Genomic DNA, 288358 nt, shown 5'->3' on the forward strand with positions numbered 1-288358 from the left:
AAATTGCCTTCCCGGAAAAAAGCAGCGTACAACGTGATAAAACCCGGAGGGGCATCCAAGGCAGTAGATCCAGAAGGAGGGTACCGAGCCCCCCACTCAGGACGAAAGTTATGCCCCCTAACGAGGTTATTAAACTCTTCCTCCTTCCAGTTAATAACAGCTTGGTCTGGACCAGGAGGAGCCCTACCCCTATGCTTCCTTTTTTTTTTGAGTTGGATTTTTCTCAGCCATGATAAGGGTCAAGAAGAAGATGATTTGAGAATGTGAAAGATAGAACAAACAAGAAGAAGATAGAGAGAAACCACACTTAGAATTCGAAAATGAGGGAAGAAATAGATAACCGGCCCATATTTATGCCCATCGCATTTAATGCGATGGGTAGTGGAACGTCAGGGAACAGGAAAGGCGCCCAATAGATGACTGACACGTCACAGGAGAGAGAAGACGTCGGCTCGTTTTTCAGGAAGCATGGGCGACAGGGTCTGCTGATGTGACAGAAAGTCACTGCAAAAGCAACTGTTCGCCTCCGAAAAGACAGGGACGTCAGACGGTCACACCAAACACTTCCCCATAACCACCAACTGTTCGTGTCACACCCCCAAATAACCACCAAGGGCATGTCCCTATTGGAGGTGCAACGATCCAACAAAGAGCCACCAATCATATCAAACACAAGTTATAATGTATTGAAATACCCAATTGAAAGAAATGTATCGTTTAAAAAGTTAAACCAAAACCAAAGTATTGAGCGGAAGCATAAATGTATAAGTGTGTAAATGTGTCGAAACCAAATCAATGTAATTGTTTATCATGACCACAACCACTCCAGCAGCATCAGACGGCAAGCTCCCAAGTTCCTTCAATAAATACCTACAAGCATGTAAACAAGTGTGTCAGACTACGCTGGTGAGTTCAAGGTTTTGTTAACAAGTTATGTTACCATATGTATGTTAATGCGATTTAACGCTGCGATACAATGTTGCTCATGCTAGATACCCTAGGGAATGTGCCCATGTGTATCCGGGGAGTGGGTACCCCTTAACGACCGATTGCTATGTTGCCTTCGTTAGATACCCTAGGGAGAGTGCCCATATGTATCCGAGGAGTGTGCCTCTAACAACCATAGCCATACCCAGATAATTAGTTCACGCCCGTCCTTACGGCCCGGTGTGAGGTTTCCCACCTAATAGCGCTATCAACTAAATACCTCCATTGCCCTCCAGGCAATAACCAAAACCGATTAAGTTGTTTACCCAATGTTTCCCTTCCGAATGTTTACCAGTTGTCCCAGACCACCGGGACGCATGCTTAGAGAAATGCAATGAACTCACCTTAGAGTGCTCGGTAGACTTAATTACTCGTTTAACCAAATAATCAATCAAGTCCTATGATCAATGCACGTATAACAGTTAGTATGCATACAAGTTCGGTCCGTGTCACTCCATATTTATTCATCAAATAGTACACATCAGATACAAGTAGTAACATTTGTCAATCCGTATACCAACTTATCCAGTTAAGCACAAAGTATAAGAATTCATTACTCAGGTTCGGTTGGATAGACATTCAAGTCACAACACTAGTTCATATAACACCACAATCCATGTTGAGTGATTTGATTAACATCTCAGTGAACATACTTCTTATAACTAAAGATCATACAACATAATATCCTAACACTAGGTACCACATTAATTCACGGGTTTATATGTATATATATCCTATCATTACACCAGTTAATATATCATTATCTTAATTCCACAAGTTACCGGCCCAAACAAGAAGCGAGTGGCCCAGTCCTTCAAAACAGCCTAATTACTTAATGTTTCGATGTTGTTACCCAGCCCACCATTTAGTTTGCAGCCGATAACCCAGTCCAATCCGTGACCTAACGACGTCCCATTCATTCAGTTTATGCCCCAAGTGATGCCAGCCCAAAGTTCGCTTGGGTGAAGTGGTACCGCAGCCTAAATGTAACTCGGGCCCAAATCAAATGCAAGTGGGCTTCCTATTCGGGCGATCCCACACATGCAGCCCATACTTAACGTCGAACATTTACCCAGTGAATTTAGTAGTTGTTTACTATGCAACTAAGTTAACACAAGCCACCTTCAAGATTAATAACATTCCTTTTACAACAACCTATGATCATATAACAGGAACATCTAACGTGAACATATATATATGTATATGCAGTCCATTTAGCACATAATAACCCAATTACATGTATGCAATATGGCAGAGTGTTCGGCCCAGATTGTAAGGTGAAACCCACCGAATTCTTGTATTAACGTCTTCCAATTAACCAGTTCCACTTATCATAGCATAATCATTTAGTGACATGCAAACAATAACTCATTCACTAATTCTATTTCATGAATAATACGAATAACAGTCTAACACCATGAACCTACACATATACTATTCAAACATTCATCAAAACCCAACAGTTACATATGCCGCCCATTACAGTACCCAAGCCCAGTTCGTTCCCCTAAGGCCGAGGGTGCGGCCCAGTTGTCATCCAGTGTAATGCCCAGCCTAAGCGTTAAAAGTAATTTACCCAGCCAAAGGTGTGCCCAAATTAGATACAAACGAGATCAATTCACAATTCTTATAGGCTCTAATCAGCATCTTAGGATCACCCACATCATCATTCCAATCGGTTGTCATGCATCAATTATTTATCAATACCTAATTCCATTATGGCAGATATCATACTGCCGATATATTCATTCATGTAACAAATATTCATATGAGCAATATATATATACATAAATAAGATATACACATGATCGAGATACACACATAGACAAGATTTACACATAGTCAAGTACCAATAACAGAGTCAAGGAAATTATAATCAAACTGATTCGTACAAGTGCTAACCATGTTAACCATATATCACAACCATGCATCCAAGTAATCATTAACGAACAACCCTAAACATAATCTAACATGCAAGAACATAATCAGGTTTCTCACGTTTTACACATGGCAAGATCACATAATCAAGAACTAGCATGAGAGTAAATCTACTAACCAAGAGAGGACTCGGCTGAAGAAGGTGATTTCTCGCTGATGAGGGGGGAATGGGGGTCTGCTGTTGTCGTGCGCAAGATATGGAGGAGATCAAGTAGAGTTTGTTTAATATAATACGTATACATAGATGATAGATAGGGCGGTTCACTATTTGGCCTAGCTAACAGGCTTAAGCCCACGTAAATGGGCTGCTGAATACACATGATCAGGTTTCGGCCCAATTGTAAACAAACTAATACTCGGCCCAAGCATGTGTGTTTGTTATACATGAATGTGGTGTAATTAGTTCAAGTACATGTAGCCCAAGTACATTCGGCCCATATACAAAGCAAACAAGTTTTATACTTAACACCAAAACGTTCGATCACAAGAACAAGGAATGGATACGAGAGATTTGGATCACATGGTTTTAAACGACACTGACCTCGAAAGTTCGGGTTGTCACATCATCCCCAACTTGAAAGAAATTTCGTCCCGAAATTTAGCAAACAGTCACTGAGGAAGCTAGTTTTGTTAAGCGTTTTCGCGGGGTGTCACAGTTCGCCTCCGAAAAACGAAACCTTTAGACTAAACTGGAAAAATGGCCCAAACCTTTAGACTAAATGGCATTTAACTCGATATTTCATTTTAACCATTATATTTGAGCATACAATGAAGAAACACACACTGACAAGGAAAACAGTATGTATTAGAATATATGTGACAGTTTGATTATTATTTGGTTGTCCTCAGGATACAAACATTTAATGGTGCTACAATGTGTCATAAAATTATTGAAGTTACAATCTATAATCTCCAAACAAATTGCATAGAAAACTACCACTTGAAATCACTGTGAAAAGCAATAACAAATACAAATAATATATCATTTCAAAATAGATGCAAGGTGCAGAAATTTGACAATCACACATTAGCAGCAGCATCCAAGGCCATGATGGTGCTAAGATTCATCGGCGACATGTATTCGGTTGAGCCCGATAAAATTTGTTGCACAATGATCCTGTTTGCTCTCTCCGATGGATGGAAAGCATCCCAAAACGCATAGATGTCTCTATTGGGACACACGTTTGACAACGCTGTGCATAGCCCGATTCCATTATATGGTCCTTGTCCACAACACGCGATCTTTGATGTAACAAATCCTGCACAACATAAACCAACCAACATTTAACATCTATCTCAATACGACATGATTTTAGCCAAGATTGAACCAAACATACCATATCTTCCAGGGTTGTTTATGAAATCGATGTTTGTTTGTCGAATATTGGCACCGATAAACACAGTGCTACCGATCTCACTATTTAGACTGTTAATCATATCTTGGAGTTGTGGGTTGAACAAACTTGCTGCTCTTTGCAATTCGGGTGCACAGTTACCGTCTCGGCTACGTTGGGCTAGTTCAGCTGGCACGCATCCCAATGGTCCCGTTCCGGTGACCAAAACCCTTGTTAATCCCAATTCATAAAGCCTCTGATTTCATCAATAACAAGTTTAGTTAACAAAATTCTGATATACATGGGCCGCTCTGGAGGTGGGCGGGGAGGACCACCGGCCAGGGCCCGATATTTCGAGTGGCACGTTATTTTATGAAAAAACCCGATATGTACATGTAAAATATTTTTTTAATAGAGTATACCCATACAAACACCAACATAGGCCCACTTACAAAACTATTCTTATGGTTTAAATTAGTTATTAGCTCATTGGCATTAGGTTTAGACCTTTAGTGAGCCCAATACCCAATTTCGTTAAGGCCCAAGGACACGTTTTTTCGAGCTCAACCAGAGTACACGAATTCTCAGGGCCGGCCCTGCTGATATATGTAGCCAAAAATGGTTTTTTTACCGAATGTACCCCCTAACACACTAGTCATTCCATTTGGTATATCAGCGTATAGTCTCAATATACTGGCATATATACACCTTGTATACGGACATATAGCGCTGATATAGGGGGGGGGGGGTAGTCCTCAAATATTCAATCAATCAACTCAAGGGTTGATTAGTAAATCAGGAATATGCATAGTCTATCCCTATCTTAATCAAACTGGCCTGTATAAAATGTGTCTCTTAAACAATTCATTTAATTTTAGAAAATAAAAAAAAAAGAACATTAATATTGACAGTATTGCAGCACATGGAGAGTTGCATGCTATGCTATCTTCTTTAGTAATGAAGCATGATATGGACATACACAACTACCCTTACCTTCCCTTAATATCTACACCATGCAAATTATAATCTAAAATACTCAAATATAAATGGGACCATAATATTTATTATTTATAATAAAATATTTATCAGCATGCATCATTTTTTTTGAACGGCTAACGAATCCTCCAAAATATTTATCAGCATGCATCATAGGCATCATAGTGTTTACGTACCGCTAAAACTTTGCGGTATTCGGAGATGACGTAGACAACATAATCTGGAAGAGCAAACTGTCTAGATCTTGCTGAGAATGGGACTAGATAGTAGTTGTTTACAAAATCATTGCCTCCCAATGTGATAAGACACAAAGCTTGATTCACAAGCCTTTGAGTCTCCTCAGGGCCAATTATGTCACTCACCCTTTGTTGATACTGTTCAAAGTATTGCATTTGCTGTGTGATCCTTATTATGTTAGCCTGCACAATTTTACAAATTGTATTTTCACTTTCCCAACACTACTACTATTATATTATATATATTGATTTCGAGGGACGATGCATAGTAACTCTATTTTTATAATAATATATAGTTTTTTTATTATTTTATTATTTAACATATTATAATATAATATTATATATTGATTTCGAGGGACGATGAATAGTAACTTTATTTTTATAATAATATATAGTTTTTTGTTATTTTACTATTATATATTATAATAGTTTATTATTATATTTACTTTTAATAACATTTTTTTTTAAGTATCTATTTCCTTTACCTTTTTTTTTTATTTTTTTAACATATATTAATTTATCGATTAATTTGATACTTCTTTAATAAGTTACGTTTATAATTTTTTTCTAAAAACTTAAGTACGTAGTCGTGCTTGATTTCTTTCCCTGACGTTCCGTTATAGGTTTTGTTAAAACGAGGTTATACTCAAAATAAAGTATTTATTTGGTATCATAAAACGGTACAATGATAAACTAAATCATTTTAATGGTTTGACTTTCTAAACAACATGCTTTATTTTCAAATCACGTTTGTTTTACATTATCATTTCCTCGGTTTCGTCACAACGCGCGATATAAAAAACCTAGTTACTTTAAGGAAGGAAAACAACAACTTACAAACTGAACTCCTGTGTCATTAAGTACCCCAACACCAGCAGAAGCAAAATTGGCACCAACAAGTAACCTTTCACCTGTAAGATATGGACTCAAGTATGGCAAAGTGGCTTCTTCACCAATGGCTTGACCTGATGAACAAACAAACAATAAAAGTAATTTATCCATCCATAAAAGCAAGCAACATGCATCAAAGAAGTAAAACTAATTACTCAACTGATAAGGTCAGGAATATTAAATCCATTGGAGAACCGGCCTGTAGCACGATGAGTGGGATAATCAATCCCATAAGGAGGTGCATCGGCTCGTGCAGAGGTTGCCAAGAAGTTGTTGTTGCCATTATCGACTAACGAGTCACCAAACACAAAGAAAGCTCTAGCCTCAGCTTCAAGTACAACAAAACTACTTAAAACTGCAATTATTGTCAAACACAATAATATGGCTAGTGATGATTTTGGGCTAGCCATTATGGTATAACTATAAGTAGCTATGTAAAAACACACACAGAGAAAGCTAGGTGTGTTTTGTGAAAAACAAGCAAGGGGATTGAGGTCTATATATATGCAATTCTGGAAGACAAAACTGTGGTCAGTACTTTAAGCCAATCCCAACTGCACAAGGTTGTAGTAGTAAACTAGTAACTCTGGTGTATTTAATTGGACAGTTATTTGCCAGCCATTAATTATTATTACACAAATAAAAGTAACGGTTTAGTCAGCCCCTACTTGTGTCATTCCTAGATTCTTGATTATATTACCACTATGTTTTTACTCAACAAAAGCCATGAACAACACAAAAACTCTTTATCACCTCTCTTGATTTGATATTTTAAACTGAAGTTATGCTTAGTTAAAGTTGTGGGTCGAATTTATAATAGTCTAAACTATAAGTTTGTGTATGTAGAAAATTTTGCCACATCATCTTCTTATTCACTATCTTTCATCTTTCTTTCTCTTTCTTTATTTATTTAAGACCTCAGTGCTTAGAAACTTTATTCTCTCTCTACAAATACAATGCATGCACTTAGCCAAGAACATTTTTACCCACTCTCTACTCACTCTCTCCTCCAACTCATCATCCATGTCACAAATGCACCTCAAACTCATCATCCATGTCACAAATGCACCTCAGATGCATTGCATTGGGTTTGGTCTGAGTGGTTTATGTTTCTTGTTTTCCAAAATGTTGATTTCGTATTAATAGATGGTTAGTGTTATTGTGATGGTGTGCTTTGGTTTATAATAGAAAGAGTTGAGCGAGTTCATCAAGTCTCTTGTTTTGGTATTTCTGATCCGGGCCTTTGTGATCGACGGATTGTTTCTTAATAATATTCATGTTTTAATATTTGATCTTGTGAAATTTTCTTATCCAAAACTGTCGGCCCCGATTTGGACAAGATGGTGTTCCCGCAGGCCCCGCATTGACCTTCCCGAATCGATTTGGCTTCCTTCTTGTTTCTCTCCCGAATCTGACCAAATATTGGAGCTCTTCCCATTTTTCGTTGGCTCCGACCGAAAGGGGGCACCTGCGTGACGCCGAGCTCACCAATCAACGTTCCTAAATTTATATTGTGCGCCCTCAAACTAGCTTAACCGAAGATTATAGGTTTTATAGTTTACAGTTGCCTTGGATATCTCTCTAAATCGTGTATGTTCACATTCAATTTTAGGTATTTGGAGGTACTCTCAAAATCTTAAATCGGATAAATTAAAGAGAAAACAAGAACAATTATATTTTCTGTTCTAGTAAACGTGTACCTAAAAGTGACCAAGGACTTGCCTTTTATAGTTGGGGAACAGTCACAACGTATAGTTGAAACAAAACAACTCTTTGTGAAATAGTATGTTAGTAAGAACCCTTTCAACAATAACTCAGTTACTTGTGATGATTGGCTTGTTGCTATTGTTACTTATACACCCTTGCTACTCATAGTAGTTGTCAATAGTCCCGGTTGTTGTTGATCATGGCTGCCACTCATTGATAAAGTTGTTGATCATATTTGGCATTGATGGACCAAGTTGCTACTCATCATATAGTTACTATTAATGATTAGTTACTACACTGTAATGTTCAGCTCCCATCCTACTATCAACTATACACATTCGTAACAACTTCCAATGGCCTTTCGACAAGGTAACTGGATTTTTTTCCAATACAGGCGCTACCCGCCGGCATAGGCTCAACCCCTTGGACCCAGTATATGGCCCTGACCTCAGCTGGTGGGGGGCGAAACACTACCCATGGATGGGGCGCTAGGGCGGATATGTGAGGGGTTAGCGGGAGTGAAGGCACAAAAGAGATGTTGGGGGTGACTGTTTTGACCTCGTTTGGTGTGCCAATTGTTTGAAGTTTTAAACAAAAAAATTACCGACATTTTCAAATTTTGTACAAATCAACAATTTTACATTAAAAAAATCAAACAAAAATCATCCAACATCCTTTCAAACTTTAAAATTCTTCAATTTTTTTTATAATTCTTCTTGCATTTTTTTTTTTACATTCTTCACTACACAACCTGTGCCCAATACATTTACCCGTACAATAACGTACCCGATTTCCGTACCCAAACACAACTGACACCCAAGAAAAGACGACACAAAATGAAACAAGCCACCACAACATCCGGTCCCGATGACATCGTATGCAAAACCACACAGTGGATGATTGATGAAAAAGTGGTGTTGGCTCGAGCATGGGTGAACGCAGTGGCGAAGCTTGACCTGAAGGACGAGGGGTCGAAAACATATATACCCAAAAATCTCTATAGAACCGGGGGTCGAAAACGTATATACCCAAAAATTTCTATACGAAAACTACATATATAACACTATTGAGCGAAAAGTTCGGGGGGTCGGGCGCCCCCTCCCGCCCCTTCTATACTTTGCCCCTGGGTGAACGTAAAGATTGGTAATATTTATTTTTACTTTATACTAATCTTTAAGGGTCTACATATTCACACACCCAATTGCCTATTTCCACACCCTTCAAGACGCCTCGTATAGACCTATACGAGGCGTATAACCTTTCTCAATTTCCAAGAGAATCTCTGATTATGTCATATTTTGTCTTATTTGCCTCGTATACGCCTCGTATAGGCCTATACTGGGCGTCTAGGCGAAAAAAGACTATTTAGCCCCTGATTTAGGCCTATACTGGGGGTAAATTTGTCTTCTCTTATATGTCTCATATAAGCCTATACTGGGCGTCTTGAAGGGTTTTTTTTTTTAACAAACATTTTATACAATATTAATCGTTTTAGCAAACTTTTATACAAAAACAAGTTTTTTTATTTTAAATAATTAATATTAGGACCCCTCGTTGGTGTTTTTTTGAGTTGAAAAAATGGATGTTTTGGTAGGGTAATTTGATTGTTTTTTGAGGGTGGTGTTTTTTTGAGTAAAAAATGGGTGTTTTGGTGGGGTAATTTGAGTTGTTTTTTTAAGAAAAGTTTCATTTTTTTATAAAAATATTTTACCGTTTTCAAGATCGGCCTTTAAAAATATTCGATCGTAGAAATATTACATTGTTTTTAACATATAGTGTAGTATAGGTCTCGTATAGGTCCCTTATAGGTCTTGTATAGGCCTATCGACGTATACGGGCGTTGTATCATATCCTATAGTATCGTATCGTATTGTATTGTGTCGTATAGTGTAGTATAAGTCTCGTATAGTTCTCGTATAGACCTATATGGGACCTATATGAGACTTATACTATACACTATACGATACAATACGATACAATACGATACTATCGTATCATATAGTGTAGTATAGGTCCCTTATAGGTCTTGTATAGGCATATCGACGTATACGGGCGTTGTATCATATCCTATAGTATCGTATCGTATTATATTGTATCGTATAGTATAAGTCTCGTATAGCTCTCGTATAGACCTATATAGGACCTATACGAGACTTATACTATACACTATACGATACCATACGATACTATCGTATCATATAGTGTAGTATAGGTCCCTTATAGGTCTTGTATAGGCCTATCGACGTATACGGGCGTTGTATCATATCCTATAGTATCGTATCGTATCGTATTGTATTGTATTGTATTGTATAGTGTAGTATAAGTCTCGTATAGCTCTCGTATAGACCTATATGGGACCTATACGAGACTTATACTATACACTATACGATACAATACGATACTATCGTATCATATAGTGTAGTATATGTCCCTTATAGGTCTTGTATAGGCCTATCGACGTATACGGGCGTTGTATCATATCCTATAGTATCGTATCGTATTGTATTGTATCGTATAGTATAGTATAAGTCTCGTATAGCTCTCGTATAGACCTATAGGGGACCTATACGAGTGTTGTATCGTATCGTATAGTGTATAGTATAAGTCTAGTATAGGTCCCCTATAGGTCTTGTATAAGCCTATAGGCCTAAACGGGACCAAAACCACAACTATAGTCCTATACGAGTGTTGTATCTTATCCAATAGTCTAGTATCGTATTGTATCGTATTGTATTGTATCGTATCATATCGTATCGTATCGTATCGTATAGTGTAGTATAAATCTCGTATAGGTCTCGTATAGGCATTGTATGGACCTATGGATGTGGTATCGTATCCTATAAGTCTCGTATAGGTCTTGCATAAGCCTATCGTGTTGTATCGTATAGTATAGTTTAGTATAAGTCTCGTATAGGTCTCGTATAGGCATCGTATAATTAATATTAGTGTTATTATAATTAATATGAGTTTCCTATAATTAATATTAGTGTTGTTGATATTAATATGAGTTTTTTATAATTAATATTAGTGTTATTATAATTAATATGAGTTATAATAATTAATAAGAGTGTTATTATAATTAATATTAGTTTTTTATAATTAATATTAGTGTTATTGATACTAAAATGAGTTTTTTATAATTAATATTAATGTTATTATAATTAATATGAGTTATTATAATTAATATTAGTGTTATTATAGTTAATATGAGTTTTTTTATAATTAATATTAGTGTTATTGGTATTTAAAAAGAGAAAACAAAAAAATAAAAATAGACGCCCAGTATAGGGCTATACTGGGCGTCTATGAGGACCAAAAGACTATTATACCCTTGAATTAGGCCTATACTGGGGGCAAAACAGGGTTATAATGGTCTTTTGAACCCCTCGTATACGCCCAGTATAGCCCTATACTGGGCGTCTATTTTTATTTTTTATTTTTTTCTTTTTTATATATTTAAAAAGAGAAAACAAAAAAAAAGTAAAAATAGACGCCTAGTATAGGGCTATACTAGGCGTATACTGGTGTCCAAAAGACCATTATAGCCCTGTTTTGCCCCCAGTATAGGCCTAAATCAGGGGTAAAATGGTCTTTTGGACCCCTCGTATACGCCCAGTATAGCCCTATACTGGGCGTCTATTTTTAATTTTTTTGTTTTCTTTTTTTAATATTTAAAAAGAGAAAACAAAAAAAAATAAAACTAGACGCCTAGTATAGGGCTATACTGGGCGTATACGAGGGGTCCAAAAGACCATTTTACCCCGGTTTTGCCCCTAGTATAGGCCTAATTCAAGGGTATAATAGTCTTTTGGTCCTCATAGACGCCCAGTATAGCCCTATACTGGGCGTCTATTTTTATTTTTATTTTTTTGTTTTCTCTTTTTAAATATCAATAACACTAATATTAATTATAAAAAAACTCATATTAACTATAATAACACTAATATTAATTATAATAACTCATATTAATTATAATAACATTAATATTAATTATAAAAAACTCATTTTAGTATCAATAACACTAATATTAATTATAAAAAACTCATATTAATTATAATAACACTCTTATTAATTATAATAACTCATATTAATATCAATAACACTAATATTAATTATAAGAAACTCATATTAATTATAATAACACTAATATTAATTATACGACGCTTATACGAGACCTATACGAGACTTATACTAAACTATACGATACAATACAACACGATAGGCTTATACAAGACCTATACGAGACTTATAGGATACGATACCACATCCATAGGCCCATACAATGCCTATACGAGACCTATACGAGATTTATACTACACTATACGATACGATATGATACAATATAATACAATACGATACTAGACTATTGGATAAGATACAACACTCGTATAGGACTATAGGTATGGTTTTGGTCCCGTTTAGGCCTATAGGCTTATACAAGACCTATAGGGGACCTATACTAGACTTATACTATACACTATACGATACGATACAACACTCGTATAGGTCTCGTATAGGTCTATACGAGAGCTATACGAGACTTATACTATACTATACGATACAATACAATACGATACGATACTATAGGATATGATACAACGCCCGTATACGTCGATAGGCCTATACAAGACCTATAAGGGACCTATACGAGACCTATACTACACTATATGTTAAAAACAATATAATATTTCTACGATCGAATATTTTTAAAGGCCGATCTTGAAAACGGTAAAATATTTTTATAAAAAAATAAAACTTTTCTTAAAAAACAACTCAAATTACCCCACCAAAACACCCATTTTTTACTCAAAAAACATCACCCTCAAAAAACAATCAAATTACCCTACCAAAACATCCATTTTTCAACTAAAAAAAACCAACGAGGGGTCCTAATATTAATTATTTAAAATAAAAAAACTTGTTTTTGTATAAAAGTTTGCTAAAACGATTAATATTGTATAAAATGTTTGTTAAAAAAAAAAAACCTTTAAAGACGCCCAGTATAGGTCTATACGAGGCATATAAGAGGCAAATGGTCATATATGAGGCCTATACGAAGGGTCCTATACGCCCAGTATAGGCCTATACGAGGCGTATTGAGGCAGTCAAACCAGAAGTGACATGAGTCAGACACTGATTTTGATGTAACCCTATACGCCTCGTATAGGCCTATAGGGTTATTAGTGCAATTACGCCCAGTATAGCCCTATACCGGGCGTCTATTTTTAAATTTTTTGTTTTCTTTTTTTAATATTTAAAAAGAGAAAACAAAAAAAAATAAAACTAGACGCCTAGTATAGGGCTATACTGGGCGTATACGAGGGGTCCAAAAGACCATTTTACCCCTGTTTTGCCCCTAGTATAGGCCTAATTCAAGGGTATAATAGTCTTTTGGTCCTCATAGACGCCCAGTATAGCCCTATACTGGGCGTCTATTTTTTTTTTCTCTTTTTAAATACTAATAACACTAATATTAATTATAAAAAAACTCATATTAACTATAATAACACTAATATTAATTATAATAACTCATATTAATTATAATAACATTAATATTAATTATAAAAAACTCATTTTAGTATCAATAACACTAATATTAATTATAAAAAACTCATATTAATTATAATAACACTCTTATTAATTATAATAACTCATATTAATATCAATAACACTAATATTAATTATAAGAAACTCATATTAATTATAATAACACTAATATTAATTAAACGATGCTTATACGAGACCTATACGAGACTTATACTAAACTATACGATACAATACAACACGATAGGCTTATACAAGACCTATACGAGACTTATAGGATACGATACCACATCCATAGGCCCATATAATGCCTATACGAGACCTATACGAGATTTATACTACACTATACGATACGATACGATATGATACGATATAATACAATACGATACTAGACTATTGGATAAGATACAACACTCGTATAGGACTATAGGTATGGTTTTGGTCCCGTTTAGGCCTATAGGCTTATACAAGACCTATAGGGGACCTATACTAGACTTATACTATACACTATACACTATACGATACGATACAACACTCGTATAGGTCTCGTATAGGTCTATACGAGAGCTATACGAGACTTATACTATACGATACAATACAATACGATACGATACTATAGGATATGATACAACGCCCGTATACGTCGATAGGCCTATACAAGACCTATAAGGGACCTATACGAGACCTATACTACACTATATGTTAAAAACAATATAATATTTCTACGATCGAATATTTTTAAAGGCCGATCTTGAAAACGGTAAAATATTTTTATAAAAAAATAAAACTTTTCTTAAAAAACAACTCAAATTACCCCACCAAAACACCCATTTTTTTACTCAAAAAACATCACCCTCAAAAAACAATCAAATTACCCTACCAAAACATCCATTTTTCAACTAAAAAAACCAACGAGGGGTCCTAATATTAATTTTTTAAAATAAAAAAACTTGTTTTTGTATAAAAGTTTGCTAAAACGATTAATATTGTATAAAATGTTTGTTAAAAAAAAAAAACCTTTAAAGACGCCCAGTATAGGTCTATACGAGGCATATAAGAGGCAAATGGTCATATATGAGGCCTATACGAAGGGTCCTATACGCCCAGTATAGGCCTATACGAGGCGTATTGAGGCAGTCAAACCAGAAGTGACATGAGTCAGACACTGATTTTGATGTAACCCTATACGCCTCGTATAGGCCTATACGAGGCCTATACGAGGCAAAGGGTGTCTAAATAGGCAGATAAGGTGTCTGGATAGTTTGAGCCATCTTTAATTTTAGTATTTTTATACTCTAATAATATTTATTTTTAATCATTACAGGAAATAATAGAAAAATTAGTATTTTTGGAAACGTGTTCGGGCAAAGTTCTATAACACCACTGGCCAGGGAGAATATCGTACCCAAGACATGATTTTGGAAAATTAGACTTAGATTCGTTGAGGGGTTGGATTGTTTGGTAACCTCTACAACAAAAGTTGGAACAACGGGGCAATCGGTTTGGATGACTGATGCGGGCCCAAGTGCGGAGGAGCGGACCATTTTGTATTTGGAGGCCTAAGATCGCGTGACAAAAGTGGCTTCACTAAAATGGCTCTTACTTGGGCTACAGGTGTCCGTTTTGGGCATGCGACCAGGCGAAACGATCGTGAGAACGAAGCCCATCTTTCTACAAACAACCGTAGGTGGTTTGGGTCATCGTTCTGGCCCAAAATCGCTTATTTCTATGAGTTATTTATATTTTTATGTTTTTTAGTGCTTTTCGTGAACTTTTATTTCGTTATAGCTTTTGGCCCAAGTGTGTTTTGAGGCCCGTTTTCAATTTACGTTGTTATTTATATGGATGTAAAGGGAGGAAGATAATCAGTTTTGAAGTTTATGAAAAGTCATTTTTCTCTCCCAATTCACTTGTGAGTGTTTTGAGTGTGAAACCCCAATTTTCGGTATTCTACAAGAATCAACGAATTTTGGAAGAATCGTTCCTGGTATTCTGTGTGAATCAACAGGTCTGATTTGGTATCCCATTTCCTAGTCTACATTAGTTGGTATCAGAGCCGAATTCCCGGCTCAAAATGCATGCGAGGAGAAACAACACCAGGCCTCTTGATGAAGTGTATGAACGGGAATTAGAGCAGCGACTTATGGCAAGAATGGATCAACGTTTGGATCAAGTGGTCAATCAATTGACTGATCGGATGGCTGACTCGATCAATCATAGGAGGCAAGGACCCAATGATGGGTGTGGTACTGATCTTACTAACCCATTTGGTGATGGTTCGGATTCCGATGACGAACAGGAAGGGGGGACCAAGGAGAGAACATGGAGATGGTAATCGTCGTTGGGAGTCGGGGATGCGAACTAGCATTCCAGAGTTTAATGGTGACACTTTGAATCCAGAGAATTTCATTGATTGGCTTGTTGTGGTTGAAGAGGTGTTCGAGTTCAAAGAGGTTCCCGAAGACAAAAGGGTTCCTTTGATCACTACCAGGTTACGTGGTAGGGCATCTGCTTGGTGGCAGCAACTGAAACTGTCTCGTGAAAGGATGGGAAAGTCAAAGGTCACAACCTGGAGGAAGATGAAGAAGTGCATGAGGGCAAACTTTATTCCTCATAATTATCAGTGTTTAATGTACCAGCGGTTAGAGAATTTAAAGCAGGGATCCAAAAGTGTTGAAGATTACACAACAGAGTTCTATCAATTGGTGGCTCGAAATGATATTCAAGAGACTGAAGATCAACTTGTCTCTCGTTACATTGGTGGTCTAAGGCTTTCGATTATGGAGTCTGTGAATTTGTTTGATCCGTTGACTATTTCTGATGCACATCAGCGTGCCATGGTTTTTGAAAAGCAAAACCGACGTAGTGGTGGTTCAGCCTCATCTGCCTTGACAAGAGGTAGTTCGGGTTCGGGCAATGTGGCGTCTCGTTTTGTGCCCAACCAAGCAAAACCGGGTGGTGGCACTTCTAGATCTGGATCTAAAGGGGCCGGTACTAGTAACATGAAATGTTTTAATTTTGGAGAGACGGGTCATTGCCAGGCAGAGTGTAAGAGGGCTCGGAAGAGACACTTGTATAACGAACCTGATGGATGGGAAGATGATGATGAAGTTGGTGAGACTTATGAAGACAGCCCGCTTTATGATGAGGAGCCTGAGTATGGAGAAGAGGAGGTGGCTGGAATTGTGGGGTTGAGTCTGGTGGTTAGGCGCTCATGCTATACACCGAAGGCCAGTGATGATGATTGGCTTAAGCATAACATCTTCCATTCGACATGTACTGTGTTGGGAAAGGTTTGTACCTTTGTTATTGACTCAGGGAGTTGTGACAATCTTGTTTCTGAGGAGGCTGTCAGAAAGCTAGGTTTAAAGGTGGAGAACCATCGTAAACCTTATAAGCTCCAGTGGCTCAAGATGGGAGGCGAGGTACAAGTCAGTAAGCGTACCCTTGTTTCTTTTTATGTTGGTAAAACTTATAAGGATGATGTGTGGTGTGATGTGGTACCTATGGATGCTTGTCATTTATTGTTGGGGAGGCCTTGGGAATATGATCGATGCGTAGAGCATAACGGGCGTTCTAATACCTACAGTTTTATGTTTGATAATGTGAAGATAACTTTGTTGCCTAATAAACCTAAGGAAGTAGCTGCCAAGCCTACTGGTACCATGTTGACTCTTTCTCAGTTTGAGAACGAATTGGAGGTGGGAGATGATGTTTTTGTGTTGTTTGGTAAGGAAGTGGTTGACGGGGTTAACATTCCTGATGCTATGGTTCCTTTGCTTGAAGAATTTTCTGATGTTTTCCCTGATGAATTGCCTGATGGATTGCCACCTTTGCGTGAAATCCAACATTGTTGGACCCAGTATGGCCTTAACAACTTCTTTTTACGTAATATGGCAAATGATTGCAATATATGTGAAAAAGATGTGCGGAAATGGAAATCAGACTTTCAAGAAACAAGACCTACAGAATTATCAAGTTTATATCACTTTGAAACAAATTAGTTTAACAAGGTGATTGTAAGATTATTATCTAATACAAATGAATCTTGATTTCTGTGGGTGAGAAGAGCAGTTGGAGTTTGAGTGTTTGTATGTGAATGCTAAGCTTCAAACTCAAGTATCTTCTGCCTCTCGAGCCTTCTATTTATAGACGGCTGTGGACATGAATAAACAATTGTTTATTCATGCAATAAGTCCTGCGTAAAGTAGCAATTTGACATATTCATTGAATCCATCGTTCAAGTTGCATTTGTAATCATGAAAACCAATAATGTCATGCTTCGGTCATGGGTGTCAGGATAGAGTTGTGATTTTAGACAAGTGGGTCTTTCATCAGAATTTCTGATAAGCCACTTCATCAGAAATTCTGGTGAACAAATCATCAGAAAGTTTGATGATCAGAATTTGTCAGAAACTGATGATATTTCATCAGAAATATCATTAGATCCATCAGAAACGACATTCTCTGATAATCCAAATCAACTCTTTATCAACTTGAGATTCTTGGTAGTAGATACTTTCCTTTTCAGTTGTCCCAACTGTTTTTCTTCATCTTGCTGTGTTCTTCAGGATTGTTATCTTCTTCAGAGATCCAGTTGATTGAGATTTTCTTCAATACTTACAAATAAAGTTTCCTAACAGTTTCCCCCTAAGTATTGTAAGAAAATGAACTATCTCATGAATATAAAATTTCCAAACAGTGGAAACTTAATACTTGCAAAATTTAAACCCGTTGCTTAAAGTTTTTGAAAAACAAATTACATAAAAGATGAAAATAAACATTTTTTTTAATTCAGCTTCACTCTCTTATGCATATCTTCTTTCTTTATCTTCTTTTTGTAGGAGATGTATTCGTTGCAGCTGTCATACATGTCTTTGTACCATTCTCTTGCTTGAATCCATTCTTCAATCATTTGCTCAATTTCTTTCCTGCTTCCTTCCAAGTTCTTTTCTATCTTCTGAAGATGTTCCTGTCTTCTGTTCATGGTTTTTAAGATATACCTCAGGGTTTGATTTGAGTTCTTACAGATGTCAACACTTCTGAACAGAGCTTTGTTAATGTCTTGATCTCTGAAGATTACACCATATTCTTGTTCTCCAACTTTGCTTGTCTGCATAATGATGTCTCCAGATCTTGCATCATCCAATATTTCTGAGGGAACTTTTGTCTTAGGTGATCTAAAGTACACCTTTTTGTTGTGCACATGCTCATAATTGATGCATAGATCAAAGTCTGAAAAAGCTATTCTTTCAAATAGCAATATTCCAACCTTTGATATGCCACTCAATGCCCTTTTGACCTCTTGGTTATTTTTCTTTTCCTTTTCATAGTTATCCTTCATGAACAGAATGTCCAAAGGATGCAACTGGTCAGCTAGTTCTTCATCAGTCACCTTCTGTTCATCCCCCTTTTCTCTTTGAAGTGTGTATATGTTTTGTACAAACGTTCCTCCTATATCATCAGTTGCAACTTTCACTTCTTCTACCTTTAAAATTTTCTTCACCGGATTCTCATTGTGCTTGTGAATGCTGTATGGCCCTCTTTTCATTCTTTCTTCTCTTAAGCCCAGTCTGGTAGGAGATAGTGATCTTGGTATTTCATCTTCTTTTGTCAAGCAGTAGCTTACCAGATTGTATTCAGGAAATATCATTATATCTCTGGCAATTTCTTTGACCATGACAGACTTAGATTCTGAGATTTTTCTCTTAACAATCTTTGACTTTGCCTCTGACTCACCTTCTTGTTCCCATTCCTTCATTGTTTGTATATTCATATATTTGCTTATTGCTGAGTCATCAGATATTGTTGGATTTGGAACAACAGCCAGCATCTTCAAGTTTGTAATGACTTGAAGTTTTGCAGCTGCTAATCTTTTCAACATTTCTTCTTTTGGAGTATTTGGAGGTGGTCCCATCACTGTGGTATCAGCTTTGATGATTGGTGTGGTTGATGATTGTTGAGGAGTTGACTTTAGAGCCTTCTGATGTGAGCTTGAATAAGGAATTTGCTTCATGAGTTTTTGAGGATCCACTTTGGCTAAACTTGCAACATTGAATTGCATTCTCTCCATTAGTTGTTGTGTTTCTCTCACCAGTTTTGAGTTGTTGGCCATGTTCTTCTGAGCTTGGTTGAATTCATCTTGAGCTTTCTTCTAATTTTCAGCCCATTCTTTTGACAGCTTCTCAAGGGCATCTGTGATACTGTTATTACTTGCCCTTAGAATGGCAATTTCTTCTTCCAAAACTTTATTTCTACTGCTTGACTGTCTTGACTCCATCACATTCACAACTTGTGTTTTGATCTTTTCTATTTCTGTGAGAATCATTTGAATTTTTGATGCATAGATGTTGAGTTCTGGTGCTTTTTCTTTCATCTTCTGAAGGACTTTAGTGCTTCAGTGTTATCATCAGTCTGTTTCTTTATTGCTTCCACTGATTCTGATAATATCTTCATTTCAGCCCTTTGACCTTGTATTTCTGACAGCAACATATCAAGTTTTTCTTCCACTGGATTTCTTTTGCAGATTTTGTAAACTTTTTCCAACATTGTTTCCAGATTTTCTTGATTCATGGGTTTTTCAGGGATATTTGGAACAACAGATGTTCCTGCTAACATACCAGCTGCAAATACATTTGCTGCTGTTTTGGAAATGATAGGATCACTTTTTGCTTTACCAGAATTTGGTGCAGCTTTAAGTTTACCAGTATCATCTCCACCAGTGGTGAGTGACATACTCTCATCCTGGATTTCCTTATGTCCTTGAATCACATCAAGATATGATTCTCCATAAGTTTTTAAGGTAAATATATTACCTTTTTCCAGATTTCCTTGATCAGTTTCCTGATCTCTATCTGTTGAGACCTCATACTCCTCCTCATTTTCTGATTCAGAGTTGAGATTAAAAGCACTAGTAACCTCTTTATCAATTTCAGTTTCTTTATGTTCTAAGTTGTAAGAAACATTTACTGAACTTTTTGAGTTAGTTTGTTTTGAGTAAGTATCAACTAAAACAGTTCTTGAGAAAGATGTACCAACGATATGAGATTCCTCATGATGTATTACTTCCGTTGTTTCAATTTCAGTGCCACCAAATTGAACTTCTTCATGAATTCTTCCAGCAATTTGTGATTCTGCATGATGTTCTTGTGCTGTCTCTTGTAGTATATCAAAATCTGGATGAATTCTTCCTTCATGAATTTGATCATTTTCAGCATCATTTGATGTGTTGGTAATCATCAGGATTCTCTCTCCTCCTGCTTCTTTTGATGATTTTGACTTTTGTTCTTCATCTCCTTCCAGTGATGAAGAGCATTTGAAAACTTCTCTGCTGACTCTTTCTGTTGTGGAGTCTGATTTGGTTAGAAGAGTCTCATGTTGTATTCTGAACTGTGAATCTTGTGAAATGAAACATAGCATGCTTTCTGGTAATATAGGAATATCTTTGTCAGATTCCCATCCATAATTAGAACTCCAGGCCTTCATTGTGTTTGATCTCCATGGATTTTCCAGAATTGGAATTTCCATTTCTCTTGCAGCAAATGTTTCAGAAATAAAAATAGAAATTAATCTTGGATATGGCAAATGTGAGATTATTTTTCCATTTTTGGTGATGATTGACCTTTTGATTAGGTTAAAAATTTCTAATCCATAATCAATTCTGAACCCAGTTATGAGTCCATACATGATTGTTAGAATAGCTTGATTAATCTGATCAGTTCCTCCAATTTTTGAAGTGAGACATTTGTTTAATACTTCCATCATCACTTGCCATATTGCTGGTAGTTCATTTCTTCTGATTGAACCAATTTTGTTGATCTTCTTGTTCTTGTAACCAAGCTTAACAATAAAGCTTAATAGCTCTTTCCTGCTTGGTGCTTCAACATAGTTATCAAGAATGGGTAGTTAAAGCCATTCTCTTACCCTTGCAGGAGTTAATGTTACGGAAACATTTTCCCACACATGGGCAGAGAGTTGGTTTTCTTCGACTTCATCAAAGGTGTGAACAAATTGTTGTAGCAGTTTTTCTGGTACTTCTTTCTCTTTTGTTAGAGCTCCTGTAATTGGACAGTTCATGAGATATTCTATCAGAAGTTGACATCTCACATCATATTCTGAATGCTCTGTATTCATTAGCAAATTGTTTTCCTTCATTGGCAGAAATTCATCGTCGTCAATGAAAGGTACATCATGTTGAACAATTGGGATGTTGAGGTTTACTTCAGCCATTTTTTTTGAAGTTTGTGAATTAGGGTTTGAAATTTAGGGATTTTTGAGTGAGGAACAAAGTTTTGCTTTGGTTTGGAACTTGTGAGGTAGATATGATCCTTTTGAATTTTCCGCTAAGGGCTATATAGTGAAGATTTTTAGCAGAGTGTTGTGGGTTTATGGAGTTGAGAGTATATGGATCGTGTCATGTAGTGGCGGTTAAAGGATCATTAATTATCTTTTATACCGTTTGATCATGGGATGTCGTTTTTGATTCATGATATAACCGTTAGATCGTGGGTATCAAGACTTTAATGATGATTAATCGTGTAATCGTTGTTGTGCCCTTTCAACTTGTTCTTTTTGTAGTTTCACTGAAGTGCTTCATCTGAATTTAGATTTGAAAATCATTATCGGTTGTATGACACCTTTCCTTCTTTGTGGACCCTACTCTTTTGACGAGGTCCAATTAGCTTTCTTCATCTTCATTTTTTTAAGTCAAAATTCCATTTCTTTGATCGTCTTCCTCCCTTTCGATCAAATAAAGTCAACAGAAGTCAACAGAATTTGATGTGTTTTTTCCCCCTAAATTTGTCACCTTTTTTTAAATTGATTGTTCCTGTTTGAAAAAAAAATATTTCTGATGTTTTGTAACAAATTTTTCAGTTTTTCTGGTGAATTTGAATCAAATTCTGATGATTTGATGAAGTTTCTGATAAATTTTATCAGATTCTGATGATTTATTAAATCCTATCAGATTTCATTTGATTCTTACCAGATTTTCCTTGTTAGTAAAAAAAATTTACTTATGTAGCAAGATTTAAAGCAAAACATGTAGCATTTTATATAAACATATATACTACATACCATCTACACATATAAGACCTATTTATGAAGGGTTTTAATCAATATCTATTCCATCTCCATATTCAATCTCAAGAAGTACCCATTGTTTGGTTACTAAACCAAAATTTTTATTTGTTGGTCTAAGTAAAGCTATGCTTGTATTTTGTTGAAGAATCAGCTCTGCTCTTTGATAACCAGCAGGAATTCCACCAAAGTCCAGTTGACTTGTGATTATCTTCATCAGAAAGCGCGGATACATCAAAAATGGCCTGCTTGACCACATGTTGCTTGCAAAGTCTCTCATTAAATAATAAGAGAAGTTGTAAGGAACTTTCAACGTGACAGCTCGACAAATTTCTAACAACTTATTAGATGCTTCATGATGATTTATGGTCTTCCTCGAGAAGCATGCACCCAGTTGAGTGATCAGAAACTGCCATGGTTTGATGAAGCCATTTTTGTTGATTGCTCTGGGATCATTTTCAGGATTGTACCTCATGTGCTCCAAAGTTTCTTCAATCTCATCTTCTGAGAACATCAGAACATTGTTGTCATCATTGAGTTGAAGAGCTGTTCTGATGGTATTTTCAGTTATTCTGATCGTTTGATTGAGAACTTTACTTTCAACATATATCCACCCTCTATCTTGACTTTCTGGCAATTTTGCATTTTGCCAGAATGTTTGAAGGATTTCAGGGAATATTGTTATGTTGGCAGTGAGAGCATTTCCTAGGTTACTTGCCATAAGCATGTTTACCACAGCTTGACATCCATCCCAGAGAGGACCCTCAAAACTGGTTCTGAGTCTGAGGTTGTGGTATGGATGTAAAAGAAGTGGGAAACGATCAGCTTGTATAGTAAGCATTTTTTTTAAGTGAAGATCTTTATCTGTGAAGAAGGAAATGAAGAGATTTTCTGAATTTCTAGATGAAGGTGATTGTCTTTGCTTAATGTGGTAGACATATATAGTAAATTTAAGAACTGCCATAAATGTTATCTACCCACTGAATCTTGTCTACCACAATCTTGGTTATTTTATTGTTTTATCAGGTGATCTTAAAAATAACCTAGATTGAACCCTTCTTCATTAGATGATTTAGGCGGCTATTTTTCAGTTTTCTATCATGATTGCCTACTGTTGTCATTTCAGTGTATTTAATGAAGAAAGAAAAAAAAAACTCTACATCTATTAATAATTTCCAGAAAATCTTCTGTCATGTGACGTTTGCCAAAGAGAATAAAATAAACAATAAACAAAAAGTTTAAATTATGAATTTGTCAATTTTGAGTTATGAATAAAGGTGATGAAATGTATGAACTTGTTCAAATAGTCATTTCGACAATTTTGTTTTAAGAAGCTTTCTGATTTGTTACCAGAAATTCTGATAATTTGTTAGATTCTTCTGATGATGTATCAGATTTTCTTAAAAATTTATCAGATCTTCTGGTGTTTTATCAGAAAAACTACTTTTTCTTCTTATGTGTTTTTTTTATTTAAACAAGTTATAAATCACGGAGAACTTTATCATAATTCTGACCATGATTTAGCAGAGTGTACCTTAAGCCTCTATAGGCTACTTTCTTCAATGGTCAGATGTTCCTTTCATTTATTTCATTTTCAAAAATTCACCATTTTACCCAGCTTTGAGATAAAGTTGCTGAGTAAGCTCCTATCTCCAGTCATGTGCTTGGAGCTTCCTGAGTCGCAGTACCAGATCTGCTGCACATGATGGTTCTGAAATAAAATGATTTAGAGGGTTTTAGGTACCCAGGCATGCTTGGGTACACTTTCTGATGATATTCTAGTTCTATTATTTCTTCTAGATGACCTTTCATCAGAATTTCTATTGAATGCTGAGCCATTAACAGAATTTTTGTTTTTCTTTTGGAGATGGTGTTGAACAAGCTTCAGTATTTCAACACACATACATGAATCATCAGAAATTTCTGATTTTCCTTCTTGTGATGGAATGAAGGGATAGTTTTAAAAAGATGAGTGAACTGCTTCTGGAGTTTTTACAAACTCTTGACTGCATTCACTTCTTTTTGGTTCAAAATTTGGCTTGTCAAAGGAGTATTCAGAACATGTTGATTTGCAAGTTTCAGAATCAGATTCTGATAGGTATTTATCAGAAGTCTGTTGAGTAGCTTTTACAAAGACAGTAGGTTTGTAATTGTTTGTTCTTACAAAACCCAACCCTTCTCCTTTGTTCTTTAGAGTGGACTCTATGAAATTTATAAATTCTTTTGCTTCTTGAAAACCTCTTACATTAATTTCTTTATCATTGATTTTCTTGTAAAGATCTCTTCTTTCATTTTCATAGAACTCAATTTTAGCTCTTTGATCTAAACTTTGTTCTATTAGTAATTGGTTTTCAAGAATGATTTTATTCAAGGTCCTCTGCAACTCATCAGATTTTTTACCATCTGATTGATGTTTAACTTGCAAGTTTAAAAAATCTGACATGAGCTCATTTAGCTTGTGTTCAAGATCAAGATTGTCTAAACTTACCTGTTGTCCTGAAGTCTCTGGTATGTCATCAGAAAGTGCCATGAGACAGAAGTTGGCCATTTCTTCTTCTTCTTATCAAAAGAATCATCAGATAGCCACGTATCTGTTCCAGCAATTAAGCTGACTTGTTGTTGTTGCTTCTTAGTTTCCTCAAGCTTCTTTTCATAGTAAGCAACATCTTTCAACTTCTTGGTCTTACACTCAGATGCATAATGACCTTTTTGCTTGCACTTGTAACACACCACCTCAGCCTTTCCTTTATCCTTAGATCTAACATCTTCTTTAGATCTATCATACATCCTCCTCCCATCACTCCTCTAGTACCTCTGGCCTCCTCCCCTCAACATTTGCTCAAATGTTTTGGTGAGCAGTGCTATTGCATCAGCAAAGGCTGAAAAATCTGATGATGAATCAGAAGTTTCAAAGGCCTGGCTGTTTAATGGTTGTGGATCGTTGGAAGTTGTTTGTCTTTGTGAGTTAGATATAAGAGCTAAAGATCCCCCTCTTTGAATGGTTTCTTCAAATATTTCTTCCTCTCTGGGGATCAAGATGCTATATAAGTCATGAAGACTCATGTTTCCTAGTTCTAAGGTTGAGGACAAAGTCATTGTGAGACTTCTCCATTCTCTAGGCAAAGCATCAAGAAATTTTATGTTTCTTTCATCATTTGATTTAGTTATTCCAAATTTCTTTAGCTCGTTTAAAAGTTTTGTGAACCTTTGATATGTGTCATTTAACTTTTCATTAGGTAAACTTTGAAACCTTTCATAGGATGAGACGTTGTTTGTTCTCTTGTTTCTTTTCATCCTTTCTCCTCCTTCACAAAGATTTTCCAACTGATCCCATATTTCCTTGGCTGATGCACAAGCATCAACTTGTGAAAATATGTCATTAGGGACGGCCATTATTAAGAGTGATTTTGCTCTTTCATCCCCAACCACCAGATCCTTGTCTTCCGCGCTCCAGTTTATTTCACTTTTGGGAGCACGGGAGGCAGGGATTGCTGGTGTTTGGTCAGTTGCTGGAATTGCTGGTATTTCAGTCATTGGTATATGTGGACCCCTTTCAATGGATTGAAACAGAGCTCGGTCATGACCATTAAGGAAATTGACCATCCTGATTTTCCATTGGGGGTATTCCTCCCTGACCAGAGTCGGAGGTTTTAACATAGAACCAATATTGAAAGCATTATTCCAGGTTTGAAAGCTGGCCATATTTAGAAAAAAGAAGAAGAGCGATTGATCGTTTGAAAATAATTTATTCAATCTGCTCTGATACCAGTTGTTGGACCCAGTATGGCCTTAACAACTTCTTTTTACGTAATATGGCAAGTGATTTCAGTATATGTGAAAAAGATGTGCGGAAATGGAAATCAGACTTTCAAGAAACAAAACCTACAGAATTATCAAGTTTATATCACTTTGAAACAAATTAGTTTAACAAGGTGATTGTAAGATTATTATCTAATACAAATGAATCTTGATTTCTGTGGGTGAGAAGAGCAGTTGGAGTTTGAGTGTTTGTATGTGAATGCTAAGCTTCTAACTCAAGTATCTTCTGCCTCTCGAGCCTTCTATTTATAGACGGCTGTGGACATGAATAAACAATTGTTTATTCATGCAATAAGTCCTGTGTAAAGTAGCAATTTGACATATTCATTGAATCCATCGTTCAAGTTGCATTTGTAATCATGAAAACCAATAATGTCATGCTTCGGTCATGGGTGGCAGGATAGAGTTGTGATTTTAGACAAGTGGGTCTTTCATCAGAATTTCTGATAAGCCACTTCATCAGAAATTCTGGTGAACAAATCATCAGAAAGTTTGATGATCAGAATTTGTCAGAAACTGATGATATTTCATCAGAAATATCATCAGATCCATCAGAAACGACATTCTCTGATAATCCAAATCAACTCCTTATCAACTTGAGATTCTTTGTAGTAGTTACTTTCCTTTTCAGTTGTCCCAACTGTTTTTCTTCATCTTGCTGTGTTCTTCAGGACCGTTATCTTCTTCAGAGATCTAGTTGATTGAGATTTTCTTCAATACTTACAAATAAAGTTTCCTAACAAACATCATATTGATTTGGATCCTGGGTCACAGTTACCCAATAGATCACATTACAGGATGAGCCCTGGTGAGCATGAAGAGTTGCGAAGGAAGGTTATGGAATTGATTTCTAAGGGCCACGTTTGTGAAAGTATGAGCCCTTGTGCTGTTCCGGCTTTATTGACTCCAAAGAAGGATGGCACTTGGCGTATGTGTGTTGACAGTCGAGCAATCAACATGATTACTGTGAGGTACAGGTTTCCTATTCCTCAACGAGATTACCGTAGGTGGTTTGGGTCATCGTTTGGGCCCAAAATCGCTTATTTCTATGAGTTATTTATATTTTTATGTTTTTCAGTGCTTTCCGTGGACTTTTATTTGGTTCTAGCTTTTGGCCCAAGTGTGTTTTGAGGCCCATTTTCAATTTACGTTGTTATTTATATGGATGTAAACGGAGGAAGATAATCAGTTTTGAAGTTTATGAAAAGTCATTTTTCTCTCCCAATTCACTTGTGAGTGTTTTGAGTGTGAAACCCCAATTTTCGGTATTCTACAAGAATCAACGAATTTTGGAAGAATCGTTCCTGGTATTCTGTGTGAATCAACAGGTCTGATTTGGTATCCCATTTCCTAGTCTACATTAGTTGGTATCAGAGCCGAATTCCCGGCTCAAAATGCCTGCGAGGAGAAACAACACCAGTCCTCTTGATGAAGTGTATGATCGGGAATTAGAGCAGCGACTTATGGCAAGAATGGATCAACGTTTGGATCAAGTGGTTAATCAGTTGACTGATCAAATGGCTGACTTGATCAATCGTAGGAGGCAAGGACCCGATGATGGGTATGGTACTAATCTTACTAACCCATTTGGTGATGGTTCGGATTCCGATGACGAACAGTAAGGGGGACAAAGGAGAGAACATGGAGATGGCAATCGGCGTTGGGAGTCGGGGATGCGAACTAGCATTCAAGAGTTTGATGGTGACACTTTGAATCTAGAGAATTTCATTGATTGGCTTGTTGTGGTTGAAGAGGTGTTCGAGTTCAAAGATGTTCCCGAAGACAAAAGGGTTCCTTTGATCGCTACAAGGTTACGTGGTAGGGCATCTGCTTGGTGGCAACAACTGAAACTGTCTCGTTAAAGGATGGGAAAGTCAAAGGTCACAACCTGGAGGAAGATGAAGAAGTGCATGAGGGCCAACTTTATTCCTCATAATTATCAGCGTTTAATGTACCAGCGGTTACATAATTTCAAGAAGGGATCCAAGACTGTTGAAGATTACACAACAGAGTTCTATCAATTGGTGGCTCGAAATGATATTCAAGAGACTGAAGATCAACTTGTCTCTCGTTACATTGGTGGTCTAAGGCTTTTGATTATGGAGTCTGTGAATTTGTTTGATCCGTTGACTATTTCTGATGCACATCAGCGTGCCCTGTTTTTTGAAAAGCAAAACCGACGTAGTGGTGGTTCAGCCTCATCTGCCTTGACAGGAGGTAGTTCGGGTTCGGGCAATGTGGCGTCTCGTTTTGTGTCCAACCAAGCAAAACTGGGTGGTGGCGCTTCCGGATCTGGTTCTAAAGGGGGCGGTACTAGTAACATGAAATGTTTTAATTGTGGAGAGACGGGTCATCGCCAGGCAGAGTGCAAGAGGGCTGGGAAGAGACACTTGTATAACGAACCTGATGGATGGGAAGATGATGATGAGGTTGGTGAGACTTATGAAGACGGCCCGGTTTATGATGAGGAGCCTGAGTATGAAGAAGAGGAGGTGGCTGGAGATGTGGGGTTGAGTCTGGTGGTTAGGCGCTCATGCTATACACCGAAGGCCAGTGATGATGATTGGCTTAAGCATAACATCTTCCATTCGACATGTACTGTGTTGGGAAAGGTTTGTACCTTTGTTATTGACTCAACGAGTTGTGACAATCTAGTTTCTGAGGAGGCTATCAGAAAGCTAGGTTTGAAGACGGAGAACCATCGTCAACCTTATAAGCTCCAGTGGCTCAAGAAGGGAGGCGAGGTACAAGTCAGTAAGCGTACCCTTGTTTCTTCTTCTATTGGTAAAACTTATAAAGATGATGTGTGGTGTGATGTGGTACCAATGGACGCTTGTCATTTATTGTTGGGGATGCCTTGGGAATATGATCGATGCGTAGAGCATAAGGGGCGTTCTAATACCTACATTTTTATGTTTGATAATGCGAAGATAACTTTGTTGCCTAATAAACCTAAGGAAGTAGCCGCCAAGCCCACTGGTACCCTGTTGACTCTTTCTCAGCTTGAGAACGAATTGCAGGTGGGTGATGATGTTTTTGTGTTGTTTGGTAAGGAAGTGGTTGACGGGGTTAACATTCCTGATGCTATGGTTCCTTTGCTTGAAGAATTTTCTGATGTTTTCCCTGATGAATTGCCTGATGGATTGCCACCTTTGCGTGACTTCCAACATCATTTTGATTTGGAGCCTGGGTCACAGTTACCCAATAGACCACATTACAGGATGAGCCCTGGTGAGCATGAAGTGTTGCGAAGGCAGGTTGAGGAATTGATTTCTAAGGGCCACGTTCGTGAAAGTATGAGCCCTTGTGCTGTTCCGGCTTTATTGACTCCAAAGAAGGATGGCACTTGGCGTATGTGTGTTGACAGTCGAGCAATCAACAAGATTACTGTGAGGTACAGGTTTCCTATTCCTCAACCAGATTACCGTAGGTGGTTTGGGTCGTCGTTCGGGCCCAAAATCGCTTATTTCTATGAGTTATTTATATTTTTATGTTTTTAGTGCTTTTCGTGGACTTCTATCCCGTTCTAGCTTTTGGCCCAGGTGTGTTTTGAGGCCCGTTTTCAATTTACGTTGTTATTTATGTGGATGTAAAGGGAGGAAGATAATCAGTTTTGAAGTTTATGAAAAGTCATTTTTCTCCCCCAATTCACTTGTGAGTGTTTTGAGTGTGAAACCCCAATTTTCGGTATTCTACGAGAATCAACGAATTTTGGAAGAATCGTTCCCGGTATTCTGTGTGAATCAACAGGTCTAATTTCGTATCCCATTTCCTAGTCAACATCAGTTGGTATCAGAGCCGAATTCCTGGCTCAAAATGCCTCCGAGGAGAAACAACACCAGGCCTTTTGATGAAGTGTATGAACGGGAACTAGAGCAGCGACTTATGGCAAGAATGGATCAACGTTTGGATCAAGTGGTCAATCAGTTGACTGATCGGATGGCTGACTTGATCAATGGTAGGAGGCAAGGACCCAATGATGGGTATGGTACTGATCTTACTAACCCATTTGGTGATGGTTCGGAATCCGATGACGAACATGAAGGGGGACCATGGAGAGAACATGGAGATGGTAATCAGCGTTGGGAGTCGGGCATGCGAACTAGCATTCCAGAGTTTGATGGTGACACTTTGAATCCAGAGAATTTCATTGATTGGCTTGTTGTGGTTTGATGTGCGTGAAGTGTGTTATACTTTTTATGTATATTTAAGCCCCTTTTACACTTTTAGCCAAGTTTTAAATTTATAAAACACGATATTTACTAACACTAAACACACATATGGGCAAGTGCACCCATCGTGGACGTAGTATAGTGTTGGTAAGATACCGAGGTCGTCCAAGGACACAAGAGCTTTTAGTACCGGTTTATCCTCAACGTCTAATCAAATCAAAAAGTTAGAAAAGATTTTTAAACAAAGAAAATAAAAACTAACTAAATGCTGAAAAATAAAAATAAAATAAAAACAGATAGACAAGATGAATCACTTGGATCCGACTCATGTATTAGTATAACCTTTGATTATTTCGCACTTTTGCACTTGTTTAAGAGACTATCTTAGTTATTGTAGTAGGCCCCTCTTTTGAAGGCGACGTTACCCTCAACCCAGTAGTTTGAGTCAGCAAGGATACAATCCTAAAGGGTTGGATTATTGGAAGATAATGAATTAAGTTATTAATGCAAATTGTTGTAGGCCCCGCTTTTGGCGGTGACGTTACCCTCGGCTAAGTAGTCTGAGTCAGCAGGGATACAGTCCTAAATAGCCGGGTTATAGTATTAATAGTAGTTAACTTATGAGGGGGTCAAAGAGTTTGGATCCCCGCCATCCAATACCTATGGGTATTGAAGGAGATCCTACTATATTTGACCCAGGTCCCTTGCAGGACCTCTAAACGCTGAACAAGGGCAAGACCCTTACCAAACCGTTCCCTTAACCCCCGACCAGGTAGCCAACATACCTCCATATAGACCGTGGAGATATGAATGGTGAAAATCTTTTATTTATATAGACAGTAAAATAATGCCAAGACACCACGGACAAACGATAAGGAAAGATCACCTTCAACATAAGTAACTAGTTATTACAGTCACTAATACAAAACCAAATAAAAAGTGCAAAAGATTAAAAATAAAAAGTATTAAACTAAACACTTGTCTTCACCAAGTGATGTAAGAGACTTAGGCAAACATGGCCTTGATTGTCAAGAACTCTTACTATCAATCTTGGATCCCGAGACGACTCACACACTCTACGATGGACAATGGATGATGGTGGTGGATGATGGTGTTATGGTGGTGGTGGGTGGTGGATGAAGTGTGAGAGAGGTGGTGTGCCAAGGGATGAGTTGAAATGAAACCAAGCACTCTTATTTATAGGCTGAACAGAAGGCTGGGCACGGCCCCGTGTCCGCTGGACACGCCCCCGTGCCCGTCTGACACTCTCTCTCTTCATTAATTGTAATTCGCAATTACAATTAATGCGCCTGCTGTACTTTCGCCACGCCCCCGTGCTCACTGGACACGACCCCGTGGTGGGCAATGGAAGCTTCTATAGGTTTGTCTTTTATGCTGCTTCTTGGGCACGGCCCCGTGCTGGCTGAGCACGGGGCGTGTTCAGTCTTCTGGCCTCTCTTCTTTGCTTGGGAGGATGCCGTTGAGGGTTCGGGCAATCTACTTTTGTTCCTTTTCTTGTAGTTATGTTAGAATTAGCTGTCTTTTTTCTTCTTTTGTGAATTTGAGCTCATTTCATCCTGAAAATACAAAAGGAAGACAAAAACACTCTTTTTCCAACATTAGTACTTAAAAAGGGTTAGTTTTATGCCTCTTTTGATGTAATTTATATGTTGCATTTTACACACATCAAATACCCCCACACTTGAACTTTTGCTTGTCCTCAAGCAAAACTCTTTAAATATGAGGCTTACACTCCCAAATGGAATGGGTAGAAGAGAAGGTTTTTTGGTTTGTCATAGAGTGTCGGGAATCCAAGATCTTTTTGGGTTTTATTTTTATTTATTTACAATCCTATTCGTTATGATTTATTTAGAACGTTTCATAAGATAAATTACTTATTTAGGCTTAGCATGCCTTTTTAAAATTTCATTTATATACAAGTTCACATACCTCACGGGAGAAATCACTCAACACTCGGCCGAAGGTGTATTTTTTTAGTGAATCACTTGAGAGCGGCATGGAACTTATTCCTACCATAAGCTTGCCAAGCAATCAATCCTCATCCTTTTTAACTATATACCTTTGTAAATATCAAGAGGACTTTTTGGGTGAAGGGTTAGGCTTGGGCTAAAGGTGGGTGGTTGGGTTAGTGGTTAGAAAAAGCGCGAAAAGCGTAAAAAGCATCGGTTTTCGTAAAACACTTTGTTTTTAGTGACTTTTTATTTTGAAGTATTTCTCCAAACAAGCTTTTGTTTTCATAGCTTTGTTTGTTTTTAACTTCATCATTTTTTTTATCACACAAAAAAACGAGCTTACGAAAAACCGAGCTTGTTACTAAAATAAAGGGTGAAAAATAAAAAGGGTTTTTGGTGGGTAAAAAGGGTTTTAGGGTAAAGAAATGAAAGGTTTAGGGTCAAAGGGGTTAACTAGGGGGATTTTGGGTAGGTGGTAAAAAAAATGAAAAATAATGGTGTAGAAAGAAAAATGGTTAGTCCTAATGCCTCCATCATTTACTTACTTGGGTTTAAGTTGGTAAGGACCGGGAATGAATCGTCGTGGCAAGTTCTAGAGTTGTAAGAACCAAGCGGCTATTTCACACAAGAAACGAAAAATGAGCATTTAGTCTAAAGATGTGAATTTGTATGCTCAATAAAGGCTCAAAGCTCACTTTTGTGGGAATGGGTTTTTATGTGATCGAGCATATATAATCAAATTTTAACTAAGCTTGTTATGCCGTTTCATAATTTTCTTATGTTGGTTCTTGTTATCACGACGCTCTCGGTTGTAAAATTTGTAAAAATATAACCTTATTAATCTTAGGATTCCTAATTAAACTTTAGACAAGTAAAAAAAATGAAAATTTTTGAAAAAAATTGGGGTGTTTAGCGGTTCCAATAGAGTTTTGTGTAAGGCTTGTTGTTAGGACTCGCAAAATTTCGAGGTGTTAGCTTCCCCCCCACACTTAAATTACACATTGTCCTCAATGTGTCCAAAAAATAAATTTTTAGGTTGATTGGATGTGTAATGTGGTGTTAAAAAGCAAAGATTTATGTTACTGGCAGTCTGGACACGGCCCCGTGGGGACCGGACACGGCCCCGTGTTCAGGTGCCAGTAACAAAAATTAAAGAAATGAGACAGAAGCCTGGACACGGGGGCGTGTCTGGTGAACACGGCCCGTGTCTAGTTACCTGAACTGGGCATTTTTCTGCAGGGGGTTCAGCACGGGGCCGTGTTGGTTGGACACGGCCCGTGTTGAGCCTTCTGTAATGGAGAATTTTGTGTCGGGTTGCCTTGTTCTTGTGCATGGGGCCATTTTTCTCGTTCCCTTTGTCATCCTTTACCACCATGAGTGTGTTTTATTTATTATGAACCATCAAACTTTAAAAACCATCATTTCATTGCAACCATAGAGAGATATTACATAAAACGAAATATGAAAACAAGGAAATATTAAACCATGGAGTTCTAGCCCATACTTTATTTTAGATAGCAAAATTTCCAAGAAGCTACTAATCTTGGTTAGACAAGGCTTTTAAAACTCCTTCTTCCCGGTGTGGCTTTCCTCACATGTCGGCGAGCCACTCCTCCACCTCTCTTGGAAGGAGAAAGGAAGGCTCATTGGCATTAGTTTGAGGAGTTTCGATTTCCACCGGGATCTCTTGTTGGTGCTCCATGGGAGGTTCCGCCGGAAAGTCTTCCCACCCGGTAGGGTTGTTAATCCCGAGTGCCAAGTTCCAATCCTGTTGTGGAAGGACTGGTTCCATCGGGGGTGCTGCAAGAATATTTAACCTCTGGTGCAAGAGGTTAATTTCTTGGAAGCTGCTTTCGAGTCCCACCGTAAGATCGTTAATACGGTCGATTAGGACCTCCTCTACTGACGTCATTTCGTCGAGAGCCTCCCTTAATGCTATCACATAGTGCACAAGCGTAGCTTCAACGGAGGGCCTCCTTCCTCTTCGGCTGTTTGATGAATGCACGGATGATGTTTCGCTGTTTTCGCTCGACATTCTACGAAAAATAAACTAAAAAATAGTTTATTTGGTGAAACAGTATCTGGACACGGCCCCGTGCTCATTGAGCACGGCCCCGTGTTCATCTTTCTGCAGAATTTTGAAGCAAGGAAACTTGAGATTTTAAGTTGTTTTCTGAACTTGTGGGGTCTTTTTAAGCATTAATAACTTAAAACAATGTTACATAACATATTTTTACCAAGATTCCTTGAACAAAACTCATTAATTCCTACCACAAAGTTTGAAGAATTCAAACTTTTTAATGGTAGTTCTTGGAGAAAGATGGAGAAGAAGGAAATGGCTAAAAGAGGAAAGGACAAGATGGGTTGTTGGAACCTTCTTTTAGACTTACCTAGGATAGTTTGAGAGAAGATTCCTTCAAATCTCTGTCCCAAGTTGGTCCAAATGTGCAGAAGTCTTGGCTGCATTTATAGAAAACGACAGCATCCTGGACACGGCCCTGTGTTCGTTGGACACGGCCCCGTGTTCGTTGGACACGGCCCCGTGTGCAGGTGGAGTTCTGACACAATTTGTCCGTATTCTGATGTACTGATCAGAAGGGAATCTTTTGGTGAACACGGGGGCGTGTTGGCTGGACACGACCCCGTGTCGAGGGACTATTTTATGAAGTTGTCTAGTTTTTTTAAGGAACTTACCTGTATCGGGCGGCTCTTGATTGGTTGGAACAACCCCAAAGTGCCTGAGATACCTTAATTATCCTAGACTAAGGCGAGAACGCAAGAAGTTGTCGGTGAGGGTAATTCCTATTTTCATTCTAGGTGGACAAGTCCAACCCTTTCCCGGGCTCTCGTTAAAGAAGGTGTATGCCGAATCTCTCAGGTCTATGTATGCACCGAACGAAGTCGATGGAGAGTCCTTCACGGCACAATCGGCACAGGGACGACTATCGTCCAAGTCTATTCTAGGTATGAAGGTATTTTCGGAAGCAACGAGGTTGTCGGAATGCGGTTCCAACATTTCTTCATGGTCATCGTCTTGGGGTGGATCAATAAAATCCTTCCTAAGTTCTTTTGACCAATTTAGAATTAGCTCTTCTAGTTGAAATAACTCGTCAAGGAGCATTTCCCCTAGAATATCTGGCTGGGCGCATTCGAGGGAGAGATAGTGCTTATTTTTACTTTCGCCCCTCTTAAGGTTATAAGGAATTGGTGGGTCTATATAGTGGGGACTATAATTTAGAAAATAACATTTTAATTCTTCATGTTCGCCTCCACATAATTGACACCACGTACCATAAGAGTGCCGAAAGTAAAAAGAATTACTATCACTCATGTTTATGTCAGAAATTACCAACCGCCGGGATCTAACGGTTCTGTTTTCAGTAAGAGAATCTTGGGCACGTGGGCGTGTTGAGCGAGCACGGCCCCGTGTTCAGCTTACTGTCTGACTTAAAACAGGATTGCCAGTTCCAATGATTGAGCACGGGGGCGTGTTCAGCAGGCACGACCCGTGCTGAGCTCTGCAGAAGCTGAAAAAACTAAGAAAATCCTAAAAATTAAAAAGAAAAATAAAAAATATGACTAGGCCGTTGATTCCTAACTTTCTTAAAATCCTTGTGTCCCCGGCAACGGCGCCAAAAACTTGATGTGCGTGAAGTGTGTTATATTTTTGATGTATATTTAAGCCCTTTTTACACTTTTAGCGAAGTTTTAAATTTATAAAACACGATATTCACTAACACTAAACACACATATGGGCAAGTGCACCCATCGTGGACGTAGTATAGTGTTGGTAAGATACCGAGGTCGTCCAAGGACACAAGAGCTTTTAGTACCGGTTTATCCTCAACGTCTAATCAAATCAAAAAGTTAGAAAAGATTTTTAAACTAAGAAAATAAAAACTAACTAAATGCTGAAAAATAAAAATAAAATAAAAACAGATAGACAAGATGAATCACTTGGATCCGACTCATGTATTAGTACAACCTTTGATTATTTTCGCACTTTTGCACTTGTTTAAGAGATTATCTTAGTTATTGTAGTAGGCCCCTCTTTTGAAGGCGACGTTACCCTCAACCCAGTAGTTTGAGTCAGCAAAGATACAATCCTAAAGGGTTGGATTATTGGAAGATAATGAAGTAAGTTATTAATGCAAATTGTGGTAGGCCCCACTTTTGGCGGTGACGTTACCCTCGGCTAAGTAGTCCGAGTCAGCAGGGATACAGTCCTAAATAGCCGAGTTATAGTATTAATAGTAGTTAACTTATGAGGGGGTCAAAGAGTTTGGATCCCCGCCATCCAATACCTATGGGTATTGAAGGAGATCCTACTAAATTTGACCCAGGTCCCTTGCAGGACTGTGACACTCTAGGTTTTTCCGAACGAACACCTTGTAATATTTTGTGTATATAAATATTATTAAATGAAAACGTGACCTTTGTGCATGATATGTGATGTATGTATGTATTATATATATATATATATATGAGAGCCGAGACCACGACCCGAGACCATGACTCGCAACCACCCGGTTGCGAGTGGGCCGCTTGGTCTCGAGTGGGCCTTTGGGCCGTAACCGGTTTGGGCCGAAACCCTTAGCCTATGTTGAACCTTGTTATATAATCCCACTTTTCCCGACTTGCTTCATTTTACACACACCCACACTTCTCCTATTCTCTCTCAACTAGAAACCCCAAACAAACAACATTCCATCTCTTCCAACTTTCGGTTCAAGCTCAAGAATCTCGGACAAGAATCTCGGACAAAATCATCACTCGGACACTCCATCTTCTCGGTTCCTTTCTCCTTGTTTTCGGCTCATTCTTCTTCTTCACAACCGGTTAGTGTTGTTACTATGTGCATGAGATTTATGTATGATGTATGAACTAGAAATGCTTGGTTAGTAGTATTATGCATGATTTTAGGATGATTTGTGAAGTTTGACACTATGTGTAAACCACTATGTTTGAATGCTTGATGACATGTTCAAAATGACTAACAAATAGTAGTCTAAGAATGATTATGGCTAAACACACTATGCTTCATTGTTCTTGCAAAATGATGATGTTAAACTTAAGATTTCGGCTATGTAATGCATGTTTCTTTGTTCTTGCATAATGATCTTGATGAAATATGTAAGTTTTGGTTCATAAAATGAATGGTTATGTTGGACATAAAAACCCTAGGATGTTGAATATGGATGAACTTGTTATAAACATGTTGAATAATGGTTGAGTATTTGAAAACCCTTGTGATTTGATCCATATTTGGTTGATAGACAGTTTGGGTAAGTTGTTAGTTAAACCCTATTGGTTGTTTCCTGATTTGGGGACTGATGTCTGGTACCAACTAACCTGACTTAGTCTGCATCATCACGTGTACATGAAAGGGACATTTTACGACTCGCAACCACAGCATTCCGACTCGAGACCACGCAGTTGCGACTCGCAACCATAGCATGACAAGTCGAAACCACGTGATTGCGGCTCGAGACTACGACCGTTGCGACTCGCAACCACAGCGTGATGACTCGAGACCACGCGGTTGCGACTCGCAACCACAACGTGACAAGCCGAGACCTCCTGGTTGCGACTCGAGACCGCCTGGTTGCGAGTGGGCTGTCCATTTTGGTTATTGGGCCGATATGTGTTTAACTTGGACTATCTGATTGACTGGGTTATGTATTGCTGTTGACTGCTTAAATGTTTAGGCCGGCCCAATAACCCCACGACTGTTTACTTGTATGCTACGTGCCAGTTATGTGTATAGATTTTTATGTGAATGCTTGTACACCGAACCTGACCTATACCGGTAACCATGTTAGGACGTGGTGACCAACGTGATTGACAAGTAACCTAAACCTACCGAGCAACCCAAGGTGAGTTCACAACTTAAAAGCATGCGTCCCGGTGGTTTGGGACACGAGACTAAAACAACCCTATCCCCTTGTAAAAGGGGATACCATTTACATACCTTCCCTAGTTATTAGGAACAAAACTTACCTTTCCTTCCCGGGTATTGGGAAACCTTTTGGTTAATTACTGTTTATACGGATTGCAACTAACGGCACTAAACGAAACTCTATCACTCAAGTCCCTACTACAAATACCGATTAGTCGCCGGGGCCAGGCGAACGGGTTATTAGTTGATAGCGCTATTTAGGTGTTTACCAGCCTCACACCGTGCCCTGGTTTGGGATCGGTCGTGAACTAATGTACTCAGGCATCCGTCAATGATGATAGAACATTGACATCGGGGCATCCTGCGGAAACGCAACGGTTACCTAGTGTTCGGTATTGGAAAAACAGTTTAGTCGCTAACTTTTGGGGTAGCTCCCCATGGCATGTATAAACGGATAAATTAACTGGTGAAACAAGTTTTTGGTAATTAAAACTGGACAACTAGTGAACTCACTCAGCATTATTGTTGACCCCTTACTGCATGCTTTGCAGGTAACCAGTGACAAAGGAGCTTGCTGCTTGGGAACGAGTAGTGTCTGTCCACCCTTGTGTTGGGTGTTACCTTATTTTGAACTATGAACTTGTTTAAACTACCTACTTATGCTTCCGCTACTTATTAACTGTTTGAACTTAAAACCTTAAACTCTGAACTCGATATTTGCTAAACTTATGGTTAGTAAGTATTACTTTTGTTACCAATTTTAATTATTCAGTATAATTGGTGGCTGGATCCTGGTCAGTCACGCCCTCGAAGCGGGTGTTATCCGCAGGTGGATTTCGGGGGTGTGACAGATTGGTATCAGAGCCATTGGTTATAGTGAACTTGGTTTTAAAAAGGGGAAAATCTTTTTGGAGAAAACCAGACTATAACCCGTGACTCGCGACGACACTACACTCCAAGTGCAAGGCTCAACACTTTTGACCTCATAGCTCGGACCAGTGTTTACTTGTTTGCTTACTTTATGTTTCCTGTTTTACTGTATGTACTAGTGTGCCTAATTAGATAGATACACCTCTCTCTCTTCTATCTCATTCTCGTTACACTACGGCATCACACTCATACTGTGTTTTTCTGGTTATTAAGACAATGAGTGGACGTGGAAGAGGAAACATCAACATGACACAGGCTCAGTTCACTAACCTGCTCAACACAGTGGCTGCAGCTTTCGCAGCTCACCCTATAGGTCAGCATGCACCTGCGCAACCACCCGTGTGTACTTTCAAAACTTTCATGGATTGCAAGCCTCTCCCTTTCAACGGCACTGAGGGTGCCATAAGTCTTCTACATTGGATTGAGAAAATTGAAGCTGTTTTTGCTGTTTGCGAGTGTCCCCCTGCAAATTGGGTGAAATTTGCTACTGCTACGCTTGAAGGAAACGCGCTTTCTTGGTGGAAGGCGCAAATTCAGATGTTTGGGTTGGAAACTGCTAATGCTACTGCGTGGGAGGATTTCAAGGACATGATTAAGGAGGAATACTGTCACCGGGATGACATCCACAAGCTTGAGAATGAGTACTATGAGCTCAAGATGGTTGGGTCAGAGATTGAAACCTACACCAAGCTGTCTAATGACTATGCTGCTCTTTGCCCAAACATGTCTCGACCTATGTATCGAAGAATCGAACTGTACATCAAGGGTTTGGCTCCAGAAATTCGAAGCCATGTAACTTCAGCCAACCACACTACCATTCAGCCGATCGTTCGGCTCGCTCACAAACTTACTGATCAGGCCGTAGAAGAGGGCCGGTTGCCCAAAAGGATCAGTGCTACTGTCGGAACTTCTAGTGACAACAAGCGTAAGTGGGAAGGAAGTCAGGGCAAGGATGCTAACCCCACTCAGGCCCCAGCACAGCAAAGGAAAACTGAAAACAACAAAGGCACTCAGCAACAGGGTGGCTACCGGGGAAGCTACCCTAAGTGCAACAAGTGTAACAGACACCACAATGGGGCATGTAACAAGGGCCAGTGTCAGCGATGCCACAAGATGGGGCACGAAGCCAAGGATTGTAGGAGCCAGTTCCCAGCAAGACAGAATCAGCAACAACCTCAACAGCAACAGCAGCAAGGAAACGACCGAGCATGTTTTAAATGTGGGGCAACAGGGCACTTTAAGAAGGATTGCCCTGAACTGAATCAGAACCGCAACAATAATCAGGGAGCTGGGAACAACAATCAAAACAACAATGCTGGGAATGGTGCTAGAGGAAGGGCTTTCGTGATTGGAGCTGGTGAAGCAAGGAATGACCCCAATGTCGTGGCGGGTAAGTTCCTACTTGATGATCGTTATGTTTCTGTGTTATTTGATTCCGGTGCCGATGCTAGTTATGTATCCCTACGTATTAGTAAGAAGCTTAAGCGTCCGCTTTCGTTACTAAGTTCTCTTCATATCGTCGAGTTAGCTAATGGTAGAAACATCGAGGCCTCACATGTTGTCAAAGGCTGCAAACTAGAGTTGTCTGGTCAGACATTTAGTATCGATCTTTTCCCTGTTACTCTTGGAAGCTTCGACGTCGTTATTGGTATGGATTGGCTATCCAAGCATCGCGCTGAGATCCTCTGTCAAGAGAAAGCAGTTCGTATTCCTCGCCGTTCTGGCAAACCCCTCATTGTACAAGGTGGCAAAGGTGGAGAAATCTCCGGCGTTATCTCTTTCTTGAAAGCCCAGAAGTGTTTACAAAAAGGGCACACCGCTATCCTAGCACTTGTCACCAACACGCAGGAAAAGGAAAAGAGGATTGAAGATTTTCCAGTTGTGCGTGACTACCCTGAGGTATTTCCTGAGGAATTACCTGGACTCCCTCCCCACCGTCAGGTCGAATTCCAAATCGAGCTAGCTCCCGGAGCAGCGCCAATAGCTCGTGCACCTTATCGACTAGCCCCCGCAGAATTGAAGGAACTCTCGACTCAACTACAGGAACTTTTGGATAAAGGGTTTATTCGCCCTAGTTCGTCACCCTGGGGAGCACCGGTACTCTTTGTTAAGAAGAAGGATGGCACGTTCCGAATGTGCATTGACTATCGTGAGCTGAACAAGGTTACCATCAAGAATCGTTACCCTCTCCCTCGAATCGATGACCTATTCGATCAACTACAAGGATCAAGCTACTATTCTAAGATTGACCTGCGATCAGGCTACCATCAGTTAAGGGTCCGTAATGAAGACATCTCCAAAACTGCATTCAGAACTCGTTACGGTCATTATGAATTCCTCGTTATGCCCTTTGGAATGACCAACGCCCCTGCAGTATTCATGGATCTTATGAACCGAGTGTGCAAACCCTACCTCGACAAATTTGTGATCGTGTTTATAGACGACATCTTGATCTACTCGAAAAGTCAGGAAGAGCATGAACAGCACCTGCGCCTTATCCTCGAACTGCTTCGCAATGAGCAACTGTATGCCAAGTTCTCGAAATGCGACTTCTGGCTTCGAGAAGTCCATTTCCTTGGGCACGTGGTTAACAAGGATGGGATTCATGTCGACCCTGCAAAGATCGACTCTATAAAGAATTGGCCTACCCCTAAGACTCCGACTGAAGTCCGCCAATTCTTAGGGCTAGCGGGATACTATCGAAGATTTATCATGGGATTCTCAAAGATCGCTCAGCCTCTCACGGCTCTTACTCAGAAGGGTATGGTTTATAAGTGGGGTGAAACTCAGGAAACCGCGTTTCAGAAACTAAAGGATAACCTTTGTAGTGCTCCTATTCTCTCGTTGCCTGAAGGCACTGACGACTTCGTAGTTTACTGCGATGCATCCATCCATGGGCTCGGTTGCGTGTTAATGCAACACGAGAAAGTTATTGCCTACGCCTCACGACAACTTAAGACACACGAAAGGAACTACACAACGCACGATTTGGAGCTGGGGGCAGTGATCTTTGCGCTTAAGATATGGAGGCATTACCTGTACGGTACCAAGTGCACCATTTACACCGATCACAGGAGCCTCGAGCATATCTTCAAGCAAAAGGAATTAAACATGCGACAACGTCGATGGGTCGAACTTTTGAATGATTATGAATGCGCCATCAAGTATCATCCGGGCAAGGCCAATGTCGTGGCAGACGCCCTCAGCCGAAAAGACACTATACCAAAGCGCGTGCGAGCATTGCAACTTACCATCCAGTCTAATCTCCCTACCCAAATTCGAAATGCCCAGATTGAAGCTCTGAAACCGGAAAACATCAGGGCTGAGTCCCTGCGAGGATCGAGGCAGCAACTAGAACAAAAAGAAGACGGCGCCTACTATGTGGCAGGGCGCATTTGGGTCCCACTTTACGGAGATCTACGAGAGCTTGTGATGGACGAAGCCCATAAGTCCCGTTACTCAGTACATCCTGGTTCAGATAAGATGTACCACGATCTAAGAACCACTTACTGGTGGCCTGGCATGAAAGCCCACATAGCAGCTTACGTTAGCAAATGTTTGACCTGTGCAAGAGTCAAAACTGAGTATCAGAAACCAGCAGGCCTCCTCCAGCAACCGGAAATCCCGAAGTGGAAATGGGAACAGATTTCCATGGATTTTGTTACGGGACTACCTAGATCTCAATGCGGGAATGATACTATTTGGGTGATAGTAGATCGATTGACTAAGTCTGCACACTTTCTGGCTATTAAGGAAACAGACAAGTTTTCTACCCTAGCAGAAATCTATTTAAAGGAAGTAGTCTCCAGGCACGGGGTGCCAACTTCTATTATTTCCGACCGAGACGCTCGTTTTACTTCCGAGTTGTGGCAAACTATGCACAAATCCTTTGGCTCACGTTTGGACATGAGCACCGCTTACCACCCACAAACGGATGGGCAGTCTGAACGCACCATCCAAACCCTGGAAGACATGCTTAGGGCATGTGTGATCGATTTTGGCAAGAACTGGGAGAAGCATCTACCGCTGGTGGAATTCTCCTACAATAACAGCTACCACACTAGCATTCAGGCGGCACCTTTTGAGGCATTGTACGGTCGTAAATGCCGATCACCTCTTTGCTGGGCGGAAGTCGGTGATAGTCAACTCACAGGCCCAGAACTGGTGGTAGATACAACAGAAAAGATTTCACAGATCAGGCAACGCATGGCGGCAGCTCGTGACCGTCAGAAGAGCTTCGCTGACAAGCGTAGGAAACCGTTAGAATTCCAGGTCGGAGACCGGGTTCTACTTAAAGTCTCACCCTGGAAGGGTGTGGTCCGTTTCGGTAAACGAGGCAAGCTGAATCCGCGATATGTTGGACCATTCGAAATTACCGAGAAAATCGGTAAGGTTGCTTATAGATTGAACCTGCCTGCAGAGCTGAGTGCAGTGCACAACGTTTTTCACGTGTCTAATCTGAAGAAGTGCCTGTCAGATGAAACGCTCATAATTCCTTTCAAGGAACTCACTATTGATGAACAGCTACACTTTACTGAGGAACCGATTGAGATCACGGATCGAGAAATCAAAACCCTCAAACGTAGCCAGATACCTCTCATGCGAGTTCGTTGGAACTCACGACGCGGCCCAGAGTTTACCTGGGAGCGGGAAGACCAGATGAAGTCCAAGTATCCCCAGTTGTTCCCAAACGAAAACCCCAGCACTGAAGCTACAACTGAATTTCGGGACGAAATTCCAAACTAACGGGGGGATGATGTGACACCCCGTTGAAACACGCTAGCTTGGCAGTGGCTGCCTTAACTTTCGGGACGAAAGTTCTTAAAACTTGGGGATAATGTGACACTCTAGGTTTTTCCGAACGAACACCTTGTAATATTTTGTGTATATAAATATTATTAAATGAAAACGTGACCTTTGTGCATGATATGTGATGTATGTATTATATATATATATATATATATGAGAGCCGAGACCACGACCCGAGACCATGACTCGCAACCACCCGGTTGCGAGTGGGCCGCTTGGTCTCGAGTGGGCCTTTGGGCCGTAACCGGTTTGGGCCGAAACCCTTAGCCTATGTTGAACCTTGTTATATAATCCCACTTTTCCCCACTTGCTTCATTTTACACACACCCACACTTCTCCTATTCTCTCTCAACTAGAAACCCCAAACAAACAACATTCCATCTCTTCCAACTTTCGGTTCAAGCTCAAGAATCTCGGACAAGAATCTCGGACAAAATCATCACTCGGACACTCCATCTTCTCGGTTCCTTTCTCCTTGTTTTCGGCTCATTCTTCTTCTTCACAACCGGTTAGTGTTGTTACTATGTGCATGAGATTTATGTATGATGTATGAACTAGAAATGCTTGGTTAGTAGTATTATGCATGATTTTAGGATGATTTGTGAAGTTTGACACTATGTGTAAACCACTATGTTTGAATGCTTGATGACATGTTCAAAATGACTAACAAATAGTAGTCTAAGAATGATTATGGCTAAACACACTATGCTTCATTGTTCTTGCAAAATGATGATGTTAAACTTAAGATTTCGGCTATGTAATGCATGTTTCTTTGTTCTTGCATAATGATCTTGATGAAATATGTAAGTTTTGGTTCATAAAATGAATGGTTATGTTGGACATAAAAACCCTAGGATGTTGAATATGGATGAACTTGTTATAAACATGTTGAATAATGGTTGAGTATTTGAAAACCCTTGTGATTTGATCCATATTTGGTTGATAGACAGTTTGGGTAAGTTGTTAGTTAAACCCTATTGGTTGTTTCCTGATTTGGGGACTGATGTCTGGTACCAACTAACCTGACTTAGTCTGCATCATCACGTGTACATGAAAGGGACATTTTACGACTCGCAACCACAGCATTCCGACTCGAGACCACGCAGTTGCGACTCGCAACCATAGCATGACAAGTCGAAACCACGTGATTGCGACTCGAGACTACGACCGTTGCAACTCGCAACCACAGCGTGATGACTCGAGACCACGCGGTTGCGACTCGCAACCACAACGTGACAAGCCGAGACCTCCTGGTTGCGACTCGAGACCGCCTGGTTGCGAGTGGGCTGTCCATTTTGGTTATTGGGCCGATATGTGTTTAACTTGGACTATCTGATTGACTGGGTTATGTATTGCTGTTGACTGCTTAAATGTTTAGGCCGGCCCAATAACCCCACGACTGTTTACTTGTATGCTACGTGCCAGTTATGTGTATAGATTTTTATGTGAATGCTTGTACACCGAACCTGACCTATAGCGGTAACCATGTTAGGACGTGGTGACCAACGTGATTGACAAGTAACCTAAACCTACCGAGCAACCCAAGGTGAGTTCACAACTTAAAAGCATGCGTCCCGGTGGTTTGGGACACGAGACTAAAACAACCCTATCCCCTTGTAAAAGGGGATACCATTTACATACCTTCCCTAGTTATTGGGAACAAAACTTACCTTTCCTTCCCGGGTATTGGGAAACCTTTTGGTTAATTACTGTTTATACGGATTGCAACTAACGGCACTAAACGAAACTCTATCACTCAAGTCCCTACTACAAATACCGATTAGTCACCGGGGCCAGGCGAACGGGTTATTAGTTGATAGCGCTATTTAGGTGTTTACCAGCCTCACACCGTGCCCTGGTTTGGGATCGGTCGTGAACTAATGTACTCAGGCATCCGTCAATGATGATAGAACATTGACATCGGGGCATCCTGCGGAAACGCAACGGTTACCTAGTGTTCGGTATTGGAAAAACAGTTTAGTCGCTAACTTTTGGGGTAGCTCCCCATGGCATGTATAAACGGATAAATTAACTGGTGAAACAAGTTTTTGGTAATTAAAACTGGACAACTAGTGAACTCACTCAGCATTATTGTTGACCCCTTACTGCATGCTTTGCAGGTAACCAGTGACAAAGGAGCTTGCTGCTTGGGAACGAGTAGTGTCTGTCCACCCTTGTGTTGGGTGTTACCTTATTTTGAACTATGAACTTGTTTAAACTACCTACTTATGCTTCCGCTACTTATTAACTGTTTGAACTTAAAACCTTAAACTCTGAACTCGATATTTGCTAAACTTATGGTTAGTAAGTATTACTTTTGTTACCAATTTTAATTATTCAGTATAATTGGTGGCTGGATCCTGGTCAGTCACGCCCTCAAAGCGGGTGTTATCCGCAGGTGGATTTCGGGGGTGTGACAAGGACCTCTAAACGCTGAACAAGGGCAAGACCCTTACCAAACCGTTCCCTTAACCCCCGACCAGGTAGCCAACATACCTCCATATAGACCGTGGAGATATGAATGGTGAAAATCTTTTATTTTATATAGACAGTAAAATAATGCCAAGACACCACGGACAAATGATAAGGAAAGATCACCTTCAACATAAGCAACTAGTTATTAAAGTCATTAATACAAAACCAAATAAAAAGTGCAAAAGATTAAAAATAAAGAGTATTATACTAAACACTTGTCTTCACCAAGTGATGTAAGAGACTTAGGCAAACATGGCCTTGATTGTCAAGAACTCTTACTATCAATCTTGGATCCCGAGACGACTCACACACTCTACGATGGACAATGGATGATGGTGGTGGATGATGGTGTTATGGTGGTGGTGGGTGGTGGATGAAGTGTGAGAGAGGTGGTGTGCCAAGGGATGAGTTGAAATGAAACCAAGCACTCCTATTTATAGGCTGAACAGAAGGCTGGGCACGGCCCCGTGTCCGCTGGACACGCCCCCGTGCCCGTCTGACACACTCTCTCTCTTCATTAATTGTAATTCGCAATTACAATTAATGCGTCTGCTGTACTTTCGCCACGCCCCCGTGCTCACTGGACACGGCCCCGTGGTGGGCAATGGAAGCTTCTATTGGTTTGTCTTTTATGCTGCTTCTTGGGCACAGCCCCGTGCTGGCTGAGCACGGGGCGTGTTCAGTCTTCTGGCCTCTCTTCTTTGCTTGGGAGGATGCCGTTGAGGGTTCGGGCAATCTACTTTTGTTCCTTTTCTTGTATTTATGTTAGAATTAGCTGTCTTTTTGCTTCTTTTGTGAATTTGAGCTCATTTCATCCTGAAAATACAAAAGGAAGACAAAAACACTCTTTTTCCAACATTAGTACTTAAAAAGGGTTAGTTTTATGCCTCTTTTGATGTAATTTATATGTTGCATTTTACGCACATCATGGTTGAAGAGGTGTTCGAGTTCAAAGAGGTTCCCGAAGACAAAAGGGTTCCTTTGATCGCTACCAGGTTACGTGGTAGGGCATCTACTTGGTGGCAACAACTTAAACTGTCTCGTGAAAGGATGGGAAAGTCAAAGGTCACAATCTGGAGGAAGATGAAGAAGTGCATGAGGGCCAACTTTATTCCTCATAATTATCATCGTTTAATGTACCAGCTGTTACAGGATTTAAAGCAGGGATCCAAAACTGTTGAAGATTACACAACATAGTTCGATCAATTGGTGGCTCGAAATGATATTCAAGAGACTGAAGATCAACTTGTCTCTCGTTACATTGGTGGTCTAAGGCTTTCTGTTGGACCGTGTTCCGACCCTGAATAGTCAGTAGAGAACATTCATCTTCACGTACGAAGGCGGAATCAACGTAAATGAAGTTACAACAGCTTTCCTATTCAATTCCTTCTCTTTTATTGCTTTCTGAAGTAAATTTGACAGAGTTTCGTTACAGCAACAATCGTGTAGGTCCGCTCCAACTGATCAGGAATTTATAGTGTTGTATGGTTCGCTTATATGGACTGACTAATAAGTGGACCTATCAACTTGACATTCAAGCGAACCTACCTGATGACCATTCAAGCGAACCTGTGTCACTACCCTATGAGCGGACCTATTAAGTTGTACATAAAAGCGGGCCTAATCAACATATTACATGATTTTGACTTTCAAGACCCTATGTTGACCTAACTTGACCTAAGACATGATGTAGACGAAGTCAACAGACATTCCATGCATCAACAGACTCCCCCTTGGATGTTGACGTAGTCTTCAGCTCCTGAGTCTTCAGTCTTGGTCTTTTTTCCAACTCTGTGTCTTCACATCATTCAATCTATCTTCACAGGTTTCAGGATCACATCCTGGCTCTAACTTCCATTTTCTCTTTGATTGTTGATCCAGACTCCCCCTTTCACAGACTCCCCCTCTCGATATGCTAGAATCTGAGATTTCTGGTTCAAGCTTTGACAGTTAGCTTCCATTGGGAATAAAGAAGTCCAAACCTGTTACTCAACCAATAACATTACAATTCTATCTTTTCAACAAATAAATCACAAACCCAATCAGTTTCAGAAATCCACTCAAGTATTTAGGTCCAAGTTAATGACCCTGATACTCAATTAATCTACCAAGTTCAACTTAATGACCCTGGTTGATCATTTGACGAAATCAAACTGATTTTATAAAAAACATTTTCACTTTTTCTAAGATAATGTAACAAGCATCAATTTAATGAACTTGTTTCAACTTTGAAAACATTTTCAAACTCTGACAAAGTAAGCTCTCCTCATTCTTCAGCTCAGAATCTCATGCATCTGCTTCAAATCTCGAGAATCAAACAATCAACTTTCCACTCTGGTTTGTCTAAACTAAAGCAGAATTGAAAAATCTTTTTAGATTTTATGACGTGATCTAAACTAAGAAATAAAATAACAGAAAACTTAAAATGCAGAAAAATAAAGAAATTGAACTATATACCAACTTATTTTTGGCGAGCATGTCAGGGAATCATATCAGCTTTTCAGACAAATTACTAGTACCGTTAAGCTTAATTACATGCTCAGATTTAAACAATTCACCTCGATTGTCGATATACTGATCCATCTTAAATTCTCACACAGATTTCAATCTATTCAGGATACGATTTAGATGTTTTATGAACTTAGATCAACTCATGTGTCCCACCTCTTGAATATACTCCCGTATCCAGAATCCCAATATTCAGTCTTACAGGTGAGTATACTACAACGATATCTGTTCATAAATTAGGTATGCGAGGGCCGAGGGATCTCAGGTCGATACTTCCGTATACGCAGAGAGATATCAACTTCGACTTTTCAGTATGTCCCCTTTAGAGGATCTTTTAGCTACAACAGCAGCGACTATCAAATTTATTGTTTCATCTGCATGCTGAGGGTTTATGCTGTGTTTCAAGCATTTGGTGAAAGTATTAGCCAAGGACTAGGTCAGAACTTCCGTTCAGCAGAAGTCCCAGAATAATACCCCAGACATCATTGAGTATAAAAACCTAGTATATCAGAATACGAGACCTTTCAAACGAGATTTCAGGGGTTACCTATATATCCAAGTAGTGTTCCCCACGAATTTCACAAGTTTGAAATTTTAGGTTTATATCCCGAATAAATCTACTAAATGTGTGAAAACCTATCGACACATCATCAGTGAGACTGATTAACTCATTTAGACTTTACAAATCTTTAGCATACTGTAATTGTCTAGCCGATGTACTATCATTTTCCCTATATACACAAGCTCTTTATCAATTTTATCATGTTTTTGTATTTTTGCATTTTTACTGTTTTTGTATTTTCTGAAACTAGACTATATACAACTATCTACTCCCCCTAAATACCAAAACACGTAAAAAATCGACAAACCATTGCAGATTGTTTCTCGTCTTCATCCGCAACAGTACTCTCATCAACGCTCACAATTCCATCCGACACCGAAAGTAATTTCATACCATTATGTTTTAACAAATAATGAAACCGATTTTTATCAAAAGCTTTGGTATGCAAATAAGCTTTTTGTTCGTCAGTGTGGATTTTCTCAATTCGTATCAACTTTTTCTCGAAGCAATCGCGAATAAAGTGATGACGAATTTCTATACGTTTAGTTTTAGCGTGATGTACTGGATTTTAGTTATATTTATTGCGGCCTCATTATCAACAAACAACGGTGTGTTAAGAAATGCAAACCGTAGTCGCGCATCTGTTGCTATATCCACAGGATCTGAGAACAACAACTGCTAGCAGAAACGTACTCCGCATCACATGTAGATAACGCCACAGACGTTTGTTTCTTACACTGCCAGGTAACCAATCTAGGTCCAAAGAACTGGCATCCTGCAGTTGTTGATTTCGTGTTGACTTTGCAGCTTCCGAAATCCGAATCGGAATACCCTTCGAGCGTAAAATCGCCTTTTCTAGGATACCACAACCCCAAAGTGGGTGTTCCTTTCAAGTAACGAAATATCCTCTTGACAATGATCATATACGAAGCTCTTGGGTTAGATTGATATATTGCTGCGAGGCACGTTGGGTACATGATATCAGGACGTGAAGCAGTCAAATACATCAAAGAACCTATCATGGAACGGTAGAACGTTTCATCAGCCCTGTCTCCGGTGAGATCTGGGTGAATCCCATGATTAGTCGCAAGTGGGGTAGCAGCAGGAGTAGAACTTGACATTCTAAATTTCTCTAGAATATCATGCACGTACTTCGTCTGGTGAATGAAAATTCCCTCAGGTAGTTGTTCAACTTGTAAACCCAGAAAGAACTTCATCTCCCCCATTGATGACATCTCGAATTTTTGCTTCATCACCTGTTCGAAATCTTTGCACAATTTCTCATTTGTTGACCCAAAAATTATATCATCTACATAAATCTGAACGATCAGAAGATGTCCGTCGACCTCTTTAGTGAAGAGAGTGGCATCCACTTTCCCTCTGATAAAGCTGTTAGCGAGTAGGTGTTGAGACAAAGTCTCGTACCAGGCTCTCGGTGCCTGATGTAGAACATACAACGCTTTGTCCAGCAGATAAACTTTGTTCTTGTGGATTGGGTCAGTAAAGCCCGACGGCTGACCAACATACACTTCCTCTTTGACCTTCCCATAAAGAAAAGCCGATTTAACATCCAACTGATACACTTTGAAGTTCTTCCAAGACGCAAATACTAGGAAAATTCTGATAGCCTCTAGTCTTGCTACAGGAGCATAGACTTCTGTAAAATCAATCCCCTCCTGTTGACTAAAGCTCTGAACAACGAGTCGAGCTTTGTTCCTTACAACCACTCCTCTGTCGTCTCTCTTACACTTGAATACCCATTTTGTATTGATTTTCCTTTGACCATCCGGCAAATCCACTCACTTCCACACTCCTAACTTTTCAAACTGACTTAACTCTTCTTGCATCGCTATGACCCAAGAGTCTTCAATAAGCGCCTCTTTATAAGTTCTCGGTTCGACCTGCGAGATAAAACAACTTAATGAAAATTCAGTTTGTAAAGGTGCTACTGTAGAATAAAAACATGTTAAGCCCTGGTCTATTTAACGTCTTGTACGAACGCCTGAATGCAGTTCTCCTATAATCAACTCCTCTGGATGATAAGAAAGAGTTCGCGGCATCACTTCGCTTGGAACATCAACATTTCCCTCCAGATTAGTAATATTCTGTTCTGCATCTTGTTCATTAACTTGGTTTGTTTGACTTGAAAACTGAATCTGCTCCCCCTCAGAGTCTGGATCACCATGATAAAAAACTGGCATGTTTTCAGCTTCTTGATTATCATTCACCTCCGACTGATTGCCAGGAGCAACTTCATCATCATGTTCACCAACATTGCTAGGACCTGCTTCATCATCATTTGAAGTTTCCTGAGGTCTTCTAGAATACTCCGCTGGGAACCTGAGCTGCGACTCATACTCTCGCAAAATATCCAGCTCATCAAAGAAATCTTCATCTTCCTCTGATTCTTCTCTCATGTCAAACGAATCCCAAAGTTTATCATAATGATATTTCCATGAATCTCCTGGACTTTGTGGCGGCATAATGTAACCTTGACATTCAACATTCGTTGCTTCAATAATCCGCTTCTCCCTTGGAACGAAGACACGTCGCATTGGATTGGCATAACCAACAAATATTCCCTCAATGTACTTCGAACCAAACTTTCCATTAGGCTCTATAACTGTACAGGGTGACCAGAACGGTTCTAGATACTTCAAATTTAGTTTGCGGTTATTGATTAGCTCAAAACACGTCTTGTTGAACTTCTTGACAGTAAGAACCCTGTTGAGCGTATAGCATGCGGCGGAAACAGCTTCAGCCCAGAAATTAATTGGTAACTTAGAATCTGCGAGCATAGTTCTAGCCGTCTCGATTAGCGTCCGGTTTTTGCGTTCTGCTACTCCATTTTGCTGTGGAGTGTACGGAGCACTAAACTCATGCAGTATACCTCTTTCATCACAAAATTCTTCCATCTTACTGTTTTTTAATTCAGTACCATTATCACTTCTAATTCTACTTATAGGCCTTTGGTATAGATTCTCAATTCTCTTAAACAACGCCATCAAACTGTCAAATGTTTCGTCTTTCGATTTCAAGAATGGAACCCACGAAAATCTGGAATAATCATCAGTCACGACCAAACAGTATTAATCGCCTGTTATGCTCTTGACATTCACCGGACCAAACAAATCCATGTGAAGTCTTTCAAGAGGTCTTGAAACTAAATTGACTTGCTTTGTAGGGTGTGACTTTTTCTTCTGTTTGCCTTTGACACAGCTTATGCACTCCCCTTCCAGATGAAAACCTTTGACATGAACTCCTGTCACCAAATCATTATGCACCAAGTGATTCATCTTCCTTAGGTGAATATGCCCCATCTTTCGGTGCCATAATCTTGATTCTTTCTCCGTTGCTCTGGACACAAAACAATGAGCCTGACCCGTGGTTGTAGTAGCTACACTCATGTCCAACACGTACATATCATTGACTCTTGGTGCCCTCATGATGATCCATTCCTCAGGTGTCACAAATCCCGGTTTCTAGATCAAACATTCTTTGTCAGTGAAATGAGTAGTATACATCCTATCACATATCTGGGAGATACTCAGCAGGTTGTTCTCCAGCTCAGCGATGTAGTTAACTCTTTCAAACTTTACGATCCCATTGGATAGCATTCCTTCACCTATAATCTTTCCTCCTTGATTACCCGCAAAACCAACGTAACCACCATTAATGTTTCTCACATCATACAGTAACGCGGTCTTCCCTGTCATATGTCTCGAAGCTCCACTATCCATGATTCATCTGGATACAAGTTTTGGAAGATCCTGCACATAACAAATTATCATTTAAACAACTTCAAGAAAGATGCCGATTCATGCTTCGCGATCCAGGAAGCTCCGGCAATTTAAACTGTTTAGTCAAACATCGAGTCCACCCAGGCCTCATCAGCCTTAGGTGTAACCTTGACTCTAGCAATTTGAATTTTGAAATTTTCAGCCTTGAGAGGTGGAAAATTTGCATCATAATCAACCGTAATTGATTCTTCAGCCTTTTTCACTTCAGAAGTTGAAATTTTCTTCTCAATTTTTGGCTTCCAAACTTGTTGAGATAATGCAACCCTTTTGTAAAATTTATCGTTTTGAGTTACCAACTTCTTTACGGGTTCATTTTTCACACTCTTTTTCTCAACAATGATTGGTGTTTTACCCTTCACCTCAACTTTCTTCTGTTGAGTCTTCACAGTTTCAGTCTTAGGCTTCACATTTGTACACTTTCGTGCAATGTGACCAACTTGATTACATCGAAAGCAAGTTCGAGTATCAGCCACTCGACTTGTGCCTTCAGACTGAGACTGCGAAGCTCTTTTCTCAAAGAACTCTTTGTTAGATTTTGAAAAAATTTCTTTTTCTTTATCAGCAAGTGAACTTGAACTGTTCACAAACTGTTTCTTCTCTACAAACCTCTTGTTTGGAACATTTCTTTTCTGATACAATTTACCCCCCTGATAACCACCCAACCAATCGTTTCTGTTGTTATTATAAACACATGGTGGATTAACAGATTTCTTGTTGTAAAACTTTTCTTTCTCAAACCTCATTTTGCTCTTCATTTGACTCAATTTGTTCACTTCTGACAACTCAACTTCGACCAGTTTGAAAATATTTGTCAATTTGTTCATGTTTACATTCTCAATCGGAAACTCTGAATCCGAAAACAACTTATCCGAACCCAACATCTTGTACATGACAAGATTTGATTCTTCACTTAAGTTGTTCTTGGACTTTTGTTTCGGAATGTATTTGTCGAAGAAACACCCATCTTCCTCAGTAGTATCACCATCCGGTTTTAACACGTTTTCAACAACACCTTTTACCTCATCATTTTGGACACTATCGTCATCGGAAGATGTGAACGTGACATCAAGTTCAACCAACCCAGATTCCTTTTTCGTGTAATTATGCAAAATCGGCGGTGGAACTTTGTGAAAACCCACCCCGGTTCCATCAGAATACACGTCTTCGCCAGCTTTGTTTTTTCCGATGGGTTTGGGAACAATATGCTGCAAAACAAAGCTTGCGGAGCTATAACTGTTAAGCTTCAACTGGATTCGCTCATTTTCAATTTCAGCCTCTTGAACATTAAGTTTCAAATTAGCGATTTCATCCAGTTATTTGTTAATTGATTCTTCTTTAGCACTGCTTTTAGATGTTCGTTTTCTTTAAAAGTTTTACCATTTCGATCATCACTATCATTTACTGTGCTTTTGAGTTTTTCGAATTTTTCAGAAATCTGACGGTTTTCAAGAATTAACTTTTCATTTTCACGTTTAACTTTTTCATGTTCAATTTTATCAGTTTCAATTTGAGCAGTTAATTCTCTTATTCGTTCAGTTGAAGCTTTAAATGTTTTGTCACGACCAAGAATTTGATCCTCAACGCTTCTGACCTTTGCTGTCAGATTTTTAACTTTCTCATCGTTGAGATACGTGACAGTGTTACAAAATTTGCACTCTTTGTTGCAATTTTTGCAATCAGCATTTCCTTCGATCTTTTTACCTGACGCATTCGTTGACGAAATTGGACTGACCTGGCCTTTTGACTCAGACACGGAGTTAGAGTCTACCTCAAGTGCTTTAGCAGCCAGCACTTTGTCAGCCATTTTTCCCAGGTTCTCTGCAGTCAACTCCTGCGTTGTATCGATAATGCCAGTATCAATCTTCTTTGCTTTCTCAATCTCTTCTTTCTCCTTTTTCTCTTTCTCTTCTTTCTCTTCTTCTTTCATTTTCTCGGTTGGAGTTCCCCACCATTTGTTTTGCCAATACTCATCCTCTTCTTTATACTCCTTGATGATAGCTTCGATATCGAGTGTTTTGTCGTCAATCACAATGTTTCCATACGTATCAAGATAACACTCTCTGTCCGGATCCCATCTTCTCGCTCGCTTTGCTTCCGAATAGATACCAGACAGTCTAATGATCTTGTTTTCAGCAATCATTTTTCTGTATCTATACTTCTGCTCTTCAGTACGATTGTCTTTCCACGAAATAGGTTCATTTTTCACCATAAACGCATAACCAACCGCGTCTTCCTCGGGTAGAACTTCTTTGCTCCAATCATACCCCTCATCATCGTAGATCACCGCAAGAGCCCTCGATTCGTCTCTGTTATCTTCAGCATGCTTCAATCTAGGCGGCTCAGATTTATTCTGGTGATAAATCGCCTTCTTGTAGTAATCATCGTTGAAAGGATTCTCCGACTCATCAGCATAAGCGTTTCTGCATTCTCGCTTGAAGTGACCCTTCTGCTTACACTTGAAGCATGTCACCATCGATGAAGAAAGAGTTTGACATGTTCGGGTGTCTAAAGAACGAGTCGGTTTGTCAACAAGCTTCAGATGACCGAATCTTTCTATCATTTTACAAACCGACTCGTTCTTTAGACACCCGAACATGTCAAACTCTTTCCTAAGCAGTTTCATTTTGTTTTTCTTGATTTCTTCACTACCTATACATTTCTTTTCTAACTTCATCCAAAGATCTTTTGCATTCTTATAATCTATTAGTGAGATTATATCTTCACGAACAGACTAAAATAACAACGCTATACACTTCTGTTCGGCTACAAATGAATCAATCTCATCAGATGAAGTTAACATTTCACCGGATTTATCTCCATGTTCATAACCGTTCTTCAAGCTCTTCCAACTAGCAAAAGCAAACGCCATCAACCAGTCTTCAAACTTTCTCGACCATCTACTGTAATCTTCGATAGCCATTAGCTTAGGGGGTTTGTTAAACGTTCCAAACGCACTTTCCGATTCCCAAGCTTCCTTTTTCTTCACAACCATCGAATTATCATTTGTATTGCTTGACGAAGTATCATCATTTCCGGTATTTCCTGCAAATGCGTACATGTCGCTGAACGGGTTCAAGAAAATGTCATCCATCTTGAATGTACCTGCAAAATCAGCAAACACTTAGAAACGTTTTTGAAATTTTTGAAAAATATGACAGAAGAGCGGATCTATCAGTGTCAGTGACAAATAAGCGAATCTGTAATGTCCAGATAAGCGAACCACTCGAGCGGACCAGGTATTGTTTGTATAAGCGAACCAGTTATGTCCAAATGAGCGGACCAGATATTGTTCGTTCAAGCGGACCGGATTGTGTCCGTTCGAGCGGATCTACCTTGTACGTTCAAGCGGAAGTGTCCGAATGAGCGGATCTCCTAGGTAATTTCGAGCGAACCTATCAAGCGAACCTAACACTTTCAAGCGGAACTACTATGTATTACGAGCGAACCTATCGTTGTCCGTAAAAGCGGATCTAACTATTTACCAAATTTTAACCATTTTTAATCCGAGTTTTAATCTGAAACTTTCTAGGGTTTGTTAATTGTATGTTCCGCACATAATACTCAAAAACCAGACAATTTCAACCTTAGGAACCACTTCAAATCGAAAAAGTATGAGAGAAAGTGAGTAAAAATCAGAGAAATCGATAGAATCAAGCTGTAAGAGTATGAACTCCTCGTCCTGAGCTCTGATACCACTTGTTGGACCGTGTTCCGACCCTGAATAGTCAGTAGAGAACGTTCATCTTCACGTACGAAGGCGGGATCAATGTAAATGAAGTTACAACAGCTTTCCTATTCAATTCCTTTGTTTTTTATTGCTTCCTGAAGTGAATTTGACAGAGTTTCGTTACAGCAACAATGGTGTAGGTCCGCTCCAACTGATCAGGAATTTATAGTGTTGTATGGTTCGCTTATATGGACTGACTAATAAGCGGACCTATCAACTTGACATTCAAGCGAACCTACCTGATGACCATTCAAGGAACCTGTGTCACTACCCTATGAGCCGACCTATTAAGTTGTACATAAAAGTGGACCTAATCAACATATTACATGATTTTGACTTTCAAGACCCTATGTTGACCTAACTTGACCTAAGACATGATGTAGACGAAGTCAACAGACATTCCATGCATCAACACTTTCGATTATAGAGTCTGTGAATTTGTTTGATCCGTTGACTATTTTTGATGCACATCAGCGTGCCCTGGTTTTTGAAAAGCAAAACCGACGTAGTGGTGGCTCAGCCTCATCTGCCATGACAGGAGGTAGTTCAGGTTCGGGCAATGTGGCGTCTCGTTTTGTGCCCAACCAAGCAAAACCGGGTGGTGGCGCTTCTAGATCTGGTTCTAAAAGGGCCGATACTAGTAACATGAAATGTTTTAATGGTGTAGAGACGGGTCATCGCCAGGTAGAGTGCAAGAGGGCTGGGAAGAGACACTTGTATAATGAACATGATGGATGGGAAGATGAGGATGAGGTTGTGAGACTTATGAAGACGGCCTGGTTTATGATGAGGATCCTGAGTATGAAGAAGAGGAGGTGGCTGGAGATGTGGGGTTGAGTCTGGTGGTTAGGCGCTCATGCTATACACCGAAGGCCAGTGATTATGATTGGCTTAAGCATAACATCTTCCATTCGACATGTACTGTGTTGGGAAAGGTTTGTACCTTTGTTATTGACTCGGGGAGTTGTGACAATCTAGTTTCTGAGGAGGCTGTTAGAAAGCTAGGTTTGAAGACGGAGAACCATCGTAAACTTTATAAGCTCCAGTGGCTCAAGAAGGGAGGCGAGGTACAAGTCAGTAAGCGTACCCTTGTTTCTTTTTCTGTTGGTAAAACTTATAAGGATGATGTGTGGTGTGATGTGGTACCTATGGACGCATGTCATTTATTGTTTGGGGGGCCTTGGGAATATGATCGATGTGTAGAGCATGACGGGCATTCTAATACCTACAGTTTTATGTTTGATAATGTGAAGACAACTTTGTTGCCTAATAAAACTAAGGAAGTAGCCGCCAAGCCCACTGGTACCCTATTGACTCTTTCTCAGTTTTAGAACGAATTGGAGGTGGGAGATGATGTTTTTGTGTTGTTTGGTAAGGAAGTCGTTGACGGGGTTAACATTCCTGATGCTATGGTTCCTTTACTTGAAGAATTTTCTGATGTTTTCCCTGATGAATTGCCTGATGGATTGCCACCTTTGCATGACATCCAGCATCATATTGATTTGGAGCCTGGGTCACAGTTACCCAATAGACCACATTACAGGATGAGCCCTGGTGAGCATGAAGAGTTGCGAAGGCAGGTTGAGGAATTGATATCTAAGGGCCACGTTCGTGAAAGTATGAGCCCTTGTGCTGTTCCGACTTTATTGACTCCAAAGAAGGATGGCACTTGGTGTATGTGTGTTGACAGTCGAGCAATCAACAAGATTACTGTGAGGTACATGTTTCCTCTTCCTCAACAAGATTACCATAGGTGGTTTGGGTCATCGTTCGGGCCCAAAATCGCTTATTTCTATGAGTTATTTATATTTTTATGTTTTTAGTGCTTTTTGTGGACTTTTATTTCGTTCTAGCTTTTGGCCCAAGTGTGTTTTGAGGCCCGTTTTCAATTTACGTTGTTATTTATATGGATGTAAAGGGAGGAAGATAATCAGTTTTGAAGTTTATGAAAAGTCATTTTTCTCCCCCAACTCACTTGTGAGTGTTTTGATTGTGAAACCCCAATTTTCGGTATTCTACGAGAATCAACGAATTTTGGAAGAATCGTTCCTGGTATTCTGTGTGAATCAACAGGTCCGATTTCGTATCCCATTTCCTAGTCTACATCATTTGGTATCAGAGCCGAATTCCTGGCTCAAAATGCCTCCGAGGAGAAACAACACCAGGCCTCTTGATGAAGTGTACGAACGGGAATTAGAGCAGCGACTTATAGCAAGAATGGATCAACGTTCTGATCAAGTGGTCAATCAGTTGATTGATCGGATGGCTGACTTGATCAATCGTAGGAGGCAAGGACCCAATGATGGGTATGGTACTGATCTTACTAACCCATTTGGTGATGGTTCGAATTCCGATGACGAACAGGAAGGGGGACCAAGGAGAGAACATGGAGATGGTAATAGGCGTTGGGAGTCGGGGATGCGAACTAGCATTCCAGAGTTTGATGGTGACACTTTGAATCCAGAGAATTTCATTGATTGGCTTGTTGTGGTTGTAGAGGTGTTCGAGTTCAAAGAGGTTCCCGAAGACAAAAGGGTTCCTTTGATCGCTACCAGGTTACGTGGTAGAGCATCTGCTTGGTGGCAACAACTAAACTGTCTCGTGAAAGAATGGAAAAGTCAAAGGTCACAACCTGGAGGAAGATGAAGAAGTGCATGAGGGCCAACTTTATTCCTCATAATTATCAGCGTTTAATGTACCAGCGGTTACAAAATTTAAAGCATGGATCCAAAACTGTCGAAGATTACACAACAGAGTTCTATCAATTGGTGGCTCGAAATGATATTCAAGAGACTGAAGATCAACTAGTCCCTCGTTAAATTGGTGGTCTATGGCTTTCGATTATGGAGTCTGTGAATTTGTTTGATCCGTTGACTATTTTTGATGCACATCAGCGTGCCCTGGTTTTTGAAAAGCAAAACCGACGTAGTGGTGGTTCAACCTCATCTGCCTTGATAGGAGGTAGTTCTGGTTCGGGCAATGTGGCGTCTCGTTTTGTGCCCAACCAAGTAAAACTGGGTGGTGGCGCTTCTGGATCTGGTTTTAAAGGGGCCGATACTAGTAGCATGAAATGTTTTAATTGTGGAGAGACGGATCATCGCCAGGCAGAGTGCAAGAAGGCTGGGAAGAGACACTTATATAACGAACATGATGGATGGGAAGATGATGATGATGAGGTTAGTGAGACTTATGAAGACGGCCCGGTTTATGATGAGGAGCCTGAGTATGAAGAAGAGGAGGTGGCTGGAGATGTGGGGTTGAGTCTGGTGGTTAGGCGCTCATGCTATACACCGAAGGCCAGCGATGATGATTGGCTTAAGCATAACATCTTCCATTCGACATGTACTGTGTTGGGAAAGCTTTGTACCTTTGTTATTAACTGAGGTAGTTGTGACAATCTAGTTTCTGAGGAGGCTGTCAAAAAGCTAGGTTTGAAGGCGGAGAACCACCGTAAACCTTATAAGCTCCAGTGGCTCAAGAAGGGAGGCGAGGTACAAGTCAGTAAGCGTACCCTTGTTTCTTTTTCTGTTGGTAAAACTTATAAGGATGATGTGTGGTGTGATGTGGTACCTATGGATGCTTGTCATTTATTGTTGGGGAGGCCTTGGGAATATGATCAATGCGTAGAGCATAACGGGCGTTCTAATACCTACAGTTTTATGTTTGATAATGTGAAGATAACTTTGTTGCCTAATAAACCTAAGGAAGTAGCCGCCAAGCCCACTGGTACCCTGTTGACGCTTTCTCAGTTTAAGAACGAATTGGAGGAGGGAGATGATGTTTTTGTGTTGTTTGGTAAGGAAGTGGTTGACGGGGTTAACATTCCTGATGCTATGGTTCCTTTGCTTGAAGAATTTTTTGATGTTTTCCCTAATGAATTGCCTGATGGATTGCCACCTTTGCGTGACATCCAACATCATATTGATTTGGACCTTGGGTCACAGTTACCCAATTGACCACATTACAGGATGAGCCCTGGTGAGCATGAAGAGTTGCAAAGGCAGGTTGAGGAATTGATTTCTAAGGGCCACATTCGTGAAAGTATGAGCTCTTGTGCTGTTCCGGCTTTAATGACTCCATAGAAGGATGATACTTGGCATATGTGTGTTGACAGTCGAGCAATTAACAAGATTACTATGTGGTACATGTTTCCTATTCCTCAACAAGATTACCGTAGGTGGTTTGGGTCATCGTTCGGGCCCAATATCGCTTATTTCTATGAGTTATTTATATTTTTATGTTTTTGGTGCTTTTCGTGGACTTTTATTTCGTTCTAGCTTTTAGCCCAAGTGTGTTTTGAGGCCAGTTTTCAATTACGTTGTTATTTATATGAATGTAAAGGGAGGAAGATAATCAGTTTTGAAGTTTATGAAAAGTCATTTTTCTCTCCCAATTCACTTGTGAGTGTTTTGAGTGTGAAACCCCAATTTTCGGTATTCTACGAGAATCAACGAATTTTGGAAGAATCGTTCCTGGTATTCTGTGTGAATCAACAGGTCTGATTTCGTATCCCATTTCCAAGTCTACATCAGTTTGTATCAGAGCCGAATTCCTGGCTCAAAATGCCTGCGAGGAGAAACAACACCAGGCCTCTTGATGAAGTGTATCAACGGGAATTAGAGCAGCGACTTATGGAAAGAATGGATCAACGTCTGGATCAAGTAGTCGATCAGTTGACTGATCGGATTGTTGACTTGATCAATCGTAGGAGGCAAGGACCCAATGATGGGTATGGTACTGATCTTACTAACCCATTTGGTGATGGTTCGGATTCCGATGACGAACAGGAAGGGGGACCAAGGAGAGAACATGGAGATGGTGATCGATGTTGGGAGTCAGGGATGCGAACTAGCATTCCAAAGTTTGATGGTGACACTTTGAATCTAGAGAATTTCATTGATGGCTTGTTGTGGTTGAAGAGGCGTTCGAGTTCAAAGAGGTTCCCTAAGACAAAAGGGTTCCTTTGATCGCTACCAGATTACGTGGTAGGGCATCTGCTTGGTGGCAACAACTGAAACTGTCTCGTGAAAGGATGGGAAAGTCAAAGGTCACAACCTGGAGGAAGATAAAGAGGTGCATGAGGGCCAACTTTATTCCTCATAATTATCAACGTTTAATGTACCAGCGATTACAGAATTTAAAGCAGGGATCCAAAACTGTTGAAGATTATACAACAGAGTTCTATCAATTGGTGGCTCGAAATGATATTAAAGAGACTGAAGATCAACTTGTCTCTCGTTACATTGGTGGTCTAAGGCTTTCGATTATGGAGTCTGTGAATTTGTTTGATCCGTTGACTATTTCTGATGCACATCAGCGTGCCCTGGTTTTTGAAAAGAAAAACCGACGTAGTGGTGTTTCGGCGTCATCTGCCTTGACAGAAGGTAGTTCGGGTTCGGGCAATGTGGTGTCTCGTTTTGTGCCCAACCAAGCAAAACCGGGTGGTGGCGCTTCTGGATCTGGTTCTAAAGGGGCCGGTACTAGTAACATGAAATGTTTTAATTGTGGAGAGACGGGTCATCGCCAAGCAGAGTGAAAGAGGGCTGGGAAGAGACACTTGTATAACGAACCTGATGGATGGGAAAATGATGATGAGGTTGGTGAGACTTATGAAGACGGCCTGGTTTATGATGAGGAGCCTGAGTATGAAGAAGAGGAGGTGGCTGGAGATGTGGGGTTGAGTCTGGTGGTTAGGAACTCATGCTTTACACCGAAGGCCAGTGATGATGATTGGCTTAAGCATAACATCTTCCATTCGACATGTACTGTGTTGGGAAAGGTTTGTACCTTTGTTGTTGACTGAGGGAGTTGTGATAATCTAGTTTCTGAGGAGGCTGTCAGAAACTAGGTTTGAAGACGGAGAACCATCGTCAACCTTATAAGCTCCAGTGGCACAAGAAGGGAGGCGAGGTACAAGTCAGTAAGCGTACCCTTGTTTCTTTTTCTGTTGGTAAAACTTATAAGGATAATGTGTGGAGTGATGTGGTACCTATGGATGCTTGTCATTTATTGTTGGGGAGGCCTTGGGAATATGATCGATGCGTAGAGCATAACGGGCGTTCTAATACCTACAGTTTTATGTTTGATAATGTGAAGATAACTTTGTTGCCTAATAAAGCTAAGGAAGTAGCCGCCAAGCCCACTGGTACCCTGTTGACTCTTTCTCAGTTTGAGAACGAGTTGGAGGTGGGAGATGATGTTTTTGTGTTGTTTGGTAAGGAAGTGGTTGACGGGGTTAACATTCCTGATGCTATGGTTCCTTTGCTTGAAGAATTTTCTGATGTTTTCCCTGATGAATTGCCTGATGGATTGCCACATTTGCGTGACATCCAACATCATATTGATTTGGAGCCTGGGTCATAGTTACCCAATAGACCACATTACAGGATGAGCCCTGGTGAGCATGAAGAGTTACGAAGGCAGGTTGAGGAATTGATTTTCAAGGGCCACGTTCGTGAAAGTATGAGACCTTGTTGACTCCAAAGAAGGATGACACTTGGCGTATGTGTGTTGACAGTCGAGCAATCAACAAGATTACTGTGAGGTACATGTTTCCTATTCCTCAACAAGATTACCGTAGGTGGTTTGGGTCATCATTCGGGCCCAAAATCGCTTATTTCTATGAGTTATTTATATTTTTATGTTTTTAGTGCTTTTCGTGGACTTTTATTTCGTTCTAGCTTTTGGCCCAAGTGTGTTTTGAGGCCCGTTTTCAATTTACGTTGTTATTTATATGGATGTAAAAGGAGGAAGATAATCAGTTTTGAAGTTTATGAAAAGTTATTTTTCTCTCCCAATTCACTTGTGAGTGTTTTGTGTGTGAAACCCCAATTTTCGGTATTCTACGAGAATCAACGAATTTTGGAAGAATCGTTCCTGGTATTCTGTGTGAATCAATAGGTCCGATTTCGTATCCCATTTCCTAGTCTACATCAATGACCTCACTATTTATTTATTTATTTATACCATTTCTTGTGGTGAAACTATGAGGATATGAAAGTCCCTTTTACTCAAAGATTTGTTTGGGAGGTATTGAGAAAATAAAGAAAGTGGGTCAACGTTCCGTTGGTGGGTCAATCATTAAAACAAACAAAAACAACTTTGTCCAACGAATACATGTCTCATGGTTACTTAGAAACACAAATTGATCTCAATAGCACTAATGGCGCGTTTGAAGCCGATCAAGAACTAATTCGTCCCCCGAGAGGAAAAACATAGGGAAACCGACAACAACCTCAACGGATGCCGAATACAAAGGAGTGTGTAAAAATTAATCATGAGTATGTCAATCCACATCAACATGAAAAAATGGGGCAATGAAAACCAGATATGTAACTACTTTCTGCTAAACCGGATATGTAACTACTTTATGCTAACATCGAGTCATTTATGATCTATTCAAAAAGGCAAAAGAAGAATTTCAATAGAAGTATTGCATGTAATTTTAAGAGTTAATTACACAGTAATTCTTGTAGTTTGTGATTCTTATGGTTTGTGAAAAGTTACAAAGTTGGGTACTAAAAAAGTATCAATAGGGTATGGACTTTTGAATTTCTAACATTCTAGGATATTAAGGCTAACATCAGTTACAAACAAGCAGATAATTGAGAATAATTTCGTCATTTCACATCCTAGTACCCAAGCTTAGTACTTTTGAGAAACCACATGGAATTACCATGTAATTAACTCTTATCATTTGAAGCACAATTTTTCTTTTCTTTTACTATTAAACTACACTTTTTAATTAATTAACTTAATAATCTTTGAAATAGTAAGTTCGGTTCAATTTCAAACAATGAAACACAGAGAAAAAAACGTCGTGAGTTCGACTCAGTTTTACATCATGAAACGTAGATAAAAAAAATACATAGTGATGTAGATAAAATACTTTAGAATATAGAAAATATGTCGTGGGTTTAGCTCGGTTTCACAGAACAAAACATAGATAAAAAAAATACTTTGTGACGTGGATGAAATCTTTTCGAATATATAGCTTTTCACACAACAAAACGTAGATAAAAAAAATACGTAGTGAGTTTGCCAAGTTTCCCAAAATGAAACGTAGATAAACAAGATGCGCTGTGACGTAAATAAAATCTTTTTGGAATATATAACATTCCACACAACGAAACTTAAGTAGAAAAATACGTCGTGAGTTCAGTTCAGTTTAACACAACAAAACTTAGATAAATAATATGTCGTAACGTAGATAAAATATTCTAAAATATATAAACTTTCACATAACAAAACATAGATAAAAATACATTGTGTGTTCGGCTCAGTTTCACCCAACTAAACGTAGATATTAAAATCGTTGTGACGCAGATAAACTCTTTTAAAATATATAACTCTTCACACAATGAAACATAGATAAAAAATTGTCATGCGTTCGGCTCGTTTCACACAATGAAATGTAGATAAAAAAAATTACATCGTGAGTTTGGCTCGGTTTCACACAACAAAACGAAGATGAAAAAAATTTGTCGTTTGTTCAGATCGCTCACACAACAATACGTAGATAATAACTATGTTATTACGTTCATAAAATCTTTTAGAATATATGTAACCTTTTTCACCTTTTCATAATTTATTTAGTTAAATAGTTAAAAAATTACTTAGATATTAAAATAAAAATACAAATTGTGTTTTTAATGTAAAAATTTAATTAAACGGTAAGTTCATGCGGTTTCTCAAAAGTAACAGGGGTTGTCTAGTGTAACACCCCAAATTTCGTATGTTATAAATAATATTATTTGCGTGATGCTAAATAACATAAAAACGGTAACCTTAAAACGGTATCATAAGAAAATGATAGTAAGTTTAAATATATGTGTGTAACTAAGTTAAACGAAGAAAAGAGACCAAGTTAGTATGGGAAATAACAAATTTAAACATACCTGAAAAGACAAGAGGGCTAATATGTAAATGTGTATTGAATTTGATAAAAAAAAAAAAAGCCAGTGTGTGCCTAGCTGTGTATGTGCGATCGAACAAGAGAGAGCAAGGGGAAACCCTACTTCTCAAAATTCTGCAAAAATCTTACAAATTAAAGGAGGAAAAGGCTGATTTGTTGATGCATGAGTTAGGAATTATGATCCTTTAAGTGTTCTTCATACTAAGTAAGTTGAATTTTATGTTTTGGTGATGTTTGATGATATGGGTTATGTATAATCCATGATTTTTGTATGAAATTGGACATGAATGTTAGATGATATGAACAAATAGAGGTGATGTTATGTGCCATTTTGGTTGTATTGGTAGTTTAGGGTAAAACCCACTTGAAATTTGTAAGATAATGAAACGTAGTAAAATCATGGATGAATTGTGTGAAGTTGATGTTAAACTCATGTTATAGAATGTGCCTAGATGAGTAATTGATATGAATCATATGTAATGTGATTATGATATTGATTTTGAAAGACTAGGTTGATTATAGTATGAACATAAGTTGATTCTTGTTGTAAATGAAGTTGATTGTATAGCCTATTATGATGTCATGAGTATATGAGATTGAGCCGAAAGTTAAAATGATAAATCATTGACTTCTGAAAGTCAACTATACATAAGGAACATGGCTAGACTTGTTGTTGTGATTAAAAGATTATAGATAATCGTATGGTACGCGGTACATAAATATGTAGTAAATAGAATGACATGATGGATTATATGGGTTTGAAAGGGATGTGAAATCGGGTACATGTCGTATGTTTGTTAAGATTGATTAATGCAAGTTGAATGTGAAATTAAGCGAATGTATGCTCGTTATCAAGTGCAATGGTGTATGCTAACAAGAATGTGATGTTGATGAAATGAAAGTGTAGGAGCCATGTCAACATGGACGCGAGCATAGAAGGACAATGGGTCAAAGGTAAACACGGAAGTTATGCACAAACTCGGACGCACGAGGTAAGTGATTCTGATTCACTTCTTAGTATGTATGTAGAATTTAATGTTTAGGAATGTGGAAAATTATGCAAGGACTATGTAATGAATAAGAGTATTAAGGTAAGCGTTATTTTAGTATATTGAAAGAGTTATTTGTAATGAAGGTAAACTAGTAGGACTAAACGGGTCGAATAATGGTATAAAAGGTAGTCGTTTGCTTATAAATTAGCTCTTGATGCGACCCGGGGTGATAAATGGATTTACTAAGATAAGAATGAATATTGAGACTGAAAGTGGCTAGTTATGTTAGAAATAAAATGGTGAAATCAAACGGGTCGAATAATGGCTTGAAGGATGTATAAGCCCTTATTTTATAATTCAGCTTTTGATGTGAGTTAGGAAGGTAAACGGATCCGTAATTAAATTACAGACGCGTGGGAACAAGAATTACATAAAACGGATGTCTAGATCAAAAGTTATGCAAGTTGTAAGTTCTAGAGTAAATTGCCATTTTAGTCCCTGAGTTTTGTCCAAATTTGCCATTTTAGTCCAAATAGTTTTTTTTTGCCTCTGGGCCCCTGACTTTTCTCTTTTGTTGCCATTTTGATCACATACACTAACTCCTCCAAAAACTCCATCTTTAACCAGGGGTATTTTGGGGATTTTCATTTTAAATGTTTTCAATTGCCATTTTGATCCAATTCCAAAAAATCAAAAAAATTCCAAAAAATTCTAAAAAATCATAAAAATTCTAAAAAATCCAAAAAATCCATTTCGGCGCGAACCGTTTCGACCCATACCGTTTCGACCCGAACCGTTTCGACCCATACCGTTTCGAGCTGAACCGTTTCGACGCGAACCGTTTCGAGCCGAACCGTTTCGAGCTGAACCGTTACGGGTCGAAACGGTTCAGCTAGAAATGGTTCGGTTCGAAACGGTACGGGTCGAAACGATTCAGCTCATAACGGTTCAGCTCGAAACGGTTCCGTTCGAAACGGTTCAGCTAGAAACGGTTCGGTTCGAAACGATTCAGCTCGAAACGGTTCGGCTCGAAACGGTTCGCGTCGAAACGGTACATGTCGAAACGGTTCAGCTCGAAACGGTTCGGGTCGAAACGGTACGGGTCGAAACGGTCCGCGTCGAAACGGTTCAGCTCGAAACGGTTCGGGTTCGAAACGGTTCGCGCTGAAACGGAATTTTTGTATTTTTTTAGAATTTTTTAGAATTTTTATGATTTTTTAGAATTTTTATTATTTTTTAGAATTTTTTGGAATTTTTTAGAATTTTTTTGATTTTTTGGAATTGGATCAAAATGGCAATTGAAAACATTTAAAATGAAAATCCCCAAAATACCCCTGGTTAAAGATGGAGTTTTTGGATGGAGTTAGTGTATGTGATCAAAATGGCAACAAAAGAGAAAAGTCAGGGACCCAGAGGCAAAAAAAAACTATTTAGACTAAAATGGAAAATTTGGACAAAACTTAGGGACTAAAATGGCAATTTACTCTAAGTTCTACAAGTGAAAAGATTGGAGCTGGGAATCTGCAGCTCAAAATAACAAACTGTCTATTGAAAACGGGGCGTAGCGTCGCCCGACGCCCACCCCTTATACCTGTCGTGTACGGCGACGCCCTAAATTTCTGAAATTTGTTTGAATTTTGTTGTTTTGACTCATGAAACTTGTTTCTATGCATTATTAAGTTATCAAATCCATTTCTTGTTTGATTTCACATCCAGACTCGATGTTTTAATGATTTCCAATGACCCATAATTTATTTTAAAGCCGGTCTAGAACACAAGTGATGTTATGGGCCTCCGGATAACGAAAGTATGGATTTTCCTTTCGTGTTAGTGAAGGAAGTCTATAAGTAATTGAGTCTAAGAATGAGTGGATATGTAGGATGATAAGTATAGAATTTAAATCATGTAAGTCGTGATTATGTAAAGGTATATACGTTTAAGTGATTAAAAGTGGTAAGCGAGAGTTCGCATGTATCTGTTTGTATGTATGTAGGAATTAGGAATGTTTACATGTGTGAATGTGAGATGTTTTAAAGGCATGGACGAATGTTTTCAACACATTTGGACATTGATGTTTACTAATGTTGTGCTTGAGATTTGAAGGCAATACAGGTATGAGCTTGTCGGGTTATGAAGGACTAAGCCGAATTTTGGATAAGAGAGTTTAAGAGAATGCTTGAATGAATCTACGTTTACATCATAGATTGTTAACGGCTCTCTATTATGTATAATAATGTCGTATGGTGTGTTAATGACTAATGAATAAGTTGTATGTGATGTCCACAGGTATCGTACAGATTTCTTCTACTACTACCGAAGAGAAGCGGACGTTGATCGAGTCGATAGCAAGGATTGTATGAAAAAGAGCAGTCACATAACTCTTGAATTATTTATGGACTTAAAGTATTAATTTTAAGAATGAATATTGTAGTATATAAAAAAATGTTTGATATAATTTAATTTGAGGTTTAATGCAAGTAATGTAGCTAAATAAGAAAGAAATTTTTAAGCCTCGTTTTCCGCTGCGTCTTTTCAAGGTTATTACGTGTTAGGGTGTCTCATGTAGTAAGATGTGAAATGATGAAAATACCCTTTAGTTCTTAGCTAATTTTAACTAGAGTTAGCCTTAATACTTTAAGAGATTACAAAATTAAAAGCTAATACTCTAAATTATCATTTTAAACTTTTAGTATCCAACCTTGTTACTTCCACAAATCACAAGTGTAATTAACTCTAATATTAATTTTAGTGGGTTGTTATTTTAGTCTATTATAGGGACTTGTTCTTTTGATTTTGATTTTAACTAAGTTTAAAAAGATCGTCGTGTTGCGGCGAATTTCTTTTATTATTTAGTCTGTGTTTACATGTGTTTTGAAATTACTATGAGCGTGTTGCGAACAAAACTGCTGACAAGAATAAAAAGAAAATGTAGAAAAAAAACACTAAAAGATAACCGATAGAAAATCAACCAAAAAAGTTGTATGGTAACGATGTTGTTCGTATGAAACCCGTGGTCAGAGATGAGCAAATTGTTCTGGGTATCGGTACCAAATTTGCCGAACCGAAAGATCTTAAGTACCAATTCGGTACCGACTTTTGGCGTTCCTGGTACCGGTTCACTACCGTTTTTTTACCTTCATATACCGGTACCATAACCGGTATTTTCGGTATCAGTACCGATTCTGTATCGGTTGGCATCGAGCTCATCCCTACCCCTGAAACAAAAAAAGTTGTACGATACCGTTGTTCTTACGGTAACGTGATCAGGGATGAGCAAATAGTACCAAGTAGCCGCACTGAATTTCCTGAACCAAAAGATTTCCAATATCAATTCGGCACCAACTTTTGGCATTTCCTGTACTAGTGCCAGTTTTTACCTCCATGTACTGATACCGAACATGACCGTACTGGTATTTTTGATACCAGTACTGGTTTGATAACAATTGACACCAAGCTTATCTCAACCCCTGATATTAAAAAAAAAAGATTAAAGTTAAAAGGTAAAGAAAATAACTATAATTATAATATTAAAATAATAAAGTATTAAAAAAATATATATTATTATAATATTAAAATCACTATTCATTTCAATTCATTTATTAATAGACTAGGTTATAACCCGCGAATACTCGCGGTTGGGATATTTAAATTTTATTAAATAAAACCGTATATATTTTTTAAAAATGAATAATGCATGACGAATAAGGTATATTAATTAAGCGTTAACGTCTGTAAAATAAAAATACTTATCAAATATAAGAAAAAAACAAACTTGATCATATTGGTTTACATGATTATTAAAAATAATCTTAAATTATTGGAACCCCGATACGTCGTTCTGGAGGACGAATTAAAGCTTATTAAGAGAACTTCTCGGTTTAGACCACTTAAATTATGTAAAGATTTATTTAAAATGTACGATGTGTAGCGAGATAAATATATTAATTTATTAAAAAATACGAATTATTGAAAGTTTATTATTATTATTATTATTATTATTATTATTATTATTATTATTATTATTATTAATGGATTAATATTCCACTAAAGAAGTATGAAAACAATAAAACATGGTAAAAAGAAAATCAATTAACTTAGATACATGCAATACTTATCATCTTACATAAGACCCAACATTTTAATTGTCACTTAACATTGTCACTTGTCAGCCCTTACCGACACTTAACAAAATATAAATGAAATTACTTACAAAGTTAAATGCAATTATAATTTATAAATGAAGAAAAGACATAAAACTAAATGCATCACAAATAAAACAGTATATGTCTCACAACCGTATCCCATTCAGTTGTCAAATACAAAGTGTTTTCAAGCTTTTCAACTTCTTCTATCCACTATCCACGTCTCCTCATCACTTAGCAAGTTAGTAACTTGCTCTTCATTGAGCTTAAATCCATATCATTGACCACCAACAAGCCAACAAATCTATTGTTACATAAATTAAAGCAACAACAATTATAGAGACTTATTTGCTATATTAATACTTAAAAATATAAAACCATTTAAAAACTGAAAATCGTTTATTACAAATACATGATCCATCCATGCAATGTTTTGAATTGATATGATGATCTATTTCCAAGTACCACAAAAAATGTTGTTGATGCGCAGTATTGTAATAATGTATATCATCCCCAAGGTAAATCCTCCCTACTTGTATTAGATATATTGGGCAACATCATAATGATTTGTTCAGCGCATTTGAGAATACTTTCTTGACAGACCAAAATTACCTAAAAGTAATCTATTTTTTTAAGGTCAAGTGAGCAATACTATAGAAGTACAAAAGATATATGAGATGTAGCATGCACCTTGTTGAATGATACAGGTTCATAAGCTTCATATGATGGCTATTGTCTATCTTAGGCTTGTCCATGTCTTTTTGGAGATTCCCTACAAAGTGAAAGAAACTTCAAACAATAGTGAGGTGTCAAGGAGAAGCTTAATTTCTGCAACATGTTTACCTGAAAATCAACACAAGTCACCATACACCAACAACATAGTCAATAATAAGTCCAAACAAATGAACTAAATACATTAATTTTGTACCCCTCGACCAGCAAACATTTTGTATATTATTCAGAAGTTATTATGAACAATATGTTTTTTCAAATATTTTATTGAATTATGTTATTTTTAATTTAATTGACATGTGTAGATGAGATACTTTGCAACGAAGGACGGTAATAACCAAACTATAACCCAAGTCTTTTTATGACATCTTATTTTGGATCAGGTTTTTAATTAGATTTTTATTCACAAACGTTGTGTATATGGAGGTATGTAAGGGGGCACCTATAAACCAATTTGTAAGAAACAATATTAAACACTGTTTATTAACATCAAACGAATCCCAACAATAACCATTCTTGTATCCAACGTCCGTATCAAGAAAAAGTAACTCAAGATGTATCCATGTTCATCATCAATGGACATATTGATAGAAATTGCATTGTATAGAATCTATAAATATCAAAGACCATATAAAAGTTGACATTTAAAAACTCTACACCAATCCTATAGGCATATCAATAAAAAAATTGACTATTTGATTATATATTTCTCTGCCTATAACCTCTAAAACATGGCACCAAAAGCTTTCACAGTAGCAACTAAAGGTGTGGGTTCCATCTTTTATAAAGTAGTCAATTCCAACGACTTGCCTACCAATAACAACATGCTGAATAAAAGACATAATATTGTTTTAAACAAAAGACCCCAAATGACTCTCAAACGTATTTCATCAGTTTCATTTATTCCATAATTCAACTATGTTTTTTCCAACCTGAGTTAGGGAAAACATACCCGCAGAATGTTAATAAGTGAAATTGTACTTATCGCCAACTGATATTCAATTGGATAGCATAAAGATGGCCCAACATGTGACCACATAACTATCATGAGCGGAAGATTTCCCAGTTCTTACAATCATGACAAATTCAAGTCCTTGAAATTCCTGACCCGCAACTTGTTTACAACGTTAATTCCAGCCATCAATGCCATCTTATTTGGTAAGCGCTAAAAGTATATGAAGGCATATATATTATACATACCACAATAGCATATAAATAATTATTATATATTGAGAAGAGTATTTAAAGCAGCTATATACATTAGAAAGAAAATTTACCATTATTCACAACTAAAAAATAATAATAACCATATGCCAAGCAGCCTCAAAATAAAGAAAATTTACCATTATTACAACTAAAAAATAATAATAACCATGCCAACATAGTCTTTTATTTTTTACTATATTTGAAAAAAGTTTGAACAAAACAATACATGTCAACACTATATGAATTAAACAAAGTTAGCAATCCAAATGCTCTTGAACTACGTTCCATAAGATTGGCATCACATTCAACTTGGGAATTGTGCACGGATCATTCTGCAACTCAACATTCAATTTTTTTTACAAAATTTTCGTAAAAAATAAAACCATTTCAAGCTATAACTATATAAGTACTTTTCACTTAGAAAATACTATTTTGTATCAACAAAAAACCCACATCTAAATTTATAGCCTTTGCTAATGAGAATCATAAGAGCCTTCAGCGGATTTCTTGGGTTGGTTTGCCAAAGTAACCTACAAATACAATATTAGCACTCGTATGTATGGATAATGTGACACGTAATCATAGCATTACACATTATATTAAGAATTATGATACACTAAAACAAAGTCCCCTTATTACATGTTGATGGCACTTGCAGCATGATGGCTTTTATATTAATAAGGTAAAGCTAATTAGAATCATTAAAACATAATTTGAAATGACTGATTATTAAAACACAAATACTTGCTGCATAGGTGGCCTAACCATGTTCAGCACAACCGGTCCAACACCATGTCAATCACGAGGAATATTGTATTTGTAGGTTAATCCATATTTGTAGGTGCCCGTCTTTGGAAATTACTAAAAATGTAAAATTAAAAACTTCATTTTTTAAAGATCTTGATGTGCATACCTTTTTAATTAGGACGTAATTGAGTGTTTCATTGAGCTGCAAAAGTGATAACGTGAAGCAGTAGTACACAAATATTCAAATAAACTAAAAAGCAAAAAAAGAATGATACAAAGTCTAAGCCACCAATAGTGAATTACCCAAATCACCCTTAAGTATAAACCATACTTTATGACCTTTAGGTCGGCTCCATCCACCAATGCTAATGAAAATAATTATATTTAAATATCCCGAGTTAACTCAGTGAGTAAAAACCACTGAGTTAACCAGGCTGAGTCAAGATTGGTATTGATATAAGCAAGATATTTATTTACCTTGGATAGGGTGAGCCTTTGATCGGCTTTTGGCCGTATTTCCTCCACGAATAATCGTCCGGTGGTATATTGGCCATCTTCACGCTTCTCGCTGGCACTCTCGTGAATCTTTTCATCCTCGATTTCCTGAAAATAATCGAGTTTATAAGAAGTTTAGAAATCACAATTCAAACCATGTTTGACTCAACCTTTATAAGGGCCTAAAATATTCTAGATAACTGACTTAAACCACAGCCATATCACATCTATTGTTGAGTGACTGATTCTCCAATAGGATAATCCAAAAACAATCTTCAAATCAAGGCGATTCCTTTATACATTATTGCAGCATAAAGAAAACAACCCGTTGTGGGGTATCTAAGTTGCAGTTTCAAAAACAACCAACACATACCATGTAATTAGTCGTGTTGAACTTAACAACCAGTTTAGATTACAAACCAAAGAAATATGATATAAGACTTCTGTGCTAAAATAGTAGAAATACTTTTCTCCAATAATACCTCCTCTAAAAACGACCAAAACCTCATCAAATGAAAAGGTGGAAGCTTATTTCAACCTTTTCTCCTCTCTTATTCTTTACGACGCTTCTCTTCCTCTTACTTGTTCTTCAGCTCCTTGCAAGTACTTCAAGATTTCAAAACAAAACCTCATCAACATCATGTAACGCTAAATCAGTGTAGTGAAAATGAAAAAGAAATAATACCTCATGAATGAACCGAACGGTTGGATGAAGAGCAACATGACAATTCAGTTTCATTATCGTCGTTCCATCTTAAAGAATGTCCTACTCGACAATAAAAAAACAATGAGCCTGATTGTTACAAAAACAAAACAAAGTAATCAAGCATAGAACAAAGAACTTAAAAATAGGAATTGCATGTTCAAATCTTCAAATAATAATTGTACCAGAACATTCATAGCAGGAACTTATCTTGAAAAAATGGTTCAAAAAATTGGATCCAAAGACAAACTATATAAAAATGTAATCTGACAAACTATATAAAAATGTAATCTGTTTGGAAGATATTTTAACTAAGTATTTTATTTTAAAGGAAACCGTCTATTTGAAATAAAATGACTGGGTCAATAAAAATAAGTTAAGGAGTAAATTAAGTTTTTTTAAATAAGGTATTTTTTCACATGGAAACCGTCTATTTTAAGTAAAGTAGTGGTTTGAATTTCAAAATTTATTATATACACATTAAAAAAAACGTTATATATTATCAGTTAATTTAACTTTACACAATGATTTTTTTTATAATATTTGATTTATGAATCAAAGACAATGGAATTATATATTGATAGTAAAGTAATGCATGAAAGACTATGGAATTATAAATGAGTCAATTTCAACAGCTCTTGTAAAAATTTATCACAAAATAAAGCGATAAATTAATAATAGTAAAGAAACACTCTAGTACAATGGATACAAAATACTAATTTGGGTGAAAGTGCGTACCAAATGCTTCGTGACCAAAAGAACTGCTAGAATAGTAGGCCCCATCATAAAAAGAGGCCATGAGAACTACAGCCAAGAAAATTTTGCCAATATATAGAAGAAGAAATTGTGAAAATATAAGAGATAATGGTGGACCATTCATGGAGATTACTTAAGTGAAAAAGAAACTGCAATTATCTTGGAGTTTAGATAGTGATACACCAGTGAGCTATTATAAAAAACCAATAGAAAATAAATCCAACTAAAGAATAGGATACCTAACACTTAAACTCCTGTGACAGCATCAACCATTTTTTTTGTTCCATCTTCTGCACAATATAGATATGTAAATTTTCCAACCATGGTGACAACCATATTAAGGATTTCTACATTAGGGTCATATAAATGGCAAATTGGACATTAGGTTCAGACAATATGTAAAACAAAAACAACACATATTGGTTATCTTGTTTCATATCCATTATGATCATAAAGTCTACCCACATATTGAACACACTAAATTCTAAGTAAAGATTAAATATCAATAGTCCAAACCTGAAGTGACCAAAGCCAGCTCTTGTCGGCCTCAATTTTGTTTTTACTAAAGGTGAGCTTAATTGCTTCACTATCTTCGTCATCAGCCCAAATTAAAACAAACGAATACCATGATGAATAATCTTTGTTATCATCAAACTAATTTTCCTCATATTTCGTTATAAAAAGCACATAGGATCTAAGAAACACAACTTTTTGTGGTTTAGAGGCCAACTTGTGTGAATCATGAATCAAGATGATGTTCATAATTTGATCTCGATACACAAATAAACGATTAATACCAAATAGTAACTAATCAAATTTAACAATAGACACATTGTACGGATCTGAACCAATTCTAAGAAGTAAAAAAGAGCGATCTTACCAAGAGATCACCTGATGAAACTTATAGTTGAAAGAAAGTCACTTCGTCAATGCTATAAACTGCTGTTAATGTCCATATCCACCTTAGTTTCACGATAAATGCATGGAAATGATAAGAGAGGGACAACAACATTAGAAAACATGACAAATACAAAACAGTTCTATCTAATGCACAGAAATAACACAAAATTGGACCCTTCAATGATTCTATAAACTCAGTGAACTATATATCCTCATGCTTCCACGTCAAAAAAAAAAAAAAAAAAAAAAACATCATTCATCAAGTCCAAAACAAAAATCAAGAATAGATTAGACCAACAATATAAAAAACAAAAACAAAATACATGAGTTCGATTAAACAATATATGTATCAGATATTTTTAACCAGAATAACAAAAAAATCCTCATTTGACATATTCATAAGGCAAATGTGTCACGATTGTAATGCATAATAATAGATATTCAACCTAAAACACTAAAAAATTTAAATATACAATCAAACTGTAACACCAAAAAACTTTTTTACTAAAACATAAAACTTCAAGATTCAAGGAACCCATGATGTAAAATCACAATAATTTCAAAATTTAACTTCAAGAATGTGGATTATTTCGTACCTATGATGAAAGGCATAGTCACTATACCTCCTTTCTTTTCATCAAAAGCGGTCTTTTACAGCATAATTCTTCTACTTGCTCCTCCATTTTCTTTTCACTGGCATGACAAAGAACGTGCGAGTTTTCCCTTAATATACCAGTGCGAGTTAGAATATACCGCTCGTCGAAGCAGAAGAAGCAAATTGAGTAGTGGCGAAACCCCAAAATTCCTAAAATACAATAAATCCTATTGAACACAACTTTCTGAAATAAAAACACACAAAATAAGATGAAAAATTAGGTACTTCTCAGATATTATACATCACATGTATCATGTGGGCCATTGTCATGGGTCAAAAGTCATAAAATCTCTTAATGTTCAGTACTTTTATATACTGCAATGTGGTTACCATTATTTTTCAACTTTCAGTCAAAACTTGACTAATAAAAATCAACTATCTCCACAACTAATACATGATCAATTACACAAGTTATGATACAATCCGATAGAAGTGCAATCAATACGATACAAAACTAAAAGTTAAAAACTACCTCAAAACTCTCTGATTCCTCCGATTTCTGCAATTTCGGCACCGGTGAGTGATCTAAAACCCTAAAATTGAGAAAAAAAAAGGAATAAGTAATAGATATGCGATGAATCAGAATATGCAAAATGCGGTTGAAACGTACCAGACTGACAGAAGGTTGCGAACAAATGAAGTCTAATTGAATGAGGAACAAATAAGAAATGGATTAATCTACTTTTATAACAAATCAGAGATAGAAATCGAAAGAGAGTTGTGTTAGGGTTTCCCACGCATATAATAATTTTATATAACAAATCAGAGATTGAAATCGAAAGGCTTTAACTTACCTTGAAAATAATCATCAGAAGGTAGATGTGGTGCCGTCGAATGTGAGAAGAAGAGTGGCGGTTGATGAATATGAGAATGAAGAACGGAACTTGCACTCGTTTGATCTAGGGTTTTGAGAGAGAGGGAAGAGAGAAACTGAAAGCAAATAATTGAGATCCAAAATTATATAATGGATCCGATTTTGTTTATTGGGTGACCCGAAGGAATACGGATCCCGCGTCCAGAGGCATTCTATGGGATCTAGAATTTTGTATAATGGATTCCCTCCTAAACTCAAAAAAATGAGTTGCCACATCAGCAAAATTGTCCCAAATCCAATGCCACCTAGCCCAAATCACATCTCATTTATATATATATATAGATAGATAGTATAGTAATAGATAGTAATAGTAATCATTTATTAACAGATAGTAATAGATAGTAATATATAGTAATTATCTTTATTATTATTTTAACCTTAAGTTTGTATTAAGAGTTAAATGCCATTTTAGTCCCTGTGGTTTGGGTCATTTTGTCAGTTTAGTCCAAAGGTTTCATTTTTCGCCTATGGGTCCAAAAAGGTTTCACCATCGTCATTTTAGTCCACTTAAATAAAGATGATGTTATATTTAAGTTTTCTATACATTGTATTATTGGTGATGATTATTGTATTTTAATATGTTGTCAATTGTGTTTTGTTTTTTTGTTCATTGTGTTTTATTTTGTTGTTTATTGTGTTTTATTAGGTTGTTCATTGTGTTTTTAGCCTGATGTTCATAGTGTTATGTTATCTATTGTGTTTTTTGGTTGTTGTCCATTGTGTTTTAGTCTGATATTCATTGTGTCTTTTATATGTTGTCCATTGTGTCTTTTACATGGGAGGCTTTGATGGTGCGCGGGGAGGACCTCAGCACAAGGCCCGCGATTTCGAGGGGCATGCGATTTAAAAAAAAAATCCGATACGTATATGTTATTTTTTTTAAATAGTCAACACATGTCATTTCCAATATAGTCCCATTTACAAATCATTTTTTATGGTTTAGAATTTAGCCAACTTGGAATTTGGTTTATTGAACCCAATACTAATTTGATTTTTTTAAATAATAAAAAACCATAATGGAGGGGCATATTTTTTCAAGCTCGAACAGGGTATGTGAATTCTCAGAGACGCCTCTGGTCTTTTATCTGGTATAATCAATATTGTTTTTAGTCTACTTTTCAGTGTTTTTTAGTTTGATACTCATTGTGTTTTACATTATGTCCATTGTGTTTTAGTCTATTGTCCATTGTGTGTTTTATCTGTTGTCATCGGTTGTGTTTCGGGTTTTACTTTGTGTTTTTTGTTTAATACTCATTGTGTTTTACGTTATGTCCATTCTGTAATATGCAACTAGGTTTTCAATTTTTTTTGAAAACTATAACAATAAGGTACTCATATTAAAGATAAACAAACGCTTGATTTTATAGTATAATTTTTTTTAAAACAAACGATGTATAAAAAAGTTACGGACGTTTAAAAAGTGAGGGGGAATTAGCATTTGACTTGCATGTGCATATTGTTTTTGTTCACATGAACAAAATTACCCTTCCCACTTGATTCATCTTTGAACATTTGTCACTTTATGTTGGCTTCTTACCCTTCTTATTAAATCCTTTTGTGTTATAACTCAATCCATAGTTAGCATATTAATTTTCCTTTTAAGTGGGCGCCCTTTTTTTTTTTTTTTTTTTTTGAGGCCCTAGGCCCAAGTCTAGGTTACTTGTAGTATAGGTCCAGCCCTGACAAAGACTTGTAGAAAACTAATAACTATATAAATAGAAAGACTAAGGGTTGGAAACCATGGCCAAGATGGTGCTGAGGTTCATTGGACTCATGTAGTTTGGAGTGCGACTAATCATTTGTTGCACAATAATTTTGTTGGCCCTCTCTGAAAGATGGAAAGCATCCCAAAATGCATACACGTCTCTGTTTGGGCACAAACTTGACATTGGGGTGCATTATCCTAATCCATTGTAGGGACCTTGTCCACAACATGCTACTTTAGATGTTATAAAACCTGCATGATTGGTAAAATGCTCATCAAATTTTCATGATGTTTCTCATAATTGTAGCCTCAAAAAAGTTATGAGCACATATGTATCTTAAAATGGCAAACGCACCCTCCCACTATCCTACTTCTATATCTACACCCATGTACATCATGATACTCGAACGCTCAACTTCAGAGGAGGGACACCACTATGTACACACCTTGCAACCACTTATATACAACCCCTTTGGTTGAGTACATATGTAGATGCTCGAAACTTAATAAGTTATATCATCTAATTAATTATGGTAAGACTTCACAAACGGAAGTAATCAGAGACCGCGAAGCACACATTTTCCGGAATTTCGCCAAAGCAATATTTCTTTCTTAAAACCTTTTGCAACATAAAAGAATATAAAGAAAGTATTTGTCTTGTAAGATTATTTATTTATCCATCTAAGTCTAGTTACATGAAGTGTGTGAGAATAAAAGAAAAGTATTCAGTAATTGTTGAACAATGATTTGTCAAGATAACATACCATCTATCAAGATCAAGATTATACTGTGATGTTTAATACACATAAAGTATTAAGTACAAGGACTATTAAAAAGTGTAGATAACTTAAGAAGTGTCAACTATAACCAAAATGACTTGTAGGATGATATATTATTAGGTCAAAATATTATTATAAATTGTTATACGAATTTAGAGTTTGATTTTATGTAATGTAGATTTCACTAATATATATATATATATATATATATATATATAGGGAGCCGCTAGAATGAGAACCACCACGAGTTGTAAGAACCACGAGAACCGCGACCCGCGGGTGGCCGTTGACCACGAAATTTTTTTTACACCTAGATCCGTATATTTTAAGACCGGGTGTAAATTTTGGGTTCAAACGGCGCGCCCGAGGGGGTAGTTTTTTACGCCCAAAGTTTGGTTAAAAAAAAAAGAAAAATTAAAAAAAATAAAAAAACCCAAACTTTGGGCGTAAAAAACTACCCCCTCGGGCGCGCCGTTTGAACCCAAAATTTACACCCGGTCTTAAAATATACGGATCTAGGTGTAAAAAAAATTTCGTGGTCAACGGCCACCCGCGGGTCGCGGTTCTCGTGGTTCTTACAACTCGTGGTGGTTCTCATTCTAGCGGCCCCCTATATATATATATATATATATATATATATATATATATATATATATATATATATAGGGTAGGGTTCTAGAGTGAACACAAGGTTAAGAGTGAACTGTGTGAACTAATCTAGGCCATTGGATTACATCATCTAGAGATTTCTAAACAATGGCAAGATTGTAATTATAATGTTGTAACTCCCCTTTAAAATAAATGACAGAAGGGTATTTGTGTCTTTTGTAAATTACATTTATTAAACAATATAATCAAAATCCCTAAAATCTCGTTAGTTTCCGTATATACAAGATACATAGTTGTTAGTGTATACACATGTGTACAGTCTCACTAGTATCAGTTTATACAATATACACAGCTGTTAGTTTATACACATGTGTACAGTCTCGCTATATCAGTTTATACAAGATACACAACAGTTAGTTTATACACATGTGTACAGTCTTTTATACATCTGTGTATCATATTCAGAAATGGTTACATATGTGTATATTAACAACATATAATATATATTAGGCATGCACACGAGTAGATTCATATAAAAATTATAAAATTAATGAAAATGAAACATATCACATGTATGCAAAAATAAATAACTTCATCACATATTCAAAAAAAAAAATTAATGCCCAAAAATACTTACGATTTCAATTTCAGAGAAATTTTTTAATGTTTATTGAAAATTATAAAAAGTTAAAAACAATGTATTATGATATCTATATATATGGATAACAAAAGAAAAACAATATTCAAGTTAAAATAAAAAAAAATCTACGGATAAAGAAATAATGGAGAAATAATTAAAAATGAGAGAGAGAGAGAGAGAGAGAGAGAGAGAAAGAGAGTTAAGAGATGAGAAAATTAAGGGATTTTAATTAAACATACTTGGGTAATGTCAATCTTACCCTTTTAATCTAAAAGATGATCAAGGGCCAAGATTAGTTCACTTAGTTCACTCTCATGAAGTTGTTCACTCTTGATCCTAATCCTATATATATATATATTAATATATAGGGGACCGCTAAAATGAGAACCACCTCCAGTTGTAAGAACCGTGAGAACTACACCGTACGGGGCGAGGTGGACCAAAATTTTGTTTCATAAACGTAGATGCGTGTATTATAAACACATTTGTAAAAAATTCAAAAAAAAAAAAAATGTCGTGTGTGTAGTTTTCAGCACCACAAGTTTGTGTTTACGGGTACCGTAAATCTTACCGGAAAATTTACGGTACCCGTAAACACAAACTTGTGGTGCTCAAAACTACACACACGACATTTTAAATTTTTTTTTTACAAATGTGTTTATAATACACGCATCTACGTTTATGAAAAAAAAATTTGGTCCACCTCGCCCCGGATCAAAAAGTTCTCACGGTTCTTACAACTCGAGGTGATTCTTATTTTAGCGCAATTCTTAACATATATATATATATATATATGTGGAGTCTTCATTATAGCGAGCCAACCTATTCTATTACCAGATGAAACGTCCGTTTTTTTTTTTTTGCGTAATTATAGAATGTCTTACAAGAGTAACTTAAAGACATCAAAAGTACCAACTTGATGCATCATTTTTACAAAATTTGGGCATGACCCGTCCATAAAACGAGCATGCCCCTGTTTTGAACATAATCAAACTAATTAACATCCTACGATTCGTTTGACATAATACTACCGAAAACAAAGGCAACAAGGTTTAAAATATACGACTACTAACAAGTTGTACAAAATGGAAATTTGACCCAAAACATAAGTGCAACTAGCGGAAGCGTTTGGTATGACATATCATGAACATGTGCTCGCTCCAATTCTCCAAGTCGCCTAAATTGAGTATTTACCTACATTCACAACAAAGCTTTTAAAAGTTAGTCATAATATCTAATCCGTTTACAATACTAACATTTTAGTTCCATTCGTTTACATATTTTCATTTCTTTTACGCATTCGATTACCCAATTAAATGGGTAATGGCATATATTCTCATAATGAGATTCAAGCATACCGCTTTCGACCCGGTATCATCGGGTTAATTGCTTTCAACATAACCTTTCGCTCTATCCGTATAACGGATTGAACTTCATACATTCGCTTTTGCTTTCAAGGCCACCCGTTCAAAACGGATGGTATCATATCTTTACTCGACCTAGTTACTCGAACCGGTCGATTTGCTTATCTTAGCATAACCTTCATTAGCTTAGCCAAATCCGCAAGGGATTTGCTATTTATTTACTAAACACTGTAATCATTATAACAAGGGATAATCATTATAACACGAATTGTTCGACACAATTACTAACAAAATTTAAGTAAAGTTTTGTATGTAACGAAACATACCTTGGTCTTGTGATCCTTCCGATTTCTTAGAGTTTGAACCTTCTTCCTTCGCACCTATATCAATACATTCATTCATTCCTTTAGTACCCCACTTTCACTCCTTCATGTTTCAAATTTACACATAATTATTCTTTCAAGCATTTCATCGAACACCTAGTGTGCGTTACATTAATAAAGCATAAGGTACAAGCATTTAAAGCATGGCTTTGCTATTTCATCCTATTTGTCATCACTAATCACACTAGTTCTTACAATTCCTTTAGTATACATCGATTTATCTAGCATTCAGGTATTACAAGCTGAATTATATATCAGAATTACCTATAATCATAATCCCTTTGATCTTCTTATTCATAACACAATTTCACAAGGTGGGTTTATAGAGTTTTCTTTCATTTAACCAAAATCGAGCATTATTTCTACTCTAGGGAGTCTCCTTAACATCTAAACAACACAATCGTATCACGAATTCATGATTGGGTCGAAACCCTTTTTTTTCTATAATTCACCAAATCCAGAAATTCGACTTACCACTTCACCGGGTATGGGTAGATGATCGAAATTTTACTATATGCAACTGTTAAGCAGCGATTTTTCCTTGTCAATTTGGTGAATTTGGTGAGAACAAGGGTAAACCCTTGTTTTCCTTTGCTCCTGATCGATCCACACACGTACAGTGGTGTTTTTGTGGTTTAGTCACAACTAAACCTCACTAATTTGATAGTTTTCATATTTCCCCCTTGAAGTTTGTTAATAGTAACTCTAAATCTTAAAACCCACATTTAACTACCATATTACCATAAATCGTCAATCATATTAAGTTTATTATTATTTATCGTGTTTTTCATTTTTGGGGTGTTACAAGTCTACCCCTCTTAAACGAGGTGTCGTCCCCGAAACCTTTCTCATTCCAACTAAGCCAATTCTACTCTTACTTTTTCGTCTTTTCATTCACGATGCTTATTATAAAATAGATGCATTCGAGATCTTGGCAAGAGTTTCATTCCTGCATAAATGTCTTTGTACGCCTTGTCCCTTCGTTCTTAAATCAAGTAAATTACTTTCATAATCACCTATAAGTCAGAATCTGATCCAGGGCTCTTATTAGTGTCGTTTTCAGTTTATAATGCCAGTTCCTAGCATACATCATCACTAGCGATTCGTTCATTGGAATTTATTCCAATGTATACTATTGGTCGTACAAGCTTATGCTTACGGCTTGTTTCTATCTTTCTAAATAAGCGTAACATATTCATACATTTACTAATATAAGTAAATCGATTTATTTTATTCCGCACACGAATCATGCACGACATAATTCATTATTGTAATTATAAGCAACCCCATCATTCCATTACTAACGTTCTTCCAATTACTTTCTTGCTCATATGAGGGCTTAGCACAACATTATACGTATACTATAGACATTTAATGACTTAGTGGTACTAATACAAAACTTCCCACTTCCTAATCACTTTTTCATACTTAATACGAGTATAAGGCATCATTCTACGGTTACGACCGTCACTTGAACTAATTACAAGTTTGAGTTTTAGCCTTGAATTTAATCCTTCGCACACTTTATTATTAGCTGCTTGCATGAACTACTTATGATAACAACTAGGTATGTTGTGTACGAGCACCATACTAGCGTTTAACCAATTCAGCTCAAACTTTAATTTAAGGCCTTTAATTCTCCCTCTTAATGTCATTCATACCTTCTCACGCTGACCAGTACAGGTCGATCACTGTATAGCATACCATAATTATTCAACCATTCATTTTGTTCACATTTACAAATAAATCTACGGATTCTTAATCATTAACCAAGAAATAAACATTTTACTAACCTCGCTTTCAACGTATAAGTCGGTTATCCATGTGCCGGATCGATCCGCTTCTTTATATGTACCTTCCATGCCAGAATTGGTCTCATTTATTCATGAAATATGCTCTCATTCATGGGCATCCTCCCACTAGCTTCAATACTATTATTTCACTAAGAATTCCATCATATTTATCTATAAATAAATAATTAGCACATAACCTTTCATAATTGTGTCCTACAGGGTGTTTGTTCGCCTATTGTATCTTTCAAAATTTTCTTACGTACATGCTAAACATATCATACATTCCATTTCTTACATACAATCCTTTCTTTTTATTGGTTATTTCTCCAACTTTCGCAGTTTGACCTTTCAAGGTCAGACTAACACCCCCTTACCTATTGTGGTCGCATCGAGGTACACGTTCGTACCTTATACTTACATAATTGCAAGGGCTTCATTTATTTCGTTTGACTTTTCGGAAGTCTAATTGTTAATGCATTCTTACATATGGGTATCAGTTATCCTATTTTGACACATCATTCTCTAGTCGAGCCCTAAGATCCTATTAAAAATATAATCTTTTATACGTACCTGGCGCGGGTCAAAACCCTTGACTCGTTATTTATACTTTACGACGGGTAATGCTTTCCAAATTGTGACAAAGCATGCCCATACATTATGCTCACCTATAAGTAATAAACTTGACAAACCGAACATTAAATACCGGCTTCAAATGGCGATCGTCCTTTGACCCGTATAACTTTATTTGAGTTTGGTACTTAGTTTTTATTCTCACTTCTTTAATACGTCTTCACTTACGGATTCGAACTTTTAAATTATTACTTTTCACTTTTACTAGTTTGAATCCATTTCTCATATTCTAATATTTTCATCCGTACCTTACGTTCTTCTGTCGTATCATTTACCATGACATTTCTTATGATATATTTTCGTATTAATCTTCTACATTCAACTTCAAGTGTTGGGTCCTAGCACTAATTCCATGTCCTAATTCATGTAGTGCGTCTCTACGCCACACTCTACATCCTATTTCTAGTGGTGTTCCCACCATTCTTTCTTAAATTTGATTCACATTCAATCGTAAGCTTAAACTTTTCATTCTTATCCTTCTTTCTTATATTGATCCAATCCTTTAAGAATCGTTAGACCCCTTTTTGCTAGCTTGACCGGACATAAATGAGATGATTCTCGTGTTTTTCTCTAGCTTCGGTCAATTCATGACCATCTCTTAATATATCATTTCCATTTGTTCGTTCACCGTATTTGGTGTTAATTCACCTACGTTCTCTAGCATGTCCCTTACTAATGAGTATCCTACATTACACGTTGCGTTTCTTACGTAATATTTCCAAAATTTGTAAATAATTATTATTTACTGACTTTCTATGATTTGACCTTTTAAAGTTATTCGTCACTTAGTACCTATTGTATATAAGTAATGTATCACGCGTTGTACTTTCTTTCAGTTCAACATATTTACAACACGTCTTTAGCTAGTACCTCATCTAACATTCTCTCCATATCTTTCATTAACATTACCAAGCTCTCATTTCCGCCTTAAAACTTCTCAACTAGAATCTATGACCGGTTTAACCCTATAATGAGGTCCTACCGGTTTAACATAAGCCAACCATTTCAACCAAAACCTATCTTAACATTTCTCATTTATTTATACGTTTCTCTTTAATTTTCGACTGTTCGAATACGCATACACCTTCATGTGGATAAATTTGAAGTGATGGCGAAATCACTTACCTTTAGCGTCCATGTTCATGCTTGCTTCATCGGTTCCTCTTACCCTGTTTGCCATCCATGCTTGAGTCAATTGACAAGATTTCCATCCTTACATATTATTACGTTCGTAACATCGTTAGCTTATGTGAGCATACACACAACTATTCACACGTTAATTGACTTTCGTTCGTTAAATTTCGTATAAATGAGACATTTATTAATAGTTATCTCATTTCCAATCCATACATCTAAACTATCATCAAGCATAACACATAAATCATTGAATACATAACACATTAACTCTTTACTTTAACACTTGAGTCTAATGGCCGTTTTATAATATTCCTATACTGTTGACTTTTAGAAAGTCAACTATCTTGCTTACACACTTTAAACTTTTGAACATGTATCCATCTAAATATGGTAGTCCATAATATTAATATCCTACGTATTTCATACTCGTATTGTATGATATATATGATTTACGTGATCCTCTAAACGATACACATATACATTCATATACACGTATTTTTACATGCTAATGTTTCATTATTCTAGAATTAGCAATTATCATTCAAGGTAACTATATATCATAATTCCAACATATCCTTTACTGATAAGCTCATATGATTCACATATATGATTCACATTTAGCACAGATTCGCCTCTTAACCATAACAAAACAAATCATTAAATACACATAAGCATCACACCATTCATGTACAAGGTACAAGTTTCTAATGCGTAATTCTATTAAAGCATACTTTCATCCAAATTTTCATGCGAATTCCAACTCCACTTTATACATTCGTCATTCATTTTATGCCATTCCATATGTTACATTCGACTTTTATAAATTTTACTTTATCGCCGACGATCTACATAACTTTACATAACTTATTATATCTTCTTATAACTTGACAGGAACATAAAAGGGGCATTTCTGAGAAGTATGAAAACTTAAATCATAATTCATAAGCTTCAATACATCATAGTTCATTAGTCCATAATTACTTCATTCGCATTCTTATATTTTAAAACTTACTCGCTTTTTCAGCTTTCATCATTCTTTCGTGTCATTCGATACATTACTTTCAAATTTTCATAATTCCGTCTATCTTATCCACTAATCGTGGTCACATATATCGTACTAGGCCTTATATAGATCTTACACGAACATTCATTAAGCTTTTAAACAATTTAGAAACTCAAAATACGAAAACAAAACAAAAGTTTCAGCGGATTTGATTTCCGCTGGCCGTCGGCGACGGCTTTACACCCCGTCGGCGACGGGCTTTGTAAACGTGCGTCGCCCACAAAAGTCCGTAGACAGGAAAATAGGCCGTTGGCAAGCATGAGGGCGTCGGCGACGGCATCATCGCCCATCGGCGACGGCCCTTCCTTTGTTGAATCGCTGAAAATTTTGCCCAGACACAGCTGTGTTGATTGTCTGAGTGCAATGTCACACAGCTGTGTCAGCCTTGCTACACACCCTGATTTCAGGAACAAGCATTAATGGTCCACACAGCTGTGTCACTTAACGACACAACTGTGTGCGACGCCAGATCTGATATAACCCAATGTTTAACTCCCATTATTACTATTTCCCATACTTAACTTAAATATTTATCATAAACACACTATACATACTTGTATTAAACAAAAACTTAAAGTTTTACCTCATTGGCGATCTCGGAGCGAGGACACTTTTGCGTGAGCCGTCGGTTTGAGTTCAAGCACTATTACTCTTACTCGAATCCCTCAAACCTAGACTCTGATACCAACTTGAAACGTCCGTTTTTTTTGCGTAATTATAGAATGTCTTACAAGAGTAACTTAAAGACATCAAAAGTACCAACTTGATGCATCATTTTTACAAAATTTGGGCGTGACCCGTCCATAAAACGAGCATGCCCCTGTTTTGAACATAATCAAACTAATTAACATCCTACGATCCGTTTGACATAATACTACCGAAAACAAAGGCAACAAGGTTTAAAATATACGACTACTAACAAGTTGTACAAAATGGAAATTTGACCCAAAACATAAGTGCAACTAGCGGAAGTGTTTGGTATGACATATCATGAACATGTGCTCGCTCCAATTCTCCAAGTCGCCTAAATTGAGTATTTACCTACATTCACAACAAAGCTTTTAAAAGTTAGTCATAATATCTAATCCGTTTACAATACTAACATTTTAGTTCCATTCGCTTACATATTTTCATTTCTTTTACGCATTCGATTACCCAATTAAATGGGTAATGGCATATATTCTCATAATGAGATTCAAGCATACCGCTTTCGACCCGGTATCATCGGGTTAATTGCTTTCAACATAACCTTTTGTTCTATCCGTATAACGGATTGAACTTCATACATTCGCTTTTGCTTTCAAGGCCACCCGTTCAAAACGGATGGTATCATATCTTTACTCGACCTAGTTACTCGAACTGGTCGATTTGCTTATCTTAGCATAACCTTCATTAGCTTAGCCAAATCCGCAAGGGATTTGCTATTTATTTACTAAACACCGTAATCATTATAACAAGGGATAATCATTATAACACGAATTGTTCAACACAATTACTAACAAAATTTAAGTAAAGTTTTGTATGCAACGAAACATACCTCGGTCTTGTGATCCTTCCGATTTCTTAGAGTTTGAACCTTCTTCCTTCGCACCTATATCAATACATTCATTCATTCCTTTAGTACCCCACTTTCATTCCTTCATGTTTCAAATTTACACATAATTATTCTTTCAAGCATTTCATCGAACACCTAGTGTGCGTTACATTAATAAAGCATAAGGTACAAGCATTTAAAGCATGGCTTTGCTATTTCATCCTATTTGTCATCACTAATCACACTAGTTCTTACAATTCCTTTAGTATACATCGATTTATCTAGCATTCAGGTATTACAAGCTGAATTATATATCAGAATTACCTATAATCATAATCCCTTTAAACTTCCTATTCATAACACAATTTCACAAGGTGGGTTTATAGAGTTTTCTTTCATTTAACCAAAATCGAGCATGATTTCTACTCTAGGGAGTCTCCTTAACATCTAAACAACACAATCATATCACGAATTCATGATTGGGTCGAAACCCTTTTTTTTCTACAATTCACCAAATCCAGAAATTCGACTTACCACTTCACCGGGTATGGGTAGATGATCGAAATTTTACTACATGCAACTGTTAAGCATCGATTTTTCCTTGTCAATTTGGTGAATTTGGTGAGAACAAGGGTAAACCCTTGTTTTCCTTTGCTCCTGATCGATCCACACACGTACAGTGTGTGTTTTTGTGGTTTAGTCACAACTAAACCTCACTAATTTGATAATTTTCATATTTCCCCCTTGAAGTTTGTTAATAGTAACTCTAAATCTTTAAACCCACATTTAACTACCATATTACCATAAATCCTCAATCATATTAAGTTTATTATTATTTATCGTGTTTTTCATTTTTGGGGTGTTACACCAGACATCCTTGGGAGAAGCTCATCCGAAACTAGAGCTAGAAAGGCCTTCTTTCGTTTCGTTCCCGTTCTTCATTTCCTTCTTATCGAAAAAAAGGGGATTTCTCATATTTAGAATCTTTCTGCGGTGTGCTCCGTTTACTATTCTTTCGTACTTTTTTCTCTTTACCACGCGATAGGTCAGCGAAGCGTGAGCGGACGTGGAGAAGAAAAGGCCAAAGACTTCGGCCTAACGGGAATGAGCAAGGACGAAATGACAAGATGAGGTGCCCTGGCCACCTCCATTTAGAAAGAAGGGTCGAAGTTTTGGTTAAGCCCCACTTGCGGTATGCACATATAATGTATATATGTGTGGACGCTCGGGGGGCAAAAGTGAAAGTGTACTAATTTTAACTTTATTTTACTGATTTCGTGAAAATAACGTTAAAAGAGGGGGATGGTTAATCATGCATCATGTGGTGGCGTTGATAGCCGAAATACAAAAGGGTACATGCACTAATCGGCCTTTGTCCTGATTGTTGAGTGTTAAGTGTCTTAGGTCCAAGGCTTGATACAAAACTACAATCGAGCCGGGGGTCTCACTGGAAGCAGCCTCTCTATTCCTACGGGGTAGAGGTACGGCTGTCTACCTCTACCCTCCTCAGACCCTACCTTAGCTTTGCTATTGGTGGGATTTACTGAGTATGATGATGATTTCTAACGAACGCTCAAATTGGTTTTTATAATAATCTATAGCTTTTTATTATTATATTATTTAATATTATAATAGTATATTCACTTTTAATTTGACATATTTTTATATTATTATTTTACTTTTGCAAAACCATACTTTCCTTTTTCATTTACTAGTATTATTTATTTTTTAAATTTATTTTCTTCACAAACAGTAACTTTATTTTTATAATAATATATAACTTTTTAATATTCTATTATTTAATATTATAATAGTATATTCACTTTTAAGTTTAACATATTTTTATATTATTATTTTACTTTTGTAAAACCATATTATCTTTTTTATTTATTTTTTATTTTTTTAATTTATTTTTTCTCCTTAAATCATATTTTCGTTTTTCAGCTAGTTTGATATTCTTTAAACAACATGCTTCAGTTTCAAATAACAATTATTTTACATTGTCATTTGCTTCGTTTCGCCGTAACACACGACGTCAACGAACCTAATTTCTTTATATATACCTATTTAATTATGACTTGTTTTGTTGTTAGAAACTAAAATGTTATTAAACAGATTGTTGTGGAATGCCATGACAGGTAATAACTAATATATCTTGTTCTTTAATATTAGGCTACTCGGTTTGGGAGGAGTGAAGTCTTTGGAGGATGCCCCTCCATCTCAGCGTCACGTCAACATCCAAGGAGGATGCCCCTCCAAGGATGTACCTTGGGAAATGGAGGATGTGCCTATATATATATATATATATATATTTGTGTGTGTGTGTGTGTTGTATATATATGTGTGTGTGTGAGAAGGGGGAGGCCCGGCCTCAACGTCTTCGGGAAGACGGTCACGACGACCACGCACCCATGGAAATGGTGTTCCGGGGCGGCGCCGCCCCACGACGGCCCAAGGACGCCCCCTATACCGAACAACCTTATTTTTAATGGTGAACAAATCTCTACAAAACTACTTCTAAAGTTTACCTAATTACTCTTTTCTGAGATTTAAACATGCATCATTTATTACGGATATATACATGATGTCACTAGATTAAGATGCTATTCACATGTGTATCTTGATAGATTGAGCATAAACATGGATCAGTTGGATTGATACACTTTCTCTCTCTCTTTTTGCCAATTAATAAACAGGTAAATAAAATACTTTGATGTGAAGAAAACGAGTCAGATTGTATGCTTAGAAATAATATATAATACATCATTAATGAGTTTAAGCTAGAAAATGGACCCAACACTTCACATCAACACATTCAATTTCTTTTACCAAAAACCCTAAAAAATTCAATTTTTCCAATATTTTATTTTTTTTAATTTATTTATAGTGTTTGAGTTGCTACCCAACTTATCAAATTTTAACATCCACATCCCAAAAAATGTTTAATATGCATAACTAATTTTAGGTGGATAACCATGATTTTACATCCACATCCCAAAAAATGTTTAATATGCATAACTAATTTTAGGTGGATAACCATGAGAACCTATATATGTATAACTGAATAAACACTTATAAATTATGCATTTTAAGATATAGCGGGAGAGAGGAATTAATGAAGATGATTACACAATTACATAAATGCTTGTCTCTATATTTGAAATTGGTTATTGTTAAACACCACTTTTTCTCTACACACGTGTGTAAGGCATGTTCAAAAATGACAATGCACACACGTATACATAATTAAGTGTTCCGGTACAAACCATATTTATCACATAAACCGTAAGAACAGATCCTAGCACTTAAAAAAAGTTAAATTAACACATACTAAAACAATACATACATAATAGGTAGCACTTTTAAGTTATATTAGCACATGAAAATTAATCAAGATAATTGATTTTAGCACATACATGAAATGATATCAGCACTTTATTAGCACATTGAAAACAAAAGAAAGATCCAAATAAAGAATTCATTGCTTGTTAACATAATTATAAAAAATTCAAGATAAATGATATTATTTAGATTATCATTTTACCATTTCTCTATAATTGGTTGGATGCTACATGTCACTTTTTAAATGGTTCTTACAGTTTGTATACGAAATGTGGTTTGTATTTGATCCTACTCCATAACTCACAATATGAGTAAAAAGAAAAAAAAAATAGTTAATCTAACATAAGAAAGAAGATAATTGTATGGTAAGCTCGAGGATTTGATATGAAATCCATGTGCATTTTCATCGTATTAGCGGCTATAAAAACATGATCTCCCTTTTCGTCATTAAAACTTTTCAACATATTGTTAAGCTGAGGGTTGAACAAGTCTGTTGCTCGTTGCAACTCCGTTGAGCATTCCCCGGCTCTACTACGTTGAGCCAACTCTGCTGGTACACATCCCATTGAGCCGGTGCCCATCACCAATACCCTCCTAGCTCCGATATCATACATTCAGTATGGCCGGCACTGAAGGTGGGTGGGGAGGACTACCGGCCAGGACCCGATATTTCGAAGGGCACGCTATTTTTTAAAAAACTCCGATATGTATATGTATAATTAAATAAATTAATAGGGTATACCCGTACAAACACTAACATAGGCCTACTTACAAAATTAGTTTTATGGTTTAGATTAGTTATTAGCTCATTTGCATTAGGTTTAGACATTTAGTGAGCCTAATACCCAATTTCGTTAAGGCCTAAGGGCACGTTTTTTCGAGCTCGAACAGGGTACATGAATTCTCAGGGCCGGCCACATTCTCTACATTTTTGTAATAATATATAAACTCAACTTGTCTTATGATTAAAAAGTTACAATATTATCTAAGAAATACAATGTAGCTATAAGAATAAGTGTATGTAGGAATCGTTCGCTTAATTAAATAAAAATAAACAAATTTTATTAAATCGATTACAATATAGAAATAAGAAAGCTAAAAATTACTAGTACGAATACAACTGAAATAAATTAAAATACAAGAAAGGTGTAGATGCAGAGTGGCTGAGGCACGTGTTCACACGCTTCCCTTAAAACAAATTCCGAGTCTCTCAAGAGTACTCGTTTTGTTTCCCAGGGTACAACAGCCGGAGCAGAAATACTGCCGGAATTAGCACAGGAACCCGATGTCTACCTTGAAAGCTGCAAGAAAAAGATCAGAAGAATGTAGAGAGAGTTGTAGGTGCAGTTGTGTTTCTGGTGTCCTCTGTAGCTGGGTATGGAGCTGTATTTATACAGCTCCTAAGTCGAAACAGTCAAAAAGGAAATAAAGAGAGGTTTAAATTGCATTAAACGTCTTCAATGCAATTTAATACGTCATTTAATTCTCAGTCAAAGACCATTAACTCGTCAGTTTCGAAGTTGAACTGTAACTGCACTGTCATTCAAGACACACTGGTGTGCGCGCGCAGGTCTGCACGCTCATCTGGCTCACTGCCATGCGCGCGTGCGCCACGTCACCTGTGAGCCTATACGAGCACGCCACACAGTCGCGCCGTTTTGGCTCACTCTGGTGCGCCGCGCACGCCACAACAGGACCCATGCACCATGCGCAACCGCGCGCCTTCGTGTACTCGCGCACAGACTGCCACGTCACGCGCCTCGAACCCACACGCCACTACAACCACTTGGTCATTGCAGCCCCTGTGATCCACCACGCGCACGTGGTCAAAAATACAAAGGCGGCTCTCAAGTTGCTCGCGGCGATGCGAGCGTGCGAAGTGCAAAGTGCGACATCAAAGCGCCACATCGCCCACGCCACACGCGCGCGCGAGCGTGTGCGAGTGCGAGTGCGAGTTAGGGTGCTCCGCACCCTTCGCGAGGACACTTAGTGTGTGCTTCCATGAAACAATAAGGGTGGAGAGTTCCCACTTAAATATCCATTTAAGTTCCATCTCTCCTCTGATGTGTGACAAGGCGCTACTTTCCCTTTTGTTTCAGCATTCAATGTTTCAAACACCCAACTTTGAGTAACGATATCTCATTCATCTTAGCTCCGTTTTGGACATGGTTTAGTTCGTTTCTAAGCTCTTCCAACATAGAATACAAACCCACAAATAAATATATAAAACCCGCTCATTTTATTATATTTATTTCTAGTCCAAATTAGGAAAAAATCATTTTCCTATATTTGTGAAAAATTCTATTTTCACCTATTTTTCCAACAATCCCCCACATGAAAAATGTTATTTTCATCAAATTTCGAACAATCCCCCACATGTATGGAAATCGATCTTTTCCTTACACTTTTCAACGATAAACTTCGACAGTTGAGTATTGCAAGATAGGTAAGTTGATGCCTTTGAACCTTCTTTTGTGAAGCATACTTAGCTTACTAGCGGTTTGTAGACGCGATATCCTTGAACATATCCCCATTTGTGTAAACGACAATACACTTCACACAATACTCTCCCTGGTTTGGCTAACCCCTCATTGTCGTGTCCTATTATGGTCCTGGAACACTAGTCTGGTTCTGCGAGAGCTCTAGGATTTGCGCACCCCACAAATCCATTTGAAGCGACCCCACTTCTCTCTAACATAGGTGATTCCTCTGAATCATTAAAAGCATCATGGTTAATTTGGATTTACTCAAAATCCTTAACCTTAACATGCTTAACCTCACTTCATGTCACTGATTGGAATGGACTAGGAAGTATATATAACTCCCTTTTATTTAGTTTGGGGTACTCCCCCACAGTGACTCCGTTTTTGGTAATATGATTAAGTTGTCCTATTGAACTTAGATCTTGGGATCTCCAGTCAACTAAGTTAGGTTTCCCTCATATTCCCATTTATCACGGGCTTTAGTCCCATTCCTCTTGACGATGTTTCTACTAACTCTCTGCTTAAGCCTTTTGTAAACGGGTCTGCAATGTTATCCTTTGATCTCACATAATCAATTGTGATAACACCCGTTGAGAGTAGTTGTCGTACCGTGTTATGTCTACATCGCATATGCCTTGATATGCCATTGTACATCAAGCTTTGAGCTCTACCAATCGCTGATTGGCTATCACAATGTACACATATGGCTGGCAAAGGCTTTGGCCATCTTGGAATATATTCCACGAATTGACGTAGCCATTCCGCCTCCTCGCCTGACTTATCCAAGGCGATAAATTCAGATTCCATTGTGGATCTCACTATGACCGTTTGCTTAGAAGACTTCCAAGCAATAGCAGCTCCTCCAAGTGTAAACATGTAACCACTTGTTGATTTGGAATCTTTATTATCCGATATCCAGTTTGCATCAGTGTATCCTTCGATCACTGCTGGTTGTTGGGTATAATGCAGTCCATAATCTCTTGTGTATCTTATGTATCTAAGCACCCTCATGATAGCTTTCCAATGATCCGCGCACGGATTGCTGGTGTATCTACTTAGCCTACTCACCGCGTAAGCCAAGTCGGGTCTAGTACATATCATTAGATACATTAGACTGCCAATAATTCTTGAATACTCTAACTGAGCAACTCCATCTCCTTTATTTTTCTTGAGATGTTGGGAGGTATCAACTGGAGTTCGAGCTACACTCGTATCTCCCGAGTTGAATTTTTCAAGAATTTTATCCACATAGTGAGATTGACTTAACACAAGACCATCTTGGGTTCTTATTATCTTTACTCCAAGAATCACATCCGCTAAACCCATGTCTTTCATGTCAAATCTCGCTTTCAACATGCTTTTAGTAGCTTTGATAATTTTATCATTACTCCCAATGATAAGCATATCATCTACATAAAGGCATAAAATCACATAACCTTCATTTGTGTCTTTGAAATAAACACATTTGTCGCACTCATTTATTTTGAAACCATTGTCAATCATGACATGATCAAACTTTTGGTTCCATTGTTTTGGTGCTTGCTTCAAGCCATACAAAGACTTGACGAGTTTACATACTTTACCCTCTTGACTTGGGGCAGAGAAACCTTCAGGTTGCTCCATGTAAATCTCTTCTTCTAAATCGTCATTTAGAAATGCGGTTTTAACATCCATTTGGTGAACTTCCAAATTTCTTAAAGCCGCTATAGTAAGAACCAATCTAATCGAGGTTATGCGCGTCACAGGCGAGTAGATATCAAAGTAATCTAGGCCTTTCTTTTGTCTAAATCCTTTAATCACCAACCTAGCCTTGTATTTATCAATACTTCCATCAGTTTTCATCTTCCTTTTGAATATCCAACGATATCCAAGTGGTTTGCAACCAGGTGGAAGATCTACTAACTCCCAAGTATGATTTTGCAATATAGAATCAATTTCATTCCTTATTGCTTCTTTCCATTGAGGTCCTTCTGAAGAGGAAACCGCTTCGCGATATGTATTGGGCTCGCCCTCAACCATATAGCTAACGAAGTTTGGACCGAAGGATTTTTCAACCCTTGGCCTTTCACTTCGCCTACGATCACTTTCTTCAACCTCAGGTCGTTCATGTGTCTTATCATGAACTACCTCATCAACTGGTGTAGATGAGCTTTCACCTACTTCAAAATTAGGTGTTGATGACGTTGCATATGTTTGTCTTCTCAAAGGAAATACATTTTCAAAGTAAGACACAACGTTAGGATTCACCTCCATGATAGTGTTTACGTGTACATCAGGATTCTTGGACTCATGTACAAGAAAGCGATGTGCACTACTTTGATGCGCATACCCAATAAATATGCAATCAACAGTTTTGGGTCCTATCCTAAGAGCCTTAGGAGGTGGTACAATCACCCTTGCTAGGCACCCCCACACTTTCAAGTATTTGTATGAAAGCTTCTTCATTGTCCATAACTCATATGGAGTTTCGTCTCTCTTTTTGAGTGGTATCTTGTTCAAAAGATAATTAGCCAAGAGAATAGCTTCCCCCCACATTTCTGGCTCACCCCAGAACTTATCAACATGGCGTTCATCATTTCTTTCAATGTGCGGTTCTTTCGTTCCGCCACGCCATTTGATTGTGGAGAATAAGGAGGTGTACACTCATGTACAATGCCACTTTTTGCGCATAATCAGCAAAAGGTGCAACATATTCGCGTCCTCGGTCGCTTCGCAAAGCTTTTATCTTCCTTTGAAGTTGATTCTCAACCTCAGCTTTATACAAGATAAATTTACTTATTACTTCATCTTTACTTTTTAGTAAATATACATAGCAATATTTAGTACTATCATCAATAAACGTGATGAAGTACTTATTTCCACCTCTTGTGGGTACCGCTTTTAAATCACAAATATCGGTGTGAATTAAATCAAGGGGTTCGGTTATTCGTTCAACCGATTTCGATGATGATCTTGTAAGTTTGGATTCTACACATGTTTCGCATTTATAATATGAATCAATATGGAATGTTGGTATACAATTTAAATTGATTAAACGACGTATTGAATTAAAATTTACGTGACCTAATCTACCATGTCATTTATTCGATTTAGAAAACTCAAGCATATAAGTAGAAGTAGTAGCAATTTTATTCATGTTCTTCTTGACTGCCATTACATTCAATTTAAACATACCATTTTGGGCATAGCCCTTGCCTACATACATTCCTCGTTTAGTTAGTACAAATTGATCGCTCTCAAAAACTAAACGAAATCCAAACTTATTAAGCAACCATCCCGAGACTAGGCTCTTGCGCAAGTCTGGGACATATAACACGTTGCTTAAAGTGAGCTCCTTCCCTGAAGTCCACTTCAAAATCACTGTTCCTTCACCCTTGATGTCCGCGGTGGCTGCATTGTGACAACTGTGTTCTATAATCGTGGTTCAATGTAAAACAATGATGATTATTAATAAAACAATGTTCTTTGGTGTTATTATATGTGTTTTGATGTTATTATGTGTGTATTTGTGTTTGGTGATTTTTCAATTCAATTCGATTCCGATTTCAAGCTCTAAATCGCTTTCTTGAAGGTTATACGCGCGCCGATGCGTAAATATAACCAGTTCAATGCAACGAACACTCTGGAATAGTGAAATAGGCTTAACATACCTTAAATAACCTCCACATAACATAGAAATAAGTTTTGGATGGTTTGGTGTGTTGAAATCAAGTTTGTTCGATCGCAGGGACTATTTGTGTCAAACTGCGAAACTATACCGATTTGTATAGTAACGAACATTCCGGAACTTCATCATAAGTTAAACATACCCTAAATAACCTTTATATATCTTAGAAATAGGCTTTGAGGGGTTCGGTATGCTAAAATAAACTTTATTGATCAATAGGGACTAAAAGCGCCAAAAAATGCAGAAGTTTGCATTTTCGCGCATAATTTACGTTCTGAATATATCCGAACATCCAAAAATTCATGTAATCATTAAAATACTATGTTTTAGTGATTGGCTTGATAATTAACCGAACAACGCAACCGTATGACCAAACGAACCGACATCCGAGATATTTTTGAGCATGTTTTGAGTTCCCTATACTTTAACTTCATTTTAGAGCTTTGAAATGGGGCTAACGGGGCTTAAACGTGTCAAAAATGCATCAAATAGCAAGTTTGGATGCACAGGGGCCTGTTCTGCCAAAATATGAAAGTATCAGACCTGCAAGGTCCTTACGGACCGTATGGTATTGGTATTGCGGTCCATAAGCAGGTGCCAGACAGCAGAAACTTGTTTCCAGCTTGTTCCAGCTGTTGCACACTATTGCACATGGTTTTGATCATTCTATGGGCTGGTTCGAAGGCTCCCATGGTATTCAAATCAGTGGGCTTGAGGTGTACGGACTAGATCGAAGCTCGTTTCCTGATAAACGATCCTAACGGTTCTAGCATTCCTATAAATACCCAACCCATTCACTTGCAAAACCCACTTGATTTTTCTGAGATTTCTCTAAGTTGAAGTGCTAGCCACTTCATACATGAGAATACTTGGAAAATCAAAGCTTGCGAGGACCTTTTGTAAGTATTCTTTCATTCTTTTCCTTCGTTTTTATCGTTAAAGTCAAACTGCGTTTGACTTTCTGCTTTGACCAGTTTATGGTCAATGCGAAGTTCGTTTGAACTTCATAACGTGAGCGTAATCACGATGGTTACAGTCCCTAGTGACTCTACCTATTGATTACCACGTTATCTAGGCTCAGTGACGAGTCGTAGCTTCCGCCAGAACGCGTGTTCTCGCGTATTTTGTAACCAAGCTACTTTTAGGTATCAAAACCGTTTGTTTTGATACCAAACCTGTTTTCTAACTTAACTAAACATGTTTAGGCATGTTTAGCTCGTCACTTTTAGTTTAGTGCTTGTGTAGAGTCGTAAGTCAAGCGGACTAAACACCCGCTTAGACTTTCGAACACGACCCATTTGGTCGATCATTAGGATCTGACCAAACATGTTTAGTGACCATAGTAGCATAGGGAATAACCTTCCGAGGTTATATCTTATGGTCACCTAGTTTAGGTAGTCGTATGATAAGTAGTTTATATGCCGTAGGTAAATTACCAAAATACCCTTTTCATACATAATTGGTAATTAAGCATATGTAACCTTAACTTTTGTCACATAACTGATTATGTAACATATTTAAACATGTATGGGCATATAATACTTGTCATAGGACTAGTTAGACGTCTCGAACGCGCTTTGCGCGCACGACGCATTAAAGTAGCGTAAGCTACCTTAATGGGTCGCGATGGGTCGAAAGCACTTAGGATTAGGTTCCGTTTTAGGATGTAGGCTTTGTTAAACCATATCACTTGAGTTCCAACACTCATTTGGTTTACAAGCCTTCATTCTATCCGATCTTCCGATTTAGGTTTCTATTGTTTGATTAGTGAATCGATTACTAGGTGCTGCTTGATTTCTCTGGTTTACTTGAGTTGTTGAAGTTCTATTGATTGAGGATACTTTGCACTACATGTGAGTACATAGTTCCCCTATTTTACTGTTTTCAATTGTTTTGGGGTGATTCATATGTACAAAATGTTTTCAAGGTTTAAAACGATGGTTTCAAAAACGATTAAAACGATTTTTACAAAATTAATAACGATTTCAAAAATGTGAACAAACTTGATGGTTGTAGTTACATAACGAATGACATTCATTAGCACTGATCAAGCCGACCAGTATTAGGTTATGGTACCATAGGATCTGACACATCCCGTTATTTACTGCACCCATGGTTATGTGTGGGGGTTGTTGGTAACCACTGAATCTGATGTTTGTTAACTTACCCTTTGGGGGTTTGTTAACTCGAGTAGCGAGAAGCGAGGTGGTCGAGTCATGAAGGTTTGAATGTTGTCAGCGAGACAATCATATATAGTTTTCACAAACTAAAACAAGGATGATTTAAACGATTTTAACGAGTTAAACGATTTGGGTAGACGATTGGTTTTTGTTAGTGTTTAGATAACGGGACGGGTGTAATGTGATGAAAGCATGGTGGATACGCCGCTGGTACTTCCTATATATAAGTGTTTTCAACATATTACATAATGTGGCGTTATTTAGTTGACTTGGTTAAACGATTTTCGAAACGATGTCACACAACGATTTTTTTTAATAACGAGATGATTTACAAGATGTTTTCTAAAACAAAATGTTTTTGGGTTAAGAATCATGGCTACGAGATTTTATAAATTATAATCAACTTGATTTGAGTTGGTTAACTATGTTGCAATACATTTTTCAAAACGAGGTTTGTATTTTGACTCTTGTAGTCTAATAAAGTACTGCAACATGTAAACAAAGCCATGATTCCGATACTCTTATAAAGCCTATGTACTCGCCAGCATTTCTTTGCTGACTTTTTTTTACATATGTTTCAGGTGTTGTTGAATGATGTGATTTTTCTAGGATGCATGCGCCACATAGGATCTGGACGAGGCTAGTGACTTTAAAACTATGATAGTCGATATGAAACTTGTTTGTTCTATGTTAAGACAATGTTAGTGTTTAATTTTATCAATAAAACGGAACACTTTTTGTATCCATGGTTATGAAACGATAGCTTCTGCCACAACACTCTCCGACGTTTCCGCCACGGTTTGTTGTCCTACGTGGTCGGCGTGTGACATAAGAAGTTGTTATCAGAGCCAAAGGTTATAGGGAATTAGGTTATTAGTAATGCTTTGACCTAGACTATAACTTTAGGACCCTAACGCAAGTCTCTTGCGTTTAGATTTTAAAACAATACCGTCACCTATCCTTAGGTGATAACCACAACGTAAACACAAAATTCGAATCCGCTTTGAAAACTAATCATCTGTTCTAGGATGATTGATTACTAGGTTTTGAACCCTTTGTTATAAGGTTTTGAACCCTTTAGGTTTTCAAAATCTCGTCAAAGTTTGGGTCTAAATAGAGTGAACACGTGCGAACTGGAAGAGTGGGTGCCTGTACCCTGGGTCTTCTGTCTAAGGCTAGAGTGTTCGTACAAATCCGCAGTATCGGGCCAGTCACTTTTACCTGGGAACTCTTGGGGTGAGTGTCCACTTATAGGCGAGCATGTCTTCGCGATACATTATTTTTGACCTATTTACTTTGATTAGTCTCTCCGTGTCGTTTGTTTGTTCGAGGTAACGAACAAATGATCGCCTCTCTTGTGTTTTGTCGATGCCTCTTTTGTTTTTCCAATTGTCGATCTCGCTCATGGAGGAGCATTCAATCTGAATGCAAACGAGGCTCGAGCTGACCACCTCGTTGTCGATGGTACCTTTGTGGTTAACGGTACGTTTCTTGTTAACAATCGACCTGCGTCTATTCTTTTCGATTCTGGTGCCGATAGAAGTTTTGTTTCTTTGTCTTTTGAACCTTTTCTTGTGATACCTAGAGCTAAACTGAGGAAACCCTTATATGTCGAAGTTGCTACTGGTAAACCTCTTGTTCTCGATTCTGTTATTCATGGTTGTCAATTGAACCTTGATAACCATCTTTTTCCTGTTGACCTCACACCGATGCAACTTGGGAGCTTCGACATTATCGTGGGGATGGATTGGTTAACCAAACACCATGCTGAGGTGGTTTGTTTCGATAAGATCGTTCGTATTAATTTGTCTTCTGGCGATGTTCTAGAGGTTCGTGGCGAAAAAAACCTTTAGGTGGATTGAAGCTTATGTCATGTATGGAAGCCCAAAGGTATTTACGAAAAGGATATGTTGCTTTTCTAGCACATGTCACCGAGGATAAAAGCAAGAACAAGAGTATTCAGGATATTCCGATTGCTCGGGATTATCCAGAGGTGTTTCCTGATGAGCTGCCTGGTTTGCCTCCAGTTCGTCAAGTCGAGTTTCATATTGACCTTGTACCCAATGCCAACCCGATTGCGAAAGCACCTTATCGACTTGCACCGTCGGAGATGCAAGAGCTATCAAAACAGCTTCAAGAGTTATCTAATAAAGGATTCATCCGTCCGAGCTTTTCACCTTGGGGAGCTCCTGTCCTCTTTTTGAAAAAAAAAGATGGATCTTTTCGAATGTGTATCGATTATCGTGAGCTTAATAAGCTTACCATCAAGAATCGCTATCCCCTACCTCGAATTGATGATCTCTTCGATCAGCTGCAAGGTGCTTCATGCTTTTCCAAGATCGATCTGCGTTCTGGGTATCATCAACTTCGTGTTCTCGAAGAAGATATTCCCAAAACTGCATTCCGGACAAGATATGGCCATTACGAGTTCACTGTCATGCCATTTGGTTTGACAAACGCTCCAGCCATTTTCATGGACTTAATGACTATGGTCTGCAAACCTTATTTAGACAAGTTCATTATTGTGTTCATCGACGATATTCTTGTCTATTCGAAGTCTCGAGCCGAGCACAAGCAACACCTTCGCTTAACATTGGAACTCCTGAAGAAGGAACAACTTTTTGCTAAATTCTCCAAGTGTGAATTCTGGCTTAAAGAAGTTCAATTCTTGGGTCATATAGTCAATGAGCAGGGTATTCATGTGGATCCATCCAAGATTGTTGCTATTAAAGACTGGAGTACACCGATGACGCCTACAGAGATTCGATCTTTTCTTGGTCTTGCTGGTTATTATCGTCGATTCATTTCAAATTTCTCGAAGATTGCGGTTCCACTCACTGCTTTGACTCAGAAGAATAAGCCTTTTGAGTGGGGACCCAAGCAAGAAGAAGCGTTCCAAACGCTAAAGCAGAAGCTGTGTAATGCTCCTGTTCTATCTCTGCCCGAGGAAAGCGACGATTTCGTTGTCTATTGTGATGCGTCCAACTTAGGCCTTGGTTGCGTCCTCATGCAACGAGGTAAAGTTATTGCATATGCATCTAGACAGCTGAAAATTCACGAGAAGAACTACACGACTCATGATCTTGAGCTAGGAGCTGTGGTTTTCGCGCTGAAAATCTGGAGACACTACCTCTATGGAACGAAGTGTGTGGTTTTTACAGACCACAAAAGTCTTCAGCATATTCTTAATCAGAAGGAGTTGAACATGAGGCAACGACGTTGGGTTGAACTCTTAAGTGATTACGATTGCGAGATTCACTACCACCCTGGTAAGGCGAATGTCGTAGCTGATGCACTTAGTCGAAAGGAGCGAGTCAAGCTTCATTCTGTTCGAACTCTATCTGACCTTCAATCTCGTGTCCTTCAAGCTCAGCAATTTTGTGTTTCACAAAATTTGATGGGTAAGGAATTACCACGTCAACTTGAGCTTAAGCTCGAAGCGAAAGACGATGGTTTGCTCTATTTCAAGGATCGTTTGTGGATCCCGAAACGAGACGATCTTCGCACCTTGGTAATGGACGAATCTCATAAGTCTCGATATTCTATCCATCCTAGTGCTGATAAAATGTACAACTATGAAAGGCGGAAACAGACATAATGCATGAAATTCAGTAAGTTTCACTTTTAACTGTCTTGTAGATTGATTTAACACGGTGTACAATCGAAAGACAAACCGGCAACACCTCGGTATCACAAACTAATAACATATGGAATGACACGATCTTACCACTATATATAAACGGACTAATTCCGCACGAACCACACTCACACGATATTACATTTCACGCGGAATTAGCTCACTCACACGAGATTACAAGCTTCACACGGAATTAAGTAATTCCATACGGAATTACTTGAGTTGTCTTCATGCGAAATTAACTCTTGATCATGATTCCTCGATCTTCGTGCCACATGCAATGCAAGACTCGATACAAGATGAAGTCGACAGATGTATGCACCAACAGACTCCCCCTCAGATGTTGACGAGTCTTAAGTGGCGAGTCTTCGCATCTTCAGTCTTTATCAGTCTGTCTGCACTCTTTTCTATCAACACTAAACATACTCCCCTCTCAACATGACTTTTTCAGAATCAGGATCAGAACAAGGCTCTATCTTCTAGCATCCCAAGATCTTGATCTGGCTCTATTCTCTTGATCAGATCTCTTGATTCCTTAAGTTCATCAGCATCATCAGCGTGCTTGATCTTTTAGTTCCAGAATCGAAACCTGGTTCACTAGATCAGAATCTGGCTCTTTGCAATTACAGGCTCCCCCTCGAGTTATGCTCGACATCAGGATCGTCACCTGGCTTCCAGAATCTTCAGGTATCGGAACCTGGCTTTCTCTAATCACAGAGTCCTCAGGTATTCGAACCTGGTTCTTCTCAAGTTTCAAATCTGCATTGTCTCTACCACAAACATAAGTTTGATAATTTTCGGATTAGACAATCACAGACACCACTTGAAAATCTCTTTCTGATGAACCACTTGTAGGAAAAAATTTAAACATTTTAATTTCAATAGACTCCCCCTCAAAATGATCATCATGTTCAGCACTTGGAATTTTGAAAATCAGCTATTCAACACCAGTTGTCGAAAATCTTTTTGGATTTTTCAAAATTTATGCTAAAACACACTAAAAATCTTTTTGGAATTTTTGATATAAAAGAAATGAAATGCAATAAAGAAATATTTACAAACAATATTTTTGCAAGTTTGTGTAAGAGGATCATATGAGTTTATGAGACAAATCACCAACACCGTTAAGCTTCATTTCATTTTACGTTCTAAACAATTCATCTAGATTGTCAGTATATTGATCCACTTAAATTTTCACACAAAGTTCAATTGTTTCAAGATACGAGGTTAACGTTTTAATGACTTAAACTTATTCGCGTGTCCCACCACTTGAATATACTCCTGTATCCAAATCCCAATATTCAGTCTTACAGGTGAGTATACCAAGATGATATCTGTAAAAGGGTTAAATGCGAAACCATGAGAGCTCAGGTCAGAACTTTCGTTCAGCAGAGAGATGACGGTTCGACTTTAGGTGTGTTCCCTTTAGAGAATCTTTTCTTCAACAGCACATGATTAGCATTTTTCAATGTTTCATCATTTTTGTACTAAGGGCTGTGCTATGTTTCAAGCATTTTGCAAAGTATTATACGGGGACTAGGCCATTGCTTCCACAAAATCAGAAGTCCCGGGATAATACCCCAGATATCACTGAGTATAAAGACCTAGTATCTCAGAAAAAGGGACCTTTCAAACAAGATTTCGGGGGTTACCCATATATCCAAGAAATGTTCCCCACGAGATAAGCAAGTTTGAAATTTACGTTTATATCTCGTCACAATTTACTACATGTGCAAAAACCTACTGGCACATCCGCAGTGAGATTGTTTATCACATTTTTGACTTTCAATTTCTTTAGCATGTTGTGATAGTCCACTGATGTACTATCATTTCCTCTTTTTTACAACAAAAACTCTGTTTCATTTTATCATGTTTTTGGCTTTTTCAAATTTTTCTAATGTTTATGGATTTTTCTGAAATTTTTACTTCCCCTAAAATGCAAACACAATTAAAGAAATTTGAAAAACAAACTATACAAATAAAGTGAAAACTGTTCTGAATCACTTCAATTCGCCATCAACTCGGCATAAACAATCAGAACTCCCCCTTTCAACAAACTATTTTCCCATTAAGATTTCAAAACACTTAAGTTTGTTTTAATCAAAATGGTTTTTCCGGAAAATAAGTTTCGTTAAAACCATTTGTAGGTTCGGGGATAAGATCATCACTTTGTTTCTTTCCTTTTTACAATAGATGAACCCCCTATATAAACACTTGCATGAGGATTACATCAAGTTCAAATTAATGACCTTGATTAATCTCTAATAAGACCAAACCTTTACCAGTTGTAGGAATAAAACATCTACACAAATACATTTTACCAATAAAGATGCCGATTCCTGCTTCACACTTACCAACCTGGAAGCTCCGGCAAGTCACAACCTGTAAAATTTATCAACTTTTAAAATTCATTCACAAAAACAATTTCTATCAAGAATGATGCTGATTCCTGCTCCGCGATTACAAACTTGGAAGCTCCGGCAAAGTCAAATGTTCAAGGAAAAAGAATTTCCACCCAAGTTTTACCAACCTTGGGTGATTTTAACTCTTGTTCAGTAGGGTTATAAGTTGCCTTCTTTGTTGCATAAAAATCTTTAACCCCTTGAACTTTACCCTCAACCATTTTTCCAAAAATCTTTTTCACATTGCCGTTAAACGCTTTCTCGGCATCAAATTCTTTCTTTTCAGAATAGAATTGATTCAAGATCTCAACCTTACCAACTTTTTGTTTAACATTTTCATCCTTTAATGATGGAAGATTAACATCATTCACTGAAGGCAATGATTTTTCTTTTTTAACCTCAACTTGTGGCTCTTCTGGCTTTGTGGAACCAAAATCATTGCCAGATTTTACATCAGACTTCTTAACAACCCACATTTGGTTGTCTTTGGCTTTCTTTTTGTAAAAATTTTTCTTTGAATACTCACCAACTTCATAGGTTGAATTTTCAAAAGTTTTGAATTTTTCTGTTGGTGGTTCATTTTTCTCAACAACTTTTTCTTTAAGTTTTTAAGAAACTCCCTGTTTTGTCTTTGTATCCAACTGACAACTCAATGCAATGTGATCAGCTTCATTGCACTTAAAACAGGTTCGAGTATCTTTTCTATGAAAAACTCCAGTCCTTTTCCTCTCAGCAAGAAACTCCTGGTTTGATTATCTCCAGAAAGGTTTCTTCTGTTCTTCCTCAGCACTTCCTCCTGAAACAAATTTTGTTTTTGTTTTAGTAATTTTCTCATTGTTATAATTTTCAGGTGGAATAAATCCAAGACCTTCCTTTTTGAAGTTACCATTATAGTTTGGTTTCTTTTGAAAACTAGAACCAGAATTGTAACCTTTTTTCTTGTTTAACCGTTGTTGAACTCTTGAAGTGTATTTTTTAGGTTTTTCAGTAAGATTTAAATCTTTTATTTCAGAAATATTAATTTCTGTCATTTTGAAAACCTTTTTGATCATTTCAGATTTAACACTTCTTATTGGAAATTCTTTGTCAGAATATAATTTGTCAGAATCATTCAAAGTATATGCAACTTCGAATGTTTCATCATCCGAATTTGATTTTGATAACAAAAACTCTTTACTGTAAGCCCGTTTAACTGACGTCTTTGGACTGTTGACCGACGAACTCGAATTTCCATAATCAGACTCCTCATCTTTATACAACACCTGATCGACCACCTTTTTTATCAACTCGGACTCACGTCAGTGTCAGACGATGTAAAAGTGATGTCAATGTTTTCTGGTAACTCATCGGTTATATCAGACTTCAGTTTTATATTGACTGCCTTTTGGACTTGCTCCTCATTTGGTTTTCTGGGAGAATAACCTTCCCAGATTGGAGGCGGACACTTGTTATAGTTAATACTCTGTTTCTTACTAGTATCCTTCTTCTTTTGCTTTTCATCCTGAAATGCTTCAAAACCTGCAACAGTTGGATAAACTCGATCAATAAGATAATCAGAACTACAATAACTCTGTAATAATCGTCTAATTCTCTGATTCTCAATTTTCTCAGTCTCCAACTCTTGTTTCAGCTTGGCACATTCCTCAATGTAATGATTTATAGCTTTTTGCTTCGACATCATTGTAGCATTCATCATTGTCAAAGCATCTTCTCTTTCAGAATTTGTCTTTTGAAGACCAGTTACTGTTCTGTTTAGAACATCATATGATTCTTTCACATAGTTGAGATTGAACAGTAATTGTTCTTTCATCTTCTCAACCTAAGTCAATTTCTCATCTTTTTCTGCACATTGCTTGCAAGGTTCTAAACACTTTGAACAAGGCTTGATGACTTCCACAATCTTTTCTGCTTCAATGATCTTCTCAGTTTCAACAACTTTTCAACTTCAATTACCTTTTTTGTTTCACCAACCTCCTCAGCAACAATTTTAACCTCTTCATTTTGAATAGTGTTATCCTTTTGAGCAACACTTTCAAACTTCATTTTCTTTTGTTCTTTTGCAGCTCGTCTCTCCTGCAGTTTCTCCAAACGATTTGCAAAATAAAATTGAAAACTTTCAGGAGATAGATGAGTTTTTGCAACATTAATATGTTTTCTTCTTCATCATCACTATCATCAGTTGTTGATTGATCAAAATCAATTTTCTTTTCAGAACTATCATCTGAAAAACCAGAATCAGATGGTGTTTGATCAAATGCAGTTGCTCTTTCTGAACTTTGTGAGCTTTCATCTGATAAAACTGATTCTTCTTCTTGACTCTTCACATTAACACCAATCACTTTCATCCACTCTGTAAATATATCTGGTTCTTGGATGATTTTAGAAACTAGAGCAACAACATTTGAATCAGATGGAATATATTTGCCCCAGCTGAAACCTTCTGCCATTTTTTCATCATCTTGATCAATGATGCCATAATACGCTTTCTTGTTTGCATCTTCGATCATTCTAGCATGAACAGTTTGTGGCTCTTTTTGTTGTTGTTGTGGTTGATGAGCAACTTGTTGAAATATGGCTTTTCGATAGTAATCATCTTTACCAAATGTATTCTTTGCTCCACTAGCTTCTTGATTTTTGCATTCTCTTTTGAAATGACCTTTCTCCCTGCAATGAAAACACGTAACTTTAGATTTATCAAAACCCAAAGTAGACACATGAGCATCCAAAAAGTCATTTCTCCCTGTAATCATTTTGAATTTTTCAGCTCTTCTCAGGACACTAGCTGTCACACCCCCAAAAATCCACCCGCGGAGTACCACCGCTTGGAGGCGTGACATGACCAGGATCAAGCCACCAATCATATTGAAAGTAAGTGTAAATAGTAAATGTCATTCATCAATACGAAAGGTGTTTTCAAAAACCAAACATAATCAATTGTGTAGCGGAAGCATTAATGTAAAAACCCAACAAAAGTATCATGATCTCATAAAGTAAATGTTTAACATGGAACTCAACAGTCCATGTGCCCACAACGATCGCGCCTCCCGTGCAAGCTCCATGTACCTATGGTCCTGCAAGGCATGTAACAGAGAGTCAACAACTAGTTGAGCGAGTTCACAGTAAGTAAGTTCGTGATAGTAAGTTCATGTCGTAACAGGTGGCTCTACTGGGCCGGTAGTATGTTCTATTGGTGGGGGCTTCCCACATTCTATTGGTGGGGGCTTCCCACATTTGTATATACACTAGACTATTGGTAACCATAGTGTTCTTCTTAACCCGAGAACAGTAGTACGTACGAGGTTTACGTAGGTTTTACGTAAGTGTCCTTCTTATCCCGAGGACAGTGGTACGCGGGGGTTTACGTAGGTTTTACGTAAGTGTCCTTCCTAACTCCGGAAGACAGTAGCATATGTGAGTTTACGTAGGTTTTACGTAAGTGTCCCTTGAAACCTGAGGACAATGGTAAGTACTTGTTTACGTAGGTTTTACGTAAGTGCCCTGCTTAACCCGAGGACGATGGTAGATAGTCTAGTAACAGTATAATCCAAATAATTCATCAATCCTTTTCCTTCAATCCCATTCCCTACCCACTGGGAATCCCATTCCTTGGTAAGGGTGTGAACTCACCTTGGTTTGCTCAGCAGATACACAGCAAAGTTCAATTAAGCTATAAGGTGGTCAACCACGTCCTACCATGGTTACCATACAAGTCAGGTTCATATTCAAGTACTGCACTTATGTTCTACACGTATTGTACACAAGTAGTGATCATAGCATACACGTATAATCATGGCAGATCAACAACAGAACAGTCACGTAAACAAAGTCCAAGTATGCGGCCCAAATGGTTGGGCTCGTAACAGTGTGCAAAGTCCAAAACAGTGTGCATGTGTTCATGGTCTCGAGTCGAGACTAGAGATCTCGAGTCTAGACAGTGCGGTCTCGAGTTGTGCTGGCCTGAAGATCTCGAGTCGCAACTGGGGAGGTCTCGAGTCATCATGTACTAGTCGAGACTACACGGGCTCGAGTCGCAACCGGACCCGCAACCGTGGTCTCGGGTTTAGCTGTTTGTGTCGGTGCTTTGGTCTCGAGTTGAGACTGTGAGTTCTCGACTCGCAACCCTTGTCGAGACTATGCATGTGTACCAGATTTCCTTATTTGCAGCTCATGATTTCCGTAACAATTGCTAACAGTTTTGGCAGTTTCACAATCAGATCAAATCACAATTATTCAACATTCAAACACGTTCATATCACCGCAATCATCATCAATCCATGAACAGTAAATCATTATCATAAGGGACATACAATCGGATCATATGATTAATGGGTTTAAGGACTATCATGTACCCCTAATCACTCCAACTTGATTAATTTAGTAATGATCATACTCATACATGTAGCAGCCGATTATACATATCCATTCGGTTCTAGATCATGCAATCCGATTTACAAAAACATCATCACATATCTCTTAGTTCTAAACCAAATACATAATATCATCGATAAACATCACTAGCATGAAACCCTAGTTCGTAACATGACATCAAACATAACAAGCAATCAAGAATTAACACTAACCAGAAAACCGAGAAGCCTAGATTGCTCGAGATGGTTGGTTTCGGGTGAGGGCTGCCGTCCGGTTCCAAGGGAAAACGAGAGAGAGAGAGAGCTTCTAGGGTTTGTGTGTGTGAAAAGTGTTTTGCAAACAATCAGAAACTACACCTCCTATGGTTCATGTATGCGTATAAGGAGTGAGTGGGCCGAACCCAAACATTGGGCTGCCCTTGATCTCGGGTCGGGTAAGTGGTTGCGAGTGGGGTTAGGCCGAGTGAAAGATGTGCGGTCCAAATTTCATAACACGCAACATAATAAAAACTCATAACATTCAACACAATCATACACATCACTAGTCACGTATAATCCAAACAAGTTACATCGAAGCACACAAATAGAGGTTTGAAATACGAGTTGTCACATTATCCCCAACTTGAAAGAAATTTCGTCCCGAAATTTGGTACGTACTCACTGAGGAAGCTAGGTAAGTTGTATCGTTTACTGGTTTTCCTGGGGTGTTACATCCTCCCCCCGTTGATCTGGAATTTCGTCCCGAAATTCCGTGGTAGCTTCAGCCTCAGTAGCGGTTGTACTGTTCGCGAACAATTGGGGGTACTTTTCTTTCATCTGATCTTCGCGTTCCTAGGTGAACTCTGGGCCACGACAGGAGTTCCAACGAACTCGAACAAGAGGGATTCTCGTGTTCTTGAGGACCTTAACATCCCGGTCCGTAATTTCTACTGGTTCCTCGACGAATCGCAACTGCTCGTCGATAGTGAGTTCCTTCAGAGGAACTATGAGGGTCTCATCTGACAGGCACTTCTTCAGATTCGACACGTGAAAAACGTTGTGAACTGCACCGAGTTCAGCTGGTAGGTTTAGTCTATAGGCTACTTTGCCTATTCTTTCTATGATCTCAAATGGTCCGACATACCGCGGATTGAGCTTGCCCCGTTTGCCAAAACGAACCACACCCTTCCAGGGTGAGACTTTGAGTAGCACTCGATCCCCAACTTGGAATTCGAGTGGTTTCCTGCGCTTATCAGCGTAACTTTTCTGACGGTCGCGAGCCGCCGCCATGCGTTGCCGTATCTGTGCAATTCGTTCAGTAGCATCAACTACCATTTCCAGTCCTGTGATCTGACTATCCCCCACCTCTGCCCAACAGAGAGGTGACCGGCATTTACGTCTGTACAATGCCTCGAATGGAGCGGCTTGAATGCTGGTGTGGTAACTGTTATTGTATGAAAACTCCACCAAAGGGAGATGCTTTTCCCAGCTTTTGCCAAAATCGATAACATATGCCCGAAGCATGTCTTCTGAGGTTTGAATCGTGCGCTCAGACTGCCCATCCGTCTGAGGGTGATATGCTGTGCTCATGTCTAGCTGTGAGCCAAAAGCTTTGTGCATTGCTTGCCATAGTTCTGAAGTGAATCGTGCATCCCGATCCGAAATAATAGAGGTTGGCACTCCGTGCCTCGAAACAACTTCCTTTAAGTAGACGTCTGCTAAGGTAGAGAATTTATCTGTTTCCTTAGTTGCCAGGAAGTGTGCAGACTTTGTGAGTCGATCCACGATCACCCAAATAGTATCGTTCCTACGCTGGGATCTAGGCAGGCCAGTAACAAAATCCATGGAAATTTCTTCCCATTTCCATTGTGGTATCTTGGGTTGCTGAAGTAGGCCTGATGGTTTTTGATATTCCGCCTTGACTCTCGCACAGGTCAGGCACTTGCTAACGTAGGTTGCAATGTGGGCCTTCATGCTAGGCCACCAATACGTTGTCCTGATATCGTGGTACATTTTATCCGAACCTGGATGTACCGAGTAGCGAGACTTATGAGCTTCGTCCATTACCAGCTCGCGTAAGTTGCCATACAGTGGGACCCAAATACGCCCCGTTACATAATAGGCACCGTCTTCCGTTTGTTCTAATCGCTGCCTTGAGCCACGTAAGGCTTCAGCCCTTACGTTTTCTGGTTTCAATGCTTCCATCTGAGCATCTCGTATCTGTGCAGGAAGACTAGACTGAATAGTAAGCTGTAGTGCTCGTACGTGTCTAGGTAGAGTGTCCTTCCGACTGAGAGCGTCAGCCACAACGTTGGCTTTGCCTGGATGGTACTTGATGGCACATTCGTAATCGTTCAGTAGTTCAACCCATCGACGTTGACGCATGTTCAATTCCTTCTGCTTGAAGATATGCTCGAGACTCCTGTGATCGGTGTAGATAGTGCACTTGGTACCGTACAGGTAGTGTCGCCATATCTTGAGCGCGAAAACAACAGCTCCCAGCTCTAAATCGTGCATCGTGTAGTTCCGTTCGTGAACCTTGAGTTGGCGCGAAGCGTAAGCAATGACCTTGTCGCGCTGCATTAACACACATCCAAGACCTTGAATGGATGCATCACAATAAACCACGATATCGTCCGTGCCCTCTGGCAATGAGAGGATAGGTGCACTGCAAAGTCTATCCTTTAAGTGCTGAAAAGCGGATTCCTGAGTATTACCCCAACGGTAGGTGACACCCTTCTGTGTCAATAGTGTAAGCGGCTGTGCAATCTTTGAGAAGTCTTTAATGAATCGTCTGTAATAACCCGCCAAACCCAAGAATTGGCGTATTTCCGTTGGTGTACGCGATGCAGGCCAGTTCCTGATCGAATCTACCTTGGATGGATCAACATGGATCCCATCCTTGTTTACTACATGGCCTAGAAAGTGGACTTCACGAAGCCAGAAGTCGCATTTCGAAAACTTGGCGTACAGTTGTTCCTTTCGAAGAAGTTCCAAAATAAGCCGCAAGTGCTGCTCGTGTTCCTCCTGACTCTTGGAGTAGATCAGAATGTCGTCGATGAATACAATCACAAACTTGTGTAAGTAGGGCTTGCACACCCTGTTCATAAGATCCATGAAGACTGCCGATGCGTTCGTTAACCCGAATGGCATGACTAGGAACTCGTAGTGGCCGTAGCGAGTTCTGAATGTTGTTTTGGAGACGTCCTCATCCCGGACTCTCAGCTGATGGTAACCTGACCTCAGGTCTATCTTGGAGTAGTAGCTCGACCCTTGCAACTGGTCGAATAAATCATCAATACGTGGAAGAGGATAACGGTTCTTCACCGTCACCTTGTTCAGTTCACGGTAATCAATGCACATCCTGAAAGTACCGTCTTTCTTCTTCACAAATAGTACTGGAGCTCCCCAAGGCGAAGAGCTTGGACGAATAAAGCCCTTATCCAAGAGCTCTTGTAGTTGCGTAGAGAGTTCTTCCAACTCTGATGGGGCTAAGCGGTACGGTGCGCGAGCTATAGGTACTGCTCCAGGAGCTAGCTCGATTTGAAACTCGACCTGGCGATGAGGCGGTAGACCAGGTAAATCTTCAGGGAACACCTGAGGAAAGTGCGTACTACTGGAATATCTTCCAGTTTCTTTTCTTTTGCTGATGCATCGGTAACAAGTGCCAGAATGGCAGTGTGGCCCTTTCGCAAACACTTCTGGGCCTTTAGAAAGGAGATGATGCCAACCATGGCACCACTCTTGTCGCCTTGAACTTCGAGAGGTTCCCGACCAGAACGAGGGATACGAACAATCTTCTCTTTGCACAAGATCTCTGCGTGCTGTTGAGATAACTAGTCCATACCAATGACGATGTCGAAACTACCCAGAGCTATGGGAATGAGGTCGATAGAGAAAGTCTGACCCGCGAGGATAAGATTACAACCCTGAACTATGTGCGTGGCCTCTAGACTCTTACCGTTAGCTAATTCTACAACATGCTTGGTGTTTAAGGGAGTTGGTGCACGTTTTAACATTTGGTTAACTTTTAAAGACATATAACTTGTATCCGCACCCGAATCAAACAAAACAGTAACATAAAAGTCGTCGAGAAGAAACTTACCCATAACTACGTTGGGATCATTCCTGGCATCACCCTGCCCCAGCACAAATGCACGTCCCCTAGCTTCGTTGCCGTTGTTGTTCCCACCGTTGTTGTTTCCGATGCCTTGGTTATTGTTGTTGTTGTTCTGGTTTCGGTTTAACTGAGGGCAATGTCTTTTGAAGTGACCTTCTGCGCCACAATGAAAGCATCCCTTGTTGCCCTATTGCGGATTCTGTTGAGCTTGTTGTTGCTGCTGATTCTGAGTTACAGGCCGTGGGCTCCTACAATCCTTGGCCTCATGACCCATCTTGAGACACCTCTGGCAACGACCCTTGTTGCACTGGCCACTGTGGTGTCTGTTACAGTTGTCTCACCTGGGGTGATTTCCGCGATAAGCTCTCTGCCCGCGACTAACAGACGACTGTTGACTGGGACTCTGGTAGTGGTCAGTCTTTTGCTGCTGAACCTGAGACTGAACTGTAGCTGAACCCTTGCTGGAATCCCCCTCCCATTTTCTCTTGTTGTCACTGGGAGTAGCAGAAGTAGGAGAAGTGGTAGTGATAGCAGTAGCGCTGGTACGTTTAGGCAGCCTGTCTTGTTCCACTGCCTGATCCGTGAGGCGATGAGCAAGTCGCTGAATATCCTGGATATTATCGAGGTTAGCCGATGTCACGTGGCTCTGGATTTCTGGCAATAGACCCTTGAGATACAACTCAATGCGCTTGATTGGAGGGTCCACCATGGTTGGACATAAGATGGCCAGTTCGTTTGACCGTTTCGTATAAGCCTCGATTTCCGATCCTGTCATCTTCAGGTGATAAAGCTCCACTTCCAACTTGTGGATGTCATCACGCGTGCAGTATTCTCGCTTGATCAGTTCCTTAAAATCGTTCCAAGGGGTGGCGTTAGCAGCTGCCAGCCCTAGAATCTGAACTTGCGCGTTCCACCAAGTCAGCGCAATTCCTTCCAAAGTACCAGTGGTGTATTTCACCCTGCGAGCCTCAGGGCATTCACACATTTCAAATACCGACTCGAGCTTCTCAAACCAGTGGAGGAGTCCCACTGCTCCTTCCGTGCCACTAAACGTGCCTGGACGACAGTCCATAAAGTTCTTGAAAGTGCAAACTGGTTGCGGTGCGTGTTGACCTATTGTGTACGAATAGGGCAAAGTTAAACACAAGAGTTGGTCTAAAAATGTAGGATCTAAAGACCCTAGTGTGAGTTACAACTGCAGGGTATACCTCCTGCGTGTGCAGCTGCAAGTGCCACAGCAACTTGTTCGTTAATGAGAGCCGTCAACTGGGCTTGAGTCATGTTAACGCGTTCAGACATGATCTTCATAGTAAAGGTAACGTTGTGAGAGAGGTTCGCGAAAAGTGCGATGACAGAAAAGAGTAAGCACACAAATGTTCTCAAGCAATAGTGTCATGTGTATCTAAGCATACTACGAGCAAAGTTCTATGTAATCTAACAAGTAGGCAATATAATATGTACCATATTACCTAGAATGTTGAGTCTTGCACGTGGAGCGAGGCGTCATTGTGGATCGTTGAGCACTGTTCTGGTTATAGTTTGGTTTTAATAAAAACGTTTTCCCATATTAAAACCGAGTTCTCTATAACCAATGGCTCTGATACCAATCTGTCACACCCCCAAAAATCCACCCGTGGAGTACCACCGCTTGGAGGCGTGACATGACCAGGATCAAGCCGCCAATCATATTGAACGTAAGTGTAAATAGTAAATGTCATTCATCAATACGAAAGGTGTTTTCAAAAACCAAACATAATCAATTGTGTAGCGGAAGCATTAATGTAAAAACCCAACATAAGTATCATGATCTCATAAAGTAAATGTTTAACATGGAACTCAACAGTCCATGTGCCCACAACGATCGCGCCTCCTGTGCAAGCTCCATGTACCTATGGTCCTACAAGGCATGTAACAGAGAGTCAACAACTAGTTGAGCGAGTTCACAGTAAGTAAGTTCGTGATAGTAAGTTCATGTCGTAATAGGTGGCTCTACTGGGCCGGTAGTATGTTCTATTGGTGGGGGCTTCCCACATTCTATTGGTGGGGGCTTCCCACATTTGTATATACACTAGACTATTGGTAACCATAGTGTTCTTCTTAACCCGAGAACAGTAGTACGTACGAGGTTTACGTAGGTTTTACGTAAGTGTCCTTCTTATCCCGAGGACAGTGGTACGCGGGGGTTTATGTAGGTTTTACGTAAGTGTCCTTCCTAACTCTGGAAGACAGTAGCATATGTGAGTTTACGTAGGTTTTACATAAGTGTCCCTTGAAACCTGAGGACAGTGGTAAGTACTTGTTTACGTAGGTTTTACGTAAGTGACCTGCTTAACCCGAGGACGATGGTAGATAGTCTAGTAATAGTATAATCCAAATAATTCATCAATCCTTTTCCTTCAATCCCATTCCCTACCCACCCGGAATCCCATGCCTTGGTAAGGGTGTGAACTCACCTTGGTTTGCTCGGCAGATACACAACAAAGTTCAATTAAGCTATAAGGTGGTCAACCACATCCTACCATGGTTACCATACAAGTCAGGTTCATATTCAAGTAGTGCACTTATGTTCTACACGTATTGTACACAAGTAGTGATCATAGCATACGCGTATAATCATGGCAGATCAACAACAGAACAGTCACGTAAACAAAGTCCATGTATGCGGCCCAAATGGTTGGGCTCGTAACAGTGTGCAAAGTCCAAAACAGTGTGCATGTGTTCATGGTCTCGAGTCGAGACTAGAGATCTCGAGTCTAGACAGTGCGGTCTCGAGTTGTGCTGGCCTGAGGATCTCGAGTCGCAACTGGGGAGGTCTCGAGTCATCATGTACTAGTCGAGACTACACGGTCTCGAGTCGCAACCGGACCCGCAACCATGGTCTCGGGTTGTGCTGTTTGTGTCGGTGCTGTGGTCTCGAGTCGAGACTGTGAGTTCTCGACTCGCAACCCTTGTCGAGACTATGCATGTGTACCAGATTTCCTTATTTGCAGCTCTTGATTTCCGTAACAATTGCTAACAGTTTTGGCAGTTTCACAATCAGATCAAATCACAATTATTCAACATTCAAACACGTTCATATCACCGCAATCATCATCAATCCATGAACAGTAAATCATTATCATAAGGGACATACAATGGGATCATATGATTAATGGGTTTAAGGACTATCATGTACCCCTAATCACTCCAACTTGATTAATTTAGTAATGATCATACTCATACATGTAGCAGCCGATTATACATATCCATTCGGTTCTAGATCATGCAATCCGATTTATAAAAACATCATCACATATCTCTTAGTTCTAAACCAAATACATAATATCATCGATAAACATCACTAGCATGAAACCCTAGTTCGTAACATGACATCAAACATAGCAAGCAATCAAGAATTAACACTAACCAGAAAACCGAGAAGCCTAGATTGCTCGAGATGGTTGGTTTCGGGTGAGGGCTGCCGTCCGGTTCCAAGGGAAAACGAGACAGAGAGAGAGCTCCTAGGGTTTATGTGTGTGAAAAGTGTTTTGCAAACAATCAGAAACTACACCCCCTATGGTTCATGTATGCATACAAGGAGTGAGTGGGCCGAACCCAAACATTGGGCTGCCCTTGATCTCGGATCGGGTAAGTGGTTGCGAGTGGGGTTGGGCCGAGTGAAAGATGTGCGGTCCAAATTTCATAACACGCAACATAATAAAAACTCATAACATTCAACACAATCATACACATCACTAGTCACGTATAATCCAAACAAGTTACATCGAAGCACACAAATAGAGGTTTGATATACGAGTTGTCACACTAGCTAAACACCATTTGGTGTCCATAAGCTCCAATTCTTCAGCGTCTATCTGATTGTAATCCTCTTTCGTAAGCATAGGATTCCCGATCCTTCCTGCAACCAAACCTTCATAGGATTGCAGCACAGTTGCTAGTAATGCCATGTGATCTTTTGCAATTTCTTCAGAAAAGCTTTGGCCATCCGGAAGATTCAATGCAATGTTGCACTATATCATACAACCATTTCCACGTTTTGAACTTTGAGAATGAAAACTCGAAGTTGAACTCTTTGGGTTAACACTTGGGTATGATGAACAACCACTGTTGTTGTTTAGACTTTGATCAACATTTTCAGAAGAATTTCCAGCACTAAAGGCAGTTTGAATCTTCGGACTTCTTTCAATCTCTTGAACATTTCCTTTGTAATACATTTTTACATCTTGTTGACCACTCGGATTATTCATCCTCGCAATCTTTTGCTGTTCAAGATCTTGACCCTCAATCTTCTCGATGAACTGAGAAATCGTCAAACCATCATATTCTCCGGTGTTCTTTAAGATCATCAAATATGTACCCCACTCTTTCTGAGGTAAAGCGTCAGCCAACTTGTCAACCCATTCCTCTCGATCTTTGGTTATGCTTAACATTGACATGGATCGCACTAAGTGGCAATATCTTTCAATTAATTTCTTTGTATCTTCCCCTAGCAAACTTGTGAAAAGATCAAATTCTTTCTTAAGTAATGCCTTTTTACTCTTAATCATCTTCTCACTTCCCTCAAATTTGGTTTTAAGAGCATCCCAAATTGATTTTGAAGTTTTGTCATGTTGAAGCAATACAAAGATGTCTTCCTTAATAGCTTGCTGAAGGAGACTAATCATCATCTTTTCAGCTTTGTACATGTCTCGTTCTTGGTCATTGAATTCAGAAATTGTTTTTTCAACTCGCATTTCAGTACGTGGTAGAACATACTTTTTCAAAATACACTCCCATGATCTCAAATGATTAGCTTGAACCCATTTTTCAAACCAATCTTTCCAACTGTAATACTCCTTAATGTTCATTAGCTTCGGAGGTTTTTGCATTGTTCCAGTTTCGTTTTCCAAATTCATGTTTTGAGCAATGGAAGTCGGAGTAGTCGGAGATGTGGCAAACGCGTTGTAAAATTCTTCACTCATGATTTTCAGACAATTTCAAACGAAATTAGCTTCAAACGAGATTACATACACAGCAAACTTTAAACGGGATTAAAATTTTCAAACGAAATTACTTAATTTCGTTTGAATTGAACTGAGTTTCACACGGAATAACTAATTCCGTGCGGATTAGTTATTGATTCACACGAAATTAACTCTTTGTCACGGAATCACTAATTCCGTGTGGAATTAGATTGAATTTCAAACGGAATTATCTAAATGCTTTAATTCCGTGCGGAATTAAAATGCGATTTGACACGAAATTAATGATGATGTCAGCATTTTTCAAACGGAATTACTTGTTTTAGCAGATTTAGATTGAATTTAGGTCCAATTTTCTCAAGGATTTGTTAAAACATGATTCCGATCATGATATGTGAAATTCAGAACTTTTTAACCATGGAAACTTGTTCAAATGATAAAAGAAGATGTAGAAGTAAGAAAATGTGATGAAATCAGGCTGAATTTTGCAGAACTCCTCCTCCTCCTGTGCTCTGATACCACATGTAGGATCGTTTGCTGACCCGAATTGAGTCGATCAGAGGCGTTCTAAACACTATGAAAGGCGGAAACAGACATAATGCATGAAATTCAGTAAGTTTTACTTTTAACTGTCTTGTAGATTGATTTAACACGGTGTACAATCGAAAGACAAACCGGCAGCACCTCGGTATCACAAACTATTTCCGTATAGAATGACATGATCTTACCACTATATATAGACGGACTAATTCCGCAAGAAACAAACTCACACGATATTACATTTCACGCGGAATTAGCTCACTCACATGAAATTGTTTCAACCAAAGTCGCTCCTTTGAAGACCAAAAAAACAGAAAATTTATAATTTTAGAACTTACTGATTGGCTTCTAAGTCCAACTTTGAAGACCAGTTGTGAAGTAACCAAATTGTTTCAACCAAAGTCGCTCCTTTGAAGAAGAAAACAACAAAAAAAAATTTGTTTTTAAAACACAAACTGAGTGAATCAAAACTGGTTTGAATCACAAACAGAATGGTTTTGATTACACGAACGGTTTTAAAAATTTGTTTTAAGATTGTAGGAACCGTTCACGTAATTAAATAAAAATAAACAAATTTTATTAAATCGATTACAATACAGAAATAAGAAAGCTAAAAATTACTAGTACGAATACAACTGAAATAGATTAAAATACAAGAAAGGTGTAGAGGCAGAGTGGCTGAGGCACGTATTCACACGCTTCCTTTAAAACAAATTTCGAATCTCCCAGGAGTACTCGTTTTGTTTCCCAAGGTACAACAGCCGGAGCAGAAGTACTGTCGGAATTGGCACAGGAACCCGATGTCTACCTTGAAAGCTGCAAGAAAAAGATTAGAAGAATGTAGAGAGAGTTGTAGGTGCAGTTGTGTTTCTGGTGTCCTCTGCAGCTGGGTATGGAGCTGTATTTATACAGCTCCTAAGTCGAAACAGTCAAAAAGGAATTAAAGAGAGGTTTAAATTGCATTAAACGTCTTCAATGCAATTTAATACGTCATTTAATTCTCAGTCAAAGACCATTAACTCGTCAGTTTCGAAGTTGAACTGTAACTGCACTGTCATTCAAGACACACTGGTGTGCGCGCGTCCTTGCGAGCGCGCGATCAAAGCGTCACATTGCGCCTCATCGCCCACGCCACGCGCGCGAGTGCGAGTTAGGGTGCTCCGCACCCTTCGCGAGGACACTTAGTGTGTGCTTCCATGAAACAATACGGGTGGAGAGTTCCCACTTAAATATCCATTTAAGTTCCATTTCTCCTCCGATGTGGGACAATGTGCTACTTTCCCTTTTGTTTCAGCATTCAATGTTTTAAACACCCAATTTTAAGCATCGGTATCTCATTCATCTTAGCTCCGTTTTGGACATGGTTTAGTTCGTTGCGAAGCTCTTCCAACATAGAACACAAACCTACAAATAAATATATAAACCCGCTCATTTTATTATATTTATTTCTAGTCCAAAATAGGAAAAAATCATTTTCCTATACTTGTGAAAGATGCTATTTTCACCTATTTTTCCAACAGTGTATTCATTCATAAGTTTTTCCATATATAACAAAAATGATATCTATTGAGATATGAAATTTTAGATACTGATTTTGTAAGGCTATATGGTATGGTGATGGTCCTCCCTTGGAGGATGGTCCTCCACGTAAGCGCCACGTAGGATGGGCATGAGGATGGGGTAAAGAGGATGGGGTAAAGAGGATGGAGGTATGGAAATGGGAGATGATCCTAAATATATATTATATATTGTATGTATATATATGTTTGTGAGGTAGTTTTGTCCTCACATGGACCGTCCTGAACGGCAAGAAGAAGACGGAGACGACGAGACGGAGGGGGGCGAGATGGAGGGTGAAACGGTGCTGGAGCCGAACGGCGGAGGATGAACCTCCATACCGTCCAGCCTAAGTATTAATGATTTAGTATATTTGATCCTACTATGCAATTTGCTTGAATAAAAAAGAAATGGTAATTATAACTTGTTAATGATTAAAAAATACCAATACATATGTATGAACAATTTTTAAAAGGCAAATTAAATCATTAAAACCCATTCACATGATAAAACAAATATCATTAAAACACATTCACATGATAAAACAAATCGTCCTAATTATAAGAATGATGTATCTGAACAAATATATGACTTAATCATTCAGTCAAAAGCTATGAAAGGCATGTAATTGATGTATAAGCAAAAAAACATTAATATCCACATGAAGAAATGTAGCCAATTCTAGACCATCCCACCAACCGTAATACACCTTTCATTATGGCTATTGTGATCCACCATACTCATTAAAAGCCATCCTCCATATAATATAAGTATTATTTCATACAGCAATATAGTATAGATATTTTTTTTATCTCATTTAATGATTATATTATAATAATCATAACACAATCAGATTGATCATTCCTTTACAGGAATTTATTTTATTAAGCTAAAAAGTAATGTAAATACTATGATTATAAACATATAAATATGTGATTAATCTAGTAATCAAAGATAACAGCTAGTTAATAGGCGCACTACTGAGTATAGTATATAAACTGTAAGAGAGAAAGAATTACCGAAAGAATGTTTCTATATTCAGAAACTACATAGCGAACATAATCTGGTAGAGACACTACTAGAAATTTGTTCATTTCTAACGAGTTATTTCGTCACATATGCATTGCAAGTTCAAGTTTGTTACGCATTTGTGACAAAACCTTAATGTTGGAAAAAGCCCAGTTGCAAACAATTTACTAAGGATTTTCTACACTATTTTTAACGTATTTTCAACAAAATCATGGCGTTGGAAATTTGCAACGCATTTCCTACGCAATTTGCTAATTGTTCTTTTTTTAATTGTGACGCATTTGCGACGGAATTTTTGTGACGCATTTATAATGGAATATTAAAAATTAAACAAAAATAAAATAAAATCTGGAAAATCCATATTTTTCAACTAAAACAACTGCAGAAAAAATCAATAAAATAAAAATTACAAACCTATTTCAAATTAACCATAACTTCAAAAATTAAACATAATACAAGTTCTAATATGACCGAAATTAACCGACCAAATCAGTTTACAAGTTGACCCGTAAACCAACAAAGAACCTATAACTCACTATTATGTAGGCAAAATTGAACCCATAATGAACAAAACCGCAACCTTCCACTATGACTGAAATGCCCCCTTGTAATCAATCTGCAGCCGATTAATTCAAGTTTATCCAAGACCTGCAGTTTGACAAATAAAAGTCAAACTATAGAATATTCCCGAGATATAGCAGAGTAAGGAATCAAGTAGTAGTTGTTAACAAAGTCGTTTCCGCCAAGGGATATGAGTGTCATCCCTTCGTTGACGACTTGACGAGCTTGATCTTGTCCAATTGTATCTGCTAGTCGAACTTTGTATTGTTGGAAATACTCTAATTGTTTCCATATTCTTATTATATTTAATTGTGAAAAGTAAATATATATATATATATATATATATATATATATATTGTTATAAATATACTACCTTGTATCTCTTGTATTAGACATATCTTTGAATGAAATATCAGTCTCTTTCTCCCTACATCTCTTTCTCTTATTTTTACTATTAAGCTAGTAGGTCGTTGTTTCACAACACGTTATCAGCACGAAAGTGCTCTCACCAAAACCCATAAATTTTGAGCAGTCGTCACGGTCGGCTACACGTTTCGACGTGGACCTAATACATTGCATCTCCCGTTGTTCTGGATTTGCTTCTTCAAATAATCAGGTATTTTAATTCTTTTTTATCAAATCTTTTTATCAAAAGCATGAAGGTTAGTTTTTATATGTTGTTTCTTCGATTGACTCACTTTAAATCATATGTTATAGATCTGGTTTTTTTTGTTTATAAACTATGAAATCAAATTACTATATCATTACAAATATAATTGAACTGGTTTAAACAAAATTGGTTATATACTTTCAATATGTATAAATTAGTTGTAATTGTAAAAATATATATATTTTACCATCTTTTTATTTACCAATTTATTTGTGAATTATCATATCCTTGTATTAATTATATTGGTATTATTTCTAAAATCAATATAAATTAATAATAGTAATTGTGTGATTTGTGTCCACGATTTGATGACTACTTTGTTGGATATAATAATATAAAATTTGTTAATAATTTGTTAGCATAATTAAAAAAAATGAGTTTGTTAGTGCTCTAGTTCATGTCATTTAAACATTGTAGTAATTGTTTTTGTGAACACGTGTTAAAAGCTAATAATCATTATCATTGTTCCAAATGCATGTAACTTTTGAATTGTTATTAAATATGTATAGACGAATTATTGGATGAAGCAAATAAACATCAAACTTAGTTATTTTTAGTTATTTTTCTTTTTTCATCATTCTAATAAAAGAATACAACTTTGAAAGAAATTATAACACATGAAATGTAATACTTCCTGACTCTCATTATTACTTTGAAAGAAATTATAACATTTATAGAACAATAAATCTTTCATGACTCGATCAACTCATTATTTCTCAGTTTATATTGTGTGAAGAGAAAATTACTTATAAGGAAATATCGGATAAAGTTTTTTCCATTTATCACACCTAAGATGTGATTATGAATAAGCAATAAAAAGTTTGAATGATTCCATATTCGTGTGATTGAATAAATAATGAAAAGCTATGAAGATTGTTCTGTTTCCATTTCATTCTCTGAAGTGAATGTCATTATATAATGATCATTGATAATGTCATGATCATGGACATTATTGAGAATATGTTAATAATGTGATCATGGATATAATTGAGAAAATTGTAATGATGCCACCATGAATGTTGTATGGTTATAATCCATTCCTTGAACTGAATGTGATGATATAATAATTGGTGTGAAGTTCGTAATCATGGTAATTGAGAAAATTGTTATGATACTCATGTAATGAGATCAACCATGTTAATAATGTGATGACTATACAATGATCGTTATAAATGTCAAGATCATGGTAAGTTTGGAAATTGTAATGATCCTCACGTGGACAACCATGTTAGTATTGGAATCGACCACAAGAAGTGGCATACTACAGAAGTGATTATACAATAATAAAATATGGGAAACATGTAATAACATGAATTTTTGAAATAATAATATATTATTATCTCGTACTTCCCGTCGTGTATCAGACAAACACGAGTGCAACTAAAAGAATATACGATCATAAACCTGAAGTATATGGTTGATAATTATCTAATTAGTTGGCATGACCGGTTAGACCACGCCGAGTCAATGTTGATGTGAAACATAATAAAGATCTGGAAGGTTCTTTAGGTTGATAATTATCATGTAATTTTTGCTCTTAAGGGAAATTATATATTTACCAAATAAAGGAGACTGTATCCCTAAATATTCTTAAAATGATTAAATGATATGCATATCCCAACATGATACCATTTTGTGTTTAAAATTGATGCATCGTCTAAATGGTTATCGAATACACAACTACGGATTATGTGATTTATGGCTTGGCTAATGATATAGCAAGTACATTGTTCCAGATTGGCATATTCATTTCGGTGATAACTGTGAAATTTATTTTCAAGTTATTAAGATCACTAAAGTAAGTGTTTTTGTTGAAGACGATCACTAAACAATGATCACCAGAGCAAAAGTTCATGTTTCTATTTTAGTATATGTTATTTTACATGCAATAACATTAACTCACATCAGCCAACATGTTGTAATAGTTTCTCCCCATTATAGTTGGTTTTTGGTCAGGAACCAAAGATGTCCCTTCTAAGATTTTGGTTGTGCGGTATATGTTGAAAATGATCCACCACTACGCACAAAGATGGGACCTTAAAAGATGGTTGGGAATATATGATAACGAATAGAGTCTTTCAAGAGATATTTATTTACGACTCAATTAATTGATATCCATCTCAATGGATTAACATTCCCAATATCAGGGGGAGATAAAAAGCAGTTGGAAAAGAAATGAGTTGTTATAATTATCATTGATCCTCAAAACTAAAGGTGTGAACCAGAAGTTCAAATAATAACTCATTTACAAAGATTAGCGAATCTATTATCAGACACATTTACTGACCTTAAAAAGGTGACGATGTCACATATACCAACTGCTAATGCTCCAATTAAGATGAGTGTCCCAGAAGGACAACCACATGTTTGTAATGAGTCTATTGTATTGCATGTTTGAAGCGTGGTAGACCAGTCGATTCCAATAATAAAATTCCTCAAAAGTTGGAACAACTAATTAAGATGGTCAAGTCGAGGTTATATTAAAAAGGTCTCATGAAGAGACATTAGACATGAAGGTTCAAGAAGGACTCCAGGTACCTGAAAGTAAAGAGATCTCATTAAATTGTATTATGTCTAAAAGTACATGGAATCGAAATAAAATCGACGTCGTTATACTTGTGTATATAATATAGCGCTTGAAATGATGAAGTGATGAGGATCAAGATTTAAGATCTGCCTATGAATGAAAACATATAAATGATTGGCCAAATGGAAAGATACAAATAAGGCAGAGTTGAATTCTCTAATAACATGGAAAGTTTCTGGACCAACAGTCAATATGTCACACCCCCAAAAGTCCACACGCGGAGTATCACCGCAGGGAGCGTGACATGACCAGGATCTAGCCACCGATCACATTGAACTCATAGGTATATTTAACTGAAACTTTCATTTATTAACATTAAGTGTTACACGTTACAAATAATTCACGGTATACAGCGGAAGCATAATTCATTCGTTAAGAGTTTATAAACCACATGTAAAAACCATTAGTCTTGTGTTGCGATTTCCATGTATCTCGACCCATGACCACTCTAGTCTTCCAGACAGCAAGTTCCAACGATATGCACCTAAAGACCTGCAAGGCATGTAACAACGAATCAACAACAAAGTTGAGCGAGTTCACAGTTGGGTGTTCGTTTTAAGTTGTTCCAAAAACATAGTTTTCCTTTAGCTGGCTTACTTGCCGTGGGGGTTACCTCATAGTAAAAAAATATGATTAACCAATTCCTTCTTTCCCAAACCATAACCAGTGGGGGCTTCCCCATGTGAACCACTAGACCGTTACCATATCGATAACTGACGGAAGTAATTTGTGCCCTACGTCAATGTCTATCATCATTGACTAAGTGCCCAGATCCATTAGTACACGCCCGTCCTAACGGCACGGTGTGAGGCTAGTCAACCCTAATAGCGCTATTAACTAATGACCCGCTCGCCATTGGCCCAGCGATTAAGTCGATATAAAAGTGAGGGACTTCATGATAGAGTTTTGTCTAGTAAGTTTAATGTTGTTTTCCTACCCAAGGAGGACGAACGTACGTATTCTACCCAAGGAGAATACGTAGGATTAATATTGGCATCCTACCCATGGAGGCTGGCGGTACATATCCTACCCAAGGAGGACATGTAGGTTCCGTTTTAATTCTTTAACCCATTCCCAACCACCGGGAATCCCATGCCTTAGAAAATGTGTGAACTCACCTCGGTTTGCTCGGCAGATACACAAAGAGGTCAATCAAGCTGCTAGTGGTCAACCACGTCCTAACATGGTTACCATATGAGTCAGGTCTAGGTTCAAATAGTGCACGTAAGTTTACACATAAGCTAGCAAGTCACGAACACATAACGATCATGGCATACACATAGATCACATTAACAGTCAAGTACACACATAAGATCCAACTTGTGCAACTCAGATGATTGGGCTGTTGAGCTTGTGCGAGCCCAATCATCTTGTGCGAGCAAATAAAGCCCAATGATCACCCGGCCCAACCTGTTGTGCGACTCAGAAACATACCTGGCCCAAAACATGCAACCCAATACTCATCTAGCCCAACCAATTAAACAAACACTTAATCTGTGCGGTCCAAATGGACTTGTGCGACTACCGACAACTTGTGCGATTGGGGTTTTGGGCTTTAAGGCCCAACAACATACTAAGGTTTAAACAGCTGTGTGTGGCCCAAGATTTATGCGATCGGCACTGCCTTGTGCGATTCACATGTCTTGTGCGATCATGCAAATTCTAAATTATACAGTGTGCTCTAGAATGTTGTACCTAGCTTGTGCGATTGCACTTGTGCGACCAGATCAGATCTTGTGTGATCTGATCTTGTGCGATCAAGGGAGTCTTGTGCGATCAGGTTTATTATCCAGAATTCATGGGAATTAGTTTCACTATTTATTTGCAAATCAATTCTAACAGTTTCCTAACTTACATCCATCAATCAAAACAATTAAACGGTTTCCAATCATGCAGATTATCGATCAAGATATCATTCATCATTGAATCCATATGAACCCTAAACAATTATCTAACCATAACAATTCATCATCATCTACATCGAATCAAATAGTTTGGTTAACACTAACACGCAATACTCATCATGCAAACATTTGAATCATAACAGCCGATTACATCTATTCGGTTCTCGATTAAAATCATGCAATCCGATTCATATGAAAATTATCACATAAACCCTAATTCTAGACCAATACAAATCTCATAATCATCACGTAAGTTCGGTTCCATCATTCAGAAACACCAATCACTTGAGCCGAAACGCACAATAAGTCATCATACAAATCTAAACCCTAAACAATCATGTGCAATCATACTAACACATTCTTCATGCATTAATTTACCAAATCATCATCCAAGATCATAACCATCACAATATCAAATATCATGTATTAACGAGTTAACCAATAATGAGATGCTAACCGAAGGGTGGAATGTGTTGGCTTGATCGATGCAAGAGTTCCGAATGAGGGAAACGGGGCTGCCGACTTCGAGTTAGAGGGAGGAGAGAACTAGGGTTTGTTGTGTGTTGAGTTTTTCAAATAATGAGGAACAAAACCCCACAAGAGGTGATTGTATGCGTATAAAAGGGAGTGGGCCAAACCCTTTACATGGGCTGCCCCTTTTGGTTTCGTGTACAAGTAGTGTGGGTCGAGAAGGGTGTGAAGCAAAAGCCCAAAAGTTTGTGCGATCGGGTTGGAGTTGTATGTTGTGTGATCACATCACATAAACATATAACATATATTACACAATCCACATAACACCATATCATAACATTCCATTAAATCAATGCATCACAAAATCGCATAACGCTCAGACATGTTACATCAAAGCACACAAAAGAGTTCTAAACAGGAGTTGTCACATTATCCCCAAGTTGAAAGAAATTTCGTCCCGAAATTTAGCACGTACTCACTGAGGAAGCTAGTTAAGTGGTATGGTTTTCCTGGTTTTCCTGGTTTTCCTGGGGTGTCACATCGTTCCCCCGTTGGTTTGGAATTTTGTCCCAAAATTCCTTAGTAGCTTCAGCCTCAGTATTGGTTTCTGTTCTCGAACAACCGGGGATACTTATGTTTCATCTGGTCTTCTCGTTCCCAGGTAAACTCTGGGCCACGACGGGAGTTCCAACAAACTCGAACAAGAGGAATTCTGGTACGCTTGAGAATCTTCACATCTCGGTCAGTAATCTCTACTGGTTCCTCAATGAATCACAACTGATCGTCGATTGTGAGCTCCTTCAAAGGAACTATGAGGGTCTCATCTGACAGACACTTCTTCAGATTCGACACGTGAAATACGTTGTGAACTCCACTGAGTTCTGCGGGTAGATTCAGTCTATAGGCCACCCTTCCAATTCTTTCAGTGATTTCGAAAGGTCCAACATAACGTGGATTTAGCTTGCCCCGTTTTTCCAAAACGAATTACACCTTTCCAAGGTGAGGCTTGTCTGACGGTCACGAGTTGCCGCCATTTGTTGTCGTAGCTGAGCAATCTCCTCTGTTGTGTCTATGACGAGCTCTGGGCCAGTGATTTGGCTGATTTCGACTTCTGCCCAACAAAGAGGTGATCGGCACTTCCGTCCGTATAATGCCTCGAACGGAGCAGCCTGGATACTGGTGGGATAACTGTTGATATACGAAAACTCCACTAAAGGTAGGTGCCGCTCCCAGCCATTACCAAAATCGATTACACATGCTCGAAGCATGTCTTCAAGAGTTTGGATGGTGCGTTCAGCCAGCCCATCCGTCCGTCCGTGGATGATATGCTGTGCTTATGTCTAGACGTGAGCCAAAGGATTCGTGTATCGCTTGCCACAAATCAGATGCAAATCGCGAGTCGCAATCAGAGATAATGGAGGTTGGCACCCCGTGCCTAGCAACCACTTCTTTCAAGTAGATGACTGCAAGTGTAGAAAAACTTATCCGTTTCCTTGATGGCTAGAAAGTGTGCTGGTTACATGAGACAATCATCGATCATCCAGTTGATATTGTTTCCGTTTCGAGTTGTAAGTAGACTAGCGTCCAAATCCATGGCAGTCTGTTTTCGCTTTCCATATAGTTGTTTCTGGTTGCTAACACTTCACCTTGACCTTCCCACAAGTCAAACATCATTCCCATACCTAGCTAGGTGGGCCTTCATGCCCGATTACCAGTACAAGGTTTATAGATCCTAGTTTCACTCATCAAAACCCAGATGACTAGAATATCGAGGCCGATGTGCCTTGCTCAACAAGAGTTCCCTACAGTAGTCGTATAGTGAGATCCACATTCATTCCAAAAGGTAACGAGTATCGTCCGGCCGGTCATGGGTTGCTTCTCCATGCCCCGCATGGGTTCAACTTGAAAATCCTCCTCCTTCAAACAGAGCGAGTTTGATCAGGTAAATTAGAGTCGATAGCGAGCTGTAAAGCTCGTGCACGTTCAAGTTTCGTAGCTGCAATCATCCTAAAGTTCCCTCCAGCGATGCCATTGACTGATCTAGCTCTATCGAGACAAAAGTACACGGGAGGCCCTTGATCGGTCTAAATAACACATCTGGTACCGTTCAAGTAATACCTCCATCTAAAACCCCAAGGCCATATTTTCACTGCCAGTTGTGTGTCGTGCAGTTCCTCTTTGTAACTCCATTACATAGGTCACTACTTGCTCGTGTTGCGTTGGTGTATAACTGGGACTCTGATTCTGACCATCATGGTATACCACTAAATCACCCGCACCCTCGGGTAAAGACGATGCTCGGTGCATCGCAGAGTTGGAACGTGAAAGCTGAAAAGACGCCCCCCTGTTTATCTTCCACGAACACAGCACTCTACTGCGCTAAAGAGGTCGTGGCAGCGCAACTTCCGAAAATCGCTCGATGGATCTTCAATAGTATTTAGCGAAACCAAGGAATTGCTGTGTCCCCGCAGGAATTTTTGGTGTCGATCGGTTTCTAACAAGATGCATCTCAGCGAGATCCACGAGTATTCCCACTCCGTTGGTTGCCTGATCAAAATGCATGACTTCGCACGTAACGGCTCCTCCCACAGAAGTGCTGAAATAGAATACATATGCCACCCATGGTGTTCCTTTCTCCTGGTCATGATTCAGAACGTCATCAATAAATACAGTCGATTCATGTGATCCCTGAGGCTGCTCTGGTGTTGATCGACTCAATGATCATGATGTACAAAGTTGAAATGACTGCATTGCGTTCGACATGCTGTTCTAAGGGCATTCTCCTCTTGGAATTCCACCTGATGATAGTTCGTTCGCTAGCCTGTCACACCCCTAATTTCCACGTGTCACCGGTGGGACCGGTGGGGAGTATCGTGACGTAGTTGATATCATCATAGTCAAACAACACAAATTATAAATGCACAGTGGAAGCAATAAAATAGATTTATTTCAACCAAACAAAATGTAATATCCAAGTATCACATAGTAGCTGAAATAGATCCACAGGCGGATCAAAATAAAAAGGAGAAACTGTTCAACAAATAATGGCATCCAAGCTTGCGAGACTCTAACGATGCTAAGGAGTAGCCAGCCTATTACGTGTAGAACCTGCACTTAATCTTTTTGGGGGAAAATACGTCAGTTTACACTAGTAAATACAATTTAACTGACTCATTTTGAAAAAGTTTTAAAAATTGATTTGAATGCACATGGCACAAAACTTTTTATAACTTGGGATAATTAATCAAATTTAAACTTGTAAAAGAATTACATGTTTGTTATGCGTTTAGTCGCCCGGTTCGTGTCGGGTTTAAGATTAATAGACACACCACATAGTATAAATCCACGGCGGGAAACCAACGGTTATACCTTAATAATATGGACACATTGTCGGGTGTACGCCTACACCCGCGTGTCAAGGTCGTGGCCATTTCATGAATGATGCCAAGGATATCCGGGACATGGTCATTAAACTCCCAAAGGCGTAAAACAAACAAAACCAATTTTTAAACGGGTCACATTGATAATACCCAACTACTAATGAGTTAGGGTCAATTGCCCGACCAAGCGGTATTTTATATACCGTACCCCAAGCCCGTATAAGGAAAATAAGTTAAAAGCATTTACCTGAGCAATTATAAACCACAATGAGTAAATGCAAGTGTCTTTTACTAGTCTCCTATTCTGGAATGAAGGTTTATAATAACCTATTAGAATCCTAACGGGTCTTTAATTTAGCCTAAGCTTAGACCGGTTAGTTTCAAGGAATAAATACGGTTTTATCGCATGAAAAGCGAAAACCAGAAAGGAATGTGATTTTGACCCAACAAGTGTGGAAACTTGTATAATATGGGTAAACTAAACACATTTTGGATTTTGAGACAAAGATGATGTGGTTTGACCCGTTTCGGCTAATATGCGTAAACTAGTTACATAAGCCGACCCGAACGCGAAAGTGCGTAACGGGTAACCATATAAATCATATACAAGTTTCCTGAGATTATATGCACCAAATATGTTGTGATATCAGTAAGATACTGTCACGGCCCCGGACCCGGTTTGACCCGTTTCAGGAGCCGCGGCACAGGAATCCCGTGGTATTTAATTTAGGCGACAGCAGAAGTCTTTTTAAAACAGGATCTTTCAATAATTTAAACTGCCCGTTTCATAATTTAGGGATAAATTCCCGTAATTTACAATAATGTGATTTCCCAGGGAAATCTTTATTTTCAAAACATGTTTCTTTTATTTATTTACACTGAGCCACTTTTCTAAGCTGGGAGTGCTTCATGGCACTTTTCCTCACTCACAACAGATTACCTGAAACATGTTTGAAAAAGGTTTTGTCAGCGGGGAAATACTGAGTGAATCATTCAGTTTACTAAAACGACACATTTGTTATAATTTACAGTATTAAGGGTGATTACGATGTTTCGGATATCAAACCAACTACCCACAGTATTTGTCACTCGACTACCCATTGGCTAGCCCATTTGTCCAATGGTGTCTGTGACTGTGGTCAGATCACCCCTTGGCCGCCCGTTTGTCCAAGTGTGACGGGAAATAAGTAATGTATACAAAACCCCACATACCGGCTGTAATTTGGTGATTACATAGACTTAATCCCTGTAATTATAACTTTGAAAATAACTTGGAGTTTTGTAAAACAATTGATAAAAAGAGAATGACTCACTTTGCAGATTTTAGGAGCAGAGTTTAAGCCTATTGTATAGCCCTGATTAAGCCTACTGTATAGCCCTGATTAACCTAATTTAAATAACAATGCACACACAAACGGGTTAGTAACTAATTCAGCAGTTACGTCAATTCACGAGATTTAAACCCTCACAACGATTAATAAGTGAAATACTTAATCAATTCAATGGATTCACAACGAATGACAGAGCATAGTCCGAATTCGAACAGCACTCAAACATTTAAGTCGAAATCACAATGAATAATAAAGTATAAGCTCTATTTGAGCAGCACTTAAACAATCGTTGGATAGTTATAATCGATCGGACGTTGAATCGTAATAGCGATCGAGTTATTACCCTGATTGCGGCAGCACCTCGTGAAATCGTGTGTGTTTAATTGTACTGTAACAGCCTTAATTCAATGTACACAGAGTATTTTCACGTCGTTTTCAATTCCTATTTCAAGTCCCAAGGTCGGCTATTTATAGTGATTTTTGGGACTCGCTTACGGACCGTAAGCCCTTTCCTTTGCGGTCCGTAAGCTGAGCAGTCTAATTATAGGCTGCCTAGGCTCGGGACTAGCTTGCATGATTCAACAACTTTGGCCAATCAGAACATAGCAGCGTATTATTTAGATAAGTATTCAACTAGGGTTTGCCCCCTTTGAGTTTTAGGGGCCCTGATCCTGATTTCGATTGTTCTGAAAATTTTAGGGTTAGTGCAGAATTACTTGGGTGTCTCAATTAGGGTTTCCTTATTATCTAATTATTATCCTAATTATTGATTTTTGTGAGAGTTGTTACATCCTCCCCACCTTAAGAGAAATCTCGTCCTCCAGATTTACTGAAATAGATGAGGGTATTTTCGCTTCATTTCTGATTCCAGTTCCCAAGTGTATTCTGGTCCTCTCCTGGATTCCCATTTGATTTTCACCAGTACTAGTCGCTTGTGTTTGAGAAACTTGATCTTCCGATCTTCTATTTGTAGGGGTTTCTCTATGAATTTCAGCTTTTCATTTACCTTTACATCTTGAAGAGGTATTACCAGGGATTCGTCTGATAAACATTTCTTGAGATTGGATACATGAAATACATCATGTATTCCAGCTAATTCTTCTGGTAGTTGTAAACGATAAGCTACTGGTCCTATTCGTTGGATCACTGGGAATGGTCCAACATATCTTGGACTCAGTTTACCTTTCTTACCAAATCGTACCACTCCTTTCCAAGGAGAAACTTTTAAAAGTACTTTGTCTCCTACCTGAAATTCTAGTGGCTTGCGGCGATTGTCTGCATAGCTCTTCTGATGATCTCTAGCTGTCTTCAATCTTTCCTTGATTTGTGTTATCTTGTCAGTAGTTTCTTGTACGATTTCTGGACCTGATAATTGACTTTCTCCTATTTCTGCCCAACAAACGGGAGTTCTGCACTTGCGTCCATACAATGCTTCAAATGGAGCAGCTTCGATGCTCGAATGATAACTATTGTTATAGGAGAATTCAATTAATGGTAAATGGTTATCCCAATTACCACTAAAGTCAATTACACATGCTCGGAGCATGTCTTCCAAGGTTTGTATCGTCCTTTCACTTTGTCCGTCCATTTGAGGATGATATGCAGTACTTAAATTGAGTCGGGTTCCCATTGCCTCCGGGAAACTTGTCCAGAAATGGGAAGTGAAACGACTATCTCTATCCGATACAATAGAGAGTGGGACTCCATGTAAGGGTACTACTTCGTCTACGTACAACTTGGCTAACCTTTCCATGCTAAAGGTTTCCTTCATTGGTAGAAAATGAGCTGATTTGGTTAATCGATCCACAATTACCCAAATAGCATCATTACCTATTCTGGTTTTGGGTAACTTAGTAACAAAGTCCATTGTTATGAGTTCCCATTTCCATACAGGCATTTCTAATTGTTGTAGTAGTCCTGAAGGTTTCTGGTGTTCTGCCTTAACTTGCGAACAAGTAAGACACTTGGTTACATATTCAGCTATGTCCTTTTTCATTCCTATCCACCAGAAGTTATTTCTTAAATCTTGGTACATCTTATTGTTTCCTGGATGTACGGTATACCCAGATTTATGAGCTTCTTCTAAAATCTTATTTCTTAATTCTCCCTGCTTAGGTATCCAAATTCGTTTCTTGTGGAATCTCCAAATTCCATCTTTTCCTTGTTCTAGTTCCTTTAGGTAACCTTTCATTCCTTCGGCATCATCCTTGATTGCCGTTTCCTGAATGTTCTTCAATTGTTCCATTAAATCTAATTGTAGATTTAACCTAAGAGCACGGACTCGCTTTTGCTTTTCATGATACTTACGACTTAAGGCATCTGCGACTATGTTTGCCTTTCCTTCGTGATATTGAATATCACAGTCGTAATCGCTTAGGATTTCCATCCACCTTCTTTGCCTCATATTTAACTCTTTTTGCCCAAATATATACCTTAAACTTTTATGATCTGTATAGATAATAAACTTACTTCCGTACAGATAATGTCTCCAAATTTTAAGGGCAAAAATTATGGCTCCTAACTCTAGGTCATGAGTTTTATAATTTTCTTCGTGCTTTTTCAACTGCCTAGAGGCATACGCAATTACCTTCTTGCGTTGCATCAACACACATCCGTATCCTAATTTTGAAGCATCACAGTAGATTTCAAAGTCTTCTGTTCCTTCAGGTAAAGCTAAAATTGGAGTATTCGTCAATTTGTGTTTTAGAATCTTAAAAGCTTCTTCTTGTCTGGGTCCCCATTCGAACTTAACTGCCTTACATGTTAACTTAGTCAAAGGTATAACTATCTTAGAGAAATCCTTAATAAATCGTCTATAGTATCCAGCTAATCCTAGAAAACTTCTAACTTCCATAGCCGTTCGTGGGACCTTCCATTTGGTGATTGCTTCTATTTTAGCAGGATCTACGTGAATTCCTTCGTGATTCACCATATGACCTAAAAATTGTACTTCCTGCAGCCAGAATTCACACTTCGAGACTTTGGCATAAAGCTTTTCCTTTCTTAACAAAGTTAAGAGTGCATGCAGGTGCTCACAATGTTCTTTCTGACTTTTGGAATAAATGAGTATATCGTCAATGAACACGGTTACAAATTTATCCAAGTATGGTTTACAGATCCTATTCATCATGTCCATAAATGCGGCTGGAGCATTTGTTAATCCGAAGGGCATGACTGTAAACTCATAATGACCATATCTAGTTCTGAAAGCAGTTTTAGGTATGTCCTCCTCTTGCACTTTCAGCTGGTGATATCCAGATCTTAAGTCTATCTTAGAAAAATACCTAGCTCCTTGCAATTGATCAAAAAGGTCATCAATCCTAGGTAGTGGGTATATATTCTTAATTGGTACCTTATTCAATTCCCTATAATCGATGCACATTCTCATCGATCCATCTTTCTTTTTCACAAACAACACTGGTGCACCCCAAGGGGATGAACTAGGTTGTATAAATCTTTTTCTTAGTAATTCATCTAATTGCTTTTTCAATTCTAGCATTTCGGTAGGTGCTAATCGATAAGGTGCCTTAGCTATTGGTGTAGTACCTGGAATTAGATGAATTCTAAACTCTACTTCCCTATCCGGTGGTAACCCAGGTAATTCTTCTGGAAAGACATCTGGGTATTCTGAAACTATAGGGATGTCCTGAAATTCCTGACTTTTAGTGTTAATGATTACCGAAATCATATACACCATTTTAGGTTTCCTTGAATAACTAGCCAATTTCATTACTGAAATGAATTTCAGTGGCTTCCGAGGTCTATCTCCTGTAATTAAAATTACTTCTCCTGTGGGGGTACGGATTTCTACGGAATTCTTATCACACATGATTCGAGCATGGTTGGCGACTAACCAATCCATTCCTAATACTACATCAAATCCGGCTAGATTCATAGGTAATAGGTTTGCAGAAAACTTATGGCCTAACAGTTCTATCTTTCCTTCTTGCAATACCATGTCTATGTTGACAGAATTTCCATCTGCCGTTTCAACTGTAAAAATTTGCCTAAGGGTAGTTAAGGGTAAGTTAAGAGCTTGGCAGAATGAAGTATTGATAAAACTTTGGTTTGCACCAGAGTCAAATAATACTTTTGCATAGACGTTATGCACTAAGAACGTACCTGCTATCACATCTGGAATAAGTTCGGCTTCTTGAGTGGTCAGCTGGAATGCTCGAGCATTTTTCTTGGTTGTTCCGTCGGCCGTTTTAGCTTTATTGTCTGCTGGTTTGGCTAACTTAGGACATTCATATTGGAAATGTCCCGTTTCTCTACAGTTATAACAAACCCTGGTCTTTTTCCTACAATCCTCCTCACGATGTCCTCTTGCCTTGCAAAAGTTGCAAATTATATTGCATTGCCCTAGTGTTTCTTGTTGCAATTTTTGCAGATAGGAGGTGATGTGGATTGCCCTGTTCCTCTTCTTTTGAAGCGGTTATTATTACCCGTACGAAATCCTTGGGTAATCTTTTGAGCCAATTCTTTCTTTCGATCTTCTTCTCTTGTTCGCACTAGTTCATCGGTTAAGGTGTTAGCTAACTCTACAGCATCGTCAATAGTGCGTGGTCTCGCAGCTTTAACGATGTTACGGATTTCTCCGATTAATCCCCAAATATAACGGGATATGAGTACCGGTTCTGGCGAAGCCAGGGTAGGTACCACTCTCGCATATTCGAAGAATGTCGAAGTGTATCCTCGACAATCTACGCCTATCATACGATGACTCAGGAACTTGTTTGCCATTTGTTCCTTTTCGTATTCGGGACAGAATTTTCTTTCTACCAGACTCTTAAATTCTTCCCAATTCATCGCATAGGCCACCCTTCTTCCTTTTGCTTGCAATACAGTGCTCCACCACTCTAACACCCCTTCTTTGAACAAGTTCGACGCATACATAACTTGATCTTCTTCGGCACATTTACTTATTGCAATTACTGCTTCGGTTTTCTCTAACCAACGCAGTACTGCAGTTGCTCCTTCGTTACCTGCAAATTCTGCGGGTTTGCAAGCAAGAAATTCCTTGTAAGTGCAACCAGGCGTTGCAGCTTTCATTTTCTTAGGGAGTGGGGCCTGTCGTGGATTATTATTGTCATGATTGCCGCCTCCATTTACACTATGACTAAAATTATCTTCTTGGGTACGTTTACTAGGAATGATTTGTTGCGGTTCAACAGGTTTCTGAGCAGCAGCCATGATTTCAGGAATAGCATTAGCTATCCCTTGAGTGATGATATTTTCAATATCTTGTCTAGTCATGTATTGGTTTTCCTGATTTTGCTCAGATTGATTTTCTTCATTAACTGGTTCATTACTAGCGTTTTCCATCTGATAATTGGTATAAGTATAATTTATTAGTGTCAAATAATTGCTAGTTAAATATAATAAAGCAATTACACATAAACACATAAATCCTCACAACACATATCTATAACCAAAATTGTCGATTTTCTCAACTTCTATTTTGTTTGATAGATTATATAGGCGTCAATACACACTATCTTTCTTACAATGTTTTATTTCCCATTTTACAGCGTTAGATTTCACTATTACTATTATTATACAAATAAACTTTCCAACCCTACTATTCTTTGATCCACTGGCAGTTCAGTAGTGACGCTCCCTCTCGTCATACTTCCAAGAAATTTGTTCCCCTATTTCTCAGATTCTATTTCCTGTACCTATCAGTTCTTCACCAAACTGATGTAGTTCGGCCAGGTTTTCATAGCTCATTGGCGGGTTGGGGATAGGTTTTGGATCAAATTGAGGAAGTAAAGTAAAGGGACTATTGATCATATTTTGGAATTGCCAGTCATTGGTCCACCATTCCTCCATTTGGCCTAACGGTCGTGTGTGGACTAGTGGGTCTGGAATAACTGGTTCTAGGTTTATTGGGAATTGGGCTGTGGTAGGGTAAGAGAAGAGATTATTGTTGACAGGTTCTATGACATCACAATTGGCCAGACGGTCTATTTCGTCCTGTAATGTGATCTCCTCGGGCTGTTTAGAGCTTTCTCCGATCTCTATTCCTTTTTGTTTTAAGTCTCTTCCTATTTCTATTTCTGCTTGTTTGGAACTTTCTCCGGTTTCTATTTCTTTCCCTTTGCTTACAGGATTTTCTATTTTAGGGAGTCTCCTAGTTGTGGGTTTCCTCCTGCGTACCTTTCTCCATCCTACATACCTTCTCCTCTTTTTAGGTTTTGCTTTTTCCAGCGGTGGAGCTTGGAATTCCAGAGGTTCCTCTATGTCAGCAACGTAACCAGTGAAGTTGTGGGAGACTTCAATTGGCACGGGATAGAGGTTGAGGTTCTGAAACGCCTCGGATAGCTCACTCATGCTGTGTAGCATATATGCAAAATGTACAAAAATGCTAAGTTAAAACTTTGGAACAAAGTTTAACAAATAAACATTTTTATTGCACACTAATTTGTACAACATAACAGCAAACAAAACACACTTGAATTTATTTATTTATTTACTGGGAAGGACTTATTACTAGACTTAGAGTTTAAAGATTTGCATTTTCTGCTACGGTAGCGAGCAGATACAGATTTGCCCATTTTTCATCTAGGTTATTTTCCCCTGGTGGATTATTGCCAATTTCCTGAATTTCCGGATTAAATCTCACTTTCTTGACTTTCTTTTCTCTTGCCCCTTTCTAATAATCAAATTCCTTTTCTCTGGGGTAAGAGGATTTTCATAATTTGCCTTACGGACAAAGATTCCTTCTTCTATATCTGTGGGATATTTGGAAGAAGAAGTTCCCTTAAGTGTACTATCTAATTTGTGGTAGATAGCAGAAATCTTTTGTTTACCCATACTGTAATTTTAACAATTAATCAGTAAATAAGCATATATTCACAGAATGGGAATTAAAATTCCTAAGTATTTTTCAATTACTTCAATAGGCTTAAAATAGTAAGCTTAATCAGTAAGCTTAAAACAGTGGCTCTGATACCACCTTTTCCTGTCACGGCCCCGGACCCGGTTTGACCCGTTTCAGGAGCCGCGGCACAGGAATCCCGTGGTATTTAATTTAGGCGACAGCGGAAGTCTTTTTAAAACAGGATCTTTCAATAATTTAAACTGCCCGTTTCATAATTTAGGGATAAATTCCCGTAATTTACAATAATGTGATTTTCCAGGGAAATCTTTATTTTCAAAACATGTTTCTTTTATTTATTTACACTGAGCCACTTTTCTAAGCTGGGAGTGCTTCATGGCACTTTTCCTCACTCACAACAGATTACCTGAAACATGTTTGAAAAAGGTTTTGTCAGCGGGGAAATACTGAGTGAATCATTCAGTTTACTAAAACGACACATTTGTTATAATTTACAGTATTAAGGGTGATTACAATGTTTCGGATATCAAACCAACTACCCACAGTATTTGTCACTCGACTACCCATTGGCTAGCCCATTTGTCCAATGGTGTCTGTGACTGTGGTCAGATCACCCCTTGGCCGCCCGTTTGTCCAAGTGTGACGGGAAATAAGTAATGTATACAAAACCCCACATACCGGCTATAATTTGGTGATTACATAGACTTAATCCCTGTAATTATAACTTTGAAAATAACTTGGAGTTTTGTAAAACAATTGATAAAAAGAGAATGACTCACTTTGCAGATTTTAGGAGCAGAGTTTAAGCCTACTGTATAGCCCTGATTAACCTAATTTAAATAACAATGCACACACAAACGGGTTAGTAACTAATTCAGCAGTTACGTCAATTCACGAGATTTAAACCCTCACAACGATTAATAAGTGAAATACTTAATCAATTCAATGGATTCACAACGAATGACAGAGCATAGTCCGAATTCGAACAGCACTCAAACATTCAAGTCGAAATCACAATGAATAATAAAGTATAAGCTCTATTTGAGCAGCACTTAAACAATCGTTGGATAGTTATAATCGATCGGACGTTGAATCGTAATAGTGATCGAGTTATTACCCTGATTGCGGCAGCACCTCATGAAATCGTGTGTGTTTAATTGTACTGTAACAGCCTTAATTCGACGTACACAGAGTATTTTCACGTCCTTTTCAATTCCTATTTCAAGTCTCAAGGTCGGCTATTTATAGTGATTTTTGGGACTCGCTTACGGACCGTAAGCCCTTTCCTTTGCGGTCCGTAAGCTAAGCAGTCTAATTATAGGCTGCCTGGGCTCGGGACTAGCTTGCATGATTCAACAACTTTGGCCAATCAGAACATAGCAACGTATTATTTAGATAAATATTCAACTAGGGTTTGTCCCCTTTGAGTTTTAGGGGCCCTGATCCTGATTTCGATTGTTCTGAAAATTTTAGGGTTAGTGTAGAATTACTTGGGTGTCTCAATTAGGGTTTCCTTATTATCTAATTATTATCCTAATTATTGATTTTTGTGAGAGTTGTTACAGATATGTCCTATTATGCGCCAATTAATTTTAAACTCAAATTATGCCTTGTAAGGGCATTTTGGTCATTTTAAAGGGTATAAAAGAGTTAAACTAGCAATCTAAGTTATATATCTGAATAAATCAGTAATTATGCTTAGTTTACTATGTTATAATAGTAGGATATCATATGTATGTGAATTTTATTAATTATAACCATATTATGCATCGAAAGGCCATTTTGGTAATTTCACATAAGCCTAAAAGGTCAAAACTGAAAACCTGAGTTTACAACTTTAGTCTACTATTAAAACATAAAAATTTACTGAGTATATCAGTAGGTATCAACCTTAATACATATAGACTAGTTTTGATACATACTATGTCGTAAAAATGCCTAAAAGAGGCGATTCAGAGCCATTTCCGGGTTTTCAAAGAAAAGCTGATATTTTTATAATTCCAGAAGGCTCAAAATAATATATTTATCATAATAAATCAGTAGAAAATGGTTTGAGGTCAAAAGGATTTATAAAACTTATTTTATAGCCCAAAAAGGGCAAAACCAGCATTAGCTGAATTAAGCTTAGAACACTAAGTTATGCTCAGCCTAAAAATAAATAAAAATCTCTAAAAATCCCAAAATATTATTTTATAACAGTAGGTATAAATTCTTGTATAAAAATTCGGGTTTAGATAGGCTATATGAATTTTATGCTATTTACTTACTAAAGAAGCTCTTAATTACGCTAATGAGCATAACTTTAATTCTAGACCTCAAACTGAACTCAAATTTTGGTTACAAGTCTATAATTCAGTAACTAAGATGTCTAACCTTTTATATTTTCAAAAATCATATTTTATGGACATTTGGGCATAATGGTCAACATATGGGCATTTAACGGAAATTTGCATAATAATTGGACAATTAGTGAACCAAGCCGTATAATCACAGAGGGTTATACTAACATGTTACTAGGTCCAAAAGAAGCTCTAAGGCAGGTCCTAAACTTGACTAAAACGGGTCAGAACTGAAAGTCAAAGCGAAAGTCAAACTATGCGACTTTCAGTTCCAAACCGGGTCTAAACAAAAAATTGTCGAGTTAAACATATTGGGACATGTTCTTACATTAGTTACCAAGTTATTTTAATGATCAAATAGGTTGCATGTATCCTACATTGCTAATTATGAGTTAATTTGGATTTAAGCATTTTGTTGACTTTTTAAAGTATATTTTGACTCGACAATTAACATGGTTAGAGTGGGAATCTGGAAATACCCTTTTAAGGGTTTGTTACCCACATAATTACCTACTTATAGGTATTTTTAATTCGAGATTTGACTGAGTAATTATGGACTAATCTCGAAGTCAAACCTTAATTACGATGGTTTGACTTTTAGCTAATTAACTAAGCTAAACTTAATTATGAATGATTAGGATTACTTACAAAAATCCTAATTAGGATTAAGGATGCTTAGGGAAACTTGTGGAAGTCCAGAAAAGCTCCAGAGCAATGCTTCAAGAGAGTAGAATGAGCAAGTGAAAGTTCACAACTTTGCTCCTCTTATATAGTGAGCTCTAATGCATGATCTTCATACACATAAGTCTAGGACTAAAACCAGATGTTTCCATGTGTCCCTATAATGCTAAAATACCAGTTACAAGTCCCTGAATTCGAATACCACCCAAATAAGGCGGTGGAACTGGCTGAACAGGCAGCTGTCCATTTTCTGCTGCCAGCGACAGGCTTACGGACCGTAAGCCTAAGTCCTTGCGGTCCGTATGCTCCTCTTGCGGACCGTATGCTGAAATGATTGCGGTCCGTAACCGACCTTTGCTGAAATCGCCCAGGTATGCACCTTACGGACCGTAAGCCTAGGGCCATACGGTCCGTAACCGCTGACCAGAACCAAAAATTTTTGCAACTTCCAAGTATTGACCATGCAATGTATAATGCCGATTTTCTCATGCTTTTACTGCAGTGTAGGGACCATTTTGCTCAACCTTTGCATGCCTAGCATGCTTCTTACAACTTTGGCATCTTGTAAAAGCTTAGATTGACGGAAACTTCAAGGATTAAATCTTGGATTCTCACAAAGGTTAAACAAGTTTTATTAAGCTATTTCAATCCTCCTTATACAAGGATTTAAATCAGGATTTTAGTAGTAACATCCTTAATGACTCAATTTCCATATAAAAGATGGAATTTTATTTATTTAGAAACAACCGGTTAATATATCAGATGTTTATCAAATGATTTAAGGATCTTGGGATTTATAAATTCGGGTCGCTCAGAGGTGTTTTAATAACATGTCGCCCTTGGGTCGTTCAGAGGTATTTTTAATAACATGACGCCCTCTTTACAATCCTACCATACATCTTTTATTTGATCCGGGTTCCTGACACGTTTTTCTCATGACACGTGTCTTAATTTTATTGGGTACGATTTTACGAGGTGTTACATAGCCAATCCTGAAATGGAAACTTGTTCCTTGCAACCGGTCGACAGGTGGCCAATACACGGTCGAGGCAAGCGGCTCCTAACTGTCACCTTACTAAATTCTCGATAATCAGTACACATACGAAAATCCATGGATCTAACTGGGGCTCCCCAAAGCGAAAAGCTAGGTTCAACAAAACTCCTGGTCAATAATCCCTGAAGCTGATTAACACAGTTCTTGCAACCCTCTTGGTAAGAGTATGAGTAATTAGGGCTGCCTCTGACCTGATACTGATCTGATACTCCTCCGGACGATGCGAGGGTACACCGGATAGTTCTTCTGGTAGCACATAGGTAGAAATCACGAACAAAGGGTGGATCCTCGATCCTCTTTTCCTCAGCGGGAAAATCCTTCCATGGACACTTCCAAGCTTTCATTGCAGAATTGACGCCCACCTTTGCACAATTCCGATACTTTGAAACAGATGACGATTCTCCTCTAGGGAGAGGGATACGCGAAGTTTTCTTCTCACAGGGCATATTTGCGCGATGTATGGTTTACCAATCCATTCTAACTACTGCTTTAAACCATCAAAGATAGTAGAAGGAAGATCAATGTCGATCGCTTGTCCCACAAGGTCGAATTTGCATCCCATCTAACATTTGAAATGTCAATTGTCTTGTCATCAACTGATTCCACAACAGGTTCAAATTCAAGGAGCATCAGGTCAAACGGAGCAAAGACAAAGCGATTAGCTACTTATACTAGCTACTATGTTGCTAAAGTCCTGGCGTCGCCCATGCCAATTCTAAATGTCCTTCCATGAGCATCATTTCTGGTGTTGTTGTTTTCATTACAAGTATTTCAAGTACTGTCGTTGTTCCTTTGGTCGTTGCCTCCTTAACTTAACCACAGTCAATCCACGTTGTAGTCACTTGTAGGCTAGGGTTACGAATACCTTGTTGTCGCTGTGACTGCTGCTCCCGATGTCGTTGCTCGAAACGAAGCCCTACGATTCCTCGCCATCGAGGTCCATCTTTCCACATTCTGAGCCACGTCCTAAAGTACTACTCACTGTGCTAGCAGTCACACATTCCGCGTTATTGTCGATTATCATTGTTTATGTCCTTATTGATTCGTAACAGTTGACTCCCATGAGTTGCTGACAAGGGTTAAGGATTCACTTGAGACCAATTCGTTGGTACTCGTTGCCGGTAATCAGGGTCGTCAAAGTACTGTGGTCGGTAAAGTACTACGCTCATCCTCCTGTCCATTGATGTTGCAAGTTGGCTGGGTATTACACGATATGCTTCCTAAGCATTGCAGAAGTGATCGCACTTTGGAGTCTAAGACGTTATCGCGCTAGGTTCTAGCAAACAAAGTTAGGTGAGGAAAGCATAGACCAATCTTTTGACGCGAAGACATCCATTTCAGGGGCGCTCATATAAGAACCTAACACTTTACACAGTTCGCTAGGCGTTCAGATGGGTGTTCAGGTAATACTCGATAGCATCAAGATTCGAAAGGATCCAGAGATAAATGAAAAGTTCACGTTCGAGTAGGGTACAATCACTACTACGGCCCCTATAGGTTTGTTATGTTTCACATTGATCGAATAATGGAATGGAACCCATTTTCCACTTGTTAAGGCTCACTGGGACTCGCATGCACCCCACATTATTATTATGTGTGCACCCACAATAATATTGTGATTTGCATGCTCATCTCAGCTCCTCTTAACTCATGTCAAATGGTTCCTCAAACTCAAGTAGCAAACAAAGAGCATCACGAAGCGTAAGTCATGAAGGTTTAGGGAAATACCACCCTATCAATCACATAACACATGCAAGTAATACACTAACTCATACTGTTGTGCTGAATGTGCAATCACAGGTAATAACATATGTGTGTGTTCACTAGTTACGCAGTGCAATGAGTATACGAGAGACGAACCTTGCAATCTGGAGCTGAGTGTCATGGTTGTATTCACGTTTTCAGAACTGTTCGGTTATAGTCTGGTTTTAAAAAAAATAACGTTTTCCCCTTTTTTAAAACCAAGTTCACTATAACCAATGGCTCTGATACCAATCTGTCACACCCCCAAAAATCCACACGCGGAGTATCACCGCAGGGAGCGTGATATGACCAGGATCTAGCCACCGATCACATTGAGCTCATAGGTATATTTAATTGAAACTTTCATTTATTAACATTAAGTGTTACATGTTACAAATAATTCACAGTATACAGCGGAAGCATAATTCATTCATTAAGAGTTTATAAACCACATGTAAAAACCATTAGTCTTGTTTTGCGATTTCCATGTATCTCGACCCATGACCACTCCAGTCTCCCAGACAGCAAGTTCCAACGATATGCACCTAAAGGCCTGCAAGGCATGTGACAACTGGCACAAAACCGGTAACTTCCGTACACTTTAATTATTATTTAATGACTGCAATTATGTGCTTTAGTGTCAACATTGTCTGATTTCATACAATACAAGTGAATTCATGCACGTTTTATACTACAAGAATTACATTATACATTAATGAACTGCGTTGCATCAGAAATACTAGTAAACTTACCGGTAAGACACAATGTGTCAAGAGAACTACAGAAAGCAGTCAGACATTAGAATTGAGGCCTAGGTGTAGGTCCAACGACAAGAATGCATTAAAACCCAAGAGTACATACAAGGGTCAACATATAGACGCTCCGAAAGCTAAATACGCACTAAAAAGCACCCGAAACGCACTTTAAGTGCAGAATTTTATTAAATTCAGCTATGACCAGCTTTTAAACTTAAAAATATCATGCAGAAATTATGTCTTATCGTCCAGAATACTTCCCTAAGTGTCAGGAATTGAAAGGGGTGCAAAAGGGTACAAGAAAGACGCTAAACGGTGCAATTTAACACTTAACGAACCGTTATTTAACCAAACAACCGGACATTACCCGGGACACTAAAATTTTGCCAAACACATTGTTTATTTATTTTTGGCTAGTCTTGATCCCCGGTTACCCTAACACCCATTAAAAATCAAATAAATAACTTATGAAAGCATATTACTTGGAATTGAACTACCATTACTATCTAGTTACAAAATTTACATTAACCCCCCCCCCCTAAACCGACTTTCAGCCATAGGGGACCCACAAATCATCCACCGTGATTCTCATATCTTGCTCAAGATTTTATCTCAATTATTTATTAGATAGGTTACTTGCTTTGGTGACCAAAATATGTGATAGTATCTACATAAAGCATGGCCCCTAAGATCACAATCACACTTCATCATTTCACTCTCTCTCCTCACTCTCTCTCTCTCTCCCTCACGGCTGCCCACAACCACCACCATCACCACCACTACACCACCCCATTCATCCATTTTCAAGCTTCATTCAAGTATCTAAGTTGATCCATGGAGGTTGCATCTTGAAGGGCTTTCAAAGGAGCTTTGTTTCTTGCTTATCCTTCATCTTTTTCTCATCATCTTCATCACTAGATCCTACCCTAGCCTTGTGCTAGTAGTAAGTTACTTGTACACCCTTGTTCATCTTGTTTTTGGTGATCAAAAATTGTAGTTTGATGTTTAAGTTTAAATCACAAGAACAAGAACACTAAGATGATGAATATGAAACTTTACATGAAACTTGAACATAAAAGATTATTTGAAGATGAAATCTTGTTGGATGAGGGTTGGGTTGAATCATACATGATATTTGATCATTAATTTATTGATAAACCCGTTGTTAGGACATTTGTTAATGCGTTTTTAGTAACATTTACACTCTAAAAAGCATGCTGACTAGCATTTTTAGCTAACTTCAACAGGCTGTAACTGGATCGTTATAAATCGAAAAACTGATTTTCTGAAGCCTAGAATATACATTTTCGAAAAATGGATCAAATGGCACTGGAATCGTAATTTTTCAAGGTCGTTTACTATTTTTAAAGGACTGTTTTTGGACAGCAGCTCAAGCTGTGTTTTTACTGCATAAAAAGTGTGTTGTATTCGGAGTCATAACTTAAAAACTGAGTAGAAACAGCTCATGGAATTTTTACTGTAGATGGTCACTGTTGTCGCGGTGATCCTCCAACTGGAATTTCGTCAATCGGACTTATGATTAATGTTTAGTGAATTATTCCGTAGACTGCAGTCAGAAAGTGACAAATATGATTTCAGTCCGGTAAATGAATTTCTATAAAATATTGGTAATGAACTGGACCCCGATATTTTTACACAATAAAATTTGGATCGTATAAGACCTTCTGTAAAAATTTGGGAATTTCTGGAAAAGGTTAACCATTTTATTAAAATGCTCAAAAACAGTCCAGTTTTGAGTAATAAAGCTGAAATGACATAAGTAATATATTGCATGTCTAATTGTCGGGTTTGTTATGTGCGAACGATCTACGGGATATTTGTAAAAGAAAATGATATGCAATTAAGCATGGACACCTCCATTTACAAAGGAGACTATGGCGAAATTTTCTAAAAATCCTAACACTTAGTAAATATTTTCCAGACAAATGTTTGCTAGTGTGTTCTAAACTATGTTTTTCGAATATAAACCTCGCCATAATTTTTGTAACAAAAATACACATACAACATACAACATACAAGATACATAATTCGGGTGCAAAATACAAGGAACTTATATTTATTTTTGAGAAAATAACATAAGTAAGATACTTAGTTAAAAATATAAATTATTTTTAACACAAGAATACGTACCCAAAAGATAGTGACTTGTACTTGTGCGATACAAGTTCAGTGACTAACGTTAATAAAAACACGTTTTGGTCACGACACTAGATAAGAAAATCCGGTGAAGTTTATGACGCAAGGAACGCAAAGTAGTGAGTTCATGCTCCCCCTTTTTCTTTTAACTGTTTTCAGTTTTATAATTCGGGGTGAAATACATGTTACAAATACTTCAATATTTACAAATTGGTATGTTGTGTACAAAAACGAGAAGTACTCTTGGCGAAAACTAGTGCCAAGAATTGATACGAGAAATCGTGTCACGAATAGGATACCATAAGCACCATTAATCGTGTACATACTAAGACCGCAGAACAAAAGGTTAGATCTAATGGGTTCCAGGGCAGCCCCACTCTTGGTGACAACTAGAACCAAGCAGTGTTTTTGTGTCTCAGTCGTGAATCGACTACAGAAAAAATGCCTATGGTTTGGTGACTTCCTTTGTCGTGTCACATGTTAATGGCTTTGCAACCCATTAACACTTGATACATATGGAGATACTTGACTCATACATGAATATGTGATTTGAAACAAAATACATACCATGTTTTTCATACAAAGTATACAAACATTCAACACATAAACTGCATGAATTCACACCAACATTATGTTGACGTTTTTCCAAAACTCACATGTATTTCAGGTAACTAGGATGAATGTACGCGTGGTCTTACTCATGCTCGTGGATGTCGCTATGTTTATCGTTAAATAAAGTTGTAACTTTTAAGACAAGATGCTATCCCGTGTTGTAAACACTCGACTTATGTTTTCAGTAATGTAATGTTCGAAGTTATTTTTGAGCATGTAGTATGTTTACCTTTCGTATGCAATGAGAACCTTTCATGATCACACCTCATGCTTCCGCCACAGAAAGGGGTGTGACAAGGCATGTAACAACGAATCAACAATAAAGTTGAGCGAGTTCACAGTTGGGTGTTCATTTTAAGTTGTTCCAAAAAAATAGTTTTCCTTTAGTTGGCTTACTTTCCGTGGGGGTTACCCCATAGTAAAAAAAAAAATATGATAAACCAATTCCTTCTTTCCCAAACCATAACCAGTGGGGGCTTCCCCATGTGAACCACTAGACCATTCGACAACTGACGGAAGTAAGTTGTGCCCTACGTCAATGTCTATCATCATTGACTAAGTGCCCAGATCCATTAGTACATGCCCGTCCTACCGACACGGTGTGAGGCTTGTCAACCCTAATAGCGCTATTAACTAATGACCCGCTCGCCATTGGCCCGGCGATTAAGTCGATATAAAAGTGAGGGACTTCATGATAGAGTTTTGTCTAGTAAGTTTAAGGTTGTTGTCCTACCCAAGGAGGACGAACGTACGTAATCTACCCAAGGAGAATACGCAGGATTAATATTGGCATCCTACCCATGGAGGATGGCGATACATATCCTACCCAAGGAGGACATGTAGGTTCCGTTTTAATTCTTTACCCCATTCCCAACCACCGGGAATCCCATGCCTTAGAAAGTGTGTGAACTCACCTCGGTTTGCTCGGCAGATACACACAGAGGCCAATCAAGCTGCTAGTGGTCAACCACGTCCTAACATGGTTACCATACGAGTCATGTCTAGGTTCAAATAGTGCACGTAAGTTTACACATAAGCTAGCAAGTCACGAACACATAACGATCATGGCATACACATAGATCACATTAACAGTCAAGTACACACATAAGATCCAACTTGTGCGACTCAGATGATTGGGCCGTTGAGCTTGTGCGAGCCCAATCATCTTGTGTGAGCAAATAAAGCCCAATGATCACCCGGCCCAACATGTTGTGCGTCCAACACAATCTTGTGCGACTCACAACGGGTTGTGCGACTCAGAAACATACCCGGCGCAAAACATGCAACCCAATACTCATCTAGCCCAACCAATTAAACAAACACTTAATCTTGTGCGGTCCAAATGGACTTGTGCGACTACGGACAACTTGTGCGATTGGGGTTTTGGGCTTTAAGGCCCAACAACATACTAAGGTTTAAATAGCTGTGTGTGGCCCAAGACTAGTGCGATCGGCACTGCCTTGTGCGATCGACATATCTTGTGCGATCATGCAAATTCTAAATTATACAGTGTGCTCTTGACTGTTGTACCTAGCTTGTGCGATTGCACTTGTGCGACCAGATCAGATCTTGTGTGATCTGATGTTGTGCGATCAAGGGAGTCTTGTGCGATCAGGTTTATTATCCGGAATTCATGGGAATTAGTTTCACCATTTATTTGCAAATCAATTCTAACAGTTTCCTAACTTACATCCATCAATCAAAACAATTAAACGGTTTCCAATCATGCAGATTATTGATCAAGATATCATTCATCATTGAATCTATATGAACCCTAAACAATTATCTAACCATAACAACTCATCATCATCTACATCGAATCAAATAGTTTGGTTAACACTAACACGCAATACTCATCATGCAAACATTTGAATCATAACAGCCGATTACATCTATTCGGTTCTCGATTAAAATCATGCAATCCGATTCATATGAAAATTATCACATAAACCCTAATTCTAGACCAATACAAATCTCATAGTCATCACGTAAGTTCGGTTCCATCATTCAGAAACACCAATCACTTGAGCCGAAACACACAATAAGTCATCATATGAATCTAAACCCTAAACAATCATGTGCAATCATACTAACACATTCTTCATGCTTTAATTTACCAAATCATCATCCAAGATCATAACCATCACAATATCAAATATCATGTATTAACGAGTTAACCAATAATGAGATACTAACCGAAGGGTGGAATGTGTTGGCTTGATCGATGCAAGAGTTCCGAATGAGGGAAACGGGGCTGCCGACTTCGAGTTAGAGGGAGGAGAGAACTAGGGTTTGGTGTGTGTTGAGTTTTGCAAATAATGAGGAACAAAACCCCACAAGAGGTGAGTGTATGCGTATAAAAGGGAGTGGGCCGAACCCTTTACATGGGCTGCCCCTTTTGGTTTCGAGTACAAGTAGTGTGGGCCGAGAAGGGTGTGAAGCAAAAGCCCAAAAGTTTGTGCGATCGGGTTGGAGTTGTATGTTGTGCGATCACATCACATAAACATATAACATATATTACACAATCCACATAACACCATATCATAACATTCCATTAAATCAATGCATCACAAAATCACATAACATTCAGACATGTTACATCAAAGCACACAAAAGAGTTCTAAAACACGAGTTGTCACACAATACAACTGAAGTTGTAAAATATGTTGGATACAAATGGGTCTTTTATGCAAATCATGTGAAAATTAAATAAAGTGATATAAGGCAAAATTGGTGGAACAAGTATTTTTGCAAAAACCTATGACTGATTATGAGGAGACGTATTCTCCGGTAGTGGATGTATTGGCTTTCCAATATTTAATTTCTGGTAATATAAAGAGAGAATTGATATGTGTCTTATGAAAGTTATGAATCACTGGATACTAAAAGTTTACATGAAAGTCCCTCAAGGATTTAATTTATTAAAATCATGTAAAATAAGTTCTCGAGAACGATAAGATCATTGTATACAGATTCATATTTGAATACGTTGAATATAATTGGAACTCCTGATGAGTATCCTAAAGCATTTAAGTGCTTATAAGGCTAAGTGGAAACATCTTATGGATTTAATTCTTGTGCACCAATAAACATACATAGAATACCTGTACTTGGTGATTATGGTATCTCAATGTACAGTGTATAAGCATGGTACAATATGTATTATACAAATGGAGCAAGTGTTCAAGACATCCTTGCATATGATATAGAAATCAATGAGGAGGTTTATGTAACAGAACTCCTAAAGAGTGTATGCACATACACTGTTTTTCAAAGTGGAAAGAAGTAAGTGAATGATTGTAAATGCCTGAAGCACTGATTTCAAAACCTCATGAATGTATCTTTATAAACTTAAAAAGATAGTATGGACAAAATAGTTGGATTGAGTGTTGTACAACTCATGAGATATTCTGATAAAACGCAATATGAGTTTGATAATATCATCCATCTTTATCAAAAGTCCTCTCCTAAAAGTTCACTATAATCGCAATTTACAGTGATGATGTCTAGGCACCATCGAGAGAAACTGTCGAGCTTTTAGAGGGAGAATTTCTGAATGACCTTGACACGGTCTAATTATTACTCGAACTGCAGTTCGAGTATATATGTAATTATATTTTACCAATCCCTCAAGTACATCTAGAAGATGGTGTTTGGATATTTTAGTATGGACATAGTTGAACCTTAAAGTATGTTAAAGGTTGTTAAGTCATTTGTTATAAGAAATGCCTATTATCATCTCTTACCAAAGTAGAGATTCTTATTCTAGAAGTACCATGGTTAAATGCATAAGTGCATTAATATGTCTTGCTAGCTATGTATGGTTATAATATCTTTCACTTGAGCTTATTGTCATGATATAACCTTTGTCAAGCGAAGAGACATTGGAATGAGTTCAAAGAAATATTTCAGGTATAAACGATATTTGATTATATTTTACTAACCTATCAAAACAAGTTTGGTTAGTCTTGTAGATGCAGGAATGTAACAAAACACAGTCGTGAACATATGATATTTTTTGGAAGGAGACACCTAAAGTCTCGTTACAAGATTATACAACATTGCTTTACATAAAAGATTGCACATTAAAGGATCAAGCGACAAATCATTGGCTGCAAAAGCTTTGTACAACTTTCAAGGAAGATGGAGAGACATCAGGATACATGTTAAAATGAGTTGGCGACTTATTCAAGTTGCACTCTTTTTCCCTCACTAAGTTTTGTCCCATTTGGGTTTTCTTAGTAAGGTTTTTAATGAGGCAACACACATGATCCAGAAGTATCATGAGAAGAAAATACGCGCTTCACTCTTTTTCCCTTAGCTGAGGTTTTGTCTCACTGGGTTTTCCTAGCAAGGTTTTTAACGAGGCAGCATCTCAAAGCGTATTAAGTTGATAACCAAGGGGGAGTGTTTTAAATATTTATTATATTATTATGGTTATCAACTCCTAAAATAGACTGACTTCTTCTCCAAGTTTTCTTCTCCTATATATACTACCTTGTATCTCTTGTATTTCTTTCTCCCTACATCTCTTTCTCTTATTGTTTACTATTAAGCTAGTAGGTCGTTGTTTCACAACATATATATATCTAGTTCAGTTATATATTTCATTCGTTCTTTCTAACTGGTTATTGAGAGATAACTCTTAGTTTTAATGGTTACGACGACTCAAACCAAAACACGATGCCAAGTTAAGAGGCATCTAAACACTAAAACAGGGCCTTCTCCGAAAATCTTCGAAATTACGTAGGCCATGTGCGAAGATAAAATACGGGCCCTAAAATATAAATTTCTTAAAAAGAATATACAAAAAAGTTTTACATATATGAAATGAATTAAAATTTGTGGAATCACCCGCATGTTGCGGCATGCTGCTTTTTTACGTGGAAACGTAGATAAAAAGCACATCACACGCGCATTTGGACAACGAAACGTAGAAAAAAGAAAACACATTGTAAGGGTAAATTAAAAAAATGTGGAATAGTTACGTCATAACTTTAAAAATCGTCATTTACGATCATGTAAAACCATCGTAACCTATCCAAATTTATTAGAAAACCCACAGAGTTGAAAGTGAAAGAAAACACTTTTTTCATAAAAAAAATGAAACACACAAAACTAATCGTGGATTGAATAATATTTTAAGAAATTAACATAAATAAACATTTTTAAACTAGATTTGAGAAAGAACAACGATTCCCATTTTGATTTAGTGTAACACAAAACTAATGACATTTTCATTTAATGCATAGGTAACAAACATAAAGAAAAAAATCAACTAAAAATAAAGTTATTAAGATTAGAACCCAAGACCTATTTGCTAATAAAGTGACATAAAAACCACTAGACCATGAGCCTCATCTTGTCATTTTCCAGTTCAGTGTATTTATGTATTCTAAGTTCCACAGCGTAATTTTATTAAAAAAAAAAAAAAAAATTGAGCCTCCGGAGCCGTCAACCACCCGCACCCCTCGGGCCGCCCCTGCACTAAAACAATGACCGGGTGAAAAAGTATATTAAATCCACCACTCCTTGAAACTACACATGGTACAACAATATTTGCTACATTAGTTGCTAGAATTTTAGTGACAGATAATGGGTTAGGGGGTTTATCCGGACCCAATCCTTGAAGTTTGGACCCATGTTGAAGATGATTAAAACCCTTTCAAAAAAAAAAGATGATTAAAAGGCATGGTGGGGCATACAAATTGAATTCCGGTGTAATTGAGGATTCCAATTCCAGCAGAAGCAAAGTTGGCACCGTGAAGAAGCTTGTTACCTTTTAGTAGCGGATTCATGAACCAATGGGGTAGTGGTTCATTGGCAAAGACAAAGCCTTTAAAAACACCTAAGTTAGTAAGAGCAATGTCTTAGGTTCAAGTCTCACAGACGACAGATAATTAAAGAAATTAGTCGTTCACAAAAAAAAAGTAGCGGATTCAGGTATGGCAATTGGGATTTCTTTCCCATATGTTCACCTTTAGGTAGCGTTCGTTTCATGGAATGGAATGGAGTGGAATTAGGAAGTTTTTCTTTGTAAAATTGATCTTGGTTGGGGGATGGAGGAATTTGAAATCCAATGAATTTCTTTAATCAATACATTCCATTCCATTCCTTCATTAGAGTGAAGGATTTCTAAGGAATGTTGAAATAGTCACAAATTTCATTGATTAAAGAAATTCATGGGATTTCAAATTCCTCCCTCCCCCAACCAAGATCAATTTTACAAAGAAAAAATTCCTAATTCCATTCCATTCAATTCCATGAAACGAACGCTACCTTAGAAACACCAAAAAAAATAAATAAAAAGATTTAATGCCGACAGATGTATAAATTGATGGCTTAAATGTCATAAAAACGACCAAATTATTTATTTATTTATTTTCATATAAATGTACAAAAGATAAATACACAGATAACCATACAGCCAACTTGTATTTTTATTAAAATAAAAATATATAAGGTTCATTAATGTTGTAGCCTCTTAAAAACACAGTTTTCTAGATTCTTTTTAACAATTTTATACACTTACATGCTAAAAACATGCGTACTGGGCGTGTTTGCCCAGTTTTTTTTGCCCAAACACGCCAAAAAACGCTCCCCCCACCCCCCACGGCGTGATTGAGCGTGATTTCGCAAAAAAGCCCCCCCAGCGTGTTTTGAATCACGCTAAAATGACAAATTGTTGACCAATTACATGCATCCCTCTTTTTCTTGGTCAATCCCCCTTTTTTGGTTAGTTTTTTTATTTAATTCTTTACACCCCTTTTTAACATAATACCCACATCCCCACTACACCCATTTTAGAAAAACGCTCAATAATGTCCCTTGCTGACTGGACTGCCACATGGCGGAAAACGCCCAAGGATAGGAGCATTATTCACCCTTACCACTACGCATGGTCTTATAAAAAAGCTTTTAAGAATCTGAACCTGCACCACTTTGTAAATTTACTACAACAAAAATAGACAATGGCGACCAAAAAGCGGTTGCAAACATAGCGACCATATATTCAACATAAATCAAATGATCGCAAAAATAGCGACCGAAACACATTGGTCTCAAAATTAGTAACTGAAAAAAATCGGTAGCAATATTAGTAACTGAGAGATATTGTTTCGATAGTAAAATGGTCGCAAATATAGCAACCAAAAGTCGTTTCGGTTGTAAAGATGGTTGCTAATTTTAAAAAGTAGTAGAATAAGAGTCAACTTGGTCGCAAAAATATTTATCGAAATTGTTCCGGTCGCAAGTATAATCACTAGTTTAATTAATTAAAATCTTCCTACACTAATAAACGAAAATCTTTTTGTACACGTGTCATTCCCTGGTGCCTCCTCCTTTTTAATAATAGTATTACATATTAATTAATTTTGTACACAAAATATAATATAATATTAATTAAGTAATATAGTTAGAGATAAACGTTTAAATTCAAATTTAATTAATAATTATCTATAAAAAATATAAATGTATCAAATAATATAATAAGTATAATATTATTTAATATACTTAGAGATCAAACGTATAATTTTGTTGGTGCACTTGTGTCTGTACTTTGTTTGTATTTTGTCATGATATAAAACGATGTCTTTTGTTAGTCTTGTTTACGTCTTATGTTTGTTAATAGGTATGTTTGATGTAAGTTTGACCAAGTCAACCATCCTCCTGGTTTGACTTGGCCAAACAGTTAGAACATTTTGTAACATGTTTTGTGTCGAAGGATGAGTCATCGAAGGATTGTTTAGATCCTTCGATGAGCTCGAAAGATAAACTTTCGATGGATATATATGGACCTCGAAGGATACATCCTTCGAGGTATATGTGGATCCTTCGGTAGGTGTCTGATCGATAGATGATGTTTCGATCAGTCTATCTAATCCTTCGACCAGACTAACTGTTATGGGTATATATAGTCATGTAATGTGTTCACTTCACTGTGTGAGTGAACTTAGTCTTGTAGAGAGCGTATTTTCAGTTTGGTCAAGGGCTGTAACCGTGTCCACTGAAATACAAGAGAAAACTTTGATATCTCGTGTGTCTTCCTTTCTCTTTGTAGCTTGTGTTCTCATATAAACTACCGGTTTGCATTCTAGCTTGGATTCCGCACTTGCTAGTGTGTTAAACATAACAAGGATAAGGTTTAACCTCGACCTCCGGGGGACCTACAAGTGGTATCAGAGCCGTGGCTCTTTTCCTTGTTAAAAACCGAGTTTATACAAGACTTTGGAGTGTTTGGACAAAACTCACATGGTTTAGCACCCGTTTTTAGTGTTTTTCTCGCATTTCTAGACGTAAAAACGTGTTCTAAACTAACCGGGTGTGTTAAAGGACGGGTTGGGTAACTTAAAAACTTGTTTTTAAGAAGTTTGGTAATTTCCGGCCAAATTCCGGCTTACTCCGGTGACCGGTTTTCTGGATAAGAACCTTCTTTTTTAGGTAATATTTTATTGGTCAAATCTGATTTGGTAGAAAGTATGATCTGAACATACCTTCTGCCGAAAGTTTCTCTACCAACTAATCACCTTTTCACCAACCTGTCACTTTTTGTCAACTATGTCAGTACAGATCGAAGGATATCCTTCGAATTCGAAAGATCATCTTTCGATTAAAGGAAGTTCGATAGATAATCATCCTTCGAACATCCTTCGAAGTCTGTGTCTTATCCTTCGATCCAAGGAATCTTTTCGAAGGATATATTTTTCGATCTACAGTTCTTATTCGAAAGATAAGGATCCTTCGTTTGGAGAATCTTTCGAAATCATTGTTCGAAATTCAACAGTGATCTTTCGAACACTGTTGATCCTTCGAACAAGTATTGATCCTTCGATCCTAGTCTGTTTTAGTTTAACAAGTTTGTGTTTTTCAGGTCTTTCGATCAGGGATCCTTCGGCTGGTTGTTATCATTCAAGATATTAACATAGTTTGTGAAAATTAAATTTAAAAAAAAAAAAGAAAACTTGTTTTTTAGTTTTTAAATCAATTTTCACTTAATATATTAATTTTTATAAAATGGGAACAAACGGTCAGTGGGATCCAACCGCGTGGACTCAAACAACTTTGACTCCACAATCATCAGCTACGCAATCATCAGCCACGCAATCTGCGTCAGATTTCAACAAAACTGCATGGATGCAGGCTATTGCCCCACCTCAAGCTGCATTGATAACTGCAAATCAATGGGCATTGGTCACAAATCAAAGCAGCAGCATTCAAGCAATGATGCAAAACGACAGTGAAACTGGTATAAGCACAAAACCGCCAAAGCTAAATCACATCAATGATTGGGGATGGTGGAAAGAAAGGCTGAGAACTTATGTTCAGGGGCAAGGTCAAGATCTATGGATGTGCTTTTTCACCGCATTTGACAATGATTTGGAAGTTGCAGGATCTAATCCAGAAACTTACAGCACTATGTCTGATGATGATAAGAAGAAATTTGAGTTAGAAAAGAAAGCATTCATGATTCTCACACAAGCTCTTCACAGAGACATTTACCACCAGTTTGTTTACTGCACGACTACTAAAAGCTTGTGGGATATGCTCACGTTACGATGTGAAGGAAATGCTCAATCTAGAAAGATCAAGCAAGAATTACTGAAGAAAGAGTTTGAAGGATTCACGTGTATGGAGAATGAGACTTTGGCAGAGTTATCTACAAGGTTCCATCACTTGTTGAGTGAGATGTTTGCTTTTAGAGTCACTGCCACTCCACAAGAAATGGTCAAGAGATTCGCTGATAGCTTACCAGCAAAGTGGAGCAGTTTTCTTGAAATTCTCAAAGAAAATGGTGTTCTAGACACAATCACCGTTTATGAGTTAATTCAAAAATTGGAGAACAAGGATGTAGAAGAAAAGCTTAAGGCAAAAAGAACACTAACTCCTCAAAATCCAGAGATGTACTATGGGATTGCAGGAGGTATCAGTGGAGAAAAACCAGTCTCTCAACACGCGAAGCTTCAAACAGCTTTCATCTCAAACACCGGACCTTCCACAACAAATCAGTTTGATCCTTCAGCATACACGATGATGTATTCAAGACCAGATTCTTCTTCTCAACAACAGTATGTGCAACCGACAGCTCAGCAATTCACACCACCGCCTTTCTTAGACCCAAGCAGAGCTCAGCAGCGACAACCGCAACAGCAAGGGTTTTATGGAAGCTCTTCAAACTTTCAAGCCACTTCCAATCCGAACACAGTCAGATTAGACACTTCCAACTTTTCCAAAGTCACTGTCGAAATAGCCAAGGAGCATATGGAGATGTTGAATACCTTGGTTAGTGCTTATTGTGGATTAGTCGCAGGTCAGATTGGGAATATCAATCTAACCAATGAAGATTATCAGCAAGTGGATAAAGAAGAGTTTGAAATGATGGATATCAAATGGGCTCTTGCTAGTGCAATTCGAAGAGCAAAGGAGTTTATGGAAAGGACGGGGAGAACCAACTTGGAAAGCAACAACAACACCAAGTATGGTTTTGATAAGAATGCTGTCACTTGCTTTAATTGTGGTGAAAAGGGTCACTTCAAGCGGGAGTGTCAGAAGCCACCTAAGCAAGGAAATCAGAATCCCTTCAGGAATCAGGGACAGCCACAACAGCAACAGAACAACAATTCTGTCAGATCAATAGTTCCTGTTGGAGGAAATGCATCTGGATCCACAAACACTAATCCCCACAGAGGATTGGTCGTTCAAGCTGATGAAATCTGCAACTGGAACCTTCAGCTCGGAGAAGGAGGAAATGGTGGAACAACATGTTATGCTAAAGTGATTGAGAAGGTAATAGAACCCGTGTCTGCTGGTGAATCTTCAAAAGATGAAGATAGTTCCGGTTATAGTGGGAGCATGGATGGGGAATCACTTGATGCTGGTGATTTATCAAGTGATGCTTTAGATTTGGAAGTTGATAAGCTTTTGGCTGAAGCTGAAGCATTATGCAAGAGGAGATCTATTCTCTGCCAGAAATCTGCTGGAACTTCCGAGAAGCTTGCTCAGTTCTTCTCTGAAGATGGATCTTTTTCTTTTCATACAACCTTTATGGCTCACGTAGAAGGTCAGACTTCTCAGGTATGTGATACTAATTCTGACTCTATTTCTGTTCCTATTGAATGTGCAAAGTGTTTAAAATATGCAGAAAAGGAAAGTCAGTTTGAAATTACACACAAACACAATCAAGAATTGATTGTCGATCTTTCTAAAGCAACCGAAGCTAACTTGTTTTTAACCAGAAATGAAAAGGAATTTAAAGCAACAATTGCGTCATTAAGACATGATGTTTCAGAATTACAAAAGGCTGTTTTGCGAAAACAACATGCTAACAATAATCTTATTGACACAATTGAAAAGCAAATGGTAGAGTTAGCAACAGCTCGATGTGAATGTGAGACAATTAAGCAGAAACTGGAAAGCTATTCCAATTCCTGCTATGTATTGGATCACATTATTGACGTTCAAAAGAAAAAGGGGGATGCAAAATGTATTGGATTCAAATCATGTCCTCTCCCAATGAATCACAATTACTCCAAATTGCCTGATGACGAGGATATGCCCTGTTTTGAACCTACTGTGCCACTCGGTCTAGATGACTTTGCAGCAGGCCTCGGGTTCACAACTGGTACATCATCCTCGGGTCAATCAGAATCTGAGAATGTGACAGATTCATCGTATGTTAAGGAACAGAGTCCTCCCATTGTTGAGGATGCTGATTCTTCGGACGATGAATCTGAAGAAATTGTGAAACAACAGTCTAACTCGGTTACAACAGATATTCCAATCGAGAATCACATCTTGTGTGATCCACCAGTGAAACCGAGTAAGACTGAAATGTCAAAAGCAATAGAGTCCATTGTATCTAGCCTTGAAGGGAATAATTTGTTGTACACGCTCAAAGGAGATAGCAAAATCTACTCTAACAAAGATTTTCCAATTAAAAATGTAAATCAAGATTTAATTGAGCAAATTTTTGAAGGATGCACTGATAAGTTTTTGGGGAACAAAAGTGGCAAAGTTACCGTCACTCAATGTGATCCAATTCCGTGTGAACAAATTAGAAAACAATACGGAAACAAAAAACTACCAATTGAGCGAAAACAACAAGTCAACTCCGGAAAGGGTAAGGTACAGGGAAAGAAGGCTCAGAACAAGAATGTTCAAGCATCTAAAATTCAGCAGCCTAAGACTGAACAACCAAAGGTTCAACAACCTAAAGTTGAACAGTCTAAGGCTACTCAACCTAAGGCTGCACAACCTAAAATTCAGCAATCAAAGGTTGAGCAACCTAAGGTTCAACAACAAAAGGTGCAAAACAAAAGAGCTCCTGTTAAGAAACGAGAACCGAAAATGAACTTTGTTGGATCCACGGGTTCAGACAAACTTGAAACATTTCAGGATAAATCTGACGTTGACTTTGTAAAACAAGTTAGAATTTTAAAACGAAATGATCAGAATAATTACACCCAACACACCAACGGATGTGATTTAGGTCCAAGCACGTCTAGATCACAAAGTTCATTGTCTGGTTCTCCGTCTGGTCATCAACATGTTTCTCCGAAGTTTGTAGAGCGGAGAACATGTTTTGAATGTGGCACAGTTGGGCATATTGTAAGATATTGCCCATACCTGCAAAAGCTGAAGTCAAAAACGAGTGCTCCCCAAGAAATCAATTACCAAAAACGACCAGTTTCCGCGAAACAAGACCCACGTATCTTGAAAGAAAGGGAAAAGAAGTTAAAGCAAAAGAATCAAAAGGTAATTGAAAAGGCCTTAAAATCAGAGGTCAAAGAAGAAAAACCTGTACAAGCAAAACCTGAAACTGTAAAACCAGTAAATGCTAAAACAATAAATTCAAATACTGGTAAAAGACAAACAGCTTGGAAGCAAAAGCAGGTAATTCAATCAGGGGGAGCACCACAGGTTCTTTTTCCTAATCATCAAGTGATTGAAATCACCTTCCTTGATGATCAAGGACGACCCAAGTCCACAAAGGCTTGGGTCCCCCTCTCAAACTGATAAGTTAGTTGCATGTGCATGCGGCTCCAGGAGGAACTATTAATAGTCATTGGATTGTTGATAGTGGGGCTTCCAGGCACATGACGGGCGACTATCGTCTTCTTTTCGATGTGCGAAGTATAAGAGGAGGATATGTTGCGTTTGCTGGAGACAAAGGAGGGTATATCACCGGCGAGGGAATGATCTCAAATGGAGTTGTGAGTTTCGACAAAATCAATTATGTGCAACAGTTGGATCATAATCTCCTGAGTGTTTCTCAGATCTGCGACAAGAAGTTCACCGTGCATTTTGATGATGCCGGTTGTTATGTGCTGAAGCCAGGATTCAAGATTCCCGCAGAATGGATTCTCTTATCATCACCAAGAGTTAATGATTTGTATGTCCTCGATATGAGCCAAGCAATAACTAAGTCCAAACAAGTTACTTGCTTTATTTTAAAAGCCACTGAAAAGGAGACGATCTCTTGGCACAGACGGATGGGTCATATTCACCTCAGAAAAATGAATCACCTTGTCAAAAACAATCTGGTGAGAGGTGTCAATGTGAAGAATTTTCAACTTCAAGATGTCTGTGTGCCGTGTCAGAAAGGGAAGCAGATCAAGAAATCACATCCATTGAAGAAGGTTAACACTGTAAACATGCCACTCGAACGTCTGCATATGGACCTTTTCGGCCCAGTCAAACACAAGAGTGTGCACGGGGAGGTTTTCTGCTTGGTAGTCACTGATGACTATTCAAGATTTTCATGGGTTGCTTTCATGGTCCACAAGAGCGAGACTCCAGAAATTCTAAAGAATTTGATCACCTTGTTGGAAAATCTTTATAATCTAAAGGTGAGGCGAATTCGAAGCGACAACGGAACCGAGTTCAAAAACAGGGTTATGGATGAATTTTGCACTGCAAAAGGAATCCTTCATGAATACAGCTCTCGGTACACGCCACAACAAAACAGACTCGCTGAAAGAAAGAACAGAACCTTAATTGAGACTGCAAGAACCATGTTGGTTGAGTCTCAGCTTCCAGTTCGATTCTGGACTGAAGCTGTTGCCTCGGCTTGCTACACGTTAAACAGGGTTCTCACAGTAAAAAGACATGGCAAAACGTGCTTCGAACTCCTACACAAGAAGACTCCTGACTTGGAATATCTAGAACCTTTTGGTGCACCATGTACCATGATTGAGCCTGACGGGAAGTTTGGTGCCAAAGCTATCGAAGGTTACTTCCTTGGGTATGCTACTCCTAATCTGCGAGTATGGAACCTGACTACCAAGAAGATTGAAGAGTGGGGTGAAGTAAAAGTTCAAAGATATTCTAATCCACCGAAGCCTTCTGGAGATCCATGGATGTTCGATTATGATGGTCTTTTCGACTCATTCAATCTGCCGACATTTGATGATGACAATGCAATTGCTCAAATGTTGTCTGAAAGCGAGAATGCGACTGGCTCTCAGTTAGTTCACCCAATCATTGTTGACTCACAAGCATCTTCTTCTGTCAACAATCTCGTTTCAAATGAGGTGTTTAATGATGCTGTCGACTACAATTTGTCATCGGAAGATGAGGAGTATGTTGATGCAAATGATGGTGAAGCACGGGGTCCGGTTCAAGGTACTTCAGAAGCAACGGATCCAGTGTCTGCGCCAATTGTCCAAGAAGAAAATGCATCATCTTATACAACTCAACAGCTTCAGAATGATATCGGGAATTTAAATATCAATAACTTGAGGACCAATGTTGAAATTCCTCTAGTTCCTGAAACCCGAATTCATAACATTCATCCTCAGCAGAATATTATAGGTGATGTTCTCAGTGGTGTAAGGACAAGGAATCAAATCAGAAATAACGAAAATGCTGGCTTATATGCTGAGATACGAGAATCGGGACAACAAAATGATTGGTCTTTTGCCTGCTATGTTAGCCAAGAAGAGCCTAGATCTTGGAAGGAGGCATTGAAAGATGATTCCTGGGTGGAAGCCATGCAAGAAGAACTTCAGCAGTTCGAGAAGTTGGGCGTATGGAAATTGGTTGATAGGCCCAACCACTACAAGAAGATCGGAACTCGTTAGGTGTTTAAGTGCAAGAAGGACGACCGTGGGATTGTTGTCCGAAACAAAGCAAGGTTAGTTGTTCAAGGCTTCAGTCAGATAGAAGGTATTGACTACAATGAAGTGTATGCACCTGTTGCACGTCTGGAGGCTATTAGAATCTTTCTAGCCTATGCATCCTTTAAGAAATTCAAGGTGTACCAGATGGATGTTAAAAGTGCTTTTCTTCACGGAGTAGTCGAAGAGGAAGTATATGTCGAGCAACCACCGGGGTTTGAAGATCCATTACATCCTGACAGAGTTTTACTATTTAACAAAGCGTTATATGGTCTTCATCAAGCACCCCGAGCCTGGTATGAGATACTGTCTACCTACCTGCTGAACAACGGGTTTAGACGGGGTTTGATCGATTGTACCCTCTTCATCAAAGAAAAAGGTGAAGATCTTCTGTTGGTACAGGTATACGTCGATGACATTATCTTTGGTTCTACCGATGATAAGTTATGCAAGGAATTTGAGAAGGTGATGCAAGATCGATTCGAGATGAGTGCGATGGGTGAAATGACGTTCTTCTTGGGTTTGCAAGTTAATCAGTCCGAATCTGGAATTTTTATCCATCAAACCAAGTACGTCGGAGACATCTTGAGCCGGTTCCAGATGTCCGATTCGAAGCCAATTTCTACTCCTCTTCCGCAGAATCACGGGATTACTCCGGATGAAAAAGGGGAAGCTGTGGACTCTTCACTTCATCGTGCTATGATTGGATCTTTAATGTATCTCACCGCATCAAGACCCGACATTATGTATCCAACGTGCCTTCTCGCCAGATACCAAGCGAATCCGAAGGTCTCTCACTTTGCTGCTGTCAAAAGGATTTTTCGTTATCTGAAGGGTTGCCCTGACACTGGTTTATGGTACCCTAAGGATGATAACTTCGATCTCAAGGCTTACAGTGATTCTGATTTCGGCGGCTGCAAGAAAGATGGCAAATCAACTACAGCAGGATGTCAGTTCTTAGGCAATCGCCTAGTCACTTGGCAGTGCAAGAAGCAGACATGTGTGGCTACGTCTACATGTGAAGCGGAATACATTGCTGCGTCTAGTTGCTGCTCCCAGGTTCTTTGGATCCAACAACAGATGCGGGACTACGGTTTTGAATTCCTAACTACTCCTATTTATGTTGATAATGAAGCTGCTTTACAGATCACTAGAAATCCTGTACAGCACTCAAAAACGAAGCACATCGATATTAAATATCACTTCATACGTGATTGCTTTGAAAAGAGACTTATCGATGTGGTTCACATTCATACCGATCACCAACGTGCCGACCTTTTTACCAAAGCATTTGATAAATCAAGATTCGATTATTTACTTTTGGTAAACGGCATAAAGGTGAAGCAAGAGTAACCGACATCGGGAAATCGTTTTTGTAAATATTTTTCTAAAACCAAAAATCCAAAAATATGTTTTTACTTTATTTTATTTTTGAATTTTAGGGGGAGAAAATTCAGAAAAACACAAAAACAATAGAAAAACAAAAATGAGTTTCTTGGTAATATAAGAGAAAATGATATTACATCAGAGGTCGGTCGAAACATGTTTCTAGAAATCAAAAGAAAAGAAAATGATAAGTAGCTCTACTAATGATGTACCGGTAGACTCACGATCATTTTAAAGTATGCAGGAGATATAAACATAACGAACTGAAAACCGCGTGGGAACCGCTCATTGGCATATGGTCTTGGTACCGAAATTTCGTTTGATAGATTGCCGAGGTTCTGAGATATTCGGGGTTTATGCTGTTTATCATCTGGGTATCATGGTTGTTTCTATAAAAGACAAAGTCTAGTTCTTCCATGATACCATACATACGTGTACATATCTCATATTGCATCCGACCTCAATAAGTGATAAATAATCACATGTCCAATCAAATAAGTGATAAAATATCACATCTTTCCGGGAGTCAAGTTCGTCTCTCTGCTGTACGAAAGTACTGACCTGTTCACGGACTTGCTCCTGTGCCCTCATGCATATGAAAATCAAGTTCCTCATCAATAAGTGATTTCATCACATAGGGCTTGGTTTTCAAATTCAAATAAGTGACTTGCTCACATTTTATATACGTTGAAAACGGATGACAAATGGTATACTCGCCAGTAAGATGAACTCTCGTGCATACCTTGATACGGGAATGTGTCGTGAGTGGATGAACACCGGTCGGTAAGTATAAATCATACCTTAAATGTATCTCAATGTATTATGATTACACTTGATCGCTGAGTTTAAGTGGATAACAATATCGGTAATTGTGGTAGAATACTTATCCACATCTGTAAAAGAATATTAAAAGGAAATGTGTTTTGACAAGAGACCGCAAACTGATATGATTCTCTTCGCCAGAAACTCGCAAAAATATTGTTGTGTTTGTACATATTTATTTACTGCTTAACTTTTATTGTCTTATTTTAAACAGTTTTGTCGTTTGGTGCATATCAGCACGACATTAGCGGTGATGTCGTTTGATAACACTCAAAGGATATTAAAATTGTTTTCTTTTAATTTATCAAAATCCAAAAAGATTTTCAATTTAATCTTATTTTTTGATTAACCGATGTTGGTGCTCGATCCGATACCTGGCAAGCCGAGATACTTCATAAAACTGACCTTTGCAGAACTTCATAACGGGCAATTTTTCAAAACGGTCGTTTCTGAAAATTTTTATGAATTTGAAGGGTTTGAATTGCAAATTCCCAAAATCCAAAGTGTTGGTGAAAATCTGATCCTTCGAGGAAGCAATGGCCCTCGAAAGATCAGATGGTCAATGAAAGTCAACCTTGATGCTCGAAAGATGAATTGGTCAACGAAGGATTTGACCAATTGGATCCTTCGAGCTGATCAGACTTTTCGAAAGATGAATCAGGTCGAAAGATATCCTTCGAGGATCGTCTTTCAAGGTTGTTGAGGGTCCCCACAAATATCTGGTATCTTTCGATCCAGATCTGGATCCTTCGACCCAAAGTCTTATCCTTCGAAGCATCTTTTCATCTTTCGAAAGGTTATTGATCCTTCCAGGCGGTTCGCATTTCGAGGTCAGAGTATAAAAGTGGGTCATCTTCTTCATTTCAACATAACAGTCAAATTTCATCACTCAAAAACCCTTTGATCCTACCAAAACTCTGCCAAAATCGAAACAAAAATTTAAGCTATCAGGATTACAACAACAATCACGGTAGGATAACCCTAATACACTTTACAAACAACAATCTGTGTTAGGATAATCCTCATCTGATCATGTGATTCTAATTTTTCTTGTTCTCATACTTATGAAAATGATGGATGATATGTGATATATATGTAATGTGATAATGTTGTAAATATGTTAGTGGTAGGTTTTTGATGATCATAAGGTTTTTATCATGGGATGGTAGTTCCTGATGTCAAGGGTTTGGGTTTGGGTTAACCAGAGCTTTGTTTGGGAATTTGGTCTAAATCGGTACATGTGTATGTGTTAGTATCCGGGTTAGGATTAGTGTCCGGGGTTGGTTTTGAGGTTGATGTTTTTAAATGATTTGATGTTGATGATTTTAAATGGTTTAAAACACACTTAAAACTGTCACCGGAAAACACGCCGATGAACAGTGTCACCGGAAAACACGCCGATCTCGAAAGATGATGTTTCTTAATCTCGATAGATGGACTGCAAAATATCCTTCGAACTGAGACTCGAAGGATACTAAGCTTTTCGAAGGATCCATCCTTCGATTGATCAGACCTTTCGATTGACCAAAATATCTTTCAAAATTAATGATCTTTCGTAAGTTGATCCTTCGATAAGACCTTTCATCTTTCGAGGAAAATAACATCTTTCGATCAAAGTGTCAATCCTTCGATGTCTAAATGGGATCCTTCGAGGAAACAACACTTAGAAATTTTTCAAGAAACTGAAATTTTTCTACGTGTGAAATCTTTGTTGACTGTTTGACTGTTTTCTCATTACGTGTCGTTGTTTTCATGAACAGAAATGGCACCGAAAGAGAAGAAGGAACGGGCAAAACCAACTAAAAAGGAAAAGTCTGAGGTTGAATCAATGTCCGAGCCAAGACACAACATGGCCGCGTATCTGCAACCGGTAGACAAAGTTAGTCCGGAATACAAAGGGATAATGGAGTATCTTCATCGGGCACGAATCAACTATGCCATTACTACACAACACACCGCTTATCAGTCCCAGATCAAGGAATTCTGGAATTCTGCTGTGGTGGAAATAGTGAATAACCAAGAAGTGATTAGAGGATTCGTTACTGAGAAACCTGTGGTGATCACCGAGAACACCCTCAGAGCGCGTCTGCAATTGGGAGATCAACCAGAAGATTCAACTTCTATTGATTTACAGTGTCAGCGTGGTTTATTGATGAGGCTACGTTACTCCGAGAATGTGCTAGCTAATCAGATAAACAAAGGGTTCATGCCGTTACGATACAAGTTCTTATTGCATATTCTTTTTCACTGTCTGAGCAACAAACGGTCTGGATACGATTTGTCGCCTATTGAATTGACGGGATTGTTTACGGCTTTAATTCTGAACAAGCCGTTCAACATATCACGTTACATCTTTGACAATCTGAAAGAGAATGCCCGCAGGCCACTTCCATCAGCAAATCAACGGACGTCAACCAAGTTTTGGTTATATCCAAGATTCTTGCAAATGATGATGGATGATCAGATTCCGGATCTTCCCAAGGTTGAAGCAGATGTTCTACCAGTTAATCCGATGAACGAGCGTACATTGCTGATCTTCAAGTCTATGTCTAAGTATAAGGAATCCGATCCAGTCAGAAAGCTTATTGGCCACCTCGATAACCCATCCTACGAGACACCACAGAACCACAAATGGCGTCGAGATGCAAGTGATTCTAATGACGAAGAGCCCAGGTTAATCGCGTTGGCTAACACACAACTCGGGGCTAAGCACGGAGTTAAAGCATCGAGCAAGAAGTCTGCTGGAAGTTCCAGTGCTGCAACACATGTTGAAGTTGATGTGAATGTTGCTGCAGAAGAAGTTCAAGGAGTGTTCATCGAATCTGATGTCCGTAGTAATGTTGGTGGTTCTGTAGTTGGAGATACAGGTGGTAGTGCAGGTGGAGATGGTGGTACTGCAAGTCGGTCAGGTGATGATGCGACCGATAAAGGTAAAGGTAAGGTGGACGAGCCGAGGAAGTTGGTGGATGAAAGCAGTTCGTCTTCTGATGATGAAGGAGGTTCTGGTAATGATGATTTGTCTTCTGAAGATGATAATCCTCCTCCACCAGGGATGCAAAAGGTTTATGATCAGCGCGGGAATTTTCGTGGCTTTGAACGTATAGAGAAACAGGTTAGAACCGCAGAATCTGAAAAAGATGATGATTATATCCCTGCTGCTCCTGGTTTGATTAGAAAGAAGAGGAAAGCAAGAAGACAGGGTACTCGTACTTCAAAGAAATCAAAGGACGGATCAGGGTCAATGGGTGAAACTGCTGGTGATGTCACTATACCTGATTCGATCCAGCATTCAACGCCTCCAGAGCATCAGCTACCACCTGTCAGTGATCAATTAACTACATCAGAGATGCTGGTGCTGGTCTCTTCTCCTCAGACGTCTTCTGGGATACGCACGGCGACTGTTGATCAACAGCCGCCTGCAACTCCTGTCTCAGGTACACACACACGTCCTCCTCTTGTTATTACTGGTCCAACAGGTACTTCCGGTCCATCTGTTCAGTCTGGCTCCTCAGGACCTGAGCCTTCACGGCCGACTCTAGCAGAAACATTGTCTGGTTTGTCTGAAGCTGAGAGAATTCACTTCCTGATCGAACAAGTTAGTGAATTGGGTAACTTAGTCAGTCGGAATACTAGAAAGATTGAAGAGTATCGTGAACAGCGAACACGGGATGTGGAGGCACACAACAAGCTAGTCTCAATTGTTAGTGCATAGAATCTTAAGATAAAAGAACAAGCTCTAGAGATTGAAAGACTGAAAGAAGCAAACAGGGCTCGTGATAGGGAAGTTGAGATAATGAAAGGGCATAGCACTGTGTTAGAGCATGAGGCAAAAGTGTTAAAGCAGAAGCATGAAGAGCTGTCGGATCGCTATAAAAATCGTGATGATCGATTAATAGAAGCCTTCAAGCCTGTCCAAGCAAACTTCAAGAAAATTGATCATAAAGTAGTTACTCTTTGGAATGAAAGGTGCAAAGCAATAGGCATCGTTCCCTCAAAGCGTGGCGATGACGAAGACGATGATGCAGCAAATCCTGATCAACCAGCTGCCTCAGGTTCCGGTGCACCTGCATCCGGTGCTGCAGGTGGGTCTGGTATGTCTCAAGATGCTCCTACTGCTCCTCCAACAGCTACTACTGGTCCGTCTGAGCAGACTGAAACGTTGGAAGCTTCGGCAGGGTTTGAAAATGTTAGTCTTGAACCGGAAGCGTTTACCGATCTCCCTGAATCCTCAATTGTTCAACAGTATCATCCAGTCACGGGTGAACTATTAGAAGAGGGAGAACACGTTACAGAGATGTCTGATGAACGTGTATTAGCTCTTAAGGAATTGGATGAAGTTGATTTGAATACGATCGATGCTACTCCGTTAGTTCCGGACGAAACCGACTTCTCTACGATTGAAGAAATCTTCATCGGTTCGGATCCGGAACGTTCTGTTTATGTTGGTCAAGATAATGCGGAGTTTAATGCTCTTAATGATGAGTTTGTGGCGGCAAAGACAGCAGAATTTGCTAATCTTTCTTCAGATTCTCCTACAGCTCAAGAAAACCGTGAGAAGACCGTGAACGAATGGCGAGCGGATTTCCTAGCTAGGAATCCTCCTCCGCTCCCTCCGTTGGATTAGGCCAACTACATGATTCTGGAAAGGAATCAGGCTCGGGGTCGTATTATCAGCTGGATGTTCATCAAGGAGCTTCACTGCATGGTTGTGAAGCGAGAATGCGGCCTTCAGTACTTCAGGACTCTTCTCAGCATTCTTTCACTTCCTTATTATGATGTTGCGGTTTTGGCTCAGCTGAGGGTTATTAATCGAGTCGAAGACAAGATGGTGAATCTGTTCGCCAAGAAGATCAGGTTGGAACGAAGAATTGGTTGGAAGGATCCGCTATACAGGCCGCAGTTCCCTCGATACGAGCAGATCAGGTTCACGCTTGATCCAGATACAAATACTGCTCGTTATCGATTGGTTTATGATCCTCCGAAGTTGATGAAGAAGATACCGTTGTTGAAGATGAGGACAAATTTTCTGGGTAACTTTCGTTGCTGGGTTTATGATGCAGATACCGGAGAAGCGGTGATCTTATTCCAAGACAGTCCAGAGAACTTTCGAATGATAGATCCAATGTGGATTACTAACATGTCCAGGTCGGATATTATTATTCTTAAGGATCACGAGATCAACTACTTGGTTAGGGATCGTGCACAAGCAATGAAGTTTCAGAAGATGGCCTTGTATTGCTTCAACCTACTTGTGAATGCGGGAAGTGGATGGTCAACGCATCACTTAACGGTTGAAAGGACGTCAGAGACTTGAAGACACGAAGATCGAGACAAAGCTACAGCCAAGGGGGAGTTTGTTGGTGCACTTGTGTCTGTACTTTGTCTGTATTTTGTCATGATATAAAACGATGTCTTTTGTTAGTCTTGTTTACGTCTTATGTTTGTTAATAGGTATGTTTGATGTAAGTTTGACCAAGTCAACCATCCTCCTGGTTTGACTTGGCCAAACAGTTAGAACATTTTGTAACATGTTTTGTGTCGAAGGATGAGTCATCGAAGGATTGTTTAGATCCTTCGATGAACTCTAAAGATAAACTTTCGATGGATATATATGGACCTCGAAGGATACATCCTTCGAGGTATATGTGGATCCTTCGGTAGGTGTCTGATCGATAGATGATGTTTCGATCAGTCTATCTAATCCTTCGACCAGACTAACTATTATGGGTATATATAGTCATGTAATGTGTTCACTTCATTGTGTGAGTGAACTTAGTCTTGTAGAGAGCGTATTTTCAGTTTGGTCAAGGGCTGTAACTGTGTCCACTGAAATACAAGAGAAAACTTTGATATCTCGTGTGTCTTCCTTTCTCTTTGTAGCTTGTGTTCTCATATAAACTACCGGTTTGCATTCTAGCTTGGATTCCGCACTTGCTAGTGTGTTAAACATAACAAGGATAAGGTTTAACCTCGACCTCCGGGGGACCTACAAATTTCAAATTTAATTAATAGTAATTACTTTTTGAATCCCTATGTTTTAGTGGTTTTAATCACTTGACTCCAAAATCAAAAAGTTTAACGTCCTGAGTCTCTAACCGTGCATTCACACCCTCTGTAAAAAATTCAAAAAACCTTTTGTAAGGTTAAGTTCTCTAAGTTCTCACACCTCAACCATTGGGTGTCAGCCCAATGGCCACCGGCACCTAAGTTAAACCGGTTCGAGGCCTAAAGTGCTCGGGTTCGAATCCTGCTTGCAGGTTCTTCGCTCCCCTCGAAACGGCTGGGTAGTCACCGCCAGGCAGCGTTGCCGGGTCGCTAGCTTGGGGAGGGGGATCCCTCACGTGGTCAAGGGTACCGTGCAATTACCCCCTTTTTTTTTAAGTTCTCACACCTCGTAGAAGTTTTCATTTTACCCTAACCATATATATTTGTTAAGATAAAATATATTATTTGGATATAAACAATAATTACTAATAAAGTATAAATCACATATACAAGTAACGAAAATATAACTGTTCTTTTATTTTACTAATTTATCTAAATAAGTCATTTCATTAATCTATATATATATATATATATATATATATATAGGGAGAAGATCATGCGAGAACCACCTCTTATTGCGAGAACCGCGAGAACCAATGTGAACACAACAAAAAGTGCCTAAAAATAGCTAAAAATCACACAAAATTTTGTTCTTTTAATATTTTTTATATAAAAATCGCTACTTTTCAAAGCCAAAAAATTTTTTTTTAAAAATTAAAAAAAAATTTTAAGAAAAAATTTTTTTTTTGGCCACTAAAAGTAGCGATTTGAGCATAAAAAATATTAAAAAAAAATTTTAGCTTTTTTTTTTATTTTTTAGATTTTTTAAGGTTTTTTGGGGGTTTAGTTTTTAGCATTTTAGCTTGGGGGGGGGGTTAGGTTTTTTTTGTTTTTTTTTTTTTTGGGGGGGGGGGTTAGGTTTTTTTTGGGAGGGGGGTGGGGGTTAGGTTTTTTAGGTTTTTTTAGGTTGTGTTCACATTGGTTCTCGCGGTTCTCATAATAAATGGAGTTCTCGCATGAGCCCCTCCCTATATATATATATATATATATATAAATGAGATGGATTTGGGTCATGTGGCATGTGATTTGGGACATTTTTGATGATGTGGCAAGCTTTGGTGAAGATGGATTTTGAGTTTAGGAGGGAATCCATCTCAATTCTCTATACATAAACCAAAATTCTCAAAACACAAACCAAAAAAGTGTGGGACGCGGGATCCGGCTGAGGATTCGGGTCACCCAATATTAAAAAAACGGGTCCCTTATATTTTTTTAAAGGCTTTCTTTCTTGACACAATTCCATGTTTTCACAAACCCTGGATCTGAAGCTCCTGTTTCTCTCTTCTTTGACAAGCGATTCCAAAACAATCTAAACAAGGGTGTCTTGCACATCATCAAGAAGAAATTCTTAGGGATTTTGATTTTTCCACTACAAGGTGAGTATATCTTACAATTGTGTTGTTTTGTTTTTAGTTTTTTCACGAATTCAATTATGAGATTAGGGTTTATTTTTGTTTAGATTACGTTTTTTTTACAAATCAGTTCAGATTATGGCTGTTTATTGGACATCAATTTGTTTTTTTTTATCAATTGCAACAAGGTGTAACCAGTGGCGGCTTACAAATAAGGTATCTTAGTGCCATCTCTGCTCAGTCTCTGCAACCATCAATGGTTTGTCTTTACCCAGATTTGGAAGAATTGAATGTTTGTGTTGGCGTGTGTTCACCATACTTAACCATCAATGGTTTTAATTTACACATTCTTTGAAGCCTGGTAAAACAGTTTTTTTTTTAATTTGACTTTTGAATCAGTGTTTGCAGGTGTTTGAATCACAATGTCAAAAGAGTGTGTAAATTTGATTATTAGGTGTGTACTTGATCAAACCTAAATACTGTTTATTTATGTTGTTAGATCTTATAGGAATTTTTTTTTTGTTCAAAACCCTTTCGGCAGATCCTAATGTTTTTTGTTGTTATTTTTTTGTAGATCATTCCACATAATTTGCAGGTATGTAATCTATATTAGATATTTATGTATTGTAAATGTTTAATGTCAATTTTTTATGATTTTTCTGTTTGTTTGTTTTTTTTTTTTTTTGTAGATCGAACATATTATAGGTAAGTTTAATCAAGAATCTATAAAAAGATCTAAGGTAAAACTACATGACTGAGGTTAAATACTGTTTCTTTATGTTGTTCGATCATGATTCATATGAAATGATGTTTTGTTTGTTTTTCATCATGATTCATATGAAATGATGTTTTGTTACAAATACAATAATTTTTTATGATTTTTCTGTATTTTTTTTGTTGTTTGTTGTTGACGATGATTTTGCATTATCCGATTCGAATCATATGAAATGGTATTTTGTTGATGTTTTGATTGTGATCTCATGTTACTCATATTTTTATTTACAGTCTTTTAGTTTGTTGTTGATGATGATTTACAGTGTTCTGATTTGTTATTTGATTTGCGTTCTTCAATTTTTCATATTCTATTTTGATATTCTTCGTATTTCATCCGACAAGATGGTAAGGGTTTATTAAGGCTTTCTAGCAATGTACTGATTGTGAAGATTAGTTTTTTTCCAGACAACATTCTTCATTCGACAACTAAGGTATGAATTGAATCAGTGGTCTCGAGCTTCTTCTCAGGTCCATGAATGTGATTGATTTTTTTTTTCACAATCATCTAGATATTTATTATATTATGAATATATTAAGTTCATTGGTTTTGAATTTAAGTTCGAATAATATTTAACTATTTAAGTAAATTGTTTTGACTGATTATTTCAAAATTTGAATTTTTGAAATTTATATCAATTATGGATACTTATCAAAGTTGTTTAAATTGTAACGTATTTCCAAATTTATCAAGATAACTTATATTAAAGTTTAATTGCTTCCAAATTTTGTGTTAGTTTCCATAATTTACAACAATCACATTATTTTTCAAGTTTCTCATAATTTGGAAAGATATATAGCATTTGTTTTAAACCTAAATGACCTCTCTGTATGTCAAACTAGGTTCTGTTGTTGACGCACAAGCCTATTAAACACACAATAATTGAAAACACACAATCACATTATTTCCAGCCATTTAAAGAATTTCATAGATGTTTAACAAATGTATTTTTTTTTATTTTAAGCCTATTTTTTGTTTGGTTTGTTATTGGTATTTTATATGTACGAGTATGCCATATGGTTCAAGTTCTGTTGAGTCCTCAGTAAGCTTTTTAAATTTTTATTTTTACTTCAAGATATTAAGATATTCTTATTAACTATGCTGGATTTTCTTTTCTCTTTCTTGAGGAGTTGTGAATTAGTTCGCTTTTCAAGTACTTTGCTTCTGAAGGTAAAATTTACAGAGAAAATTATGAGAATTAGATAAACTTCAAGAGAACTTGAACATTAAGCGAAATATCAAGAGAACGTTATTATTTCTGTACAGTTTCCTTGCTCAGCTTACTGCGTCAACGTCTTCCGGTTACTCTAGATTGAATTCCTCTTTTATGAAGTCAATGTCTGATGAGTATCTATCTTATATTTCCTTTAGTACGATTGGAGCATTAAGCGAAATATCCCAAGTATTCTTACCATCCTTATTATTTTTTTATTATACATATTTTTTGTAACTTTCATAATGTAGTAAATTATATACTATCTATACAGGAAAAGTTTGTTATTATCCTGGGAACAATTAAGAGCTTTGCTTCAGAAGACTCATGGTTTTACAATGCATGTAAAACTTGCAACAAAAAGGTTCTTACGAACACTATTTGCAAGGACAAGGAAGATGGAAGTCAAGGATACAATGAAGTAACTGTCTTGGAATGCCAAACTGATCAGTGCAATAAAAGGACTGTTGTGTCTGTTCCCAGATTAATTTACTTGATTCATTTATTGTCCATATTATGAAACATGATCGATCGTTAATAAAATCTTATTTGAAATTTTTATAGGATAAAAGTTCTAATAAGTGTTCAGGATTGTACCGGGATTGTTACTTTGACGTTGTTTAAACATGAAGCTGTTAAACTGATAAAGGTTAACGCAAACCAGCTGTTGGATAAAAACATGGAGGTAACTTATATTTTCCAAATACCATTTCCTTAATTGCTTTATACGTTTTAATGTTTTTATGTTACATTGTTAACTTTATAATAATATGTATCAAACAGTTAGCCAGTGAAGGTAACTTTCCCAAGTAGCTGAAGGCATTGCTAAATAGGAGGTTGCGTTTAAGATAGCCATAGGTTCGTTTAACATAAAAAACAAATCAGATGGCTACTCAGTGTCGAAGTTGACTGAAAATCCTGCAATCATCAAAGATCTTGATAGGCATTTTGATGTTTTCCAGGTTCGAAAATTATTCTATACGTTAGCTTTACTTTTTGTTATAAAAAAACTTATAGCACTTCACAACATTTATTGAAACATATGAAATAAATACAGTCTGCTGATGATGAACCTTAAAATGCTGTTCCTTCTGATTCAAATCCAACTGTTAACATCCAAATCCGGGTCTGTGAAACAAATTCTTTAGTTCTCTAATGCTTCAATATTTTGTCATTCACCTTATTTTTTCAACTATTTTTTTACTTTTTTAATTTTATTTTACAAGATTCTGTTTCCCTTACCGGTGATGACGACACGCCGATGTCCAAATTGAACAATAGCATGTTTACTACACCCTCCGGAGCGAATAATTGTTGTTCTTCGAAGATGCTGGAGAATGAACTTAAGCGTAATTTGGATGCCGTTTATGATGTGGATTTATGTTCATCTCAGTCTTCAACTAAACCGCGTACGGATGATTGTGAGAACAATGAAGGTTTGAATGTGAATGTGAGTCTTTTGAATCCAAAGCTGGAAAAGTAGTCTCCGAATCTAATAAACATCTCAGTTTCTTCAAACAAGTTTTCAATGTTTTTTTTCGTTCAATCGTATTCAGAACATTTGTGTCAGTACTTTATGTTGCTTTTTACTCAATGTTTGTTGCGGTTTATCTTGATTTTCGTTTATTATCGTTATATCAATAAGAGATGATATTATTAATTAGCATTTGTATTTTTTTGTACGTCGAGTTATATTTATTATACGTCGTTTTTTATTACATTAGCATTAAAAAATTTTATTTTTATTACATTGAAATTCAATACTTTAATGCGTTGACGTGATGTTAGTTTGTTACCCAACATCGATGTTGTTTTATTTTTATTGTGGTTTTGCATTGTTATATCAATAGCATGAAATTATTGTTAATCACTTTATTGTGGTTTGTGATCTATATATCCATAGAAGATGATAGTATTGATCAGGCTTTGCATTTTTTGTATGTAATTATGTTTATAGTTATTGTAGTTCTTGATATTGAATATAAATGAAGAGTTATTATTAATTATTCTTTGCATATTTTAAATTTTATGTACAAATGTTTTTAATTGTGTTATTTATTTATTCATAGAATATATACATATTATTATAGATAACTATTAACAATGTAGAATTCAAATATAACATTATAAACCTAACATTATAATAACATTCTTAGTATATAAATTATTTTAGTTGGGGGTTTTTTTAAATAAATAATTAAATCACCAGTGAATGTATACTTACAGATAGTATTATATGTATTAATTTATAATAATTCTTTACATTTATACAAGAATTTGCTTATCATATGTGAATCCCAAACGGTTTACTAAAATTAATTTAAATTTCCCTTCATAAAAGAACATTCCATTTATAATATCATTTTATATAAATTACAACATACATCTCCATTACATATCAACTTTCAACCTATTCTTTGGTTTCTTCAACTAGGTACTATGCAAAATTCTTAAGTAATACACAATCTCTTTTTCATGTATCAATACAAACTAATATCATTTATGTTTATATATACGTTTCCATTTTACTAGGTGTTTCGTATAATGGATCAAATTCCGTTTGATGTTGTGATCATGGAACTTTTTGTTAGGCTCCCTCACAAATTGATGTGTGTAAAATGCAACATATAAATTACATCAAATGAGGCATAAAACTAACCCTTTTTAAGTGCTAATGTTGGAAAAAGAGTATTTTTGTCTTCCTTTTGTATTTTCAGGATTAAATGAGCTCAAATTCACAAAAGAAGCAAAAAGACAGCTAAATCTAACATAAATACAAGAAAAGGAACATAAGTGGATTGCCCGACCCCTCAACAGCATCCTCCCAAGCAAAATAGAGAAGGCAGAAGACTGAACACGGCCCGTGCTCAGCCAGCACGGGGCCGTGCCCAAGAAGCAGCAGAAAAGACAAACCTATAGAAGCTTCTATTGCCCACCACGGGGCCGTGCCCAGTGAACACGGGGGCGTGGCGAAAGTACAGCAGGCGCATTAATTGTAACTGCGAATTGGAGAGAGAGTGTCAGACAGGCACGGGGCCGTGTCCAGCGGACACAACAGCCTATAAATAGGAGTGCTTGGTTTCATTGCAACTCATCCCTTGGCACACCACCTCTCTCACACTTCATCCACAACCCACAACCATCACAGCACCATCATCCACCACCATCATCCATTGTCCATCATAGAGTGTGTGAGTCGTCTCGGGATCCAAGATTGATCGTAAGAGTTCTTGACAATCAAGGCCATGTTTTCCTAAGTCTCTTACATCACTTGGTGAAGACAAGTGTTTAGTATAATACTTTTTATTTTTAATCTTTTGCACTTTTTATTTGGTTTTGTATTAATGACTTTAATAACTAGTTGCTTATGTTGAAGGTGATCTTTCCTTATCGTTTGTCCGTGGTGTCTTGGCATTATTTTACTGTCTATATAAAATAAAAGATTTTCACCATTCATATCTCCACGGTCTATATGGAGGTATGTTGGCTACCTGGTCAGGGGTTAAGGGAACGGTTTGGTAAGGGTCTTTCCCTTGTTCAGCGTTTAGAGGTCCTGCAAGGGACCTGGGTCAAATTTAGTAGGATCTCCTTCAATGCCCATGGGTATTGGATGGCGGGGATCCAAACTCTTTGACCCCCTCATAAGTTAACTACTATTAATACTATAACCCGGCTATTTAGGACTGTATCCCTGCTGACTCAGACTACTTAGTCGAGGGTAACGTCACCTCCAAAAGAGGGGCCTACCATAATTTGCATTAATAACTTAATTCATTATCTTTCAATAATCCGACCCTTTAGGATTGTATCCTTGCTGACTCAAACTATTGGGTTGAGAGTAACGTCGCCTTCAAAAGAGGGGCCTACTACAATAACTAAGATAATCTCTTAAACAAGTGCAAAAGTGCGAAAATAATCAAAGGTTATACTAATACACGAGTCGGATCCAAGTGATTCATCTTGTCTATCTGTTTTTATTTTTATTTTATTTTTCAGCATTTAGTTAGTTTTATTTTTCTTAGTTTAAAAATCTTTTCTAACATTTTGATTTGGTTAGACGTTGAGGATAAACCGGTATTAAAAGCTCTTGTGTCCTTGGACGACCTCGGTATCTTACCAACACTATACTACGTCCACGATGGGTGCACTTGCCCATATGTGTGTTTAGTGTTAGTAAATATCGTGTTTTATAAATTTAAAACTTGGCTAAAAGTGTAAAAAGGTCTTAAATATACATCTAAAATATATTACACTACACACGCATCAAGTTTTTGGCGCCGTTGCCGGGGACACAAGGATTTTAAGAAAGTTAGGAATCAACGGCCTAATCATATTTTTATTTTCGTTTTTAATTTTTTTAGATTTTCTTAGTTTTTCAGCTTCTGCAGAGCTCAGCACGGGCCGTGCCCGCTGAACACGCCCCCGTGCTCAATAATTGGAACTGGCAATCTTGTTTTAAGTCAGACAATAAGCTGAACACGGGGCCGTGCTCACTCAACACGCCCCCGTGCCCAAGATTCACTTACTGAAAACAGAACCGTTAGATCCCGGCGGTTGGTAATTTCTGACATAAACATGAGTGACAATAATTCTTTTTACTTTCGACACTTTTATGGTACGTGGTGTCAATTATGTGGAGGCGAACATAAAGAAGTAAAATGTTACTTTCTAAATTATAGGCCCCACAACATAGACCCACCGATTCCTTATAACTTTAAGAGGGGCGAAAGTAAAAATAATCACTATCTCTCCCTCGAATGCGCCCAGCCAGATATTCTAGGAGAAATGCTCCTTGACGAGTTATTTCAACTAGAAGAGCTAATCTTAAATTGGTCAAAAGAGCTTAGGAAGGATTTTATTGATCCACCCCAAGACACTAACCATGAAGAAATGTTGGGATCGCATTCCGACAACCTCGTTGCTCCCAAAAATACCTTCATACCTAGCGAAGACTTGGACGATAGTCGTCCCTGTGCCGATTGTGCCGTGAAGGACTCTCCATCGACTTCGTTCAGTGCATACATAGACCTGAGCGATTCGGCATACACCTTCTTTAACGAGAGCCCGGGAAAGGGTTGGACTTGTCCACCTAGAATGAAAATAGGAATTACCCTCACCGACAACCTCTTGCGTTCTCGCCTTGGTCTAGGACAATTAAGGTATCTTAGGCACTTTGGGGTTGTTCCGACCAGTAAGGAACCACCCGATATCAATAAAATCCTTAGAAGTAAGGAAACTCCATAAGACAGCTTCCAGACACGGGGCCGTGTCCAGGTCAACACGCCCCCGTGCTCACCTAAAAGATTCTCCGCTGATTTTGTCAGAATACGGACAAAATGTGTCAGGATTTCATCTGCACACGGGGCCGTGTCCAGCCAACACGGGGCCGTGTCCAGTGCGCTGTCGTTTTCTTTAAATGCAGCCTGATTCCTGCTCATTTTTGACCACTTCAAAAGACAGAGATTCCTGGGATCTTAACTCATACCATCCTAGGTAAGATCTAAAAGAAGGTTCCCAAGAACCATCTTGTCCCTTCCACTTTTATTCATTACCTCTTCTTTCAAATTTTTTTCAAACATTTCCTCCATGGAAGCTTGGAAGCTCCATGATTCCAACCTTTTATGTAAAGTTTGTAAGGTTATTTGCTAGGGATTCTTGTTTAAAGTTAGTTGTATAACTTTATTTTAAATTATCTGTGCTTAAAACCCAGCTGAAAATCATAAAAATAATTTAAAACTCCAAGACTCCTTAGCCTAAAATCCTGCAGACAAATGGACACGGGGCCGTGCTCAGCGAGCACGGGGCCGTGTTCGAGGTACTGTTTCGTAAAAATTTAGCTTTCTTCGGTTTCTTTCTCAGAAAATGGCAAGTAGGACAAGCGGAACATCTTCAAGAAGTAACCGACAAGGGAGGAGATCATCAACGGCAGAAGACTCTCTTGTAAACTATGTTATGTTTACGCCCTAAGGGAGGCTATTGATGAAATGACGGGAGTGGAGGAAGCATTGGTCGACCGTATCAATCATCTAACAGTGGGACTGGAGGGTTGTCTCCGAGAGGTGAACCTCTTGCACCAGAGGCTAAACCTTCTCGCCTCCCCGCCCTTGGTGCCTATAATAACCCAAAGGGCGTGGAACGTGGTGCCCGAAGTCATCATTTCGGCCGAATGGTACGCCATGCACCCTGAGCCTCCGCAAAGAGTGGTGCAAGGAGTCCCGGTGAATGTTCCCCCTCAGCCACAAGTTGCTGAGGAAAATGAAGCCGCCTTCTTCCTTCCAAGGGAAATAGAAGAATGGCTTTAAACAACATCTAAGGAAGAAAACCATCGGCCGAAAGTCCTACTATATCGGGAAGCTATTCTCGAAATTTTCTTAAAAAGTAGGACCCTTTATGATAACCTCGTGTACCTCCTGACCTAGTTAGTTTTTATTTTATTTTATTTAGGAATCTTATGTATTTCTCTATGGTTTTAATGGAATGATGGTTTTAAGGATTGGATGATTCATAATAGATAAAACACACTCATGGTGGTAAAGGATGATAAGGGAAATGAAAAACATGGCCCCATGCACAAGAACAAGGCCACACGTCAACAATTTCTCCGTTACAGTAGGTTCAACATGGGTCGTGCCCAGCTAACACGGCCCTGTGCTGAACCCCCTGCAGAAAAATGCCCAGTTCAGGTAACTGGACACGGGCCGTGTTCACCAGACACGCCCCCGTGTCCAGGCTTCTGTTTCTTTTTCTTAATTATCGTTACTGGCACCTAACCACGGGGCCGTGTCCAGGCTGCCAGTAACATTAATTTTTGTTTTAAACACCATGTTACACATTCAATCAACCTAAAAATTTATTTTTGTAACACATTGAGGACAATGTGTAATTTAAGTGTGGGGGGATGCTAAAACCTTGAAATTTTGCAAGTCCTAATAACAAGCCTTACACAAAACTCTATTGGAACCGCTAATCACCCAAAAAAAATTTTTTTTTTTACTTGTCTAAAGTTTAAGTTGGGAATTCTAAGATTAATAAGGTTATATTTTTGCAAGTTTACAACCGATAGCGTCGTGATAAAAAGAACTAACATAAGAAAATTATGAAATGGCATGACAAGCTTAGTTAAAATTCGATTATATATACTTGATCACATAGAAAAACCCATTCCCACAAAAAGTGAGTTTTGAGCCTCTATTGAGCATACAAATACACATCTTTAGATTAAATGCTCATTTTTCGTTTCTTGTGTGAATAGCCGCTTGGTTCTTACGACTCTAGAACTTGCCACGACGATTAATTCCCGGTCCTTACCAACTTAAACCCAAGTAAGTAAATGATGGAGGCATTAGGACTAACCCTTTTTTCTTTCAAAACCATTATTTTCATTTTTTTCACCTACCCAAACACTCCCCCTAGTTAACCCCTTTGAGCCTAAATCTTTCATTTCTTTACCTTAAAACCCTTTTACCCACCAAAACCCTTTTTATTTTTACCCTTTATTTTAGTAACAAGCTCGGTTTTCGTGTGACTAAAAAAAAAAGTGATGAAGTTAGAAATAAACAAACAAAGCTCTTAAAACAAAAAGCTTGTTTGAAGAAATACTTCATTAAGAATAAAAAGTCACTAAAACAAAATGTTTTATGAAAACCGACGCTTTTTACGCTTTTCGCCCTTTTCTACTAACCACTAACCCAACTACCCACCTTTAGCCCAAGCCTTTACCCAAAAAAGTCCTCTTGATATTTACAAAGGTACCAAATTAAAAAGGAGGAGGATTGATTGCTTGGCAAGCCTATGGTAGGGATAAGTTCCACGCCGCTCTTGAGTGATTCACTAAAAATACACCTTCGGCCGAGTGTGAGTGATTTCTCCCGTGAGGTATGTGAACTTGTATATAAATAGACTTTTAAAAAAGGCATGCTATGCCCAAATAAGTAATTTATCCTATGAAACGTTCTAAAAAAATCATAACGAATAGGATTGGGAAATAAATAAAAATAAAACCAAAAAGATCTTGGATTCCCGACACTCTATGACAAGCCAAAACCTTCGCTTCTACCCATTCCATTTGGGAGTGTAAGCCACGTATTAAAGAGTTTTGCTTGAGGACAAGCAAAAATTCAAGTGTGGGGGTATTTGATGTGTGTAAAATGCAACATATAAATTACATCAAATGAGGCATAAAACTAACCCTTTTTAAGTGCTAATGTTGGAAAAAGAGTATTTTTGTCTTCCTTTTGTATTTTCAGGATTAAATGAGCTCAAATTCACAAAAGAAGCAAAAAGACAGCTAAATCTAACATAAATACAAGAAAAGGAACATAAGTGGATTGCCCGACCCCTCAACAGCATCCTCCCAAGCAAAATAGAGAAGGCAGAAGACTGAACACGCCCCGTGCTCAGCCAGCACGAGGCCGTGCCCAAGAAGCAGCAGAAAAGACAAACCTATAGAAGCTTCTATTGCCCACCACGGGGCCGTGCCCAGTGAACACGGGGGCGTGGCGAAAGTACAGCAGGCGCATTAATTGTAATTGCGAATTACAATTAATGAAGAAAGAGAGTGTCAGACAGGCACGGGACCGTGTCCAGCGGACACGGGGCCGTGCCCAGCCTTCTGTTCAGCCTATAAATAGGAGTGCTTGGTTTCATTGCAACTCATCCCTTGGCACACCACCTCTCTCACACTTCATCCACCACCCACCACCATCACAACACCATCATCCACCACCATCATCCATTGTCCATCATAGAGTGTGTGAGTCGTCTCGGGATCCAAGATTGATCGTAAGAGTTCTTGACAATCAAGGCCATGTTTGCCTAAGTCTCTTACATCACTTGGTGAAGACAAGTGTTTAGTATAAAACTTTTTATTTTTAATCTTTTGCACTTTTATTTGGTTTTGTATTAATGACTTTAATAACTAGTTGCTTATGTTGAAGGTGATCTTTCCTTATCGTTTGTTCGTGGTGTCTTGGCATTATTTTACTGTCTATATAAAATAAAAGATTTTCACCATTCATATCTCCACGGTCTATATGGAGGTATGTTGGCTACCTGGTCGGGGGTTAAGGGAACGGTTTGGTAAGGGTCTTGCCCTTGTTCGGCGTTTAGAGGTCCTGCAAGGGACCTGGGTCAAATTTAGTAGGATCTCCTTCAATGCCCATAGGTATTGGATGGCGGGGATCCAAACTCTTTGACCCCCTCATAAGTTAACTAGTATTAATACTATAACCCGGCTATTTAGAACTGTATCCCTGCTGACTCAGACTACTTAGTCGAGGGTAACGTCACCTCCAAAAGAGGGGCCTACCATAATTTGCATTAATAACTTAATTCATTATCTTTCAATAATCCGACCCTTTAGGATTGTATCCTTGCTGACTCAAACTACTGGGTTGAGGGTAACGTCGCCTTCAAAAGAGGGGCCTACTACAATAACTAAGATAATCTCTTAAACAAGTGCAAAAGTGCGAAAATAATCAAAGGTTATACTAATACACGAGTCGGATCCAAGTGATTCATCTTGTCTATCTGTTTTTATTTTTATTTTATTTTTCAGCATTTAGTTAGTTTTATTTTTCTTAGTTTAAAAATCTTTTCTAACATTTTGATTTGGTTAGACGTTGAGGATAAACCGGTATTAAAAGCTCTTGTGTCCTTGGACGACCTCGGTATCTTACCAACACTATACTACGTCCACGATGGGTGCACTTGCCCATATGTGTGTTTAGTGTTAGTAAATATCGTGTTTTATAAATTTAAAACTTGGCTAAAAGTGTAAAAAGGGCTTAAATATACATCTAAAATATATTACACTACACACGAATCACAAATCACTATGTCGGTTTAGAAGTGTATGTAAAAAATGGTGTGAAGATCTTTCAAGTTTTGAATTTTTACAGAGGCATACGAATCGTGTTAGTAATACAGTTGCAAGATGTTAATGTCGTTAGATAACTTTAATGATTACAAAATTAATATTTCTTTATACAACATTCATATTAATTGTCAAATTCTTTCTCATATCTGTTACAGGATGAACTATTGGAACAAGGCATGTTTCCAGTTCCGTTTGACATTTGAGAACCTGCATGGGAGTTCATTTTCTTCATCTATTTTGTATTTTGCTATGACGGACTGTTTTTTAAGTTTACGAATAATAAATCAATTATCAATCTTCTTATTTGTTTCCTTTAATCAAGCACACTGTTGATCGTTTTTATTCATTCTTCTTTATTATTTATTATTTATATTTATTATTATCAAATATTACATCTCCAACGTCGTATGGATGATGTTGTACCTCGTGGTGTATTCTCGGAACACACATCAATGGAAAACTTTAACTTTTCTCAAAGGACCAGATTACTCTTCAAGGTTATATTTGTGGTCTCCCGGCACTTTATGCAACAATGTTTTACATTTTGCATCTCCACACTATTGGGAGCCTGCTAAAAGTTATATGATTGCTTTTGATGTGGTTTCTGAAACTTTCTCAAAGGTTTCAATACCATAATGTACTCATGTTGTTGCTCGCCAAAGCAGGTTTTTCAAAATCCGCAACACACTTCATATGTATATTGTCGTAAAGACCCATGTTATAAATGTGAAGCTATTTAAATTTCAAGATCAAGGATGGTCAGAAGTGTCTTGTTACACCCCGATTTCCACGTGTCACCGGTGGGCCCGGTGGGGGAGTATCGTGACGTGGTTGGCAACGTAATAGTCAAACAACACAACATAATAATGCATAGCGGAAGCAAATTAAAATATGATACAACCGAATTTATTTATTGTAATCAAAGTCACAATATCCGGATGTTTATCCACAGTAGGATCGAAACAAAATTATATCTATGGTTCAACAGACTTCAGGCATCTTAAGTTTGCGAGACTTCTACTGATGCTTAGGAGAAATCCCAGCCCATTTCGCTTAGTACCTGCATTTAATCTTTTGGGGAAAATACGTCAGTTTACACTGGTAAATACAATCAACTGACTCATTTTGTAAAATGATTGAAAATTTGGTTGAATGCACGTGGCATAAACATTTTTGTTTAACTTGGGAGAATTATTTAATATTATAATCTTGTGAACGAATTACATGTTACTTATGCGTTCAGTAGCCCGAATCTTGTCCGGGTTAAAGATCAATAGACACACCACATCATAGAGTTATACACGGACGGTGTACGCCTACACCCCGTGCTCAGGTCGTGGCCATCTCGTAAGATGATGCCAAGGATATCCGGGACATGGTCATTAACCCCCCAAAGGCTGTAAAGTAAACAAGACTGTTTAAATGAGCCGATCAAATTATTCAACTACCCACTTTAACGGTGGAGATTTGATGCCCGATCAAGCGGTATGCTATATACCGTAACCCAAGCCCGTATAGGGAAAATAAGTTAAAAGTATTTACCTGATGCAAGTATTAATCACAATAAGCAAAATGCACGTAGCTTTTACTGGTTCTCCTAATCTGGAACGAAGGTTTATAATAACCTATTAGAATCCTAACGGGTCTTTAATTAAGCTTAAGCTTAGACCGGCTAGTTTCGAAGATACGGTTCGTACGCACGATTAAGCCAAGACCGGATAGAAGGTGATTTAGACCCGACAAGTTCAGAGACTTGTTTAATATGGGTTTATTGTTCACATTCTGGATTTTTAGATAAAACTGTTAAGGTTTGACCCGTTTCGGCTAATTTATGTAAACTTGTTACATAAACTGAACCGAACGCGTAATAAGCGTAACGGGTATCAGTAAGAGCCATATACAGGTTTCCTAAGTTAATATGCTTCAAATATGTTGTGACATCAGTAGGATGTCTTTCATTATGCCCGAAATGAATTTAAACACAAACTATGCCCCGTAAGGGTAGTTTGGTCATTTTAAAGGTTGTAAAAGAGTTTAGGTGTTTAACTGAGTTACAGGTCTGATGTAAACAGCAAACATACTCAATTTGATGAGTTATAACAGTAGGTTAAGGTATATATGTGAAATATATCACTTTTAACCAAACTATGCCCCGTAGGGGTATTTTGGTAATTTCACACAACCCGAAAAGCTCAAAAACGAAGTCTGAGTTAATCAACCCTTGCTTACTATTAAAATATCATAATTTTCCTAATATATCAGTAGGTATCAACCCGGGTATGTCTAATATAATTTTAATACATACTATGCGTTAAAAACGCTAAATAAGACGCTTAAAGGCCATTTCCGGGTTCGATACTTAAATCTGATATTTTTATATTTCCAGAAGGCTTAAAATAATTTATTCAACATAACTAATCAGTAGAAAATGGTTTGGAGTCGTTTAGATATATAAAACTCGTTTTATGGCCCGTAAGGGCAAAACCGACAATTACCGGATTAAGCCTACGACTACCAGTTATGCTCAGCCTAAAATTAATTAAAAATCTTTAAAAATCCCAAAATAATATATAAGATCAGTGGGTAAAAGATTTGGTATCAAAAGTATGTGTAACTAGGCTATATGCTAATTACGCCTTATTATTAACATAAAGCATTAAGTTTGCGATAATGAGCATAACTCTTAATCTACAAGTCAAACTGATGTCAAATTTTGCATACAAGTTTATATACCAGTAATTAAAGTTTCTGCTCTTATACATTTCCAAAAATCATGTTTTAATGTAATAAGGGCATAACGGTCAACATATGAGCAATTAACGGAAATATGCATATTAATTGGATAACTTGTGAACCAAGGGGTATAATCACAGAGGGTTGTTCTAACATGTAACCTAGTCCAATGAAAGCTCTGAGGCATTTCTAAAATATGCCTAAACGGGTCAGAGTGAAAGTCAAAGTGAAAGTCAAACTATGTGACTTTCGGTTCCGAACCGGGTCTAAACAGGAAATTGTCGGGTTGAACATGTTTAGACATGTTCTTACACTTATTACTAAGTTATAACAATGATCCAATAGGTTGTATATGATCTACAATGTTAATTATGCATAAATGGCATTTTAGACTTCCTGTTGACTTTTTAAGTAAAGGTTTGACCCGACTTTTGACCTGGTTAGAGTGATGATCAGGGGAAACCTTTTTAGGTTTTGTTACCCACATAAATACCATCTTATATCTACTTTTGATTCGAGAATTGACTGAGCCATTACTTATTAATCTCGAAGTCAAACCGTAATTACGACGGTTTGACTTTTAATTAATTAACTAAGCTAAAAGTAATTAGAGAAGGTTAGGCAACTTACGAAGGTCCTAAGCTTGATTAGAGAACTTTTGAAAGCAGGTTGGAGCTCCAGGAATGATCAAATTATGCAGATGAAGGTGTGAGAATGATTGTTGCAACAAGGTGCCTTTTATAGTAAAATTACTCACCACAAATCATTGACAACAATGTCTAGCACCCACCATAAGCTCCCAACATGTGTCCTAGATGCTTAGGGGGTGTTTTAGGAGCCAGGAGATGTGAAAAAATCGGGTAAAGGTCGCGCACAAAGCTCATGGCAGACAACAGCCATGTTTTACGGTACTGGGAGGCTGAAGCGGCCCGCATTAGTTTTAACAAATGTTGAAGCGGGCCGCCTGGCCCTTATAAATCAGATTTTTCATTTTCTTTGATTTGCAACTTGACCTTTGGCTTCACGGAGGGGTATCTAGGGTTATTTCTTGCATTTTGACCCCCTTATAATTACCCTCAAGGGCTTTAGGACTTATACCCATCTTGCCAAGTCCCTGAACACTTCCGGTTAACCCGAAAAGTCTTAACTTGCAACGTTAACACTTTAACCCCTCGCACACGAATTTGATCATAACTTTCTCATACGATAACGAAACTTTATGAAATTTATGTCGTGCATTCTAGTGAGCATAATTATCAGTTACAAAGCTTCGGGTTTGTCAAAAGGTCACTCAGAGGTATATCTTTAACATGTTGACACATTTAACCCCTGTAGTTTGTAATCTCCCACTTTTAGCTTCGTATGATCCATGATTTATTCGCTTGATGTTATAAACATCATGTAGGGTTATTATGAAGTATATTCATTCACTGTTGACATTTAGAATACGTATATCCACATACTTTCCATGTTTGTCAACTTTAGTCCTTCTATAATATTTCTTTCACACGTTTAAACATTTGACACGTGTCTACACATTATAGGACGTGAATTTTCGAGGTGTTACGTCCTCACCCCCTTAAAATAAATCTCGACCCAAGATTTACGGGAATAAGTAAGGGTACTTTTCTTTCATCGTGGATTCAACTTCCCACGTGTATTCGGGACCTCTACGGGCATCCCATTTGACCTTTACTATAGGTACATGCTTTCTTCGAAGCTTCTTTACCTGTCGATCTTCAATCGACAAAGGTTTTTCCACAAATTTCAAGCTTTCGTCAATGTGTACATCTGTGTGTGGTATAACCAGTGATTCGTCAGCGAAACACTTTTTCAGATTGCAGATGTGGAACACATTGTGAATTCCACTGAGCTCTTCAGGTAAGTTTAGCTTATAGGTCCTTTGTATCTCGGGCTTAGCTTGCCTTTCTTACCAAACCGCATCACTCCCTTCCAGGGTGACACTTTAAGTAGGACTTTGTCACCTACTTCGAAGTGAAAATCCTTACGCCTTGGATCAGCGTAACTCTTCTGCCTATCCCGGGCAGCTTTGAGACGGTCACGAATCTGGACAATCTTATCCGTGGTTTCGAACACTATCTCTGGTCCTGATAACTGGACATCTCCAACTTCCGCCCAACATACTGGCGATCTACACTTTCTACCATATAATGCCTCAAAAGGCGCAGCCTTAATGTTGGTGTGGTAGCTATTGTTGTAGGAGAATTCGATCAATGGTAAGTTCTTATCCCAACTACCACCCAAATCGATTGCACATGCACGTAGCATATCTTCCAACGTTTGAATAGTACGCTCACTCTGACCGTCAGTCTGGGGATGATAAGCCGTACTAAAATTTAAACGCGTGCCTAAAGATTGTTGGAAACTTTTCCAAAAATGTGATGTGTATCTAGTATCTCTGTCAGAGATAATAGATACGGGTATGCCATGCAAGGCTACAATCTTATCAACGTACAGTTGGGCTAACATATCGGAGCTATAAGTCTCCTTGATGGGTAAGAAATGTGCTGACTTAGTCAGTCTATCGACTATAACCCATATCGTGTCATTTCCTTTCCTTGTCTTGGGTAACTTGGTGATGAAATCCATAGTTACACATTCCCACTTCCACTCGGGAAGTTCAGGTTGTTGTAGCAAGCCTGACGGCTTTTGATGCTCAGCTTTGACTTGCGCACAAGTCAAGCATTTGGCTACATGAGCGGCTACAGACTTTTTCAAGCCTATCCACCAAAAATTTGCCTTCAGATCTTGGTACATCTTATCAGCTCCAGGGTGAACGGAATATTTGGAACTATGGGCTTCCTGGAGGATAACAACTCGTAGTCCTCCATGAACGGGAACCCATATTCGTCCGTTTAATCTTAAAATTCCGTCTTTGCTAAGAGTTAACTGCTCCTCAGTTACTCCTAACTTTTCATTCGGATAGTTAGCTTCCAACACAGCTTCTTTTTGTGCAGCTAACAACCTTTCTATCAAATTGTTCTTCACTTCAATACTCTTGGCATTGATTCGGATGGGTTTCACCCTTTCCTTACGACTCAAGGCATCGGCGACTACATTCGCCTTGCCGGGATGGTATCTGATTTCACAATCATAATCATTCAAGGTCTCCATCCAATGGCGTTGCCTCATGTTTAATTCTTTTTGATTAAAAAGATGCTGGAGGCTCTTGTGATCAGAATAGATCACAAACTTGATTCCATAAAGATAATGCCTCCATAATTTCAGTGCGAACACAACGGCACCCAATTCCAAATCATGGGTGGTGTAATTCTTTTCATGCACCTTTAACTGTCGTGATGCATAGGCAATAACCTTGCCCTTCTGCATAAGCACACACCCCATGCCGGTGTGTGAAGCATCGCAGTAAACTACGAATTCTTCAGTGCCTTCAGGTAATGTCAGTACACAGGAGCATTGCTCATCTTTTGCTTCAGAATCTCAAAGGACTCTTGCTGCTTAGGGCCCCAAACGAACTTTTCCTTTTTCTTGGTCAAGGAAGTTAAGGGTGCAGCAATCCTTGAGAAATTTTCAATGAAACGCCTGTAATATCCTGCCAATCCCAGGAAGCTACGAATCTCTGTAGGCGTCTTCGGCTCTTTCAAATTCATAACCGCTTCAACTTTAGCGGGATCCACCTGGATACCACGCTCACTGACCACATGTCCAAGGAATTGGACCTCTCGAAGCCAAAATTCACACTTGGAGAATTTGGCATAGAGTTTCTCGTGATGTAAAAGTTTGAGAATACATCGAAGATGTTTCTCATGATCGGCTTGGTTCTTAGAGTAAATGAGAATGTCGTCGATGAAGACGATAACGAATTTATCCAAATATGGCTTGCAAACGCGATTCATGAGATCCATGAATGCAGCCGGTGCATTAGTGAGCCCAAAAGGCATCACTAGGAACTCGTAATGACCATAACGAGTTCTAAATGCTGTTTTATGCACGTCTTCATCTCTAACCTTCAGCTGATGGTAGCCTGACCTCAAATCAATCTTCGAGAAATAACTGGCTCCTTGTAACTGATCGAACAAGTCGTCGATCCTAGGTAAAGGATATCTATTCTTGATCGTGACCTTATTAAGCTCACGATAGTCGATGCACAGACGCATCGACCCATCCTTCTTCTTTACGAACAGAACTGGCGCTCCCCAAGGAGACGAACTAGGTTTGATGAAACCTTTGGCTAACAATTCGTCTAGCTGTGTCCTCAACTCTTTCATCTCGGTGGGTGCCAACCTATAAGGTGCCCTGGCAACTGGTGCTGTTCCGGGGATGATATCAATCCTGAACTCCACTTGCCTATCTGGTGGCAAACCAGGTAGTTCTTCCGGAAAAACTTCCGGGAATTCAGAAATAACAGGGATGTCCTCTATCTTTGGTTTAAGATCATCAATAATTACTTGTGCCATGTAGATAACACAGCCCTTCTTTAAACCTTTTGAAGCCTTGAGCATAGTCACCTGCTCAGGCAGCCCATACTGGGTATCTCCCCGAATGGTAAGTGATTCGCCAGACGGAGTCTTTATCACTACCTGCTTCTTGCTGCATACAATTTGGGCCTGGTTGTGAGACAACCAGTCCATACCCAGCACTATGTCAAAACCAGCCAACTTAAACGGAAGTAGAGACAGAGGAAAAGAATGGTTCTTAATGGATATAACACATCCATCTAACATAGTTGAGACGGTCTCTATGGTTCCATCTGCTAACTCTACCTCATAATTCACTTTTAAGGCTTTGACAGGTAATTTTAGCAATTCACAAAATTTATGATCTACGAAAGACTTATCTGCGCCTGAATCAAAAAGTACTCTTGCCAAGACATCATTTACAAGGAAGGTACCTGTTATGACATTATCGTCTTGCACAGCCTCTTTCGCGTCCATTTTGAAGACTCTAGCATTAGTCTTCTTAACCTCCTCAGGCTTCTTGTTGTACTTTGGGCAGTTGGTCTTGATGTGCCCCTTTTCATTGCAATGGTAGCACGTTGCGTCTTTTATCTTTTTGCAATCCAGGGTTTTGTGATCCGTGGACTTGCAAATTCCACAAGCAAAGGGTTTTGACTGAGTCTGAGAGTTTGACTCCAGTCTGCACTTTCCATAGTGCTGCTTCTTGCAAATTTTACACTTGGGCTTTTCACCAGAATTATGCCCATCCTTCCTCGACTCCGACCCTTTCTTGTTGTCGCCGCTCCCACGGTGCTTCTTGTTCGACTTTCGCGAACCATCGTCTTCACGCTTCCTTTTCTCGGCCTCCTTATTCCTCAGCGATCTCTGCCTGACCGCATCCAGAGTGAGGGATAAGGAAATGTCAGCTACAGACCTGAAGGTAGCTGGACGAGAAGCTTTTACGCTTGCCTTGATTTCCGGGGCTAAACCTCCGATAAAGCGAGCGATTCTTTTTGGCTCCGGGGTTACCAGATAAGGAACCAACCGGGACAGCGTATTGAAGCTTGTCAGGTAAGCTTGACAGTCTAGGTTCGTCATCACCAACGATAGAAAGTCAGATTCTATCTTCTCCACCTCATGTTGAGGGCAGTAGTTATCCTTGATTAGGGCGACAAATTGATCCCACGACATATTATACAATGGGATTTTTCCGGTGGCCTCAATCAGAGATCTCCACCATGCTAACGCTTCACCCTTGAAGGATTGTGACACAAACTTAACTACATCCCTTTCAGCGCACCCGCTGATATCTACCACCGTGTCCATCTCGTCCAGCCAAGTCATACAGTCGACGGCCCCTTTTTCCCCAGTAAAATCCCTGGGCTTGCAAGACACGAAGTACTTATAGGTGCAACCCTTGTTACGGGGTTCTTGATGCAGTACTAATTGTTGAGATGGGACACTTTGATGGTTGGTGGACTGACGGTCATCACCATCTTTCTTGGGTCCATTCTTTTTGGGAGGAGGCTTGCTTTGAGCCTCAGAATGTGTCTTGGGCTTTGAATGTGGTGCAGAGTGGGTCCTACTTCGAGTACCAGTGTATTCTTCATATTGCCTTTCCAAAGCCTGTGTAACAGCGCCGTCTATGATCGCTTTTAATTCAGCACCTGTAACGTAATCTGACCGTTCTCATTTTGCTCCACTGGATGGCTATTTATTTCATTTGAGTCAGCCATTTGGATTGAACTATTGCAGAAACAAGGACAATATTTTATTCGGGAGTTTTTTAAGGAATTACCCCTTAGGGTAACTCGTTAACCATGGTAATCAGAGACCATATTTGGTTAACTTATTAATCGTATTAATTTAGGATTTCAATTAAAATTTATCCTAATTATAAACAATAACAATATATATTAGCACAAAAGGCTTAGTCACATGGACAATTTGAATTATAAGCTATGATTTCAGAGAATCAAGACTTTTAAGGTTTGAACCAAGTTCTTTACCCTCATCAGACAGGGAGTCATAGCTACCTCTGCCTTATGGCTCATATGGAAGTGAGCTGGGCCCGTAGGCATCATATTACCACGTATGGTAAAATATGACCATCTTAATTGATGATCTCAACCCATGATTCAGAGATCATATAATTGGGTTTGGAATCTTTTAAAGAATCCTTATACATATAAGAATGACATGTGATTTTAACGAATCACTTCTTCCAGGAGTGTTAACATGTTTTAAGATGTTAACAGGGATTTGAATCTTTTAAACAGGTCTTACCATCTTGGCCCGGGCTTATATTTGACATGAGGCTAGGTTTCACACTTTAAGACTCTTAATTAAATAATTACATAGGCAGATTAATTTAAAAGGAATGATCTTAATTTATTTCATTTACAAATTATTTATGCACAAAATGGCAACATGAAATTCATAAAACAAACATTCCATTAATTATACATAGGTTACATGTTGCCCTAAACGGGTCTTTTCAAACAACCGTTACCCACGTAGGGGTTTTAAACAAGTACTTGCCCACGCAGGGGCTTTAAGTAAACAAACTAGTCCACGCAGGGACCTTACACATCATACCCACGCAGGGGTTTAATTAACACACGTACCCACGTAGGGGTTTAATAACAAAACGTACCCACGCAGAGGTTTATACTACAAGACTGGCCCACGCAGGGCTCAACAATACTTGGAAGGATTCAGTGGTCCTTCTTGCTCTTTCCTTTGATCAAGCTTGTCAATCCTTGGAAGAATGTTTGTCGCTCCCTTCGCTCCCTGTGAAATTCTCGCTCTACATAGTCCAACCTTTGCAGAATTTCTTCACGCTCAGGCGGAGAGAACCTTGGCAGTTGCGATTGTGTCCGTATAATAGGTCTTGCAGGTATCTGGTACCCATGAGTTGGGTACCCTACTCCCCATGGGTCTCCATAGGGTCCTTGGGTGTTATAGTTAGCCGCTACCACGTACGGATCGGCTTCGGCGTAGTTGTAGTTGGTGTGTACTGGCTGCTCAAACAGGTTGTACGCCATGGAACCCGTGTATGCCGGAATGGGGTTATCAAAACCCGTAGGCGGTGGTTGTGGTGCAACTGGGTGTGAAGGCCCACCCATTTGTGGATCTTCTTGATGTGGCGGGTAGTGGCTGCCACTTGATTGGAGCGGAGAACTAAAATGAAAGTCTCCTGTTCGTACTGATATGCGCGCTCCGGTTCTCCTACGCCTTGGTGTTGCGGGGGTGCCGGTTGAACTGGTGGCGGAGGAGGTGGTGGCGTGACTGCCACGAACCTTGGATCCTCAGAGGGATCTTGTTGCTGTTGTTGCTGCTGCTGAGGTGATGCATGGCGAGGAGGCGTAAAGTACCATTCGTGCCTGGTAAACATAGCTTGAAAGCTATCTGGACCGACATAGGGTGATCCGTGGAAGGAAGATCCATCCGAGATCTCTATCGGGTGGTTTGGTGTGCCACTGGCAGGCTCGACAGGGTCCGTATCCTCGTCCATGTCGTCCGCATGATCTCCAGAGAAATGATCTTCTGGACCTAATGGGTTAAAATTCCCTGGTTCTTGCAGGAAGTTTGCCGGGTTAAACCGGCCCCTAAAAACTGGTGTAGGGTCACCGAAGGAGTTGTGCGATAAGGATCGCTGTAATGGTATGTATGAAGGTTGAGGGTTGTTGGGCTCATAATCTGGTTGTGGCCCATAAGGGTTAGGAGGTGTTGAACTGTGTGAGACCGACCGTCTAGCCGGTTCAAAGAGGTTCCTCCGGTTCTGCTGGGGATCGTCACTCTCCGTGGTAGATGGAGCTCGTGCGTTTGAAGGTCCAGCTTCATTATTATTGGGGGCGGTGATTGGCCCCTTGCCTCTTCCTCTTCTCCTGAAGAATCTTGGTGGCATTTTGTTAATTCCTGTCAATATGGCATGAGATAACAAAACAAAACATAGGCAAAATAAAGGATAATACAAATAAAGTAGGATTTGTCCTATGTTGTAGGTCTAGACTCGAAGTTTAGAATTGTGCAATTGTGTAACTGAGATTAAACACAAAAAGGCTAGTGTTTAATTCACTCAGTGTTGGCTCTGATACCAACCTGTCACACCCCGATTTCCACGTGTCACCGGTGGGCCCGGTGGGGGAGTATCATGACGTGGTTGGCAACGTAATAGTCAAACAACACAACATAATAATGCACAGCGGAAGCAAATTAAAATATGATACAACCGAATTTATTTATTGTAATCAAAGTCACAATATCCGGATGTTTAGCCACAGTAGGATCGAAACAAAATTATATCTATGGTTCAACAGACTTCAGGCATCTTAAGTTTGCGAGACTTCTACTGATGCTTAGGAGAAATCCCAGCCCATTTCGCTTAGTACCTGCATTTAATCTTTTTGGGAAAATACGTCAGTTTACACTGGTAAATACAATAAACAGACTCATTTTGTAAAATGATTGAAAATTTGGTTGAATGCACGTGGCATAAACATTTTTGTTTAACTTGGGAGAATTATTTAATATTATAATCTTGTGAACGCATTACATGTTACTTATGCGTTCAGTAGCCCGAATCTTGTCCGGGTTAAAGATCAATAGACACACCACATCATAGAGTTATACACGGACGGTGTACGCCTACACCCCGTGCTCAGGTCGTGGTCATCTCGTAAGATGATGCCAAGGATATCCGGGACATGGTCATTAACCCCCCAAAGGCTGTAAAGTAAACAAGACTGTTTAAACGAGCCGATCAAATTATTCAACTACCCACTTTAACGGTGGAGATTTGATGCCCGATCAAGCGGTATGCTATATACCGTAACCCAAGCCCGTATAGGGAAAATAAGTTAAAAGTATTTACCTGATGCAAGTATTAATCACAATAAGCAAAATGCACGTAGCTTTTACTGGTTCTCCTAATCTGTAACGAAAGTTTATAATAACCTATTAGAATCCTAACGGGTCTTTAATTAAGCTTAAGCTTAGACCGGCTAGTTTCGAAGATACGGTTCGTACGCACGATTAAGCCAAGACCGGATAGAAGGTGATTTAGACCCGAAAAGTTCAGAGACTTGTTTAATATGGGTTTATTGTTCACATTCTGGATTTTTAGATAAAACTGTTAAGGTTTGACCCGTTTCGGCTAATTTATGTAAACTTGTTACATAAACTGAACCGAACGCGTAATAAGCGTAACGGGTATCAGTAAGAGCCATATACAGGTTTCCTAAGTTAATATGCTTCAAATATGTTGTGACATCAGTAGGATGTCTTTCATTATGCCCGAAATGAATTTAAACACAAACTATGCCCCGTAAGGGTAGTTTGGTCATTTTAAAGGTTGTAAAAAAGTTTAGGTGTTTAACTGAGTTACAAGTCTGATGTAAGCAGCAAACATACTCAATTTGATGAGTTATAACAGTAGGTTAAGGTATATATGTGAAATATATCACTTTTAACCAAACTATGCCCCGTAGGGGTATTTTGGTAATTTCACACAACCCGAAAAGCTCAAAAATGAAGTCTGAGTTAATCAACCCTTGCTTACTATTAAAATATCATAATTTGCCTAATATATCAGTAGGTATCAACCCGGGTATCTCTAATATAATTTTAATACATACTATGCGTTAAAAACGGTAAATAAGACGCTTAAAGGCCATTTCCGGGTTCGATACTTAAATCTGATATTTTTATATTTCCAGAAGGCTTAAAATAAATTATTCAACATAACTAATCAGTAGAAAATGGTTTGGATTCGTTTAGATATGTAAAACTCGTTTTATGGCCCGTAAGGGCAAAACCGACAATTACCGGATTAAGCCTACGACTACCAGTTATGCTCAGCCTAAAATTAATTAAAAATCTTTAAAAATCCCAAAATAATACATAAGATCAGTGGGTAAAAGATTTGGTATCAAAAGTATGTGTAACTAGGCTATATGCTAATTACGCCTTATTATTAACATAAAGCATTAAGTTTGCGATAATGAGCATAACTCTTAATCTACAAGTCAAACTGATGTCAAATTTTGCATACAAGTTTATATATCAGTAATTAAAGTTTCTGCTCTTATACATTTCCAAAAATCATGTTTTAATGTAATAAGGGCATAACGGTCAACATATGAGCAATTAACGGAAATATGCATATTAATTGGATAACTAGTGAACCAAGGTGTATAATCACAGAGGGTTGTTCTAACATGTAACCTAGTCCAATGAAAGCTCTGAGGCATTTCTAAAATATGCCTAAACGGGTCAGAACTGAAAGTCAAAGTGAAAGTCAAACTATGTGACTTTCGGTTCCGAACCGGGTCTAAACAGGAAATTGTCGGGTTGAACATGTTTAGACATGTTCTTACACTTATTACTAAGTTATAACAATGATCCAACAGGTTGTATATGATCTACAATGTTAATTATGCATAAATGGCATTTTAGACTTCCTGTTGACTTTTTAAGTAAAGGTTTGACCCGACTTTTGACCTGGTTAGATTGATGATCAGGGGAAACCTTTTTAGGTTTTGTTACCCACATAAATACCATCTTATATCTACTTTTGATTCGAGAATTGACTGAGCCATTACTTATTAATCTCGAAGTCAAACCGTAATTACGACGGTTTGACTTTTAGTTAATTAACTAAGCTAAAAGTAATTAGAGAAGGTTAGGCAACTTACAAAGGTCCTAAGCTTGATTAGAGAACTCTTGAAAGCAGGTTGGAGCTCCAGGAATGATCAAATTATGCAGATGAAGGTGTGAGAATGATTGTTGCAACAAGGTGCCTTTTATAGTAAACTTACTCACCACAAATCATTGACAACAATGTCTAGCACCCACCATAAGCTCCCAACATGTGTCCTAGATGCTTAGGGGGTGTTTTAGGAGCCAGGAGATGTGAAAAAATCGGGTAAAGGTCGTGCACAAAGCTCATGGCAGACAACAGCCATGTTTTACGGTACTGGGAGGCTGAAGCGGCCCGCATTAGTTTTAACAAATGTTGAAGCGGGCCGCCTGGCCCTTATAAATCAGATTTTTCATTTTCTTTGATTTGCAACTTGACCTTTGGCTTCACGGAGGGGTATCTAGGGTTATTTCTTGCATTTTGACCCCCTTATAATTACCCTCAAGGGCTTTAGGACTTATACCCATCTTGCCAAGTCCCTGAACACTTCCGGTTAACCCGAAAAGTCTTAACTTCCAACGTTAACACTTTAACCCCTCGCACACGAATTTGATCATAACTTTCTCATACGATAACGAAACTTTATGAAATTTATGTCGTGCATTCTAGTGAGCATAATTATCAGTTACAAAGCTTCGGGTTTGTCAAAAGGTCACTCAGAGGTATATCTTTAACATGTTGACACATTTAACCCCTGTAGTTTGTAATCTCCCACTTTTAGCTTCGTATGATCCATGATTTATTCGCTTGATGTTATAAACATCATGTAGGGTTATTATGAAGTATATTCATTCACTGTTGACATTTAGAATACGTATATCCACATACTTTCCATGTTTGTCAACTTTAGTCCTTATATAATATTTCTTTCACACGTTTAAACATTTGACACGTGTCTACACATTATAGGACGTGAATGTTCGAGGTGTTACATGTCTTCTTTTACAAAGCTAAAATCAATTTCATTTGAGTCATGACTTAAGAGGTTAGTTGATAAAGGAGGAGAAACTTGGTCTTTTTTGACCGACTGGGGGTAGTATGATTGAAATAAAAATTGGCACGAAAGATTTTCAATACTTACAAGACGCTGAGACCTTTCAAGGACTATATAACGTAGCATCTTTTGAAGAGACCGTTGTGTCACCTACAGTTTAGCATTAATATGTTTTTCGTATCAAATTTATTGTGATTTAATATATAACATTTTTATTTACTATCACTTTTACTACTCATCATTTTATGTTATTTATGATATATATTTTTTATCCAAATTTGATAATAATTAACAATTCTATCCTTATTGCCATTTTACATTTATAAATCAACATGTATATATGCTAACTGTAAAACTGTAGTAGATAGACATAGCTAACAACTAATTATTAATTTCGCACACTTATTAGGATTTAAATACAATTTTCAACTTAATACTTTTGTAAAGTGTCATATTTCCCAAATCTTTTTTAAAAAAGGATTTAAATATTTATTCATTTGATAATTTTAAGATTGTATGTGGGAGTGGACATCCTGTGAAATTATATAAAAACTTTGTATATTTCTAAAATCTCGATCCTGTGAAATTGTTATGTTTGTATATACAAATTTAAAGAAAAATAAAAATATAAACATCCTAAAATTAAATGACATGTAACTTCAGTTCATTATATTATAATATTAATATTAATATTGTATTTTATAATTAGTTGAATTTTTAAAGTTGGTTTGATTTGCATTGGAAACCTGAATTCATCATCACCATCCTCGAACTTACTTCTATCATCATCACCGTTTCTCCTTTTAGCCATTTTCTTATAATCTTCTCCTCATTAGCTTATATCCATCTTAGGGTTTCAAACAAGCATTTGCTCAAATCAAAATCAAGTCATCAATCTTCCTTCGTCGCATCATATTCCACAACTGTAAGTATCTACACCTTCAATCTCTTCAAACGTCTCTGTTGTTATGATCGTATTGGAATTTCAATAGCTATAAAATGTTTAATCACAAAGTAAATGAACCATATTTATCCTTAATTTTACTTCCACAAGTATGAATGTTGTATAATTCCATGTTTCTTTCTTTGAAGAGTTTGTGTAGTTTCTATGTTTAATAAGAGTTTGTGTACTTCCACAAGGAATTTCATTGGTGTGTTAGGCCGATTTTGATATCCATTATAGTTTATAAATATATTTAATATTATTTGTCACCATGAAGCCGAAAGTATTTTTTGATTTGTAGATGTGTTATTTGTTTGATATATGAATGATAATTCAAGAATCTGTAATTTTTTTGATTCTTAACCTTTCAGTTCAATCGGGTATGTTATTTAATGTAAGATCTAATATATCTATGTTATTAATTCAGGTGAAATTATGAATTTATCGTTTGTGAAGATTCTAGAAGACCCAAAATCTTTAAAGCTGGTATGATTATTTATGTTTGACTGAATAATCTGATGTTTAATAGCCTAATTCATATAATATTTATTTAACTTCATTATATACTTAATAGTACTATCTTTGTATTCAGGAGTTACCTCTCACTTTTGTTTATAACCATTGGGGTCGACCATGGCTACGTATTGATCTCCAGATCCGTCATGAATGTGGTAAGTCTTGGACCGTAACGATGAAAACATTAGAGTCTAGACCGGCTTTGGCTGATGGTTGGGCAACAGTTGTTAAAGGCCTTCAATTGTCAAAGGATTCACTGTTGCTTTTCAAACCTATTCGACATGATGTGTTTGAACTTTCGTGTTTTGTTGACGGTGTATGTGGTGAATCATATTTCACATACCAGCGATACACACAATTGGGCTTAACTGTATGTATATTTTTTTCCTTTTGCACATTATTAACCTAATTGTATACATTTTATTTATTATATATTTATGTAATAGTATAGTATTAGTTCTATTTACTATATCGAACCAACATGCGTAGTAACTTATGATACATGTTTCATTTAATGCGGGTAATTCCAGATGCTTTTATTAAAAAGTTTTATAAAAAGCACACACTAAACGGCACCTATCAAATACTAGTTGCTAGTACTCGCTGGAATGTGGAATCTGCTAAAATACATAATTGCTATGCATTCACAGACGGATGGCCGACTCTTAGCGAAAGGGTTAAAATCTTTGATGAAGATGTATTGAACTTTAATAAGATTGATAACATTGCCTTTCAGTTATTAGTTTACCGAGATTGTATTCCTGTTGTTTTGAGTGACATAGTTGATTCTGTTGATGATGAGGTCGTTCAAGTAAGTCATGATCAGTTTGTTGATAAGTTAAACAAGGTAATTATCTATTTTTCTTATATACACAAGATTTTATTAATTACTTACCCATAATTCACTTCAATGTTTTTTTGTTAGGCATTTGATATACATTCTGGTCACACCTTTCGACATGAACAAACAACAGTCAACAAGGTAATCTTATATTGCTATAAATTTTTATAATGGTTACAATTCATATGAAATTTAACGATGTCACATAATCAAGTGGTTTATTTATATTACTTTGAAATGTGTATAGACATAGCGTCCTGACATTCATAAAAAAAAGGTATCATCATTAACGAAGAAGTTGTGAAACCAATGAAAAGGAAACAAGATGTTGTTGATTGCACTCCAAAGGTATGCACCCGTTTTAAGTATCACCATGTCTTACAATAGGCTATTTTTTGGGTATTATTCTAAAAATTTTTATTTTTACCATCATAAGTATTTACTTTATTATTTAAACATCCAGCAGGATAAAAAGGGCAAAGAAGTGTTTCACACAAATAAAGATATAAGCAAAGGATTTCATAGTACCGTCAACTTTAAAACATCAATTGTTTCAAAGTTTTGTGAAACTGAAGACAAGCATGTGGTAATGATTTACTTTGTATTATAAATGCCACATCATCATCTAAACTTTTAATCCTAATGATTGTCATTAGAATAATGTTACTTATATGTGTAACCAATCATATAGGTAAAGCAAAATATACCCTCGGTTGGCACTTCCAGATTGAAGAAGCATAGCCTTGCCAAGAAAGGTCAAACAGGGAATGTTCCCGTAGATGCTGAATTTTTTGACTTTACACGAAAAGGAGAATATAGGCTGGTATGATTTTTCGTTTCTTAAACTTTCGATTTACATTTTTGTAATTATTAAATAATTTTAAACAACATTGATTTTTAATATACGTTGTTAAATGCAGCGTCTTCCTGTTGAAGTTGCTAATCGAGCCGGGTTTACGAAGAAGATACATTCATTGAAAGTTCAGAACTTGGAAGGACATGTTGTTGTTTACACAGCCAAGACCGAAAAAAACGGATGTGCGAAACGTTATTCGGTCGAGAACTGGCGTCAATTTATGGCTGACAACAACTTGATTGATGGTGTGATGCTTGATTTCACCTTTGTTACTTCAAAAAACACCATAATCTTGAAAAACGTCCGATCCGGTTAGTAAAACTCTATATATCTATAATTTGTAGTTAAGTGGTGGTTGATATGAACTAAGCTTTTGTTGGTTGGTTAACGTTTGTGTTTTGAACAAGTACCTTTGTTTATGTTTATTGTCGTATCCGTTCCTATGCTACTCATTAATGTTTTCAATCTGTATGTCTATAACTTAATTAGACCATTTTGTCTATATGAAGCTATACTGGATTTTGTTATGATACTAATATATATCTTCTAAATGTGACTTATCAAAGTAAAGATTAAGTTGCAATCATAATATCAAGCCATGTTATTTAAAGGTACTAATTAAATTTCGAGTTAATTACATAGTTAGTCCCTGTAGTTTGCAAACCACAGGGACTAACTATGTAATTAACTCTTAAATTTCATTGCTTTTGGAAATCAATTTAATCTATCCACTACATATTATTTTTTAAAAGAAGTTTTTTTCTAATTTATGTAAAGATAGTATAATTATAAGCATAAATCTAAGCAATGTAAACATCTATGATTTTACATACAATCCACCTAAGAATTTTATAACGTACTATAAAAGGATATTTGGGAAACAAGTCATTTGGATACAATGTTTTATTTGATCAATAAAGACACATGAATATTTTTTTACACAAACAATTTGAATTTTCAAATTAATTTATTTTTAAAACCAAACAAATTGAATTTAAAACCATCAATAACGTAAAATTTAGTACTTTCTTATATTTTTAAAATCAAAGTATATATATCTTTAAGGTTTCGAATTTGTTAATAAACTAAACATTAATAATTTATATTTTATCTTTAATTGTTTTCCTTTGTTAATATCAATTTATAAATATTTTGTAAATCAAACAAACTATTGAAATTTGTCTCTGTAATTTTGAGAATGTCGTGTATGTTTACCAATGCATACTCCATACATAGATTTATTTTTTAATTTTGAGGTAATAATTTTGTTTACAAATTGACAATCTATTATTATGAAGTAAGATTTTACCTCATATGTTTAACTTTTAAAGTTTCAAAAACCACTTTTAGTATGTTACGTAAATAATATGTAATTAATAGGTCAAATATAGTTACGTAAATAATATTATAACAATAATAAATAGATTTGAAAACTATGCATTTGAAATTTGGATTGCACTACAGTCAACTTTCAACCTGTCTGGCCCATATGTGTGGTACTCAACTAATATATATTGCGTTTGTGTGTTTCAAAGGTTGGTGACAGTGGTGGTGTTAAAGCCTTGGAGAATTGATTATAGTTTTTTAGTTTTTGTATATGTTAAGTGTTATAATAAAGAACAGACACAATATTAATAAAGTTCTAATAATTTGTTATAAATAAAAGTTTTTTTTTTTGTGTCGTGGGTCATTCAGTGAGGCAAATTTCTGCCTTCGGTTCTTGCCCAAAGTTTCTGACCTTACTGGCAACCCTAATGACTACAACTTTCAATTCAAAACAATTACAAAACAAGTTTGTTCGCAACCCTAATGACTAAAACTTTCAATTCAAAACAATTATAAAACAAGTTTCTGACATAGTTTGATAGTAAATTTTCCTACCCGCGAAGTTCGCGGGTGATAACCTAGTAAGGATTATATACAAGTTTATAATTTACATTTTTCGTCATTCAACCTGTGTAATACACGGGGTTGTAAGCTAGTAAAATAATATAATATAAACAATAATTTGGTTGCAAAAACGGTAGCAACAATTGCCAGTTTTAAATTCAAATATATATGTTTCATTTTTCATAAACTACCTAAACTGTTTAAAGAATACTAGAAACAAAAATTAAAGAGTTAAATGCGATTTTAGTCCCTGTGATTTGTGTCGTTTTGCTAATTTAGTCTAAATGTTTCATTTTTCATCTGTGGGTCCAAAAAAGTTTCACTGTTACCATTTTAGTCCACTGGGTTACCTTCATACATTTTTTCTGTTAACGAGAAGGCCAATTCAATCATTTTATATGTAACTCTGTTAACTATAAGGGCAATTTGGCCATATAAAATGACCGAAATGGCCTTCTCGTTAACAGAAAAAATGGATGAAGTTAACGCAGTGGACTAAAATGGCAACGATGAAACCTTTTTGGACCCACAAGTGAAAAATGAAACCTTTGGACTAAACTAGGAAAATGATCCAAACCATGGGGACTAAAATGACATTTAACTCAAAATTGAAATCTTATAGAGATCAAAACAAGTAGAAAATGCAAGCAATATGTCCCTATATCTTCGGTAAAAGAATATAGCATAGAAACATTTATATAGTACGAGTTTTTGATGATGAACGCGCAACTGATAAGGTCTGGGATGTTAAGGCCATTTGAGAAGCGACCTGTGGGGCGATGAGTGGGAAAGTCAATGCCATAGGGTGGCGAGCCTGCTCTAGCAGTGGTGACTAATAAGTCATTGATGCCATTGTCAACTAGCGAGTCCCCAAAGACAAAGAAGGCCCGAGCCTCTGCTGCAAGAGGGACATTGACAAATGCCACAACCATTGACGCCAAAATCACTAAAGTACACAATGAAAATGAACCTTCCATAGATCCACACAATTTAAGAACTTTGAACCGTTTTTTCCACAAGCGTGTTGATCAACTTGAAAGGATCACCAGTTTTATAGTGATACATCATGGTACAAGAGAAATGGCCAATTTCTATAATCACCGGAAAGTTGATGCAAGTGAATTTAAATATGGATAAGTAATAACCATACATTTGGGAATAGAGGACATTGCTTTAACTTTTTAGGCATTGTGTGATGCAATTTCAACGTTGGTAAAAATTGTGAAAGAGCTATTTGGTTTTATTTATTTCTAGGGTAGAAGTGGTATAATTATCATAATAGTAACTAAAGTACATATTTTTTTAACGGCAAATTTGGATCACTGACGAACCACTGGAGTATCATTGTGCCATTAGCGGAACCACCTGATCATATCCATCTCCATTAGCCATAATGCCTATACAACAATTCAGGAGGAAACCCAATAAATATGGGAAAAACCCATTGTGAGAATCGAACTCAGAACCTATTGGTCCGAAAGCCTAATCCCACTCCAAGTTGTCACTAGGCTATAAAGTCATGAGCACTAAAGTACATAAATGGTTAATCAAGTGTACGTATATACACAACAATAGTACGAATGCAAGTAAATTATTTATTTATAATACTCGTTGCTATCCATATGACAATCGCTTCCTTTTGAGTTCCTATTTGGCATGATATACTAACAGGGGTAGGGGCGCTCCACTAGTGTCGGTGTTCCATGACTCACTATTAAAAATAATATCTTAATATTTCAGTTTTATATTTTACATTTGTTATTTTTTATTTTATTGTTCTTAAATGTTTGCTTTTGTTTGTATATGAGATGGCTTGGAGCTGTTATATCGCTGATTTGGGCTGCTGATTATGGGCTTGCGGCTGCTACTTATTATGAGCTTGTGGCTGCTGCTGATTGCTTATGTTTGTTGGGCGTATGTTACAGTTAGGAGTTCAAGATTGGGTGACTAGTTCTTCCGACTTGAAGATTTTCTCAGCATCTTTATTTTCTCCATTAAAATAAGGCTTCCAGACTTCTACTCAGCTTCATAGTATATGTTGAATGTGGTGGACTTTGATTCAGATACCATAGAGTATGTGATGTGAAGACCTGAAGATGACGATGAACAATTGATCAGAGATTGGAAAAATTTGGAAATGATTTGAAGATTTGGGTGTGAATTTAGCGAAGATAATGATAATCCATTTGTATTTGTAACCCTATATTAGGGTTTCATCGAAGCTTGTAAGCAGAAATCATGATCAGCTTAAATAAATGAGAAGAATTGGCGAAAAGATGCTTTAAGGGCTTGTGTTTTAATAAAGAAGTGGTAGAAAGTCTTGATGCTCAAAAGGTGTTGGCAGATGCAGCAATTAAATATGTTGTTCCCGGCACGGATTTACTTGCTGATGTTGCCACCTAATGTAATGCGAGAAAACTGGCCAGTATCCATGTATAGGATGCTATTGATAAACTAAATATGTGACTGGTTATTTATCATCTGATCTTCGGCTAGTCGATTAGGGATTTTTCTTTCGCTCATAGATCGAAGCCAACTTGAAGTTGTTAGAAGATCTTGATTGTGTTTTAATAAAGAAGTGGTAGAAAGTCTTGATGCTCAAAAGGTGTTGGCAGATGCAGCAATTAAATATGTTGTTCCCGGCACGGATTTACTTGCTGATGTTGCCACCTAATGTAATGCGAGAAAACTGGCCAGTATCCATGTATAGGATGCTATTGATAAACTAAATATGTGACTGGTTATTTATCATCTGATCTTCGGCTAGTCGATTAGGGATTTTTCTTTCGCTCATAGATCGAAGCCAACTTGAAGTTGTTAGAAGATCTTGATTGTGGTCGGATGGAAAAGTTTAAGCCCTAAGGTCTTGATATTAAAACCCTAGTTCTGATAGCACGTCTGTCTGATTGATGATTCCGCTACGCATCTCACTCTTGTCGGTGATTAAGTTGTTATGGGATATGGTCTTGGTTTGAAGTGTTTGAGGTATCGACCCAGAAGCATCAACTGCATTGTTTCCACTGCTAGGTTGGATTGAAGGGCACAAGCTATCATTGAAGTTTTCTTGGCTAGAGTCTTGGTGTGTTTGCCCTGTTTACAGCATTGTAAGTCTTCTCTTTCCCTAATCTTGTTAAATTTTAGTTCACTACACCATGACTACTTATGTTAGATATGTGATTGTGGGGCACTACACCTTGTAATGTGTTGTCTGTGCATCTATTCGTCAATATAGGTTAGGGATTGTTTTTTTTTTTTGTTGTTGTTGCTTTTCCATGAGTGTTTGTGAAGGCTCTTATGTTGTTTGTTTGTTTGCTTGTTTGCTTGTTAAAAGAGTTTTGTTACAAGAACAATCAAAATGTAACCATTTGTCCTATGAGGAGTTCGTCTGATGGTTGTTTCCAAAAAGTCTAGCATCTTTTGTTAGGGTTTCACTCATAGTTTTTCTTGCAATCTCTTTCTCATATCGATCTAGGATTTGAGCATATATTGGTTCGTTTACTTGTTAGTTCGAGTGTTATGTGAAAGTAGATCGTCATGTCAATGATCTAAGTGTGAGCTGTGTATTTTTGTTGAGTGTTGTAGATGGTTTTGTTCAGATTTGATCATATTTTTAACACATTTAAAATCAGCCACTATAACAATTTTTTTGTATGGTTGTAAAAAACTATGCTATTTGGGTCTACGCAAGTATTTGTTAGCTTTTGTAACTAGTCTTGTTTGTTATCACAAAGTGCTATAATCTGAATTCATTCTTTGATTTATCTCTTGAACAAGTTGATGTTCGTCTTCTTTATCGATTTATGGCTTATGATTATTTTGTCTTGAACATGTCATATCATTGATGTCATACCTTGAATATGCTATACATAAGATTGGGAGGGGGTTATGTAAAATATGATCCATACCTGTTCTAGTTCGATCTTGTTTATCAAGTTTTTTGTGGAAAAAAGTAAAGGTTTTTTGTCATTAGGTGTTGATGATATGATCTATATCTTAGGTTGTTAAAAACCGTGTTTCCCAAATTCAACCAGGTGTATTGGTGTGCTCAAAGATTTTTTTATGTTGTGTTGTCTAATATCATGTATTGCGAATCTTTGTCTTGAATTATGTAATTCGGGTTAGTCTTGATCTATGAAAAATTTCGTATTATCAATAGTCTTGTTTTATGATTAGTCTAACCATGCAGTTAGTTTATTTCTAATCAGTTGAATTATCGAGGTTGTTCTTGAGTATTTTTCACAGCCTTGTCTTTCTTCATGAGGAATGTTTTTTTTGCAAAGTCGTATGACGTTTGTATTCGGTCAAAAGTATTGTTGGCTGTGAAATTGTTGTCCGTTAAAGAGTCATGTGGGTCTTAATTTAATCAGACTTGTTTTGCCAGTTGTTGAACTATGTGGTTTGTGAATTTGACCGCTTGATGGGTCTTTTTTTTATCAAATCGTATCATGATGGTTTGTTGGACTCGTATCATGATGGTTTGTTTGACCCGTATGTTCTGTTTTCTAAAATGTTGTTCTATGGTTAGTCGAACCTTGTGGTTCAAGTGTTTTTCTAACCAGTTGTGTTGTCAAGATTATTCTTGAACATATAAACAGTCTTGTATGTTTTTCTCTATGTGAGATATTATTATTGATTGCAAATCGTGTGATTTCGTATTCAATCAGTATTTCTTTGTCTTATATTCTGATATAGGTGATATTCCCCTTGTTATTATCAGACTTATGATTCCTTCTTGTTTGATTAGATCAATGAATCTGATTTGGTTATAGAATTTTATGAATTCTTTGTTAACTAGAACATGTTTTCTAATTTGTTTTACTTTCTGATGTGATAAAAAGTTCTTATGTTTGTTTGTTGACGCATGGCTAATTCATTAACTATAGTGGATTTAGAGTTCACTTCATTATTAAGACTTCTATGCATTTGTTAACTGGTATGTTTTGACATGTTTTTTTTGTCCAGGCTATGGCTATGTTCTGAGTGCTATGGAATTATGTATGGAATTACGTGACACTGTGACTCTTGCTTTATCCGATATAGTTGTAAAATTGTTGTTGAATTGTTGGATTCATTTTTAACAATAATATTTTTTCTATCATTTCTTTCTACATGAAAGTTTTTGCTTGATGGTATGTTTTTGTTTTTATTTTGGTTGTGAATTTATAGTCTACTATTCAAACATAAACTTTTTCACTTGTAGTCTCTTTCAAAGTTACAAGAGTCGTCTAGGGTTTTCATTTTCTTCTTCGTTGTGATGAAAACCTAATCTATCACATTTATTGTTGTAGATCTAGGGTTTGTTCACTCTCTTGGTAGTTGAAGTTCTAATCTGTTAGATCTGAGTTGTGGTTTAGATAATTTGATCTTGAGAGTTGTACAAATTTAGAGACGAGTTTCAAGTTTTTTAAGGTTGATTCTAAAATAAAAGTTTTTTGAAGATTTTGGTATCTTATACTTTGACATGCATTTGTTTTATATGTATTCATCTGGTCAACCAAATATTTTAGCGTCATTACAAGATTAGATTTATGTTTGTATTTGTCTTGTCTCTGTGTTTGTCATAGTAATTTGAACTAATAACCTAAGTGGGGTTTTCTACGGTTAAATGTTTGAATCCGTTTGGTATTTAAAAAGAATCGGATTATTCTTGAGTTTTACTTATTTTTCTGGTTAAGCTCTCTCTCATAAGTGAGGAGTCTACCATGAAGTTGAGTCAAACTCATCTCCTTAAACCCAACAGAGTTTCTAGTAACAAAGGCTATAGTGTCCCACTTTTCTGGCAATGATCTAAGGAACCTACTATTCAAGGTTGAATTGGCATATTCTACATTAACAAGTTTTAGCTCACTTATAAGACAACTAAACCTCTCAAACTGTTGGGTTAATAACTCTCCCTTGACATGACAAAACATTTCATATTGTTGGTTCAACATTTTCTCTGTTGTTCTCAATGACTTCTTCTATGCCATTGAATTGCTATTTTAGTGCATCTCATAACTCTTTTGCACTGTTACAATGTAACAGGCCAGCGTAGATATCATTTGGTAGTGTTGTAGCAACTATACTGAATGCGTTAGCATCTAACTCAATTTTCTGAAAATCCTGCTCAGAGTAATTCTCAGGTTTCTTAGGTACTTGGACCTTGGGATCTTCTGCACTCGGTACCATCGAAACATGTGGTCCGAAGATAACCGATTTCCAGCAACCGGTGTTTTACTGTGCAAGTACATGACCCATCCAACATTGCCAGATATTGTACTTAGATCTGACAAGCATAGGTGGCTTATACAGGGTGCCAGTGTTATAAGGATCTTGTGTGTTTTGAGACATTTTGGTTGTTTTACAAAGTTTTTTGTTTAAATTACTTTGAACGTGATTAAACTTTTAACTCTGTTTTTCAACTACTACGAACAAACGATATCAATGAATTGAGTTGATCTTTTATATCAAATTGATTGTTAGATCGAATTTGATTGACCTAGGCTCTAATACCAATTGTTAGGACCTGAGTTTGAATTGTTTGTGTTTGTTTAAAATGAATAATGGAAGATGATAACAAATATGGAAATAGTGCAGCGGAATAAAGATAAACTTTATAACATAAACAATGGAAGATTTGCTTTCATCATGAATACTTTGTATTGAATGATTGAATTACACAATGATTCACGTATGCATGAATACAATCTCCCCCTCAGCCTTAGATCATTGTGTTTGTTCGTACAAAATGCAAGTGTCTGAAGTGATCTAATAGAACAGTACATGCACTGTTCTATTTGTCACACCCTGGCTTTGCGGAAGCGTGGGTTTATTTGGTGTGACTTCTTAATACCATAGCAACAATCATAACAATGCTATATGATAAAAACATGAGATATTCATCCATTAATAAAGTTTAGAAAAATCCCATTTTCAATAATCACAAAATAAGTTACAAACCTTAACTTGATTTAATTGAGTTCATAAAGACTTAGCAAAAGACTTTAAACAATACTAGGTTTAGGGATATGTAACCCGTCCAGGAAGAGGTTACACCTTCTAAACCCTGGATGACTTCTTTATTCAAACACAGCTTGAAAATACGTGCATACCGTGCCAGATCCGTTAGTTTCCTGAAATACATTTAGTTTGAAAAGTTAACATAAAGTTGAGCAAGTTCATTTGTAAGTGAGTAGGTATAAACCTTTGTAAAAATATCTGTATGTATGAAAATCCCTGGTATGTAGCAATTAAGAAAAAAGAGATCACCATTGGGTTGCAAAGCCAATGATATGTGTGAAATGCAGTAGGAAGACTCAAACCTAGCAGATTTTTGCGTCGGGTACAAAGTCAGCACCTGGCTCATTCAGCGAACTCAGGGGTTGGGCTCGTTACACCCAGATAGATCTACAGCTAATGACCCTCGGTCCTACAATGAGGATTAATGGCCTCCAGTTCCCGCCTACTCACTCACATGATCTAAGTAGTAACCCTCCTTACGCTAACCATACCATGTAAAAAAGTATTCGTAATCATAGTAACATGTATTTCACCCCCGAAGTATAAAAACTGAAAAACAGTTAAAAGAAAAGGGGGACATGAACTCAGAGTATTGCGTCTTCGTACTCGTAACCCAAATCTCCACGGCAATCAAGACTACCTACAATGGTCTATTGTCTATTAGGCGAACGGGTAGTGCCTTGTCTTAGTATTTGTGTTTTTGAGTTACGATTCTGGTATTATTCCAAGTTATAATAATTGTATTTAGTTCTGGAATAATAGTTAGACAACTATTTTAGAGTTATATTTCTCAAGTATCGTATATGCGTATTTCCTTCCCAAGGATGGGGTATTTATACATGTGCGTTCTTATAATTCCAAAAATATATTATTAAGTCTCACATAAATAAATATATTTTAATTCGTTTATATAGAATATTCCATCTCCAAAATATACATATTTTTCCCAAAAATATTATATTTTACTTCATACAATTCCCAAAATATATATATTTCCCAAAAATATTATATTTTATTCCATACAATTTCCAAAATACATATATTTTTCCCAAAAATATTATATTTTATTCCATACAATTTCCAAAATAATACTTTTATCAAAATACGCGTTTAAGAGTATTTTCCGAAAATACATGAGTTACATTTCAAGGTTCGTGTGGTAATAATAATACCGGTGTAACTTAAATATTTATTTGTGAGGGCGTTAGTATTATTTTGGAGTCGTAATTTCGTAGTGTATTCAAGTTATATTATTTTTACTCTAAAAATAATATATATATAGTTCACAAAATAATAATAAAATCACTCAAGCGTTTTATTATGAAATATATATTCTTAATATATTTGACAAGTTTCATTTATGAAAATCCACTTCCGACACTTGGAAATTTCGTAGTAAAAATCATGGCGAAGTTTGTTTGGAAAAACAAGTCAAAAAAATATTTTATAAGACTTGTCACAAAAATATTTCTAAGTGTTATATTTCTGGAAAAATTTCGCCAGAGTTTCCTCTGTAACTGGAGGTGGCCACGCTTACTAGCGTATCATTTTCTTTTCAAAATTCAATCAACAATTTTCCAATCATCAACATACATCATTCAAGCATCAAACTAGTAAAAAATAAGCATAAATCGCAAACACATGAACTTGTAAGTTGTGTAAAAGTATGTAGTAACTTTATAACATATTTAGTATATCTTTCCATCTTTAAAAATAAAATCAGTTTCTTGGAAATCTTATTTTTAAAGAATATGTAATTATACAACTTCTAGTCCAAAAATTACGAAAATATTCCTTTGTTAAACCCTTTTGTCACACAAGTGTTTACACACTTGTTTGTTCACAAAATGCTTTTAGTTCATGAAAGATCCGACTTTTAAACATGATTTGCATTTTACACTTGGTTCTTCGAAAGTACCACTTGTAGATCTTTAGATCTACTAGTTTAGAACTCTATTTTACAAGATAAATTATTTTTACACAAGTTCATGTTTATGTGTGGAAAGGTTCATCATCTTGTATCTTTTACACTTTACATATTGCTAGTTCATGTTCCATGAACATGATCTAGCGTGGTTAGATGACGATCCGTTCCACTACTAGCAACCAACAACATAAAATAATCACAACTAGTTAAGATTTACAAGATTTACACCATTTGTTTCTTTTTAACCAACATATTCATCTTTCTTTCAGGACTTTTAGATTTGATCTTGTATGTTCTCGAGTTTTAACCGTTAAATCTCCTATTAACCACTTTAAACATGAACAAGGAAGTGTTTAGAAGCACTTACACTAGCTCAAGGCTAGGGAAGAATCAAACCGTAAACAAGGTGGATAAAAGAAATGTAGAGAGGTTCTTGAGATTCCGAAAGCACCGGGTCTCCTTGTATGAACTCTAGCACACTTGTATGTATGTGGAATGTCTTGACGAAACTTGAAGGTGATGGTGGGTGGGTGTGAGCTCTCGGCCGAACTCAAGAGGAGAGGGAGAGAGGGTGCAAAGTTCTTGTTAAGTGTTGTGAAGTGAATGATCTTATCCTTCAAGTATTTTTATAGACCATTTGGTGCTTTTGTCCAACAAATAATATGTTACCTAGATATTAGGCAACTTAATAAAATAATCAAAATTTGATGGAGGATGTCCCCACATAGGGAAACCGATCGGATTGGGGGGGGGGGTTATATAGTTTGATTTCAGTGACATAGTTAAGTACTAGTTAGGTTAGTTAGAGATTTAAGTTAGTTAGTAGTATAATATAACGGGTGTTAGGGTATTCGGGGACCCTAACTGGCTCATAAAAAGATAGACAATGTTATTGACAATATTTTTATGTTCCGGGTAAAGTCCGGTTGTTCGGTTGGATATTGATCCGTTAAAGTGCTAATTAAGCATTTAGAGTGTCTTTAATATTATTTTTAGTGACACAATGAATTCCCGACACTTTGGAAAGTGTCTAGTATTATTTTCCCATATTTTTGCACTTTACTAGTTAAATAAAATGCTGAATTTTGTAATAAAGTGCAAAATTTTGTAATTGGAGCATGTTTTAGGCACATCCGGTCACTATAACTATCACCTAGTGACGCAGTTTTACAATCCTCACCTCCCTACACTCCCTACTAGTGTAGTAATCTATTCCCGGCTCATAATGGCCTCAGAGACAGTGTCTGTCTAGTGCTGACTATATCAGCATGTTACTGGGTTATCCGTTCATTGTGCTACTGTGCTTTTGTGCATCAAGTTTGTCACCATGGTTTTGTGTGTAATAAATGGAGTGACAGTAATAAAGTATGATGCATGAATATGTATGTATCAGAAATCAAGAAGCAGTTTCACCACAATTGTAAGCAAGCACAGTTATTAAGCATTTATAAAATATTAATTAATTCGTACGAATACCTGTTTTGGTGAGGGTTGTCATATTCTCCCCCCGTTAAGAAAATTTCGTCCTCGAAATTTGTACTACCTTAACCCCTTATGGTTTCGTCACACGTGTATGTATATAAATAATATCGAGGTAGATAATCATCAAACCGAATCAAACCTTACTCACATTGGTGAGTCCAAGAATATATAACAACCCGGATCCTAGGGTTAAAAGGTGCGTGCTCATAGCAGTTGATGTCAAGGGTACAAGACGTACTTGACGTATAGCCTAGTGTAATCCAGCTAGCAGGGGGTCCACAAAAGAGGAGCCTTGACTAATAAGGCTCTCAAACGATCGATCGCATTATGGAAACGGGTTTTCACGAAACATAGCACCCGCTATATGAATTCAAAAATCAACAACCCAAATGAAATAGTAAAATGATCTGTCAACTCCCGAGTAGACGAATGGTAAGATTCAATGTGTTGAACATTTTGAATTGCAAGAATACGCCGAATGAACACAAGCGAATCTGGTGCATCCTTGCTTTGATTTGTAGTTGCATCAGGAATGTCTAAATGACAAGTCAACAAAAGTTTATGTATTTTTGCGTGAAACGGTTGACCATGATTGGCACAAGCTTCAAGTTTGTAATGACACCACAAGGTGTCGCCATGACATAATTCCATGATAGCGGTGATTGAACAAGTTCACCGTTTTTTTGAGATTAGATGAAAGTGTACCGAAACAAGCCTGGAGAATTGATTTTCACAATGTCATAATGTTTTTCGGTTGAATATGGAACATCAAAGTGCCACTGTTTTGATCGAAGATGAAAAAGTTTTAAGTACTGTAAGGCATTTGGTTGACAACGAAAGAATCGTTAGGAAGTACATGGTGCTTATGAAATGAATATATGTACCATTGCCTCAACACACAACTGTGTTAAGACTGCTTCGATCGGGGATATCGAAATGGATTGTTAACAAATAAATAGGCAATTTAATCCGTGTATGAAATGAGTAACCCAATTAGCGCAAGCTTCAATTCTGTGAAAGTATCACTGCAAGGTATCGAAATCAATCAACGATTTAGTGTAGTCATAGACCTACCGAATCTACTATGACTCGAAATGAAAAGATCTTTGCGAAAATATTCGAATATGATGCTCTCAATACATCATATGATGTCTGAAACTGAATATGCGAAGTGGATGAGTTCAAGCAGTTGAACTTAATCTCAGTGTAACCCGGAAATAAATGTACATATCAACAAGGGAATCTTGGTATGATAGCAAACAAGTAATTTGAAAGAAAGCGGTTCCAAGAAAGCGTGTTGACTTGATAACAAAAGAGTCAACAATAGCAATAATGTAGGCCATTCGAATCACGAATCAGTAATGAGATTTAGCAACGTAACATTTGAACTTTAGTGAATCGTTTATTCGAAATGAAACCACATGCTTAGTAAAAGGTGCATGTATACCATATGGGTTTCCAAGAAATGAAGCAATGTGTTTCTACCAACAGGGAGAAGTGACCAAGTATACGAAGCAAACGTGTGTTCGCTCTCAGCGAAGGAAATCAACGTGATGCAACTACTTTGAGGGGAGTAGAAATGCAAGTATCTACTCGTTAGAAACAAAAGTGAAGACTCCAACGAAAGAAAATTTAAGTTCTTTCGGTTTTGTTAACTGCAATGACAAGTTTGTCAAGTTAATGATGTTTGATTGAGTTGACAGATATGGTTTCTAAGTAAAACCCTTACAAGTTTGGTCCTGGGTTCCCAAAGGTCCTAGATATAAGTTTTCTAGATTCTCCGGATTTCGTATCCCGTGTGGATCCGGTTTGTACATTGTGTAGGAAGCATCATTTTGTCTATGTCTAGAACAAGCCATTATCCCACAATTTCGCCCTGGTATACTTTCTTCCTGAATTTCACCGCTAACGACGCTCGATCGTCGACCAGTCGTGTAGTAGTAGTTGGGTCCTCATAGTCAGTTATGTAAGAGGTTCGTTAACCCTTAGTAAGAGTCACCGACTCTCGTGCGTTAGCTCGTTCGGCTCCTGGTAGTTGATGTTTATTTGGAAATCATCATCCTTCTTTTTGACGAGCAGAAATGGGGTTACCCAAAAATGGAAATTTTGGTCTGTTATCTTCCTTCTCTATCAACCACTGAAACTACACTGTCAATCCTTGCGTTTCTGAAGGTGTAAGTCGCTCAGGGTGCATTGACTACAGGTGCGACGCCTGGAATCAATCGATGAAATAATTCGACTTGTCCTTGAGGAGATAATTCTGGCTAGTCTTCGAGGAAGACTCCAGGATATTCTCTGATCACAGGGGTATCTTTAAGTTTTAGTTCTTCGGCTCCCTTATCCCCGGCATGAACCAGAAAACAACACATCCTTTCCGCAACAACTTTCGTGCCCTCAAGCAATTCGTGATTTGTAGAGGCGTATCCTGCTTTATGAATCGAGATCGTTCCTTCATTCGTTATTGGGATGCGAACATCAATCTTTGCTCGATCACTTGGCCACTAATTCATCCCAATTACCATGTTGAGGCTTCCCAACTCAACTGGCAATAGATTTAGCGTAAACTTACGCTCTCTGGTTTTCATCTTGTTGCCCCCAGTTACTACGTTGGCTTCCACTAGCTTCCCCTAAGCTAGTTCTAATTGGTACTGGAATATCTACTTACTTGCTACTTAAACCAATTATACTCTCGAACTCTAGAGGTGTGAATCGTAAAATTTGCAACAGTATTTGGCAATACAGATGCATAACGTTAAGTAATTCGGGACGTACCGATATCCATACTTGAATCCCTGGCGTGTCTCCCTAGCTCTGGTGGGAAGCCTTCATCCTTGTGCCTGATTGTTTTTAGGGCAATATTTTCTGAAATGCTTTTTGCTTCCACAGTTAAAACAACCTCGAGCACGTTTTTGTTTATCACCCATTCTGCCTTGACAATTGTCATTGTCGTTGTCCCCTTCGTGATTCACACTACCGTCTTGGCCCCCATTACCGCGTTCCGTATCTTGCCAACAAGTTTCTTTAGGATGCCCCCTCTTTCCACAGTTAGCACATTTTCCATATCTACATCGCCTGACATGATAACGTAAACAATTGTCGCACTTAGGTAGGATACCCATGTAGTCTTTTCCCTTTTTGGCCTTCTTCTTGCTACTCCCCTGAGTAACCATCTTGAAATTTGCGAGCTTTCTCTTGTTATCCCCAGATGCCTCTATTGCAGTCTCCTTTTTCTCCTCCGCAGTGGAAAATTCTCCTCTTCTAACTGCTTCTTCCGTGAGTGCCATGCTTATGTTGATAGCCTCGGTGATCGTTGAAGGTTTAGATGTTGTTACCAGGCTTAGAATCTGAGGTGCCAATCCCCTTATGAACTGTTCAATCTTCCTAGATTCTGGTTCCACCAAACGCGAAGCAACTTGTGATAAATCTCCAAATCTCTGCACATATTCAGCTATCTTCGGACCTTCCATTTTCAAGTTCCATAGTTCAGTTTCCAATTCTGGACTTCTGCCCTGGAGCAATATCTCTTACGCATCAGCTCTTTCAGCTCATCCCACGTCAAAGCCTTTACAGCAGTCTCGCCCATTGTCCGAACTTGATGGTTCCACCATGATAGAGATTCATCCACTAATAGTCCAGCTATATACGTGACTTGATGTTCGGGGACACATTTGCTCAATCGTAAAACAGAATCTGTCTTTTCAATCCAGCGCACGAAGGCTAAGGCACCCCCAGTGCCGTCGAACTCTCGAGGTTTGTGGTCCAAGAATTGCTTGTAGGTGCAGCCTGCGATGTAAGCAACATTATTCGCGTAAGGCCTTAGCAAGGCACTCGTGGAAATGTCCAAACGTTTTGTAATGTGTCTTAAAAGACTAGACATTACCGTTGGGGGGGTTATTTCCTGAGGTACCTCCGCTGCAATCGGAGCGATGGGCCTCGTACCGTGCGATGGCCTGTAAGAGGCGCTCTTGCATTTCCGCCTCTGTTGTAGGTAGAGGGTGGTTGATATCGGTGTTCCCTTGAGTCGACATCTTCCTAGAAGAAAGTCGGTTAGGTTAAGTCTTGTGAAGGATGCGAGCACACAAGTCTCTATTCGGCGAATAAGACCTCAGAGGTGTATTACATATATGCATATACGCAGTCGTTATAACATTGAATCACATATCATCATAAGTAATGCACAGCTCGTAAATGTAGCAAGTAAGCATGTAGCATTATAGTTATAGCACAAATATGTAGATCGACAGCGTGCTTAGTGGGGGCATAGCGACGGAGCTTTTCGTTAGTCATTAGTCATAAGTATTGTCGCGTGTTTAAAGATGATCGGGCTTTCATTATCCTCCGGCCCCAATCACTGTGTCTTACAAAATGCATCACATCAGAAGGGACACAGGGTCACCCTATCCCTGTCTACAAGTATATTAGTGCATCAAAATTACGTAGTCTGAAGTGGTCCTCAGAAGTCTCAGCAATCCCGGCTTGTCATTAGTGTCTTTACCCAAGCGTAATGCAATCCGCATAATCCAGAAATCAATTATACCGATGGCCGAGGTGGAGGAGGAAAGAAAAGTAAATTGTTAACATGCGTGAGTCCCTCCTCGAGCTTCTATATACGTTGAAGTAATTATCTGCTCTGCCGCTCGATAGTGAAGAAATGAGCACCCGAATCCTAGGAATGGTGAAATAGCAAGGGTCAAGAGCACAAAGGAATCTTGATGTATGTGGCGGATCAAAGCATGCTGGTGATAGATAGGGCGGAGGACGTGGTGGTTTACATAAACTTTTCAGACAATATGTTGTCTTCTGATGTAGACACTCAAATCATGTTTTCGGTTATGTAATGTTTTGCATTTGAAGTTGCCAATTGTGGCGTCAGCTCAGGCTCCAACATTCTGCGACTCATATCCTTAAACTGTAGTTGATGTTACAGGAGCAACTCATCTCGCGTGTGGCCTTCAAAATGTAAGGGTCTAACTTCAGCACAGTGTACAATAGGAATCATCGAAATGGCTCGTCCGGCTGTGTTGAGGTGAAGTTAGCAAACGGTGCGGCCTGTGAGGTCGGGGAAAGTGCTGCTATAGCAAAAAGGATCGTTTGCTGGTGCCAACCTGAAGTACTCTTCCGGGGTGCGGGTATATCCTGAAAGAAAGTGATAGACACGATGGCGCAATGGATGTCGGTCTTCATAGGGGAAAGGAGCAATGTCAGCGGTTGCGGGTGCAAAGACAAACGTTTCAACCAATATGGAAATTGTCAGGTGCTGGTACTGGGTTTGATGGTAGGGGTGTAATGTCTAGTAAACCAAAAGTAACAGGGTCACAATCAAGCAAGGGTGTAGGACCAGCAGTTGCAACATCAGGCTGACTCAAAAGGTGCAGAAGCTAAGTCAGTAGCAGGCCCTGGGTCGTATAACAGTGTGGTGCCTCGAGCAGGTGATAGAGTAGCAGCCAAGTTATCGTCGTCTTGTGTCAGTAGTAGAATGCTGTAATCCAGCTGTTTGTAAGGTTGCAGGCATCACAGACTCAAAGGAGTCTGAATGCATGCTAGAATCAGATGATGGCTTGTTAACAGGGGTCTTAAGAAGTGAAGTTAGTAACAGTGTTCTCGTCTAATTTTCTTTTGTCATGGGCGTCGGCAGGAGGACCATTGATAAGCATGCCAACGTAGTCATATATTGTTTGTCGAGTAGTTAACCTTTAGTAGAAGTGTCCGCAGGAGGCGCATCATCGAGGATTGGAGCCATGGTGTGTCCATCATCGGGATGACCAGTGATGGAGTGGTCATGGATTGAAACAAGAGTGACAGAAAGATTCTTGTCAGAGAAACCATCAGCTAAGATGAAGTATCACCAAAATCTGGTAGCACGGACTGTTAGGAGGCGTCCTCGTCCTTAGCATATCAGGATCACTCTCAGTATCTGACGTAATTGTCTCTGGCACAGATGTAGTCTCACTATCTGTGGCGGTGGTCGTAGGGTTATCAATGCCTGATAACTCGTTCTCCAATTAGGGTGACATGTGTGCCGGTGCGTAGCATGTATATCCATAGTATTTACTAACAATTAGTGTATGCAAACAACTATCACATAAGCACTTACATCTACCTTAAATCAAATAAGCATGTAAATCTCAATTAACGCAAGCAAGAAATCATCCTAGTCTCACTAGATTAACCTTCCAGCCTCTCAGACTAAACCTGCTAGTCGCACTAGATTACCTTCCCAGTCTCTCAGACTGAACCTCCTAGTCCCACTAGATTACCTTCCCAGCCTCTCAGACTGAACCTCCTAGTCCCACTAGATCGACCTCCCAGCCTCTCAGACTGAACTCTCTAGTCCCACTAGACTAACCTCCCAGCCTCCTAGACTGAACTCTCTAGTCCCACCAGACTAACTTCCCAGCCTCCCAGACTGAACTCTCTAGTCCCACTAGACTAACTTCCCAGCCTCCCAGACTGAACTCTCTAGTCCCACTAGACTAACTTCCCACCCTCCCAGACTACTCCCTCAGTCTCTCAGACTGAATTACAAATTTAAATTTGGAAATGTGTATTTGTGCCTTTTTGTTTGTAAAAAGGTTTGTTCCCTGGATCTGGACGTATAGTGTATGCAATGTAAAAGTGTTTGAAAACATTTTCGTGAGAGCCCTGATGATCATAGTCTAGACTCGAGAAAGAATCCTAGTTCGCTATGCTCGAGGCTCTGATACCAAGCTGTCACACCCTGGCTTTGCGGAAGCGTGGGTTTATTTGGTGTGACTTCTTAATACCATAGCAACAATCATAACAATGCTATATGATAAAAACATGAGATATTCATCCTTTAGTAAAGTTTAGAAAAATTTCATTTTCAACAATCACAAAATAAGTTACAAACCTTAACTTGATTTAATTGAGTTCATAAAGACTTAGCAAAAGACTTTAAACAATACTAGGTTTAGGGATATGTAACCCGTCCAGGAAGAGGTTACACCTTCTAAACCCTGGATGACTTCTTTATTCAAACGCAACTTGAAAATACGTGCATACCGTGCCAGATCCGTTAGTTTCCTGAAATACATGTAGTTTGAAAAGTCAACATAAAGTTGAGCGAGTTCATGTGTAAGTGAGTAGGTATAAACCTTTGTAAAAATGTCTGTATGTATAAAAATCCTCTGGTATGTAGCAATTAAGGAAAAAGAGATCACCATTGGGTTGCAAAGCCAATGATATGTGTGAAGTACAGTAGGAAGACTCAAACCTAGCAGATTTTTGCGTCGGGTACAAAGTCACCACCTGGCTCATTCAGCGAACTCATGGGTTGGGCTCGCTACACCCAGATAGATCTACCGCTAATGACCCTCGGTCCTACAATGAGGATTAATGGCCTCCAGTTCCCGCCTACTCACTCACATGATCTAAGTAGTAACCCTCCTTACGCAAACCATACCATGTAAAAAGTATTCGTAATCATAGTAACATGTATTTCACCCCCGAAGTATAAAAACTGAAAACAGTTAAAAGAAAAGGGGGACATGAACTCACAGTATTGCGTCTTCGTACTCGTAACCCAAATCTCCACGGCAATCAAGACTACCTACAATGGTCTATTGTCTATTAGGCGAACGGGCAGTGCCTTGTCTTAGTATTTGTGTTTTTGAGTTACGATTCTGGTATTATTCCAAATTATAATAATTGTATTAAGTTCTGGAATAATAGTTAGACAACTATTTTAGAGTGATACTTCTCAAGTATCGTATATGCGTATTTCCTTCCCAAGGATGGGGGTATTTATACATGTGCGTTCTTATAATTCCAAAAATATATTATTAATTCTCACTTAAATAAATATATTTTAATTCGTTTATCTAGAATATTCCATCTCCAAAATATACATATTTTTCCAAAAAATATTATATTTTACTTCATACAATTCCCATAATATATATATTTTTTCCAAAAAAATTATATTTTATTCCATACAATTTCTAAAATACGTATATTTTTCCCAAAAATATTATATTTTATTCCATACAATTTCCAAAATAATAATTTTGTCAAAATACGCCTTTAAGAGTATTTTACAAAAATACATGAGTTACATTTCAAGGTTCGTGTGGTAATAATAATACCGGTGTAACTTAAATATTTATTTGTGAGGGCGTTAGTATTATTTTGGAGTCGTAACTTCGTAGTGTATTCAAGTTATATTATTTTTACTCAAAAAATAATATATATATATAGTTCACAAAATAATCATAAAATCACTCAAGCGTTTTATTATGAAATATATATTCTAAATATATTTGACAAGTTTCATTTATGAAAATCCACTTCCGACACTTGTCACAAAAATATTTCTAAGTGTTATATTTCTGGAAAAATTTCGCCAGAGTTTCCTCTGTAACTGGAAGTGGCCACGCTTACTAGCGTATCATTTTCTTTTCAAAATTCAATCAACAATTTTCCAATCATCAACATACATCATTCAAGCATCAAACTAGTAAAAAATAAGCATAAATCGCAAACACATATATAAATTTGCCCATTTCTCATCTAGCTTATCTTCCCAAGGTGATTTATTGATTAACTCCTGAGTTTCCTTTTTAATCCTCTTTTCTCAGATTTGCTCTTTACTTTTCTTAATAATCATACTCCTTTTTCTAGGAGAAAGCGGTTTCTCATATTGTGCTTTTCGCACAAATATTCCTTCTTCAGGAATTGTAGGGAGCTTTGAAAATTTAGTTTTGGATGAACTTTCCTCTTCGTAGACTGACCTATCTAATTTAAGATAGATATCTTGCAACTTTTGCTTACCCATACTGTAACTAACAAATAGTCAGTTTAATAAAACACATAATCACATAAATAGTAATCAGGAAAAATTAAGTATCTTTTAAATACTTAATTGGCTTAACTCAGTGGCTCTGATACCACCTTATTTCTGTCACGGCCCCCGACCCGGTTTGACCCGTTTCAGGAGCCGCGGGACAGAAATCCCGTGATATTTGTTTATGTGATTTTAGCAGCGGAATTCTTTAACATCAGGATCGTTATAAAGCTAAAAACTTTTCCCGATTATTTTATTTCACAATTCGGGATAAAACCCCGATAATTTACAATAATAAGATTTTTCTGATAAATCTTTATTTCAAAACATATTTCTTTATTTTATATTGAGCCACTATCGTAAGCTTGAAATGCTCTCCGGCATTTTTCCTGAATTACAGTAGATCACCTGAACATGTTTGAAAAAGGTTTTGTCAGCGGGGAAATACGGAGTGAATCATTCTATTTACTAAAAATGACACATTTGTTATAATTCACAGTATTAAGGTCTTTTACATATGTTTCTGATATCAACCAACTACCCTCAGTATTTGTCACTCGACCGGATCTGTGACAGTGGTCATATCACCATTGGCTGCCCCAATGAATGACGTATCACTAAATTTTAGGTTCGCCCACCTAAAGTGATAAAAACAGTAGTAATGTGCACAATACCCCACATACCGGCTGTAATTTGGTGATTACATCAACTTAATCACTGTAATTATAATTCTGAAAATAATTTGGAGTATTGTAAAACATTTGATAAAAAGAGAGAATGACTCACATTGCAGATTTAACACGGACAGAATATGATTTAGCCTTGTTTAACCTAAAATAATAATAATGCACACAAAACCGGGTTAGTGATCAATACAGCAGTTAGGATAACTCACGAGATCAAATTCTCACAACGAACGACAAAGTGCGATACTTAAACATCCATCGATTTAACGACGAACGACAAAGTATCACCCTAATGTGGGCGGCACTTAAACATTCATTGGATATGTTGATCAGTCGGAAAAGGAATCGTAATAGCGATCGAGTTATTACCCTGTTTTGTGGCAGTACTTCGTGATCAGTGTGTGTTTTGAGACTGTTTATACTATAACTCGACGTATATAGAGAAATTGGACGTCGTTTTTGTGCCCAGATTCAAGTGCCAACATCCCCTATTTATATCTGGAAAATGCTCCCCCTCGCGCCATGCGAAAGAGATATGTGTACCCGTCGCGTGGCGCGACGGGTCTACTTCCTAGCCTAGGTTGTTTCGTGTCCCAGATAGCTTTGCTGAGTAAATGTACGAACAATTTTCATTTCTACAGCAAAATTAGAAGATAAATATCCACTAGGGTTTAACCCCCCTGAGTTTTAGGGGCCCTGATCCTGATTCCGATTGTTTCGAAAATTTTAGGGTTTATGCGGAATTACTTGGGTTTCTCAATTAGGGTTTCCTTAATAGATAATTAACATTCTAATTATTAATTTTAGTGAGAGTTGTTACATTAACCAACATATTCATCTTTCTTTCACGACTTTTAGATTTGATCTTGTATATTCTCGAATTTTAACCGTTAAATCTCCTATTAACCACTTTAAACATGAACAAGGAAGTGTTTAGAAGCACTTACACCAGCTCAAGGCTAGGGAAGAATCAAAGCGTAAACAAGGTGGATAAAAGAAATGTAGAGAGGTTCTTGAGATTCTGAAAGCACCGGGTCTCCTTGTATGAACTCTAGCACACTTGTATGTATGTGGAATGTCTTGATCAAAACTTGCAGGTGATGGTGGGTGGGTGTGAGCTCTCCGCCGAACTCAAGAGGAGAGGGAGAGAGGGTGCAAAGTTCTTGTTAAGTGTTGTGAAGTGAATGATCTTATCCTTCAAGTATTTTTATAGACCATTTGGTGCTTTTGTCCAACAAATAATATGTTACCTAGATATTAGGCAACTTAATAAAATAATCAAAATTTGATGGAGGATGTCCCCACATAGGGAAACCGATCGGATGGGGGGGGGGTTATATAGTTTGATTTCAATGACATAGTTAAGTACTAGTTAGGTTAGTTAGAGATTTAAGTTAGTTAGTAGTATAATATAACGGGTGTTAGGGTATTCGGGGACCCTAACTGGCTCAGAAAAAGATAGACAATGTTATTGACAATATTTTTATGTTCCGGATAAAGTCCGGTTGTTCGGTTGGATATTGATCCGTTAAAGTGCTAATTAAGCATTTAGAGTGTCTTTAATATTATTTTTAGTGACACAATGAATTCCCGACACTTTGGAAAGTGTCTAGTATTATTTTCCCATATTTTTGCACTTTACTAGTTAAATAAAATGCTGAATTTTGTAATAAAGTGCAAAATTTTGTAATTGGAGCATGTTTTAGGCACATCCGGTCACTATAACTATCACCTAGTGACGCAGTTTTACAATCCTCACCTCCCTACACTCCCTACTAGTGTAGTAATCTATTCCCGGCTCATAATGGCCTCAGAGACAGTGTCTGTCTAGTGCTGGCTATATCAGCATGTTACTGGGTTATCCGTTCATTGTGCTACTGTGCTTTTGTGCATCAAGTTTGTCACCATGGTTTTGTGTGTAATAAATGGAGTGACAGTAATAAAGTATGATGCATGAATATGTATGTATTAGAAATCAAGAAGCAGTTTCACCACAATTGTAAGCAAGCACAGTTATTAAGCATTTATAAAATATTAATTAATTCGTACGGATACCTGTTTTGGCGAGGGTTCTCACACTATTTATAGTACAAATCTAACCATTGTGGAATCTTTGCTAACGTCACCTAGACAATGACATCTAACAACTATAACAACTCCTAACATCTGCTAAGCTAAACAGTGTTACATTACAAAGCACTAATTACAAACTCTGATGACTCTATCCTCTAATGAGCTTTGTCTTCTGATGAAGCTTTAGCAGACCTTCTTCAAAGGATGATCAAACCTTTGCTTCCAGCAGACCTTTGGTCTTCATCAGCGGTTTAGCTTTAGTAGACTTTGTGAACGAACAGACCTTAGCTTTGTAGCAGACCATAGAAGCAACAGTTGTTTGATGCCTTTGTCATTAGGAGGAGAATGAATCTAAAACACTGTTATTATGGATTAGTTGATTGCAGAACTATTTTGGTTTTCTATCATCTGTTCTCAAGGTGGGATCCACATGAGCCAACAAATTTGGATCACTGACAGACCAGATGGACTACTGGAGTATCATCGTGCCACCATCGGAACCACCCGATCATATACATCTCCACTAGACAATAATACCTATACACCAATTAAAAAGGATTTAACGACAAACGACAAAGTATCACCCTAATGTGGGCGGCACTTAAACATCCATTGGATATATTGATCAGTCGGAAAAGGAATCGTAATAGCGATCGAGTTATTACCCTGTTTTGTGGCAGTACTTCGTGATCAGTGTGTGTTTTGAGACTGTTTATACTATAACTCGACGTATATAGAGAAATTGGACGTCGTTTTTGTGCCCAGATTCAAGTGCCAACATCCCCTATTTATATCTGGAAAATGCTCCCCCTCGCGCCATGCGAAAGAGATATGTGTACCCGTCGCGTGGCGCGACGGGTCTACTTCCTAGCCTAGGTTGTTTCGTGTCCCAGATAGCTTTGCTGAGTAAATGTACGAACGATTTTCATTTCTACAGCAAAATTAGAAGATAAATATCCACTAGGGTTTAACCCCCCTGAGTTTTAGGGGCCCTGATCCTGATTCCGATTGTTTCGAAAATTTTAGGGTTTATGCGGAATTACTTGGGTTTCTCAATTAGGGTTTCCTTAATAGATAATTAACATTCTAATTATTAATTTTAGTGAGAGTTGTTACATTAACCAACATATTCATCTTTCTTTCAGGACTTTTAGATTTGATCTTGTATATTCTCGAATTTTAACCGTTAAATCTCCTATTAACCACTTTAAACATGAACAAGGAAGTGTTTAGAAGCACTTACACTAGCTCAAGGCTAGGGAAGAATCAAAGCGTAAACAAGGTGGATAAAAGAAATGTAGAGAGGTTCTTGAGATTCTGAAAGCACCGGGTCTCCTTGTATGAACTCTAGCACACTTGTATGTATGTGGAATGTCTTGATCGAAACTTGCAGGTGATGGTGGGTGGGTGTGAGCTCTCCGCCGAACTCAAGAGGAGAGGGAGAGAGGGTGCAAAGTTCTTGTTAAGTGTTGTGAAGTGAATGATCTTATCCTTCAAGTATTTTTATAGACCATTTGGTGCTTTTGTCCAACAAATAATATGTTACCTAGATATTAGGCAACTTAATAAAATAATCAAAATTTGATGGAGGATGTCCCCACATAGGGAAACCGATCGGATGGGGGGGGGGTTATATAGTTTGATTTCAATGACATAGTTAAGTACTAGTTAGGTTAGTTAGAGATTTAAGTTAGTTAGTAGTATAATATAACGGGTGTTAGGGTATTCGGGGACCCTAACTGGCTCAGAAAAAGATAGACAATGTTATTGACAATATTTTTATGTTCCGGATAAAGTCCGGTTGTTCGGTTGGATATTGATCCGTTAAAGTGCTAATTAAGCATTTAGAGTGTCTTTAATATTATTTTTAGTGACACAATGAATTCCCGACACTTTGGAAAGTGTCTAGTATTATTTTCCCATATTTTTGCACTTTACTAGTTAAATAAAATGCTGAATTTTGTAATAAAGTGCAAAATTTTGTAATTGGAGCATGTTTTAGGCACATCCGGTCACTATAACTATCACCTAGTGACACAGTTTTACAATCCTCACCTCCCTACACTCCCTACTAGTGTAGTAATCTATTCCCGGCTCATAATGGCCTCAGAGACAGTGTCTGTCTAGTGCTGGCTATATCAGCATGTTACTGGGTTATCCGTTCATTGTGCTACTGTGCTTTTGTGCATCAAGTTTGTCACCATGGTTTTGTGTGTAATAAATGGAGTGACAGTAATAAAGTATGATGCATGAATATGTATGTATTAGAAATCAAGAAGCAGTTTCACCACAATTGTAAGCAAGCACAGTTATTAAGCATTTATAAAATATTAATTAATTCGTACGGATACCTGTTTTGGTGAGGGTTCTCACACTATTTATAGTACAAATCTAACCATTGTGGAATCTTTGCTAACGTCACCTAGACAATGACATCTAACAACTATAACAACTCCTAACATCTGCTAAGCTAAACAGTGTTACATTACAAAGCACTAATTACAAACTCTGATGACTCTATCCTCTAATGAGCTTTGTCTTCTGATGAAGCTTTAGCAGACCTTCTTCAAAGGATGATCAAACCTTTGCTTCCAGCAGACCTTTGGTCTTCATCAGCGGTTTAGCTTTAGTAGACTTTGTGAACGAACAGACCTTAGCTTTGTAGCAGACCATAGAAGCAACAGTTGTTTGATGCCTTTGTCATTAGGAGGAGAATGAATCTAAAACACTGTTATTATGGATTAGTTGATTGCAGAACTATTTTGGTTTTCTATCATCTGTTCTCAAGGTGGGATCCACATGAGCCAACAAATTTGGATCACTGACAGACCAGATGGACTACTGGAGTATCATCGTGCCACCATCGGAACCACCCGATCATATACATCTCCACTAGACAATAATACCTATACACCAATTAAAAAGGATTTAACGACAAACGACAAAGTATCACCCTAATGTGGGCGGCACTTAAACATCCATTGGATATATTGATCAGTCGGAAAAGGAATCGTAATAGCGATCGAGTTATTACCCTGTTTTGTGGCAGTACTTCGTGATCAGTGTGTGTTTTGAGACTGTTTATACTATAACTCGACGTATATAGAGAAATTGGACGTCGTTTTTGTGCCCAGATTCAAGTGCCAACATCCCCTATTTATATCTGGAAAATGCTCCCCCTCGTGCCATGCGAAAGAGATATGTGTACCCGTCGCGTGGCGCGACGGGTCTACTTCCTAGCCTAGGTTGTTTCGTGTCCCAGATAGCTTTGCTGAGTAAATGTACGAACGATTTTCATTTCTACAGCAAAATTAGAAGATAAATATCCACTAGGGTTTAACCCCCCTGAGTTTTAGGGGCCCTGATCCTGATTCCGATTGTTTCGAAAATTTTAGGGTTTATGCGGAATTACTTGGGTTTCTCAATTAGGGTTTCCTTAATAGATAATTAACATTCTAATTATTAATTTTAGTGAGAGTTGTTACATTAACCAACATATTCATCTTTCTTTCAGGACTTTTAGATTTGATCTTGTATATTCTCGAATTTTAACCGTTAAATCTCCTATTAACCACTTTAAACATGAACAAGGAAGTGTTTAGAAGCACTTACACTAGCTCAAGGCTAGGGAAGAATCAAAGCGTAAACAAGGTGGATAAAAGAAATGTAGAGAGGTTCTTGAGATTCTGAAAGCACCGGGTCTCCTTGTATGAACTCTAGCACACTTGTATGTATGTGGAATGTCTTGATCGAAACTTGCAGGTGATGGTGGGTGGGTGTGAGCTCTCCGCCGAACTCAAGAGGAGAGGGAGAGAGGGTGCAAAGTTCTTGTTAAGTGTTGTGAAGTGAATGATCTTATCCTTCTAAGTATTTTTATAGACCATTTGGTGCTTTTGTCCAACAAATAATATGTTACCTAGATATTAGGCAACTTAATAAAATAATCAAAATTTGATGGAGGATGTCCCCACATAGGGAAACCGATCGGATTGGGGGGGGGGGGTTATATAGTTTGATTTCAATGACATAGTTAAGTACTAGTTAGGTTAGTTAGAGATTTAAGTTAGTTAGTAGTATAATATAACGGGTGTTAGGGTATTCGGGGACCCTAACTGGCTCAGAAAAAGATAGACAATGTTATTGACAATATTTTTATGTTCCGGATAAAGTCCGGTTGTTCGGTTGGATATTGATCCGTTAAAGTGCTAATTAAGCATTTAGAGTGTCTTTAATATTATTTTTAGTGACACAATGAATTCCCGACACTTTGGAAAGTGTCTAGTATTATTTTCCCATATTTTTGCACTTTACTAGTTAAATAAAATGCTGAATTTTGTAATAAAGTGCAAAATTTTGTAATTGGAGCATGTTTTAGGCACATCCGGTCACTATAACTATCACCTAGTGACGCAGTTTTACAATCCTCACCTCCCTACACTCCCTACTAGTGTAGTAATCTATTCCCGACTCATAATGGCCTCAGAGACAGTGTCTGTCTAGTGCTGGCTATATCAGCATGTTACTGGGTTATCCGTTCATTGTGCTACTGTGCTTTTGTGCATCAAGTTTGTCACCATGGTTTTGTGTGTAATAAATGGAGTGACAGTAATAAAGTATGATGCATGAATATGTATGTATTAGAAATCAAGAAGCAGTTTCACCACAATTGTAAGCAAGCACAGTTATTAAGCATTTATAAAATATTAATTAATTCGTACGGATACCTGTTTTGGTGAGGGTTCTCACACTATTTATAGTACAAATCTAACCATTGTGGAATCTTTGCTAACGTCACCTAGACAATGACATCTAACAACTATAACAACTCCTAACATCTGCTAAGCTAAACAGTGTTACATTACAAAGCACTAATTACAAACTCTGATGACTCTATCCTCTAATGAGCTTTGTCTTCTGATGAAGCTTTAGCAGACCTTCTTCAAAGGATGATCAAACCTTTGCTTCCAGCAGACCTTTGGTCTTCATCAGCGGTTTAGCTTTAGTAGACTTTGTGAACGAACAGACCTTAGCTTTGTAGCAGACCATAGAAGCAACAGTTGTTTGATGCCTTTGTCATTAGGAGGAGAATGAATCTAAAACACTGTTATTATGGATTAGTTGATTGCAGAACTATTTTGGTTTTCTATCATCTGTTCTCAAGGTGGGATCCACATGAGCCAACAAATTTGGATCACTGACAGACCAGATGGACTACTGGAGTATCATCGTGCCACCATCGGAACCACCCGATCATATACATCTCCACTAGACAATAATACCTATACACCAATTAAAAAGGAATTGAATTAAATATGAAGCTGAGAAACTTTATATCCATAATTTCATATATTCACATGTTGATACAGATTCAACTTATCTGAATTGAAAGATTAAAACTTTCTTTTTCCTAATACTTTTCCAAAGTAGGGATGGCAAAAATATCCGAGCCCGATGGGTATACCCGGAACACGATACAAATGGGACGGGTATACCCGATACTCGACGGGTATTGGGCCAGGTATGGGATTAGTTTTAAAAATTTTCGCGGGTATGGGTCGGGTATGGGATTAGATGATTCCCGACCCGATTACCCGAAACCACATACCCGTTTACCCAAACTATATATCCGATCATATACCCGATTTTTTAATTTATATTTTTACTTTCCATTAACACTTTTCTATTATTGATTTATTTTAGTATTTTGATAATGTAAAAAAAAAATTTCTTTTAGTATATGCATTTGATAACAGTATTTATATTTTATATGTTGTGAAGTATATACATGTAGGGGAATGTTCATTTGAGAAGGAATTTAATGTGAAAATAAAAAGAAGAAAGAACATATTAGTATTTAGTAAAATGCTATTTCATTTATAACTCATATCATTAATTTTTCTCTCTTTAATTAATTAGTCAAGTAATCATTAATTATCCTACATATAATCTACAAAACCTACACATATCAAAATTTTTCTGCATATACCCTACACATTATAGAATTTTATCCTACACAGTCGAAATTTATCCTACACACCTCGAAATATCCTACACAACTCGTAATTTATCCTACACAACTAGTAATTTATTCTACACTTTAAATTAATTTGTTTTTTTTTAATTTGGAAAAAATATATATTTTGAAAATGAGTTACAAATTTAATTTAGCTAGTTATTAAAGGGGAAGAATACAAATTAATGATTTATGTAAGTTTACCAATATACCCTTATATTAAAATTAAATACAAATATTAAATGAAGTAAAATGAAACATTCTTATTGGTTGAAACTTCTTATTTTTTATTCTTACAAATTTCTTTTTTCTCATTTGAACCCTCCACTATACAGCTAAGTGTATAAGTATATTAAAGTTATTATTAATTTATGATAAAACTTATATGTATGTAATGTACATTTTTAATTTATAATAGTTGTTGTATAAATAAAATTATATAATAATTATAATAGTAAAAAATGTATTTAGAAATCCCAACGTATATCTTTTAACAAACTAATGGGTATACCCGGTACCCACGGATATACCCGATACCCGACGGGTATTGGGTCGGGTATGGGACACGATTTTATAATCGGGTATGAGTATGAGATTACCAATACCCAACCTGAACCCGACCCATTACCATCCCTATTCCAAAGTTATAAATTTACATTAAAAACACAAAACGCATATGAAAGTATGAAATTATTACATTTGAATTGCATAAATTGATGTTTATTTCTCAAACCTTCAAGCTTTCACGTAAGATGACTAACATATAATTTGAAGACCCCTTTGAAAGTTGTATAGAAACTAACGCAACAAGCCCCTAAGCAGCTAGTTTAGTCAAGTCTGACTCATTTAGTTAAACGTGTTTACTTGTTGATAAATAACTTGTTGGATCATGTTTATACTATATTTAAACCCATAAATTAATGGCTAAAATATAGTGTACTCTTTAATTCTTAGACCACACGGTGTGGACGTTGGGGTTGTGGCGTGGGGCTTCTCCAACGCCGAGCACAACGCCCCAAATGGCGTGGAGATGGTGGCGTGGGGGAGGGATGGTGATGAGGTGGCTAGTGTTGATTAAATAGTTGGTTTATTTATTGATTTTATTTATTTTTAGACATAAATAAAAAAGTAATTGTCACGTGTTGATTCACGCCCCCTCCCATGCTGTAATAAATATGAGAAAACCCCCTTTATAGGAATCGAATCCAAAGTTATGCAGTTTGTCCTTTTATTATCGTAATAATTTGTTCTTCATATTTGTAATAAACAGACTCTCTCCATTTCTCTTTTTCTCTTACAAAGATTTTCCTATCAAAATAATAATATGATTATAATAAAGGCAGATATTTCCATCATTTTCGTTCATAAATAATTAAAACTAGTAGAGGTACCCGCGCTTCGCTGCGAATGGCTATGTAGACTGCTAAATTATAAAGGACAATTATATATTAGCCTTTGAAGGCGCCCATACATTGAGATGTTTACATACCAAAGATTATGCCAGCATACATTTGATTATTTTTATATATACATGATAACTAACTAAAGGTGGTGAAGCCAAAGAAGTGATAGTGGTTCACATGGATTACATCCCAAAAAGCATGACTTCAGAAGTGGAGTGGACCATTCATAGATGGTAATGAAAGGTGCAGCAACAAAAGAAGTGATGGTATTCACTAAGATTGCAGCACAAAAAACGATGTCTTGAAAGTGGACCACTGTTGTGTATGCTGGCCAAAAGGTTAGCGCTAGTTACGTGTGTTCTACATTAGTCCTGCTTGGATTTTGGAGCATTGGCAGACTTCATCTTCTTGCTATCTTCGTCTGAGAAAGGTCATCAAAGAAAACATTTTATGATATAAGTACTCTATCCATACATCTAATGAAAAATGTAATACTGTAATGTAAAAGACAATTTCACATGCTGATTATTATTGATATATGTAGAATTACATGCTGATTATTATTGATATATGTAGAATTAGCCATTAGCGAACTTAACAAAAGTGAATTCATGAGTATTGCTAAGGACATGACAATATTTATAATAAAATTGATATTATACCTGGTGAGTTAAGAAGTTGCCTTTTGTGGACACACATATTTGGTGGAGTGATGGGGGAAATGGTAGCTGCTTTTGAAACTGGAGTGGAGATCGTTTGTTGCTGTGGATCTAGTAAAATACCAGGAGAATTAACAACTTTTATATAATGAAGTAAATGAAAGTGTGGTAGTGTAATTACCGTCAGAGACTGGTGGTATTGTTAAAGCATCATTTTGTTCTTCTGCTAGAGTGATGGGGGAAATGGTAGCTGCCTCTGAAACTGGAGTGGACATCATATGTTGCTGTGGATCTAGTACAATACCAAGGAATTAACAATTGTATATGATGAAGCAGATGAAAGTGTGTTAGTGGTATTACCTTCAGACACAGTCAGCGTTGTCACAGCGTTCTTTTCTTCATCGGGAATGTTAGTATGATCGGAAACATTGTTGACAATGTACTGGGAGGAACCTGACTGAGGCCGGTTGTTAAATTGAAGGTGAAATGTTTTAGTAACACCTTTAAATGCTTCAATTTTGTCCGGTATAACGTAGGGATCCGTGTAGCCTTGCTGGATTATGAGCTCTTCACACCGGGTTTGCACGAGTGAATTCATGGCTTCATCAAAGAGAGTAACAGTAGCGGTGCCTGTTGTATCTGCTATGGTCGCGCAAAGGCAGTAACTGTTGGTGTAAATTTGGTATTGTATTAGTAACACTGAATATATTGATGTACACTACGTGTATTTATTGAGCGTGCTTACAGTAACTTTGGTTGTTCTACATCGGGATGGTTTTCGCATGCTAATGCAGCTGACTTTGGAGTTAATTTTTTGTTGCATTTTACGCAGCCTTTGTAGTACCATGTCCTTCCTTGAGTAAAGCTGATGATTGAAGCAACACATGTGAATTTTCTTTCCTGTAGTAACACAAAGAAATTGTATTTAAAGCATTGTATTTAAAGTGTACCGAATTATTGATGTTAGATTTTATGCTATAAATAAATGAACTAATTAGTGATCATCTAGCATACAATATGTAATGAAATATTGGTAATATCTTACACTATTTGTTGAAGGATCCTTTTCAGCCAATTCTCTTAAGGTCACCAAGTTCCTTTGATTTATAGAGATGGCTGTGTATCTCTCTTTGAATCTGTAAAGATTTATATTTGACATTGCAAAATTCTGTTAGGAGTGTCAATATGATGTATTTCTATAAATATTTATGTATAAATATGTACACACACATCCTCTCTCTCTCTCTTTCGTATGTGAGTGTATGTATGCCAAGGTTGAATAGTTTCTTACCTGGTAGCTAATGATGATGCTTCCTCAATATCAGGGTTGATATATATGTGGGTAGGGGCAGTCGATTTCATTTGCAGATAATTAAATTCGGACACCTTAAGTGAAGTTATTGCAATGATGCATGGGAAAGGTTCTTGAATCAAAGCCTCTTTGTTAACCGTGTTGGCTACCTCTTCCCAAAGTGCCACTTCAATGAAATTTTCACTGGAAAAAGGAGTTATTAAATATCAGCCTTTGTGCGAGTACGATACAATTATTACTGATAAAGTGAGTCTACCTGTCGTCTTCAACTAAAAGCTTCATCAGTCGCTTGTTTGTTTTTGTTGGACCATCAGAAGTAATAGTATCAAACCTGCCAATGTAGTCTGCAGTGGACATTTAGTGTCAAAGTTATAAAGATAAATGCAATGAGAAGCATAAACATATGGTAGCTAAAATTTTACAAGTTGTAATTAATATTGTTATAGTGAACTTTCCATTTGGACTACAAATCGTGCTAAGTAGATGTAATTAATATTGTTATTAATGAAGTCGCTTGATAATTGCCAGTAAGGATGTTTAATCATACGACAATTTTGTGACAAATAAAATTCAGAACCATAAATTGGAGTTGCGTTCCCAATAGTGTCACTCCGAATTGAATGAATGTCACATTGATTACATGAGATGTGTTTTAAAAAGTAAGGAAGGCACTTATCAGTCGAAAAATTACGTGTTTATATCTAAGATACAAAAGTAAGTGAACGAACCTGTGAGCAGAAAATGATTACCCTCACGGTCTCGCAGCCTGTTAAACGGGAGAAAGTTGAAGTAGTTAGTAGGGAAAGCAGAGTCATCTATAGGTGTAAAGTGAGTTCCCCGTCCAAGTTTGATGGTAGCTGCACGTGGTACGACATTATGGCTCTGCCTTGCTCTGGCAGACAAATAATTTGTCACACGGTAACATGATTGCAACACAAGCTTGGCATCTAGAAATGCTTTATCACGTTTGCTACCGATAGCTTCAATTGCAGTACCCTGTTTAAGCTATCATTGTTAGGAATCTATGGGTATGCATAGATATGTAAATAGGTATAGATACATACATACATATACATACACAGATTATATACATATATATGTTTATTAAGTAAAAGAAATCTCATGATGCCTTTATATATATAGTTAGCTGCATATATAATAAGCATATATATATATATTATTGTGAAGATAGGTTGAAGTATTCAATTTTGAATCATATTGCTACTGGTAAAACGAAGGATAAGTTGGAAAATGTGTAGATGTATATATTACAATTTCTTCAAGGGAACATTAGATGGGAAATTTTTTTGATATAATGATGGAATGAATACTGTACCTCTCTGTCAACAAATAAGAAGCAGTACTCCTCTTTGTAGACAAATGAAAGCCATTTTCTGATTACACGTATTTCGATCGGTTCTGCACCGTCACCAGCTGTAATACTTGAAATGCTTTTACAAGCCATTAGCAGTTTCCTGTTAGCAATTGTATCAAATGTTATGTAAGTGCATGTACTTATGGTCACTATAAAAAAATGTATGTATAATGTACACATGCATAAATTCAACATTTTACAAAATATATGTTCATTTGTATAGATGTGTGTGTTCATGTATTAATATGTGTATATATACAATTATAGGCATTTGTAGTTGTTTATATTCATCTATATTCACATATACATACATATTATATATATATATATATGTATATATACACACTTACATACATATGTACATGTACCTGGTTGGAATGTATTTCATCTAGAAAGTTAGAGAAAACCATGTTTTTTGTTTTCGCTTGAGGGGCGTCTTTTTGTGGAATTATAAGAACTTTTAAAGCATGAAGGGAAGTTGCTCTAGAGAAAGCTACGTATAGTTGGCCGTGGCCGAAAACTGGCTCAGGCAAGTATACGCCAATTTTATTTAATGATTGACCTTGGCTTTTATTTATAGTCATAGCATAACAAATTTTGATTGGAAATTGTTTCCTCTTAAACACAAAAGGTAATTGCTTGTCATTGTGTACAAAAGTAATTCGAGGTATATAAACACGATGACCTATAGCAATTCCAGTTATAACTTGAGCCTCAATAATCTTTGGTAATAATCTAGATATTAATAGCCTTGTTCCATTGCAGAGGCCTGAAGTCTGATTAATGTTTCGCAGCAAAATTATCGGAGTGTTGACTTTCAAGTCTAAACGATGTGGCGGTAATCCGCTGAAACTTAAGACGTTAAGGTATTCGACTGGATAAAGCATTTCGGTATCTCCTCTATCATTTGCGTGTGGGATCATTGAATCTGAACTTAAGTAGGTTACAGTTGAGTCTTCACACATACTGAGGACTAAGTTGTTGATTTCATCAGCTGTTTTATTTTTAGGGCAGACGATAGCTTTATCTGAGAACTTTGCTATTGTCGGATTGCGAAGCGTGTCTTCATCGTAAATGAATCGAATAAGCTCAGACAAAGAATTATCATCAAAGGGCACAAGAAACTCCGATGGAATATCTATATTTTTACTGTCGGAGTCGTTTTCTACAATAGGTTCACCTATCTTACCATCACCAACATCGAGTAGCCATGAAGAAAACCACGCGATGTCCGCTTTGTCCTTGCTACTTAGATTAGGTCGATGAAGCCGCATATTTTCAGTTAGCTTCATCACTTTGAAACAACCCCATAAATATGATTTGGGCAAGGATGAATTAATGATGGCAGACTTTGTAGCCTTTGGTTTAACAGGAAGTGTCTGTCTAAAATCGCCGCCTAACAATACTGATTTTCCACCGAAAGGATCACATGAATTATCTAGTATATCCCTTAGTGTTTTATCAAGTGACTCAAAACATCGCCTGTCACTCATGGGTGCCTCGTCCCAAATTATAAGAGAAGTTTCTTTAAGAAGTTGCGCGAGCTGGGTATTTTTTTTTACGTCACAAAGGGAATCATCAGTTAATTCTAGAGGTATCTTGAACCTTGAGTGAGCAGTTCTTCCGGATGGTAGCAATAAAGAAGCAATCCCCGAAGCCGCAACAGCTAAAACTATTTTGCTAGAAGCTCGTAATGCACAAATAATAGTTGTCCATAAATACGTCTTACCGGTACCTCCGTGGCCATAAACGAAAAGCAGTATTTGTCTTTCTTGTGCGATTGATTTGACTACTAAATCATAGATGGCAAATTGTTGGGGATGAAGAGCATTTTTTAGAAGTTCATGATCAAAGGACATTTTCTGTATGTCATAGTTCTTTTCTTCCATTACAAGACGATTCTTTAAAATGGAAGCAAATTCAGAACGTGGCATTGGTAAGCCAAAGTTACAAAGCGATGAAGAACTTGCGCTAGAATTGAGAAGTAGTTCAATCTCAAATAGGACGTGTTGTTGTAAATCTTCATCGCTTATGTTAGTAGGTTTAAAACCAGTATCCCGTTCGATATTTAAGACAACGTCATCACTCATAGCACGCCAATGGTCTCTCCATAGTGATAAGGGATTTGATATCTCACAAAATAATAACATGTGTGTAAAGAGAGACCGTAGTTCCTTTGAAGTTGCCCAAACGGATGCTTCCGTGAATGCATATGTCCATTCGTCATCATTATCAAGTAGGCCGAGTTTCTCACATGCATTCCTGTATGTTGGGAAAATTTCCGTACCAACGGTGCGTATGTCCGAAAAATTTCGGCATCCAGTTTGATGGCCTAGCAGCATACGTAAGTAGAAAGTCTCGCCACAAGACGGATGGACGTATATGAGTCTTCCTATAGCTGGCGTTCTATTTGTGGCCCTACGTATCCAACATCTTCCTGAAGTGTCCCACCTGTATTCTGAAACATAGTCAACGTAACGAAGATGTCGGCCTTTATCGTCTAATATGTTGTTGTGTAGCCATTCTGTTAAGGTCGTCTTTTTTGCTATAGGATTGTCCACAACGTTTTGTAATTGCTGTGAATCGCGGAAACTGATGTTCTGCATATTCTCTAAATGCACAGCCAATACTTGAACGGCAGGATTTCTACTGTGAATAGGGAAATCAAATATCCTCCATGCGGCCTCATGTGGACATATGAAACGACCATCAACGAAATTTTTAATTTCATCAAATGAAGACGAAGATGTATGGTTAGGCGCATCAGGAACATTTGATGTTTTTGTAACTGTAAAACGAATGCGGTCGGCGCCTTTTGATATGTACTTAAATAGATACTTGATAACCATATTCCAACCACAATATTCGACATTAATATGCGCATCAAATCGAAGCAGCAAGTCTTTGTTGTAAGGAACAACAAATGAGTTATCCAAAGTGACGCCATTCTTAATGACGAAGAAACCATCCGCCTTTCTTTTGTAATGAGCATAACCTTCTTTGTCGAATCTTGTGGCGGATTCATAATTTTTTGGAAAATTCTTTGAGCAGGTGCCGTCAATCATGCAAGGAGCATTTGGTTTAGGTAATCCGCAGGGTCCATGTAACATGAGTTCGGTGACAATTTTATGAAGAACTGGCTCTACCGTCGGGTTCGGAATCTCAGCGGAGATGTAACTATCAATGTCATCTGGACTTTGTATTTTGTTACATGGCTTGACCCACAAAAGAGTATGACAATGAGGTAGCCCTCTTTTTTGGAATTCTATAGTATATAAATCTAGAAATAAAAATTAGACAAATGACAAAGGTTAAAAGGAAAGATCAAAATTGGTGATGAGAATCGAAGAAAGCGCAAGGAAAATAAGACATGCAATCACCTGCCACAACCTCACCAAAAGGGGCACCAGAGCGTAAATAGCCCATGAAAGCGTCAACTTTCACCCGGAAAATTCTAGCGATAATGTCCGGGCGGTCTTGCACTTTTACGTGTGGCGTTTCGGCTAAATATCGTTTAAGCTCCGGCCATTTTACGTTGCAGGTAAACGTTATGAAATATTGGGGATTTCCATGTACACGGCAAATTGCTAATGCATCTTGATAATGTTTGTACATGTACCTCGGGCCACCAGTGAAAGATGAAGGTAAAACGGTCCGCTTACCAATGTCATGACAATTTGTATCACCTCGTATCAGCGCGTCATGAATACCTTGCAAGTACTCAGTTCTAAAAAGATCTTGATGCGATTGTATGTATTCTAATCTATTTTGTTCGATACAAATATACGCATCTACTAAATATTGTTGAAACAAACGTCCACCCCTAAGCAAATGAGTATATAAACTAAAGCGATCATGAAGATGATAGCTATAGAACATGTTCATAGTAAGTTGCTTTGGACGTGACGAAGCATCATCCGCTAACCGAAGCTCCGGAGTCCACCCTTGTTCTCCGAAAACAAACAGCAATGGATACTGCAACGCCATATATAGAGAGTGCAACTTACTAACACGTTGGGGGACGTCATCTTTCGGACGAATAATTATATCAAAATTAGATGCTCTTACTTGATCTTCATATACAATAGCACCAATCGAGCCAATTGATGGGGTATCGTACGATTTTTCGTTTACATTGCTGTATAAACGAATAGCAAAATCAGGAACATCTGCCGAAAGAGAAAGATCTCGAGCAGTACGAAAAAGTCTCACCACCTTGTTAGTGGAATCTAACGTTTGTAGTAGAAGTGCAACAATATCCGCATCTAAAGACGATGCTCCATGTTCACCAAACACATGAAGTCTATTAGAAAGTTCATTCTCGGTATCGTATATGTACATTTGCAAAAATCGAGGGCGTTCGCCAGAAGGGGGGCAAATAGATCCAATACGATGACATATCTGACCGCTAACTTTGAAAACATAAGGCCCAGAGGTTAAATTTATAGAGTCATCAGTAGTCGCGCCAAAAGAAGTCATCGCAAACATGGAATTATAAGCACGAATATTATCTAAGAAATCATGTCTTTCGAAAAGGTGCTTTATGTTGTCAGGAGGTTCGCGTGGATGTTGTAATTTAACTCGACCACCCTTACAACATTGGTTGTACCGTGGACGTCGACTAAGAGGAGAAGCTTTAAGGCGCTCATCATACCAAAAACGCGCATTACAATACTCACATACCTCACTACAGTTGCCAATATCTAAATACATGGGCGAAATGGACGACCCTTCAGACAAATGTGGTTGGCGAGAAGTTGATGAAGATGACGTTTGAACATGAGATACTTCAGTTCGAGCATTCTTAGCTAAAATTGCTCTACGTCTAGCTGACAAATTTTGTGAGCTATCAGAATTATCACTCTGAGGCAAAGGAAATGAAATAGACTGCTCACTACTTACCGCAGCACGTCGTCTCTTATTTTGGCGACCCTTTAGTTGGTTTTCCATCCAATATGTGTCGATTTAAGGATCACAACAGTAATACGAACGAAGTAAACCTATAACGAAGGAATCCTAAAGAGCCTAAAGAAAAATAGGTACCCCAAGATAGGAAAAAAGCACATATGTATAGTATCATACCTGGACATATTTATTATAATTCACTAAAAAAGTAACTTAGTAGTATTACCAATTTAATATGTCATGAACTTTTAAACTAAGATTGGAAAATATAGGAAAACATGACATAAAAATCTGGATATAAACTTTCTGGTCATTAAGTGCATATTAGGTAGAAATTGACCCAACTGAACAGAGCTATGTTGATCTCTCTTAGACTGTGTATTTAAATAAAAATAATTTACCAAACAACCACACAACCTGGACTTATATATAAAATCTCGTGCCTTCTTTTTAATCCAAAATGAACCATACTACCATAATGCATATTTGTATGAGTAAGGTGAAAAAAGATAAGTACCTTGGCAACACAGTGAACCCTCCTGATGACTTTCCAGCTTCACTTCTTTACTACCAATCACTTTACAAGATAATATAATGATCCCTGCATATGATTACCGTTCACTGATTATAATAGTTGCTAAACGTATAAATATATAAGAACAATGGGAAAAAGGTAGCTTAATGGTCTACATTCGGGATGAGCTCGGTACCGGTACCGGTACCGAAAATCCCTAAAAACGGGTACCGGTACCGAAAATCCCTAAAAACGGGTACCGGTACCGAAACGGTACCCGAGCCATTATTTTATAGCAAATTGGATTTTTTTAATCCCAACTGAGAATTCTTACGACCAGTCCCAAGTTTCGCAGTTGGTTACTAATAATCCCAACTGAGAATTCTTACGACCAGTCCCAAGTTTCTAGCTTATTTTTTTAATGGACACCCGGTAAACAAAATGTAACTCAGTAGTTTTTTGCTAATGTGGATAGTTTTACGCTGACATTGATGATGTTGTGGATATTTTTTGTTTTTTTGCTGATCTGGACACAGAATATAATTTTTTTTCCACCTCATATGTCAACATCAGCAAAAAAAACTAATTGGGTTAAGTTTTTTTAACGGATGTTCATTGAAAAAAAATTGCTAGAAAGTTGGGACAAATGGTAAGAATATTCTAAGTTTGAATTATTTTTGGCCAACTAAGAAAATGAGGGATTATTTTAATCCAATTTGTGGTATTTTAAATATAACAATCTGGTTCGTGTCAAAAAAGGTTTGACCAAAATGGTTCACCTGAGAGTTGAAATGAGTAGTTTTACGGAAAAAAATCAAAATGGTTCACTGTTATATTGCTTATATGGCGGCTAGTGTGGGAGGACATAGTGTATGATTTATTAGGGACCTGTAACTTTAGCCAGCAAGAGCACATTCCAAGAAAGATAAAGAACCACAATTGAACATAAGGGCTTTTGTAAAATGCTGAACGTAACACTTCTAACGCAAACAAAAGATAACCATATATATATTATACTACAATAGAAGAACATAAGACTTTATTTTATATCAGTTAAATGCTTAATTATTTATATAAATTGCAAAACAGTTGAATGAATTAGGTGTATACAATAAGCCCACGAGGTCAATTCTTTCCCCCACATAAGAATCCCAGGCACAAGCATTACATCACAATACACACAGATTATGTACAACACGAATCTGACATTAGGCTTTAATATGAGGACGTAAGTAGAATTTTACACCAGAAAACAATATACAAGCTAGCCTTACAGCACATTACACATAGATTATGTACAAAACGAACACCAGAAAACAATATACAAGCAGTACATCACAATACGCATAGGTTATGTACAATACGGATCTGATAATTTCACTACGCAAGTAGAATTTGACAGCAAAAAAGAACATAGAAGCATTATTATATCACAAATCAAAATATTGTTGCGATCTGTTCTACCAAAAAAAAATCCCAACTGTAATCACACATCAATCTAAATCGCAAAGCAAAAAATAACACACAGTGCACCTATATCCCCTCTTTTTTATCATGAAGATTTGCAAAAAAAAAAAAAAAAAAAAAAAAAACTGTCTAAACTCAACATAAAACAACTACAAGACAAACACATGTCACCCAAGATCTAGACTTTAAAACAATTATAAAATATTCACCTCCAATGAAGCCACAGGTACCAAATCCCAATATCATAGTTCTAATTAGAAAAATCTAGCAGCAGAAACCCTAATTATGAATTGGGCAATAAGGATAAAAAAGATTAAATCACAATTTTAAATGCATAATAGGCCTGTAAACAAATGAAACCCAACACGAACACAGGAAATTAAACTACGGATCTTATTGTTTATGTTCGTTTGCTAACATTTTAAACGAACAGTTAATAGACATAGAAGAACAAACATAAATGCAATTTCAGAAAATATGAATGCAAATCACCTGAAGAAGATGCCTATTCCATTCCAACCCTTGAAAGCTATGAAGAGCAACAATTGATACTGAATAATGAATATAAAGTGAGAAACCTAAGTCTAAACCCTAGCAATTAGGGGTGAAAACGTGTTAAACACAAATGAAACTCCTTAACACGTGGAATAGCATAACTTCAGATGAGTGTCAAGATGGTTTATTTCATGAAGTATAATCTCTGAACACGTGGAGAAGAATGACCTTTGATGAGTGTCTCTCATCAAAGTGTCAAGATTTAAAAGTTAATAAACATTTGGGGCAAATATAAAAGACTCAAAAGTATAGAGGAGGAATGCAATAAACTCAAGTATACACTATGTTTGCCATTTCAAATTGTAATGATATATAATGTGATAAGTTTGATTTATGGCCACTTTCATGGAAAAACAATATTCCAAACACTTATCAAATACAATACATGATCTAAAGACATCTTGATATGGATTTTTGATTTTGACTAATTGGAATTATAGTACGTGACAAAGATTTCCATCAGTTTCATTTCATAAATAATTAAAGTCTTTGATCATTACAGTTATGGCCAACATATCCAAGAAGGCCAATATATTCCAAATACCTTAGTGAATGCATAAATATATTGACATTTAAACATGAATTTTTTAAATTAAATATGAGAAATAACTTCATTAATTCTACCCTTATAGATAATGATGATTTTCCTTATTATAACCATAGTTGCAAAAGTCGCTAAACGCTCCCTAATCAGTCGACATGAGAGTTGAGAGTACTCGGACATGTTAAATTATAAAGAAATCAGTTTTCGGAAATTAAATATATGTCAAATAACACAAATTTACTAATATTTATAACAAAATACGTGAAAATGATATTCATGCTTTAATATGATAGCCATAGAAATTATGTTTTATTTTTTTTAAGTTAAACCTGTCCCAAGTTTACCTACTAGATCCGATTCTGGCCGAGGTTCACGTTTGATCGATTCAGAGTAATTAGGCAGAGTTGAACAAAGTCGACTCGGCAACCTACCTTGTAGTGACTACTTGGAGAGTACTCGGCCTTGAAGACCTTGTTTTACAACCATAATCATAACCATGAATCTGATATTGACGACTCATTTTATTTTTCTCAGTTCTGATGATTTATAGGTCCAAATAAATTTATGATGATTTTAGGTTGTGAGTTTTATCTCCTCGACATGTCTCTTGTCATTTCTCATGTTTTTATGTAATAATAGATGAAACAGAATTGTGGGTTATGGAGGTGTCGATTTTCCTTATTTGTCATCCTCTCATTAGTTGTTTTGGATTGCTTACTTTACGAGTCCATAAATTTAAGGCCTATTTTGCTAATTTTCTTGGTCAACTTGCATATCTTCATGATTTTCATAAAAAAATAACACAATTTGTTATTCATGTTGTTTTTAACGGTAGTTAGTAGAGCACACTAGATTATTTTACATGTGCTAGATAAACATATAAATCAACAGTATACAATTGACAAAAGTAATTTAATTATGTGCTTTAAACTTAGAATGTTTGACAAGCATACTGCTAGGACCCGAAACAGTGTTTAAACGAAAGATTAGATAGAGATAATACTAATTCAGTAGAAATTTCGGCAGCATGACATTTAGTCAACTCGATTTATTAGCTTGCAATTCATACTGATAGAGCATACATCATTAAGCTCTGGAAGAGAACACACAGTTCGATCTCCTCTCAATCCTGAAAACTGCCAAAACTTATGAGTCATGCACATCACTGCCCTATTTATAGGCGTAGGACCCCAAGCGCATGACCCTTGCGTACGCACAACTCATGCGTACGCAAAAGTCAAAGAAAGTCAAACTAGTTCCCGTCGCGCCATGCGATGGGGACACATGGAGGAGATGACGATTTAGTTTGAAAATATTCGTTTTCTAGCCTACAGTTACTATTTAGTGTGACTACTCACTATTCAAATAATAAAACAAACAGCTCCGTGAAGTATGATCGATGCCTACTATTATTCTGCATTGTAACTATTCACATCCAACATCTTTTTCAGCACATCACGTGAATGAATAATGATAATGCAGTAACTTTATAATATCACTGATCAATTCAACGACTTTTAAAGAAAGTAGTGCATCCAAACAACGACTTTATGATGTTGTTAAACTATTAAGCGACTTTAAGTTAAGTCATGGTTTGAAATAGCGACTTTCAATAACATCTTCATACATAACAAGGACTTTTCAGTGAGGTTTTGTTTTCAAACAAGGACTTAAGTTAAGTTGTATCATCAAACAACGATGTTCTGGAATATAGTGGTTCAAACGACTTTCTGAAAGTAGTGGTTCCAAACAACGATCTTTAAGGACAATTTAGAATGTATGCATAATACTTGCGGGTTTGCAGGATTTTGGTTTAAAAGTCGCCGATTCAATCAGTGACATACCTAAAAACAATCACATATTCAATGCCCACCTGAAATCACTCTTTTGATGTTCAAATCACCTATTTGTGAAAAAAAATCTACATCTAACATGTTAAAAATGAAATTAAAATGAAATGGAGTATCAAACCTGCAAAGCTAGAATCATCATTTTAGAGTGAATTGCAAGTTTTATCCTTTATCCTTATACCAAATTTCAGGCGGTGTCCTTTACCTTTAAAATTGATGAGTTTTGTACTTAATGTTTCCAAATCCTACACGTTATGTCCTTTAACCATAAAACAATTACTCTTTTTGTTGAATCTAGTCATTTGCCTTGCACATGAGGGAAGTTTGGTTATTTCACCTTTTCAGGGACTAATTATGTAAATAACTTAAATACCACTCCATCAGCAACCACCACCCTTTTACCACCAGCAAACACCACCTCAACACTTGTCATACCCCAACCGATGGCGGAATCATCGGGGCGTGGCACTGAGCGAAACAGATTGTTCAAGAGAATCCATAACAACTATTAATGACAATATATTAATCGTTAACGTCTCATACCATCAACATATAAAGTAAAAACACTTATTACAGACATTGTTCTCGAAAACAAATAAGCTGTTCCGACAACTCAGATTTTATTGAATGACGTTTCTAGACCACCTAGCTTGATTCATCACAGCGGAACATAGCATCCTAAACACCTGTCACATACGTTCAAATAAAATCAATACACAGATTGTAAAGGTGAGTACATAAGTTTAAGTAGCATATAGTATAGCGAAAGCGTTTACGCATAACCAACATGTAACACGTAGAAATGTGAAGCAAGTAAGCTATCGACAATGGCATATGCAACCGACATGGCTGTGAGTGTAGAATGTGCAACACATTATCACCACTATGACCATGTGAAGTAAAACCCTTAACAACCCCTGTCCATGACACGTGCTGAGTCCAAACTATAGTACTATCGTTGTTAAGGTGTCAGGCAACAATCATTGTGCAAACATAACATACAAGCATTCATCGAAACACGTATAACATGTGAGAGCGGTTAGCGTTTAAAAGTGTTTGCGTTGTGTGTTGAAGTGATTTGATATAGGTAACGTATGTAACACCCAAAAGTGTGTTAAGCGAAAAAGGGTTCGAGTATACTCACAGTATGTGTTTAGTAAATAAACACAGCCTTGGATTGAAGGGAGCACGTGGGAGATTAGCCTGATCACAGAACGATAGTGTAAGCATTGAACATCGTGTAAGTTGTACATCAAATGAGATAAGTGTCGGATGGTGTGTCGGTCGGACGATCATCCGGACGGATGGTCATCCGGACGGATGGTCATCCGGACGGATGGTCATCCGGACGGATGACCATTCGAGCGGTTGGTCATTCGATTGAGTGAGCGTGTTTATAAATCGTTTCAACTTTTGAAGTTTTCGTTGTAGTGTAAATCAAGTTATTCGATCGGATGGTCATCCGGACGGATGGCCATTCGATCAGATGGCTATTTGATTGAAAGTGTGATATTCTTTGAAGTTTTGTCAAATTGTTCAAGTGTTGAACTTATAAAGGACAGTCACCTGGTCGAATACTCATTCGATCGGATGGTCATCCGATCGGATGGTCATCTGATCGGATGGCTGTTCGATCGGCGATCTGATGTTTGAAAATTCCACAAGTTTTCTAAGTTAACAGTTTGAGTTTTAACGGAGACGACATGCCGACGTGTCAAACAACGGGAAACCCTACCAAGTTCAGCTCAGTCGATCAGATGAGAATCACTCCATTTGATCAGCCTACTGTTCTTGATGGGATTTCATGTTCAACCCGTGAATAGGTCGTCTCTTCGGTGGAAATCTGTTCTCAGACCGGTTCTCAACTAGAGTCTGAGTAGAGAGCCTTAACAAGTCTAGATTCCATCGGTACTTAGTAAAAAGTGAAGAAAAGTAGAAATCATCTTCCAACTGATTTCATTTTGTTGAAATTCATGTAAAGTAGTTTGGAAATCCTTTAGATCTGGACAAATCTTGATGAGATGATGTAACACTACACTTCTTATGAGGAACCGAGATGACGTCACCTTCAAAGAGTCCAAATCAGGTGATTTCATGGTGGAAAAGTAAGATTTCAGTGGAGAAGATGATGAGAAAGTGTGTAGTGATGATGGAAGTACAAGATATAGGAAGAAAACTTACGAAAATAGCCTTGAATCGAGATAAAAGAGCTTGAGAGCAAGTTGGTCGGATAGAGCTGTCACATCAGTGAACAGTTGATGTGACAGGTGAGTATTTATAGGGTGAGAGGAGTTAAGGCGGTGGAGTAGTGGGTCGGACATCCTGTCGATCGGATGGCCATCCGGTCGGATTGTCATCCGGTCGGATGTCCATTCGACCGAATGGTCATTCGATCCGACGGCTTGTGCGAGTTAGTGTTCTGACTTTCGTTTTGTGCGTTAAATGTTGCGTTGCGTTTAAGCGAGTTGCGAGAAAGCGATGCGATAGCATTAAACAAGTAGTTACACAAATAACATAACACATAGAAAGCAAAAAGTAAATCTGTGTTTTGAGTTTTCGATGATATTGCGTTACGATAGAGTTGTGATTGCGTTTGCGAATATCATCCCAAAACATATACGAGGCACACACAAGTAAAGCACATAATAACACACACACATCAAACAATACCAGTAGCTGCGTTTCGAGTTTGTGTTGCGTTGCATTGTGATAGCGTTAAGTAAAATAACGTTTAGTTGTGACTTCTGCGTTTTGAAAATGCGTTCAGAATGCGTTTGGTATCCGCATGACATCGCATTGTTACTTCACTTATTAGTAAATCATAATTTAAAATAGTTAATATATCGATTACCATCTATCGTTGACCCATTGCGGTAATTGAAGTCTCGAGAGTACAAGGTAATTAAGCACGAAAAGTAATAATTAAGCAAGAAATGATAGATCTGACATTTCTTATTATAACGACCCGAAAGGTCGGGTTGTTACAGCCTCCCCTACTTTAGGGAATTTCGTCCCGAAATTAAGGCACAGGCGTAATGAAAAGATGTGGATATTTAGCCTTCATATCACTTTCGAGTTCCCAAGTGAACTCGGCGCCGCGTTTTCCTTCCCAGCGAACCTTCACTATAGGAATGTGTGAGCGTCGGAGTTTCTTGGTTTCTCGGTCTATGATCTCTACTGGCTTTTCCACGAAGTGTAATGTTTCGTCCACATGCAAATCCTCGAGAGGGACATGCAAATTCTCTTCGGCTAGACACTTTTTGAGGTTTGAAACGTGGAAAGTCGGGTGTACGTTGCTAAGTTCCTCCGGTAATTCGAGTCTGTAGGCCACTTTGCCAATTCTTTCCAGAATGTTAAACAGTCCAACTTATCGAGGCGCTAGCTTTCCTTTCTTGCCGAATCGGATCACCCCCTTCCAAGGTGAAACCTTTAGGAGTACGTGATCGCCAACTTCAAACTCAAGGGGCTTGCGGCGTTTATCGACGTAACTTTTTTGATGACTCCTAGCTTTCACGAGATTGTCTCGTATCTGGAGGATTTTGTCAGTCGTTTCTTGCAATAATTCAGGACCGGTAATTTGCGCGTCTCCGATCTCGTGCCATACAATCGGCGATCGACATTTTCTTCCATATAATGCCTCAAAGGGTGCCATTTGAATGCTAGAGTGATAACTGTTGTTGTACGAGAATTCGACTAAAGGTAAATGCGTATCCCAATTACTACCAAAATCTATAACGCACGAACAAAGCATGTCTTCAAGGGTGCGAATCGTGCGTTCAGTCTGACCGTCGGTCTGGGGATGGAAAGCAGTACTGAGATTAAGAGTAGTACCGAGAGCGGATTGAAAAGTTTCCTAAAGGCACGAGGTAAATCGACCATCGCGGTCAGAGATGATATCACGAGGTGTCCCATGTCGACAAATGACTTCGTCGGTATAGATTCGTGCATATCGTTCAACCTTATAGTCTTCTCGTATTGGAAGAAAGTGGGCGGATTTCGTAAGACGATCAATGATAACCCAAATGCTATCGTGACCTGATGGCGTGCGGGGGAGTTTCGTAATGAAATCCATAGCTATACTCTCCCATTTCCACATCGGGATCCCGGGTTGTACATGTAAGCCAGAGGGTCGTTGATGTTCAGCCTTGATGTCACACCCCAACCGATGGCGGAAACATCAGGGCGCGGCACTGAGCGAAACAGATTGTCCAGAAGTTTCCATAACAACTATAATTACCAAATATTTAAAGCAACATGTCCCATACCATGTCATACAAGATAATACAATTATTACAGAAAAGATCTAGGCAAATTGTTCTGTTCCGACAACTCAGATTTTTATTACAGACAATTGTTTATTGTTTCTAGACCTTCCCTAGCCTCGATTTCATCACCATGCACCTAAGCATCCTAGCAACTTAAGCACCTGTCACATACGTTAAAATAAAAGTGAATACACATAGTGTAAAGGCGAGCATACAAGTTTGATATTAGCATATAGAGTTCGAAAGCGTTACGCATAACCAGCACGTACACAGAGTGAAATGAGGCATGTTAGTTATCGACATGAACCTATCGATACCAATGACTGCGGGTTGACTGCCCAAGGCAGTTCGCGATACATACTCACCACTGTGAGCCAAGTAGGTAATTGTCCTTAACAACCCTCAAGTGAACGGGTGCTGAGTCCAAACTAATAGTACTACCGTTGCTAAGGCAGGTAGACAACATTCCATGTGTAAACATAACAAACAAGCATTCATTTAGTCACGTATACATGCGATAGCGGTTTGCGTAGTGTGTTTGATGTGATTTTGTATAAGTAACGTATGTAACACCCAGAAGTGCATAAAGCAAAAAGGGATCGAGTATACTCACAGTGGTTGAATGGATTGAAGGGAGCGCTTGAGAGTATGGTTAGCCTGATCAGAACGATACGATAAGTGATGCGTAAAACGAAAACAAGTGTTGGTGGGTCGAACAGCTGGTCGATCGGATGGTAGTCCGATCGGACAGCTGATCGTGCGAGTGACAGTCCGTTCGGACGGCTGTGCGATCGGATGGCCGTTCGAGTGGATTGTTTCTTCCTTTAGGAAAGATGTGTTTATGTATGATGGCTTGACTTTTGAAGTTTTTGTGGTAGCATTTGAAAACATTGAAGTATCTCTACCCTTCAGGTCGGTCGATCGGACGGTCGTTCGACCGGACGGCAACCCGATTGGTTGGGCACTTCAGTGAGAACAAGTTCACAGCAGGTTGTCACTCGATCGGACAACAGTTCGATCGGGTGGCATCCCTAGCGCATTGAACATGTTGAAAATTGTTTAAGTGTTGAAGTTTAATTGTCACATGTTCGAGCGGTTAACTCGACCGAATGGTAGTTCGATCGAACAACAACTAGTTCAACGATCAGACTTCAGATGTTGGTGAAAGTGGTTAAGTGTGGGACCCATAGTGCAAGTCGTTCGGATTTCCCAGTCGTGCGGTTTGGCTGTCCGTTCGGACAGCAGTCCGATCGGACGGCACCCCGTCCTGGTCGTCCAGTTCGTCTTACACTTGGTTGCTTTGATTGTTTGTCGTTTTATCGAGGCGTTTTGATAACGAGTTAAGCAACGAAAACTTTGTCAATACTTGGTTCTCCTGATCGGACAGGAATCATCCAAATCCGGTCGGTTAACGGTTCGAGACGGTGTTCCATGTTTAACCCGAGATCGATGAACCTCGTGGATAGAATCCAGATCTCGGGCCACACAACCACAAGAATGAGTAGTAGGCCGGCACAAGCTTCGTTTCTATCGGTTTTGAAGACATTGAGTGTAAAAGAGTTGAAAGAAAGTTAGAAAACCATCTTTCAATCCTTTTTATGGTGAATATGTTTAGATATATGAAAGATCTTTGTTTGTTTATGTGGAAATCGGTTAGATCCAAGTTATTCTTGGTGGATTGAGGCCAAAACATGAAGTTCTTCAAGAACACATGATGACGTCATCCCAGAACACCTTGAATCTTGATGATTTCACGGTTAAAAGTTAAGATTCAAAACGTAGAAAGGTGTAGGTGTTGGGATTGAACCCTGCCAAAGGAACAGATAATAAAAGCCAAAACTGGATCAGAGCAGTGGATCCAGAATAAGCAGATGTTATGCATGCAAGTCTCTCCCCTTGAAAGTGGTTTCAACATCTGCTGACCTTCTATCTACTGATCATACAAACCGCTGACCTACAACCGCTGACCTACAACCGCTGAGCAAAGTCAAAGACTGATGAAGAACTGAAGCTCTGCTGCTCAATCTACTGCCTTGATTCAAGCACTGCTGATCATGACAAGTACTGCTGGGATCACAACAGTGGAAGGATGCAGCAGTTGTTTATTTACTTTATGTTATGAAATGTAATATCAGTAGTTAGCATAAGCAGTATTTGTATTAGGTCAGTTGTTAGAGTTTGTTAGGAGGTTAGATGTCACTTTCATGGTGACGTCAGCTAAGATGCTCAGTGGTTTATTGCGTGCCTATAAATAGAACAGTGCTCTGTAGTGTTCTGTTTAGCTCTTCACCATCTTCTTCCTGCACGAACAAATTTCTGAACTCAGGCTGAGGGGGAGTTTGCGAATCATACATGCAATTGTAATCAAAGTTTGAAATAAATTTAAGCATTTGGTTCTTTGTTGAAAATGTAAGATTGAAAGCATTTCTTCCGTTTGATTGTGAAAAGTTTGCTTCCATTTAATTTCCGGTGCACTACTCTTTCATTGTTCATCTTAGTTCAAACACAAATCACAATCAATCCAAACTCAGATCCTAACAATTGGTATCAGAGCTTGGACAGTCAAATTTGATTTAACAATCACTTTGACATAAATAGTTCAGCTCACAATCGTTGATACTGATAGTTTGTTCGTTTCGTTGAAAAACAGAGCAAGGTTTAATCACCATTAAAGTTGATTAATCAGTGCCTGTAAACCAACCAGGATGATGTCACAATCACAAGATGATAAGAATAACATCGGTTCTCTTTTCAAACCACCCATGCTTAAACATAAAGAGTACAACATCTGGGAGAGAAGGATGGGTCACATCCTTGCTCAACAGAACACTAGATGTTGGAGGTCTGTTGTTTTTAGTCCTCATGTTCCTATGGTGCCAAGTGCTGAGGATGCAAAGAAGTTCGTTCCAAAACCAACTGAAAACTATACTGAAACTGATTTTCAAAAGTTCGAACTCGATGCCAAAGCATTTAACATCATAGCTTCTGCATTACCCAACGAAATCTATGCTGGGCTGTTACACTGTAACAGTTCCAAAGAGTTGTGGGATGCATTGAAGGAATGATTTGGGGGAACGGAAGAGGTTATTGAAAACAACAGGGAAATTCTGAATCAGCATTATGAAACATTTTGTCACATCAAAGGGGAATCTCTAACCCAACAATTTGAGTGTTTCAGCTGTCTCATTAGTGAACTAAGGCTTGTTAAAGTTACATTTCCAAATGCAACTCAAAATAGCAGGTTCCTTAGATCATTTCCTGAAAAATGGGACACAATTGCTTTTGTCACCAGGAATTCAGCTGAGTTCAAAGATCTGACCCTGACCCAACTCCATGGTAGACTCCTGACCTATGAAAGGGAGTTAAACCAGAAAAGGAAGTTGCAAGAGTCTGGTAAAGTTGTTGATGACTATTCATTTGGCAGCACAACTCTGTTTGGTCAGGAAGAATCTGGTAGCAGCAGTAAGGATCAGAGTTATGATCATTTTATTGACATAACTGCTGGTGCTAATTTTAACAACTCTGATTCTCACTCTGCAAATTATGCTTTCACTGCAAATAATGAAAACCAGATGTCAGATAACTTGTGCTTTGAACTCAATGATTTGCAACACTTTGATCCCACTGACATAGAAGAGATGGAACAGGGAGAAAATTCCCAGGGCTTCATGGGAATTTAAGGGTGGGGTTGGATAAGTCGAAAATCAAGTGTTACAAGTGTAATAGGCTAGGTCATTTTGCTAGGGAATGTAGGAGTCAAACCACTGGTCCAATAATTACTCATCCTAGTTCAAACCCTAGACCACAACAGCAAAACACTGTGCATTATACCCAATATGCCCCTGCAGCACATGTTAACACTGCTCATTATGCTGCAACCCCTGTGCCTGTGCATTATGTTCAAACCACTGTTCCACAAATTTAGTATGTTCAAGCCCCTGTTCCTCAGGCACAAGTACAACTTGTTGCACCTCAACAAGCTGCTCCAACAGTGACACAACCAGATAAGCAAAGCTTTTTCACACAAGGCTTTGTTGATTGGAGCAGCATGCCTGATGAACTTGATGATGAAAATTTTGCTCTCTATGCTTCTAATGATGCTTTGATGAATTTTGTTTGACGGCATTAGAGTCAATACCAGAAGGGGTTGAAACTGAAGGTGAACAGCTAAGTGCTGAAACAGTGGATGAAGTTGCTGAAGCAGTGGTTACTGCAGTTGCTGGTGAACTACTGCTAGGAGAAAATTCAGAAACCCTGATTGAACCACTGTCCGACCCTTGGTCCAAAGATGACAAAGAGAAAGAAGAGTTGAAGAAAGCTGGTGAAGGAGAAGGGAGAGCTGATGAAGAAGATGATCATCAATGTATTGTGCCATGATGGTTGCTGCCAAGGTAACTCCTCAAGTTCTTGAAAAACTGTGTTCAGACAAATGTTTCATTGCATTTGCTAATATAAAAAAGGTAAATTGAAAACCTTAGGGATAAAGTCTTGCCTGATGAAGTCAAATTTGAAAAGTCATTAAAAGAACTTAGAAACAAATTGGCTGAAAAAGATAAAGAGATCAGCAGTTTAAAAGAAGAGCAGAGCATAACCAAAACTCAACTCCAAACTATGGTAGAAAAATACCAAGTTTGCAAAAAGGAGTTGGAGTCTACCCAGATCACCTGTGAAAGATGGGTGGAGTCTTGTAAAGGGTATGAGGTTATGCTTGCAAAACAGGTTGAAAGCAATGTCAAGTTTGGAATAGGACATAGAAAATATGATGAACTTGTAAACACTGCTGAAAAACAAGCTGGTTCAACTGAGATAATACCAACCAACAAAAATGGCCAAGAGATTAAAATAACCGACAAACTTGGTAACAAAATTACCCTGGAAAGATCTGTGGAATCCTCAACTTTTGAGGAGATTGAGAAATATCAATTTAAACCCACATGGTCTGATGAGTGTGATATCCTGAAAAATTTCAAACCAATGGATTTCACAACCACTGATGGTGTAAAAGCTCTAAAAGCAAAGATCATTCCAATCAAAGATATCCCAACAGTGGTTCAAAACTCTGTTGCAAAGGAATCTGAGAAAAGGAAGAAAATAGAAAAGATTAAAAACTTGTTTTGTGATTTTTGTGAAAAAAGGAATCATCTAACAAAAGACTGTTTTCATCTAAAAGCACTGATCTAAATAAAACAAGTATCATTGTACCTGCTGAGAGCTGCACCATTTGTGGTAAAGATAACCATAAAACTAAGGAATGTGTGTATCTCAAAAACTTTGATGAGAAAAAAGGAGTACACAGCAAAAACATTCTTAAGTTCATCAGCATCATCTATCAAATTCACCAAGAAACACCATTGTTTATCCCAGTCCAAACAGCTGTCACAAAACAGCTGAACCAAACATCTATTCAAAGGGATGTTCAAGTGACTGATGCACCCCCTGCCAATCAATTCAGGAGAGGCAAAGGACAACCATCATACCAAAGGATTCCACATGTTTATGAGGCTTTCAAAAAGCCCTCTAAACCAAGAGTGAACAGGCATCCTTTTGGTTATCAACAGGTAATTGGCCAAGACCCCCAACAGTGGTTAGAGAAAAACATTCCCAAAAATGTTCAAACCCCTGAGCTAACCACTGTCCATGCATCTGTCATCATCCCAGACACTGTTGAGACCCCATCCAAAGCCTTATTGGCTTTGGAGACCTTAATGAACTAATCCTTTTACTTCATGTGCAGGGAGCTTCTGCATGCTTAGATAGTCTTTGGTATGTAGATAGTGGAGGCTCCAGGCACATGACAGGATGTAAAGCCCTACTCAAAGATTTTAAAATCCATGGAGGGGGTGATATATCCTTTGGGAATAATAGTAAAGGGAAAGTTCTAGGGCCTGGTACAGTTCAGTCTGGAAGTATAAAATTTGAAAATGTCAATCTGATAGACAATCTGAAATTCAATCTCCTGAGTGTCTCACAAATGAGTGACAAGGGGTATGGGACATTCTTCACAAAGGAGTGTTGTAGGATTGTTGGACCAGAAATGGTTGAAAAGATTGAAGCAATAATAAAATCAGGAAAAACAAAACTTGTTGCTCAAAGAAGTGGCAATGTTTATGTTGTTGATATGTCAAAAGAGTGTCCCAGAACTGATGCTTGTCTATTCTCAGCTGCCTCTAACAAAGAGATAGAACTTTGGCACAAAAGACTGGGGCACACAAATCTCAAAACAATCAATGAAATTTCAAAAAATGGCTTAGTGAGAGGCTTACCACAAAAAATGTTTTCATGTCCTGAGCATTGTGTTTCCTATTTAAAAGGAAAGCAGCATAAAAGCTCTTTCAAGCCCATTGAAGAGTCCAAAACAACCCAGTGTTTGCAAATGCTGCACATAGATTTGTTTGGCCCAGTGCAAGTCATGAGTCTCAAAAGGAAGTGATATTGTTTGGTTATTGTTGATGACTTCTCTAGGTTTACATGGACCTTCTTTTTACACTTAAAAGATGAGACTGCAAGCATTTTGCAAGACTTTGTGACACAGGTTGAAAAGCAATTTGACCTTCCAGTGAAAGTCTTCAGGAGTGACAATGGCACAGAATTCAAAAATAAGGAGTTGGATGCCTTCTGTGTGAAGAAAGGGATTGTAAGGCAGTACAGCATCCCTAGAACACCAGAGCAAAATGGGGTTGTTGAAAGGAAGAACAGAACATTGATTGAGGCTGCCAGAACCATGCTTATAGATTCAGGTTTGCCGTTAACTTTTTGGGCAGAGGCAGTAAACACTGCTTGCTATGTCCAAAACAGAGTTTTAATCAACCCTAGGCACAAAAAGACTGCTTATGAAATTCTGTATAAAATAAAGCCATTAATCTCATATTTCAAAGTTTTTGGTTGCCCATGTTTCATTCTAAACTTCAAAGATTCTATCTCAAAGTTTGCAGCCAAAATTGATATGGGATACCACCTGGGATACTCAACCACTGCTAAGGCCTACAAATTGTTCAACACAAGGACCAAAGCAGTGGAAGAGACTTTGAATGTAAAGTTCAATGAACTTTCATCAATGAAAATCCCTGCAAATCCTGTAGAATTGTTTGATCTTGAAAAATTCACTTTTGAAAATACTGCTGTCAAGACTAACAGTGCAGGTCCATCAGAAAATTCATCTATGGGTATGAGATCATCATTCCTCAACAAAAGTCTGTAACAATGGGAAGAGCAGCAGATGTCCAAAACAGCTGTCAAAGCTCAACAACTGCTATCTCAACAGTTGTTGACCAAAGTAGCCCGTCAACCACTACTTCCACATCATCAAACATTGCTGATAAAAATCCTCAAACAGTGGATCAAAGTCAGCATGTGTCCACACCTTTACCCCCTATGCCACCACCTTTTGAAGCCACTGCTGGGTCATCAAAGTCACCAGCAGTGGTTAGCTCAGATGATACACATTTGCAGCCCTCACCACTCAATGCCATTGTTCCATACACAGGGGAGTTAATCTTCCTGAAATCTCATCCACCAGATCTAATCATTGGCAACATCAATGAAGGGGTGCTCACAAGAAGGCAATCCCAAAACATTTGTCTTTTTGTTGGTTTTTTATCACTCCATCAGCCAGTCAAGTACCAAGAGGCACTGAAAGACAACAGCTGGGTAGAAGCCATGCAAGAGGAGCTCCAACAGTTTAGAAGACAACAAGTATGGGAGCTTGTTCCATTGCCAGAGGGTGTAAGTCCTATTGGCACAAAATCGGTCTTCAAAAATAAAACTGATGAAAGGGGTATTGTTCTCAAGAATAAAGCCAGGCTTGTGGTTCAAGGTTTCAGACAAGAAGAGGACATTGACTATGATGAAACTTTTGCCCCTATAGCAAGACTTGAAGCTATCAGACTCTTTCTGGCCTTTGCTGTCAACCACAACATCAAGGTGTATCAAATGGATATCAAATGTGCATTCCTCTATGGTAAGATTCAAGAGGAGGTTTATGTTTTTCAACCTCCAGGTTTTGAGGATCCATTTAATCCTAATCATGTCTACAAGCTGAGTAAAGCTTTGTATGGCCTGAAACAAGCACCAAGGGCCTGGTATGAAACTCTTTCCACCTTTCTACTTTCCATTGGTTTCAGTAGAGGCAGAATTGACAAAACACTGTTTTTAAAATGGAGAGGGAAGGATTTGATGATTGTCCAAATTTATGTGGATGACATCATATTTGGAAGCACATGTAATAAAATGTGTGAAGAGTTTAGGCAACTCATGACAGCTGAGTTTGAAATGAGTGCAATGGGTGAACTCCAGTGCTTTCTTGGTCTCCATGTAAGGCAGCTGCAAAATGGCACTTTCATCCATCAAAGCAAATATGCCAAAGAACTTTTAAAGAAATTTGATACGGATGATTGTAAGCCATGTAGTACACCCATTGCAACCAATAAACTGGTCATGTCTGATGAAAAGGATGATTTGGTTGATCAGACCTTATATAGAAGCATGATTGGGTCTTTATTGTACCTAACTGCATCTAGACCAGATATCATGTTTGCAACATGTGTCTGTGCAAGATCCCAGTCAGCCCCTAGAAAGTCAAACCTTATTGCTGTAAAAAGGATATTCAGATACCTAAAATGTGCTCCCACACTTGGTATCTGGTATCCAGCTGATGGTAACATTGAGCTTTCAGGTTTCTTAGATAGTGACTTTGCTGGATGTGACAAGACAAGGAAGTCCACTTCAGGAGGGTGCCAATTCCTAAGCAATTGCTTAGTGTCCTGGCAAAGCAAAAAGCAAGCAGCTGTTCCACATCCACTGCTGAGGCAGAATATATAGCTGCTGCAAGCTGTACAACCCAACTGCTCTGGCTTCAAAATCAGTTGCTGGATTTTGGTATCACTGCCTTGAAGACACCACTCATGTTGGATAGCCAGGCAGCAGAAAATATCATCAAAAATCCAGTTTCTCACTCAACCACCAAACACATCGACATCAAACATCACTTTATGAGGGATTTCTATGAAAAAGGTTTGATTTCTCTACATCATATTCCAACTAAGGATCAGCTGGCAGATGTGCTAACCAAAGCATTAGACACATCCACCTTTGAAAGCTTGATCTCTAGGATTGGCATGCTAAACATGGAATAACAGGCAAAATCCTGTTTTTCTATGAATAAAAGCATTAAAATGTTTTCAGAAAATCAAAAATCCATCCTTAAAAATAGCTAAAAATGAATTTTTCATTAAAATCCTAAAAGCCTGCCATAACCACTGATGGGTTCAAAAGTCTGCTCTACTTCAAAAGTCTATCCACTGCTGAAAATCATCACCTACTCTCATTTTCCTCTGATAAGTACTGATGTTCAAAATCAGTGTTGTATCCGCTGATATGCTATCCACTGATAGTGAAAATCATCCACTGCCTCCATTACCGTTGCAACCACTGCCTTCACCAGTAGCTTTCACAAAAGTACTGTCCTTCACTTCATCTGGGGATGGTACGTGGACAGTACATAGTGGTCAGACCTTTTGTAACCGCTGCCACGTCAGCATTCACTTTTTCCTCTATAAAACCCCCTTCAAAACCCCAAACAGGGTGTTACTGTCGAATTGAATTCTCCAAAATTCTTTTCTCAAAGCAGTTTCTTCACATTTTATCAAATTCCTTCACAAATTTCTTCGATTGCTCTCTTCAAAATGTGTTGGTGCACGAAATGTCTGCTGACTACGTCTTATTAAGTCTTGTGTCTAGATAGGCTAAACGGGTGTATAAACATGATTAAATTAGGGTTTGTATAGGTTTTAGGATGTCTGACCGTTTAAAGGAAGCCTATCCGTTTCAAACTGTCTTAACTGTTTGAACCATGACCGTTTGAACAAGGTCAGGTCGTTTGAACATGATTCAAACGGATGGGTGGATGTCTATAAATAGGGTAGTCCATTTCAAACGGACAGAACAGATGTTTGTGTGTGTGAGCCAAGGTGCTGCCGGATTTCTGTCAAAATCTCTGTAAAAGCTCACAATCAGTAATAAAAAGAAGAATTGAAAGGATTAAGCTGTTTTGACTTGGTTTATTCTGTTTCTGCCTTTGTAAACTGAGATTAACTACTTCTACTGACATTTAAGGTCATCAGATCGGTCCAACAAGTGGTATCAGAGCTCAGGACGAGGAGTTCATACCAAATACAGCTTGAAATCGCCGGATTATCTCACTTCCACCTTTCTTTTCTGATTTTGAATAGTTGTCACGATTAAAATGGATTGAAACGTTCACATATCAAACGAAATTCACTATTAACTAATCCTTGACAATTTGGAACTAAAATTCGACCTAAAACTTACCGAAATCATCATGTCCATTTGAAAGTGTTCGTGAAAAAATGACGTCATCCGTTTGAAAGGCACAGTCCGTTTGAATTGGTCGTTTGAAAACAAGTCCTATCGTTTGAAAACAAGTCCTATCGTTTGGAAAACATACCAATCGTTTGAAAATGAGGACCGTTTGAAAGTGATCGTTTGAAAGTGGTCGCTTGAAACTGATCGTTTAAAAGTGATCGTTTGAAAAACTGTCGTTTGAAATTAGACCGTTTGAACACTTTCCGTTTGAAACTATTGGTATTTCAAACGGACAAGACCATTCCGTTTGAACAGTTCCGTTTGAATCTGATATTTTCAAAAATCAAAATTTTTCTAAGTATTGTTTGATTTTACAGGTACATTCACGATGGACGATATTTTCTTGAATCCGTTCAGCGACATGTACGCATTCACAGGAAATTCTGGAAACAATGATACGTCTTCGAGCAATACGAACGAGGATCCACCGAAAGAGAAAAAGAAAGAAGCTTGGGAGTCGGAGACCGCATTTGGTACATTCAACAAACCTCCGAAGCTGATGGCTATAGAAGATTACAGTAGGTGGTCTACAAATTTCGAAGACTGGCTGATGGCATTCGCATTTGCAAGTTGGAAGAGTATGAAAAACAGACATGCAAATGGAAAGAAGAATGGTGAAGCATTGAGATCAGCTGAAGAAACTGAAGGATTTGTAGCCGAGCAAAAGTGTGTGGCATTACTGTTTTAGTCGGTGCGGGAAGACATCATTTCGTTGATAGACTACTCCAATGCAAAAGATTTATGGGAAAAACTCAAGAAGAAGTGTCTAGGAAGTAAAGAGAATGTAAAAAATAAAACAAAACTTCTTAGAAAAGAGTTCGATATGTTTGGTTGTCTTAAAAATGAATCGGTTTGCAAAATGATTGAAAGGTTCAGTCATCTGAAGCTGGAGCTTGCATGACATAAGATCACGTATTCTGATGAAGAACTTGTTGACAAACTGTTCGATTCATTACCAGATGAAGTGGATTGGAGATATTACGCACTGATGTTGAAGAACACTATTGCTCCTGAAAATTTGACTCCAGATTTGGTGATTGAGAGACTTGAAAGTCATGAGCTAGAACTGAAGAAAACACACAAAATCAATCACTCATCTTATCAGCAAAACCTGGATCTGTACTATCCGAAAAGCTTGATGCCGAAAGCTGCTTCTCCTAAAACTGCATTTACTGCTGAGAATGTTTCTTCAGCAAGCAAAGAAAGTCAAAGTAGTCCAAGCAGTGAAAGCCACAGTGGTTATCATAGTGGATCTACGTCTTCTGCAAATCGTTCTGATGCGAAGTTTTCTTGCAATATCGCGATAGATTTGAAGAACGCACAGAATTTTGATGAGGAGTCGGCTAAGAAACAAATGGTCTTCTTGGCATCTGTGTTGGAATCCTACGAAGGGTTGGTGGCTGGTAAGATCGGGAACACAAATCTGATGAAAGAAGATTACGATCAGATAGATCCCGAAGAAATGGAGCTTATCGACATTCGTTGGGCAATGGCAAGTGCTGTTCGACGTGCTCAGCGTTTCATGGAAATTACCGGGAGAAAGACGATTGGTGGTCCGTCTTCAAAGTTGGGATTCGATAAATCGAAGTGACGTGCTTTAAGTGTAAGCAGAAGGGTCACTTCAAGCGGGAATGCAGAAACGCGTACGCTGATGAGTCAGAGAATCCGTTTAGAGACGATTACTACAAAAAGGCAATCTACCATCAGAATAAATCCGAGCCGCCTAGATTGAAGCAATCTGAAGATAATAGAGACAAATCAAGGGCTCTAGCTGTGATTTATGATGATGAGGGGTACGATTGGAGTAAGGAAGTGTTACCAGAAGAAGATGCGGTTGGTTACGCATTCATGGCAAATGATGATGAACCGATTCCGTGGAAAGAAGATCGTACAGAAGAGCAGAAGTACTGTTATCGAAAAATGATTGCTGAAAACAGAATTTTGAAGATCTCTCGCATTTATCTGGAAGCAAGAAGAGCAAATAGATGGGATCCAGACAGAGAATGCTATCTTGATCGGTATGGAAACATTGCAATTGATGACAGCACACTCGATATGGAGGCCATCATCAAGGAGATAAAAGAAGATGATGAGTACTGGCAACACAAGTGGTGGGGAACGCCAACTGAGAAAATGATTGAAGAAGAAAAAGAGAAAGAGAAGAAAGAAAAAGAAGAGTTTGAGAAAGCAAAGCAAATTGATACTGGCGTGATTGATACTACGCAGGAGTTGACGACAGAGAACCTGGGAAAGATGGCTGACAAGGTGCTGGCTGCAAAAGCACTTGAGGTAGACCCTAATTCTGTTACTGAGTCAAAGGGGCTGGTCAGTCAAAGTGTGTCAACAAATACGCCAGGTAACAAGATTGATGGAAATGCTGACTGCAAAAACTGCAACAAACAATGCAATTTTTGTAGTACTGTCACGTACCTTAACAATGAGAAAATCAAGAATCTGACAGCGAAAGTTAAAAGTGTTGAGAATCAGATTCTCGGTCATGACAAAACTGTAAAAGATTCAACTGAACGGATTAAAGAATTAACAGCTCAAATTGAACATGATAAAACTGAACGTGAGAAAATAAAATGTGAAAATGAAAAGTTAATTCTTGAAAACCGCCAGATTTCAGAAAAGTTTGAAAAACTTAAAAGTATTTTGAAAGATAGTGATGATCGTAATGGCAAAACTTATAAAGAAAATGAACATCTAAGAGCTGTAGTGAGAATAAAAGAAGAATTAATTAACAACCAACTGGATGAAATTGCTAAACTAAAACTTAAAGTTCAAGAAGCTGAAATTGAAAATGAAAGAATTCAGTTGAAGTTAAACAGCTATAGCTCAGCAAGCTTTGTTTTGCAGCATATTGTTCCTAAACCCATAGGCAAAAACAAAGCTGGTGAGGATGTGTTTTCTGATGGAACGGGTGTTGGGTTTCACAAAGTTCCACCGCCAATTTTAGACAACTACACGAAAAAGCAGTCTAGTTTGGTGGAAATTGAGGAAGGAAGTGATGTTAAACTTCCTGAGAACATTGATGTCACGTTCATGTCTTCCAATGATGAGGGTGTCCAAAATGATGTGGTGAAAAGTGTGGTTGACAAAGTGCTTAAACCGGATTGTGACACTTCAGAGGAGGATGGGTGTTTCTTGGATAAATACATTCCGAAACAAAAGTCCAAGAACAATTTAGATGAAGAATCAAACCTTGTCATGTACAAGATGATGGGTTCGGATAAGTTGTTTTCGGATTCTGAGTTTCCGATAGAGAATGTAAACTTGAACAAATTGACAAATGTTTTCAAACTTTTTGAAGTCGAGTTGTCAGCAGTGAATAATCTGAGTCGAAAGAAAGATAGGGTTTACAACAAGAAATCTGTTAATCCATCACGTTTTTACAATAACAACAGAAACAACTGGTCGGGTGGTTATCAGGGGGGTAAACCATATCAGAAAAGAAATGTTCCAAACAAGAGGTTTGTCGAGAAGAAAAAGTTTGTGAACAGTTCGAGTTCACTAGCTGATGAAGAGAAAGAAATTTTTTCAAAATCAAACAAAGAATTTTTTGAGAAGAGAGCTTCACAGGCTCAGTCTGAAGGCATGAGTCGGGTAGCTGATACTCGTACTTGTTTTAGGTGTGATCAGGTTGGTCACATTGCACGAAAGTGTACTTATGTGAAGCCTAAGACTGAAGCTGTGAAAGTTCAACAGAAGAAAATTGATGTGAAGGGTAAAACACCGATGTTTGTTGAGAAAAAGAATGTTAAAATTGACAACTTAAAAGTGAAGAATGAACCCGTAAAGAAGTTGGTAACTCAAAATGGTAAATTTTACAAAAGGGTTGCAATAACTCAACAGGCATGGAAACCAAAAATTGAATCAAAAGTTGAGAAGAAAGTTTCAACTTCTGAGGTGAACAAGGCTGAAGAACCAATTATGGTTGATTATGATGCAAATTTTCCACCTCTCAAGGCTGAAAATTTCAAAATTCAAATTGCGAGAGTCAAGGTTGCACCTAAGGCTGATGAGGCCTGGGTGGACTCGATGTTTGACTAAACAGTTTGAATTGCCGGAGCTTCCTGGTTAGCAAAGCATGAATCGACATCTTTCTTAAAGTTGTTTAACTGATGATTTGTTATGTGCAGGATCTTCCAAAACTTGTATCCAGGTGGATAATGGATAGTGGAGCGTCAAGGCATATGACAGGGAAGACCGCGTTGCTGTATGATGTGAATAACATTAATGGTGGTTACGTGGGTTTTGCGGGTAATCAAGGAGGAAGGATCATAGGTGAAGGAACGTTGTCGAATGGAGTCATAACGTTTGAGAGGGTTAACTAGATCGTTGAGTTGGAGAACAACCTGCTAAGTATCTCCCAGATCTGTGATAGGATGTATACTACTCATTTCACCGACAAAGAATGTTTGATCTTGAAACCGGGATTTGTGATACCCGAAGAGTGGATCATCATGAGGGCACCAAGAGTCAATGATCTGTACGTGTTGGACATGAGCGTTGCTACTACAACCACGGGTCCGGCTCATTGTTTTGTGTCCAGAGCAACGGAGAAAGAATCACGGTTATGGCACCGAAAAGATGGGGCATATTCACTTAAGGAAAATGAATTACTTGGTGCATAACGATAAAGGTTTTTATCTGGAAGGGGAGTGCATAAGTTGTGTCAGAGGCAAACAGAAGAAAAAGTCACACCCTACAAAGCAAGTTAATTCAGTTTCAAGACCATTGGAACGACTTCACATGGATTTGTTTGGTCCAGTGAATGTCAAGAGTATAACAGGAGATTCCTACTGTTTGGTCGTGACTGATGATTATTCCAGATTTTCTTGGGTTATGTTTTTGAAATCCAAAGACGAAACATTTTACAGCTTGATAGCACTGTTTAAGAAAATTGAGAATCTGTACCAGAGGCCAATCTGTAGAATTCGCAGTGATAATGGTACTGAATTCAAAAACAGTAAGATGGAAGAATTTTGTGACGAACGAGGTATACTGCATGAGTTTAGTGCTCCGTACACTCCGCAGCAGAATGGAGTTGCAGAACGCAAAAACCGGACGCTAATTGAGACAGCCAGAACGATGCTTGCAGATTCTAAGTTACCAATTAATTTCTGGGCTGAAGCTGTTTCTGCTGCATGCTATACTCTCAATAGAGTTCTTACTGTGAAGAAGTTCAACAATACGTGTTTTGAGCTACTCAATAAACGCAAGCCGAATTTGAAGTATCTAGAACCGTTTGGGTCACCCTGTACGGTGATAGAGCCTAATGGCAAGTTTGGTTCGAAGAGCATTGAGGGAATCTTTGTTGGCTATTCAAGTCCTATGCGACGTGTCTTCGTTCCAAGTGAGAAGCGTATTATTGAAGCAGCGAATGTTGAATGTCAAGGTTACACTATGTCGCCACAGAATCCTGGTGATTCATGGCGTTATCATTATGACAAACTTTGGGATTCGTTTGACATGAGGGAAGAATCTGAGGAAGAAGAAGATTTCTTTGATGAGCTGGATATTTTGCGAGAGTATGAGTCGCAGCTCAGGTTCCCAGCGGAGTATTCTAGAAGACCTCGGGAAACTTCAAATGATGATGAAGCAGGTCCTAGTAATGCTGGTGAACATGATGATGAAGTTGCTCCTGGTAATCAGTCGGAGGTGAATGATGATCAAGAAGCTGATAACATGCCAGTATTTGACCATGGTGATTCAGATCTTGAGGGGGAGCAGATCCAGTTGTCAAGTCAAACAAACCAAGTTGGTGAACAAGTTGCAGAGCAAAATGTTACTAATCTGGAGGGAAATGTAGATGTTCCAAGCGAAGTGATGCCGCGAACTCTTTCTTATCATCCAGAGGAGTTAATCATAGGAGAATTGCAATCGGGCGTTCGCACGAGACGTCAAATTGACCAGGGCTTAACGTGTTTTTATTCTACAGTAGCACCTTTACAAACTGAATTTCATTAAGTTGTTTTATCTCGCAGGTTGAACCGAGAACTTACAAAGAGGCGCTTACTGAAGACTCTTGGGTCATAGCAATGCAAGAAGAGTTAAGTCAGTTTGAAAAGTTGGGGGTGTGGAAGTTAGTTGATTTGCCGGATGGTCAAAGGAAAATCAATACAAAATGGGTTTTCAAATGTAAGAGGGATGACAGAGGAGTGGTTGTAAGGAACAAAGCTCGACTCGTTGTTCAGGGCTTTAGTCAACAGGAGGGGATTGATTTTACCGAAGTCTATGCTCCTGTAGCTCGACTAGAGGCTATCAGAATTTTCCTAGCATTTGCGTCTTGGAAGAATTTCAAAGTATATCAGTTGGATGTAAAGTCAGCGTTTCTTTATGGGAAGGTCAAAGAGGAGGTTTATGTTGGTCAGCCGCCGGGCTTTACTGACCCAATCCACAAGAACAAAGTTTATCTGCTGGACAAAGCGTTGTATGGTCTACATCAGGCGCCGAGAGCCTGGTACGAGACTTTGTCTCAACACCTACTAGCTAACCAGTTTATACGTGGAAAAGTGGATGCCACTCTCTTCACTAAAGTCGTTGATGGTCATCTTCTGATAGTACAAATTTATATGGACGATATAATTTTTGGGTCAACAAATGAGAAATTGTGCAAAGATTTCGAACAGGTGATGAAGCAGAAATTCGAAATGTCATCAATGGGGGAGATGAAATTCTTTCTGGGTCTACAAGTTGAACAACTACCTGAGGGAATTTTCATTCATCAAACGAAGTACGTGCATGATATTCTAGATCTCACCGAAGACAGGCGACTAATCATGGGATTCACCCAGATCTCACCGGAGACAGGGCTGATGAAACGTTTTACCGTTCCATGATAGGTTCTTTGATGTATTTGACTGCTTCACGTCCTGATATTATGTACCCAACGTGCCTCAAAGCAAGATTTCAGTCTAACCCGAGAGCATCGCACATGATTATTGTCAAGAGGATATTACGTTACCTGAAAGGTACTCTGTCACTGGGGTTATGGTATCCTCGGAAAGGCGATTTTATGCTCGAAGGGTATTCCGATTCGGATTTCGGATGCTGCAAAGTCAACGCGAAATCAACAACTGCAGGATGCCAGTTCTTTGGTCCGAGATTGGTTACCTGGCAGTGTAAGAAACAAACATCTGTGGTGCTATCTACATGTGAAGCGGAGTATGTTTCTGCTAGCAGTTGCTGCTCTCAGATCCTGCGGATACAGCAACAGATGCGCGACTACGGTTTGCAGTTTCTTAACACACCTCTGTTTGTTGATAATGAGGCCGCAATTAACATTACTAAAAATCCAGTACATCACGCTAAAACTAAACATATAGAAATTCGTCATCACTTTATTCGCGATTGCTTCGAGAAAAAGTTGATACGAATTGAGAATATCCACACTGACGAACAAAAAGCTGATTTGCATACCAAAGCTTTTGATAAAAATCGGTTTCAATATTTGTTAAAACTTAATGGTATGAAATTGCTTTCGGTGTCGGATGGGGTTGTAAGCGTTGATGAGAGTACTGTTGCGGATGAAGACGAGAGACAATCTGCGATGGTTTGTCGATTTTTTACGTGTTTTGGTATTTAGGGGGAGATAGATAGTTGTACATAGTTATACTTTCAGAAAATACAAAAACAGTAAAAAATGAAAAATACAAAAACATAATAAAATTGAAAAAGAGCTTGTGTATATAGGGAAAATGATAGTACATCAGCTAGACAATTACAGTATGCTAAAGATTTGGAAAGACAAAATGAGTTAAACAGTCTCACTAACGATGTGTCAGTAGGTTTTCATACATTTAGTAGATTTATTCGGGATATAAACCGAAAATTTCAAACTTGTGAAATTCGTGAGGAACACTACTTGGATATATAGGTAACCCCTGAAATCTCGTTTGAAAGGTCTCGTATTCTGATATACTAGGTGTTTATACTCTATGATGTCTGGGGTATTATTCCGGGACTTCTGCTGAACGGTAGTTCTGACCTAGTCCTTGGCTAATACTTTATCCAAAATGCTTGAAATATAGCATAAAGCCCTCAGCTGATTAGACAATAAAATTGATAATCATCTGTTGTAGCTGAAAAGATCCTCTAAAGGGGACACACTGCAAAGTCGAAACTGATATCTCTCTGCTGAACGGAAGTTCTGACCTGAGATCCCTCAGTTCTCGCATTTAACCCCTAATTTATGCACAGACATCATTGTAGTATTCTTGCCTGTAAGACTGAATATTGGGATTCTGGATACGGGAGTATATTCATGAGGTGGGACACATGAATTGATCTAAGTTCTAAGACACTTAAACGGTATCCTGAATAGATTGAAGTTTGTGTGAGAATTTAAGATGGATCAGTATATCGACAATCGAGGTGAATTGTTTAAGTCTGAGTATGTAATGCAGCTTAACGGTACTAGTAATTTGTCTGAAAAGCTGATATGATTCCCTGACACGCTCGCCAAAGATAAATTTGTAAATAGTTTACTTTCTGCAATTTAAGTTTTCTGTTATTTCATTTCTTAGTTTAGAATACATTAAAAATACAAAAAGATTTTATTTCTGCTTTATTTTAGACAAACCAGAGTGGAAAGTTGATAGTCGGATTCTAGAAAGATGAAGCAGATGCAGGAGATTCTGAGCTGAATAATGAGGAGAGCTTACATTGTTGGAAGTTGAATTGTTTCAAAGACAAAAACAAGTTCATTAAATTGATACTTGTTATTTTTAGAAAAAGTTGAAAATGATTTTACTAAATCAGTTTGATTCGTCAAAAGATCAACCAGGGTCATTAAATTGAACTTGGTAGATAAATCAAGTAATCAGGGTCATTAACTTGAACTTGAATACTTGAGTGGATTTCTAGAGCTGATTGAATTTGTGTTTATTGTTTGAAAAGATAAAGTCTAATGTTATTGGTTGAGTAACAGGTTTGGAGACTTCATCATTCCCACGGCAGCTAATTGTCAAAGCTTGAACCAGAAACCTCAAATCCCAGCATACTGAGAGGGGGAGTCTGGTTCAACAACAAAAGGGGAGTCTGAAGATGGAGCTCAGAAAAGATTTTGAACCTGTGAAGATTGAGTTGTTACAATGAAGAGACAAAGTTGGAGAAAAGACCAAGACTAAAGACTCAGGAGCTAAAGACTACGTCAACATCCAAGGGGGAGTCTGTTGGTGCACGAAATGTCTGCTGACTACGTCTTATTAAGTCTTGTGTCTAGATAGGCTAAACGGGTGTATAAACATGATTAAATTAGGGTTTGTATAGGTTTTAGGATGTCTGACCGTTTGAAGGAAGCCTATCCATTTGAAACTGTCTTAACCGTTTGAACCATGACCGTTTGAACAATATCCTTCTGCGGTTTCTACTGTAAAGGTTTGCCTAAGAGGGGTTAAAGGTAAATTAAGATCTTGGCAAAATAAAGTATTTATAAAACTTTGGTTCGCACCAGAGTCAAATAATACTTTTGCAAATACGTTGTGAACTAAGAACGTACCAGCTATCACATCTGGAATGAGTTCGGCCTCTTGAGTGGTTAGCTGGAATGCCCGCGCATTTCTCTTGGTTGTTCCTTCAGCTGGTTTGGCTTGGTTGGCTACAGGTTTAGCTAATTTAGGACATTCAAATTGGAAATGACCTCTTTCTCTGCAATTACAACAAACTCTTATTTTCTTCCTGCAGTCTTCTTCCCGATGTCCTTTCATTTTGCAAAAATTGCAAACCATGTTGCATTGTCCATAATGCTTCTTTATGCAAATTTTGCAGAACGGAGATGATGAGGATTGCCCGGTTCCTCTTTTCTTAGTATTACCCACACGAAATCCTTGGGTAATCTTTTGAGCTAATTCCTTCTTGCGATCTTCCTCTCTTGTGCGTACCAATTCATCTGTTAGGGTATTAGCTAATTCTACCGCATCGTCAATAGTACGAGGTCTCGCAGCTTTAACGATGTTTCGGATTTCACTAATTAACCCCCAGATGTAACGAGAAATGAGTACCGGTTCTGGCGAAGCCAGTGTTGGCACCACCCTCGCGTATTCAAAGAATGTCGAAGTATAGCTTCGGCAATCTACACCTAACATACGATGACTCAGGAACTTGTTTGCCATTTGTTCCTTCTCGTATTCGGGACAGAATTTTCTTTCTACCAGATTCTTAAATTCTTCCCAACTCATGGCATAGGCTATCCTTCTTCCTTTTGCCTGGAGGACCGTGTTCCACCATTCTAGTGCTCCTTCCTTGAACAGATTTGATGCATACATCACTTGATCCTCTTCGGCACATTTGCTTATTGCGATTACTGCTTCGTTTTTCTCTAACCAACGCAGTGTTGCAGTTGCCCCTTCATTACCTGCAAATTCTGCGGGTTTGCAAACAAGAAATTCTTTGTAAGTGCAACCAGGCGTTGCAGCTTTTATTCTGTTAGGGAGTGGGGCCCGTTGCGGATCATGATCGTCATGATTGCCGCCTCCATTTATGCTGTTACTGCCGTTATCTTCTGGAATACGTTTACTAGGAATTAATTGTGGTTCGGCAGGTTTCTGAACAGCAGCCACAATTTCTGGAATAGCATGAGCTATCCCTTGGGCGATAAAGTGCTCAATATCTTGTCGAGTTATATATTGATCTTCCGGTTCTTGCTCAGATTGATTTACTTCATTAATTGGTTCATTGTTAGCGTTTTCCATCTGCTAGTTGGTAAAATTATTAGTGTCTAACTTATCAATGTCAAGATTCACATAGATAAACACATAGATTATCACAATATACAAGTATAACCAAAATTGTCGATTTCTCGACTTTTACTTTGTTATGGTATATTGTATATGCATCCATACACACCGTATTTTACAGAGTTTTATTGCCCATTTTACAGAATTTTAAGTTACTATCATACAATACGGCTTTCTGTGGTTTAACTGACGGTTCTAGTAACGATGCTCTCTCTCATCGTACTTCCAAGTTAGATGCTCTCCCATTTCCCTGATCCTATTACCTGTACCTATCAGTTCTTCACCGAACTGACGGAGTTCAGCTAGGTTTTCATTACTCATGGGAGGATTTGGGAGTGGTTCTGGGTCAAATTGTGGGAGAAAACTATAAGGACTGTTGACTATGTTTTGAAATTGCCAGTCATTGGTCCACCATTCCTCCATTTGGCCTAATGGTCTGGTATGAACTAGTGGGTCTGGAATAGATGGTCCTAGGTTTAGTGGGAATTGAACTGTAGCCGGGTAAGAGAAGAGATTATCGTTGATAGGCTCTAAAACATCACAATTTTCCAGTAGGCGATATATTTCGTCCTGGAACGTGATTTCCTCAGACTGTTTAGAGCTTTCGCCAATTTCTATTCCCTTTTGTTTCAGATCTATTCCTATTTCCTTTTCTGGTGGTTTCGAACTTTCTCTAGTTTCTATTTCTTTTCCCTTGTTCATACTCACAGGATTTTCTATTTTAGGGAGTCTCCTAGTAGTTGGTTTCCTACGGCGTACTTTCCTCCACCCTACGTATCTTCTTTTCTTTTTAGGTTTGGCTTTTTCCAGCGGTGGAGCTTTGAATTCCACAGGTTCTTCTATGTCAGCAATGTAACCAGTAAAGTCGTGAGAGACTTCAATAGGCACTGGATATAAGTTGAGATTCTGGAATGCTTCCGACATCTCATTCATGCTGCATAGCATATGTGTAAAAATGCAATGTTAAAACTTTGGAACAAAGTTTAACAAACAAACACTGAAGTTTTATTGCACACCAATTTATACAGAGGACAACATAAATAAACACACTAGGACTTTATTTATTTACTGGATTATGATTTCTCTTACTAGACCCAACTTATCGGATATTTAAAGATTGGCATTTTCTGCTACAGTAGCTAGCATATAGAGATTTGCCCATTTCCCGTCTATTTTATCTTCCCAAGGTGCACTATTACCCAATTCTTGGACTTCTGGGTTAAACCTAACTCTCTTGGTTCGGGGTTTCTTTTTCTCCTGACTCTTTTTAAGTATCGAATCCCTTTTTTCTGGGGAAAGAGGATTCTCATAGTTTGCCTTGCGGACAAAGATTCCTTCTTCTAAATTGACTGGGTTTTTTTTTAGAAGAAGATGCAACATCTAGTTTGTGGTAGATAGCAGACAGCTTTTGTTTACCCATACTGTAACTATCAAATAATCAGTTAAAACAAATAATCACAGAATGATAACTAATAGGATTAAGTATTTTGTCAAATACTTAATTCCGTAATAGGCTTAAATCAGTGGCTCGATCAGTGGCTCAATAGTTATTAATTATTAGCTCTGATACCACCTTCTGTCGCGGCTCCCGACCCTACCCTGGACGGAGTTGGGGGCCGCGAGGCAGTTCCCGTGGTACCCGTGGTATTTAATTTATGTGACAGCGGAAGTCTTTTTACAACAGGATCTTTTCACCGGAAAATGCTCGTTTAATATATTACACAAAGTTTTAAGGGATGAATCCCATAATTTACAATAAGTTAATTTCACACAGAAATCTTTATTTTCCAAAACATGTTTTATTCATTTATTTACACTGAGCCACTTCTCTGAGCTTGATAGTGCTTTACTGCACTTTTCCTGGATCACATAGATCACCTGAAACATGTTTGAAAAAAAAAATTTTGTCAGCGGGGAAATACTGAGTGAATCATTCCATTTTTCTAAAACGACCCGTTAGTTATAAATTTACAGTATTAAGAGCGATTACAATGTTTCTTTCAACCAATTATCAAGAATGGGTATTTGTCACTCGACCGGATCTGTGACTGTGGTCATACCACTATTGGGTCCCGTCGCCCCAATAGTGACGGTTTACTCACACAGAGTAATAATCACTCACATAGAGTAATACTCACTCGCATAGAGTGATAAAATAGTAATGTGCACAATACCCCACATACCAGCTGTAATTTGGTGATTACAAAGACTTAATCCCTGTAATTATAACCTTGAAAATAATTTGAGGTATTGTAATACTTACTCACAAACTGTGAGAAAACACTTTAAAAAGAAGAATGACTCACATTGCAGATTAACGAGCGATAGATATAAGCCTACTAATTAGCCTTGATTACACCTAATTTAACACAATGCACACACAGGCAGGTTAGTAACTAATACAGCAGTTACGTCAATTCACGAGATTAAACCCTCACAACGATTAATCAGTGCAATACTCGATAATTCAATCGGATTCACAACGAATAACAGAGCATAGTCCGAATTCGAACAGCACTCACATATTCAAGTCGAAATCACGACGAATAATCAAAGTACAAGCTCAATTGAGCAGCACCTGGACTATCGTTGGATAGTTATAATCGATCGGACGTTGAATCGTAATAGCGATCGAGTTATTACCCTGATTGCGGCAGCACTTCGTGATCGGTGTGTGTTTTGTGTGAACGATATTCGCTATAACTCGATGGTTACAGAGAATTTGGACGTCGATTTACCACCAAAGTTCAAGTGCCAACGTCCCCTATTTATAGTTGGAAATTGTCCTCCCTCGCGCCACGCGAAGAAGACATGCATACCCGTCGCGTGGCGCGACGGGTCTATTTCTTAGCCTAGGTTGTTTCGTGTCCCAAGTAGCCTTGGTGAGTAAGTTAAACGAATAAATTTCGTTTCTACAGCAAATTTAGAAGATAAACATCACTAGGGTTTAACCCCCCCTGAGTTTTAGGGGCCTTGATCCTGATTCCGATTGTTATAAAAATTTTAGGGTTTATGCGGAATCACTTGGATTTCTCAATTAGGGTTTCCTTAATAACTAATTACCATCCTAATTATGGATTTTAGTGGCAGTTGTTACAGAACAGATGTTTGTGTGTGTGAGCCAAGGTGCTGCCGGATTTCTGTCAAAATCTCTGTAAAAGCTCACAATCAGTAATAGAAAGAAGAATTGAAAGGATTAAGCTGTTTTGACTTGGTTTATTCTGTTTCCGCCTTTGTAAACTGAGATGAACTACTTCTACTGACATTTAAGGTCATCAGATCGGTCCAACAAAATGACTAAATCAAAGCCTTCCGCAAAATCATCTTCAAAAGGGGCCTCTCAAAAGGCAAAACCCACATAAATTCCACACAAAACCTCTCACAATCTTCTGGGTCTTCTCACAAAACCCAGCACCATCGATACATTTGATTCCATCCTCGATATGATCACTGCGTCAAAGTACAAAACTTTGCTTACAGCAGATGCTCCCATCTACCTGCAAACCCAGAGAGAGTTTTGTAAAAATGCAACCCTTGACAAACAAGGCGAAACTATCACTACCATTACCTCTTCTCCTAAAGGGGAAAGCTGTCAACATCACACCGAAAACCATTTCAGAGGTCTTTCAGCTCGATGATCAGGAAGGTAAAGATTATTTCCCTAAAAACGAGTTAAAAATTGACTTCATTGAGAGAGGGTATGCAGACACAATGATGAAGAGGGATACCTTACAAAAAGGTTTCTTTCCTCCTGCAACAAGGTTTTTATTCCATACCCTCCTCATCTGTGTTTCAAATAAAACCACTTCTTTTAATGAAATACCATTGAAGATTCAAAACATGGGGTATGCTATTCTTCAAGAAGAAAACTTTAATTATTCCCAGGTAATCTTCAATGATTTGGTTAAAAATGTTGAAACAAAATCATTCTTACTGTTTCCAAGATTTCTAAGTTATCAATTTGAGAAAAAATTCAGTAAGGATGATATTGCTGTAATAAACCAAGGTGAATCTCTACAAATGCACAGCTTAACTGCTGAAACTTTTACAAGAATGTCAACACCTTGCAAAACACAAGCAGGGGTGCCTGAGCAGAATTTAGCAGCAAACACTGCTCCTCAGGTATCTGGTGCTGAGCCCACTGCTCAAGGTGATCAAGGTAGCAAAACAACTGCCTTGAAACCCACACCTAAAATCACCAAAAAGCCACAGAAAAAGAAAACTCAAAAACCCCCCAAACCTACCAAAAAGGCAACTCTGGAGGATGAGATACCGGAGCAACTGCCAGTGACAGCACAAAAGTCACACGAAACCACTGCTGCTACTTCCTCACAGCAGTTGGTAAAAATATCTCTCACCATATCTGAAACTCCTCCTGCTTCTTCACAAAAAGAACAGGTTGTACAAACAGGGTCACCACATCATGATGCTCTGGAAGCACTTGTTTCCATCATCCACAGCCCAATGCCCGGGGCAAATCCTCTTTCTACACCCAAACTCACATCCCCAATTCCCCCAAATACCAAAATTTTGTTGGATGCAATTGATTTGAACCTGGCACAAACCAGTCCTTCTCAATCACCTGTTCATGAGAATATACTTCAACAAGAGACTGGGCCTGATGTATCAATCTTTGCTAACCCACCAACACAACCTGAGGAGGTTATACCCTTTGATTTACAAGTAACTCTTGGTGGTAATCCAAGTGAAGCAGCCACTACAGGTATTAAACCTACAGGTTTACATTTGGACAGTGGTTACATCAATAAGACTTCCTTGGAGGCAATTCCTTCTATAACCTCTATTATCTGCTAGTGAGTTTGTTTTAACCACTGATTCCATCAAAAGATTATCAAGTGTTGAAGGAAGAAGACCCAGTACCAAGAAAAAGGGGCATCAGTTGTTGATGTTTGGAGTACACTCCCTACCTCAACCTCTGATAAAACCACTACTAGTGGGAAATCAGATGATCCCATTAAGTTGGGTGATGGTTTAAAGTATCAGGAATTGATGGACAGAGTTGAAAAACTGGATACCTCTGTTGCAGAAATCAAAGAAATGCTGCATCAGTTGTTGACAGTTCAAATGGTACAATCCATTGCTGTTCCACCTCAAGCACCTGCTCCACCACCAGCAGATGTTACAAATGAGCTCTGGAACCTTTTTCAACCTTTTCTCCAACAACAACAACAAGTGGTTGATCAGCAACATGAAAAACATGACCAAGTCTAGGTTCAAGAACACACAAGATGACATCAAGGCTATCAAAGCCAATCTGTTAACAACCACTGACACTGCTCCTCCAACAGTTCTTTTTATTGATGAACTCCCCCCAGATAATGCCAAAAAGGGGGAGAAAATTCAGGAGTGGAGGAAGAAAGGGATTGATAATGGTCTGTATCTTGAGCCTGAAAAGTATGCTATGCTCAGAAACATTCCCTTGCCAGATGGTAGCAAAAAGGTTGATGTTACCCAAAATGCACTTGATGAAGATGTAATCAGTGTAAAAAGGGACAGAGCGGCAAAGGATTTGTCAATGTGGAATGAGGAGAAAAGAGCTTTCATGGAACTGAATGCGCAGGGTTGTTCTGGTGTAAAGGATGGTCAAAATCCTGTACCAAAAAGAAATCTTACTAGAAAAGTAAGGAACCCCAAGTCCACACCATCTAGTCTTCCTAAGCATACTTCAAAACCACCATCCAAAAGCCACCAACATCAAACCTCCACCCAAACAGCTTCTGAAACTCCTGCTGAATCAACATCTGCTGGTACTTCAACTGTTTCAACAACTGCTCTCATTTCAACACACACCACTACCACTGCCCTACCATCATCACCACTCAAAACAGCATCGCCACCATCACCTCCTGCCAAAAAGCAGAAGACAGCAGATGTTACAACAGTGGTTGAAACACCAGTTGTTTCAACAGTTGTTTGTCAATCACAAACCACTGCCTCTTATATCACCACCACTGGTCCATTCAAAACATCATTTGTATCTCCTACAATAAAAACGAGAAGGGTTATCATACCAGATGATGATTCTCCATCACCACCACCAACATCTTCAAAACCTCTATCACTTGTCACAATTCCAAAACCCATTCCTCTCTCTTCAGCTTAAATCCAAAAGCCATTACCTCCTGCAGGTGTTGTATTTCCTTTGGAACTCATAGCAGTTAGAGAAGAAATCAAATCTTTCTATTATGAGGATGACCCTGCTAAAAGGAGTTTGTCATCAGTTGAAGGATATCCCAGGCCAAATAATATTGAAGAATATTTGAAAATCAAGGCCAAGCAAGCAGAGGATATCTCAATAAAAAATAAACAAGGGAAATCTGATAGAGAATTTCAGCAAAACTATCAGTTTCTACTCACACAGGTCAGATCTATGGAGCAATTTGCCAAAAATGTATGTCAGCAAATCTCTGAAAGGGCAGATGAGTCCTTGAGAAAAGACTACATTGAAAATATCATGACCTACAAGAAATACAAGGGGGAGAAACATATGTACAAAAACTGGACCATTCCTGAGCTTGAAAAAGAGGCAGCCAGGATTAATGAAATGATCAAAAATAAGGTCAAGCAGACTCCTCCTGAGAAATTCAAACAATTTGAAACTGACAAGGCCCAAGAGTTGAAGAGAATGAAAGAGGAGCTGATAGCAGCTGAATATGGGTCAAAGAATTCTATGACAAAGTGGGGAGAAGATAGGGTCAGGGCTACCTACAAAAAGTTGGAAGAACTTAGAAAGAAAGATCCAACAGTTCCACAAAAGCCTGACTACTACAAAGCAGAGGTCTCAAAAAGACCACCAAAGCTGCAAGTCAAAAGAACCACTGCTCCAGCTGGTGCTGCCATCTACAAAAGAAGGAGTCAAAACCAGTTGGGTGCTGAAACAGTTCAAGATCTAATTGCTGGAAATGACCTTGTGAAAGAGGGCATTAGATTAATGATGAAAGAAGACCCTGAATTGGAACAATCTGCAAGTACTGCTCAGCCAGTCATGAATAGGCCTACATGACCAAATACCTCAACCAATAAAAATCTCCCAAGAAACCCACCAGGCTCAAAAGTACTAAAGTGGAAAACTGATAAACAGACCCACGTACTGACAGTGTTCAAGTCTAGTGGAGAAGTGAAGAAATTAACAAGGGAACAAGCTCTTGGCCAGAGTCTTGAAGATTTGTAGGATCTCCTTGATCTTCCACTTAGCAGGGATGATGATGATGATACAGATGCCATAACCTTTGAATTACAACTCAAAGGGCAAATAAGGGAACTGTTGTTGAGGCAATAAAGATCTACCAATAATGGAGAGTTTTGGCATTATCTGTTCCAGGGGGAGATTGTTGGGATTGAACCCTGCCAAAGGAACAGATAATAAAAGCCAAAACTAGATCAGAGAAGTGCATCCAGAATAAGCAGATGTTATGCATGCAAGTCTCTCCCCTTGAAAGTGGTTTCAACATCTGCTAACCTCCTATCTACTGATCATACAAACTGTTGACCTACAACCGCTGAGCAAAGTCAAAGACTGATGAAGAACTGAAGCTCTGCTGCTCAATCTACTGCCTTGATTCAAGCACTGCTGATCATGACAAGTACTACTGGGATCACAGCAGTGGAAGGATGCAGCAGTTTTTTATTTACTTTATGTTATGAAATGTAATATCAGTAGTTAGCATAAGCAGTATTTGTATTAGGTCAGTTGTTAGAGTTTGTTAGGAGGTTAGATGTCACTTTCATGGTGACGTCAGCTAAGATGCTCAGTGGTTTGTTGCGTGCCTATAAATAGAACAATGCTCTGTACTGTTCTGTTTAGCTCTTCACCATCTTCTTCCTGCACGAACAAATTTCTGAGCTCAGGCTGAGGGGGAGTTTGCGAATCATACATGCAATTGTAATCAAAGTTTGAAATAAATTTAAGCATTTGGTTCTTTGTTGAAAATGTATGATTGAAAGCATTTCTTCTGTTTGATTGTGAAAAGTTTGCTTCCATTTAATTTCCGCTGCACTACTCTTTCATTCTTCATCTTAATTCAAACATAAATCACAATCAATCCAAACTCAGATCCTAACAGTAGGAGTGCGTGTAGATTAAGGAAGTTCAAGATTTAGGACGAGATCTTACCGGAATAGAGAGAAATCTGAAGAAAAGTGAGGAGAGCGAGCTGTTCGGACGTCAGTTGCCAAAAGTAGAAAGAATGATGGTAACAAGGGGTATTTATAGGGTTACCCAAAGAGGAAAGGGGCTGATCGATCGGTTGGCAGGCCGGCCGACTGGCTGGTCGATCGAACTGCAGTTCGATCGGACAGCTGGTCGATCAGTCAGCTGCCTGATCGATCATTCGATTACTTTGACAAGTTTTGTTGTTTCGATTGCGATTGCGAGCGATGCGAATGCGATAAAGTTTTCCTAGTCAAATTACTTTTAATCCCAACTACTCATATCTCGCACTATCTCTTCTCCACCAATTATCATACTGTTTCGATTGCGATTGAGTTCGATTGCGTTTCGATTGATTTCCACACATAACATAATTAAACATGCACAAGTAACACATAAAAGGCACACACACATATATGATTAAACAAAATTGCGTATTTCGAGTTGCGAGTTCGATTGCGATTCGATGTTGATGAAATTAGATTGATTATCGTTTAGTCGACTTTATCGCATTGTTACTTCCTATTATTCACAGTCGTAAAGCGATTCTTAGCGATAAGTATACATCGATTTCTGCGATTCTTAACAATTACTCCACATAATACAACTAAAGCGAAAATAAAATAGACTAATCTACGAGTCAAAGAAGTCAAAACAGGAATCGAGCAAGGAGAGACAGATCGCAATTAGCAATCTTTTCTTCCTTTGACTTCAATCTTGACTTTGACTTTGACTTCGAAACACGGGGTGTTACATTTAACTTTCGAACAGGTCAGGAATTTCGAGGCGTAGAGAGCGACATCCTTCTTCATTCTACCTGGCATGCAGGTCCTGGTACATCTTGTCGGCACCGGGATGAATGGAATATCGTGATTTGTGGGCCTCAGTCAACAATATCTCCCGAAGGTTATTGCGACCGGGGATCCAGTTGGGATCGAGACAGTAATAGATATCATTTGATTTGGTGACAAGTTGGGTTTCGGCACCACACTTCATTTCCTCTTCCAAGGTATTCTCAATGAAGCATGCGTGCTGAGCATCGCGAATTAGGGCTTCGAGGTCGTGTTGGGCTTGAACATTACAAACACTATGTAAATAGCTTCGTCGGCTAAGAGCGTCGGCAACGGCATTTGCTTTGCCTGGGTGGTAACGTATCTCACAGTCGTAGTCGTTGAGAAGTTCAACCCATCTGCATTGGCGCATATTTAGTTCTTTCTGGTTTAAGAGGTGTTGTAAGCTCTTATGGTCGGTGAAGACCGTACACTTAGTACCATATAGGTAGTGTTGCCAAATCTTTAACACAAAAACAACTGCACCGAGTTTGAGATCGTGCGTCGTGTAGTTCTTCTCGTGGACTTTGAGCTGGCGAGAGGTGTACGCGATAACCTTGTCCCGTTGCATAAGGACACAACCAAGACCTACGTTAGAGGCATCGCAATAGACCACAAAGTCGTCGTTTCCATTGGGTAGCGCGAGTACGGGAGCGTTGCAGAGTAGACGCTTTAGAGTTTGAAAGGCTTCCTCTTGTTCATTTCCCCAAACAAAAGGCTTGTCTTTATGCGTAAGAGAGGTGAGAGGAACGGCAATTTTAGAGAAATCAGTGATAAATCGACGGTAATAACCCGCCAATCCGAGAAAAGAACGAACTTCGGACGGGATTTTCGGTGTAATCCAACTCTTAACTGCTTCAATCTTCGCGGGATCGACGTGAATACCTTGACTATTGACGATGTGACCGAGGAATTGAACCTCCTCAAGCCAAAATTCACACTTGGAGAACTTAGCGTAGAGGCGATTCCCTTGGAGAAGCTCGGGTGCCAAACGAAGATGTTGCGCGTGTTCGGCTTTCGACTTCGAATAGATAAGGATATCATCGATAAACACGGTCGAGAAAGGGTTTACACACGCGCGTGTGTAAACCCTTTCTCGACTGCTTCGTCATCGTGTTTATCGATGATATCCGTTGGTAAGACCAAAGGGCATAACAACGAATTCATAATGGTCGTAGCGGGTTCGAAAAGTGGTTTTAGGGATATCTTCCTCTTGAATCCGTAACTGATGATAACCAGAGCTTAGATCGATATTCGAAAAACACGTAGCGCTTGCAATTGATCAAACAAATCGTCTATTCGGGGCAAATGATAGTGATTCTTGATAGTAAGCTTATTGAGTTCCCTATAATTGATACACATTCGGAACGATCCGTCCTTCTTTTTGATGAAAAGGACAGGTGCGCCCCATGGAGATGTGCTAGGGCATATGAAGCCTTTATCAAGAAATTCCTGGAGTTGACTTGAAAGTTCATGCATTTCAGACGGAGCGAGGCGATACGGGGCTTTAGCAACAGGGTTAGCTCCAGGAATGAGGTCGATTCGAAAATCAATATCACGAGACAGCGGTTCTTGGTGCATCCGTCTGTCATCTGCGTCTTGTATCGAGTCTTGTATAGAGTGTATTAGATCAGGGCACGAAAAATGAGATAGTGGTTTTAGGAGTGATTCCGCTCGAAATGAAACCTTGTCATTTCAAACGAAATCACATAAATATCCTGATTCCGCTTGAATAGTTAGTTGCTGATTCCGCTCGAATATGTAAAGTTGATTCCGCTTGAAATGCACATGCATGTTCAAGCGGAACCTCAGGGCCTATATATAGGTCACCTGGAGCGAAATCTCACATCAGTTCTTTCCGGTTTTGCCACGAAGTGCTGCCGAAGTGTCGACTCGTTGTAATCGTCATTCTAATCAATCAAATCGACAGTTAAAGTAATCTGTGCACTGAATTAACCTTAAAATGTCTGTTTCCGCCTTTCATTTTGAGTAAAACTATTCTGATCGACTCGTTCGGGTCTGTAAACGATCCTACAAGTGGTATCAGAGCTCAGGAGGAAGAGTTCATACCAATTCAGCTGCGATTTCTGATTTCTACACTTTCTTTTTCAGAATTGAACATCTTTTCACGGTCAGAATCTGGTCAATTTTTCACAGTGTGCTCGGAATTGTGAATTGACAAAACCTTAGAAGTTTTAGGATAAAATACGAACTAAAATTGATCATTTTTGAGGTTTCGCTTGAAATGGTTCGATAGAATGATGACGTCACAAGTAATTCCGCTTGGAATCTGTCTTGATTCCGCTTGAGACTGACATTCCGCTTGTGAACTTTGTTGAGATTCCGCTTCAAAACGTGATCCCGCTTGAAAACATTATAGTGATTTCGCTCCAAATTGTTCTGTGATTTCGCTCCAAAGTATCTTGTAGTTCCGTTTAAAAGTCAGTGTTGATTTTCCGCTCGTAGTTTGTATTCCGCTTGAAACTACTTAAGTAATTCCGCTTCAACAGGGTTTCATTTGAACTGATATTTCGCTTGAACAAACTGTCTTTAGCTTTTCTCGAAATCCAAACCATGGACGAAGAAATTTTACAACGCATTCGCTACTCCGGTTACCCCGATCAGTTTGGCACAGAATACAATGATGGAAAACTAAACGGGTACTATGCAAAAACCGCCCAAACTAATGAACATTGAAGAGTATAAGGGTTGGAAAGGTCATTTCGAGAATTGGGTACAAGCAAACTATCTAGATGCTTGGGAATGTTTAGAAACTAAGTATGTGAGACCGATAAATGACGACGAAGAGATTATTGCTATCGAGGATATGAATGCTGAAGATAAAAGGAAATACAAGAATGAGAAAATGATGCTGAGTCTGCTACAACAAGCTGTAAAAGAAGACATTATGGTCTTATTGCAACATAACGGAAGTTCGTATTCGATTTGGAAAGCGTTGAGATCAAAGTTTGTTGGTAGTCAGGAAATGATTAAGAACAAGAAATCACTTATAAAGAAAGAATTTGATTTGTTTCATGGTTTGAAGAATGAAAGCACCAAGCAGATCATCGAAAGATACTGTAACTTGTTGGTAAATATGAAGAGGGTAAGCATCACCAAAGACAATGAGGAGTTGATTGTAAAGTTAGCAGACGCATTGCCACATGAAACCTGGGGCACATATCTGATGATGCTCAGAAACAAGAAAGGGTTTAACACACTCACGTTGAGTAAATTCATTGAGAAATTGGAAGCTCAAGAAATGGAGCAATGAAAGATTGTCCGAATGAAAGATTTTGATGGTGAACAGGATATTGGGTTGTATTACAAAACAGGGTTGAATAAGAAAACCACAAATTTGTCTCCAAAAGTGGAAACTGCA

General features: G+C 38.0%; 4 protein-coding genes, 4 long non-coding RNA genes and 1 pseudogene across 26 annotated transcripts; 2 read left to right on the plus strand and 7 right to left on the minus strand.

Annotated features, from left to right (window-relative positions):
- Window positions 1-3728: 3728 nt before the first annotated feature.
- LOC110890018 (GDSL esterase/lipase LTL1) lies at window positions 3729-6917 on the minus strand. Its single transcript, XM_022137587.2, has 5 exons — window positions 6543-6917; window positions 6329-6456; window positions 5432-5674; window positions 4263-4515; window positions 3729-4184 (listed from the first exon to the last, which is right to left on the minus strand). The coding sequence occupies exons 1-5, from the start codon at window positions 6790-6792 to the stop codon at window positions 3946-3948; spliced, it is 1113 nt and encodes a 370-aa protein (XP_021993279.1). The 5' UTR covers window positions 6793-6917; the 3' UTR covers window positions 3729-3945.
- A 9070-nt stretch (window positions 6918-15987) lies between these two features.
- Window positions 15988-18375, plus strand: LOC110888066. The gene is made up of 2 exons (XM_035974252.1): window positions 15988-17495; window positions 18336-18375. The coding sequence occupies exons 1-2, from the start codon at window positions 15988-15990 to the stop codon at window positions 18373-18375; spliced, it is 1548 nt and encodes a 515-aa protein (XP_035830145.1).
- A 55118-nt stretch (window positions 18376-73493) lies between these two features.
- Window positions 73494-78558, minus strand: LOC110903537. Of its 18 annotated transcripts, XR_004859616.1 has the most exons (12): window positions 78422-78557; window positions 78238-78269; window positions 78100-78160; window positions 77569-77777; window positions 76312-77034; window positions 76055-76120; window positions 75299-75379; window positions 75096-75219; window positions 74596-74721; window positions 74285-74320; window positions 73825-73901; window positions 73494-73703 (listed from the first exon to the last, which is right to left on the minus strand). It is a non-coding gene; the product is annotated as an uncharacterized LOC110903537 (long non-coding RNA). The 18 variants fall into 18 exon arrangements; XR_004859618.1 differs by lacking the exon at window positions 73825-73901; XR_004859612.1 differs by having other exon boundaries at window positions 74285-74721.
- Window positions 78559-80225: 1667 nt separating this feature from the next.
- On the minus strand, window positions 80226-209077 carry LOC110902288 (annotated as a pseudogene).
- On the minus strand, window positions 83124-84559 carry LOC110900243. The gene is made up of 3 exons (XR_002570866.2): window positions 84456-84559; window positions 83925-83978; window positions 83124-83428 (listed from the first exon to the last, which is right to left on the minus strand). It is a non-coding gene; the product is annotated as an uncharacterized LOC110900243 (long non-coding RNA).
- On the minus strand, window positions 89413-90800 carry LOC110900242. Of its 2 annotated transcripts, none has more exons than XR_002570864.2 (3): window positions 90673-90800; window positions 90142-90195; window positions 89413-89645 (listed from the first exon to the last, which is right to left on the minus strand). It is a non-coding gene; the product is annotated as an uncharacterized LOC110900242 (long non-coding RNA). The 2 variants fall into 2 exon arrangements; XR_002570865.2 differs by having other exon boundaries at window positions 90142-90241.
- Window positions 178028-178343, plus strand: LOC118479463. The gene is made up of 3 exons (XR_004859624.1): window positions 178028-178080; window positions 178166-178208; window positions 178305-178343. It is a non-coding gene; the product is annotated as an uncharacterized LOC118479463 (long non-coding RNA).
- Window positions 209078-237351: 28274 nt separating the features above from the next.
- Window positions 237352-248451, minus strand: LOC110889562 (replication protein A 70 kDa DNA-binding subunit B). The gene is made up of 12 exons (XM_022137116.2): window positions 248133-248451; window positions 246177-246260; window positions 240716-240854; window positions 240108-240375; window positions 239636-239723; window positions 239359-239562; window positions 239113-239203; window positions 238813-238967; window positions 238428-238732; window positions 238249-238359; window positions 238071-238178; window positions 237352-237829 (listed from the first exon to the last, which is right to left on the minus strand). The coding sequence occupies exons 3-12, from the start codon at window positions 240842-240844 to the stop codon at window positions 237774-237776; spliced, it is 1515 nt and encodes a 504-aa protein (XP_021992808.1). The 5' UTR covers window positions 240845-240854; window positions 246177-246260; window positions 248133-248451; the 3' UTR covers window positions 237352-237773.
- Window positions 240844-245704, minus strand: LOC110887742. Its single transcript, XM_035974253.1, has 3 exons — window positions 244135-245704; window positions 241440-244019; window positions 240844-240854 (listed from the first exon to the last, which is right to left on the minus strand). The coding sequence occupies exons 1-3, from the start codon at window positions 245702-245704 to the stop codon at window positions 240844-240846; spliced, it is 4161 nt and encodes a 1386-aa protein (XP_035830146.1).
- Window positions 248452-288358: the final 39907 nt, after the last annotated feature.

The sequence above is a fragment of the Helianthus annuus genome, chromosome 6 (assembly GCF_002127325.2).
Source record: "Helianthus annuus cultivar XRQ/B chromosome 6, HanXRQr2.0-SUNRISE, whole genome shotgun sequence".
NCBI classification, from domain to species: domain Eukaryota; kingdom Viridiplantae; phylum Streptophyta; class Magnoliopsida; order Asterales; family Asteraceae; genus Helianthus; species Helianthus annuus.

What these genes read in the sequence shown, in the direction of transcription:
- LOC110888066 (XM_035974252.1), top strand. Translation starts at nt 15,988, where the DNA reads ATGCGAACTAGCATTCCAGAGTTTAATGGTGACACTTTGAATCCAGAG. An exon ending in ATCCAACATTGTTGGACCCA is followed by an intron (nt 17,496 to 18,335) that starts GTATGGCCTTAA and finishes ATTTCCAAACAG; the next exon opens with TGGAAACTTAATACTTGCAA.
- LOC110890018 (XM_022137587.2), bottom strand. Translation starts at nt 6,792, where the DNA reads ATGGCTAGCCCAAAATCATCACTAGCCATATTATTGTGTTTGACAATA. An exon ending in ATGACACAGGAGTTCAGTTT is followed by an intron (nt 5,675 to 6,328) that starts GTAAGTTGTTGT and finishes AAAATTGTGCAG; the next exon opens with GCTAACATAATAAGGATCAC. An exon ending in AATACCGCAAAGTTTTAGCG is followed by an intron (nt 4,516 to 5,431) that starts GTACGTAAACAC and finishes TGATGAAATCAG; the next exon opens with AGGCTTTATGAATTGGGATT.
- LOC110887742 (XM_035974253.1), bottom strand. Translation starts at nt 245,704, where the DNA reads ATGGAAAACCAACTAAAGGGTCGCCAAAATAAGAGACGACGTGCTGCG. An exon ending in TTTTGGTGAGGTTGTGGCAG is followed by an intron (nt 244,020 to 244,134) that starts GTGATTGCATGT and finishes TATATACTATAG; the next exon opens with AATTCCAAAAAAGAGGGCTA.
- LOC110889562 (XM_022137116.2), bottom strand. Translation starts at nt 240,844, where the DNA reads ATGGCTTGTAAAAGCATTTCAAGTATTACAGCTGGTGACGGTGCAGAA. An exon ending in TCTTATTTGTTGACAGAGAG is followed by an intron (nt 240,376 to 240,715) that starts GTACAGTATTCA and finishes TAGCTTAAACAG; the next exon opens with GGTACTGCAATTGAAGCTAT. An exon ending in GCAACTTCTTAACTCACCAG is followed by an intron (nt 237,830 to 238,070) that starts GTATAATATCAA and finishes GACCTTTCTCAG; the next exon opens with ACGAAGATAGCAAGAAGATG.